Below are 216,781 nucleotides of genomic sequence, written 5' to 3'. Positions count from 1 at the left end.
TAACTTCCCAATATCCATGGCTGCTTTAATGATGGAAGTTAAGGAGCCCCCTTTCCTGTCCTTCACCTCTCTCTCAATTCATGGGAGGCTCCTTTACAAAGGGTGGGATGGGGAAGGCTGTCCTTTCCTACTCAGCCCCTTCACCATGCCCATCTGGGGAATAGCAGGTGGCCCCATGGCAAATTCTATTTGACAGCTGTGCCCCTTGCTGGTGCCAGCTATTGAAGATAATTAGGTAGCTATGGAATTTATTTGCCCGCCCTACTAGCGTCATGGCGGATAGTGACAATTGTGGCCTTGCTCTGCCCCTTTCTCCCTGTCGGTGCGAGGGTAAAGGTAGCGCGACTGCCGTTTTGTCCTCCCCCCTTTGACCCGCTACCAACGGAACGGTGACACATAGAGGGGTGGAGCTAGAGGAACGTTGTCACTCCACGAGGTGGAGCAAGTGCAACGCGGAGACGCTTCTAGGGGCGGAGCATGTGGAACGTTCAGACACATGTGGGCGTGTCTCCGGCGCACTTCTCTGTAAAGAGGTTTGAGCTGAGGGCTGCCTGCACGAACGCATTGACCTTTCAGTCTCCTTCGGGTCCGCGCTAGAGAGCAGCACCCATCCCCATCATGGCACCAAGGAAGTTCTTCGTGGGGGGGAACTGGAAGATGAACGGGGATAAGAAGAGCCTAGGCGAGCTGATCCACACCCTAAACAGCGGCAAGATCCCGGCGGACACTGGTGAGGGGAGGGGGGAAGGGTGTGGAGCGGGAGGTAGGCTGGGAGGAGAGTGTCCCCATGGGGTTGTTCCGGTGTCTGTGCCTGCTGTAGACGTTGCTATTGGCTGCCCTAGTGGGTAGCTGTATGAGGGAGGGTGCGGGAGCCTGGCTCAGCCATGAGCATAGCGCCCCCCGACCCCCACCCCCCAGCGCATACTGTTTGATTACGGCAGCCACGTGCCGCCACCTGCCCGACCCCTCCGATACCCCGGACTCTGAGGTGCTGAGGCTCTAGAAGCGGGGACAAGCGGCTGCTGAGTTAACCCGCTAACCAAAGTGGGGGGAGCTAGGGGACAGAGTAACCAGGGGCTGTTCTGTAGCAGCCCCACAGTGCAGTGGGTGGCCCTGCAGGCCGCCCAGGGACGCGGAGTCGCATGTGGAGCCGTCTGAGATGTAACCGGCGGCGGGGGGAGGGTAGGAGGCGACGCACGCCTAGGGCAGGGCTGTGGGAGCTCCCGACGGGTCTCGTTTCCCCGCTCATTTCCCCCCCCCCCCCGCCTGTTGTGTCCGCCCGCACGTACCTAATGACTCGTTTCCTCCTGCTGCTGCCTGCGCTTGCCGAGCGGGGAAGCGTCATGTGGATGCGGCGGCTGCTGCAGCCTGGGATCCCCGCCTCGCTGGAAGGAGAGGGGAGAGGTGGCTGCTCGCGGGGGAGGCCATGGGGTGCAGATTGCTTCCCTGGGCACCAGGGAAGGAGGGAGGCTGCTCAGGAAGGGGAGAAGAGTTTGTCTGGGGAGCTCAGACAGTGGGGTGGGGACCTTGATAGAGCCCTTTCATCTCTTCCCTCTGCCCTGAGTCAGGGCCCATCAGGTCTACTCTGCCCTCCGGAGTATCATGGGCCACTAGTGCCACAATGAGATTAAAACATTACAGCGCTCAGAAGACTGGACTATTGCATACCCTGTGCAGAGAATAGGAGGGACCGGTGTGCCAGTGCCCCGAGGCCCCCGCAATGGCAGGGAAGTGACTAAGTGTGGTATACTCAGGTAATCCTGGCAAGTGACCCCCGCCCACATGCTGCCTCCATCTAGTCTCCCAAGTTTCACTTGTCCCTTTGTGCTCGCCACTGCTTGTTCTGTCACCATTTTTTAATCTATGGAGATATACGTATCTCATAGAACTGGAAGGGACCCCAAAGGGTCATCAAGTCCAGCCCCCTGCCTTCACTAGCAGGACCAAGTACTGATTTTGACCCAGATCCTAAGTGGCCGCTCTCCCTCCCCCCCCCCCTTGAACTCATAACCTTGGGTTTAGCAGGCTAATGCTCAAACCACTGGGTTATCACTCCCCCAATGCTGCTTCTGTTTCAGCTCTGCTCCCCACCGGTGAGTATTAAAGGTCAAGTTTGTGTGCACTATGGCTACTCCTCAACTGGGGGGGCTGAGCAGGTGACAGGCCCTGAGATCCTTCCTCCCGAGATTCCCAGCTGGAACCTGGAGTGGGGTAACCTGAGGTCTTCCACCTCACCTGAGCCAGGCAGCAGAGGAATACACCTCTATCCATTCCCTGGAGCTCCTAGTTGGGAGTGTTCCAAGTAGTAGGCCTCCAAGTCGGCCATTGGGTGAGATGACTTCTAGGCACCTCTGAACCTAGGTACTAGGAGATGGACCCTGAGCTCCTTTCTGGTGGCTTAGTCTCCCCTTGGGTTTGTCTAAACACACAAGTTGCACTGGTTTAACTTGTGCAGTGCCCTTTCTTTTTCACCAGTTTTTAAACCTACAAGTTGAGTTAAACTAGGCTTAACATGATTCCTTAAATTGTAACTGAAACTGACATGAGAGACACACTCATTTAACTAAAAATCAGTTTAAAATCACACCTTTATTTTAGCTGGTGTAACTTTCTGTTTGGGCAGACCAGGCCCTTGTTATCTCTCCTTGCCCCAGAGTTTGTACTTCTGCAGCTGGAGCTCCTGTTCACCAACTTCCCTTTGTGGCAGCTTCAGTTGGTATCTGTGTCCTCCAGCAGCGGCATAGCTGGTGTCTTCCACCATCATCTCCTTGCTGTCCTTTGGCCACCACCACCATTGAAATATCCTCTGCCTCTGGACCTTCTGCTGCCCATCTCCTCAGAAAGGGCTAGGAGGGTCCTGCAGGGGGGAGGGGAAACTGCTATTTTGGGGGAAGTGCTCTGAAGAAATGTCAAAGGTCTCTCAGAAGTCTGAGACCTAAATATATCCATTGGTGACTGGGATAAAAATACCAGCTACTGTACTTGGTTTTGGAAACCAGATCTCCCTTGGCTACTAAAGATCAAGGGGTTGGCCTTGGAGAGGAGAGGTGCTGGTGGCAGTCCCTCTGTGCCCCCACTCCCACACACATCCATCCTTGCTTAGCTCCAGGTCATGGGATAATTATTATGTGCATGGGAGAGTACCAGTAGCTACAACAGTGGCCCCTTCTGGGGAGGCAAGACTAGGCAGCTGCAGGCTTCCTCCCCTCTGCTGTCACAATGCTCCCTGCTGCAGAGAGGGTAAAGCTTCAGTAACACACACACACCAAGTATGCAACAATTCTTCCCACATAATCATTAACCAGCTAAATGAACAAACTAAATAAACCTCTTGACTTAAAAATGTTCTGTGTGCTTCCAAATGGAGGCCACTAGGTAGATTGCAAAGTCTCCCTTCAGGAGGGGGCCTCTCATCTAGTCCCAATGCACAGATAGAATGGCAGGACCCTAGAGTGTGTTCATAAAGGCTCTTATGTTGTGGTTACTGCATCCAGGTCCCTAGGGCTTTAGAGATTAAGCTGCCTGAAATGGGGCTTGGAAGCCTGTACATTTAGTGGATGTGAGCAGACCCGCTCAATGGAAGCAGCAGCCTTGGTTTGCACCTAATCACTGCATGTTTTTCCTTCACGTGGCAGCATCACTTTTGTCTCCTCCCTTCCTTATCTCGGCCATGCCCCAGGCAGGCAGGCAAGCTGCCTAGGATGGGTGCAGACGACGCCCAGAACTGAGTGTGTCTGCGGTCTACTCTTAGAATTAGATTGACCTAGCTACGGTTGCTCAGCAGTGTCATACCACTGGGAGCTGTACCTATGAGGACCTAACCCCCCAGTGTAGCTGCAGGTCAACAGAAGAATGCTTCTATTGACATAGCTACTGCTGCTCAGGGCGGTGGGTTAACCAGAGCGATGGGAGAAACCCTTCCATCACTTTAGGAAGCATCTAAGCTATGGAGCCACAGCAGCACTGTAGCCCCTGTAGTGTAGACAAGCCCTCAGTTGATGCCTAGGGAGCTCCCAGGCTGATTCCCTCAGTAACTTGTCACATGACCATGGTGGATACATCCTAGAATTATAAGTGATGAAGCAGCCTAACAAGGTTCCCTCTAATCTATTCCCAAGGGGCCAATATGCTGGGGCCCTAATTCTTAGTGGCATTCCAAGCCCTTTTCATGGGGAGATTACCCCCGGGCTCCCAGACCCCTCAGTGCTGGGGAATAGCTCCTGAGCAACTGTCCCTTGTCCCCCTAGCTGGTCTCTATCAGGGCTCCTCCTAAACAATCCCCTTCTTCACTGTGTCTCTTGCCTTCTCAGATACTCCGTGCATTTCTCACGTGCACACACAACCCAGTAGTGGGTTTTATGAGCTTGATAGATTTAGCTCTTTGAAACTACCCCAAGGCAAAGGTCCCCAGACTGTGGAACGTGCCCCCCTAGGGAGTCGCAGAGGACCGTTCGGGGATAGGGGGCAGCAGGGCTTGGGTAAGCCCCCATGAATGGTGGGGAAGGAGTGCCACCCAGCTGCACTCTGCTTTCAGCCCCTGACCATGGCCCAGCTGTGGCTGTGGCCTCAGTTCCCTTACCCCTGCCCACATTCCTCCCACCCCCCCATGAGCCCTGGCTCTGGGGCACAGAGGGATGCAAACGGAGTAAGGAGCGGGGCATGACCCTGAAAAGTTTGGGGACTACTTCCCTAAGACTTTGTCTAAACTAGCACTCTTGTTGGAAAAACTTGTCAGTCAGTGGTGTGAAAAAACCTCACTCCTGACTGACACAATTTTCACCAATAGAAGCAATAGAGCAGCTACACAGGAGATCTTACAGTGGCGCAGCTGTGCTGCTATACGGTCTGCAGTGTAGAGACAGCCTTAGGCTTAACCTTTGCAGCCCCCTGAGCATTGCTGTGGCTTTTCTCTGGGAGTGAGGAGCCCAGAGCTGAGTAGATCATGTGAGGTGGAATTGGCCTCTGGGTCTGCAGTCCACAGAATTGCATTGGCCTACCCTGCTCCCTACCCAGTTACAATCTCAGTTAACTTGCTGCTCCCCTCTTACTCCCAGCTAATCTAAATTCGCTCCAACAGGAACAGAATCTGTGTCCAATTTCTCAGTCTGAAAGTTCCATGGGGTCCTTGCTCTGCTTTTGTGCTATGGTGTAGAACCCCAGAGCTGTGCCCTCTCCTCTAGTCTATACCAACAATGAACTGAGTTTCCTCTAATGATACTCACCATGGGTCCCTTAAGAGAAGCTTAAACTAGAGTGGAAATGTCCCTGCTCTGTCGGTGAGTCCCCAAGTTTCAGTAGGATGATTTTTTTATTTTATTTTATTTTATTTTTGGAAGGGTTCCTACCGCTTGGCAGAGCACTTGGGGTGGAGTTGAGGGAGAGGGATGGATCGGGGATGGAGTGGGGGGAAGAGAGGATTCAGCAGTTGGGAGAGGATCAGGTGTGACATCTGCTCCACCCCCATGAGGTTAATGCCCTCTCTTGCCCTCCAGAGGTTATTTGCGGAGCCCCCTCCATTTACCTTGATTTCACCCGTCAGAAGCTTGATGCAAAGATTGCGGTTGCAGCACAGAACTGTTATAAGGTGCCAAAGGGAGCTTTCACAGGAGAGATCAGGTGAGCCCACCACGGGGTGATGGAGCTGAATGAACCTAGAGTCCTTAGGGGCTCTTCCCAGGACAGGGACAAGGCCCTAATCTCGCTCTTTTCTCCCCTTCCAGCCCAGCGATGATAAAGGACATCGGAGCCACCTGGGTGATCCTGGGCCACTCGGAGCGAAGACATGTTTTTGGGGAGTCTGATGAGGTGGGCCACTTTGGGATTTAGGGAGAAACCAGCTTTAACATTCCCATGGTGGGGGACTGAGCTCCAGGGTGGGCCTGTGAGTGTCTGGCTAACTCGTCCCCTCCCCCCTTCCAGCTGATTGGGCAGAAGGTGGCCCATGCCCTGGCTGAGGGTCTTGGTGTCATCGCCTGCATTGGAGAGAAACTGGATGAGAGAGAAGCTGGCATCACAGAGAAGGTGGTTTTTGAACAGACCAAAGTGATTGCTGGTAAGAGTGATGGGAGTGTTCCCTTTGGTTCCTAGGGGAAGAATATTTTTTTTTCTGTCGCTTTTCCCTCTGCTTTGGAGGGACCCCACACATAAGGTCCTGGGAAGTATATTATTCTTCCTTGGTAACTTATTACAGGAGGGCAACAGAGCTGGCTTTGTGTGCACTTGTTTGGGAGCCTGTGTGAACAGCATCACATGTGTCTGAACACCCAACTGCTCCTCCAACAACAGACAGCTCTGTATGTGCTGGATAGCCTCCCTGCTCTGCCCTCCCCTGTAGGTGGTGCAGTGTCTCATCTCCCAAATAACGCTTGCTTCCTTCTCCCCATCCCAGATAACGTGAAGGACTGGAGCAAGGTGGTTCTTGCCTATGAGCCAGTTTGGGCTATTGGAACCGGTAAAACTGCAACTCCCCAGCAGGTACGAACAGGGTTAAGGAGCCAGGTGTCCATCTCTCTCATCCCCTCTCAGAGGTCTCTGACTGAAAACCACTCTTCCCTCAATTGGGTTCGTGTTCCAGTAATGCAGCTCTGGTTTCATTACAGGCTCAGGAAATTCATGAGAAGCTGAGGGGGTGGCTAAAAAGTCATGTGTCTGAAGCTGTTGCTCAGTCCACTCGGATCATCTATGGAGGTAAACAGCCCCGTCACCTTTTGAGTGCATAACATTGGTCATTCCTCCCTCTTCCCCTGCTCGTTTCTGTCTCTTGTCCTTTCACTTGTACAGCTATTCTCTTGTTCTCTGCCAAGCCAGTGGGGCCACTGTGCTGCTTGAGGTAGTGTGCCCTAGTAGAAAGAGGGTCTGGGACTCAGGAGACCTGGGTTCAATTCCTCACTCTGCCACTGGCCTGTTGGGTCACCTTGGGCAGGTCACTTCACCCCATGCCTCAGCTTCCCCATGTGCACAATGGGGGTAATGAAACATGTTGCCTCTAGAAAGCACTTGAGATCTACGGATGAAAAGTGCAGTCAAGCTTGGTGGGGATATTGTTACATATAAATGCACACCGAGTCCTGCTAATATCATTAACTGCCCCACCCCTGTTCTTTGGAGGGACTCTTCAATATCTCAACCAGCTTTCCATTGAACTGTCATGATAGGAAAATGCTTCCCTTCCCCAATCCCTGCCCTCCCTCCCCCCATTCTTGTTCTGATCTGCAGGACCCCTCTTTTGGTTGGGGAGGCGCAGCAGTGAACTAGGCACTCAGCCTGGTGCCTATAGATGGGGTACAAGAGCTTTTACCTATGCCCCATCCCTATAGCTAACCAGTTCCTTTCCCCATCCCACCCACAGTGTCGACCATGAGTGTCTAACCCTTGTTTGGAATCATGCCCATCTTTGTAGGTTCAGTCACTGGTGGCACCTGCAAGGAACTGGCCTCCCAGCATGACATAGACGGCTTCCTCGTTGGTGGTGCCTCCCTCAAGCCTGAATTCCTGGACATAATCAACGCGAAACACTGAACCAATCCATAGATTTCAAAAGGGAAAACTATCATGGAGGGGAAGGAAGGAGAAATAAAGAAACTATAAGGAAGGTCACCCCTCGCCCCTTCACCCATGACTCCTCTCCCCCATTCACTGTTCCTGCTGCTAACTACTGCCACCCTGCTGGATTCTGATTGGCACGGAGCCTTTTTCCAGAGGCAGGGTTTTGTTAGTCTCCACCTCTTGCCTGCCCTCCCACCCTCATAAGTGAGCAGAACTCAATGTGAGCTTGTGGGTGGGTCTGGCTGGCTATGCCCATGTGCCTGGTAGGCCAATCAGAGTCCATGGCCTGTCTGTCCCTCCCTTCCACCCAGGTCACTTGGCCTGGGGAGAGGAGAGGAGGGAATGCCACCTCTTGCTCCAGCCAGCATGTGGCTTGACCAGATGGGAGGGAGTTCCTGGCAGCTGACGTCCCTGTGAGACATTGTAGCTTTTCCATGTCCCTTAACAAACACTGAATAGAAATAAACATGTGGCAGCGGATTGTGTCCCAGTGCAGTCATTACTGAAGGGAGTTGGGGGGGGGGGGTGAGTAAGTAGCGTGTGGCAGAAATGGAGTGCCTCCCTCAGGCAGGCCACAGCTCAGGGTGGGCTTCCTGCAGGATGAACGTGGTAGGGACAGTGTGCTGAGCTCTTACATACTCCCTTGCGTTCCTTCCGCAGTGAGCTAGGGATTGCTGTGAGAAGTGTCCAGTGCTGGAGCTGCCACTGGGTGACACACAACTGCTGGAGAAGCTCAGGCACCTGTCTCTGAGTCCAGCCCCTGTGTGCATCATCACTGCAGGATTTTCTGCAGCATTTTCCAGCATGTAAGCTCACTTCTGAAAGAACCTAGTCTGTGTCTCCTGGCTGGGAAGGAACACGTCATTTCATGTTGTGATGGCTGGCAGCCTCAGTAATGTCCACTCCAGCTGGCAATAAGCCAGAAACAATAGAGCTGGCATATGAATTGCTCCTATTCATCTCACTGGGGTCTGACTTGTAAGGATGGATGGCAATGTAATTATCTCTTACTGACTGGCCCAGCACTGCCCTGATCCGGACTGGTTCCACTGCCTTGCCATGGAGAGAGAGCAGCTGTGGCCAATATCTGCCTACTCCTGCAACACTTGTAATGTGCTGCAGAAGCTAGTATTGACATTTGTGGGCTGAGGGCCTTATCCACTTTCCTATCTAATGTGAGACACAGTTCACTTGCCCTCCCTGGCATGGCAGTAACCACTTCAACCCCACTGACTTTCCAGTGTGCTCTAATTGCTTAAACTGGCAGAGTGAGGCCAAGGGTGGGGGCAGTATGGGAGGGACCTGTGGTTCTCCCCACCCTTCCACCACCAACTATAAACTAGGCTAAACCCTCCTTGTCATATCCTTCCCCCATCCATCTGACAGCTGTTAGTCTAGCTGCTGGCTTGGAGTGGGGGTTTGCCAAGAGAAAGCAGCACCCCTTGTCAAACTCAGAACTAGGGGAGGTGGTGGTGGTGGTGGAACTGTCTCAGGAGATGGAGCTGGCCTCAGGGACCTGCCCCCTTTGGGAAGCCCTTGTAGTGGCACTGTTGGTATGGTATGTCCTGCACCCCAGCTCACTTTTGCAGCTGGTGTTGCTTCATAGGCAGGGCAGAGGAAGTTGAGGGTGGGAGACTGAGCAGGGCTCTACTGGGGGAGAAATGGAGGCAGATTCAGGTTCACTGTCTCCATCTCAGTTCACAAGCACTATCCCTTCTCACTAACTCTACCTGTATGCCCTCATTTACTTCTCCAGGGGTGAGAGTAGCAGCTGTTTTAGTCTGTATCTGCAAAAAGAACAGGAGTACTTGTGGCACCTTAGAGACTAACAAATTTTTTTGAGCATAAACTTCCATGGGCTACAGCCCACTTCATCGGATGCATAGAATGGAACATGTAGTAAGGAGATGTGTATGCATACAGAGAACATGAAAAGGTGGAAGTAGACATAATCAATTCTAAGGGCTAATTAAGATGAGCAATTATCAGCAGGAGAAAAAAATCTTGTGATAATCACACCTCTTGTCATCTGTCTGAAATGGGCCATCATGATTATCACTACACCTTTTCACAACCCCTGAAAGTCTGCTTCTAGATGGGTCCTGTCTGTGACATAGCTCGGTGTACCTGCCTCCCTGGACAGCACCCCTACCTCTGCTTGGACCCCTTGGCTGGGTAATGGGGGCAGCTGGCCTCTTAGCTCCATAACATTCCATTGCTAGCCAGCAGGGCCACATACGAGTTAGCCAGGAGGCCTTCAGCAGTGGCCCCTTTTATCAGGGTAAGTCCTCAGCTCCTGGGCCCACCAGATCTCCCAAGCATGCAGTACCCCACTGTAGCCTTGTCTTTCCTGTACCCCATTCATGCTCTGGGCTACAGGCAGGCATTTGGGGCCCAATGCTTTTTGTTCACTTTAGTGTTTTCAGCACAAATATTGGGCTTCCAGCTGTGTTTGCCCTGTGTCCTAGTTTTCTGTGGGAGCCTTAATTTCAGTCAGGGCCATCCCTAGAGGGGTGGGGGGCCTGGGAGAAATCAGCCTCTATGGGCCCCCTAACATTTTTTATACAGGTTAAATCTGGTTACAGTGAACTTCAAGGGCAGCTGCAGGTTAAATATTGATAGTGCCCAGCTGTACAATTATAATGTCATTATATTGTAGTTCTGATGTATAATTATAATGAAGTTAATATAATTTTTAAAAAAATTCACTGTAAGGCACCCCTGCTCCAGGACTGAGCTGTGCATGGACCCTCTAGGTGGGGGCCAGTTCCCAAGCCGATCTGCACCCCTGCGGGGAGCTCATGGGCCAGGGCCCGGTGGGCTGGACCAACCCCCTGCCTCACACAGAAATAAGCAGCCATGAAGGGGCCTCTCACAGGCTCCCTGAGCTGGGGCCTTCCCGTGACCCTGCAGACTGGGCTGGGAACCCCAGGAAGGCAGCACTGACCCCTGTGAGATGTAGCTGGGAGGTCCCAGCTGTGCTTCCTCCACCCATGCACTCAACCCCGGCTCCTCTGGCGCCACCTCCTGTCTCTGATCCCACCCACCACATCCCTCTCGCCCCTGCCCCCCTGCAATCTCCCAGACAACTGGCCATAGGGCCCATGCAGGAACAATCGCTGCTGCCCCCAGTGCTGTGGGGTGAACCCAAGAACCACTGCCATGATCCCCCCCACGGATGGCCCCTGGGATCCCCAACTCCCCTGAGCAACGCACACACACTCCACCGGGTGTGTGCGAAGTGTTGCATCTGACACCATGATGTCAAAGTACAGAGCCCCCCAAAGTGCAAAGCCCAGAGCGGTTGCCCCAATTCACCCTACCCAAGAGATGGGTCTGATTCCAGTCTCTCAGAGTGAGCGGGGGGCTTTCCCCACCAACTACCATCTGACCCAGCTCTACCTGCACTGGACCCTGAGTCAAATGTAGGGTTCCTCTTACCTCCACCAATATTTAGGCCCAGCTGGCCCAGTTCCCTTCAACTGAGTGGTGCTATCTAAGGTGAAGATGAGGAAGAGTCCAGGGAAATCCTAGAAAACAAGCAGAAGTGCACACCTAGTGTTTAAGACCTTTCAGCACCCACACTATGATGGGCAGAAGGGACTTGCTCTGTGCTCTAACATCTTAGGCCATGTTTGTGCACTTTACTCGGGCCTGGGGAGAGAAACAGGAGGCAGTGCACCTGCAGGTGAACTCCGAGACGTTTTCTCTAAGACGTGCTGTAGAGTAAAGCAGGAGCTCCTCATCTGGTCCATGGGTGTTACCCTGCTAGGCCTCCCCTTGTCCTGGGTCAGCTGTAGTTGGGGGCTGACTGCTGTGTCCTCAGTTGGGCGAGAGAGGCAACTGCTTTGTTCCCTTTCTCCATCCTTCCCTCACTGTTTGTGATGCAACCAATTCTAGCTGGAGCAGGGGCAGGATCTAGTACCAAAGGAAGGGAGAGGAAAGTGTTGATCCTTAGCATACCAGCCTTTTCCTCACGGCTAGTCTGCACTAGACGTACTACAGCAGCACAGCTGCACTGATGCAGTTGTGCTGCTGCAGCAAGTCTGCTGAAGATGCTCTATGCCAATGGGCTAAAGCTCCTCTTGGCATAATAAAACCACATCCGTGAGAGGTGGTAGCTATGTCAGCAGGAGAAGCTTTCCCACCAACATAGTGCTGTCTACACCGGCACTTAGTTGAGTGACATAAGTTATACCGCTATAACCCGTAGTGTAGACAAGCCTTCAGTGAAAGGCTTGGACTTGTCTCTGAATTTGGAAGGCACGGCACCATTATGTTAAGAGGAGTCACTAGCTGCATCTGGAGCTGCAGGGCAGGGCTGGGGGCTTTAGCAGAGCTGGGAGGAAGGCCAGGAAGGCCAGGCCTGGAATAGGAGGCAGTTCTGTGGGTCAGGCTTGATGTGAAACCTCTGTACGTGCCTTCACCCTCTTCTGATTCTCTTCTCGCTGCCACCTGCATTTCCACAAGGGGTGTCTACTTAAATCTTTAAGGTTTTGACATGATTCCACAAGATGTCCCCCTTCCCTTTTTGAAAGAGGGTATTTATAACCAGAAACATTCAAGAAACCGCAGTTCCATTCCTTGTCCCAGGCTCTTGCTAGCTGAGGGCTGGGCGTGCTGCAGTGGTTTGATCCAGCACTCTCTGAAGCTGGTATTCTGCTTTGCTGTGCAGGACATCCAGGTTCCATTCCCTGTCCTGGTCTCTTACTCCCAAGAAGCTGGATCTCCCACCTCGGGGTAAGGAACTTGTGCTGCCATGTCGGAGACATATGTCCCATTCCCCAGCCCACTCACTAGGGGCTGGGAATGCTGTACATACACAGACTGAATCTTCAGATTCACTCCCCATTTTATGGGCTCTCCAGTCTGGACCTAAACTGGCTGAAGATTGCCTGTCTTGGAGCGCCCTCAGCTGGCCAATAAGCAGACAAAGCAAATTTCATATATTCTATACCCATCCCCCTCTGCCACAAAGCAGGTAGTGTCTGATTTATACCCACTTGTGACCCAGTGCTGGGCTCCCTGCATACAGTTCTTCAGCTTCCCCTTGGTCATGAGCCAACAATGAGGCAGTAACTGAGACCTGTTTGTGATGTCTACCTAGGAGGTTTTGTGCCTTTTGCCTTTCTTTTCACATGGATGCGTAGGGCCTGAACACGCATCTCAGTGTAAAGCTCCAATTCAATCCAAAAACGCGATTCCAGAAGCAATGGAGCTCTGGGCTTCACAGGGAATAACACTGCATTAAACAGAGGCTTGGTCTACACTACGAGTTTAGGTTAAATTAAGCAATGTTAGATTGATTTTACCCTGCACCCATCCATATGACACAGTCATTTCTGTTGACTTAAAGGGCTCTTAAAATCGATTTCTGTACTCCTACCCGATGAGGGGATTAGCGCTGAAATCGACCTTGCTGGGTTAAATTTGGAGTAGTGTGGATGCAATTCAACGGTATTGACCTCTGGGCGCTATCCCAGAGTGCTCCATTGTGACCACTCTAGACAGCACTCTCAACTCAGATGCACTGACCAGGTAGACAGGAAAAGCCCTGCAAACCTTTGAATTTCATTTCCTGTTTGCCCAGCGTGGCTAGCTGATCAGCACAAGTGACGATGCAGAGCTCATCAGCACAGGTGACCATGGAGTCCCAGAAGCTCAAAAGAGCTCCAGTATGAACCGAACGGGAGGTACTGGATCTGATCGCTGTATGGGGAGACGAATCCGTGCTATCCGAACTCCGTTCCAAAAGATGAAATGCCTGAATATTTGAAAAAATCTACAAGGGCATGAAGCACAGAGGCTATAACAGGGACCCGCAGCAGTGCCAAGTGAAACTTAAGGAGCTGAAGCAAGCCTATCAAAAAACCAGAGAGGCAAACGGCCGCTCCGGGGCAGAGCCCCAGACATGCCGCTTCCATGATGAGCTGCATGCAGTTCTAGGGGGGTGTCCCTACAACTACCCCACCCCTGTGCTTTAACTCTGTCAATGGACTCTCATGCAACAGGGATGCAGATTTAGGGAATGAGGAAGAGTAGGATGTTGAAGTTAGCGCACAGCAAGGAAACGGAGAAAACGTTTTCCCCAATAGTCAGGAACTGTTTATCACCCTTGAGCCAGTATCCTCCCAACCCACCCAAGGCAGGCTAATGTACCTTGAAGGTAGCGAAGGCACCTCTGGTGAGCGTACCTTTGTAAATATTGTACATGGTTTAAAAGCAAGCGTGTTTAATGATTAATTTGCCCTGAAAACTTGGGATGCATTTGCAGCCAGTACAGATACTGGAAAAGTCTGTTAACGTGTATGGGGATGGAGCAGAAATCCTCCAGGGAAATCTCAGTGAATCTCTCTTGGATGTACTCCCAAAGCCTTTGCAAAAGGTTTCCAGGGAAGACAGCCTTATTCCGTCCTCCATTACAACACCAGGCCAGTGGCACGTGGTCTGGAATAATTGAATAACCCAGGGCCACCGGGGGGGGGGGGCAAGAGGGGCAATTTGCCCCAGGCCCCACAGGGGCCCCACAAGAGTTTTTTGGGGCCCCTGGAGCAGGGTCCTTCACTCGCTCAGGGGCCCTGGAAAACCCTTGTGGGGTCTGGGCCCCTGGAGCTTCTTCCACTCCGGGTCGTCATTGGCAATTCGGCGGCAGGGGGTCCTTTCTGCTCCGGGACTCGCCGCCAAAGTGCCCTGAAGACCCGCGGCAAGGGGTCTTTCCAGCACTTTGGCGGCGGGTCCCGGGGCAGGTCTTTGGTGGCAATTCAGCGGCGGGGGATCCTTCCGCCTGGGACCCGCCACTGAAGTGCCGGGTCTTTGGCAGCAATTCGGCAGCAGGGGCCCCCTGCCACTGAAGACCCCAGGCCTCCTGAATCCTCTGGGTAGCCCTGGAATAACCAAGCATGGCAGCGTATGGTCCAGGTGTTTGCTGGCATTCAAGCAACATCCATTTTTTTCTCTCTCTGTGTTATCCTCAGGAGAGATATCATTCATGGTCACCTGATTGAAATAGGGGAATTTTATTAAGGGGACATTCAGAGGTGACTGTTCCTGCTGGGCTGTTTGCCTGTGGCTGAACAGAAATCATCCCCAATGTTAGCCACACGGTGGGGGGAGGAGTGAAGTGATCATCCCAGAGAATAGGGTGGGGTGGAGGACTTTAGTTGGGATTGTGCTTCGCATTAACTCAAAAACCACAGCCTCTCCTTTTAAATGGCCAAGTCATTTTAAATGGCCACCCCAACTGGTGTTTGCTATGGGACATGAAAGCACTGCTGCTTGAAACCATTCCCACATGTTATGAAGGTTAAAGAAGCAAAAGACTATGGCTTATCACGGCTGCCTGCAAGCCAAATTCTGTTGCCCGCTGGCCCTGTGTGTGTGATCTCTCACATCAAACTGGCAGGGCATCCATATAAGAGTCAAAATGCGACCTTGTACCAAAAGCACATGTGCTATGTAATCGTAACAGTTTGGTTCACCGTGGAAGAGTCTACCCATTGTTCTCTAAAATGTGTCTTTTTAAATACTACTCTCCCTTTTTTTCCTCCCGCAGCTGCAAATGTTTCAACGCTCCCCCTATCATCTCCGTCCCAGAGGCTAGCGAAGATTAGAAGGTGAAAAAAAATGCACTCACGATGACATGTTCTCTGAACTCATGCAGTCCTCCTGCACTGAAAGAGCCCAGCAAAATGCCTGGAGGCAGACAATGTCAGAGTGCAGGAAAGCACAAAATGAACGCGAGGACAGGAGGGACCAGCGAGAGGAGATGTGGCGTTAGCATGATGAAAGTAGGCATGAAGCAATGCTCAAGGCTACTCTAGGATCAAACTCATATTCTCCGGCGTATTGTTAAGCAGGAAAGGCAGCAGGAGGAACATAGACTGCCGCTGCAACCCCTGTGTGACCAACTGCTCTTCTCCCCAAGTTCCATACTGTCCTCACCCAGACACCCAAGAATGTGGGGGGGGCCACTCCGGCCACCCAACCACTCCACTCCAGAGGACTGCCCAAACAACGGAAGGCTGGAATTCAATAAGTTTTGAAGTGCAGTGTGGCCTTGTCCTTCCCTCCTCCACCACCCCACCCGTTGCTTCCCTTTTCCCCCACCCCTCCCAGGATACCTTGACAGTTATCTCCCTATTTGTGTGACAAAGTAATAAAGAATACATGAACATTAAACAGCAATGACTTTATTGCCTCTGCAAGTGTTATTCCATCCTCCATTACAACACCAGGCCAGTGGCACGTGGTCTGGAATAACTGAATAACCCAGGGCCACCGGGAGGGGGGCAAGAGGGGCAATTTGCAACCTCTGCAAGCGGTGATCAAAGCGGGGAGGGGAGGACGGTTTATTTACAGGGAAGTGGAGTGAACCAAGGGGGCAGGTTTTTATCAAGGAGAAACAAACAGAACTTTCACACTGTAGCCCCCTGACCAGTCATGAAACTGGTTTTCAAAGCTTCTCTGATACACACCACGTACTGCTGTGCTCTTCTAATCATCTTGGTGTCTGGCTGCATGTAATCAGCGGCCAGGCAATTTGCCTCAACCTCCCTCCCTGCCCTCTCCCAGTTTTCATCAAGGAGAAACAAACAGAACTGTCACACCATAGCCTGGCCAGTCATGAAACTGGTTTTCAAAGCTTTTCTGATGTGGAGCGCACTCTGCTGTGCTCTTCTAATCGACCTGGTGTCTGACTGCACGTAATCAGTGGCCAGGCGATTTGCCTCAACCTCCCACCCCGCCATAAACGTCTCCCCCTTACTCTTACAGATATTGTGGAGCACACATCAAGCAGTAATAACGATGGGAATATTGATTTCGCTGACATCTAAGTTAGTCAGTAAACTGTGCCAGCGAGCTTTTAAACGTCCAAATGCACATTCTACCACCATTCTGCACTTGCTCAGCATATAGCTGAACAGCTCCTGACTATTGTCCAGGCTGCCTGTGTATGGCTTCATGAGCCATGGCATTAAGGGGTAGGCTCGGTCCCCAAGGATAACTATAGGCATTTCAACATCCCCCACGGTTATTTTCTGGTCTGGAAAGTAAGTCCTTTGCTGCAGCTGTTCAGACAGACCAGCATTCCTGAAGATGCACATGTCATGTACCTTTCTCGGCCAACCCACGTTGATGTTGGTGAAACGTCCCTTGTGATCCACCAGTGCTTGCAGCACCATTGAGAAGTACCCCTTGCAGTTTACATACTGGCTGCCAAGGTGGTCCAGTCCCAAGATAAGGATATGTGTTCTGTCTATCGCCCCACCATAGTTAGGGAATCCCATTGCAGCAAAGCCATCCAATACGACCTGCACATGTCCCAGAGTCACTACCCTTGATAGCAGCAGCTCAGTGATTGCATTGGCTACTTGGATCACAGCAGCCCCCACAGTAGATTTGCCCACTCCAGATTGATTCCCGACTGACCGGTAGCTGTCTGGCGTTGCAAGCTTCCAGAGGGCCATCGCCACTCGCTTCTCAACTGTGAGGACTGCTCTTATATTGGTATTCTTGCATTTCAGGGCAGGGGAAAGCAAGTCACAAAGTTCCATGAAAGTGCCCTTATGCATGTGAAAGTTTCGCAGCCACTGGGAATCATCGCAGACCTGGAACATTATGCGGTCCCACCAGTCTGTGCTTGTTTTCCGGGCCCAGAATCAGTGTTCCATGGCCATTTAGTCTTTTAGACGTTTATGCTGGGATGGGAGGTTGAGGCAAATCACCTGGCTGCTGATTACGTGCAGCCAGACACCAGGGAAGTTAGAAGAGGACAGCAGGGTGCACTGAGCATCAGAGAAGCTTTGAAAACCAGTTGCATGACTGGCCAGGCCACGGTGTGAAAGTTCTGTTCGTTCCTCCTTGATGAAAAACCCGCCCCCTTGGTTCACTCTACTTCCCTGTAAGCCAATTGAGACCTCCCCTCTTCGATCACTGCTTGCAGAGACAATAAAGTCATTGTTGTTTCAAATTCATGCATTCTTTATTAATTCATCGCACAAATAGGGGGATAACTTCCAAGGTAGCCCAGGCGAAGTGGGGGAGGAGTGGAGGAGGGAATGACAAGGCCACACTGCACTTCAAAACTTATTGAATGCCCGCCTTCTGTTGCTTGGGCAGTCCTGTGGGGTGGAGTGGTTGGGTGCCCAAAGGCCACCACACACACATTCTTGGGCATCTGGGTGAAGAGGATATGGAACTTGGACAGGAGGGCAGTCGGTTACACGGGATGCAGTGGCAGTCTGTGCTCCTGCTGCCTTTCCTGCAGCTCAACCATACTCATAGACTCAAGGTCAGAAGGGATCATTACAGTCATCTAGTCTGACCTCCTGCACAATGCAGGCCACAGAATCTCACCCACCCACTCCTGTAACAAACCCCTAACCTATGTCTGAGTTATTGAAGTCCTCAAATTGTGGCTTAAAGACCTCAAGGGGCAGAAAATCCTCCAGCAAGTGACCGATGCCCCATGCTGCAGAGGAAGGCAAAAAACCTCCAGGGCCTCTGCCAGTCTGCCCTGGAGGAAAATTCTTTCCCGACCTCAACTATGGCGATCAGTTAAACGCTGAGCATGTGGGCAAGACTCACCAGCCAGCACCCAGGAAAGAATTCTCTGTAATAACTCAGATCCCACCCCATCTAACATCCCATCACAGACCATTGGGCCTATTTACCAGCTAATAATCAAAGATCAATTAATTGCCAAAATTAGGCTATCCCCTCCATACACTTATCAAGCTTACTCTTGAAGCCAGATATGTCTTTTGCCCCCACTACTCTCCTTGGAAGGCTGTTCCAGAACTTCACTCCTCTAATGGTTAGAAACCTTCATCTAATTTCAAGTCTAAATTTCCTGGGGTCCAGTTTATATCCATTTGTTCTTGTGTCTACATTGGTACTAAGCTTAAATAATTCCTCTCCCTCCCTGATATTTATCCCTCTGATATATTTATAAGGAGCAATCATATCCCCCCTCAGCCTTCTTTTGGTTAGGCTAAACAAGCCAAGCTCTTTCAGTCTCCTTTCATAAGACAGGAGCATATCAGTTTGATCCTCCAGTAACCTCAGCATTGCATCCTGCCTCCGCTCATCATGCTACCGCCACCTATCATCTTGCTCCCACCACCTCGCCTCTCGCGCATCCCTCCTGTCCTCCCGTTTATTTTGTGCTTTCCTGACTCTGACATTGTCTGCCTCCACGCATTTTGCTGAGCTCTTTCTGTGCAGGAGGACTGAATGACATTTCATTGCGAGTGCGGTTTTTTTTGCCTTCTTATCTGTGTTAGCCTCTGGGATAGAGACGATAAGGGGAGCACTGAAATATTTGCAACTGCAGGAGGAAAAAAAAAGGGGGAGTAGTATTTAAAAAGACACATTTTAGAGAACAATGGGTAGACTCTTTCACGGTGAACCAAGCTGTTAACATTACACAGCACATGTGTTTTCAGTACAAGGTTGCATTTTGCCTCTGAATGTCCCCTTAATAAAATTCCCCTATTTCAACCAGGTGCCCATGAATGATATCACTTTCCTAAGGATAACACAGAGAGATAAAGAATGGATGTTGCTTGAATGCATTCCAGTAGCTGTACTGGCCGCGAATGCATCCCAAGTGTTCAGGGCAAATTAATTATTAAACACGCTTCCTTTTAAACCATGCATTATATTTACACAGATACACTTACCAGAGGGGCCTTCTCCACCCTCAAGGTCCAGGACCCCACCTTAGGAGGCTTGGGAGGGTATTAGCTCCAGGGTGATAAACAGTTCCTGGCTGTCAGAGAGAACGCTTTCTCCGCTTGCCTGCTGTGCACTACCCTCCTCCTCCTCTTCCTTATCCCCAAAATCTTCATCGTTGTTGCATAAGACTCCCCCCTTGCAGGAGTTCATGAACAGGGGTGGGGTAGTGGTGGGGGCACCCCCTAGAATTGCATGCAGCTCATCATAGAAGCAGCATGTCTGGGGGTCTGACCCAGAGCAGCCATTTGCCTCTTTGTTTTTTTGGTAGGCTTGCTTAAGCTCCTTAAGTTTCACACGCACTGCTGTGGGTCCCTGTTATAGCCTCTGTCCTTCATGCCTTTGGAGATTTTTTTCAAATATTCTGGCATTTCACTTTTGGAACGGAGTTCGGATAGCATGGATTCGTCTCCCCATACAGCGATCAGATCCAGTACCTCCTGTTGGGTCCGTGCTGGAGCTCTTTTGAATTCTGGCACTCCATGGTCACCTGTGCTGATCAGCTCTCCACGCTGGGCAAACAGGAAATGAAATTCAAAAATTCACGGGGCTTTTCCTGTCTACCTGGCCAGTGCATCTGAGTTGAGAGTGCTGTCCAGAGTGGTCACAATGGAGCACGCTGGGATAGCTCCCAGAGGCCAATACCGTCAAATTGCATCCACACTACCCCAAATTTGACCCAGCAGGGTCGATTTCAGCACTAATCCCCTCATCGGGAAGGAGTACAGAAATTGATTTTAAGAGCCCTTTAAGTCGACAAAAATGGTTCATCATGTGGACAGGTGCAGGGTTAAATTGATCTAACGGTGCTAAATTCAACCTAAACTCATAGTGTAGACCAGGGCTGAGACTATATATAAGTAATTTAGGGTAAATTATGTTAAATGGATGAGGTAATTATCCCAGAATCAGGCATTACAAACCAGGAAATTCAAAGGTCGGGTTAAACTTGTTAAGAATCATCACTAAATACACAGAACCTCCGCAGGCCTGCCTTATGATACCAAATATGATTAGTACAAAGTAGGGCTTATGGTCCCAGAGTAAAGCGATTTAGCCACAATTTCGTAATAAAAGAAATCACAAGCACTAATCACAAGAAGGGGAGAAAAGACTAAAATTCAGTGTGGCAAAACCCACCTTCCCTGGGAACACGGTGTGTGTGTGCAGGGAGTGGGGCATTTCAAGGGAAAAATAATCTGCAAGATTCACAGATTCTGCATGAGAAAAAAGCAGAATAATGCCCACCTCTGACAGGAGGACTGTGGCAGGCAGTGGGTGCTATGTAAATAGACGGCTGAAAACAGAGACCCTGGAATACTCAGGAGGAATAGTGTACTGGGATGACCTTTTGATTTCTTTGCCGCTCCTAGAACAAGGTGCATCTCATGCAGGGATTAGAGCAAGTCTTTTGGTTTCCTGCTCCTTCTATCTTCATTGCCAGATGAGGAGTTGAGCAAAAGCCCATGCAGATGAACTAAAAAGGGAAAAAATGGAATTTGTGCCATTATTTTGCTTCTTTATGGAGAATAGAGAGTTCTGAAAGAACTTCTTTAAGAAGGAAGCAGTAGATTGGGCTCTGCTTAATTTTTAATCTTAGAACTATCAGGAATGCCAAATCTCATCTTCCCTACTTTTTGCTGCCTGCTCCTCAGAGCACACAGATACATGGAGTGAGAGTTCTCTGAGTGGGTCATTGAAGAGTCAGTGTTGGATCTTTAACAAAAAGAGGTTTTCTCCAAACTATTTGTTAGGCATTTTATATTGTTGGGTGTTAAAAAATAGATTGTTTGTTCTAGCTGTGTAAATCTTTCTCCTCTTAATTCATCTGATTTCATAAGAATACACATTCTCCAATCCTCCATAGAGCCTTCCAGGGAAAAGAAAGTAGAAAAGACCTGAATTGTTATTGTAAAAGTCAGGCTGAAAAAATTAAACACAAACAAAAGCCTTTTTAATCCATCAGAATAAAAGGGAAGAGGAGGAGAAGAAAAAGCACACAAGATCTCCCCCGCCCTCAAACCAATTTTACAGATTACCTTACAAGGTCCTTAAACCATTAGCAATTGAATGTAAGAGCATATCTAGTGAGGTCTCTCCAGGGTTTTCTGCAGGATTTAGAGCTGGAGGGGATGGGCCAAAGAGTGTGATAGATTACAAAGGGTCTGAAATGTCCTATGAAGAAACCCTCTCATGATATAAGCATAATGACTGTGAGTAAATGCATGATCAGTGGGATGAACCCCTTCACCACATTGTGTGGAATCAGTCTGGCAAAGTCCTGTGAGGAGAAGGGACTCAAAGCAGGATTGTTCCCTATGGATGCTCCAGGAGTTTGCCCAAGAGATGGAGAAGCTCCATCAGATAGTGTCTAATCCATTTCCCCATAGGACATAGTCAGGGAGACAGCGTGGGAGCAAAGAGATTGATCTGTGAGCCAACAAGGTAAATGGTGGTTAAAACAGTGTGAACAGAGGAAAGACAGATTTCACGGGGGAGACAGTGTTTCTCAGATTGAGGGTCCTAACCCAAAAAGGATTTGCAGGGGGGTTGCAAGATTATTTTAGGAAGGGGTGCAGTGTTGCCACCCTTACTTCTGCACTGACTTCAGAGCTGGGTGGCCTGAGAGTGGCAGCTGCTGGCTGGGCTCCCAGCTCTGAAGGCAGCGCCCCACCAGCAGCAGCGCAGAAGTCAGGGTGGCAATACCATACCATGGCACCCTGACTTCTGCACTGCCGCCTTCAGAGTTGGGCAGCTGGAGAGTGAGGCTGCTGACAGAGGGCCCAGCTCTGCAGGTAGCAGCACAGAAGTAAGGGTGGCAATACCATACCATGCCATCCTTCCTTCTGTGCTGCTGCTGACAGCATTTCTGCCTTCAGAGCTGGGATCCCAGCCAACAGCCGAAGTAAGAGTAGCAGTACCACACCCCCCCATAATAACCTTGCAACCCCCACACGACTCCTTTTTGGGTCAGAATCCCTACAATTACAACACCGTAAAATTTCAGATTTAAATAGCTGAAATCATGAAATTTACAATTTTTAAAATCCAATGACCGTGAAATTGACCAAAATGGACCATGAATTTGGTAGGGCCCTATGTATGAGGCAGCAACTGGAGTGGCAGTGGAGGTGGAGGGATGTCTGAGATTGAGGAAGAGGAGCAGGCTTGCATTAAGAGAGGAAGTACCAGAACACAAAGAGAAGTTAAGAAGGGAGGGGATCATGAGAATGGAGGCAAAGGAAGTGAACAGCCAGGAGGGGGTGGGGCCAATTAAGTAGGAGGAGAACTTAGAAGTGGAGAGCCTTCAAGGAAGCACAGAGTCTGGATCAAAGGAACAGAGAGAACTGTAGGGGAAGAGGAAGTAGAATTTGTCAGAGCTTGTTGATCAGCACAGGCAAGTGATCCTGTGCAGAGAGGTTGCAGGAGCAAACTGGGTTTGTGGTACAATTCCTAGGTGACAGATGGAGTATAGGGGTTGGGGCTTAAGATGCACATTCAACAGTGACCAGAACAGACTGAATCAGTCCAGGCCCCTGAACAGCAGAACGCAAGAGTCACAGCTTGTGTAACAGGAACATTAGGGCTGTGAAATAGTGTACATTAGAGATCATGGAAATAGCACCTTGGACGTTGGTACTAACTGCACTCTGGTAGGGTCTGGACAGTCACTGACTGGAATGGATTCAACCTGAATGTTTCCTAGCTGATGCTTGTAAACATTGTGGATTCAAAACAGAGGTGCTGGAACAATTTGTGTCCTAGGGGTACTGAAAGCCATTGAATCAAATTGTAAAAACTGTATATAATGGAAACCACTTCAAGTCAGGGGTGTAGCAACACTCCCCACGCCCCTAGTTCCAGCACCTATGGTTCAAAATGATTCCCAGCAGCTGGTTCCATGGAAAAGCTTAACTGACAAGAGATCAAAAATGTCAGATGCTGTTCAGGCAGCACAGTGCAGCCACAGCATAGCCTGCCTGGTTCAACATTAGCACAGCACCGCCACAACCCCAGCACAGGTCAGCACCAGCACAGCCTGGCCAGGCTAGCGCCTCTCATCCAGAGCAGCTGGGCTCTGCAGAGAAGGCCATTTCTGGCAGGCATCCTGGAACAGTTTTTATAGTGGGAGCGCTGAGAGCCATTGAACCAAACTGTAAACCCTGTATATGATGGAAATCGCTTCAAGCCAGTGGTGCAGCAGTGCCCCTAGTTCCAGAGCCTCTGATTGCTGGTGCTCCTTCAGCCGTGTTAGGCTGCGGCCCCCTGCGCAGAACAGCGAGTCGTTCCCGCCACAGCTCTACACCCCCATGCCCAGCGCTATGATCGCACCACAGCCGCATACTGGCCCTGCCCTAGCCTAGCTCCTGCCTTCTCCCACCTCCCTGCTCTCAAACTACCCCACCCCTTCATGCAAAATCATGCACCACCTCCTCCCAGCGAGCAGCAGCCAAACCCCTCCCCACTCCTCCCAATTTCCCGGGAACTTTCGCCCACCGGGACTTGTCAATCACCCACTGTTGCCATGGCAGCAGATCCTGGCAAGAGTTCCCACCTACCGCCTGGGTTTCCATAGCAGCAGTAAACAAACCCTCCCTCTCCCTGCAGGTCCCAGGCTCCTGGAGCTGCTCACAGAGGGGGGTCAGTTCCCCCCCACCCCGAAGTAGGGGGCAGGTTTGGGTGCCCCAGTGCCAGTCTGGATGCAGGTCCAGGGCACCCATTGGTGCCAGCGTTGGTGGATGGGATATGAGGCTTCTCCCGTCTAGTCACCAGGCCCCCTCTGGCCCCAGCTGATGCCCCACCTGGTGGAGATTTCTCAGGACCCTTTGCGTGCAGCGAGGTCATGGGTTCTCAGCAGGACTGGGGTCTGCACCAGTGTGACTGGGAGCCTCTGCACAGACTGAACTCCTTTCTCCCCTCAAAGGGGGCCCCTAGCGCAGGCCAAGGCACAGCAGCTGAGGGCATGGGTGTAGGTAGGGCAAAGCTCTCTTCACTGCTGGCAGGCCAGGGTTACACACAAACCCCCAAGGGCTGCTGGTCAGGGCTCTCTGGCTAGAATTAAATTCTCTTCTAATGTGGCTTTTTCTAGTCTCTGAAGATGTCGGATGAGGAGTTTGAAGAGGAGTACAGTGCCGACGAACAAGAAAAGGAGGGAGAGGAGGGGGAGGAAGAGAAGGATCCAACAGAGGAGGAGGAGGAGGAGGTAAGGAAGCCTGACATGGAGAGAAGGACCCTGAGCGTGAGGGGAGGGAATCTGTAGGGGGACATGGCTGGGGTTAGGGGTGGGCTGAGAGACTGACCTTGCCTTATTTTTGTGTGATGTTATCTCTAAGTCTCTCTTTCTCTGACTGTTCATTTCTGTCTCTCTCCATTCCTTCTCTCCCTACTCCAGAGCTTGTCTCCCCACCTTCTTACAGAGGAGATCATGAAGGGAGGCCTCTCCCTCTTGTGTAAAACAGGCAATGGCTTGGCTCATGCCTATGTGAAACTAGAGGCAAAGGAAAAGTGAGTGTGGCAACATGCACAATCAAATCCTCCTCCTCCTCCTCCTCCTCCTCCCCCCACCCCCCAGTAGCAGGGCAGAAGCCAGCACCCTTTTCTGCAGCACCCTTTCTAGGTGGATGGGAGAAGGTTGGGGAAAAAATTCTGGAATGATAATTAATGGGGAAATGGATTGCAGTGCCCAGTAGTGTGGCTTCTTTCTATCTGGGTTGCCATGGTTGGTGGGATATCCCACTCAATATTCTGGACAGATCATATTATGAGTTACCTCTGACTGTACCCTGGGATGATGGGAAGGGATATGGGCTTTGGGGCTGTCACTTTGTTAGTGTCCCTCCTCCCTTCCTGTGTCTGCTTCTCCCCCAATATCTACATAGGCCTCTTCCTGCTCTCCCAAGTCAAAGCTGGCACCAGGAGATGACTGGCCAACTGGAGTTCAGCTTGTTCAGCCAGCAAAGCATTTCTACAGCCCTTTCTCTCTGGTTAGACTCACAGGTTGCAGGTGGCAGGACATCATGCCCTGGTGGAGACTTCACCACGGTTAGCCAGCCCTAAGTTACCTCTGAGATACCCCATTCCAGATCACTCTGATCGGTAGGGTCAGGTAGATGCCCAGATACACTGATGAGAACACCAATATCAACGTCCAGCTAGATACAATGACTGGGTAGATATGACAGATGGATAGTTAGATGGACACTCTAGGAAATGCTCTCAGCAGCTCTCCTCTTGTGAGCAGTAGGGAGGCTTAGATGACATCCCCCAGAGCTATGCTGTCATGGTATAACTCCCCACTCTGAACCTTAGCATCCAAAAGGTGGGGTACCAGCATGAATTCCTCTAAGCTCAATTACCAGCTTAGTACTTGTAGCGCTGCCACCAACCAGGAATTCCAGTGCCTGGTACACTCTGGTCCCCACAAAACCTTGCCCGGGGACCCCCAAGACCCAGACCCTCTGGATCTTAACACAAGGAAAGTAAACCCTTTCCCTCACCGTTGCCTTTCCCAGGCTTCCCCTCCCTGGGTTACCCTGGAAGATCACTGTGATTCAAACTCCTTGAATCTTAAAACAGAGAGGAAAATTCACCTTCCCTCCTCCTTCTCTGTCCCCTCCCAGACTCTCCCTGAGAGAGACAGTAATCCTAACACAGAGAGAAATTAGCCTCTCTCTCCCCCGTCCCTCCTTTCTCCCCACCAATTCCCTGGTGAATCCAGACCCTGTCCCCTGGGGTCTCACCAGAATAAAAAAACAAACAATCAGGTTCTTAAACAAGAAAAGCTTTTAATTAAAGAAAGAAAAAACAGTAAAAATTATCTTTGTAAATTTAAAATGGAATAGGTATAGGGTCTTTCAGCTATAGACACTGGGAACACCCTCCCAGCCTAAGTATACAAGTACAAATTAAAATCCTTTCAGCAAAATATAAATTTGAACTTCTCCCAGCCAAATACACATTTGCAAATAAAGAAAACAAACATAAGCCTAACTCGCCTTATCTACCTAGTACTCACTGTTCTGGGCATATAAGAGCCTGTATTGGAGAGATTGGAGAGAAACCTGGTTGCACGTCTGGTCCCTCTGAGCCCCCAGAGTGAACAACAACCAAAACTAACAGCACACACACAAACTTCCCTCCCTCAAGATTTGAAAGTATCCTGTCCTCTGATTGGTCCTCTGGTCAGGTGACAGCCAGGCTCACTGGACTTGTTAACCCTTTACAGGCAAAAGAGATATGAAGTACTTCTGTGCTATTAACTCTTACTTATCTGTTTATGACATATGCCCTTTGCACTGATTCCTGCTGCTGTTCAAGTGACTTCACCACCCCAAACCCAGCAGCCAACTGAATTATCTTCTTCCTCACCCCCCAGTTGCCAGTAATCCGTGGACCCATAAGTGTCATGGGGAGAACATTATTGGGAGACTTTGGAACTCACATCCCTGTGAACTAAGCCCCATGCTGGCCATATCCACCAGGTACTAGAGAGACCTTCCTGTCTTTAATTAATCAGGAGCAGCCCTTGCTGTTTTGCTGGCCAGGGTGGAAAATGTTTTTTGCCCCCTATGCCCGATCAGCTCAGGAGAGGTTGGGGACCCTGGAAGTTGGTAGCCAGGTCAACTTCCCTGCTCGTCTGCCCCTAGAACGGCGCTGTCACTAATTATGCATTCCAGCCTCCTAGTCCTGCAGCCTTGTCCTTCCCCGTCTCCCTCTTTTCCCCACCCAGCCCTCAATGCTAAGACCACTATCTGATGGACTTATCTCTTCACAGCCTCTCTGGGTTTCTTCCCCTCAGTTTCTGCCTGCTCCTGACAGCTCCTTCTCCATTCATGGGAGGGGTCTCCACCTAGGGGTCCCTCAAGACTCTGTTTCCAACCCCTCTGCTCACTCCACCATCTGCCTTCTCCCTCCTTCTTATGTCCAGAGAAGTTTCTCCAGACCAGATGTAGGTAGGCTGCAGAGGAGGGGACTGGCTCCCCAACAGGGAGGAAGGGCAGAGTGGAGACCAGCTCTGGGAGGGGAGGGATGGGAAGAAGAAAGCTGGATGTTTGTTTCACATCCTCATCCTGTGGCAGGGACCTGACAGATATCAGCCTTCTCCAGAACTACATTCACTTGCGTTATGTGGACTTGTCAGAAAACCAGCTGCGAGATCTGTCTCCTCTGGGCAGCCTCACTCACCTTCTGTGGCTGAAGGTGGATGGGAATCGGCTGATCAGCACCCGTCTCCCAGAGCTGCCTTACCTGCAGATTGCCAGCTTCGCCCACAACCGCATCAGGGACACGGAGGGTATTACCCATCCACGCCTGGGCAGCCTCAACCTTAAAGGTGAGGTGAGTGTGTACCAGGCCTCACCACAAAGAAGTGCTTCTTGCTGTGTGCTGGGAAGGGAACGCTGGAGGGATTAACCCTTTTGCTGCTTCCTTCTCTGTCACTCAGGGAATGAAATCCAGGTAATATCGGGTCTGGATCCAGGGAAGCTGACAAACCTGCACACGGTGGAGCTGCGAGGAAACAAGCTAGAAACCACTACAGGGCTGCACCTGCCCAAGCTCAAGAACCTTTACCTGGTAAGAGCACCTCACCTCAGGGGCATTATGCCACAGAGAGTGGTGTAGAGACTCCACTGGGGCATCCATGCGCCAGTGTGGTGGTAGGCCAGCGCTGTGCAGCCTTATCAGCCTGTGAGACTAACATGTTTCAAAAAGGTCAGGGGATCACAATCAATTATTTGGGGAAGATTCTGTAAACTAGTGTGTTCCCAGCATGCTCAGTCAGTGGCTCTCAGCTTCTCCTTTTTAACCAATCCCCTTTGCTGCCCTGGGGAGCGGTGTAAGGGAGAATAGCATCTTGTGCCAGGTGCTCTCCGAGGCTCAGGTGGGGCAAGTCAAACTCCTATCCTGCACTCTCTGGAGCTCCCACAGCAGGCAATGGAACAACCACTCTCTTCTCTCTGCGATGCAGCAGGCAGCCTGCAGGGAAGCTGCTGAGCAACTGCAGCAGAGAAAGAACTGCAGGCACTCAGAGACCTCGCAGCTAGACCTGCTTCTGCAGCTGCAGGGGATGTGACTTCCTTTAGCTCCTCTGTGACTCTCACTCCTGTCCCTGTTTTTCATTAGTTGTACCCCCAGAACCACTTGAGATCTGGGTCTGGCAGCTCCTTCCTTTAGGTTGGGGGAAGGGAGGGACCTTTAGATGTGGGGGCCTTGTGCCCATCCACTCCTAGATTTTCATAGACTTTAAGGTCAGAAGGGACCACTATGATCATTCTGTGGCACAATGCAGGCCACGGAATCTCACCCACCCACTCCTGTAACAAACCCCTAACCTATGTCTGAGTTACTGAAGTCCCCAAATTGTGGTTCGAAGACCTCAAGCTGCAGAGAATCCTCCAGCAAGTGACCTGTGCCCTATGCTGCAGAGGAAGGTGAAAAACCACCAGGGCCTCTGCCAATCTGCCCTGGAGGAAAATTCCTTCCCGACTCCAACTATGGCGAACAGTTAAACCCTGAGCATGTGGGCAAGACTCACCAGCCAGCACCCGGGAAAGAATTCTCTGTAGTAACTCAGATCCCACCCCACCTAACATCCCATCACAGACCACTGGGCATACTTACCTGCTGATAATCAAAGATCAATTGCCACATTAATTGCCAAAATTAGGCTATCCCATCATACCATCCCCTCCATACACTTATCAAGCTTAGTCTTGAAGCCAGATATGTCTTTTACCCCCACTACTCCCATTGGAAGGCTGTAAGGTATGTTATCCACTCTGGATACCTGCACTCCCATCCTTTTTTCCCCCCCTTTGTTGTCTCTGGAATCATTTGAGCTTTGGGTCCAGTAGTTCCTCCCCTTAAGCTGAGGGAGGGCCTTTATATGTGGGCAGGTTTGCACCCGCCCATCCCCCTGATCTTCAATAGGTGCAGGATATGAAGTGTGAGGCATTTAGGGAGACGATGCTGTCTTCCTTCTCCCTGACAGTGACAGGGCTGATTCCAACCCCCAGTTTTGAAAGTGTTGTGCAGGTTTTCTTTGAGAATGAGGACTGATAGGTCAGAGAAGGAACTTGTCAGCACTTGAAAGGATTGCATCTTGGAACAGCTAGAGCTAGAGCAGCCAGGAGGAGAAACTATTCTTAACTTAGTTCTAAGTAATATTCAGTGACAGGAGCTAGCCACTAAGTAATAGTGACTACAGTATAATTAGGTTCAACATCCAAGGGGCAGGTAGGGCAACAAAAAGTGATACAGTGAGTGACTCTAAGCTTTGAAAAGGGAGATTGCAGTAAAATAAGATTAGTTAAAGACCCGCAGTTGAAAGTAAACAAAGTAAGTCCTTAGATTTGACAAGGATAGTACCTGAAAAAACAATGGATGGAGGAGGCGATGGCGTAGGAAGGAGGGTTTTAAGTTTATTAGGAACTGGGAAACTTTTAGGAAAGGAGGACCCCATACAGGAAGAATGGGCTCTACCTAAACCAAAAGGGAACCAGATTGCTGGCATGTAAAATTAAAAAGCTTGAGAGGATTTTGTAAACTAATGACTGGAGAAAGCTGATGGAGGCAGAGGAGCAAACAGTTTGGGCAGAGACCTCTCTTAGAGAGGAGTTTATTAAAGGTGACTCAATATCCTAGTAAAGAGGATAGGAAGAAGTTGGTGAAGTGCAGGTAGGAGCTAGTGAGGAACAAACACACACAAAAGAGTTCCATTTAAATAGAACACAAGAGGCAAGCAGCTGAATATTGACAAAATGTACAAGAGCTTATTAACCTTTGAGGGGGCTAGAGTTTACTTCATTACCCTTCTCCAGTGCCTAAAAAAACCCCAACTCCCACAGAAGAGTAGCTAGAGACCCAGAGTTCAGTCTTTCAGGGTTTTCAGCAAGGATTGCACAGGGTCAACCTCCCCACATTCAAGTCCCAAAAGGAACTAAAGAAATGAATTTAATTAAATAACCTTTTTATCATAAGTTTTATAATCTAATTTTTACATGACACAGCTATTTTATAATCCACAGACATTACTTTCACAGTTATACATTAGCATAAATAAAGAAAACAAATTAAAATCTGAACAGGTCAGTCCCTGCAGAAATACAGTGAGAAGAAACTGAAAGTTTCCAAAAGCTTAGGTTTTGTTCACCTAAGTCTCAGTTAGAGGCTTTGGTCACCAAATCTAGACAGTCTGCTGAGTCTATAACAGGGGTGGGCAAGCTACATTTTAAGCAGGCCCTCGAGCCTCACCACATGGCTTGGTCCCGCTCTGGCCAGGGCACTGGGTCGGGAGCCACAGCAGGTGGCTCCCAGAAGCCATAGCATTGCCCTTATGGAGTCTGACTCCAGCAACAGGGAACCTATTGAAGCAGACTCAAAACTACCACACCCAATTCCAGAAGCTTCTGGAGTGCTTAATCTGCCTAGCAACAATGATCCAGACACAGCTCACTCCTACCTCCCCTCATTGGGTCTCCTAAAGAGGCATCTCCCTATTAGACACATGGGTTACACTTATACACAGATGCTGGAAGTTTAATACTAAAATAGGTGAACTAGAGTACCTGGCATTAAATGAGGACATTGATATAATAGGCATTACAGAAACATGGTGTGTCATAAACAGATAAGTAAGAGTTAATAGAACAAAACTGCTTCATATCTCTTTTGCGTGGAAAGAGTTAACAAGAACAGTGAGCCTGGCTGTCACCTGACCCGAGGACCAATCAGGGGACAGGATACTTTCAAATCTTGAGGGAGGGAAGTTTCTGTGTGTGCTGTTAGTTTTGGTTGTTGTTCACTCTGGGGGCTCAGAGGGAGCAGACGTGTAACCAGGTTTCTCTCCAGTCTCTCCAATACAGGCTCTTATAAGTTCAGACTAGTGAGTACTAGGTAGATAAAGCGAGTTAGGCTTATGGTTGTTTTCCTTATTTGCAAATGTGTATTTGGCTGAAAGGAGTTCAAATTGGTATTTTTGCTGAAAGGATTTTAATTTGTACTTGTATACTTGGGCTGGGAGAGTGTTCCCAGTGTCTATAGCTGAAAGACCCTGTTCCTATTCCATCTTAAATTTACAAAGATAATTTTTACTGTTTTTCTTTCTTTAATTAAAAGCTTTTCTTGTTTAAGAACCTGATTGTTTTTTTATTCTGGTGAGACCCCAGGGGACTGGGTCTGGATTCACCAGGGAATTGGTGGGGAGAAAGGAGGGAAGAGGGAGAGAGAGGCTGATTTCTCTCTGTGCCAGGATTACTTTCTCTCAGGAAGAGTCTGGGAGGGGGAAAGAGAAGGAGGGAGGAAGGTGAATTTTCCTCTCTGTTTTGTGATTCAAAGAGTTTGAATCACACAGTGATCTTCCAGGGTAACCCAGGGAGGGGAAGCCTGGGAGAGGCAACGGTGAGGGAAAGGGTTTACTTTCCTTGTGTTAAGATCCAGAGGGTCTGGGTCTTGGGGGTCCCCGGGCAAGGTTTTGTGGGGACCAGAGTGTACCAGGCACTGGAATTCCTGGTTGGTGGCAGCGCTACAGGTTCTAAGCTGGTAATTGAGCTTAGAGGAATTCATGCTGGTACCCCATCTTTTGGACGCTAAGGTTCAGAGTGGGGAATTATATCATGACGTGGTGGAATGAAGATAATCAATGGGACACAGTAATATCAGGGTACAAAATACACAAGAACAACAGAATAGGTTATGCTGGTCGGGGAGTGGCGCTATATGTACAGTAAAAATCTTATATGAATCCAACTGTACTATAAAATCTCTGTGGATAGAAATTCCATGCTTGAACAAGAGTATAACAGTACAAATATACTACCGCCCACCTGACCAGGATGATGAAGGTGATTATGAAATGCTCAGAGACATTAGAGAAGCTACAAAGGCAGAAAACAATAATCATGGGGGTTTTCAACTATCTCCATATTGAGTAGGTGCATGTCACCTCAGGATGCAGAAACACCATTAATATCTGCTTCTTGGGAGCAGCTAGTCCTGGAACCTACAAAGGGAGAGGCAATTCTTGATTTAGTCCTAAGTGGAGCACAGGATCTGGTCCAAGAGGTGAATATAGCTGAATCACTTCATAATAGCGACCATAATGTAATTAAACTTCACATCGTTGTAGGGGGGAAATGCCAAAGAAAGCTAACACAGCAGCATTTAATTTCAGAAAGAGGGACTACATAAAAATGCAGAAGCTAGTTAAACAGATATTAAAAGGTACAGTCACAAGGATGAAATGGCTGCAAACTGCATGGAAATGATTTTAAAACACTATAATAGAGGCTCAAACTAAATGTATACCCCAAATAAAAACAAACAGTAAGAGAACAAAAAAAATTCCACCATGACCCAACAGCAGAGTCAAAGAGGTGGTTGGAGGCAAAAAGGCATTCTTTAAAAACTGGAAATAAAATCCTACTGAGGAAAATAGAAAAGAGCACAGCCCCTAGCAAATCAAGCATAAAAGTATAATAAAGCAGCCCAAGAAATAATCTGAAGAGCAACTAGTTAAAGAGACAAAAACTAACAGCAATTTTTTTTTAAGTACATCAGAAGCAGGAAGTTTGCCAAACAGTCAGCGGGGCCACTGGGTGATCAAGGTGCTAAAGGAGCACTCAAGGAAGACAAGGCTGTTACAAAGAATCTAAATTAATTCTTTGCATTGGATTTCACTGTTGAGGATGTGGGGGAGAGCCCCACACCCCAGCCATTCTTTTTAGGAGATAAATCTGAGGAATAGTCCCAGATTGAGGTGTCAGTAGAGGAAGTTTTGGAATAAATTGATAAATTAAACAGTAATATGTCCCCAGGCCCAGATGATTACACGCAAGAGTGCTGAAGGAGCTCAAGAATGAAGTGGCTGAGTTACTACCAATAATGTACAATTTCTAATTAAAATCAGACACTGCTCCAGAAGACTGGAAGGTAGCAAATGTTGTATCTAAAATATTCAAGGGGTGACCCAGGGAATTACATCCCAGTGAGCCTTATTTCTGTGCAGGGCCGCCCAGAGGATTCCGGGGGCCTGGGGCCGTCAGCGGCAGGCGGCTCCTGTGGACCTCCCGCAGGCGTGCCTGTGGAGGGTCCGCTGGTCCTGCGGCTCCGGTGGAGCATCCGCAGGCATGCCTGCGGGAGGTCTACCGGAGCCGCGGGACTGGCAAGCGGCAGGGCGCCCCCTGAGCTGCGAAATGTCTAGAGCTGGCCCTGTTTGGCGGCGGGGGGCCCCCGCCGCGGGTCTTCGGGGCACTTCGGCAGTGGGTCCCGGAACGGAAGGGCCCCCCGCCGCCGAATTACCGCCAAAGACTGGGTTGCACTTCAGCGGCAGGTCCCGCTTCGGTGGTAATTCACTGGTGGGGGGTCCTTCCGCCCTGGAGCGGAAGGACCCCCCGCCGGCAAAGACCGGGAGCGGAAGAAGCTCCAGGGCCCGGCCCCACAAGAGTTTTCCGGGCCCCCTGGAGCGAGTGAAGGATCCCGCTCCAGGGGCCCCGAAAAACTTGTGGGGGCCCCTGCAGAGCCCGGGGCCTGGGGCATATTGCGCCTATTGCGCTGATCCTGCAGATTCGGTGGTGACTATGCCGAATCCACGAGACCGGGGACCTCCCGCAGGCACGCTGCCGAAGGCAGTCTGCCTGCCGTGCTTGGGGCAGCAAAAAAGCTAGAGCCGCCCCTGTATAAGGGGAGCCGAATTCAGTTTGCACAGTTTTAATTATGGCATTTCTTAACTTTTGAGTTCAACCTTAATAATGTTCTTTTAATGTGGGGTGTCATCAGCAAAGTTGGAACCTTTGGATTCATTGCATAGACCTCTGCCACTTCAATTAACAGAGTAACCAATAGCAGTATAAGTTGCCATCCTCTATGTCAGGGGTGGGCAACCTTTTTGGTTCGAGGGCCACATCTGGGTATGGAAATTGTATGGTGGGCCATGAATGCTCATGATATTAGGGGTACAGGTGAGGGCTCTGACTGGGGGTACAGGCTCTGGCGTGGGGCTGGGGATGAGGGGTTGGGAGTGCAGTAGTGTGCTCTCGGCTGGGACTGAGGGATTCAGAGGGCAGGAGGGAGAATCAGGGCTGGGGAAGGGGGTCAGGGATGCAGGCTCTGGGCGTGCTTACCTCAAGCAGCTCCCAGAAGCAGCGGCATGTTCCCCCTCTGGCTCCTACGCAGAGGCGTGGCCAGGCAGCTCCGTGTGCTGCCCCGTCCATTGGCACTGCCCCTGCAGTTTCCATTGGTCACGGTTCCCATTATAGTCTTATTATTAGGGCATGGAATTACTTACTATCCGTAGAGATTCTATGGTACAATTTGTTTCATTTAAGATTTTTACTTCATTTGATTCTATGCTTTCTTTCACATACAGTGCCATTCCCCCACCAGCACGACCTGTTCTGTTCTTCCAATATATTTTGTACCCTGGTATTACTGTGTCCCATTGATTATCCTCACTCCCCCAAGTTTCTGTGATACCTGTTATATCAATATCCTCATTTAAAATGAGGCACTCTAGTTCACCCATCTTATTACTTAGACTCCTAGCACTGGTATATAAGCACTTGAAAAACTTGTCACTTTTTAGCTGTCTGCCATTATATGGTGTAATTGAATGGGACTCTTTTTCATTTGACTGTTTCTCATCAGATCCTACCTGTTTTTTATCATTTCCCATCCTCTCCTCCTTATGAGGACATAAAGAATATCCATTAATAGATCCTTCTCTAAGGGATGTCTCTGTCCAAATCACATGCTCCACCAAACCTGTTGGCTTTCCACCAACCCTTAATCCTCCAGTTCAAACACTCTGGTCTCCAAAGCCCATACCCAGTCTCTGAGGACGAGGAGCTCCTTGCACCGAATGCACACATACACCACCTGCCCATAGGGCAGGTAATCATACATGCTGCACTGGGTGCAATAAACTGGGTAACTCCCACTCTGTTGCTGGACTTCTGCCTGCATTGTCTTTTTACTCCTGCAGCTCATTCCTTTGTTGTTTTGTTTTTATCGGGGGGGGGGGGGGGTTTGGCTTTAAGTTTAAAGAATGTTAAGTGTATCTAGCCCCCTGGCTCACACTCCCTTGCAAAACTCCCGTTAGCCGCTTCTGTTCACTAGCTCCTCTGGTCGCTTAGGAGCAGGCTTTTTAAAGCCCTAGTCTTCCTGAGCAGTCCCATTCCCCGGTTAAGGGTTGATGGGTGCTATAGGGTTTAGGGATCAAAGCCTCATTAAGAAGCTCTCAGCCTTGCCTAGCAGGCCGCTAGGCTCAGCAGACACATGGTCAACACACGGTCCCCCAAACAAACAGACCACACGGTATATTTTAGGCAAGCAGCAAACACACCACAAACACACACACTACAGACAACAAACTTACCCCAAAGGTCATGTAATCGCTCCTCCTTCACCTGGAGAACTCTTGCAAAACTCCTCTGTTAGCTGCTCCTGCTCACTAGCTGAATAAGGAAGTATCATTTACTCATTAACGTAACATAAGAACCCGGGTCACACAATGAAATTAATAGGCAGTAGGTTTAAAACAAACAAAAGGAAGTACTTCTTCACACAATGGAGAGCTAACCTGTGGAACTCATTGCCAAGGGATGTTGTGAAGGCCAAAACTATAATGGGGTTAAAAAAATAATTAGATAAGTTCATGGAGGATAGGTCCATCAATGGCTATTAGCCAAGATACTCAGGGATGCAGCCCCATGCTCTGGGTGTCCTTGGCCTCTGACTGCCAGAAGCTGGGCAAGATGGATCACTCAATGATTGCCTGTTCTGTTCATTTCCTCTGGGGCACCTGGCATTGGCCACTGTTGAAAGACAGGATACTGGGCTAGATGGACCATTGGTCTCACCTACTGTGGCCGTTCTTATGTTTTCACATTTCTCAGTGGGTTTCACAGATGTTTGTTGACAGCAGACAAATGGTGAGGAATCTTGGGTTCCATCCAGGCTCTGGAAGGAGTGTGCTCTAGTGGGTACAGATTCTTCTGTCCGTTTCCCCACAAGCTTCACCCTATTTTTCCCCCTCTTCTCCAAACTGTCCCTATAACTGTAATAATGACTGGCCTAGACAAAATAAATCAGAAACTTCTGTTCTCCCTGTCACCTAACGCAAGAACAATGAGACATTCAATGGCATTGAAAGGTGGCAAATTAAAAACCAATACAAGGAAATATTTTTTCACACAACATGTGATTAGACCATGGAATTTATTGACAGAGGTAGTTGTTGAAGCCAAGCACTTAGCAAGATTCAAAGAGGGACTGGACATTTATATGGATAACAAAAATATCCAGTTATAACAGTGAAGCCTACAAAAAATTGGAAGGAACATAACACTTCCCTGTTTCAGGGTTTAAACCATCCCTGGGGGCAGATTATCTCACATTTGGCTCTTGTCTGTTTCTGGCCACTGTCAAAGGCAAAGATGGCAGACTAGATGGCCCACTGGGCTGATCCAGCCTGGCAAGCTCCGTGACCCTGCAAACACATTTTCAATTCATAATCAAACACATAGAGTGATAATTCAGAACCCAAGGCCACAGATTGGGTACTGCTGTGGTAGGGGGCACTGTGCTGGTAGTGCTGTGAGTGAACCGTAGGGCTCACTCTGTTCTCTAATCAGTAATGATCTCAATGCCCCAGTGTAATTCTAGGGGCCACTGTGCTGCAGGGAGGGAGTGGTGTGGGTTACTCAGTACGGGACATTCTTCCCTTGGAGTCAGTCCTGGCCCCATTGCCTCAGCGTAATGCTGCTGGAGGTTAAGTCTTTCACAAAACATTTTGCTTGGGTCCTTGTAGGCATCAAAGATCCCCTATCCCTTTGCCCAAGTCAAGGTGTTAAGCCTCATACTCAAATCCCAACTCAGATTATTTTAGTCTCAATCATAGAATCATAGAATATCAGGGTTGGAAGGGACCTCAGGAGGTCATCTAGTCCAAACCCCTGCTCAAAGCAGGACCAACCCCAACTAAATCATCCCAGCCAGGGCTTTGTCAAGCTGGGCCTTAAAAACCTCCTAAGGAAGGAGATTCCACCACTTCCCTAGGTAACCCATTCCAGTGCTTCACCGCCCTCCTAGTGAAATAGTGTTTCCTAATATCCAGCCTAGACCTCCCCCACTGCAACTTGAGACCATTGCTCCTTGTTCTGTCATCTGCCAACACTGAGAACAGCCGAGCTCCATCCTTTTTGGAACCCCCCTTCAGGTAGTTGAAGGCTGTTATCAAATCCCCCCTCACTTTTCTCTTCTGCAGACTAAACAAGCCCAGTTCCCTCAGCCTGTGCTCTCAAGTCATGTGCCCCAGCCCCCTGCGGGACTCATTATTCCTAAAAATTCTCCTGCAGCTTCTATTGGAAACAGTATTCCACTGGATCTCCTATCCTAAGTCATTGCACAGCACTGTTGGATTGTTAAACAGTTGTTGTGCCCCACCCCAGAGAAGGGTGCACTTTAGAAGAGTACACTTAGGGTGATGAGTATGTGGAAAGTGAAAGGGATTTTAGCACTATAACATTATTCTGATTCTCTCCTCCCTTTCTCCAACTTTCTTCCTTCTCTCACCCCAATCTCTCCTCTCTCTTCCGGTGCTCAGGCCCAAAACTTCATTACCCACCTTGAGGGCCTGGAGGAACTGGTGCAGCTTACGACCCTGCATCTGCGTGACAACAGGCTTGTGACTCTGGATGGCTTCTCTAAGAGCATGAAGTGTCTGCAGTACCTCAATCTGCGGTGGGTCCTCCCCTGATCAGCTTTGGCTCTGGAGACCCCTCTGGAGAGTGCTGGGAATCCCCAGTGGGCAATGGGACTGCTCTCCTCAAAGCATGTCAACTTTGCTGCTTTGGAGACACCAGTCTTCACCAGCACATGAGGCTGGGTTGGTCTTCCCTGCCCACTGATTTCTAAGGCCCAGGCTAAGCCACCTTGATGGGCCTCAGTGCTCTGATTCCTCAATCACTTTAGGATGCCTCTTTGCCACTGTGTTCCTTCAGAGAGATTGGCCCCTACACGTCCATCTCGGATCTGCCCTGTTGCACCTTGTACCCTTTGCTAAAACCCTCTTTGGTCCCTCTGCCCTCTCCCCTTCAGTACCCTGTTGATTGCAAATACCCTTTTCTCCTAGGTATTTGCTATACAGGGGAGGTGATGACACTGGCTGATCCAAAGGGCTGTCTGTACACAGAGGAGACACCTAAGGAAATCCAGAGAGGGGAAGGTCTTTCTTTCTTGTCTCTCTCAGTTTGGGGAGCCCCAGGTGCTCAGGGCTGTTTGCTGATGAGGCTCTTTAGTGGGTCATGTCTGTTCAGTCTCTTTATTGTTATTTTTACTAGATATTTTTAATAAATAGTTATTCTCTCTCCCTATTTTCCCACACCACCCCCCTCTGCAGGGGGAACGGGATTCTGAACCTTCAGGAGATGGCAAAGCTGCAGGTTCTGCCCATGCTGCGGGCACTGGTGCTGATGGACAATCCCTGTTCTGATGAAAGTGAATACCGGATGGAGGCTCTGGTGCTGCTTCCCCGTCTCGAGCGTCTCGACAAGGATTTCTTTGAGGAAGATGAGCGGGCAGAGGCCGAGGAGATGCGGCAGCGACGCCGAGATGAGGAGCAGGTTAGAGCAGGGAAAGCAAGGTGGGGGGCTGTGGTGGGAAGAGACTCGGAAAGGAGAAAGACTAGAGATTTTCAGTCTGAGTGTCTTTTCTTTAGATTAAGGGGAAAAAAGAAAGCCTAAAGTAGAGCCCCAGGAGAGAGTACAGTGTGTGAAACATCCTCTGAAGCATGCTGCATCACATCTGCCATACACAATGGCCCAAGCCATTAGCCTTAGCTAATGAAAGGGTCAGCATTGAGAAAACAGTCAGAAGAATTATAGGACCACCTACCCCACATCTGGAACCATCCTTGTTAACCTCTCCCTTTTCTCTTTTTCCCTCAGGAAATGGAGGAATCTGCCCAAGGGGAAGTGACTGAGTGACCCTCCAGTTGCCCCTAGAGTCCCTTAGAACTCTGTGGGGCAGGAGTAGGTTGGCCAGGGAGCAGGGACCAGTGTCTACGGCTCCATGTATTTGACCCTTAGAGACCTTTTCTTGGCCCACACTCCCTGTCTCTCCTGGGAGAAGTTGGTGTCAGACACCCCTCTGTGCTGCCTAAGGGAATGCAGCTCTATTGCAGTCAGTACAGCACAGGCTCTGCTCCTCGCAGGCCCAAAGAGAAGGAGGGACAGTTAAGGTTTGTGCAGTTTGAATTATGGAGCCTGAAGCTCCTGCAATATTTTCTGCTTTGAATAAAAAGAATTAATGAATCTGGAGTGAGTGAAGTTGATTATCCTGGGCCCTTCTCCTCTCCTCTCCTTTTGTGTCTCTGGCTCACTCTCTCCATCCCCTACGTGCTGTTTGCAAAGCTTCTTCTAAATCCTGACTCATCGCAGCTCTGGGTCACATGCTGCTGTCTCGGCCCTATCAGGGGCGTCTCCATCCTGCTGCTGTTGCCGCGGTTGGCTTAGAGGACACATCATCTCCCCTTGAGGTCCTGCTCCTACATCCTTCCTCAGCTCCATCCTCCTCCTCCTCCTTCCAGCAGCACTTTCTCAGTCTCTTGCTCACACCTGCCTTAGGAAGGTAAGTGTCTCCCTCACATCCAAGATCCCCCTTGTGCATCTCTACACTCCCCATCCTGGGGGCCCCCAGCACCCCCCCGCATTTGGGTCCTTGGAGAAAGGGACCAGGCGGAGAGGCAAATAAACTAGCTAAACTCCCCTCACTTCCTCCTCCTGCTCTCCCCTCCCCCTGCATTCTCCCTTCTCTGCTTCTCTCCATTCCTTCTTATTTTAATGTCATGCAATCCCCCTGTCGTGCCCTTATCTGTGCTACATCACAGAGCTGCAGGACAACACAGCTGTGCCTCTCCATGGGGTGTTTATTTGGGGAGGGCTCAACCACCAGAGGTGGGCTGTGTTCCCAAGGGCACCCAAGGGAGAAACTGTCGCTTAGAAGCTTACTTGGGGGCAGCTGATTCCTGATGTCTCTGAAAGAGCTTGATGCTAGGAGGGGGACTAATGTGAGGTGCTGGTGAGCATCATTCATGGGAGAGGAAACCAGGAGGGACCAGCTTTGCTGAACCCTGGGATCAGACTAATTTCCTAGTCTAGCAGGGCGTTGGCAGCATCACAGAGCTACCTCCCAGGGGGAGGAAGGGGAATTGCCTTGTGCGACATCACATAGTTCACAGCCCCACACCTCGCTGGGGGGCAGTGATGGGAAGAGATGGCAGCCAAGCAAGCACTAACTGCAGCAGCCCCAGCACTGCAGCAGTGTGAGCATCCTGGGAGCAGTGCTGCGTCTGGGGGAATTGCAGCAGTGCCAGCTGCCTTACAGCAGTGCCCTACCAGTGCTTTGTTGTGGAGGACTGCAGCAGGCTTGAGGACTGGGGAGGAGGATTGAGCAGTCCCTGCCACTGCCTGGCTTAGCAAGCGGGGGATGGAGGGATGCAGCAGTGTTAGCTTCTACAACACCATGCCCTGGCCGTGTGAACTTCCTTGGAGCAGTGCCAACCTGGGGGAACTACAGCAGTGCAAGCATCCTGCCAACGTTACCCATTCCATCAGCCACCAGTCCCTCTCCCAGGTCTGTGTGATGGCTCCTTGCAGAAGCTATCCAGCCTTTCTCTCCCAAGGGCCTGTGCACCCTTCAGCCTGACATCTGCCCTCTTCTTCTTGAGCTGCTTATGAGGTCCAGGCTGTGGCTCTGTTCCAATCCCTTATCCCATCTTATCCGTCTCCAACCTCCTTTCAGGACAGCACTGCTGCAGCCTGTGAGTTCCAGTGCGGCTCTTCCTCCATCTGGGGCCTTGGAGGTGGAGAACTGGACAGTGAGAGACAGAAGCAAGGAAGGAAAGGTACAGAGGGGAGAGGATAGAGGAACAGAGAGAGTGATGGGGCCAAGCAGCATGGCTGAGGTCTGGTTCCTTTGCTGTCCTTGAGCCAGCTGCTCTGTGGCCTTTGGCAGGATTGGGTAGAAGAGGAAAATGTACAGTCTGAAATGAAGCTGGCAATGTTGCTGCTGAGGGATTGGGAAATGTTTAGTCCAGTTCATGTGTCCTCATCAGGAAACTCACATGTGTGGGGTCTGCCCTTCCTTGCCCTCTCCCTCCTTTATGCTGCCTGCTAGGGTACTGCCAGGGCACTGCCATGAGGGAGACGCACACCCGCAGGGCACTGCAGTGGGGGAAGCACCTGTGGGGTCTGACAGACTGCATGAGAAATTCGGCTTGCAGAGCAGCTGCCAGGGCAGCTGATGGGGATGCCAGCCCAGATGGTGGCTGTGAAAGGAGTTGCAAGGGGGAGAACAGCCCTGCGTGGGCTCTGGAGACTCTGTTTCACTGGCTGAGATTTCCCAGCACTGAAGACGTTTTCTGTCACAACATTGTGATTTCCAGACACCAGGAGAATGGGCTTGAGACCAGCTCCTGCCCCCAGTTTGGGCTGCTCCTGCACGCCCCGCTGCTCCCTCCACCACACGCACTGCACACAGTCCCTGATGAGGTGTAAATCTCTGCCCACCCCCACGCCACTGGGCCTTGTACCGGTCATTTGTCCACTGTGCAAAGGCTTTGCAGTGCTCATCTACTGAGAATTGAGTTTTCCATGGTCTCAGCTTCGGATTGGGTTTAATATCCCCACTCAGAGCTGATTACCCCTGGGGGTGGGGAAGGGGGACTTAACCTGTGTGAGCAAGAGAGGAGGGGAAGGGTGATGAAGGAAACAGGGAGGAAGCAGTAAGGAGAGGCAGAGAAGGGAAGCAATAGGAACTGGGGGGATTCAAGGGGCAATGGCTTGCAGAGGGGTGGGGGAGGAGATGGTGCGTTGAATTCTGCCATCCCCTGCCCTAGGGTACCACTCCCTAGAACAGAGGTGGGCAAACTACAGCCCAGGGACCACATCCGGCCCTTCAGACATTTTAATCCGGCCCTCAAGCTCCTGCTGGGGAGCAGGGTTGGGGGCTTGCCCTGCTCCACGCATGCCGTGGCGTCATGTGGCTCCCGGAAGCACCAGCATGTCCCCCCTCTGTCTCCTACACGTAGGGGCAGCAAGGGGGCTTCGTACGCTGCCTCTGCCCCAAGAGTCATGCCCGCAGCTCCCATTGGCCGGCAGCCACAACCAATGGGAGATGCAGGGGTGGCGTCTACAGACGGGGCAGCGCGCAGAGCTGCTTGGCCGCGCCTCCATGTAGGAGCTGGAGAGGGGACATGCCGCTGCTTCCAGGAGCTGCTTGGGGTAAGTGCTGCCTGGAGCCTGAATCCCTGACCCCTTCCAGCACCCCAACCCCCTGCTCCAGCCCTGATCCCCCTCCCGCCCTCTGAACCCCTCGGTCCCACCCTCCTGCACCCCAGAGCCCGCACCGCCAGCTGGAGCCCTTACTCTCCCACCCGCAACCCTGCCCCAGCCCAGGGCCCCCTCCCACATGCTGAACTCCTCATTTCTGGCCTCACCCCAGAGCCTGCACACCAACTCCCAATTTTGTGAGCATTCATGGCCCGCCATACAATTTCTATCCCCAGGTGTGGCCCTCAGGCCAAAACGTTTGCCCACCTCTAGAGTTATTGCTAGGCACCTTGTCTGGCAGCCAATAGGTGGGTGGCAGCTGGGTGAGAAGACACACGGGCCTCAGATTGTTGGGAAGGGGAGCTGGGATGGGGGAAGGGCTTCTCTGGACACCCAAAGCCTTCAAAGCTGCTCTGCTCCCAAATCTGGTTAGCTATGACTGAATCTTCAAACCTCCTCACCTCCCAACCCTCGCAATACAAGAGACCTCCATCCTCCCCCTCCCACCACACTCATTAGCATGACTAACATATAGAACTAAAGATTTAAAAGCTGGGACCAGCCCCATACCCCTCTTTCCTCCCCCCGGGCTGCAAGACAAGAGCGTTCCTCTTAGTCCATTCCTGGGGCTCCTTAATGCCCACTTTCCCTAATGCTGGGGCTCCAGGCCTTTCCCGCGGGGAGATGGTCCCCTGGGCTCACAGACCCCTCTGTGCTAGGGCCCTGATTCCTGTGTTCCTTTGCCTTGTATCAGTCTCATCCTTTCCTCCCAGAGCAAAGGTGTGCAACCTGTGGACCTTAAGGCTTTGAAATGTGACCCTCAAGGGTGACTATAGGATAGAACAGTGTATAGGAATTTTAATGGCAAAGGTGCTCCCTAAGCTGTGCCCTGTGATTTAAAATTGCAGTGTTTGGCTCAGCCCCACCACTAGAAACCAGGATCCAGAAGGAAGAGAGAGCTGCCTCCCGCTGCTTCCCCTGCAGCCCCATTAGCAGCTCTACTCTGAGCTGGGAGCACACAGCAGCCGTTAGGCTTTCCCTGGCTGCTTGCCTAATGCCTTGCAGTGGATGGAAGAGAGGAGCTCTGGTTGCTCCATTGCCTGTTTTCCCTGCCAGGCTGTGGGTAATCCTGGGACAGCAGGATAGTGATGGGTGGCTCCCCCCCCCCCCCCACAATAGCCTGCCTAGACAGCCCAGGAGTGGGGAAAAGGAGAAGCTGAGAACTACTGACCAACTACAGGGACTTGATTCTCTGTCCCAGTCTTGGTTAGAGCAGCCAGGGGGCTGGCCAGTTCCCAAGAGACCATATACCAGCTGGAGATAGCTCCACATGATCCAGCCATGCCCCTCCCCTGAATCCTGTTGTGCCTCCCCCCCAGTGCCAGGGCCTCTGTGGAGGGAGATATAGGCACCAGCTATGCCAACGCTGCACCCACTGGGGTAGGGCAGTTCCCTTGTGCTGCCTGAGCATGAAAGGAGCAGAACATGGCAGAGATTGGCTGTGGCCGCCTGAACGTTTTGCAATAATGTGTTCAGACTTCAGGCTGAAAAGGTTGGACGGTGTTGAACTAAACAACCCCCTCCCCTGAGGAATCATGCCATCGGGCATTTGCCAGCAGTTCGCATGTCCTTCCCTTAGCCATGGCTTCCCGGAGCCAGGTGGGTTTAGCCTACCTGTGCCCAGAACCCAACCCCTGCGGCCCCAGAAGCGTTTCTCTGGCTTGTCTCCAATGTTGCATCTACACTTGGGACTGATTCCCAGCTCAGGTAGACACACATGTGCCAGCTCTGCTCGAGCTAGTGTGCTAAAAATAGCAGTGTGGCCATGGTAGCATGAGCAGTTGCGAGTGATGGCCCGGACTAGCCAGGCCAAGTACAAATGTGCCCAGACCCTGAAGGTATGTACTTAGGTCGGCTAGCCTGTGCTGCTGCTCACCACTGCCCTTGCTACACCACTATTTTTAGTGCATCAGCTTGAGCATATCTCTATGAACTGGGAATCGCACCCCTAGCTCCAAGAGTACTCAGACATAGCCTGAGATCCCTCCTGCCTGTCACTGTCTTTCTGGGAATGAAGGGCCCAGAGCTGAACCCCATATCCCAGATAGGATGTGAGGTCTCTGCGATGGAGAAACCCAGAACTGAGCCTTTTTTCCTTGCTTCTCCTCCCCCCGCTGCCCATCTCCAACTCTTCTGCAGGAAAGATCGAGATCACTATGTCCATTGAAAAGATCCATGCCCGGGAGATCCTGGATTCCCGTGGGAATCCCACCATTGAAGTGGATTTGTACACAGAAAAAGGTATGTGTGACAAGGTGGGAGGAGACTGCGCATGTCTGGACTGTCCAGCACTGGGAGGCAGTGGAATTAGTTCAGTCCTGTGGCAGCCAGATAGGAAATAGCACCCACAATCTGGATAAGCTTTGTTTCTTCAGCAGCCAGGCACCTTCTCCTTGCAACACCTAGGACCTTGACCACTTAATTCCTGCTGGTGAATTTACAACTAAGAGAAGTTGGGTCCCAAAGTTGTAACCTTATCAAATGAGTGAATGTGTGGATGAGTTTGTGCTGATAAGTGTGTAGTGAGTGTGCATGTGTGTCTGTCACTGAGCTCCCAGAGAGGAGAAGGCATCTCCTATACAATTCATGTCCTCTGAGAGAGCTTCTGTTAGCTGAGGCAGGAGAGGCCTGTGGTTTTGGAGCCGAAGGATCAGCGTTTGTGGCTGGATCTCTAGGTAGGGATGTGTGATTTCTATAGTGAATGTGTGCATGCTCTGTAGTATGAATATTCATTAGCCTCCAGGAGGTTTACAGTCCAAACAGTGTTGTGCTAGTCCATGAGCACCAGAGTGAGATACTCGCTGGAAACTGAAATGAAACCGCTGATTTCTGTGTATACGTGCTGGGTTGTGCATCTGTGTATACAGTAACAGCTATCTGTCCCTGAGTATGTTAGTGCACACATGTGTGCCTCCATGTCTGTACAATGTCACAGAATTGGGTTTCTCTGTCTAGTAGGTATTTATAGAGTCTAGCTGTATCTTCAGGCACGTGCATGATCACGGACCTTGCATGTTTATAGATTTATAATGTAGATTTATGTGCATACATGTGCAAATACTCCTGTGTGTTCATATCTGTGCACGTATCCATGTGTATCTGTGTTTGTGTGAGGTTTCTGTCTGCTTCTAGAGCTGAATGTTTCAGTCACTTCTTTATTCAATGAAATATCAAAAAAGGAGAAATTACCAGTCAGCCACCCTTCAAGCTCAGACTCCCCTAGAAGGGGTGGAGACTAAGCTGTTTGAGTATGAGACTGAGGAGCAGGCCCCCTGGGTTCTAGCTCTAGTTCTGAGATGGAGTAGGATATAGTGCGTGCACCACAGGGAGGAACTGGGAGTCAGGACACCTGGGTTGTCTACATGGCTTTGCAACTGTCTCACTGCGTGACCTTGGGTGAGTCCTTTTTCCTCCTTGTGACACAGTTTCCCCACCTAGATTGTGGGGTAATGCCACTATCCAAACAGCTCATGGGCTGTAAGTTACATTCAGGAGGACAGGTAAACAAGAGGTGCGTAGGGGCTTAGAAGCTTCCCTTTTTCTTCTTTCTTTGCTCTCTTTTCACACCTATGTTTTGCCCTTTCTCAGGCATGTTCCGTGCTGCAGTTCCTAGCGGTGCTTCCACTGGCATCTACGAAGCTCTGGAGCTGCGAGACAATGACAAGTTCAGATTCCTCGGAAAAGGTGGGGACATTTCAACTCCTGCTCACCCTCACTGAACAGTCTCAGGCAACTTCGTCGCCCCAGTACTGTGTGTGCGCATGTGTGTCCATCCCTCTGAGGGCCCGATTTTGCACTGAGCACTCCCGGTTTTGTGCTGGTATAATTCCACTGACCTCAGTGGAGTCACACAAATATAAAACTGGTGTGACTGAGTGGAGAATTAGGCCTTGAATCTCTCTCTGTCTGTCTCTTTCTTTGTCTCACTTGCTGTCTCTGTCTCTGTCTCTTCCCTTCTCTAGGGGTCCTGCAGGCCGTGGATCATATCAACAGCACTATTGCCCCAGCTCTCCTGGGCTCTGTAAGGATTTTCCTTTAATCTCCTTTCTGGGAGGTTTACTTTAGTCTCTTGCTTTCTAATCTCTTCCTGCCTCTGTCTTCTCTCTTCATTTCACCAACTGGGTTGGCACATTGCTGTTCCCTATGATTCCAGGCCCATGTGCGTGCGTGCGTGCGTGCGTGCGTGTGTGTGTGTGCGCGCGCAACTGACAGGTCTGCTGTTCCCTATGATTCCAGGCGCGCGCGCGCGCGTGTGTGTGTGTGTGTGTGCGCGCGCGCACGTGCAATTGACATGTCTCTGCTCCACTGGTGGTTGGGGCTTTATTCCGTATGGCCCTCCCCCATATTCCAGTTACAATATGATCTGGCACCTCTCTAGCTGCCCCTCATTGTAAGGCTCTCTCCCTCTTTCACACATGCACTTCTTGGAGCACTGCTCATTCCTCATCCAGATCCTCCATTCCTATTCTTATTCGTTTCATCATCCCTTCCCTAGCCAGCCTGGCATTCACAATGCTGTGCCTTTGGATGTTGTTTGTGCAGAATCTTGGATTTCCCATGACATGTTCTGTGGCCTCATCAGGCAGGGGCAGTGCTTTATGGCCATAGGGCAGCCACTGTCCAGGTTTACTCAGGATCATCCCTTTTCTGAGGTAGCTGGCCTGGGAAATCTATAAGGAGGCTCAATACACACTGCCAGCTGGCCAGTTTTATGGGCTCAGGATCTCCCCAAACGTCCTATTTTTTTGTACCTTAGAGGTGGCAAACCTACATGGCCCAGCCACAGAGCCAGTTCCTCACAACCACAGCAGAGGTGTGATGTATACTGAATCCATGTGCTACAGAAGTGCTATACAGTTACACACACAGCCCTCCCTTAGCTTTCCACACCTTCCCTTCTTAGCAGATGTGTCTTCTTGCAGGGCCTCTCTGTTGTGGATCAAGAGAAGATAGATAACCTCATGCTAGAGATGGACGGGACAGAAAATAAATGTAATTCCAATCTCCTTTGGCATGGGAAATAGAAATGTAGAGGTGTGTTGGGTGATACTGCAGGGCAGGACTGAGGGGCATTGGCAGAAATGTGAGGGGAGCCCAGGGCTGGAATGGCAGGGGGCTGCAGAGCATGACTCAAGGGCATTGGCAGAGCTGTGTGGGGAGCCAAACGCTGGAATAGCAGGGGGCTGCAGGGCAGGACTGAGGGGCATTGACAGAGCTGTGATGGGAGTCCAGGGCTGGTATAGCAGGGGGCTGCAGGGCAGGACTGAGGGGCATGGGCAGGGCTGTGTGGGGAGCCCAGCACTGGAATAGCAGGGGGTTGCAGGACAGAGGAGCATTGGCAGAGCTGTGTGGGGAGCCCAGGGCTGGAATAGCAGGGGGCTGCATGGCAGGCCTGAGGATGTTTGGAGAATTCATTCCTCCCTGATTTTGGAATGTCCACAGCTAAATTTGGAGCCAATGCAATCCTAGGGGTCTCTCTGGCTGTGTGCAAGGCAGGTGCTGCGGAGAAGGATGTGCCCCTGTATCGACACATCGCTGACCTGGCTGGGAACTCCGACCTCATCCTGCCAGTGCCCGTAAGAACCTTATATCCTTGGCTTCAAAGTCCACTTGCAAACAGACTTAGAGAACTGGGGAGGCAGGGAGGGGAGACCAGGAACATGGAAACATGGGGACTTCAAGCACTCACTCAGCAGAGGCCTCTCCAGTACTGGGCTGGGATATTGACATTTTCACCCTCTGCTTCTTTCTGGACTTTTCCAGGCCTTCAATGTGATCAACGGAGGCTCCCACGCAGGGAACAAGCTGGCCATGCAGGAGTTCATGATCCTGCCTGTGGGGGCTGAAAGCTTCCGGGATGCCATGCGCATTGGAGCCGAGGTCTACCACAACCTCAAGAGCGTCATCAAGGAAAAGTATGGGAAGGATGCCACCAATGTGGGTGATGAGGGCGGCTTTGCCCCCAACATCCTGGAGAACAGCGAAGGTGAGAGATATCAAGGGAGCAAAGCCTCCGTGCTGAGGTTCAAGGCAGGCTCGCAATCCCCCACTCCATCAATTCCCCAGGACACCTGATTCCTAGTTCCTCAGGTGCTGGGCCCCCAGCCTGTCCCTGGGTGCAGCAACTCCCCAGGCTCACAGATCTCTCAGCCTCAGAAGACAGCTCCTAAGATCCTTTCCCTTGGTTTAATCTCTCTCCATTCTCAGTCCCCCTAAACAACACCTTCTTTCTGGGGCTTACACCCCTCACACGCTAGCAGACAATTCTCATGTCCTTCCTTCTCGTCGTGGCATTGCTCAGCTGGGCTTTGCTCTTTGAATCAGTCTCCAGAACTTCACCCCTCCAGCTCCCACAGCTTGTCACTCTCTTCCTCGGATTGAGAGGCCCATAGTTGGGCTCAGCGTGCCAGGTGGGGTCTCCCCAGAGCCACACAGAGAGGGACTATCTCCTTTCTGCTCTGGAACATGAGACCTTGGGATATTCAGCCCCATGCTCTGTCCCACTGCAAACTCCTGGATAGTCTGCTGTCCCCCTCTCCCCAGGCAGGGTCTTACGAGAGAGAGACCATTCCTTCCAGACTGCCTTCAGTTGTCCTGCCCCTCAGGCAGTTGAATATCTGGGGTTTGGAAGGAGTTTTTACAAAACAGATGGCTGAATCTCATTCTGTCTCTCTCCCCATCCCAGCTCTGGAACTCCTCAAGGAAGCCATCGACAAAGCCGGCTACACTGAGAAGATTGTCATTGGCATGGATGTGGCAGCATCTGAGTTCTACCGCGATGGCAAATACGATTTGGACTTCAAATCCCCTGATGACCCCAGCCGCTACATCTCTGCCGATGAGCTGGGAGACCTCTACCAAAGCTTTGTTCGCGATTACCCAGGTGAGCTGCTGTGCTTTGTGAATCTTAGTGCTTATGTCCCGAGGTGTGGCCCCACCACGCTTGTGGATTGGGAAGTGGGGCAGCTTTAACTCACACATCTTCCCCTGTCTCTGCAGTGGTCTCCATTGAGGATCCTTTTGATCAGGATGACTGGGAGGCCTGGTCCAAGTTCACAGCCAATGTGGGGATTCAGATTGTGGGGGATGACCTGACAGTGACCAACCCCAAGCGCATTGAGCGAGCTGTAGAGGAAAAAGCCTGCAACTGCCTCCTGCTCAAAGTCAACCAGATTGGATCAGTTACTGAAGCCATTCAAGCGTGAGTCCAACCAGCCACCTACTCCCAGCACCAATCTAACTACAGCACCTTTTACACTGATTAGTAAAATCGGGGCAGTTTTTGTGTAGGTACACCAGGGGTAGGCAACCTATGGCACACGTGCCGAAGGTGGCACACGAGCTGATTTTCATTGGCACTCACACTGCCCGGGTCCTGGCAACTGGTCCAGGGGACTCTGCATTTTAATTTAATTTTAAATGAAGCTTCGTTAACATTTTAAAAATCTTATTTACTTTACATACAACAATAGTTTAGTTATATATTATAGACTTAGAGAAAGAGACCTTCTAAAAATGTTAAAATGTATTACTGGCACCCGAAACCTTAAATTAGAGTGAATAAATGAAGACTCGGCACACTGCTTCTGAAAGCCTTGGTCCCTATCACCATGGGAAAAGCCTCCAGGACTATCACTGGGCATTGGGAGTGTCAGGGTCCCATCCCCAGCAGGTGGAGGCCCAAGAAGGATGATCCATTTATTTAATTTCTCTCTGCAGCTGTAAGTTGGCCCAGGAGAATGGCTGGGGAGTGATGGTGAGTCACCGATCTGGGGAGACTGAAGACACCTTCATTGCTGACCTGGTTGTGGGCCTGTGTACTGGGCAGGTATGTGTCAGCTAAGCTGAAATCCAGGCCATGGAGAGCTTCAGGGAGGAAGAGGGGAGGTGAAGACTGGCACTGAATTAACATAGAGTATGAATCCTCCTCCTATCTCTCAGAGCACCCTCAGGGTCCCATGCTGGAAGGCTGGGGTGTGTGTGGGGGGGTCTCAAACTGTGCTTTGTGGTGAATATTTTACAGATAAAGACAGGAGCCCCCTGCAGGTCTGAGCGACTGGCCAAGTACAACCAGCTTATGAGGTGAGTGGCCTGGGGCTGAGAATGCAAAGGCGGGAATGTCTCTCTGGCTCCACTGGGGACGGAGGAACTGACAGTGCAGGGAGAGAGAGCGTCTCCAGGACTAAGGATGCCAGCATGGGCATGTCTCCCTGGTACCAAGAAGGATCCCAGACCTGAGTGCAGTACCCTAGGTGCGGTCATCCCAGAGCTGACTTGTCTCTCCCTGCTTCAAGACATGATGCCTCTGTCAATGCAGTCACCACACTTACAGTTGCCTGTTTTCCTGCTCTGCCCCATTCCAAGCTCCTGTATGACTTGCTGTGTAGCACTTGCTCCCCATGCTTAGGAGAGTCCCTCGCGTTGAGGCTCTGAGTTGCACTACCTCTCTTTCTTTCTCTGGCAGGATTGAGGAAGAGCTTGGGGATGAAGCTCGCTTCGCTGGACACAACTTTCGTAACCCAAGTGTCCTTTGAACACTGCCCATGGCACACTGCAATTCCCCAGCCAATTCCCAATGCACAGACTCTGAAGCTACCTTTCCTCCACCATCCCCCCGCCCCCGCCTACACACACACACCTCTCTTGCTTTTTTCCTCTCCACCAGCTGGTCTCCTCTCTCCTCAAATCCCTGAGTGCAGGTCTCCCTAGCTGGAATTACCCAAAGGAAAGATAAGAATGAGGCTTCCCTTTGTCTCCTGCTGAGGGGTATTGTGAGCGTGCCTGATGGTGTACCGTTTGTATTTTCTCTCCGTGTGTGGATATGTTCCAGTCATTCTGTTTGGGTATTAGATTGCATGAGCATATTTGCTAGTGTTTTTTGTTGTGTGTGTGGTGAGCAGGTGTGTGTCTGAGTTTGTGTGGTGTCAGGCTGTGTGCTTTCCCTTTGTGTACTGTGCTGGTTAGTGTGAATCTGTGTGTATAGTTGTGTTTGACTCTGTGTGTTGCCAGTGGCTGTTTGCTGGGTAGGTGTGTCTTAGTGTCAGTGTGTTGTGTGTGTCTCTGCTGATCTCCAAATGTCCTTTTGTCCCAGGTGTGTCTGTGTTGAAGTGTGCTGGAATCTGTGTGGTTGACTTTGAGTGTTGTGTTGAGCTGTATTTGTCTGCACTCACCATTGAGTTTCACTGCTATGTGTCACTTGGTTTGTGTGTGCATGTTATGACTCTCTGGGTCATTTGTTCCATGAAGTTTTGTGGATCAGTGTGTTGTGGTGAGTGGGTGTGGAAAAGCGCACACACACACACACACACACACACACACACACACACACACACACACACACACACACACACACACACACACACACACACATATGCATCCTTGGCTGCTTCCCTGGATCTCATTCTTGCTGTCTCTCCTGCACCCCCTGTTCCTATCCATCACATCTAATTTGTCCTCGGGACAATCCATCCTCAACTGAGCAAAAGAGACAAAACAAAACTCTAAACTCAATTAAAATCTATTTCACACCTGAGTCCCCTGGCTGAGCCTGAAATTTCTCTCTGTGTGTTACTTCCTGGGAGACCAGGAACATACAGGGGCCATGATAACAGTCTTCAAGTATGTGAAAGGTTGTTCTAAAGAGCAGAGTGATAAACTATTCTTTTCCACTGGAGACAGGACAAGAAACAATGAACTTAAATTGCAGCAAGCAAGATTTAGGTTAGACATTAGGAAAAACTTCCCAACTGTAAGGGTAGTTAAGCACTGGAACAAATTACCTTGAGAGGTTGTGTAATCTCTGTCATTAGAGGTTTTTAACAACAGGTTAAATAAACACCTGTCAGGGATGGTCTAGATAATATTTGGTCCTACTTCAGTGCAATGGACTGAATTAGATGACCTATCAAGGTCTCTTCCAGTCCTACACTTCTATGATTCTATACTACATGGGGTTCAAGAAAGCGGAGGAAAGAACACCAAAACGAGCAACAAGCAAAGGTTAAGAAGGAAATGGTGAGGTTGAGAGAAGTGGTTCACCCCCCAACACACACACAGATACACACACTACTCCTGTCCAATAGACCCTCCTCATGACACTGTCAGAGGAAATTCACTGCAGGCAGTAGCTCACTGGCTATGCATGTGTTTATATACCAAGAATGCTCTCCAAGCCACCAAATTCTAGAGAGGGAGTCTGAAGAATATCGGAGATAAAAGTCTGTGCTGGGGTGTCAAGTCCCACCCCATACCCTGTGCCATCCAAAATAACTCCCAGGAGGAGAAGTTGTGCAAGGAATTTCAATCACTCTCCTCTGACACGTTAACATGGGTGGGAGCCATGAGCAGGCCCCAAACTGGTTAGCCGGGTGACACCTACTGGTGATAGGTGGAACTGCAGCTATTTGGGACATGAAAAGTCAAGGACTGAAAACAGGCGGCCAAGGCCTCTGTGGGGGGAGATGTTTCATCTGTGTCCTAGTTCAAAGTCTGCCCATCTTAGGGTGACCAGATGTCCCGATTTTATAGGGACAGTCCTGATATTTGGGGCTTTTTCTGAAATAAGCTCCTATTACCCCCCAACCCCTGTCCCGATTTTTCACACTTGCTGTCTGATCACCCTAGCCCATCTTGAGGTGTCTGGCTGATAGCCACACCTTCTGTCCTACTGCACCTGAAGGGCTGGTCAGCATGATGTTTGTTTGCTGCCTTGGCTATCTCTAGGGTTTGTTCCAACTCTTCCTGTGTTCCTCGGATTTGATTAATCAGATCTGAGGCTGCAGGAACTGAGTGGGCTGTGGGCAGTGCAAGGTGGAAACAGGAGTGGAAACTATAATTGAAAAAAAACAGACTCATCTTGGTAGAGACCTGGTTTGCATTGTTGTATGCAAATTCCCCATGAGGAATCAATGAGGCCCAGTCATTTTGGTGGTAGTTTATGAAGCATCGCACATGTTGTTCTACTGGCGGTTCAATCTTTCTGATTGGCCATCAGCTTGGGGATACACTGCTAGTAGGCAGAACACCTCCCGCCAAAACCGAGATACAAACTGGGATCCCCAAACTAAGGCGAGGTGGTCTGGGAAACGGAACACATGGGTAATGAGGGGATGAACAGCGTCTTCAGTGGTGGGAAGGTGTAAGCAGGGAACAAAGTGTATCATCTTCATCAATGAACCCTTTATTGTCAGTATGGTAAGGCAACCCTCAGATTTTGGTATCTCGACAATGAAGTCCATTGTAATATTGGACCAAGGACATAAGGGGTTCTTGGTGAGCATTAACATCCCGAAGGGTTTGGTTCAGGGAACTTTGTTACAGCCACAGGTATCACAAGACCTGGCATATTGGATCACAGTTTTGGCAACCAGAACAATCAACATGCCAGAGAGTGGTCTTTGCCTGGCTGAAGTGTCTGGCAAAGGGGACATCATGACAAATATGTAGGGGGTCCAAATGGGGGCATCCCTCAGGGACTAGATATACCTATAAACAGGGCCGGCGCTACCATTTAGGCAACCTAGGCAATGGCCTAAGGCGCCAGAATTTTTGGGGGGGCGCTATTTTGCCAGGGGGGGCGGCACGTGAGTCCGGTGGACCTACCGCAGTCATGCCGGCGGACAATCCGCTACCGGAAAGGCTCCAGTGGAGCTGCCGCAGTCATTTCGGCGGACGGTGCGCTGGTCTAAAGGCTCCGGCGGACCGACCGCAGTCATGCCTGCGGCAGGTCCACCGGAGCCTTTAGACCAGCGGACCGCCCACTGGCATCACTGTGGCAGCTCCACCGGAGCCTTTCCAGCAGCGGACCATCCGCCGTCATGACTGCGGTAGGTCCACCGAACCCACGGGGGGGCGGTGAAATGGCCGTCTGCCTAGGGCGTCAGAAACCCTGGCGCCACTCCTGCCTATAAATAAGGAGGAGTCCATCCCTGTGTATGAAGTTACCCTGAGGTTCAGCACTGGAAGTTAGGAGTGTCTGGGCGAAGGGGTCATCTGGCAGGGAAGAATGTATGGTCACAAATATTTCAGATAGTAGTGATCCCCTGAGGAAGTGATGTAGTTTCCAGATGCGGGGAGACTCTTCACCTTAGGATCAGTGGCATATTCCCCTTTGTGGAACAGAACATCTGCCTTCCTGTTACAGGATTCAGGGCAGTAGGTGATAGTAAAATCAAACCTTGAAAAGAAGAGAGCCAAGCATAGCTGTCAGTGGGTTGGGGCTTTAGCAGAGCACGGGTATTCTAAATTATTGTGGTCAGTGAATACCCGAACAGGGTGTCTGGCTCTTTCTAGTTAATGCCTCCAGGTCTCCAAAGCCACTTTGATGACAAGTAGCTCTTTGAAATGTCATAATTGCGCTTAGCAAAGGAGAGATTGTGGGAATAATACTCATGGGGATGAAATTCTTGACTGAGGCCCTGTGTCTGGGACAGCCCCCGCTTCAGGTGAAGGTATCGGTTTTCAGAACGAATGGCTGATTTGGTCAGGATGTGCAAGGATGGGCATAGAGGTGAATGTCATCTTCAGATATTTGAAGACTTCTTGGGCTTCTGGTGTCCAAGCAAACTTGGTGGTTTTCACAGCAGAGAGGTTACAGGGGTCAGATTTGGAAGTAGTCACATATAAATCTTCTATATAAAGTTGCAAACCCAATGAAGCATTGAATTTCTTGAATACTTTGCAGCATTGCCCAATCATGAACTGTTTCCACCTTCCAGGGACCCATGTGCATTCCTTCAGTGGCCAGAATGCAACCTAAGAATTCCATGGTGGGCTGATCAAAGATGCTTTTCTCCAGTCAAGCATAGAATCCATGTTGGCAGAGTCTTTCTAGGATGTTGTGCACATGCTCATCTTTGGAGTAAATGAGAATGTCGTCTAAGTAAGCAATCACATTGATGGTACAGCATACCCTGTAAGGCATAAAATATCAGGGTCTGAAGGGACCTCAGGAGGTCATCTAGTCCAACCTACTGCTCAAAGCAGGACCAATCCCCAAATAGATTTTTACTCCAGTTCTGTAAATGGCCCCCTCAAGGATTGAGCTCACAACTATGGGTTTAGCAGGCCAATGCTCAAACCACTGAGCTATTCCTCCCCCCTGGAGGAATTAGATGCTGAAAGGTCATGGGTGCATTAGTAAGTCCTACAAGCATCCCTAATTATTCAATGTGGCCATATCGAGTTCAAAACATAGTTTTCCATTCATTGAATTTTGATTAAGTTGTATGCCACTCTGAGATCTAACTTAGTGAATATCTGGGCTATTCTTACCTGATCCAAGAGGTTTGGAATTAGCAGTACTGGGTATCAATTCTGCACAGTGATTTTATTTAGGACTTGGTAATCTACACACATCAGTAGTTTCTTGACTGCTGGAGCAAGAGGAGAGCAGTGATCCTTCAACTGTCTCAACTAAATCAAGGATAGCCTTAGGTTGTATGGATAGGCCAAGTATTTGAGCCACAGTAGAGTCCATGAAGTTATTTCCTGCCCCAGAGTCAATCAGGGCTTTCTTGGAGATGGGTGATTGTCCAGAGTACCAAAGTTGGAGTTGCAGCTGGAGTTCTAGATGCAGGGACGTTTTCAAACTGTCAGGCCAGGCACCCAGAATGGTTGCTGGAGGGGGCTGCATGGGGTTTTGCTGGTGTTGTCCAGGCTCAACCTGCCTTATCAAGGTTGGGCAGTCATTTCTTGGAGCCGCATAATGCAGGGGCTTGCCAGGACAGACACCATGTGGCTGGTGCCACTGTGGTAGAAGCACAAGTTCTCTCACCATCAGTTTTCTCATTCAAAAAAGTCCAGTTGGGTCCATGCTGAGTCCACCTGCATGGGCTTGGATGAGGGGGCCTTCACAGGGATTGTGGATGATGCCTGGACACAGAGTGAAATCCCTTTCCTCGGCCAAACTGGACAGCCTCTACAGAAAAGGATAAATGGACACAAATCAGATATTAGGAATGGCAATATACAAAAACCTGTAGGAGAACACTTCAAACTCCCTGGCCACACTATAGCAGACCTTAAGGTGGCCATCCTGCAGCAAAAAAAACTTCAGGACCAGACTTCAAAGAGAAACTGCTGAGCTTCAGTTCATCTGCAAATTTGACACCATCAGCTCAGGATTAAACAAAGACTGTGAATGACTTACCAACTACAAAACCAGTTTCTCCTCCCTTGGTTTTCACACCTCAACTGCTAGAACAGGGCCTCATCCTCCCTGATTGAATTAACCTCGTTATCTCTAGCTTGCTTGCATATATATATCTGCACCTGGAAATTTCCACTACATGCATCTGACGGAGTGGGTATTCACCTACGAAAGCTCATGCTCCAAAACATCTGTTAGTCTATAAGGTGCCACAAGACTCTTTGCTGCTTTTACAGATCCAGACTAACATGGCTAACCCTCTGATACTTTCCTCTCAAGTTGCCTTTTGCAATGTCAGGTGGTGATTTGGATGCAAAGCTCAATAAACATGCCTAGATCTGTGAGAGGTCCCAGAGAAGCAAGTTCATCTTTTATTTCCTTGCCGAGACCAAGATAGAATCAGCTCATTCCAAACTGTATCTGCTGCCAGGCTTTGGAAGTGGGCTGCATATGTTGTAGTGGGCCCCAAGACCTAGTGAAGTTTCCATAGAGCCATCTTCATGGTATGAGCCCAGTGAGGATCATGGAAAATTGTCACAAAGGCTCTCAGCAAGATGTCCCAGCTGGCCAGTATGGGATGATCCTCCTCTAGCAGAGGGGACAGCCAGACCAGGGCTTTGCCTATCAAAGCTTGGGTAAAGTTATTGTGGTTTTGGGTCCAGAAGGCAGCATGAGATGTGGGGCTAGGGAAGATGTACCCACTTGCAGTGATTTGTTCCTAGTTTTCTGCCCAAAGCTGGTCCATTGTGGCCTGTAAGATTTAGTTTTCCATCTGCAGGTGGGCAATCTGCTCCTAGTGTCTCAGCACACCCTGGGGCACCTACAATGCTGAGTTGGTGGGTTCCATATCCTTTTGGGGTAGGATAAGCCTAGGAGAAGGCTGAAGTGGTATGAGCAAACTGTGAGGCCTGATGGCCAAGGAAGGCTAGGGGCAGTCCGGAGCAGTGGTCAAGTGCACACAGGTGGTCAGGTAGCCAGATCAATTGATATTAAAGGCAGTCCAAGGCAGTGGTTGGTGTTCACACAGGGGTCACCAGCTGGAAGATCCAATTCAAGGGGAAAGGTCAGTGAGATAGGGAGGTGAGGTGCGTAAGCCTGCAAGGCAAGGTCAGGAGAAGCAACAAGATATAGGCCAGGAATTCCCAAACTTTTTGCTGGCATGATTCCATTTTAATTAACTATTTCCTCCCAGGACCCCTGATAGCATGGAGGATGCTATTCTGAAGAGCAAAATAGCATCCTCTGTAAAGCATGACTTCTCATACACCATACATGTGAAGTCACAATGCATGGAGGATGCCATATTGCTCTACAAAATGTCATCCTCCACACAGCGTCACCTCGTACATATGATGCATGCAAGGTCACAGTGTGAAAAGGATGGTAGAGCAAAATGGTGTCCTCCGTGCATCATGACCTCAATGCACCGTACATGCGAGGTCATGCTGTATGGAGCAAAATAGCATCCTCTGCACACTGGGAATCACTGCGAACCCATCAGCTGATGGTACAGCCCCTTTTAGGGGCACAAACCCGCAGCTTGGGACCCGCTGGTCTAGGCAGCAACCATCAGGCAACAGCCTGTTGCTCGGACAGTCACAGATTCCTGTTCTGGTTAGGTTCTTTATGTAGGCCAGCTACCTAATGAGACTGTTGTCTGTCCAGCCACTCAGGACCCTGGGGCATGGTTGCTGTGGGGATATAGGCCTTTAACACTAAGGCTGTTGGTCAGAAGCCATAGTTAAGCATGATGCTATGGCAGGAAGGCTAGGGATGCTGTATAGGTATCTCATGGTCTGGGTTAAATAGCAGGCTCCTGACATCAGTGTTGCAGCTTTGTCATTGTAATGCTTGCAGTGTAGCCGTAGTATGAGCCAGCTACAGTACAGTACCCTCACTGCCTCAGAAGGTTGAGCACCACCTACTGATATGGGAATGTGCAATCTGACACCATTTGTGAGGCCACATTTGGGGCTAACAAGAAGCATTCTGGGAACTGTAGTTCAGAAATCACCTTGGTTAAAGCTCCATTTTCCTGTCTCCCTCTCCTCTCCTTTTCTCAAAATGTGTATCTTTTCAGCAGGTAGGGGAGAGGAGGTTGAAGAGGAGGATGTTTGACTGCGGATCTCCCATGAGAGGGCAGTAGTGTCCAAGGACAGAGCTCAAACAGGAGAATGGCAGAATTGCTAAATTGCCTTATTTAGTCTATCTGTCAGTGAGTTTGGCAGGGTGAGCAAGGATACTGAAGTGTGCGTAAAGGGCAGGTCTTACTGGACAGAAATGAGGGGTATCAACTGAGTTGGAGTGTGTGTGTGAGGGGCTGAAATTGAAGGGGCTGCAGGTCTGGACTGAGGTGCATCTGCAAATGAGTTGGGAAGGACTGGAATATCAGAAGACTGCTAGACTGGAGTATATTGGCACAGGTATGTGTGCTGTGTCTTGATAATGATGTTTTATGTGTAGTTTAATATGGCAAACATAGCATTTTGATATATAGTCAAATTATGTTTGCATGAAAACTTGGTGAGGCAGATCAGTATATCAGTAATGCATATGCATATAATTTGTGTCTTTTTCAGGAGAGTTTTGTATTGTGTTTATACTTTTAGATAACTGATGAAAATGGTAATTATTTAGAATCATAGTTAATGTTGTTTTATGATTAAATATGGATTTCTTTGCATCAGATATGAGTAATATGTTATATTTATTATGGGGGCACTCCACTGTTCATTTTCCTTGCTTTTAAGTGCCTAGGCTTTGTAAATAATGTGATGTTGCTTAGCAACCTGAGCTGTTTTTTTACACAGTTTCTTAGTTTTGGAATTTCCTAGGTTTTGTTTTGTTTTCTTTTCCTGTCATTCGTTTTCATTTTTTTCTTTTGTGTAGGTAAATGAAGATATGTTTGGGAAAAAAACTAAATCCATGCGATGGGATATATCACCAAATTATTGAATTAGTGGACTGGGCCATGTTGGTCAAGGTAATAACAGCAGGCACTGAAATTGTTGTGGAAAGAATTTGTTAGCGAAGATTCATGTTCAACAAGCAATACACCACCCCACTATGCCAATGAAGGTTCTGAAAAACACTTGTCAATGGGAACACACTACACACAAGCAATATATCACCTCAGCATCTCTGATTTTTAAATGAAAGGATTTGTCAGTGAGCGCACAATATGTACAAGAATACATTGCCTCAATATTTTTGCTTTAGTCATTGCTGAAATAATTCCTCATTGGGAGGGGTATCCTAGACTATATACTTCCTCTGTTTTTTTTCTTTTTGCTATCAGCCTCAATGATACAGATTCATTTCTAGTTTACATTTAATAGTAATATCATAAATAATTTATTATTTCTGCCCTTGAAAATTGCCTGTTGCACAAGCCAATATCAAATGTTTCTCAGAATATTGTGGTGTACTGTTATTTCATTCCAGACTGAGGCATACAAAGAGATGGCAGACTCTTCATAACATTTTTAAAAAGGAAGCATTTGTAAATTGCTTAATCTCAAAATATATTTGCTCTGTTTAGCTGACATTTTCAGAACAAAATTTAATCTGAAAACTGGAAGCATGAAAAATGTTGGTTTTCTCACTCATAAGTGTGTGTATCTGTTTGTGTGAGAGTGTGGATGGAGGGAGTTGTCTCAAAATCAACCTTATCATAGGGCATAGCTACTGCCTCCCTATAATATCATACTTCTTACTATTTTTATTTTTTTTTTATTTTTTTCTCACACTTTAAGGGTTGGGCAGCAGTGGAACTGATCTCCTGTAGAACAACATGACCAAAGAAGAGGAGGAGCTCTTATCTTAACCGCCCTACAACCCTTGGGATATACACAGGAGAGGTACTGACAAGGCCCCAGCTATTATGGGCTGGGCAACTTCTATGAGATACCGGATACCATCAGGTATAGGAGTTTGTGGTTTGGTGCTGAAGGCCAAAGACTATAAAAAATAAACTATATGATATTGTAATGGGCCACCATTAAGTGTTGTCAAGGTATTGAAAGGGTGGATAGAGGAGATAACGTGTTAAAGGGGTTTTAAATTTATGAGCCAAATGGCCCAAGCCCCCTGGTCAAAGCATGTAGGCTCTATGGTTGTGTGGAGCTACAGGGTTACCCTAGATATTACTAATATAGCGGCTAAGGGTTGGTTGTAGACAGAGTTCGAGTAAAACAGGAGAAGTGGGTTTGTGTGAACCTGAGGAAGCAGAGACAGAGAGGCAGCCTTTCCTGTTGGGCACCGAGCTGGCTGGTGGGGGGGCTCACTGGGGGATTTTCCAGCAAGGAAACTCCCTGTGTGCTCTATGTTGCTACTGCTCCTCAGGCAAACAGGACTTTGTGTATGTTTCTGTAAATAAACAGATTCGCCAAGGATTACCATCTCCTTGATTTCCCATCCAAATGCCGCCACCCCACAAGGCCTTCATTTCAGCCTTCCACTCAGCCCAAGAGCCAACACTATTATTTCAGAAGTTGTCTATGATCTGATCATATGATCATATAATTAAAGACAGCAATGTAAATGGATATATATGAGGGGGTGCCCAGGAACTCTCACATTTCCTGATTTTTCAGTGCTTCTCTGGGCAAGTTTAGCACCCTCTTAGCATAGGTTATTTTTATGTTTATTTTTTCTAGGTTTTCTAGGAAAAAGGAGATAAACTAAATATTCTCAAATCTGGAACATATTGACTAAGCTGCTACCCTGGAAAGTATTTTCACATGCATCAAAGTGAAGTGTGATCCCTGCTTTATTCAATCCATACCTGACAAAAAAGGCACACACTCAATCTATGTGTACAACACAGGATACCTTCTTTTGGAATGCTAGAAAATCATGTGCAGAAAATGATAGCATGTTAAATATCATACCCATGACTAGAACACAGAGCTTTTGGTTCTATAACCAGGGCCTACTCCTCAATACCACCTCTGGAGGCATCATTCAGCACCTCTGTGGGTTATTTACCCACCTTGAAAAAAATGTAGCTAATAATGCTTTTCACATACCAGTAGATTTCAAAGCTCTTCACAATGATGAGTTAGTGTCATTACTCCCACTTTACAGTAAGTCCAGCTGAGGCCTTGTCTGCACTAGAGCATTCAGCCATTTGTGCTTCAGTTGGTTGTTTGACACCCACACAAGCCACTTGTGTACATTTGCATCCACAGTAGGACTTTCTAACACCAATTAAAGGAGGCCCCGGTGGGCCAGCTTGTACTCTGCCCTGGTCCCGAGGCCCGCCGGGGATATCAGTTGGCGGCTCCTTCATGGGGCCGTGAGCACGGGCGTGTACTTGGCGCGGTTCACATCTGTCCCTAGCACCTGCCCTTTCTGTGGTGAGAAGGAGACCTTGGCGCACATTTATTTGGAGTGTGCCAGGTTGCAGCCCCTGTTCCGGCTCCTCCTGAATATTTTCTTGCGTTTTTGGTTGCACTTTTCCCCTCACCTTTTTGTCTACACGCTCCCCATCCGTGGCCCCACAAAGTCACGGGATCTCCTTCTCAGCCTCCTCTTGGCCCTGGCCAAACTGGCCATCTACAACACCAGGGAGAGGAGGTTGGCCGACGGGATTTCCTGTGACTGTAGGGCCTATTTCCATTCCTCCGTCTGTTCACGCATCCGGGCAGAGTTCCTCTGGGCGGCGTCCACTGGCTCCCTTGACGCCTTTGAGGAGCCGTGGGCGTTGTCCGGGGTTCTCTGCTCAGTGTCCCCATCAGGTTCCCTTCATTTAGCCCTATAACCTCACTCCCGATCCTGTTTTTTCATTAGTTGCCCCCGTAATTAATTGGTGTCCCAGACCTGTGGGTCCTCCCCTTAGGCTGGGGGGAGGCCCTCTAGAAGTGGGCGGGCGATGCCAATAGGACCAATTCAAGGAGGCTGGCTGCAGCCTTAGCCAGCATCCTTAGTCAGCGAACCTCCTTAGTTTGTGAGCTGAGAGTTCCCTCTTTGTTCCCCATCATGTCTCCTCCAGTCATGCTGCCAATGGGTTCCTCCTTCCAAAACTAGACCCCTGGAAAGTCCCTCTCTAGCTCCACAACCCTTCAGCTCCTTGCCATGCCTCCACATAGCAGTCTCCTCTCCTCTGGCCAAAAAATCAGCCTTACTTGGAGAAACTACCACTTCTCCATGATAAGCCACACAAAACTGCAAAGCCAGGGCTAATCACTTATGCAAATGCATCTTTATAGTTATCTGTCGCCAGTGAATCCCACCCCAATTTGTGTGCTTAACCACCTATTGTGTCTTGTCATAAACACAGATTGTGAGCTTTCTGGGGCATAGACGTTGTTTTATTTGGTTGTGAAATGGGACTTTGATCCATGATTGCGACTTCTAGGTGGTACCACAATATAAATAATATTATATATTAATAATACATTACTTTTTTAAAATACTATGTTAACAGAAAGTTAGGATTTCAAAGTCAAGCACTCAGAAGTTAGGATATGCCAGAATTAAGGTTGCATTAAATCCCCTTGTGTGTATACGCTATAATACAGTCTTTAATTACAAAATCATTTGCTGTTTTCCGCAGGACTCCTGTCTCATTCAGTGCATGAAATGGATGGTGTTCAGGGAATTAATCGGGTTTATAGCGAATGAGGCAGTTGTCTATAGGCTCCCTGCCTCATTTGTGGCAGAAGTTGGAAGTAAATGCAACTGAGATCAATGGGAGCTGTGCTCTGTACATAGGAAGCAGTATACAATGCTAAGTATGCTGAAAAATCAGGACCTATGTGTTTCAAGTTGGTCACCCAAAATTAGAGTTCAGGCATGAAAATACATCAGTGTACGTTTGGCCTTATTCTCTCTGATCCTGAGTTCTCCATGTGTAAAATGGGGGAATAGCTCCCTACCTTACAGAGGTGTTGTGAGGAGGAGTTCGTTATTGTTTGTGAAGCACTCAGGTATTATGGTGACCAGCACCATAGAAATGCCCATGACAAAATTAATAATTCTGTATTCAGTGCAGGATTTGGGTGCTGGGCAGTAAATGAGGCCTGGGGCCACACTTTGAATGATGCAGATAAAAAGAAATATTGACTAGTTACCCATTCAGTGTGCACCATGGATCCTGTGGAAAAAATAGTTTGTGATCATTAATTAAGATCATATCATAATGTATACACACAAGGGTGCTGAATTAAGGTTACAGGCAAACTTAATTCTAGCATTTCTTAACTGTTGAGCTCTTGGCTTTGCAACCTTAATGTTCTTTTAACATATTTTTTTAAATGTAATAAAATACTAGTAACAGGACTGGAATTCTTATGAAGCAGTTCCAGAAATAAAGGCTCCTACATGTGTGCTAAAGCAGCTGTTAGGTGCTGAATATAGGAGCACCCTTAAATTCAAAACTTAAACCAACCAATTAAGGGCATTATGTTTTCTTGATCATGTGCACACTTTCTCTTACACATACATGCACACACACACAATACCTTGTCCTGCTTCCAGCGTAGATAAGGACTGAAATCACCAAGTGGCACCAGTGTGAGCAGAATTAAACCTCTACATGTCAAACCAAAATTAATTAGCTACTTAATTAATCACAACTTTTGATCTCTAAATGTAGCTGGTGCATGTATTTTCAATGGCACTGAAGTCTGTGGATAGTTTGAAGGGGCAGTAAGCTGCCATTTTTGAGCTAGAGGGACACGAAACATTAGATAAAATTCCAATTTTTTAAAATTCAGGGTAATTTTTTAATTGTAATTTAAAAATCTTTTGTTCAGACTTTACAGAACTTCTTTTTCTTTGCAATCAGAATAAATTTGGCATTGTTTGAGGCCTATGGAATGCTCCAAGCCAAAATGATAGATTATAAAGAGGCTTAAATAAGGCCTATAATAGGTTTATTATGGATGTCACAAATGTGTTTTCACGCCTGTTCACTTTGTGGGTTTATAATTTTGGGTTAGCATCTCACATTTTCTAGGGCATTCAGCTGTTTGGCCCTGTTGCTGTTCAGCATTTTCATTGCATTCTATGTGTGTCTATCTGTCTCTCTTGCTCTTCATCTCTCTTGCTCCCCCTCATTCTCAGGTGGAAAGACTGCGATTGGGTTACACTCTCATCCATTCTTGCAGGGCTCAGGGCCCTCTCTTGGCCTCCACGCTAGACTCTCCCTTTGTGCCGTTGCTTGGTAACTGGGAAAGGGGGATGGGGCAGGCTACAGGAGGGAAAGATGGGTTGTAGGGGGGAGGGAGTTGTGTGAGCAATTGAAGTGTGTGCAGCTTGTGTAATCCTTCAGGCGGACTCTGCATGCTGATTAGATCCAGACTGGCGAAAGCAAAGGCCAGGCATGGAGCCTTGGCCAGCTCGCACAGACACAGGACTAAGGTATTTGGAAAGAATCCCTACCCAAGGCACACTATGGATGCTTCAAGGAGTGGTATGAGACGCTCAATAGGGGACAAATCCTGCTTCCCCCCTTCCCCACCAGTCAGTACTGATCCCAGTACATAGGACCCTACCAAATTCACAGCCATGAAAAATGTGTCATGGACTGTGAAATCTGGTCTTCCCCTGTGAAATCTGATCTTTTGTGTGCTTTTACCATACAGATTTCACAGGAGGAGACCAGTGTTTCTCAAATTAGGAATCCTGACCCAAGAGAGAGTTGCAGGGGGGTCACCAGGTTATTTTAGGGGGCTTGCAGTATTGCCACCCTTACTTCTGCACTGACTTCAGAACTGGGAGGCCAGAGAGTGGCAGCTGTTTGCTGGGCACCCAGCTCTGAAGGCAGTGTCCCACCAACACCAGCAGCACAGAAGTAAGGGTGGCAATACCATACCATGCCACCCTTGCTTCTGTGCGGCTGCTGAAGGTGGCTCTGCCATCAGAGCTGGGCTCCTGGTCAGCAGCCACTGCTCTCCAGCTGCCCAGCTCTGAAGGTAGGGTGACCAGATGTTCCAATTTTATAGGGACAGTCCTGATATTTAGGGCTTTTTCTTATATAGGCTCTTATTACCCCCCAGCCCTGTCCCAGTTTTTCACACTTGCTATCTGGTCACCCTATCTGAAGGTAGCACTGCTGCCAGCAGCAGTGAAGAAGGGTAGGAGTACTGCAACCCCCACCCCTCCTACAATAACCTTGCGGACACCCCCCTTCCACACAACTCCTTTTTGGATCAGGACACCTACAATTACAACACTGAAATTTCAGATTTAAATAGCTGAAATCATGAAATTTATGATTTTTTAAATCCTATGAGCATGAAATTGACCAAAATGGACTGTGAATTCGGTAGGGCCCTACCAATACACTTAGTATGCTGCTGGATGATGCTATGCTGCAAAGTGGTGTCCATGAATCAGTAAGGGGTGCTTTCCTTTGCCTCAGTAAGGACAGAAATTGCTCTCCAGTTTACAGGGAGTGGTACGCTACAAGGAGCAATGTGGGTGATTTGGCATGGGGCATTCTGCCCTCAGTAATGACTCCTGGGCCATGGCCTTGTGCTAGGATGTATGCTGGAATGCAGAGAGTGGTGGTGTTTAAAAAAACATGAAGCCCTAACCTTGGCTCTTGGGGTCCTAAGGATCCCGTCACTTTTCTCAATCATCGGCTTGTTATCCCCATGGTCCTGGCCAAATCTCAATGTAGGTTGTTTCTGCCTCTTTACATTCACTGTACAGTGTCCATCATATATATGATTCTCCTTATTTTTTAGCGTTAAATAGCTGCAACCTACTGCCCCAGAAGTGGCTGCATTTCCGTCGCAGCTGAATTCTTAGGATTTCTTTGGTACTTAAGGAATGGGAGATACATTATTAGTAAGTTTTGAGTAAAACCCTTAGGAACTGCAGTCCCATCTATACCTCTCTGGCTTGCTTTACTCCCTTCTAGGCCAGCCCCCTCTCAGAGATACATGGGGGTCTTTGCTCTCAAGCCCCACCCCTTGTCCTGGACCTACATGGAGGCCTCACTCTCTCTCCTGCTTCAGGAACACGGGATTGCTCAGCACTCCAGTTCCTGAGAGATCCAATCCATTTCTTCCCTCACTTTTCTCTCAGATTCGGTTGCTCCTGGGTCTGTCTTGCCAAAAAAACTCCAAGCTTCTCCCATTCCTTTGTATTGGGGAGTGGGAAGGGAGGAGAAATCGCAGGAAACTGGGGAAAGAAAGGGGAGTGGAGCGAGACAGATTTGGGGAGAGGAGGGAGCCAGGAAAGGAGTGGGACACCATCTATGTCACCTGATTTCAGATGCAGGCTCTCAGGGGAGGGGGTCTGTGGCTCAGAGAGACAAAGATGTTCAGATGATTCCTGATATTATCTTTGCCTCCCCCCCCAACTTTCTGTGGAGCCCCTGACCGAGTCCCCCTCTCCCTCTAGTACACTGACTGACTGCAGGGGCCACTCTTGGGTCGCTCCCCTCTGCCTCTCCCGGGGGTCTGTTTGGGGGGGAGTTTGGAGAGGGACTCGGGGCGCTCGCAGCCCACAACTAAGCTGCGGGACGAGCCCGCGTGGCCAGGGCCTTCTGCCGCCCCCAGAGCACGCGCCCCCCGCTGAGGCTCGCCCCCGCGCTCCCTCTTTCCAGCCGTCTCCCTCGCCCCTCTTTCTCCTCCTCCCCCCACCCCTCCCCGGCGCTGCTCCCACGCGCTGCCCCCGCCCGCTCGCGCCGGGCTCGGAAGAGAAACATTTTGTCTAGCGGGAGGTGACGGCGGGGGGCGCTTCGGAAATGGGAGGCGGCTAAGGGCGGCCGCCGCCGGAGCGATGGGCGAGCGGCGGGGCGGGCTGGGCGGCGTTTGAACGCGGGGGGCTGCGCTGCTCCAAGGCCCCGCGGCCATCGCTGCTCCAGCGGCCGCCGCCTCAGCAGCCCGGGGCCACGGAGCCAGGAGGCGGACGGAGGAAAGGGGCGTATTTAGGGCCCTTCCCCCCACCCTGCGCCCCCAGTCGGCCTCCTCCCGGGAGCTTGCGGTGAGTCCCGCGCCTGCTCGGGCTGCGCCTGCCCCCGCCTGTCATTGTCTCCCTCTCGCGCCCCCCCCCACGCGTGTCGGCCCCTGGCTGGGGGGGGGCGAGGGGCAAAGCTGCGGGGGCGGCGGGGAGAGGCAGGACCGCTGCTTAACCCCGCCGGTGCCAGCCCAGGCCGTGCCCGTGCGGCGCTGCCCGCTCCGGCGGGGGGCAGGGTCCTGCAGCCCCGGGGGGCTGTGGCAGAGCGCGGCGGTCCCTGCTGGCAGCATCCCCGGTGTCTTGCCCGGCGCGGTTGCGCTCCCTGAGCGCCCCCCCCCCGGTAGGGGGCGGGGGAGGGGGGGCTGCCTCGGGTCTGGGGGTCTGTCCAGTCTCCTCCCACGCCGCGGGGGGCCAGAGCGCTCACGACGTGACGTCACCCTCCGGGTCCCTTGCTGCAGCCAGCCCCGGCCTCGCCGCCGCCAGGGGAAAGTCGGGCTGTGGGGTCCGAGCGGCGCTTGGGGGAGCCGGGATGCGGGGCAGCTGGGTACGGGCTGCAGCGGGGTGGGTGGGGGGGTTCTGAACGTGCAACCCGACGCCGTGCAAGAGCAACGCTGGAAAAGCCCCGGGCAAACGTGTTGTATTACGGGGGTGTCTCCACCTTCTCCTGCCCCCCTCAGATCATCCCCGGCTCATCTTGGCAAATTCCTTTCCCAGAATTGGCTCTGAGCTGTTGGTTCCTTTCCAGGTGCAGTTTGGGGAGAGGCAGAAACAATTTTTGGTTCTCTTCCGAGTCCTGGTGATTCCCATATGATCTGTTCAGGAGAATAGGCTCAGGAAGAAGGTTTACTCAATCCCCATCTTCCCACTCCACCATGGTGGGGACCCACCACCAGCCCACTACTCTGAAATTCTTCCAAGAAAAACCACTAGGTTGCTGCCAGGGCACCAGAGTGCAGACAACTGGCCTGCAAGGGGGTTGTCATCAGTCTGGCCGTTGTGGTCCATTCCACTTGGCCATGGTCATCTTGCTTGTTACGTTGGCTATTCAGTTGCTGTTGGTCCTGGAATTGATCACTATGTTTCCCATGGTGTCCTCACTGTTTTATCTGCAGGTGGGCCACCATGTTTGTTTTGTTCTGTGTGCCATTAGTTTGTGGTTGTGTTGGTCGGTGTTGCCCAGTGGGTTTCTGTGGTTTTGAGCATTTGGTCACCATTGCATAACTATGCATTATCGCTGCATACTGTTGAGTCACATATGGATTGTCTTTTATGATGGCCATTGAGTTGCTATTGTGTTGGCCAGTTTCTTAATGTTATTTATCATGTTTCTCTTTGTGTTGTGAGTGGTTTGGTCTCTGCTAACTGTTGAGCTGCCCATACTATTACTGTGAGGTTGTTCATTGCTTTATGACTAATAAAAGCTCTTCTGTCCTGCTCTGGTTATGCAACCTTTTACCCTTATCCAGATACTTCTTCATTATCCCTGGAAGACATATCTGTAATTTAAGCAAATGGGTGAGGCCATGCTGCAACCCATTATCACAGTTGAGTTGTGGATGGAGATGGTCAAATTATTAACTGAGATTAATTTATTTAAGGAATTTCACTTTCTTCTTGTGAATATACCTTGCTCAAGTAATTATTTTCATGTTTCTTGTGATTGTATAATGACTCATTTGTGTGAATAAATGTCAACCGTTGGTTATTAGTGACTTGCTTGCTCTGTTCCCTGACTGGATGATCTGGTCTTTCTCAGTAGAAGAACCCCTTTTCCATTTGTGATCTCTGGAAAATTGTTTGAATTCTTGACTGAGCTTTTCAATAGGGCTGTGAAGGAACATTCAATGCTAAGGCTGTCACCCAAAGCAATAAAACTCACTCCGACATTTGCAAATTAAATATTATGCATCCTAATGATAAAACGTGCTGATCCTCTTCTACTGTAGTAATCCCCCTCCCCTCAGATACTGGTAGATGATTCTTATGTCCTTAACTTAGGGCTTGTCTACATAGAATTACATTGGAAATTTAGTGGCATAGTTATACTGGAATAACTCCCCATATAGACACTTTTATTCTGGAATATGAGTGTCCACATGTGGAGTTATACCAGCATAACTATAACAGTATAATATGCAGTCCTCAGTATTGCACTGATCACTTTTCCAGCTCTGTCCCATTGCAAATTTCTGTGTGATTCGTCTTTTTCTCTGGTGTCTTTTTGTTGCTTCTGCTCTCCAGGCATGTCCTTTCCATTGAGAATCTGAGTTTCAGATTATTTTCCCTCAATATGTTAGCTGGATTTGTCCAGGTTTTGTTATTTCCTGCCCATGTCTCTAATCTCTCTTGGTCATATGAACTACTCTGTTGTCCTCTGCGGGTTTTGCAACTCCTTTCGGTTTAGTATCATCAGATCCTCAGCTACAAGATACCCTAGAAATGCAAAATATTTTTCATATATTTATCACTTCATCTTTGCTGCATTTTCTTAAGGTGGAATTTTACCAGTGAAACAGTAACTTATTTTTTGGCTGTTGAAAGGGTAAAAACTAAGTACAAAATATCAACCCTTTATAAAATTCTTAAAGGCTAATAGCCTGAGGGGAAAGTCAAATACTCTGATTATGATTAAAATAGAAAGTGCCTATGAGAAAGTGTTCTTAAACACCTCCTGGGCCACTTTCCGGTTATCTTCACTGCAGAGTTAACCCACGTGATCTCCTCCCAGTCGTCCTAGCCTGGGTGTGAGCAGATACGTTGCCAAGCTGTATCTTTGTTACTGTGTGCTCAATGGAACTGCATTCACCCATATGTGTTGCTAGGACTTCTGGGGGCACATCCTAGGGTTTTTTTGTGCTGCAGTAAGTTGAACTGCTCTATGATTCTTTCCCAGTGAATTGTGGGAGAACTCATCTTCTCTTCTGCATACAGGAGGAATTATGGGAAGGCACTGGAGGACTGTAGGCTCTCAAGTGATTTAGCCTGCATCCTGAGTCATGGCAAAGTGGATGGATTACCAGCTCAGGTGAAAGTCTCACTTGGATATTAGCTGTACCCCCAGCTGGGCCAAATAGCTGAGGTTAAAAGCACCACTAACCTTGGGTGAGGAGGGGTTTGTTTGTGGGTAGGAGTGGGCTTAGAGGTAACACCTGAATAGGAGCCTAGGTTAACTCCACAGTGAAGACATGTCATTTGAAAGGGGTTTCTTCTGACTACAATAATTTGTTATTGTAGGGCCTTGTGTGTGCAGCTGTTTGTTACTGTCTCTGATGAGAGAATGTTTTTGTGTTTTTTTGTTTTTTGGATGGATTGGAATGGGACCATATTTTCTCCCGGTAAACACAAGGGTAACTACGTTGTCGTCTTTGGGCAGTTTTAGCTAATAATATCCCAGTTGGGTTTTGCTGAGGGAGGGCAGGCAAGTGTTGCCACTCTTCCCCCACGTTCATTGCCCAGATGATGTCATTTGTCAGGGATCAGTCTAGCTGGGAGATTTCAGGCTACAATGATTCTTTGCCTTACAAGCTGCCTTTGAGAACGGAGATTTCTTCAAGGATACCTCCTGATTTTTTTGTTAGATGGATTTTAAAGCTTGAGTGGACCATTATGACCATATAATATGACCCCTCAGTTGCCGAGCAAAGAGCATAGAACTCACCCAGTGATTCCTTCATGAAGACCATAACTTCTGGTGGAACTAGAGTGTATCTTTTAGATAGATATTCTGTCTTCATTTAAAGATTTCAAGTGATGAAGAATCCACCACACTCCTTAGTAAGCTGTTTCAGCGGTTAATTACCCTGACTGTTAAAAATGTGCATCTTATTTCCTATTTGAAGCTTCAGCTTCCAGCAGTTGGATCTAGTCTGCTACATAAAAGGGCCCTTTGCTTTCAAAAATCTTCTTGCCATGTAGGTACTTACAGACTGTGATCAAGTTGCTTTCTAACCTTTTTGATAAACTAAATAGATTGAGCTTCTTAAGTCTCTCTCTTTATAAGGCAGGTTTTCCCGACCTAAAATCTTTCTTATAATTATTTTTCTGAATCCTTTTCAGTGTCTCAACATCTATTTTGAAGTGTGGGCATGAGAACTGAACACAGTATTCCACTAGTGATCTCACCAGTGCTGTATACAGAAATAATAGCATCTCCCTACTGCTACACAATATTCTTCTGTTCATACATCCATGGATTTCACTAGCTGTCTTAGCCATAGCATTGCACTGGGAGCTCATGTTCAGTTTGTTATCCACCATGACCCACAAGACCTTTTCAGAGTCAGTGCTTCCCAGGATACAGTCTCCCTTCCTGTGAGTGTAACCTGCATTCTTTGTTCCTTGATGTATGACCTTCCATTTGGCTGTATTAAAATTCATGAACCCATTTTACCAAGAAATCCAGATTGCTCTGTATCTGATCTATCTGTCCTTACCATTATTTATTACTCCACCAATCTTTGTATCATCTGCAAATTTATCCAGGATTTTCCATCAGACAGTGCCTCCTTCAGTAATAGTTTTATCCTGAGATAGACCACAGTTGTGCCTTTATATAAGCTTTCAATAGACTGATTCCCCACGTACTCACTAGGGAAACATCCTAGTTATTCTTATGACACTGGGTTCATGTGTTAGTGTTTTCACTAGTTAAGGGGCAGGCCGTGTTTGTGCCTTGAGCACTTTTGTTACGTGCAGTGGTTTTGCCCACAGGTTGTCGAACAGTGCTTCATGTGGATGATGGTTATTCTAGGTTATATCACAATTTCCAGTCTAGAAGTGCTTCTGTAGGCTACTGTTTCACTTGCATAGGCTACTGCTGTCCCAAGTGCCTTGAGGGATTATGGTATCCAGAGATTAAATCATAGTTTTTCATTAGGCAACCTGTCTAAAGGTGACAGTTATTCCCAGGTTTAGAACATGATTGTCTCCCATGTGGTCTCTTTATGGCTGATGGTTTCATTTAGGGTTAGGACATGGTTACTCAAAAAAACATTGCCCAATAATTTGTGCCCTTTGCACACTATCTTCCACAGAGCTTCCTTTTGCCTGGTGGGCAGCTGTGACCTAATGCTGAGTGAAACCCATTACATAGTGGGTAACTGCATGATGGACAACTGTGACCTGACCAGGTTAACTCATTACCAGGGGATATTTCCTGATGGGCAATCAAGATTTAGGCCAGGATTGCTCTGTTACGTTGTGACGGTGCTTTCTGATGGTGGATGATCATGACTGTGTTCTCCAGAGAAGATATCTGTTGACAAACATCTGTGGCATAGCTGTAACCGGAACCATCACCTTTACAGGCCCTTCCTGAGAGGCTGCTATGGCCTAACCTTGATTGCCGAACGAGGGACATTCATACATTGAGTCTCCAGCTTTTCCTCTGGTGGCCCTTAATGAGTGGGATTTGGGCTCTCAGGAGCTCAGAGGGAAAAGTGTTTTTTTTTTTTGTTTGTTTGGTTTTTTTTTCTGTTTAATCTCCTAGTGTTGACAACCAAGTAACAGGCAGGTACAGCTTTGGATGTGCCATACAAGTGAGAGGTACCTGCACCTTCTTCATAAAATCACTAGTGAGATCATTCCAGTTAATGTACGGTATCGTGTAGGGCATCTGTCCCTCTCCAGCTTTAGGTGCTGGTTGGGTGATGACAGGTCTCTGGTTAACAAGGGCTGACAGGCTTCATGTTTCTGGTCATTGAGTCCTGGCTGATTGCCAACTCAGAACTGTCAGCAGAGATTTTGGGGATACCCAACAACCCAAAGTTGATCTTTGCTTTGGTACTCGTCTCCCGGGGCTCAGGTACCCATTTAAGCATGATGAGGCCAACTTCAAACATTGACTGTGCTGTGACTAGGGAGACCATGAAGACTTAGAATCACAGAACTTAGTACAGGAACACTCCATCAGGTTTCCCCCAACCCAAAGTCTAGGGACGAGGGCAGGACTATTCTTCATGTTCCATTTTGTAGGGTTCCTGCTTCTCAATATTCCAAGCAATAGGGCTATAGTCTATTCTGGTATGGAGATGGCTCTCACAGCCTTCAGATGCCTCAGTGCTATAGGACAGTTTCTGTGTAGATTTTCCTTGGCTCATCTCACCCCTTTCCTTCTAGTTCTCTCCACTTATTCCCCCCCCCCCAAATTTCTCTCCCATTGGGGCTTTTGCATCTCAGACACTTGCAGAGAGTTTTTTAGGTCCTCCCTCAGTCATGGCTTCAGTGAGGCCAGTGGATTTTACTGTTTGAATCAATCCCCAGTACTTAACCCCTCCAGCCAACTGAGCTTCTCTGTACTTCTTCTCTGAGCTCCCTCTAGTTTGTCACTATCTTTCTGGGATGGAGGAGACCAGAACTGAGTACAGTATCCCAAGTGGGGTCTCCCTATAGTACCCACAGAATTAAGTATATGCAGAAAAAGCAGAAGTGTTCAGTACATATTTCTGTTCTGTATTTGGGAGAAAAAGATGATAAGACTCTTTCAATTCCAGTTGTGTCTCTGGAGGATGTGAAACAGAAGCTATTAAAGTTAGACATTTTTAAATTTGCAGATCTGGATAACTTGCATCCAAGAGTTTTAAAAGACTTGGCTGAGGGGCTTGCTGCAACATAGATGTTGATTTTTAGTAAGACTTGGAATACTCGGGAAGTTAGAAGACTGGAAGACAGCTAATGTTGTGCCAATATTTAAAAAGGTTAACCAGGATGACCCAGGTAATTTGTAGGCTTGTCAGTCTGACATCAATCCAAGGCAAGATAATGGAGTGGCTGACACAGGACTCAGTTAATAAAGAATTAAAGGATGGCATTAATTATAATACCTGTCAACATGGATTTGTGGAAAATAGATCTGTCAAATTAACTTAGTATCTTTTTTTGATGAGATTACAAGTTTGATACATGTAATAGTGTTGATGTAATATACTTAGACTTCTGTGAGGCATTGATGTGGTACCATATGACATTTTGATTTAAAAAAACTCAAATTATATAAAATTAACATGACATGCATTAAATGGATTAAAAGCTGGCTAACTGATAGGTCTCAAAATGTAATTTGTAAATGTGAAAGCATCATTGAAGAGGTGCATTTCTGGTGGGGCCACACAAGGTCCAGTTCTTGGTCCTATACTATTGACCTGGAAGAAAACATAAAATCATCACTGATAAAGTTTGCAGATGACACCACAAAATGGGGGAATGGTAAATATTAAAGAGTACAGGTCACTGATACAGAGTGATTTGGATAGCTTGGTAAGGTTGGCTCAAGCAAACAATATGCATTTTAATATGGCTAGATATATACATCTGGGAACAAAGAATGCAAGCCGTACTTATATGCAGGAGCAGCTCCAGAGCAGTGGAGCTGCAGGTTTTGCCTGGAGCCGGAGCCGGAGCACAGCTCCAAAGCCCTGATTATATGATATGGGACTCTGTTCTGGGAAGCAATGGCTTAGTGGTTTGCGGGGAGGGTTAGCTCAGTGGTTTGAGCATTGGCCTGCTAAATCCACGGTTGTGAGATCAATACTTGAGGGGGCCATTTAGGGATCTGGGGCAAAAATCTGTCTGGGGATTGGTCCTGCTTTGAGCAGCGGGTTGGACTAGATGACCTCTGAGGTCCCTTCCAACCCTGCGATTCTATGAGAACAAGATTTGGGAGTCATGATTGATAATCAGCTGAATATGAGCTCCCAGTGTGATGCTGTGGCCAAAAGGACTAATGCAATACTTGGATGCATAAATGGGAATCTTGACTAGATGCAGAGAAGTAATTTTACCTTTGTATTTGTCACTGGTGCAATCACTGCTGGAATGCTATGTCCAGGTCTGGTGGCCACAATTCAAAAAGGTGTTGATAAATTGGAGAGGGTTCAGAGAAGAGCTTCAAGAATGATCAAAAGATTAGAAAACATGTGTTAGATTCAAGGAGCTCGAACTGTTTAGCTTGGCAAAGAAATGATTGTGGGGTGACTTGATTACAGTCGGAGTCCCTACACGAGGAACAAATACTTAATCCATCTAACAAAGAAAGTTATTACACGATCCAGTGGCTGGAATTCAGAATGCAAATAAGATGTCAATTTTTAACAGTGAGAATAAATAACCATTGGAACAATTTTCCAAGGGTCATGGTGGATTCTTGATCATTGGGAATTTTTAAATCAAGATTGGATGTTCTTCTAAAAGGTATGTTCTAGGAGTTATTTTGGGGAAAGTTTGAAGGCCTATGTTATACAGGGGACAGACTAAGTGATCACCATGGTCCTTTCTGGCCTTGGAATCTGTTAATCCATAAGGAGCCTTCAGTGGTGTTTTGTTTGTTTTTTTTTTTTTTTTTTTTTTTTTTTTTTTTTTTTTTTTGAAGGTCAAAAGGGAATGGACATACTGAATGCTGATATGTTAATGTGGAGGGGAAGGATGTAGCATTGTGGCTTCTCTGCATGTGGACTCGCTTTGACCCATGATTGTTACCAGATCTGCCGGTTACTTTGGGGAATGCTCATTTATTCAGGTTACTCTTGGGAGAGGGTCGGGGTGGGCTGGTCCTGTAATTCTATCAATGTACTGCTTGTGTCACATGCAGGACCGGCGCTAGGGTTTCTCGCGCCCTAGGCGCACGGCCATTTTGCTGCCCCCCACGCTGATCCCGGGGCTCTGGTGGAGCTGCCGCAGTCGTGCCTGCGGGAGGCCCACCGGAGCCGCGGGAGCAGCCGTCCGTCCGCAGGCATGACTGCGGCAGCTCCACCAAAGGACCCTCCGCAGGCATGCCTGCCTGCCGCTCCCCCGGCAATATGCCACCCCCTGATTAATCCTGGCGCCCTAGGCGATTGCCTAGGCTGCCTAAATGGTAGCGCCGGCCCTGGCCACATGTGCTTTCATACGGAGCTTTACTTCTCCCTTATGTAAGTCCCCTCCCAATGGAGCTATCCTGCAGTACCTAGGTTCCCTAGGGCAGGGTTTCTCCAGCCCCGGAACCAGATGAACACACACATATACATTAACAGAGCAAGTCTGAGTGGACCGGGTCAGTCAGCACTTTCAAGCTGACCCCCCCTTATATGTCCCTGGACTCAATGGGCTGGATCAAGCAGCACTTTCAATTGCCACCCTTGTGTGTCCCAGATTCGGCACATCCCTTTCCCCACTCACACATCACAATTATACTGGTAGTAATCTACTTGATGAGCAAACTTTCACCTGAGCTGCAGGGATCTTTAGCTCAGGTGAAAGAAGCTTTGCTGTTGAGTAAATGGGGGAAGCTAGAAACACAAAAGAGAGAGAGAAGCAACCAGCTTAACCATAAAAGTTATTTGTTGAACAATAGTGATAACCACACCAGGAGAGCCTAAACCAACATAACATACGTTATTGAAGGTTAATACCTAAGGTAGAGAGGAAAACAGAGAGAGAGAAAGAGGGGGATCTCACCGCTCCCTGAAGCTTGAACTAGTCGGGGTTCCCCGGTGATGGTGGTGGCTCAGGGTCCTGAGGGCAGGAGACAGGCAGAGCCCCCAGCATGATTAGTCAGGAGATGGAGTCCCAGTGGAACTGATGGATAGTTTGGATCAAAGGGCTTGGCTACAATTGTGAGTTACTGCACAATAAAGGAGCCCTGGGCGCACTAGCTCACTCCCCGTCCATGCTGGCACGGCACGTAGAGCACTCTGTCTCTGCGGCTACAGAGCTGCTGGTAGTCCGACTCAGCGAGAGGAATATCATTTGCTGCACCTTGGCTACAATGCACTGGCGTCAGTGCAAATGAGGTGTTGCGTTAGGCCTTGGCTACACTGGAGAGTTGCAGCGCTGGTGGTGGATTTACAGCGCTGCAACTTACTCACCGTCCACACTTGCAAGGCACATACAGCATTGCATCTCCCTGGCTGCAGCGCTGGCTGTACTCCTGCTCTGCCTGCGGTATAGCAATTGCAGCGCTGGTGATGCAGCGCTGCTCCGCCAGTGTGGCCACCAAAAGCGCTGTAATTGGCCTCCACAGGTATTTGGAGGTTTCCCAGAATGCCTATTCACCACTCACAACAGCGCTGCAAATGCTGCAAATATGGCCACATTGCAGCGCTGGTAGCTGTCAGTGTGGCCACACTGCAGCGCTTTCCCTACACAGCTGTACGAAGACAGCTGTAACTCCCAGCGCTGTACAGCTGCAAGTGTAGCCATACCCTTACCTACTGCGCTCTGATTGACCTCCGGATATGTCCCATACTCCCCTTAAGTCGAGTGGCCACTCTTGTCATTGTTTTGAACTCCTGTAGGAATGCGGAAATGCCCTTTCAAAGCTCTGTTTCTGACAGCTGGCATGCAAGCCATTACTGTGGAATGCTGTGTGTGAGAGAGAGGCGAGGGCGGGAGGGTGGGTCTGCTGCTGTCTGAACTTACAAGACAGCATGCTGACATGCTCTCAGCCCCCCAAAACCCACTCTCTCTCCTCCCACATACACACAACACACTCCCTGTCACACTCCACCCCTCCTCAGATTGAAAAGCATGTTGCAGTCACTTGCATGCTGGGATAGCTGCCCATAATGCACCGCTCCCAATGCCACTGCAAGTGCCGCAGATGTGGCCATGCCAGTGCACAAGCAGCTGTCAGTGTGGACAGACTGCAGCACTTTCCCTACTGTGCTCTCCGAAGGTGGGTTTAATTCACAGCGCTATACATCTGCAAGTGTAGCCATGCCCTAAGCAACAGAAGACTTGCTTGAACGTAGCTGGGGGTTTTTGTAGAGAAACAACAATGGTTCAAGGGAGAACACTAGATTTGTTTATTGGTAAACTGATGACTCAAGGATTTTCTTTAGGCTAGACAATAGGAGCTGATCACTCTTGGCTATTGGTGGTGGTTTTTTCCAGGGAGCTCACAAGGCAACTAGGCTGCTTCAGTATTTTGGATATCTATCAAGGATTCATTACTAGAATTGGTCTGATAACTGCTGAGCTGGGTCTGGGCAGGTGTAGGTTCATTAACATCTGGAGCAGAGATTCCCATGATGCAGTGCTTCCCCTCTTTTCTGGTCCCAGAGTTCAGTGCGTTTCTCTGTTCTCCCTTCTGTGTGCTAATCCCTGTCCCATCTTTCATGTAGATGAGGCTAGGGGAGTTGTCTCTGCTCTCCATTCTGTATGCAAATAGAGATGTCTTAATTTTGTCACCCTTGTTAGAAAGGGTCTAGGTGTGTCTCCCAGCGCCCTTCACTGCTCTCTGAAAGTCTTTTCTCTGATCGGTCTTGGTTTGAGCAGAGACCAGCAGGGGTTGGGGGGAGTGTCCCTCATGAGTCAGACAGGCCAGACACTGCACCCTGGTTCCCCAAAAACGCAGAGCTGACTGGTATCAGTTTTGGGTTCCTGTATTCCACATATAACATATAGCTGTGGATTTACCAGTAACAAACCATGAAAACAACATCCACATGGTCAACACCAATAAGAGATGCATCACAAATCCATAATCAGGATGGAAGAACCGCCAAGGGTGGGTCGGCATCGAGATCACTCCCACAGAGCCATGCATATGCATCTGATGCCTGGTTGGAACTGGTCCATGACTTCTACAAGACACTCACTCACCTTCCTGAATAAGTGAATTTTAAACAATGGTCTATAATTGGGAAAAAAAAAGTGGATAAAAGGGGCTACAAAAGAGCACAGCGTTATTAATTGTAATAATATGGCATCACTGCAGCTCTATAAGTAAGGTTTGGTTGAGTGTTGCAATTACAGTATCCTCAGTGGAGCATTTAGGCCCTGATCCTGTACTGAGAACAGGATTGGTGGATTGCTGCATCCATATGGGGACTTCTATTGTGGTCTGTCCACCACCGGAGGAGGCCTTGCTCTGTGAGCGCAAAATGATTCTTCTGATATTTTCAAGTAAATCCGTTAGTTAGTTATAACCATTATAAGATGTGCCCTTAGGAATTATTTTATGGTGAATCCAACCTTCTTCTCGTTCCCTATAGCAAATAGATTTAGTTACAATGTGGAAGTAGAAATTAAAGGCATAGGTTACTGTTAATGTTTATTAATAAGAAGAGATTTGTATTTATCAACACACGTAGTCCTATTTTTTCTACTTCACAGTAATCATTAGCAAATATTTTGTTCTCAGATATGATTCTCATTGAATTATAGCTGTCATTTAAAAAATTAAGTTTCTAGTCCCGAGTGTGAAGAAAACCTTAAAAAAACAAAAACCATAACCTGAGTGTAATTGATGTGGTATTATCTGCCTGAGTCTGCAAGCAGCCTGAAACATGGGCTCTTAGTTGTCAGATTACCTCTATTCGTCTCAGAGAGGTTGTTAACTTAGAAACCTGATGATGACCTTTAAATAGAAATACTGTTAATTATTTTACAGATGATCATTTAAATAGAAACATCCAGATAACGTGATGAGTGGTTTTGATCATTTTGAAAGTTGTATATCATGTGAAGCAGGGCTTGTCTACAGTTAAAATGCTACAGCAGCAGTGCTTCATTATATACACTACCTACCTCAATGGCGTGGATAATACACGTCCATGAGAGGTGGTAGGTAAGTGGCTGGAAGAATTCTTTTGTTGACCTAACGCTGTCTACATAGGGACTTAGGTTGGCTTAACTACATTGCTCAGGGGTGTGGATTGTTCACATCCTGAGCAGCATAGTTATGCCAACCTAATTTTCTAGTGTAGACCAGGCCTTAGTTTTTTATATATATATATATATATATATATAGCGTATCCTCCCAAAATTTATGTAATTTACTCTTTGAGTACAGAATGAGTTTCGTGAACATATACAAGTAAATTTGTTAATTAGTTTGAGCTAAAAGCATTTTAAAATGACTCCTTTCTAAAAATGTTTTTGGTGTTTTTTGGATTCTTCTAGCAAAGATGTTCCTGTAGACTGACAGTAGATCATTTATTTATAGAGTATTCCAGAATCTAAAATATGGGTTATTTTGTAACTTGTCGGATCTTGCAAAGGCCTTGGGCTTGGTCTACACCAAAAAGTTATATCAGCATAACTACATCTGTCAGGGGTATGAAAAAAACACAGCTCAACCAGTGTAGCTCTGCTGACACAGCTTCATCTACATTGGGAGTTATGTCAACGGAAGAGAGCTGTCTTCGTCTGGGAAAGTGGTGTTCCTTCATAGATAGGAAAACCCCTTCTGCTGGCATAGGCTGTGTCTACAAGATGAGATTATGCCATCAGATCTGTGACAGTATAGTCTCTGTAGTGTAAACATACCTGTACACACAAATTGATGGCATTTCTGTATTTCATCTGGTCTACACTGGGAATTTAAATTAGCATAGCTACGTCTCTCAGGGGTGTAAAAAATCCACACCACTGAGGGTATGTCTACACTAAGAAATTAGGTTGAATTTACAGAAGTCAGTTTTTAGGAAGTGATTTTATACAGTTGATTGTGTGTGTCCCCAGTAAGCTCATTAAGTCGGCAGAGTACGTCCACAGTACCGTGGCAAGTGTCGACTTTTGGAGCATTGCACTGTGGGTAGCTATCCCACAGTTCCCACAGTCTCCACTGCCCATTAGAATATTTGGTTGAGCTCCTAATGCCTGATGGCGCAAAAACATTGTCGTAGGTGGTTTTGGGTACATGTCTTCAGTCGCCCCTTCCCTCCGTGAAAGCAAAGGCAGACAATCGTTTTGCGCCTTTTTTCCATGCAGAGGGCGCAGTAGGACTGCTAACCGTTGTCATCCAACCACCACTTCCGCTACAACTCTGCTCTCCTGGTGTCATGAATCGACCTTACAGGTCCTCTCGTCGTTCTTTATAAATATCTATTTTCATGGCATCTCGTTGTCATCCACCGCTTCTGCTGCAACTCTGCTCTCCTGCAGATGCCATACTTCGGCCAGCATGCAGCCCGCTCAGCTCACCGCTGCTGTTGTGAGCATTGTAAACATCTCGTGCATTATCCTGCAGTATGTGCAGAACCAGAACCTGCAAAAGCAGGCGAGGAGGCTACGACAGTGCAATCACGATAGTGATGAGGACATGGACACAGACTTCTCTCAAAGCACAGGCCCTGGCAATTTGGACATCATGGTGGTAATGAGGCAGGTTCATACCATGGAACGCTGATTCTGGACCCGGGAAACAAGCACAGACTGATGGGACTACACAGTGTTGCAGGTTTGGGATGATTCCCAGTGGCTGTGAAACTGTTGCATGCATAAGGGCGCTTTCATGGAATTTTGTGACTTACTTTCTCCTGCCCTGAAGTGCAGGAATACCAAGACGAGAGCAGCTTGCAACGCCAGACAGCTACCGGTCAGTCGGGAATCAATTTGGAGTGACTAAATCTACTGTGGGGGCTGCTGTGATCCAAGTAGCCAATGCAATCACTGAGCTGTGATTCTGGGAAATGTGCAGGTTATAGTGGATGGCTTTGCTGCAATGGGATTCCCTAACTGCGGTGGGGCAATAGACGGAACGCATATCTGTCTTGGGACTGGACCACCTTGGCAGCCAGTACATAAACCACAAGAGGTGCTTTTCAATGATGCTGCAAGCACTGGTGGATCACAAGGGACGTTTCACCGGCATCAACGTGGAATGGCTGGGAAAGGTACATGATGCTCGTATCTTCAGGAACTCTGGTCTGTTTGAACAGCTGCAGGAAGGGACTTACTTCCCAGACCAGAAAATAACTGTTGAGGATGTTGAAATGCCTATAGTTATCCTTGGGGACCCAGCTTACCCGTTAATGCCATGGCTCATGAAGCCATACACAGGCACCCTGGACAGTAGTAAGGAGTTGTTCAACTATAGGCTGAGCAAGTGCAGAATGGTGGTAGAATGTGCATTTGGATGTTTAAAAGCACGCCAGTGCAGTTTACTGACTCAGTTAGACCTCAGTGAAACCATTATTCCAATTGTTATTGCCTCTTGCTGTGTGCTCCACTATGTCTGTGAGAGTAAGGGGGAGATGTTTATGGCAGGGTGAGTGGTTGAGGCAAATCGCCTGGCCACTGATTATGCGCAGCCAGACACCAGGGTGGTTAGAAGAGTACAGCAGGGTGCGCTGCACATAAGAGAAGCTTTGAAAACCAGTTTAATGACTGGCCAGGCCATGGTATGACAGTTCTATTTGTTTCTCCTTGATGAAAACCCTCTCCCTTGGTTCATGCTACTTCCTTGTAAGCCAACCGCCCTCCTCCCTTCGATTACCGCTTGCAGAGGCAATAAACTGGAGGGGGCGGAGAAAGGGGACTACGAACTATTCAAGCAGGCCCTGCTGTGTGAGTTTGGGCTGACTCCTGAAATGTACCGGGAGAGGTTCCAGAGTCAATATAAAACCCCTGAGGTCTCATATCTGCAACTAGCCATCCGCATGGAGGGATACACCAGCAAGTGGGCAGACAAGGTCCAGACAAAGGGGTACCTGGTTAAACTGCTGGAACTGGAGCAACTGTATGAGTGGTGCCCATCCGACCTGAGGCTGTGGTTGAGGGACCAAAAGCCAGAGAACCCGTGACATGCAGGGTGGCTGGCTGATGAGTTTGTGAAGAGCCGGCTGGGGGGTGGCAGGGAGAAGTCCCAAAGAAACAGGCCCAGCGTGATGCAGAGAGAGTCTCATTCTGGGACCTCCCAAAGGGGGAATAGGGAGAACCCCCTCCCAAGGGGAATGCCCAGTGTCAGGGACAACCGACGGGTTCGAGGGGACCAACGGGACATGAGCTGCTATCACTATGGCCAGAGGGGCCACATACGTTCCCGGTGCCCCAGGCTCAAGGGCAGACTGAGCAGACCGACCCCACACCGGGTTAACTTAGTAGAGGCCCAGCCGGACAAGGGGCAGGCTTCCCAGGCAAGGGGGGCTGGCAGCTTATCAACTGCTCAGAAGTGAGGAGGTCCCCAGGCCAGCTCCTCTGGGGGGCTGGATACCCTGGACTCAAGGTTCTCAGTATACAGGGTGGGTGCGAAGCGAGTGCCTTGTTCCCCTGGAAGTGGATGGGAGGAAAGTCTATGGATATTGGGACACGGGCGCTGAGGTGACGCTGGCCCGGCCCAAGGTGGTGGCCCCAGATCAGGAGATGCCCAACACCTTCCCCAGGACGATCCCCTGCTGGCCAGCGAGCTTCGCCGGGAGGATCCCCTGCTGGCCGGGCGTGTCACGGTGCCCTCGGCATTCGCTGGGCTCCTTCCTGCCCTTCCCCTAGGCATAGGGAGAAGGGGTCTCAGGAAGCCCTCAGCAGCCGGCTGACCACTCCTAGCTGGGGCAGACACTGATGCCTGTGCTGCATTTGCCAGGCTGCTTCCCTCAGAGACAGGGATCAGTTCATTCAAGTGATCTCCTTCTTCCAGCTGGGAAATGAGCTGGTCTTTGGTGAGCCTCCCACTGCGCAGCCCCCTCTGCTTGCACAGCTCCACCAGGTCACACTTAAGGCACTTGGCATACGTCTTGCTGCTGGCCACTCACAGGCCTGAGTGCTCACCACTCCCCACGGTTTCCAGGGAGACCTCTAGTTTGCCAGCTGTTATTTAGGTCACCACCTCTCTGCCAGGGTTGAGCCACAGACTCCTCCGCCGCTGGGACCTCTCGCTGCAGTCCCCCGGGGGATCCTGTTACTGCAAAAGTCCTTCTCACTGGTCACACACTCCCAGGGGTTAATCACTCCTGAAATTGCCCCTTCGTTTTCTGCTCCCCAGTCACTTTCTGCAGGAAGCACTGTCCACGGGGTGCAGTAGATCCCGCCTCTGCCACCAGTTGTCACAGAGTATGGGGGAGTCAGGCCCTGCACCCCTCTTCCTGGGACTCACAGTGACTCTCAACCAGCCAGTAAAACAGAAGGTTTATTGGACAACAAGAATGCAGTCTACAGCAGAGCTTGTAGACACAACCAGGACCCCTCAATCAGGTCCTTCTGGGGGTTCAGAGAGCTTAGTTCCCAGCTTGGGATTCCCTGCTTTCCACCATCCAGCCCAAAACTGAAACTGGCCCAACCCTCTCCACTGGCCCCCTTCCTTTGTCCAGCTTCCTGGGGAAAGGTGTTGACTCTCCCTCCCCCCTGCCTAGCTCATGTTACAGGCTCGGGTACTGTCCATCATCTAAAGTCATCCCCTGCCCTCCCATTCACTGTGCAGACAGTCCCTACTGCATCACAAATGGATAGACTCTTACACGGTGAACCAAGCTGTTAACATTACATAGCACATGTGCCCTCGGTACAAGTTTGCATTTTGCCTCTTATATTGAGGGCCTGCCGGTTTGGTGTGACAGGTCACACATAGAGGGCCGGGCAACAGAATTCGGCTTGCAGGCAGCCATGGTAAGCCACAGTCTTTCAGCTTCTTCAACCTTCAAAACGTGGGAATGGTTTCAAACAGCAGCGCCCTCCTTTCCCATACCAAGCACCCATTGGGTTGGCCATTTAAAAGGAGAGGCTGTACTGGCCGCGAATGCATCCCAAGTCTTCAGGGCAAATTAAATATTATACGCTCGCTTTTAAATCATGCATTATATTTACACAGATACACTCACCAGAGGTGCCTTCTCCGCCTTCAAGGTCCGGGAGCCCACGTTGGGAGGGTATTAGCTCCAGGGTGATAAACAGTTCCTGGCTGTCAGGAAGAATAGTTTCTCCGCTTGCGTGCTGTGCGCTATCCTCCTCCTCATCTTCTTCATCCCAAAAATCATCATGTTGCATGAGATTCCCCCTTTGCAGGTGTCCATGGACGGGGTTGGATAGTGGTGCCGCCCCCGCCCCCGAATTGCATGCAGCTCATCATAGAAGCGACATGTCTGGGACTCTGACCCAGAACAGCCATTTGCCTCTTTGGTTTTTTGGTAGGCTTGCCTGAGCTCCTTAATTTTCTCGCAGCACGGCTCCAGGTCCCTGTTGTAAACTCTGTCCTTCATGCCCTGGGAGATTTTTTTTCAAATATTTTAGCATTTCATCTTTTCGAACAGAGTTCTGATAGCATGGATTTGTCTCCCCAAACAGTGATCAGATCCAGTACATCGCGTTCGGTCCATGCTGGAGCTCTTTTGCAATTCTGGGACTGCATGGTCACCTGTGCTGATGAGTGCACCACGCTGGCCAAACAGGAAATGAAATTCAAAAGTTCCCGGGGCTTTTGCTGTGTACCTGGCTAGTGCATCTGAGTTGAAAGTGCTGTCCAGAGCAGTCACAATGGAGCACTCTGGGATAGCTCCCAGAGGCCAATACCGTTGCATTGCGTCCACACGACCCCAAATTCGACCCGGTGATGTCAATTTCAGTGCTAATCCCCCTGTCATGGAGGAGTACAGAAATCGATTTTAAGAGCCTTTTAAGTCAACAAAAATGGCTTTGTCATGTGGACCGGTGCAGGGTTAAATCGATCTAACGCTGCTAAATTTGACCTAAACTCATAGTGTAGACCAGGGCTGAGAGATGTAGCTATGCTGACCTAACCCAGGTGTAGACAGTGTTAGGTCGACAGAAGAATTCTTCCTGTATCCTAACTACTGCCTCTCTTATGGAGATGGATTACCAGTGCCAAATGGGAGAACTCCTCCTGCCAGAATAGATAGTATCTATGCTGAAGTGTTACAGCAGTGCAGCTATGCCGCTGTAGCTGTTTAAGTATTGACATAACCTTTGTCTTTATCTCTTTCAGAATTTTTGTAACGCAATAACTTTTGAACACCACATCCAGTCACTTCCAAAATTTTTGGGTCTGTTCAAGGCATCAGTGGCCAGAACCCTGTTGATTTTAGGGAAAATCTGAAAACCCAAAGGGGAAAAATGGAGAGGGGCACATGGAGCTCCACCATCTGCTTAGCATAGCTTCTAGCACCTCTGCAATTGTCTACAGATCAAATAGCTGGTTGATAGGGATATTACTGGAGGGGGTTAATCGCTGTCTCATTTCTTACCTTCTTCCCAGTAGAATTTAATATATTGAAACCCTGAATGATTTATCTCCCAGACAAACAACAATGGAGGGGTGTGGGGGACATGCTTACAGACCCTGGCAATGGGAGGAGAATGGGGGACTATTATAGCAGGGAGGGATAAATGGGGCACACAGAACCCCAGGCAGGTGGGGTGGATGGGAGGCACTCAGAGCCCCTGATGTGGGGAGATTGGGGGAAAGAGAGAAATGGGGGCATCCACTGAGCCCCTGCCAGGGGGAGAACAGAGAACCCTGATTACTCCTGGGGGAATTCTGCAGCACTGCGTGTGCACAGAATTCATGTCCCCCACAGATTTCTTTTCTCCCCTGCAGAAAAATGATTTTCTGAGAGGGAAGCCAAGGTAAGCTGCAAGAGCAGTCATGCACCACTCCCTAGCTGCGTAGGTACATTGTTTCAGACAGCTGATGGAGAAGTAAATCACCGCAGGGCTAGGGACACCCCAGCCAGTGGCTTCTACCCTGAGCCAGGATCAGCTGCTAGTCCCAGCTGGGCTGGAGGCAGAAGAAGATGGGACTTCCTCTTCCCCTGCAAGGAGTGGCTGGAGCTGTGTCAGACCCACCACCAGAAACCTCCTCCAGCTGCAAGAAGCTCAGTATCCTCCCCTGTTTCCTGCTCCCATTACTCCTCAGCTGTGGGGTGAGAGGTCACTGTACCAGGAACTGCTCCCCCATCCACCCAACCCCCGTGCAGCTGGACCTCCCATACCCAGACACCCCTGCTAAGCCTCACCCCATATGTCCAGAACCTCCCCCAGTCCTCCATACCCAAACTACACCCCACTGAACCTCAACACTTGCATCTGGAACCCCCCTGCACTCAACCACCCCCCACTGAGCTCCCTGCACTCAAACCCCCACCCTGATGAGCACCACACCTCTGCATCACGCTGAGCCCCTGCATCCAGACCTCCATGCCACTGACCCCCAATTAGCTGCACCCAGACCCCCTGCTGAGACCTCCCACACTCAGACCTCTCTGCTGAGCCCCAACCACTTTCACCTGGAAGCCTCTGCAGAATCTCGTTGCCCCGCACTTAGAACCCCCCCAACGAGCCTCTGTGCATCCAGATCCTGCCCGCACCTAGACCTCCCAACACACACTGAGTTGCCCGTACCAGATTTCCCACACAGAATCCTCTCACTCCACCCTGGATCTTCCTCCCCACCCCCATGAGCCCCTCCACACTTGGATCCTCATTGCTTGAGCCTGCCTGCCCCATACTTGATACACCTGGTACAGAGGGCCAGGGCCCCAAGATTTTTCTGGGGCAGGCCCAGGCCTTGTGATACGGCAGGGTGGGTGCAGCCTCACCACTGAGTCCGTGTCTCCCTGGTGAATGGTGGGAAGGCTGCAGGGTGATCTCCCACTTTTATGCAACTAGTGACCTGTGCTCCACACTGCCATGCTGGAGTCTCTGCATTTATTTATTAACAAATAAAACTTAATGTTTTGGCGCAGAACTTTTTGTCACAGAATGCCCACAGGAGTACTTGATATAGGGAAAGGAAGATGTGGGGTGTCCGCAGTACCCTTGGTGTGGAGAAAGATTGGTGGTATCTAGTATGGAGAAATGGAGGACACAGAGAGCCCTTGCCATGGGGAGGAAATAGAGAGCATTGGGGAAGTGAAAAGGGGGTGTATGCAGAGCCACTGGCATCAGGGGGAGTGTGCAGGACCCTGAGAGGAACAGGTGAAGACTTGCAGAGCCGTTGGCTGGATGGGGAGCTGCAGGGAGTCCTTGAAATCGAGGGGTGCAGGAGGGAGGCACACATGGAGCTGGGAGTGCAGAATGGAGGCATGCAAAGAGCCCCTGGTGTGTGCATTGTAGTTGGCCTACATAAACTACAAAGTTTAACAACATATTACTTTTGGATTTATGAATAGTTGTAACTGTTTCTGTTTATGCTGCAGTGGTGATCCTGTAATATTTCTTTGTCAACTTGTATCTTATAATTAATATTGTATTTGATTATTGATTTTTTTTTGTATCAGTGATTTTCTGTTGACAGTGGCTGATAGTGTATTACTGCAGGTTAAGTGATCTGTGAAAAGCCAACAGCAAACACATTCTTCATCCATAGCTCAGCTAGTTGGGCAATTCAGCACTTCAGTAGCTGAGCTGCAAAAAAAAATACTTATGCTCTGAGCTTGTCTCCTGGACCTTGAGAAGTCTATAAGAGGGAGGAGAGCGTTTCTGTGCTTTGAAGATCTGCAGGAGAAGAGCTACTAACCTGGCCATTCTGCAGTACTTGGGAAAGCCCCTTGCCGACTGGCTTGAGCTTTGGCCTGCTAAACCCAGGGCTGTGAGTTCAATGCTTGAGGGGGCCATTTAGGGATCTGGGGCAAAAATCTGTCTGGGGATTGGTCTTGTTTTGAGCAGGGGAGTTGGACTAGATGACCTCCTGAGGTCCCTTCCAACCCTGATATCCTATGAAACTGCCCCCCCAACCAGTGCTTCCACAAGCCCATTATGCTTCCCCCACTGTTGTCCTCCTCTCCCCCCGGCTTCCCAGCTATACCTTCTGCTTTTCCCCCTGCCATTTTCTAATGGTAAATATAAGCACATAACACATCAAATGTATATATACATTTGATGTGTTATTTTCAAGGGCAAAAATTCTCCTTGATGCATATATCAAAGAACTGACAATCACTCTGCAACACACAACCTGAGCTCTGACCCATTAGTTTGGTATATAACATTGCGTGTGTTTGGGTGCGTGTGCACACACCTCCCATCCTGTCTTAATAATAAGGTTGCAAAGTCAAGCTCTCATAAGTTAGGAAATGCCAGAATTAAGTTTGCTCTTACATAGCACTTTGTACGTTCAAAGCACTGTATAGATATTAACACTATTAACACCATTTGATATTGTTATCCCCATTTTGTGACTTGCAGAGAGAAAAGCAAAGTGACTTGCTCAGAGCCAGACACAGGATTAGAATTTAGGGATCTGGAGAAAAAATCTGTCTGGGGATTGGTCCTGCTTTGAGCAGGGGGTTGGACTAGATGACCTCCTGAGGTCCCTTCCAACCCTGATATTCTGTGAATTGCTTATTGCCTGATTCCCAGCCCTGTGCTCATACCTTCAGACCACGCTGTACTCCTACTCAAAGTGCTGAGCATGCACAGCTCTCATTGACTTCAGTTGCAGTATGAGCACTCAGCACTTCTGCAAATTAGTCAGATGCCCCAGGTACTACATCTGGGTGGCATTCACCTGCCTTCACCAAAAGACCATCCTTTCTCTTCCTGCAGTTCCCACAGCTTGCAACTTCTGTAACAAGTGAGACAAGAATCCTACACATCATTCCCTATACAGTCCTGATTGATTCCCAGATCAGGGAGGGGTTCTGTGGAGGGGGGAAATGTGATTGTATAATTTAAAGACCATATTGTTGCCGCTTTTCAACCCAAGTGACTAGTCAAAGTTTGGGGCCCGATGAGTGTTGGGAGTAGAAGTAGGTGATAGTCGGGTATTTCTTTGTTGTAGTTTTGCTTATTTACCAAGAATGTAGAAAGTCATGTGTCTTTCAGTGCAGAAGGATTCAAGGAGCAGGAAATGGCTTCTTTTGCTCACAGCGCCAAGAACATTCTTGTTAGTTTGCACCCCTGACCACAAACCTCCTCCCAGGTTTCTTCCAGAGTCAGCCACCATGTTTCAGCTGGTCTTTCAGGCTCTGTGCCTCTCAGGGTATGTATACACTTGAAATGCTGTGCTGCTGTAGTGCTTCAATGTGGACACCACCTATGCTGATGAGGGAGGTTTTCCTGTCAATGTAGGTACTCCACCATACTGAAGTAAATTCTTACTGTAGACAAGGCCTCAGTCTTTTCCAGTTTAATGTATGTTCTCCCCCTCTGCACCCTCACTCATAATACCTGGTTAAACCCTCTAGCCACCGGGTGCTAGTTTCTGGATGGCCTTATTAGACTTTGTTTTATGTGTGGCCCCCTGTCTCTTATAACTCTCTTAAATGGGGGACTCATTCACGCATCAATTCAACGGAGGTTTTAACTCAACCCATAGTTTCCCAACTTTTGAGCACTTGATCTTTGCAACTCGTAGCTTTGTTAGCATAGTTTTTTTCTGCTAGTGGTTTCTCATATTTTTAATAACGAAAAAAGGCAAAACCTGTTTCTGTTGCATGCACCTGTTACAGCCCCTGCCTGCCTTGGCAGCAGGGTTTGAATGCTGAACCTTCAATACTGCAGCAGAGACCTCTACCACTTGAGTTAAAAGACTAACTTCGCTACCTCTTCAGAAGAAAAGGCTGTTTTCCTCAATGGACCAGCCCTTATAGGCTGGTCCAGAGAGTCTCTTGTTCCTCCCTCTTCTGGGGCTATGTGACCCACCTAAGGACTAGTTGGCTCTGGGTTCTTTGCACCTGCTACCTCCATCTAGGTGCATAACTTAATAGACAGTCCCCGAGACTTCTAGGACATTACAGATTTATAGTTACAAAGAATCAAGGACAGATTATAAGGCAAACATTGTATTCCTTAGAAAGATAGGGGTATGTGACATTCCCCTGGTGTTATCTGGACCAGTGATCTGCTAGGTCACTCCAATCCTTGAATCTAGGAGCCAGCCTTACCCTGCTCTGCTGTGAGAACCCCCACTCCTGTGCTGTTCATGCACAGCCTCTGGCATGTAAGCTGCTCCTTGGATTGTGCAACTGAATGACACTAGCCAATATCTCCAGTCCCAGACACAACCTTAGGAACTTCCATCTTGTAGTGTCCAGTTATGCCTGCTGGAGGCTGCAAGCTTACGTGAGTTTGTCAGTTTAACAAAGAAATTGATGTGCACCAGTCTTGTTATCCCAAGAGAAGTCTGTGACACACGTCAAACCAAATGCACTGCTTCAGGTAGAATAAACAAACAAATTTATTAACTACAAAGATAGATTTTAAGTGACTATAAGTCAAAGCGCAAGAAGTCGGATTTGGTCAGATGAGATAAAAGCAAAACACATTCTAAGCTGATCTTAACACTTTCAGTGCCCCTTACAAACATAGATGCTTCTCACCACAGGCTGGCTGGTTGCCCTTCAGCCAGGCTCTCCACTTTGGTCAGCATTTCAGTTGTTTGGTGGTGATGTCTGTAGATCAGGGGTGAGCAAACTTTTTGGACCGAGGGCCACATCTGGGTATGGAAATTGTAGGCTGGGCCATGAATGCTTATGAAATGGAGAGTTGGTGAGTGGGAGGGAGTGAGGGCTCTGGCTAGGGGTGCCAGCTTGGGTGGGGCTGAGGAGGAGGGTTAGGGGTGCAGGAGGGTGCTCCAGGCTGGTACCAAGGGGTTCGGAGGGCAGGAGGGGCATCAGGGCTGGGGCAGGGGGTTTGGGCACAGGAGGGGGTTGGGCGCAGACTCCAGACGGCACTTACCTCAAGCAGCTCCCAGAAGCAGTGGCCTGTCCCCCCTCAGGCTCCTACGCAGAGGCATGGCCAGGCAGCTCTGCACACTACCCTGTCTGCAGGTGCCACCCCCGCAGCTCCCATTGGCCGGAAACCACTGCCAGTAGGAGCTACGGGGGCGGCACTTGGGATAGAGACAGTGTGTGGAGCCCCCTAGCTGCCCCTACATGTAGGAGCTGGAGGGGGGACATGCCACTGCTTTCAGGAGCCGTGCGGAGCAGGACAAGCCCCCAACCTCGTTCCTCAGCTGGAGCACCAGAGCGGGACAAGACCTGGACCCAGATCCCTAGCAGGAGCTTGAGGGCCAGATGTGGCCCCTGGGCCGTAGTTTGCCCACCACTGCTGTAGATGGAGGCAGAAGTGAGAGGGAGAGCCTGGCAAATATCTCTCCCTTTTATCATGTTCTTTCTTTCCTCTTGGCTTTGCCCCTCCCACTCCTTCAGGGTCAGGTGAGCATTAACTCATCATAGTTCCTGACTGACCAAGGGAAGGCGGATGACTCACTCGAGTGTCCAACAGATCCTTTGTTGCTGCCTAGGCCAGTGTCTCTGTTCCTGTGAGGCTGGGCTGGGTTTGTCCCCTACATGCCCTGATGACGTGTGAACTGCCCCTCTGCTCTTGGAGAGTTTTCCTGGGCTTGTTTTAAGCCATGAGGACACATTTTCAGCCTCATAAATATATACATGAAATTGCAACCTATAACTTTACTATAACAACAGTGCTCAGTGCATCATGAGCCTTCCGAAGACACCTGACATGACAAACTTTGCATTGGATGCCACACAGTCATATTAAAAGGATGAACATGTGGGTGTAGAGTGTTCCCCCAAGGTACAGAATGTCAGAGGGTAAAATAAAAGAAAGGGGAAAGATAGGGAATTGGGGATACTAACTGAATAACTAACCAATCACATAGCAATAAGTGAGACTCTCATTAACTTCCGTGGAAATTGGATCAGGCCCTAAATGCTCACATACTAAGAAAATATAACAAAAATGCCCACTACTCTCCCCTCAGCTTTAGGTGGCTGGTTGAGTTGGAGCTGAATGAGAAGCAAGTGGTATACCCAGCTGGGAAACCAACAGATGTCCTGGTTGTGTGGAGTGGGTCTCGGGTGTATGCCTCAGGTCCTGCCCGGCTCCAGTGCTGGGGATAGGATGACCAGATTGCAAGAGTAAAATATCAGGACACATGAAGGAGGAGGGCACACAGTCCTAGGAAGCTGTGTGTGTTTTGGGGGATGTACTGTCTCTGCTGCAGCCTTGGCTGCAAGCCACAGGGCCAGCAGCGGCTCCAGGTACCAGCACTCCAAGCGCGTGCCTGGGGCGGCAAGCCGGGGGGGGCACCCTGCCAGTCCCTGCGAGGGCGGCAGTCAGGCAGCCTTCCGCAGTGCGCCTGCGGGAGGTCCGGCGGTCTTGCAGATATGGCGGCAATTTGGCAGCGGGTACTCCGAAGCCGCGGGACCGGTGGACCTCCTGCAGGCCGAAGGCTGCCTGAGTGCTGTGCTTGGGGCGGCAAAAAGCTAACCACCTCACCTCCTAGCAGGGCTGGTGAGTTCGGCCAGGGGCGGGGACAGGGCATGGGGGAGTGAGTGTCTGGGAAGTCTGTGGTGGGGATGCTGGGCAGTGAGGGGTCTGGGGGGGCTCTGGGCAGTGGGGGAGATCTGTGTGTGTTGGGGCACTAGTCAGTGGAGGGTATGTGTGGGGCATTGTATAGTTGTGGTGGGGCTATGGGGAAGGGCACTGGGTAATGGGGGAAGGGGAAATCTGTGTGTGTTGGGGAACTAAAGAGTAGGGGGTTGTGTGCGGAGTGCTGGGCAGTTGTGGTGGGGCTGTGAGCAGAGAGGCGCTAGGCCGGGGTGATGGTGTGCAGGGCACCATGCATTTGTGGTGGGAAGGTTCTGCATGTGTATGGGGAGGGCATAGCAGGCCTGTCGGGCACTGGGCACAGCTGTGTGGCATGGCATGGGCCTGCCCTCAAGAAAAAGAGGCATGCTGGCAGCACAGGGCAGATGTAGCTAAGTAAGTGAGACTTGAGTCTGCTGTATTAGGGGACCAAGTCTATCCCCAGCTTGTGTAACCTGTGGGGCCTTGCTCAGTGATAAGAGTAAAGGGTACACAATTATTAATATTAGCAGAAGTGAGACTATAACTCATGGTCTCCTGGTTCCCAGTGGAATGGATCTGCCCCTAAGCAACAGGCTATGTAGATTTGGGAAAGGAGCAGGATTTATTTTGTCTTCATCCTGCCTGGAGGGTCACTGTGTGTGGACTGCTGAAGTGAGACACTGGGCTGGTGTAAATGGACTCTTGAATGGTTTTGTCAGCGAGCCAGAAACCAGCTGTGCGGTGTGAAATACAGACATACAATGGCAATTTTCAGTGTCTTACAACTCAACCAAATTTGGAAAGATTTTCATGAGGCCAGCAAAAGTCAGCTCCCAGGTCCTGCTGCAAAACCATGTAGGGGAGGATAGACAGTCACCAAGAATTCTTGATAATGGGAAGTGTAAGGTACCCGTATGAACATAAGAATGGCCATACTGAGTCAGAACAGAGATCCATCTAGCCCAGTATCCTGTCTTCTGACAGTGGCCAATGCCCGGTGCTCCAGAGGGAATGAACAGAAAATCATCTGGTGATCTATCCCTTGTCACCCATTCCCAGCTTCTGGCAAACAGAGGCTACCTATCCTGCCTAAAAGCCATTGATGGACCTATCTTCCATGAACTTATCTAGTTCTTTTTTGAACCCTGTTATAGTCTTGGCCTTCACAACATCCTCTGGCAAAGCGTTCCACAGACTGACTGTGCATTGTGTGAAAAAATACTTCCTTTTGTCTGTTTTAAACCTGCTGCCTATTAATTTCATTTGGTGACGCCCTAGTTTCTAGGTCTTATGAGGACTAAATAACACTTCCTTATTTACTTTCTCCACACCAGTCATGATTTTATAGACTTCAATCATATCCCCCCCCTTAGTTGTCTCTCTTCCAAGCTGAAAAGTCTGTCTTATTAATTGCTGCTCGTACGGACGCCGTTCTATACCCCTAATCATTTTTGTTGCCCTTTTCTGAACATATTCCAGTTCCAATATATCTTTTTGAGATGAGGCGACCACATCTGCATGCACTATTCAAGATGTGGGCATGCCATGGATTTATATAGAGTCAATATGTTATTTTCTTTCCTCTATTGGAGGCAGGTGCGGGTATACCCCTACCTCAACGACTGGCTGCTCAGGGGCCACACCGGGGAGCAGATGGTGTCTGAAATCTGATTGGTCAGATCCACATTCGAGAGACTGGAGCTCCTCCTCAGCTTGAGCAAGTCAACCTTGGCAACGACCCAAAGAATAGAATTCATTGGGGCGGTGTTGGAATCAGTTCAGGCAAGGGCACTTTTGCCAGAGTCCTAATTCCAAGTCATGATGGACATCATTCAAGGGCTCAGGCAGTACCCGACCACTACAGTAAGGGAATCCCTGAGTCTCCTCAGCCACATGGCAGCTTGCACTTACATGATCTGGCATGCCAGACTGAAGCTCAGGCCTCTACAGGCATGGCTCACTTTGGCCTGTCACCCGGGACATGACAGACTGAATTCAGTGGTCACGGTGCCAGGGCAGGTGCTTGAGTCCCTTCAGTGGTGGCTCGAACCTGGGACAGTGTGCAAAGGAGTCCCCCAGGGCTGGATTAACCTTTTGTGGACCCAGGCGCCAGACATCTTTGTGGGCCCCTATATAGTCATTGTGGACTGCGAGTGTGGGCCTGGTGTAGTGGTGCCATAGTATACCCGGTACTGAATCTCAGAGACATTTTTTATTTTGATCACACACATCTCCGTGACTATATGCATTGCCCTACACAGCTCCCTCAGCCCCCCGTTTTTCTTATTGAACTGTACCCCCATGTGGGTTTACCAGTGTCCACAGTGAGTAGAACTTTCATAGTGATCAAGGAAACTCCCCACAGTTTTATCTCCTTCCTCATTCAGACCTTCTCTAGCCATGTCTCCAGTACCCCCCTTGTCACCAGTCACTGCATGTGGTCCTAGTCTGAGCTCAGAGTTCCACAGCCAGCAGATTCCTGATCAGTTCTGACGAATCCCTCCTTCAGCCCCCATCCTGCCATGTGAGCAAGCCACCTGCAAACACCGTTTCCCCAAAGTGAGGACTTAGGCTGATGTCTTCAGTTTCCCAAGGGCTTTCTCCCTCTGCTCGCATCTACATGTTGATCTACTACCTGATCACTACCACCTCTCCCCATGCTTGTTTCTTTTCTACTTTGGGCATGCTCCCCAACAAGCTGGGGCTATTCTCCCGCTGCAAGCCTGACCTGCTTCCTCTTTCCCTGCTTCCCTTGACATTCCTTTCCTACTGGTGACCTCTGTTCCTTGAGGTTAATTCCAGTTTCTTTATCAGCTCTAGCTTAATGGCCTCAGTAGTCACAGAGCCACTTGCAGCTTCTCTGGCTGTAGACATGGGGCCAATTGCCAGAGGCCAGCCTTAGACAGCTGCAGCTGCTAGCCGCAGGAGGGGTGGCAATGCCAGGGCTGAGCATGCTTGAACCTTGCAACAGCAGCGCTAGGGACTCTAAATCCTCAGCGCTGGCCCTAGGCAGCTGCAGACTCTGCAATTAAGCGCTTCCCTCCTCTAGGTCATGGCTTTAAGTACCTGAGATGCCCATCACCTGCAGCAGAGGCCACCAATTCCCACGCACCCCTCAGCTATCACATAGTTGTGCAGAAAGTGCAGCCTGAATGATTTTGGAGGCTGGGGTGCCAGGAGGTTCCCATCCCTGAGCAGCAGCTCTGCAATAAGCTCACATGGCCCCCCTCTCCTATGGGACCAGGACCCTATAAAGAAAGTGGAGTTGCCTCGTGTATAACCAGTTCTGTCCAAAGCCTGTTGAAGTGAGTGGAAGTCTTTTCGTTATCTTTAATGGGCTGTTCATAGAAGCAAAGGACCCCATTCTAAACTCTAGGAGCAAAGTGCATTCTATGCTGCACTGGTTTACTATTGTAACAGGAAGGTCTCACATTACCTAGTGAATAAGCAACACCTCCTACAGCACCTAACTTTTTCTGAGAGCTTCCCACCCAATTACTAAATGTAAACCTGCTTCACTTACAAAAGCTGAAAATATCAGGCAGTATGGTCACAAAAGCAAGGCACTTCTGAATTCAGTAGGAATTTTGGATGTGCACAGAACACAGATAGGACTGGTTCCCACATGGTTACAGAACTGCTATAACGTGGAACAATGTTCAGCTTGTGTGATTGGAGGATATCTGGATCCATGTTATAAGACTGTCCTACATAAATGAGGAAAAGTTGAGGCACCTTTGTGATTCTTTTGTGCCACTCTTTGTTTCTATGGGGAATTTGCCAATGCAATATCACTGTCTTCCTTTTAAGAAAACAAAACTTAAAAAAAATGGTAATGGCTGCTGAAAATAGCAGTTCCAGTCCTAGTTAGCGCTGGGGAAATGCCAGCATTTGTTGCTCAATTTTGTCCTACTTTTTCTACAGCAAGTTACAGTGGATCAGTATATTTGATTTGGGAGAAATTATGATTTAGTTGGTGTTGGTCCTGCTTTGTGCAGGGGATTGGACTAGATGATCTCCTGAGGTCTCTTCCAACCCTAATATTCTACAATTCTGTGAGTCTATAACTCTATGTAACAGCAGCCTAAATTGAGCTTGAACATGTCTGAATTTTGACAGGTTTCAGAGTAGCAGCCGTGTTAGTCTGTATCTGCAAAAAAACAGGAGTACTTGTGGCACCTTGGAGATTAACAAATTTATTTGAGCATAAGCTTTCGTGGGCTACAGCCCACTTCATCGGATGCATGCAGTGGAAAATACAGTAGGAAGATAGATATATATACACAGAAAACATGAAACAATGGGTGTTACCATACACACGCTAACGAGAGTGATCAGTTAAGGTGAGGTATTACCAGCAGGAGAGAGAGAGACTTTTTGTAGTAGTAATCAAAATGGTCCATTTGCAGCAGTTGACAAGAAGTTGTGAGGAACAGTAAAGGGATGGGGGGGAAATAAACATGGGGGAATAGTTTTACTTTGTGTAATGGCCCATCCACTCCCAGTCTTTATTTAAGCCTAATTTAATGGTGTCCATTCTGCAAATTAATTCCAATTCAGCAGTCTCTCGCTGGAGTCTGGTTTTGAAGTTTTTTTGTTGTAATATTGCGACTTTTAGGTCTGTAATCGAGTGACCAGGGAGACTGAAGTGTTCTGCAACTGGCTTTTGAATGTTATAATTCTTGACGTCCAATTTGTGTCCATGTATTCTTTTACGTAGAGACTGTCCGGTTTGGCCAATGTACATGGCAGAGGGGCATTGCTGGCACATGATGGCATATATCACATTGGTAGATGTGCAGGTGAACGAGCCTCTGATAGTGTGGCTGATGTGATTAGGTCCTATGATGGGGTCCCCTGAATAGATACGTAGACAGAGTTGGATTTTGAGAGTGTTCAGATCTGGAAGGCAGGTGCTAAATTCCTTTTCTGAATATTAGATAAATCTGGAAAGAAAAGCCAATTTCTGCTTCCATAGTTCAGACGTGGAAATCCTCCCATGTGCCTGGTACTGTATCTAAAGCTGTCCAGGTCCTCTGTTAGAGCCTTCCCTCCCTTACTTATCATTTTAACTTCTGGTGGGATCCATGTACCTCCCTCATTCAGATAGAGAGGGGCACTGTCTATTTAGTCCACCCAATTCCTTCTTTGGGGGCTGCCAGGTGAGGTCACACCAGCATCCCTAATCCAGTCTGGGGAAGTCTTCTGAGGGTGCTGTCTGGGCCAAAGCCTTCTACTCCTTGGGCACACTTGTTCTCCATTTACTGTGCCACCTCCTTCTAAGAGCCAGCTCTCCATTCTCAGCAAGCTGCAGTGCATGGGGTCTTAGCTTCCTCACTCGTTCGCACGTCCTTTCCTGTTGATAGCTGCCAAGAGAATGCTGGGAAATGTAGTTCCTTCCCTGCTCCAGAGCTGGCTCTGTAGGCTCGGAGCTGGCTAAGGAACTACAGCTCCCAGGGCCCCTTGGGTTCTCAGCTCCCATGTTGGATCCCTGCTGCTCCGAGGCTCCTTGCTCTCAGGGCTTCCGCTTCTGCAGTGCTGCTAGAGGAGAGGAAGTAAGTGTTATGGGACCCTTCTGAGCTTGGGTCTGGCGCTATGGAGCCATTGGTACTATGGTAAATCTGGTACTGCCTTCAACAGCCCTCAGCCCTCCTTGTCCCTAGTAATGGACGCATCAGCTCTGGGATGGGGAGCGCACTTGGGAGACCTCCAAATACAGGACCTTTGGTCACAGGATGAGCTCTCCCTCCATATCAACACCAAGGAGCTGAGGGCAGTGCGACTAGCATGCCAGACATTACAAGGTCAGTGTGTAGCAGTTCTGACGGACAACGCCACTGCCATGTTTTACATCAACAAGCAGGATGGAGCCCAGTCCTCTCCCCTATGTCGGGAAGCTCTCTGGCTGTGGGAGTTCTGCATAGCCACTCCATTCACCAGGAAGAATCCTATCTACCAGGAGTTGAGAACACACTGGCGGACCACCTCAGAATGTCCTTCCGCAATCACAAGTGGTTTCCCAGGGTTGATCTGTTCGCCCCCCGGTGCAACAGAAAGTTCCCAATGTTCTGCTCCTTCCAGAAACACAGCCCAGGCTCAATCATGGATGCATTCCTGTTACTCTTGGGAGGCCGCCTGCTCTACGGCTTTCCCCCATTCCCTCTTGTGCACAAGGTCCTACTCCAGGTCCACAAGAACAAGGCAGAGATAATTCTGGTAGCACCAGCGTGACCTCGACATCGCTGGTACACCATACTCCTGGAACTGTCAGTGGACAGACCGGTCACATTGCCTCTCCTCCCTGACCTGATCACTCAAGACCACAGTCGCCTTCATCACCCCGACCTGCAGTCCTTCCACCTCACGACTTGGAAGCTTCATGGCTGAACCCCATGGAGCTTCTAAGGGAGGTCCTACTCAGCAGCAGAAAGCCCTCCACTAGAGTCACATATCTGGCAAAGTGGAAAAGATGTACTTGTTGGTATGACCAGCGTCATACACCCCCTCTCTAGGCACCTGTACCTCTCATCTTAGAGTACCTTCTGTGCCTGAAACAGCAAGGCCTGGAAGTGTCCTCCATAAAGGTACACCTCATTGCTATCTCGGCCTTCCACCTGGGAGCATCTGGACTCTCCGTCTTCACCAACCCTATGGTTGGTTGGTTCCTCAAGGGTCTGGAACGGCTGCATTCTCAGATCAGACAGCCTGTCCCTGCATGGGACCTTGCTTGGTCCTCTCCAGGCTAGTGGGGCCCCCATTTGAACCGCTGGCGACTTGCTCCCTTCTCTATCTGTCGTGGAAGGTAGCTTTTCTCATTGCCGTTACTTCAGCAAGGAGAGTGTCAGAGTTAAAGGCCCTTACCTCAGACCCACCTCATATGGTTTTCCACAGGGATAAGGTGCAACTCAGACCTCACCCAGCCTTTCTTCCTAAGGTTCTGTCACACATCCACACTAATCAGGACATTTTCCTGCCTGGTTTTTATCCTAAGCATCATGCCAGTAGCTGTAAGCAAAGGCTGCACTCCCTGGATGTTCAGCGTGCACTAACTTTTTACATCAAGCTCATTAAGTCATTCAGGAAGTTGAGCCAGTTGTTCATAGTGGTGGCAGACCAGATGAAAGGGCTCCCAGTCTCAGCTCAAAGAATATCTTCCTGGATCACGTCATGGATCCACACATGCTACAAGCTGGCCAGAATACCAGCCCCGGCTCTTACGACACACTCCATGGGGGCTCAGGTCTCCTCAGCAGCATTCCTGGCCCAGGTCCCAGTACAAGAAATCTGCAGAGCAGCAACTTGGCCCTTAGTACATACATTCACCTCTCATTACGCCATTGTCCAGCTTGCCAGAGATGATGCGACTTTTGGCAGAACGGTGCTCCAATCAGTGATTCCATAACTAGGCTTGGAATTGGAATCGATATGAGCAATCACTCAAAGAAGAAAAAATGGTTAGCTTCTTGTAACTATTGTTCTTTGAAATGTGTTGCTCATATCCATTCCAAACCCATCTGCCTTCTCCTCTGTCGGAGTAACCGGCAAAAAGGACCTGAGGAGGCGCCAGGTTGGGAGGGTCATATATTGAATGCCATGCAGGCGCGACTCCAGGGGGCTCCACAGCCAACCCGCGGGTGCTGCTAGGGAAAAATCTTTCTGATGACTGTGCACGCGGCACGCACATACCTAATTGGAATGGATATGAGCAACGCATCTCAAAGATAAATAGTTACAAGAAGGTAACTATTTTTTCTGTTATCTTTTTTGACTGCTGCTGCACACTGAGCGGATGTTTTCAAAGAGCGATCCACAATAACTCCAAGATCTCTTTCTTGAGTGGTAACAACTAATTTAGATCCCATCATTTTGTATGTATAATTGGAATTATGTTTTCTAATGTACATTACTTTGCATTTATGAAAACTGAATTTCATCTGCCATTTTGTTGCCCAGTCACTCAGTTTTGAGAGATCCTTTTGTCTTCCTGGGACTTAACTATCTTGAGTAGGGGTCCCTGCCATTCTCCCTGTCATTATGAATGTAGATATGAAAGGCTGACCTTGTTTCTATTTCATAAAAAGGTCAGAAAGCACCACTGTGATCATCCAGTCTGACCCCTTATATAGCAGGCCATAGAATTTCACACAGTAATTCCTGTATTGAGCCCAATAATTTGTTATTAAATTACATTATATATTTTAGAAAGATGTAGTGATTCCAGGTGATGGAGATTTTATGACAGCTTTCAGTAATCTGTTCCAGTGGCTAATTACTCTCACTTAAAAATGTGCATAATATTTGTGTCTGTTTGAAATTGTGTGTTGTACATTTGATCTATATTTTGTAGCTATTCTAGGAAACATTTTTGATAAGAAAGAAATTTGAAGTGTATTCAGCTTTGTATTCTTTCTCTGACATGAGTGTGGTATGTGGAGATAAGACTCGTTGTCATTATTAAGCTATTAAATAACGTAGTGTTGGAAGGTTGGAGTTAAAATTGTGCATTATAGTTTGATGTGTGACCTGAGGATGATCATATTGTTGAATTTAAAGTGTGTGTGTTAGAGAGTTTATTGGCATGTTGGTGTCATTTATGTCTTATGATGGCACTGGGCTAATGCTTGGAAACTGCATGTGAATGTTGTCTTTAGCTTAGAATTTCCTTGCTTTTTAGTATGTGCATTATGAGGAAATTCACTTGAGAAATGGCTGGATAACACTACTCAGAGAGTAGTTATTAATGGTTCCCAACTCTGCTGGAAAGGTATAACAAGTGGGGTTCCACAGGGGTCTATTTTGGGACTGGCTCCGTTCAATATCTTCATCAAAGACTTAGATATTGGCACAGAAAGTATGCTTATTAAGTTTGCAGATGATACCAAACTGGGAGGGATTGCAACTGCTTTGGAGAATAGGGTCATAATTCAAAATGATCTAGACAAATTGGAGAAATGGTCTGAGGTAAACAGGATGAAGTTTAATAAAGACAAATGCAAAGTGTTCCACTTAGGAAGGAACAATCAGTTTCACACATACAGAATGGAAAGAGACTGTCTAGGAAGGAGTATGGCAGAAAGGGAACTAAGGTTATAGTAGACCACCAGCTAAATATAAGTCAACAATGTGATGCTATTGCAAAAAAAGCAAACATGATTCTGGGATGCATTAACAGGTGTGTTGTGAGCAAGATACGAGATGTCATTCTTCTGCTCTACTCTGCGCTGGTTAGGCCTCAACTGGAGTATTGTGTCCAGTTCTTGGCACTGCATTTCAAGAAAGATGTGGAGAAACTGGAGAGGGTCCAGAGAAGAGCAACAAGAATGATTAAAGGTCTAGAGAACATGACCTACGAAGGAAGGCTGAAAGAATTGGGTTTGTTTAGTTTGGAAAAGAGAAGACTGAAAGGGGACATGATAGCAGTTTTCAGGTATCTAAAAGGGTGTCATCAGGAGGAGGGAGAAAACTTGTTCACCTTAGCCTCTAATGGATAGAACAAGAAGCAATGGGCTTAAACTGCAGCAAGGGAGATTTAGGTTGGACATTAGGAAAAAGTTCCTAACTGTCAGGGTAGTTAAACACTGGAATAAAATTGCCTAGGGAGGTTGTGGAATCTCCATCTCTGGAGATATTTAAGAGTAGGTTAGATAAATGTCTATCAGGGTCTAGACAGTATTTGGTCCTGCCATGAGGGCAGGGGACTGGACTCGATGACCTCTCGAGATCCCTTCCAGTCCTAGAGTCTATGAATCTATGAATAAGTTAATTCATATGGAAATTATTGTTATATGGGCCCCAGATGACGTGCAGCATGAGGGGCAGATAAAATATGAATGAAGTTAGTCGCAAGTGCCTTTCATCTGAGGGATCTCTAAGCAATCTGAAAGAATCAATTAAATAGATCTCACACTCTCCCCACTCCTCCAAGAAGTAGGTCAGTATCATTGTCCCCATTTTATAGATGGGGAAACTGAGATACAGGAAAGAGAATTTCCCAAGGTAAAAGAGCAAGTCAAAGGCAGGGCTGCGAATGGGATCCAGGAATCCTCACTCCCAGTTCCTTTGCTTTAACCCACTAGACTCAAACTCCCTTGCTAGAGCAAGGAATAGAATAGTGAATCCTGATTTCCCTTGCTACAGCACTCTAGGACCCACTCCCCGCCCAGAGCTGGAATTGACTGTAGGAATCCTGATTCCCAATCTCCCTGTGCTAACCCATTAAACTCCAGCCCATTCCCAAAGCTCTCAGATGACTCCTTGCCCTTAGTGTCTTATCCACTAGATCTACTTTTCTCTCTGGGAACTATCCACCCTAGGGATAGAGTCTGTGAGGGGGCGCATGTCCCAGAGCAGAGATGGGATAGTCTTTCTGTGGCTCAGGGGAAACCCCACCTGGAATTATGCACTCAGCCATTGACCCCTCAGTCCCAGAAAGACAGTGACAAGCTGGGAGAGCTCAGAAGAGGCACAGAAAACACTTCAGGGATCAGAGTTCTGAGGAAAAAAATCAAAGTTAAATGGGCCAGATTTTGTCTGTGGCTTGCAAAGTCAAGTTAAAGTGCATATGCTTGTGTATATTGGGCACCCCTTCAGATGTACAGTGTGAACAGGACTTGTCAGCATCTCTGTATAATAAGCTTGTTGCAAATGTGGTGCATTCATGGATGTGTGTATTGTTGGGGCTGAGTTTACATAACGTAACCCCCTGCAAAAGCCACTTGGAGACCATTTCTCTGGGTGAGCTATGACTGTTACATAACTGGGCAAGAGTATTAAGGTCAGGACTGCACTGAGACCTGCTGCAAAGAGCTTTTTATAGAGTCAGAAGAATCATGATTGTGAACTTAAATGCTAATGTTTTTAAGCAGTTTCTTTCTTTTTTTTTTTTAATCGCTCCTTTAAATAAAAAAGTAACCAGGGAAATGAAATATAAAAACAATTTGAGATAATGTAAAAATTCAACACCCCAAATACTGAGGGAACCAATTTCTTCCATCAGATGGGTACCACTCCACTACAATGGGAGTAAGAGATAATAATCTTAAATAATTTTCTGTGGACTTCCAGTGAGCAAGCATTAAAATTATTATCTCTTATTAGTGAAGATCCCCAGGTTTATAAATAAAAGATATGGCAACAGTAGTAATTTTTTGACATTTATATCAGGAGCTGAAATTTTGGTGTGAAGTGGTCTCATACACACAACTCACTCTCTTTTTCCATTTTTCTGTCTTTGTCTCCCTCTCTGTGTTTCAGGGTCCACTAAGAACCCTGTAGTAGCTCTGGAGTGAGCCTGCGCCTTCTGGAGGAGCTGATCCTGCCCAAATCCCTGAGGCCATCATCTCAGTCTCCCGGGGAACAGTGGAAGAGGGGGGAAAGTGAAACAAATTTATGTTTTCATCCAACTGGGCCAAGGAGAATGGGGGTCCCACACCCAAAAGAATGAAGACTCGACAGAACAAAGACTCGGTATGTGAAAGGGGAGGAGGTGGTGGGGAACCAAGGACTGGAAAAGAAAGAGAGCTGTGGGTCAGGACTGAGGTGCATCAGCAAAGCTATGTGGTGCACGTAGGACTGGAGCAGTGGAATGACGTGGGTTAGCACTGAGGGCCTCAGCAGAGCTGGAAGTTGGGGCGGGGGTTGCATAGAAGGGGGAGCTGCAGGGCGCTCTCAGTGTGTTTTCTCTCGTCTTAGATGTCAATGCGGAGTGGACGGAAGAAGGAGACTCCGGGACCCCGAGAGGAGCTCAGGTCACGGGGCCGAGCCTCCCCAGGTGGCATCAGCACTTCTAGCAGTGATGGCAAAACTGAGAAATCCCGGCAAACCAATAAGGTAGGAAACATTAGTGTGATATTGAGTGGTATCATGAGGTCCACCAAGAACCTGGCAGAGATTGGGTCTTCCACCCTGCCCTCTGCTTATCCCCCAGGCTTTTTACCAAGAGGTTATACCCCACCAGCCCTTTTCAGTGTTTGTTTTTGCGAGGTTGTGACCTGGTAGAGGAACCATGACTCCTAAATCCCCAGGGTCCTGTGTCAATCTGTCCATTTTGTGTACAAATCACTTGTATGTCAGCGTCTCTCACCCACTATGGGAGCTTCGGGAAGGAGTTCCATGTGTGACCCTTCCCTCCTCTCCCTTGCAGAAAGGACGGGTGGAGGAGTCCTGTACCCCCAAAGGTAACAAGCAGGGCCGGATGGAGGAGATTTCAGAGAGTGAAGGGGAGGACAGCAATGCCCCCAAGAAAACCAAAACTGAGGTGAGTTTCCCTTTGCACTCCACAAACACCTCCATGGTCTGGTGCAGGAAAAAAGCCTCTGGGAGTTCTCCCTCCCTCCCTCCCTCTTGCGCTGGATCACGATCTAGCCCGCTGCCCTGGCTGCACTGGATCACACCAGTGTGGTGGTTGTGGGCTGACAGGCTTTACCAAGCAAGAAGAGACAATCCTCCCCCATAAATAGGCCTCCTCCCACATTTCAGGGACTTGGCCCAGTCCCAGCACTTCCCTTTCTGGGGCAGGAGGTGGTTTCCCAGAATCCAGGAGCATGTAGTTCCCCAGGATATCCCTGTCAGGTCTAGCATTACTTCCATCCAACTTGTCCTCTGGGGTTGAGATCGTGCTGGCCACAAATCATCACTTGCTGGATTTAGGTCTGGCTCAGTCAGCTAGTCTGGGACCTCCAAGCAGCCCTGGATGTGATCAGCTCGCTTGCTGCTTTGTCAATTCAGGGACATGGATTGTGTGTCTGGGCTGTCTGGAACTGCCCTACAGTGATTCTAGTGAAGTTGTTATATGAGGGGACTGGCATTAACACACATGAATTCTCTTCCTGTCTCTGAGAGGGCTATAGGACCTAACAGTTTAGAGCAGAGGACACTGGGAATCAGGACTCCTGGTTTCTATTCTCAGCTCTTCCCCTGACTTAGTGTATGATCTTTGCCAAATCCTTTCCCTCTCCTTATTACTGTTGGCATTTCAGTGGTGTCCGGAAGCCCCACCCAAGATTGGGCCCATTGCTGTAGGCACTGTAGAAACACACAGTAAGAAAAAGCTGTGCTCCAAAGAGCTTACCGCTAACTAGATAAGGCAGGTGCAGGATTTTAAAGCTCTTTGGAGCAGGGCCTTCTTGTTACATGTGAGTACAGCACCCAGCACAGTGGGGTCCTGATCCATAATGGGCTCCCTACACGTGACTGCAATCCACAGAATACTAATACCATTTTACAGATTGGAAACTGAGGCACAGAGAGGTGAAGTGACTGGACCAGTGTGTCACAGGGAGTCTGTGGCATAGCAAGGGATTGATTCCAGATCTCCCAAGTCCAGTCTAATACCTTAACTACAAGACCATGCTTCCTGTGTAACAGGGGTATCAGACATCTGGCCTGCATGATGTATTCCTTTGGCCTGCAGGACATGTTCACGTTCTCCAGAATCTCTGCTTTCATTTTTTGGAGAAGTGAGTTTCTTGCTCTTCTGCTTGCAGAAATGACATTTTAAACATGACCCGAGTGTAACTGATTCAGTGTCATCTGCTTGGGTCTGCAGACAGCCTGAAATGAGGACTAAGAGGAGAGAACTCCTCAGTCCCCATTGGGTCTTCTGCTCTTTACACAACAAACATAATATGAAGGAACCACATAGGCACAGTGGGGTCCAAGGAAATTCAGAGGAGATTCACAGAGACAGGGACAGGTTAGGTGGGGAGAAATAGAGAAAGGGGGATGGGAAGGAAGAGACATGAGGGGCAGAGATAGCAGTGGCCCAACAGGCTGCGGGTTTCCTTCCTCAGTGCTGAATGTGACGGTAAGGCATTGAACAAATAATAAATAATCACTGAATATTTAGTTAGTTCATAAAGGCCATGTTCTCCCCTTGATCTCTGTACAAATCTCCCACTGCTGTGGAGGGGGATAGTCCTGAATTATAGCCCGGACCACAGACCAGAAATCTTCTTTCTTCCAAATATGTTTGACACTCCTGCTTTATAACTGTTCTCTATTTGTCAATTACCCCCTCTGTCAAATGGAGCTAATGACACTTACCTACCTCCCCAGGGTTCATGAGACTTAATTCATGAATGTCTGTCAAATAGGTGGAGCTTGGCAAATGGAAAGCGCCAGGATTGTTATAAATACACTGCCAAAGGACATCTGCTGTGAATCTGTTCCCTTCTCCTTTTCTGGGAGATGAATAAAGTGGGGCCAGGGGAGGAGGAGCATCCCGCAATCTTCTTTGGTGCCCCCAGAGAGCTCCAGAGAGGAGAGTCACTGGGGACTACATGTAATGGGTGTCAGAAAAGGGTGACCTTCCTTCTCAGCTCCTATAACGAGGGGCTGAGAACTTCAGAAAGGAGAATCTCTGAGGCTCAGAAAGGGTTAACTTTTTTGCTTATGCTCTGAGGGACTGTCTGATATCTCCCTCCTCTCTGTACCTCAGGAGCTACCATGTCCCCAGTCTCCCTCGGATGTTGACAGCCTTGATGGTCACAGCTTCAATGATGAGATGAGCAGTGACCCACGGGACATTGACCAGGATAACCGGAGCACCTCGCCCAGTGTCTACAGCCCAGGCAGCGTGGAGAATGACTCAGACTCGTCCTCTGTGCTGTCCCAAGGGCCATCTCACTCCTACCGTCATCCCTCACTGTTCCCCCAGAGTCCACCACCTGCCCCTCCAATTGACAGCCTAGCCCGTCCACTCGAGCCAGGTTTCAGCCTAGCAGGCGATGTTCACCCTCAGGCCCCTGCAGGTGGCTACCACTCTCAACTTGAGACTCAGGCATCGAGGATTTTCCAGGCCCAGGCACCACCAGTGCCTGCCTCCTCTTCCTCTGCTGCACATGCTCCTCTTTATCCCACTGCCAGTGTGGTCCAGGGAGGCCCCAAAGCCACTACTGGAGGAGGGGGCCTCCCAGTGCTGGGAGGGCGTGAACAGACCCTTGGTGCCAAGCACAACCCACCACCCACTACTCCCATCTCCCTGGCCTCTGTGACAGGGGGACTACCCCCTCAGAAGACTCCCCCAGGCAACCCCCTGGCAGCACCCCCAGCTTCTGCCCCCTCCTTCCCCCATGTCACAGCCAACCTGCCTCCTCCACCAGCCCTGCGCCCACTGAATAATGCATCCACCAACTCCAACTCGCCTGGAATGGTGGGGCAGGCATTGAGTGGGCACCTCCCATCGCCCCACAGCATGGGGCAGGACAAGGCACCTGCCCCACCCCCCTCACGTTACCCCTATGCCCCCCCTCCACCCAGTTCTTCTGCTCAGTACCCTCCACCTCCCCCTGCTCAGGCCCTGCCCAGCTACAGTGCCTCCTATGCCCACTCTTTCCCCCCACCCAGTGGCCTCTCCATCTCCAGCCAGCCCCCCAAGTACACCCAGCCCTCTCTGCCCTCCCAGCCAGTGTGGAGCCAGGGTCCACCACCCTATGGCCGCCCTCTGGGCAACACCAGCTCCCACCCCACTGCCTCCTTCCCTGGCCAGCCCTCCCAGCAGCCACCACAGCAGCACCACCACCATGGCCATGGTGCTGGAGGGGGGGTCTCCCCAGCCACAGCAGCTCCTCCCCAGCCACCTGGAGGTTACCCCCACCCCTTGGAGTCAGGCACTCATCACCCTTCGCATGTTGCCTATGGACTACGTCTCTACCCACCCCACAGCCAGGCCACATACAGCCAGGCTCCTTCAGCCTCCTCTTCCTCCTCCTCTTCTTCCTCCTCCTCCTCCTCCTCCTCTTCCCAGGGGACATACCCAGGTGTCTGCGCTCACCCCCAAGGGCAGAGTCCTGCTGCCTACACCTTCCCTCCACCACCTCCACCCTCACCTGCACATGGAGCTGGCCCACCAGTCACGTCTGCCTCTGTCACCCTCTCCACTGTCATCGCCACCATGGCTTCCTCTTCAGCCCCCTACAAGACGGTGTCACCCCCTGCTCCTCCCTCCACGGTGGCCCCCTATGGGAAGCGGGCAGGCTCACCTGCCCCCACATTCCAGCCCCCAGCTCCCTACAAGCCAGGTTCACCCCCTTCTTCCTCCGCTTCATCGTTCCGTGCAGCCACGCCCCCCGGGTACAGAATGACCTCTTCTCCGGCAGCTGGCAGCTACAAGGCCCCTTCACCTGCTCCTACTGCCCCCGCATTGCCTGGCAGCATGGCAGCCCCTGCTCCCCACCTGCCGCCTCTACCACTGAGCGCTGCACAGATCAAGCAAGAGCCGTCAGAGGAGTATGAGCCCCCGGAAAGCCCAATGCCTCCAGCTCGGAGTCCTTCACCAGCCCCCAAAGTGGTGGACGTACCAAGTCATGCCAGCCAGTCAGCCAGGTGAGCAGGGGCGAGCGAGACAGAGAGAGAAAAATGAGACAGAGGGGGAAAGAAGGGGAGAGAGGAGGGTGAGGGAAGGGAGGGTGGCTTTCCAGGGCCTGCAGCAATAAGTAACCCCCACTGGAGTTCAAAAGAGTGGCCTATCCAGAGGGTGGGCCTTTGTGCAGGGCATCCAGGAAGGGCTGGGTCGCTGCAGCCCCTGGCATAAATTAGAGCATACCAGTTTGCACAGTTGGCATCGTTGCAGCCCAACACCGTGCCTATACCAGGGAATTTTCCCCTGGACTTTTGGTTTATGGTACCTGTAAGCTGCCACAGTGGCATACAGTAGTGGGAGAGGGGATGAGAATCTCGCCCTGTGTGTTTGGGGAGCAGATTGGGCCACAGAGGTAGGGTGCTGGATGCAAGTAGGGGAAAGCTATATGAAAAATAAGGGACAACACTTTATTTTAAGGGACGTTTTAGGAAACACAATTTCCCTTAGCAGCTCAAGTGTACGTTTTTACTGTCCTCATGTTTACAATACAAATATCATAAGCTTCAATGAACTGTTTTAAATGGTACTTCTTATCAGTTTTCATACATTTCAATACATCTTTGTTCTGAAATCAATTCATAAAACTCTTTACATGTACAATTGAAATAAAATTTAATTTGAAGCTCAGCCTTAAAATCAATATTTAGCAAGTCTTTTTACACAAGGAAAATATTCTTTCCGCTGCTGCATTTGAGATAGAAATGAACATCACAAATTCCATCAGTTTTAAGAAACTGGGAGAAGGAGCTGGCTACCATGTTTCGAAGTCCATCCTTTCCCCTGCACACAGTATTCACTTAACCTTCTTTGCTGTAACATACTAGTGCCCATATGTGGCAAGCATTTGCTATTTACTTAGTCATTAATGAACCTTTCCCTTTCCAAAAGTTTTCTAAATTCTACCTCTCATTTTCTTACCTGTGTTATAAGTACAAAAACAGGCCTGGGGTCAAGAAACTTCTGAATATTTAGTATGTTTTAACAACAAAGTCTCAAACATGAAGCCATATCCAAGATTTTTTATTTCAGGTGCACAGTTCAATTCAGTCTTAAGACAATACCAAAAGAGAATTTTTTTTTTTGAGCTTTGTGGTTAGTTTTTCTTAAAAGTAGGGCTGTCAAGGAATTAAAGAAATTAATCACAATTAAGCACACGATTAATCGCACTGTTAAACAATAATAGAATACCATTTATTTAAATATTTTTGGATGTTTTCTACATTTTAAATATATTGATTTCAATTAGAACACAATACAAAGTGTACAGCACTCACTTTATATTATTATATTATATTATTACAAATATTTGCACAGTAAAAAACAAAAGAAATAGGTGAATTAAAAAATACTAATACAAGCACTGTAGTGCAATCTCTTTATAATGAAAATTGAACTTACAAATGTAGAATTATGTACAAAAAAACCTGCATTCAAAATAAAACAATGTAAAATTTTAGAGTCTGCAAGTCCACTCAGTCCTACTTCTAGTTCAGCCAGTTGCTGACAAACAAGTTTGTTTACATTTGCAGGTGATAATGCTGCCCGCTTCTTGTTTACAGTGTCAACTGAAAGTGAGAACAGGTGTTCTCATGGCCCTGTTGTAGCCAGTGGTGCAAGATATTTATGTGCCAGATGCGCTAAAGATTCATATGTCCCTTCATGCTTCAATAACCATTCCAGAGGAAATGCTTCCATGCTGATGATTGGTTCTACTTGATAACAATCCAGAGCACTATGGACTGACGCATGTTCATTTTCATTATCTGAGTCAGATGCCACCAGCAGAAGGTTGATTTTCTTTTTTGGTGGTTTGGGTTCTGTAGTTTCCGCATCGGAGTATTGCTCTTTTAAAACTTCTGAAAGCATGCTCCACACCTCATCCCTCTCAGATTTTGGAAGGCACTTCAGATTCTTAAACCTTGGGTTGAGTGCTGTAGCTGTCTTTAGAAATCTCACATTGGTACCTTCTTTGCGTTTTCTGAAATCTGCAGTGAAAGTGTTCTTAAAATGAACAACGTGCTGAGTCATCATCTGAGACTGTTCTAACATGAAATATATGGCAGAATGCGGGTAAAACAGAGCCGGGGGACATACAATTTTCCCCCAAGGAGTTCAGTCACAAAAATAATGCTTTAATTAAATTTTTAATAAGAGTCATCAGCATGAAAGCATGTACACTGGAATGGTGGCTGAAGCATGAAGGGGCATACGGATGTTTAGCATAGCTAGCACATAAATATCTTGCAATGCCAACTACAAAAGTGCCATGCAAATGCCTGTTCTCACTTTCTGGTGACATTGTAAATAAGAAGAGGGCACCATTATCTCCTGTAAATGTAAACAAACTTGTTTGTCTTAGCGGTTGGCTGAACAAGAAGTAGAACTGAGTGGACTTGTAGGCTCTGAAGTTTTACATTGTTTTGTTTTTGAGTGCAGTGATGTAACAAACAAAAATCTACATTTGTAAGTTGCACTTTCACAATAAAGAGATTGTACTACAGTACACCTCTACCCCGATATAACGTGACCCGATATAATATGAATTCAGATCAGGGCTGGCTCCAGATCACAGCTCTCCAAGCGCATGCTTGGGGCGGCATGCCGCGGGGGGCGCTCTGCCGATTGCCGGGACGGCGGCAGGCGGCTCTGGTGGAGCTCCCGCAGGCGTGCCTGCGGAGGGTCCGCTGGTCCTGCGGCTCCGGTGGAGTATCTGCAGGCACGCCTGCGGGAGGTCCACCAGAGCCGCGGGACCGCTGGACCCCCTGCAGGGAAGCCTGCGGGAGATCCACCAGAGCCGCGGGAGCTGCGAGCTGCAGAGTGGCGCCCGCGGCGTACCGTCGTGCTTGGGGCGGCAAAATTGCTAGAGCCGGCCCTGATTCAGATATAACGCGGTAAAGCAGCACTCCGGGAGGGCAGGGCTGCGCACTCTGGTGGATCAAAGCAAGTTCAATATAACGCGGTTTCACCTATAACACGGTAAGATCTTTTGGCTCCCAAGGACAGCATTACATCGGGGTAGAGGTGTACTTGTATGAGGTGAATTGAAAAATACTGTTTATTTTGTTTATCATATTTACAGTGCAAATATTTGTATTAAAATATTATACACTTTGATTTCAGTTACAACACAGAATACAATATATATGAAAATGTAGAAAAACATCCAAAATATTTAATAAATTTCAATTGGTAGTCTATTGTTTAACAGCGCAATTAAAACTGTGATTAATCACATTAATTTTTTTAATTGCAATTAATTTGTTTGCAATAATAGCATGAGTTAACTGCGCTTAATCGACAGCCCTTCTTAAAAGATTAGGTTTCTTCAGGCTGAATTCTACATTGAAAACAGGGTCTAATCAAGACTTACTTTGAAGCTGCTCTGCTAAGGTTGATTCAGCCTGTCCTTACTGATGCAACAAATTAATGAAATAAGGAAGTCTAGGATGGTCCCTTAAAATAAGGGATGGGCAGTCATCCTGCACAGAAGGGATTGCTGGGGCGGGACACAGCAAGGGAAGGGGTGTATCAGGTGTGTGGGGCACAGCTGCTTTTCACAGCCCTTACTGGCTCCAAGATCCCTGCACACCCTCCACCTTCCTTGATACATTTCCAGGCTTGTGCCAGTCCTCGCTATTCCCCCCAGTCCTCCATCTCTCTCATACTCTGACACTTGTGCCTCTGTTCTTCTCACAGGTTCAACAAACACCTAGATCGTGGCTTCAACTCCTGCTCCCGTACAGACCTTTACTTCGTGCCCCTGGATGGCTCCAAACTCGCCAAGAAACGGGCGGATCTAGTAGAGAAGGTCCGCAGGGAGGCTGAACAGAAGGCCCGGGAGGAGAAGGAGCGGGAGAGGGAGCGGGAGAGGGAGAAGGAGAGAGAGAGAGAAAAGGAGAGAGAATTGGAGAGAAGTGTGGTAGGTGTTGCAGTGACCCTATTGGGAAGAATGGGGCTGAGCAAGGGGTGATGTTTAGGGATCACAGTGCCCCCTGCTGGGGGAGGCTCTTGTTAGCCTCTGACACTGAAAAGCTTCTCTGCTCTCTTGCAGAAGATGGCTCAGGAGGGCCGGCCAGTAGAGTGCTCGTCTCTCGGCCCTGTCGCTCACCGTCCATCCTTTGAGCAAGGCAGTGCCGTGGCTACCGTCCCACCGTACCTGGGCCCCGACACTCCAGCTTTGCGCACGCTCAGCGAGTACGCCCGGCCTCATGTCATGTCCCCCAGCAACCGCAATCACCCCTTCTATGTGCCACTGGGTGCTGTTGACCCCGGTCTGCTGGGCTATAATGTGCCAGCCATCTACAGCAGTGATCCAGCCACACGGGAACGGGAGCTGAGGGAACGGGAGGCCCGGGAACGAGACCTGAGGGACCGGGACCTGCGGGAGCGTCTTAAGCCTGGTTTTGAAGTCAAGCCGGCTGAGTTGGAGCAGCTCCATGCTGTGCCTGCTGCTGCCATGGATCCTTTCCCGCGCCATGGAGGGCTGGCTCTGCAAGCAGCCCCTGGCCTGCACCCTGCTTTCCCCTTCCACCCAGGGCTGGGCCACCTGGAGCGGGAGCGGCTGGCACTCGCCACCGGCCCAGCCCTGCGTCCCGATATGTCATATGCTGAGCGACTGGCGGCTGAGCGGCAACATGCAGAGCGGGTAGCTGCCCTGAGCAATGACCCCCTGGCCCGACTGCAGATGCTCAATGTGACGCCCCATCATCACCAGCACTCTCACATCCACTCCCATCTCCATCTGCACCAACAGGATGCCATTCATGCAGGTGAGGGGAGTGCAAGGGCTCAGGGTGGGATCCCTAGCCTCCAATGCTCTTTCCCTTTGTAGGTTGTCTCATTTTCATACTGTATCTCTTGTCTACATGAGAAAATGTAGGTGATTCCAGCTCTGGTTCTAGCTTCTGAGCAAGTCTTAGAATCGCCTCAGCCTGCACATGTTCAGTGCTAGTGTAGAAGGAAGGCACAGCCAGCGACACTGCACGGGCTGTCTTGGCCCTTTAGTGCAGTCCGTCAGTGCTTATGCCCAGCTCAATTACAGCCCCAAGCACTGGTGGGACCAGATGGGAAGCTCTCCATCCACTAGACTCATGTAGAGCTGTACTCAAGTAGTCTCAGCTCCTCCACCTCATTCAGGATAGGCCCCAAGCCCTGGCTAGTCTTGGCTCAGCCCAGCCCTCCTAACTCCGTCTTATTAGAGGCACAGAGACCTATTCCAAATGCAGTTTTATTTCATTTGTTTAAGTATTGCTGTTTAATAGCGTAGAACACTCTACACAATTTTTTTAAGTTTTAAGTTTTTATCCTTTTGGACCAATGTGTTTCAGCTCCTGAAAATGAAAGCACACCAGAGAGAGGCTAGCGGGCACAGACAGCATCACATGGCTGCTCTTATCTTACTGGGTGCTGATGTGGGCAGTGTCTTGGCTGCAGCTCCCAGACTCCTTGATCTGAAAAAGTGAAATCAGGGGCACTAGTAACTATAGATACAGACACCCCCCTGTGCCCAAAGAATTCTGAGCTCTCTGCTCACCTCCTGATGTCTCCTACTGCCTAAGTTGGGAGATGAGGTGCTGGGGGTGGGAGTAGGGGAAGTTTGATGGCTGAGCTACACAGAGAGACCTGGAGGGATGTCCTCTGATCATAGTTCATAGATCATAGGGTTGGAAGGGACCTCAGGAGGTCATCTAGTCCAACCCCCTGCTCAAAGCAGGACTAATCCCCAGATTTTTACCCCAGTTCCCCAAATGGCCCCCTCAAGGATTGAACTCACAACCCTGGGTTTACCAGGCCAATGCTCAAACCACTGAGCTATCCCTCCCCCCGTTGAGTCCTGGTCATTTATATCTCAGCATCCTAAAGAGAAACAAGGAAAAGGAGTAGTTCAGCAGTAACAGACTCAAGAAAACAAACCTCAGCTACCCAATAGTAGAAAATAATTGTACCAAAGAGAGGAAGCATCCATATCCCCTTGAGCACTCAAAAGCAGCAGTGCCAGCCATACCAATCTGTTGGGAACCTGGTGACTGTGTAGGCACCTGGATGGTTTGTGTAGATCTGTGCCCCAGCACCGATCCACAGATGGCCCCATTCAAAGCCGTTAGAACCAATCAAAATGATAGCAGGAGCAAACCAGTATCCATTATTCCCCTTTTACTGATGCACCTCCTACCAGCATTCCAACATTTAACACCACAGAATATGTCCATCCAGAAGAAGCAGCTGCCATACTAAATAGTAATATGCTGCTGCAGTACAAAGTACTTGCAAACTGGAGCGCCTGCATGTTGGGCATCCAAAAATAGAGGCACCCAAAATGAATGGACACGTTTTTGAAATGTAGCCCCTGCAGCATATGGGCTTTATGTTGTGCATGCAATATGTGGCCTCACGCCTATGCTGCACATCTGCCCCAGAGGGCTGTGCCTGGAGCTGGAGGGTACTGGAAGGGCACAAATGCCACGCTGTGGTGATGGTTGCAGAGGGGGGCATTGCGTGTGGTCTTGCAGAACAATGTTCCATGAGCTAGCGTGGATACAAGGAACAAATACAGAAACAAATGGGACTAAAAGTGATTAGCTGTATCAGCTGACCTTGCAATGGTTCTGCCCCTAGTACAGAACAGTCTGGCTGTGTGTGTCACTCTCTCCCTCCCCCTTTGTTCCTCACTTTCTTCCCCTACTTCCATAGCACAGAGTACCTATGGATATCTTCTCTCCCCAGCCTCAGCCTCTGTTCACCCCCTTATTGACCCATTGGCCTCGGGGTCGCATCTCACTCGGATCCCATACCCAGCTGGTACCATCCCCAACCCACTCCTTCCTCACCCACTACATGAGAATGAGGTGCTGCGCCACCAACTTTTCGGTAAGAACACTGGTGGGAGCTGTGGGGCAGGATTGAAGGGCATCAACACAGCTAGAAGGAGCAGAACTGAGATAACAGTGAGAGACTGAAGTGCATTAATAGCTTTGGGGTGGTGTAGCACCAGGACTGGAAAATCAGGGTACTAACAGGTCAGGACTGAAAGGCAGTGGCAGCGCTGTGAGAGGAGAACCCAGGGTTGGAATACTGGACTGGGAGGTGCAATAGGTCTGGACTGAGCAGCATCAATGGAGCTCTACTAGTGAGGCATGATTGAGTCAGGGAGGAGTGGATGATGATGGGGCTGATAAGATGACATGATGTGTTCTTTTTCTTTTCTTTGGTTGAAGCTGCCCCCTACAGGGACTTGCCGGGATCTCTCTCTGCTCCCATGTCTGCAGCTCATCAGCTCCAGGCCATGCATGCACAGTCAGCAGAGCTGCAGCGTCTGGCTCTGGAGCAGCAGCAATGGCTTCACGCCCATCACCCTCTGCATGGAGTGCCACTCCCTACACAGGAGGATTATTACAGGTGTGTAGAAACCACTGCTCGGGGGAGTGGGATGTAAAGCCTTTTGCCTGTAGGGCACTAGTTCAAATCTGGCCCCAGGATGGGGGAACTAATGGGATGAGGGAATGGGATAGGAGGTACTTTGCCTCAAGGTACCAAGTCCAATCAGATCCCAGGTTTGTGGGGACTGGAATATGGAGTCTTTTGCTTCTAGGGTGCACCAGTTCCACTATGGCCCCAGGTTGGTAGCAATTGAAAGTCATTCACATCTGGTGGCTGTTCCATGGCCCTCATGCTAAATGAGTATGTGAGGTCTCAGCCCTGTTCTTAGGAGGGGCAAATGCCTGCTTCACAAAAGCTGGCAGCACAATTGGCTCTGCTAACTGATCTCCTTGTTGTCAGAGGACTGAAAGGGTCACAGAGCTGGATTCCCCCTCCCCTCTGTGAGGGCTGTCTCCAGGAGGGGGAGACCACATTGGCAGGGGAGCAGTATGTGTGTGTTTGGAAGTGACTGGGTTGTACTGCTCTGGGGATTTACCAAGGATTCAGTTACTGAGCCAGCAATTTTATCAGGGACTAAATTGACTTGAATAAATGAATAAATACAATTCACAATATTAAATCCTCTCTCTCTCCATCTTTTCCCTTCATTCTGCTATTGCCTTGCCTCCTAGTCACCTGAAGAAAGAAAGTGACAAACCCCTTTAAATGGACCCCAACCCTCGGAATGACATCATCATGTCTCCCTCTCCAGAGGAGCAACCAACCAACCAACCAAATCCTGGGGGAGGGGAAGCTGTAGAGTGATATATCCTGATCCTACTCAGCACCGTGCAAGACAAGAAGGGGTGGAGAAAACAAGATTGCCACCCTGGGAGCAAAGGCAGGGAGGGGAGAGAAGAGGGGAAGGGAGGAAAACCAACAAAAAGCTTGGAGCACTGGCTGGATTTTGAAAGGGGCACTGAAAGAGACAAAGTTGGTGTTGCAAAGAGCTGGTGGTACAAAGAATCATGGGGATTCAAAATGGCTGCTGCTCCAGCTTCTCTTTTAAAAGTTATTTTGTACAATTTAAAAAAAAAATGGTGGAAAGCATCTTGAGTCTTTTCTCCATAGGGCAGCAGCCCCTTCTGCTTCTTTGAGTGAGCAGACATGGCCAAGAGGCAGACACTCAAACCCTGGTGGAATTGCTTTTCCTTCTGCCCTGCCTCCCCACCCCAGTTTAATGTAAGATATGGCTTAGAAGTGGAAGGCATCATGGGACTTTCCAAAAATGGGCAGTGCTGCTTCCCACACTCCAAACCCTTTCAGGAGTGAAGGTGGCAAAGAGATGCAGGCACCACTTGAATTCTTCAGAATGGACACTGTGACTTCCCCACACTACTCATGAGGGGCTGGGCCTGGCCATGAGGTGCAAAGCACCATGGGACTGTTTTCAAGAAGGTGGCTGTATTTTCTCCCACTTTAAGGGAACAGACATTGCCAGAAGGTGCAAAGCACCATGGGATTGTTTTTGAGATGGTAATTGCCCCTCTCCCTCCCAGCCCACTTGGGAGGGTTGATGTGGTCAAGAGACACAGGATATCCTGGGACTGTTTTCAAGATGGTGGCTGCCCCTTTCCCTTCACCCATTCCAATTGATGTACTTTTAACTCATGCACATCCCATTAGATGTGGCGGTTTTGTGTAGCAATTTGTGACTCTCCAATCCGTGTGTGTGCGTGTGTCTGATCTCACGGTTGTATATCTCGATCTGTCCCCATATATATATTTACTTCAAACATTAAAAAAAGCTATGGAAAAATACCCAAAGTCCCCCACTTTCCCAGCCCTCAACATGCATTCTAATAATTTATATATATAAATATATATATGAAGCTCTTAAAAAAGAAAAGCAACCAAACAAAAAACCCTTCCAGAAACTGACTTTCTTGTGTTCATTTCAAAGGAGCTGAGAGTAAGGGGATGTGACAAACAGCACACTGCACTGCAGTGTATGAAAATGGAACATGGTCCCCAGATGCAGTGGCCCTAGCTCCAGGATGGGGTGTAGGGAGATGGGATGTGGCCAAGTCATGAAGGGTGATAGCTCTGAGATAGAGCCCCCAATTGGGGGGCAAGTTGGGGGTATAGAAAGATTTGACGTGCAAAATATGAAGGGCAGCTTCTCTGAGAACACAGCATCTCTGACTGCCAGCTGGGGTGTTGAGATAAGGGTCCTGTGCATGATATGAAAAAAAGGTGACACTTTTAGCAGCACCTAGTGCTAGGTTGTGTGGAGGAGATGGAGATGGCGAGTGAACAAAGGCCAACACTCCATCAGTCAAGTACCCCTAGTATTAGAGAACTGTAGAAATCTGAGGCATAGCCAGAATATGAAGGACAATACCTCCAGTAGCACTGCACCTCCCAGTGGCAAAACAGAGTGTGAGGGACAAGAGGCAGGGCCAGGGCATGGTGAACAACGCTGCCCCTAATAGCAGAAGGTCCCCTTTACGCCAATCTGCTAGGAGATGGGGCAATATTTGAAGAGTGGCACCTCCTGGAGCACAGTAACACCAAGTTGGGGGAGGGGAGAAAGTGCATGTCCAGGGTATAAAGGGTAGAATAGTGCCCCCTAACATGAGGTTGGGGTACTGGCAGATGCAGTGTGTCGGGGGTATGAGCAGTACAGTAGAACCTCAGACTTGCGAACACCTCAAGAGTGGAGTTTGTTGATAACTGAAATGTTCATAACTCTGAACAAAACATGATTCTTTCAAAAATTTACAACTGAGCATTAACTAATTACAGCTTTGAAACTTTACTATGCAGAAGAAGAATGCTGCTTTTAACAATCTAAATATAAATGAAAAGCACAGAAACAGTTTCCTTCTTTGTCAAAGTTTTTTTTTTTTAACTTTCCCTTTATTCTTAGTAGCGTATTTTTAACACAGTACTGTACTTGCTTTTTGGGGGAGGGGCTGACTGCTGGTGCATGATTGCATATTTCTGATTCCAAATAAGGTGTGTGATTGACTGGTCAGTTTGTAATTCTGAGGTTCTACTGTACTTCCTGTAGTCCAGTACCCCCTAATGCCAACCTGGGTTATGGGGGAGATGGGCATGTCCAGGAGCTGAGGGGCATCACTGCCACACCTCATTGCTGTGAGTGTGCAGAGCAGTGGTGCAAATAGAAATCATTTCTTGCCAGTACTGCACTCATAGCAGGGACACAAGAGAGGGCACATGACCCTTCATTTGATTCCTCCCCGTCCTCAGCCCGGGGCCCTCATGCTCCCCATCCCCTCCGACACCCTCCTTACCCGTCTAAAATGATGCTTTGGGCCCCTGGTGCCACCTGTACTTCCAGGTGTCATTGAGGATCCAGCAGCACTCCAAATTGAAAACTTCTTAAAACTTCTTCAATGAAAGAAGGATAGAAAGGACAATCACCCCACTTTCCCTTAACACACTAACAGTGCCTCCCTTATGTCCAAAGTAAGCTTCCCCCAAACTAAGCTTCTGCCAGCTTTCAGAATTGTATCTAAGTATTGCTCTCCCCCAGGCACTAGGAAAGCATCTGGGTTTGATGGAAAAGAGGCATAGAACTGTGTGTGCCATGTATATCTTGATAGAACTACAGCCCAAATTGTTTTATTATTTTTCTCAGCATGACATACAGGAGGGGCAATCAAAATCAGCCTGGCAGACAGGGCGGTCCCTAGCCATTTTGGTGCCCCACGCAGGCCTCCATGAGGGTGGGGGTAGGAGCAGCCTTGGCGGGCAGGGGGGAACCACTCCCCAGCATGAGCTGGCAGAGGGGAGCAGGTTGGGGCTGGGTCACTCCACTTTCCGCCGCCCCGTGTGTGCAGGGCAGGCCCAACCCTGCACTCACAAGGCGGTGGGAAGTGGAGAAACCTGGCCCCAGCCTGCTCCACTCTGCTCCCCTGGCTCCCAGCCTTGGGGCTTGGGGGGTACGGGGGAACCACCCCCCAGCACTCACGGGCAGCATGGCTGGAGGCCAATGGTGTGGAGTGGGCTGGGGCCAGGTCGCTCCACTTACTGCTGCCCAGTGAGTGCAGGGCAGGCCTGACCCCTGCTGCAGTCCTGAGAGAAAGGGGTGGAGTGGGGGCGGAGCAGGAGCTTTGGGGAAGGGGTGGAGTGGGGCAGGGCTGGAGGGGAGCAGGAGTGTGGGCCATGAGGAAGAGGCAGAGCAGGGGTGGGGACAGCTTTCTTGGGCGGCTCAACCAGCCGGGGGATCAGGCTGGCCGCTGGAGCAGCACACAGCTGCGTAGGGCACCAGGTAAGGACGGCCCTGCTGGCAGAACATGCATGCAAACTCTCTCTGGACAGATAAGGAATTGATCAAAATCACATTCTCTGATCTCTTGGGGCCAAATCCTGTTCCCATTGAGATCAAAAGGAGTTTGACATATGGAGAGGAAAGAACAAAACCACTCAAGCAAGGGCTATGTTGCTTATACCACAGGTATCAAAGGCTGCTGGCTCGTGAGAAAGTCAGCAGACATCTGATCTTTGTCCATTGCAAGAGAGAAATCAGCAATCAATGAGGCTAGAACAGTCTCTGTACCATATCCAACTCATAAATCCATTTGCAAAGGATCAAGGAAATATGAAGGCTCCAGATTACCTTCAAGACCTCAGTCCCTTGGTTAGAATGTTCCCATTAGTGTATGTTCATAGTCCAGAGACTGGAGCAGGAAAGAGGCAAAATGAATATGTTTCCAGGCCAGGGCCTTTTAGCTTCTGCCAAGTGCCAAATAAAGGGAAATCTGTTCTTACTGTGAAAGATGGTGTTTGGAGTCACATAGGCAAGTTACATGTCCATCACCCCCACCCATATTCTAGTTAGAACAGGGGTCAGCAACCTTTCAGAAGTGGTGTCCCAAGTCTTCATTTATTCACTCTAATTTAAGGTTTTGCATGCCAGTAATATATTTTAACGTTTTTAGAAGGTCTCTTTCTATAAGTCTATAATATATAACTAAACTATTGTTGTATGTAAAGTAAATGAGATTTTTAAAATGTTTAAGAAGCTTTATTTAAAATTAAATTAAAATGCAGAGTCCCCCGGACTGGTGGCTAGGACCCGGGCAGTGTGAGTGCCACTGAAAATCAGCTCGCATACCTCCTTTGGCACGCGTGCCATAGGTTGCCTACCCCTGAGTTAGAACATTCACAAAAAGAACATTAAGTGTAGACAAGTGTTTTCCAAGGTTCATTGTGAGCTAAGTGTTCCTTAGTGGGCCATTCAGTTTGACTTGTCCCTTCATGTGCTGGTTAAATACCTTGTGGGCATTACCAGAGGAGCAAACGTAGTAAACGTAGCTAATATTCCAGCTATTTCACCTACATGCAGTGGCATAACCAGGTTCTAAGTGTAGGGGGAGCAAACATAAAAAAGGCACCCTCCCTTGGCTCCTCCTCTGGCCATGCCCCCTTGGCTCCTCCTCTGGCCAGGCCCCCGGCTCCTCCCATTTCCCCCCCCAGATTAACTCTGGGGCCCGGCTCAGGACTCCTGCCAGCTTCCCGGGGGTGTGGATACCCCTGTCCCCACGCAGACCCGGGAGAGTCTCTCCTGCCCAGCATGCTCTGCAGGACCAGTTGTCCCCCGCCGGGCTGCGCAACCTGCACCACCCACAGGGTCCCGTCCCTACTCCAGGCTCCTGCACCGCGCCAGGGCCCCCCATCCAGACCGCAGCCTGTACCCCTGACCTGTGAGCCTGGCCCCGGGGAGCCCCTTGCCTGGACCCCCCAGTGCAAGGCACCGGACCCCCGCCGCTCACCTTCCGTTCTGTGCTGCCGCCTGTCCCCGGCCTGCTCCCGGCGCTCGGTGCACTCCACACAGGGCTTGCTAGCCAGGTGGTCTTAAAGGCACAGGGGCCCTTTCGCCTCCCCCCGCCCGCCGCATTAGCAAGGGACAGAGAGCACTTGGCCGCCAAGCCCTGAGCTGCCGCAGGAGGTGGCTGCGGCGATGTTGAGGCCGCGCTGAGTGTGGGGCATGATGGCTGAGGAGCTGGCCCCCTCACTCCTCTGGCCACCCCTGCCGCCCACCCCACCCGCCCATGGCTCCTCCGGCTGTGCTGCTGCCAGCGCTGGCCCTGCAGGTGCCGCTTCCCCTGCACCCCGCTAGCTATGCTACTGCCTATTCCCAAAGAGATTCTGAAAAATCACACCACGTACCTAAGACCCTATGTGCCAGCACCATGCCCCACTGGAGTTCTGTTATCTGTTATGTAACAACAGAGATGGAGCAAGTGCCATGATTTTGTTTAACTTAAAAGGGCAAGGTTAATTTTTAGCTGTTCGGGTGTGACCGCATCTGTCATGGTATAATTCCCCACTCTGAACCTTAGCAACCAAAAGATGGGGTACCAGCATGAATTCCTCTAAGCTCAATTACCAGCTTAGAACCTGTAGCGCTGCCACCAGCCAGGAATTCCAGTGCCTGGTACACTCTGGTCCCCCCAAAACCTTGCCCAGGGGCTCCCAAGACCCAGACCCTCTGGATCTTAACACAAGGAAAGTAAACCCTTTCCCTCACCATTGCATCTCCCAGGCTTCCCCTCCCTGGGTTACCCTGGAAGATCACTGTGATTCAAACTCCTTGAATCTTAAAACAGAGAGGAAAATGCACCTTCCCCCCTCCTTCTCTCTTCCCCTCCCAGATTCTCCGAGAGAGACAGTAATCCTAACACAGAGAGAAAATTAACCTTTCTCTCCCCCTTCCCTCCTTTCTCCCCACCAATTCCCTGGTGAATTCAGACCCAGTCCCCTGGGGTCTCACCAGAATAAAAAAACGATCAGGCTCTTAAACACGAAACTTTTAATTAGAGAGAAAAACAGTAAAAATTAGCTTTGTAAATTTAAAATGGAATAGGTACAGAGTCTTTCTGCTATAGACACTGGGAACACCCTCCCAGCCTAAGTATTCAAGTACAAACTAAAATCCTTTCAGCAAAATATAAATTTGAACTCCTCCCAAACAAATACACATTTGAACTCCTCCCAGCCAAATACACATTTGCAAATAAAGAAAACAAACATAAGCTTAGCTCGCCTTATCTATCTAGTACTCACTATTCTAAACTTATAAGAGCCTGTATTGGAGAGATTGGAGAGAAACCTGGTTGCACGTCTGATCCCTCTGAGCCCCCAGAGTGAACAACAACCAAAAACTAACAGCACACACAAAAACTTCCCTCCCTCAAGATTTGAAAGTATCCTGTCCCCTGATTGGTCCTTGGTCAGGTGACAGCCAGGCTCACTGTTCTTGTTAACCCTTTCCAGGCAAAAGAGATATGAAGCACTTTTGTTCTATTAACTCTTACTTATCTGTTTATGACAGCACCTTTCATCAGTGAGGGCATACTAGCTGGCACCCGTTCAGATTAATGGGCTTCAGTGTGCCTTTGCAGTTACCTTTTTAATTTTCATAAACCTGGTATGTGCTGAGGTGGTTTAAGCATAACACAGGTTTTTAGGTTTGCAAATTTGTGAACCTCTGCCTCTTTGAGATTTTATTATTTTATTTTATTTTATGCTGGTCATAATGTGGCAGGGTATCCTCTCTGCCTTCTGCTCATGAGTCTTCTAACACTTCTGAACACCAGTTGGAAGGATTTTTTTCTAGTAAATGTGGACTGATTCTTTCCTCTTAGAAGGCATGTAATTTTTTTCAGGTTGACAGGTGGGCTGTTAAATTTTGGGGCAGTTAAACTTTCTTCAAATTCCATAGAAAATTTAGTTTAGTTATATTTTCCAGTACAGTGATAAAATGGGTGTTTGTATATACAAACTTCAACATGCTTAACTACTCACTTTCCCCCAAAATGTGTAGTATTTCAGCCTGTTTATATGGAATATGGGAGTTGGATGAGGAGCCATTTCAGCATATATATGACTTATTAAAAGACAATTTTAAAGTAGAACCGTATCCTAAACTGCATTATGATATTGTACCCAAACATTGCATTTCAATGGGAGATTCAACTTCCTCTATAGGAACAGAACAGACTCCTGAAACTCTTACCACAAAAGTGGTCTGCAGACATGGAAATAGTCCCATTGCCTTCAGTAGAATTGATCAAATGATTAGGTTTACAGGATTAGGTTCCAAGTTTATAAATTTTTCTAGATGAAACTGACAATGCCTGAGCTGTCAGATTAGAAGGGTCATCATTGGAATAAAAGTGGGCAGAGGTGTTATAAATCTTAGCTCTGTTGCTAAAATGAGGGACATATTTTCAGCAAAGTTCTTGGCAGATTCCTGAGGAAACTGGTTTAAGGTAATCAGTGTCCGGCATTATAATCTTCATTTATAGTTCTCTCACCCACAAAGCTGGAAAAGGAGGCATTTGTTTTCTTTGTTTTGCTGCTCCAGTTCCATTTAGCAAAATGCATGTTAGACTAGTCTGTCTGCAAAGAATTCTGTGTACACTGGAGACAACACTTGATTCCAGTCAGGCTGCAGAACTGGTCTGAAATCAGAATCCAAACATCCTCTGGTCAGTGCAAGTAGAGGCATTCCTCTAATGATTTGGACTTCTTGTCATGCAGTATGAATGTCATAGATAATTCAGACACAGAATCAAAAACACTGTTTAAACACTTTCTGTCCCCATCCCCCACCCCTTGAAGACTCTTGACCAATTTAACAGCACAATACATTTGCTAACAAACTTAAACAAAGCCTTTGTTTAAATTTTTTAGCATATGCACTGTGTTGTTAAACTCATATAAAGAATGAATCCTCTCCCTAACCCTGTTCTCCTCCTTGAAGGAGCAGAGCGCAGCCCCACCCCACCCTGAGGGGGGCTAGCCCCAAGTCTCTCAGGTACCCCCTAAAAATCTCTTGCCTGTATAACGTACTGGAGTGTACCACCGTACTTGCACTACTGGTGCACATAAATTCGCTAAAGGCAGCGCACTGCTGTGCACAACCCAGGCCTCTATCACTTCTCCCGATCTCCCCTCTAGTCTGAACACCAGCATTACCTGCCTACAGCTCCTCTGCACAACTACTTCCCCTCCCTTTCTGCCTTTCTTCCCCTTCTCCGCACGCTATTGCGGCCAGGGGCGTGGCTCATAGTCATTTACACCAATAGGAAAGCACCTCATCTACATATCGCTCCTTTGTTCAAAAAAGCCCTGTTTTGCGGGGCTCAGAACACGATCCGCGGGGCGCTGGGGGTGTCGGCACCTTTGTAGCCCCCTGTGCAAAGCCGCCAAGAGGGCTGCTTGCCCGGCTGGCAAGTCACCCTCAGCGGGAGCGCTCTACAGGCCGGGTGGGGACCCGCGCTAGAGGGGGAGCGCTCAGTGATTTCAGCTCTTTTAGTATTTGTCTAGCAGGTTTCCTGGGGTGCCAGGAAGCCTCTGTGGGCGGTGAATGTCAGATCGGTGCTGGGCCCTCAGGGCGCGGGGTTTGGGGTGTTACGGGGGCGGGGGGCAGCCCCTCGTTCGGGAGGAGCAGCCCGGGTAATGCGGCGCTCAGCTGCTGGGGGCGGGTAGTCACGTGTGGCAGCGCGCAGAGCCCATGGGGACCGGCGGGGGGGGGGTTGCGGTCCCGCCTGTCCGCGGGGCGCAGGAGCGGTGCAGCGGGGTTCAATTCCCCCCGCTGCCCCCCACATCTCCGGCCGCGCCTCTAGCGGTCTCCCCCCGCAAGCCGTGACTCCTCCCCGCCTCTAGACGTCAGGCCGCGGGCGGGCGGCAGCGGCGCAGACTCGCTCGCTCTCCTGCCGCGGCGGCTTCCCCCGCCCCCGCGAGCCCATGGGCCTGGCCGGGGCCTGCTGCGCCCCCGCCCCATGTCCAGCCTGCAGCGCCCCATGGCTGCTCCGGCCCAGGCCCCGCCGGGCTCGCTGAGCGCCGAGCAGGCCAAAGGTGAGGGCGGGTTGGAGCCTCCCAGGAGACCCCCTGCGCCCCCCCCGGGACTTGTCTCGGCTCCCAGCAAAATGCAGCGGCAGCGCTGGGCCGCGCGATAGCCAGCACCTCGCTCGGTGCACAGGGAGACGCGCCGGGGCCGGCGGAGGGGAGCACCGCCCCCTCCCCCTGCTCCCTCCCCGGGGCCAGGAGCGGCCCGACTCCTCCCCCCGGCAGCGAGGGCCCAGCGCCGCGGGGGGTAGGGGGGGTTGGGCGCCGCGTCGGGCTCTCACTGCTGTGCCTCTGCCCTAGTGGTCCTGGCCGAGGTCATCAAGGCCTTCGGCTCCCCGGAGAACGCCCAGCGCATGGAGGAGGCCCGGGATAACGCCTGCAATGATATGGGCAAGATGCTGCAGTTCCTGCTGCCCGTGGCCACCCAGATCCAGCAGGATGTGATTAAAGCCTATGGCTTCAGTAATGATGGAGAAGGTAGGTTCGCCCTGGCTGGGAAGGCAGAGCTGGGCTGCGGCAGGTTTCCCTTTCCTCCCTTTGTGTTTGAGGGTCCCTCCTGGGGCAGGGAGCATCCAGCCTCGTGGGCCTAGGGGAATGGGCAATGCAAGCAAAATTTCAGTTTAGCTGTTGGTTCCATATGCTGGATTTTCTACCTGTGGCTGCAGCTCCTTTGTCTGGCCACAGGATGGTATCCTTGGTAAACCTATGATCTGGGGAATCTGGTGTCAACAGAGTTGTTCTGAGCTGTTTTCTCTCTTCCCCTTCTCTCTCTTAGGGGTCCTGAAATTTGCCAGACTGATAAAATCTTATGAGTCCCAGGACCCAGAGATTGCAAACATGTCCGGGAAGCTAAAAGCCATGTTCCTGCCTCCAATGACACTGCCTCCACATGGGGCTGGGGCAGGGGGTGTGGCTGCCTCCTGAAACTGGGACCTTCTGCTGGCCTTCCTGGTCAAGGTCAGGATGTGAGAATTTTTGGCTAGTATTCCAGGACTGCTCTCCACCATTACCATCAGTATGCTGCAATTGGTCAGAAGAGCCACCTACTTCCTGGAAGCTCTGCAGCAACTGGCTTCTTTGTACATCTTTGGTTTTTGTGCTTGTGAATAAAAGCTGCTTTGAAAATGTCATCCTGTGTTTCTGAGTGAGTCTTTGCCCAGTCTGGATCCTACTGCTGCTTCCTGGGAAAAGGGAATTTAAGGAAGAAGGGAGTTCTGGTTATCTCCTCCCCTACTGGTAACCCTGTAATCCTTGTGGCCTTGCCTTGAGGAGACAGCACCTTGCATGAGATAAATTAGAAGAAATAGAAATCATGATCCCTCATACCACACATCTTAGGCCTGGAAGTAAAAGGCTTGAAACCAGTTAACATTTTCTAAACATCCAACCTTGTAGGCCCAGCAGGGAGTGCTGTAGGCCAGCACTGAGAGGCAACAGAGTGATGGGGGTTCAGAACTGGAACAGCAGGCATGTAGGTGTGGGGCTCCATGTATATCTCTCAACCTGCCAAGACGCAAGCATCAGATGTAATGGTTCTGTCTAGTTTTGGAAAATAGGTTATGTTTAAAAATGTGGTAGCAGAGACTACTTAATAACACATGTTTATACTAGTTTAGATGTGTTTAACACTGTTAGCGGGATCCTAGGGTTGATCACCACAAGGTATCATGTTTTTAAAGGTGTTAAACTGTGTCGTCTTAAAAGATAGTGTTTAACAATGTGTAAGTTAAAAGATATTGGCTAAAGTATTAAACACAATTTATTCTCCTAGTCTAGACAGGGCCAATGTGTGACAAAGACCCAAAATGAGGGGCACATTACATTATTGAGGCATGGAATTTAAGAAGCTGCACAATTCTTGAGAGTAAAGGACTCTGACTCAGGGTTGGTCTACAGTAGAAAGTTAGATTGACCCAGATACATCGCTCAGGGATCTGACACCCCTGACTGATGTAGTTAAGCTGACCCAAGTCCCTGTATAGGCAACAGTAGATTGACGGTTTAATTCTTCCGTTACCGTAGGTGCCACCTCTCGGGTATTGTGTGGGGAGCCTAGTGCTGGATTTACTGCGGTGATGAGAGAACCCTCCCATTGCTGTAATAAAGGTCTACACTGAAGCAGCACAGTGGTATTTTAAGTGTAGACCTCCAGGTGCTTTCTTGGCTTTAGAGGCTGATAAAAGAGACCTGTGGTGGAAGAGAGAGATAGCTCTGTGGCATTTAAAGTGTAGACATAGCCTCAGCCTCATGGTTTGCATTTCTGATACTAATTTTCAACAATAAAAGTGAGGGGACACCACATTTGTTGGGAATGTAGGTACTCTGGGATTTGAATGAGGGGCATTTGACTGATGTGACTTCAGGGCAGGAATGAAGGCCAATGGCAGAGCTGTGCAAGGAGCCCAGCACTGGAATAGCAGGAGGCTGCAGGGCAGGACTGAGGGGCACTGGCAGAGCTGTGTGGGGAGCCCAGCACTGGAATAGCAGGGGGGCTGCAGGGCAGGTTTGATGGTCATTGGCAGAGCTGTGTGGGGAGCCCAGCACTGGAATAGCAGGGGGGCTGCAGGGCAGGACTGAGGGGCATTGGCAGAACTGTGTGGGGAGCCCAGCACTGGAATAGCAGGGGGGCTGCAGGGCAGGTTTGATGGGCACTGGCAGAGCTGTGTGGGGAGCCCAGCACTGGAATAGCAGGGGGGCTGCAGGGCAGGTTTGATGGGCATTGGCAGGGCTGTGTGGGGAGCCCAGCACTGGAATAGCAGGGGGCTGCAGGGCAGGACTGAGGGGCATTGGCAGGACTGTGTGCGGATCCCTGGACTGGAAGGACCCGGAGCTGTGGCTCAGGTGGCAGCTTCCAGGTGACCAAGTTTTATTTGCTTATGCGTTCTCTGTGGTTCTATTACCAGTCCACCAGTGAGGGCGGAGACTTAGTGAGGAGGAGGCAGGGAGAACAGGCAGTTCCTACCTTGCTCACCTGGCCACCCCCTCAGGTTGGATGTCCCCTCCCCCACTTGCCTATCTATTTATTAACTCTGCTCAGGGAGAGATTTGCAAGTGGTGAGACGGAAGCCCTTTGTCCTGAGCCCCGTTGTCTGATCTCAGGCTTCTTCCTTCTCCCTCTGCCCCACCTCACCCCAACTCTTGTGACCATGTTGGAGGGGAAGTATTAGGGCTGGACAGGTAAGTGGCATTCAGAGCCTTACTGACTGGATTAGACGCAGACGAGTCAGGGGACTCCTAGCAGCCCTGATCTAGGAATGTCAGGTCCATTAACCATCTTGTCCCAGGCCCCATAGAGTTACCCATGCTTTCCCTCTGGCTGCTACCCCCACTCCATGGGTCTGTAACGGTCTTCAGTCCTGCACCCCCTTCCCAGGAAATTCTTCCTGTTTCCTCTATATCTTCAGTATTGTTTATCTCCTTTTCACTAGGCTCCTCTGGCCGACAGCTGCAGTACTCCGTCCACTTGAGCCTCTCTTATTCCTTCCTTCTCAGTGGGGACCCCTGCGGCCGGGGACCTGATGCCATCCTGTGGGTGAGTGTATTTCTCCAGGGGTTTGTTGGCTTTAGGGTCTGATAAAAGGGCCCTGTGATGGGAGAAATAGGAAATGAAAGGCAGACGTGGGGAAAGTGAAGACCCTAGAGCAGGGGGCAGCAACCTTTCAGAAGTGGTGTGCCAAGTCTTCATTTATTCACTCTAATTTAAGGTTTCGGGTGCCAGTAATACATTTGAACGGTTTTAGAAGGTCTCTTTCTATAAGTCTATAATATATAACTAAACTATTGTTGTGTAAAGTAAATAAGGTTTTTAAAATGTTTAAGAAGCTTTATTTAAAAGTAAATTAAAATGCAGAGCCGCCTGGACTGATGGCCAGGACCCAGGCAGTGTGAGTGCCACTGAAAATCAGTTCGCGTGCCGCCTTTGGCTCACGTGCCATAGGTTGCCTACCCCTGCCCTAGAGGGAGTGGGCAAGGGGGGCTATAAGGGAGCAGGAGTGATGGGATTCAGCAGGGCTGTATTGGGGGTCAGTACTGCTCACCTAGCAAAAGTAAAGGCTCATTTGCATTGAAGCACAGATGGGGAAGGGATTGGCCCACATCCCATGGCAAGTCAAAGGCAGAGCCATGAATAGAACCCCTAAGGCCAGGCCTCTCCCCACTCTAAACGACTCTCCCTGCTCCCCTTCCTGCACTGGGAATTGAACCCAGGAGTTCTGACACTTACCAGAAGTGTTTGCTATGCAGATTCCAGCAGACAGAACTGCAGGAAGGCACCTCCAGAAAGCTTCCTATACAGCCAAAAGGGCTGGCAGCTGAATTGTTTTGAAATGGCTGCTGAAATTCTGAATTCTGCAGAAGGGTCTGGATTCCACAGTGTCACAAGAGTCATGGAGCCCAGCATACTGGGGGCCCCTCTCGACCGTGGCTTAAGCCACATGTGTCCCTGGCTGATATCTAAGCCATGGTCAGTACCAATGAATTCAAGTGCTTAGAGCTGTTAAGTTGTCAGTGAGAATGGAATGAGGACCCAATGAGGTCTCTCCTTTCCCTCCCTGCTCCCATGCCCATGGTACAAGAACACTGGGGCATAGCTCCAATGCTCATTCTTCCCATTTGTCTTCCACTCTCTCTGTTCTCCTCTGGAGGAGGGACCACACAGAGTATTAACATAGCAACTGCAAGATCTGGTCAGTGGCCGCAGCCAATTGCTTCAGATCAATGTGTAGAAAATCCCTTGGTTTATTGTGCAATAACCTGTTTCCAGGAGAAGTTTCTTCCTTACCCCCCTTAGTCAGTGATCGGGTTATGTCCGGCAGCAGGAGACGTACTATCCTGCTGGTTTTTCTTATCTAATGTAAATGTGGATGTTCTTGTTATCCATACAAATGTCCAATCCTTACATGAATCCTGCTAAACCTATGGTATCAGAGAGACAAGATGGGTGAGGTAATACATTTTATTGGACTAACTTCTGTTGGTGAGAGAGGCAGAGTTCTTCTTTAGGGCCTCACCAACAGAAGTTGGTCCAATAAATGATAGCTATTTCACCTTCCTTGTGTCTCTTATATCCTGAGACTGACACGGCTGCAACTACACTGCATACAAGCCGTTGGTATGGCAGTTTGCAGTGCTGAATTCCACAGACTAATAACACGTATTTAAAAAGCAAATTCCTTGTATCAGCTTTACATTAGCTCCCTTTCAGTGTCATTGACAGTCCCCTTGCTCATATGTTATGAGAAACAGTGCATAGGAGTGCCTGATTCACCTTCACTATCCAAGTCCTTATTATTATTAGACAGCATAGTCAGGTGGAGTCAGGAGACCTAGGTTCTGTTCCAGGCTCTGTCACTGACTTGCTGAGTTACTATAAGCAAGTCACTTTCCTCTGTGCCTTTTCACCTCTCACTCTTTGGCCTGGTTTACCCTTAAAAATTAGCTCAACCTAGCTATGTTGCTAAGGCAGGGGTGTGCAAAATTTTGCACCCTGGCACCATAGTTAGGTTGTAAGCCCCAGAATAGAATGGCTAGGTTGAGGGAAGGATTCTTCTGTTGACCTATTTACTGCTCCTAGCCTGGTCAACCTAATTTCCCAGTGTAGGTATAACTACATTGCTCAGGGGTGTAAAAAATCCATGCACCTGAGCAATATGGTTAAGCCAATCTAATCTCCAATGTAGACAGTGCTAGGTCCCCTGGAGAATTCTCCCGTCAACCTAGCTTCCGCCTCTCTGGAAGGTGGAGTACTTACACTGACAGGAGAGCTACCTCCCGTCGGCATAGTTAGTGTCTTTGCTGATGCACTACAGTGGCTCAGCTGCACCACTGCAGCATTTTGTCACTGTAGGAAGCAATAGCTGCGGCTGTAGACATGGCCTTTGTTTTGTCTATTGAGACTCTAAGCTCTTTGAGGCAGAGGCTATCTCTGTGTCTAATATGAATACATTGCCTAGCACAATGCAGCTCCAGTCTCGTTGCTGCCCTACCACTACTGTCATGTGTACATTTCTTGTCCCCTCTTATTAGTTACTTCTCTAAACAGTCCCAGTCTTTCCAGACCTGAGAGAGGGTAACTAGAGATGAGCATGGTGTTCCAGGTGAGGATATCCCACTGACTGGTGCAACATCATTGGTTGAGCTCCAGCAATTCTTCTCCATCCCATTGGTCTGCATCTTAAAGCCTCGTTGGATTCTTTGATGGCTACTGCCCGTTAAGCAGACGTTTCATTGAACCTCCACAAGGACATTCGGGTTCCAGTTAATTTAGAACCCAATAAGATGTAGGATGAGTTCACACTATTCCTTGCAATGTCCATTACCTTGCACTTGTCATCAGTGAATTCAGTCCACCATCATACTGCCCTTTCATCTTGCTTGAGTAGCTCCTTCTGAAATTTTTCACTGTTTTATTCTGTCATGACCAACATAAATATTTTAGTGTCATATGCATGCTCACTCTCTTTGTCAGATCAGTAAGAAATATGTTAAATAACTATCCCATTGCAAAACGGTGTGGCATTCCACTCCTAACCCTGTGTCACAATGGAAATTGCCTGTTTATTCTACTCCTTGTTTCTCTTAGGGTACGTCTACACTATGGGATTATTCCGATTTTACATAAACCGGTTTTGTAGAACAGATTGTATAAAGTCGAGTGCACACGGCCACACTAAGCACATTAATTCACTGGTGTGCGTCCATGTACCGAGGCTAGCGTCGATTTCTGGAGCGTTGCACTGTGGGTAGCTATCCCGTAGCTATCCTATAGTTCCTGCAGTCTCCCCCGCCCATTGGAATTCTGGGTTGAGATCCCAATACATGATGGTGCATAAATAGTGTCGCGGGTGATTCTGGGTAAATGTCGTCACTAATTCCTTCTTCCGTGAAAGCAACGGCAGACAATCATTTCACGCCCTTTTTCCCTGGATTGCCCTGGCAGATGCCATAGCATGGCAAACATGGAGCCCGTTTTGCCTTTTGTCACTGTCACCATATGTGTACTGGATGCCACTGACAGAGGCGGTACCGCAGCGCTACACAGCAGCATTCATTTGCCTTTGCAAGATAGCAGAGACAGTTATTGGTTGTTCTGTACCATCTGCTGTGCCATTGTAAATTGGCAATGAGATGATGGTTGTCAGTCGTTCTGTACCATCTGCTGCTGTCATGGGTGCTCCTGGCTGAGGTCTGCCGGGGGTGCAAAGACAAAAATGGGAATGACCCCCTTGGGTCATTCCCTCCTTTATGTTGTATCTAAAAATAGAGTCAGTCCTGCGTAGAATATGTGGCAAGTGTGCTAGAGAACCAGTGTACCAGAGAGCACAGCCGCTCCCTGTCAGATCCTGCAGAAATGATGAGCTGCATGCCATTCTAGGGGGTGCCCCCGCAACAACCCAACTCGTTGCTTCCCTCCTCCCCCAACCCTCCTGTGCTACTGTTGCAGGGCCCCCCCCCATTTGTGTGATGAAGTAATAAAGAATGCAGGAATAAGAAACACTGACTTGTTAGTGAGATAAAATGAAGGGGGGCAGCCTCCAGCTGCTATGATAGTCCAGGCAGGACATTAAACGGTGCCGGGGAGAGGAGCCTAGCATCCCGCTGCTATGATACAGAATCTTTTCTTTAGACATGAAAGGAGGGGGCTGTTGGAGCTCAGCCCCCAGTTGCTATGATGAGGACGGTTACCAGCCGTTCTGTACCAACTACTGGGAATGACCGGGAATCATTCCTATTTTTACCCAGGCGCCCCTGGCCAACCTCACCTGAGGCCAGCCAGGAGCACTCACGGGCTGATGATGATGATGGATAGCAGCCATATTGTACCGTCTGCCATCGAGGAGGGGAGGGGAGAGGATGCTGCTGTTCATTGCCTCAGCACTGTGTCTACTAGCAGCATGCAGTAGACATAGGGTGACATATAAAAAAGTCAAGAAACGATTTTTTTCCCTTTTCTTTCACGGAGGAGGCCCTAAATTAACGAGCTATACCCTGAACCACCTGGACAATGTGTTTGATCCTACAGGCATTTGGAGCTCAGCCAATAATGCAAATGCTTTTCGGAGACTGCGGGGACTGTGGGATAGCTGGAGTCCTCAGTCCCCCCTCCCTCCCTCCATGAGCGTCCATTTGATTCTTTGGCTTTCTGTTACGCTTGTCACGCAGCACTGTGCTGAGTCCCTGCTGTGGCCTCTGTCTGGAGATTTTTTCAAATGCTTTGATAGAACAGATTTGTCTCCCTATACAGCGATCAGATCCAATATCTCCCGTACTGTCCATGCTGGAGCTCTTTTTAGATTTGGGACTGCATCGTCACCCGTGCTGATCAGAGCTCCACGCTGGGCAAACAGGAAATGAAATTCAAAAGTTCGCAGAGCTTTTCCTGTCTACCTGGCCAGTGCATCCGAGGTCAGATTGCTGTCCAGGGCAGTCACAATGGTGCACTGTGGGATACCGCCCGGAGGCCAATACCATTGATTTGCAGCCACACTAACCCTAATCCGATATGGTAATACCTATTTCAGCGCTACTCCTCTCATAGGGGAAGAGTACAGAAACCGGTTTAAAGAGCCCTTTATATCGATATGAAGGGCCTCGTTGTGTGGAAGGGTGCAGCGTTAAATCGGTTTAACGCTGCTAAAATCGGATAAACGCGTTGTGTAGACCAGGCCTCAGACTGTTTCCATTCCATGACAGAATTTCACCTCTCACCCCATGCTATTTGCTTTTCTTAGCAGTCTCTTGTGAGGGCCTTTAATAAAGGTTTTGAAAGCTATGTCAGCCAGTTCTCCTTAATCCACTATTTTATTCATAAATTCAAAGAATTATAATAGATGTTCCTTTGCAGAAGCTGTGATGTTTGTCCCTGTTTGTTATGTTCACACAGAGGGTTGTTTTTTTCAAGGATTGGTACATTTGCTACACTCTGGTATAGTTGCTGATTTTAATGAGTGCATATTCTTGTAAGCAGTTCATCTGGTGAGTTTTATTTTTGCCTAGGTGCCTATTGCTGTTTAACTCCTCATTCTGATACCCTAGTGACCATCAGCATTTATCTCTGTGGTCTAAACCTGCCCCTGCTACAGTGGAGCTGTAATTTCTGCCTACTCTCTACTGGATAGTGATGCCTTTGAATCATTGACATCTCTAACAAGATGTCTTTGTCTAACCTGAGTGCTCCTTAGCACCTATTGGCTGCTGTCCAGTCCTAGTTGAAGCAAGTTGTGCCAGTAATCTAGTTCTGCCTGGCCTAAGGTGCTGCCCATTCCTTGTATAAATTCTCTCCCTCCCCCTGCCCTCCATCAAATTCCTGTGCTAGTTAAATGTAAATCCGTCTTCTTAACATCAGCTTCATAGCCATATGTTGAGACTCTGAAGTTCCCCTGACCTAACTAGTCTTTTGTATGGAACTAGAAATGCTTCAGAGCTGCAAAGCCCCTGGAACTAAGCATTCTTTCTAGCAATCTAAATATAGCTTCCAGGACTTCTCTCCTACACTTCCCCGTGTCATCAGTTTCAGAGTGTACCACAGACTCCTCCTCAGCCACCACTAGTAGTCTGTCTAGATGTGTAGGATCTGCCACCTTTCTAGCTGGTAGAAAAGTCATTGAACAGTTCTTACAGTCACCAGTTATCCATAGTCTAATGATCAAATCTCCACAAAACACTCAACGTGTTTACATCTCACACCTATATCCTCATCTTCTGGAGCACCCTTCCTGTGGTGAGGAGCAAGGACCAGCCTTCTCAACTGCTATTGGAAGATGGATCCCGTTTCTTTGACCCCCTAATTCTCCACTTCTCCCCCACAAATGGAGGATTGGGAAAGTCAATTCTAACATCCCTATATTCCATAGCTATTAATATTTCTCTCTGCATCTCCAGTTCAGCTACTTTGGACTTAATATGCTGTATTTGGACTCTGCTGCTTGCACCAGGTGATGCATATGCCATTTGATTGTGTAGGCTGCTGCACTCTGAACAGTAACCTGGGTAGCCCCAACTCTTGCTAATCCACTGATGCTCTTCATCTCTCAGGCACATCCCAAAAGGACTGTCAAGGGCAGGCAGCGCAAGGAAGAATGGTCTTGTGGTTAGAGCGCTGGACTGAAATTTGGAAGACCTGGGGTCAATGCCTGGCTCTGCCACAGACTCTTTGGGCAAGACACGTCATCTACCCTATGCCTCAGTTCCCCATCTGTAAAATGGGAATAACTTCCCTACTTTGTAGGAGTGTTGGGAAGGCACTTTCTTTCATGCTAAGCTAGATAGTTCAGAATAGCTGAGTACAGTCTTAGCTGCTTTCAGACCTCCATGGAGTGGCTTACCTGGTGGCAACAGACATTGTGGGAAGGGACTAATTGCACCACTGCAGCTACGGGGCCAGCATTTGCTGTCTGCATTGGCCCTGCAGCTGTGCCGTGACCCCGTACAAGTTGCAATGATTCTATGAGCTGCTCTGCACCATTGCAAGAAGCTTTGTGTGTTTGATGTGAAGCATGTTACTGACATGTTGATGGGGAGGGGAGTTACAATGCCCAAAGAGGTAACCCCACTGTGGGTGGGCGGGGAACACACCAAGAATAACTGAGAAGGAAAAGGGGGGGTGGGGAGGGAAGCCAAAAGGAGAAGCAGAAGTTTGTGCAAAGCAGCTCAGGGCTGAGGAGCTGATGGCTCAGCAACGCTTCCTGTTCCTTGACTTGTGTGCTATCTGAGCCACGCACTTGCCTTTCTTGTGTTTGTGCCCTGCCACAGGGAGAGAGTGAGTGAGACAGGGAGAGAAGGGGAGTCAGAGTCAGAGAGAGGCAGATGGACTGAGAGAAGGGGACACTGGAGAGGTAGATGGCCAGAGTAACGCATCGGGAGCTCAGCATTAGGGAATCGAGCAGAGACAGCAGACGCTTACTTCCCTTTTCTTGTCAGCGTTAAAAGCTCATTTCTTTACATTTTTCAAGTTCCTTTGGTTGTAGCTACCCAGCCCCTTGGCTGCTCTCCCTCGACGATGGTGAGGTAAGAGGGGAGCTGAGAAGGTGGTGGGGGTGGGATAGGTGGTGGGGAATAATGTCACTTGCTCTGTCCCAGTCACCCCCAGTACAATCCTTTCCTGGGGATGGGTCTGGGATTATACCCCAGGAGTGTGTGACAGAGGACCTTCCCAGGCCATCTGTTGTATGACCCCCTCAAGGGTTGGGATCCTTTTGTGGGGACCACTGTACAGACCCCTCATAGAAGTATGGCTGTATACCCTCTATCTGTCAGCGTTTACTTTTTCCTGCTTTTCTGCTCTCCCATAGGTGGTTCCACCGGGACCTGAGTGGACTGCAAGCTGAGGCCTTACTCAAGGGACGAGGAGTTCATGGAAGCTTCTTGGCTAGACCCAGTCGAAAGAATCTGGGAGATTTCTCCCTCTCTGTTAGGTGGGTAACTCAGACCCCATCCTGCCACATTTGTTGCCATCCCAGGGATATGTGGATGCTTCGCTCTCTGCCCCGGCCCCATTCTGCCTATACCATCCCCAGGATATATAAGGGGCTGTGCTTTCCAGCCCCATTGCTCCCTCCCTTCATCCTGGCACCTGCCCAAAAGATACCCGAGGGGCATCATTGTCTGACCCACTCTCCGTCCTACTTCCTGACCTCATTCCCCATGCACCCCGTCCTGGGAGGGACTTTACTTCCCTTTCCCCTTTTCCTGACCCTCTCCTGTACTTCACCAGACTCCTCTCTGCCTCATCCCTCAGGGTCGGTGACCAGGTGACCCACATTCGTATCCAGAACACTGGGGATTATTATGATCTCTATGGAGGGGAGAAGTTTGCCACGCTGTCTGAACTGGTGGAGTACTACACACAGCAGCAGGGTTCACTACAGGATAAAGATGGGACTGTAATAGACCTGAGGTATCCACTGAACTGCTCCGATCCCACTACAGAGAGGTATGGAGTAAGCAGAGCAACCACCAGTCTTTTACTGAGGGGCTAATGGCCACCCCCGCAGCCTCGATCTGCACCCCTGTGAACTGAGGGGCTAATTTCCATGGTATGCCCCTCTTCACTCCTCTGAACACAGTTTTGGTACCAGAGTGTCTGGGACTGAGAGCATAGCCCAGCCCCCACTCCAGAATTAACTAAATATAAAATGTCCCCCTATCTGCTCCTTTGCATGCAAGTCTGTGAAATTTCAATGTGGGCCCTGCTTATATTTGGCAACTTTGACTTCCGCTGTCTCATTGGTTTTGCTATTTATATCTTGTTGCTAAAAGTGAAAATTGTGATGCTAGTTACAAGAAGAGGCCTCAGTGTAATATAGAGTGCAGTGTAAGAACCAATGCCTCTCAGTCCTGCCATGCAGCCCCCCCCTGCTATTGCAGTGCTGGGCTCCCCACACAGCTCTGCCAATGGCCCGCAGACCTGCCCTGCAGCCCCCTGCTATTCCAGTGCTGGGCATCCTGCTGAAGGACATCTCAGATCATGCTATTCCAGTCCCCACCTGGTCTCCCTCCCCTCCCCTATTTGCATATGTCTTTGGCATTGTGATCCTAAATCAAATCAGGTGGTTTGCACTGTGTTGTGCTCTCAGCCCCCTGGTGGTGGGTGGCTGTTCCACAGCGGTGCCCCTCACCCTGGGGCAGGGTTGCGGTCCTGTGTGGGGCGCAGCATGTGTGCCCCTCAGCGTTTTGTCTGCTCCAGTCAGGGCCGTTGGCTTGGGCTGGGGCTCTGCAGCTTCCTCCCTTACTATTGCGGTTGGAAACTTCTCTCCCCCTAGCTCTTACGAAAGCTCCTTTTCTCACTCTCTCTCCCTGAGAGATTTTCCATCACGTGTCTTCCCTGAGCTGGGCCACCAGGGGGGTTAACTATTTCCTCTCTGCAGATGAGGAGAGCAGAGGCCCAGCCCTGGAATGAGACAGGGCAAAAAGAGCCCCTTGCCCCAGCAGGAAGGGCTGCCTGCCTCCAGCCCCTCCAGAACCCCAGACTGGGGGGAGCCTGCCCTAGGTGTCTGAAGACAGGCCAGCTCCTCTAAGGCGTGATGAGGTTTTCTTCATTGCCTGGCCCCACTCACGTGATCAAGGTCAGGGTGACAGAGGGTTTATATCACTGTTTTGTGACAGCCAGGATCCACAGCCATTTACTTCAGTGTTAGTGGGTGTGTAAATCACAGACTGAACCTTGATGGCTTGCTAATCACACAGCCATTTCTTGCTCTCCAAACAGCTCCCTCTGCCCCTAAGCTGACATGCAAAATGCTTAGCCAGTAGCATGTGCTTTTACTAAGTCACCACAGCCCGATGCTCAGATGAAGAAGAAATGTTGGGAATCGTTTTGGTTTGTGAGTTGTTTCATTAATCTGTTCAAGGTAGAAACAGACCGTGAAGAATTGGAAGCCACATCACAGAAACCACTGAAGCACAGCCTGGACTTCAGAACAGGATCATGAAATTGCCACAGCACTGATTAAATGTGTAAGAGGGGCCAGGCGAGCAGCACGTGCCTGGGAATAGTGGCCTCAGGAAGAGGATTTGGAGTAAATAGGATTCACTAACCAACTGCTTCTGAAAGAAAATTTGACAAATTCAAATAAGAAAACGAAAAACGGCCCCAGCTCACAACAGCTGAGGAAGTCCTTCTAGCTGGATGGTTGGGAGGAGCAGTCCAGGGATCTCCAGTCTGACTGGGACCATCAAGGGGAAATTGCTGATGATGGGACCCCGTACAGAGAAGGTTGTGTCATAATACAACACAGCATGAAGTGAGAAGTACTGAGCATAACCCATGGCCTCCAACTGGGTACTAGGAATGCAAGAGAGAGCTGGAGGTGGCCTACTCCAGCCACACATGAATGCTGCCGCAAAGGTAATAAAATGTAAATACAATCCCTGCATCAACAGAGGAAGCCAAATGCATAGGGATGGCTGACATCACATGAGATACATGATCACCCTTGGTCTAGGGTAGAGCTAGATCTACTAGAACTAAATAGGAACCTCTTATTCGTGAGCAAGTACTCAGCTTCTTAGATGACTGAGCTGTTGCAGACCATGCTGAGTAGCAAGGGAATAACCATTGTGTAGCACTGAGCTCACCACAGGATTCCAAACGTGTTAGTAGCAGAGAATGGCTCACAATTCACGAGTGGCTCGTTTCTGCTCTCTGCATTAATGTATCAGTTCCACACCGCATGCCACACCCTTATGTGCACTCAAATGCAGCCATTTAGCAGAAATGTTGGTACAAATAGCAAAGAACTCGAGAATCAAAATAAAAAAGGGTCCTGGCAGATTCACGGATCCCTGTTTAGCTTTGTGAGTCTATCACAACTCACCTCACAGGCTTCCTTAGAGTCCCCGGTTCAGAGACCCCTGGGCAGCAGGACACAAACCTTATGCCACCAGCTGTTAGCTGTAGCTCTGACTTCTTCAGCCAGAGACCAGTGACCCTGGAGTGCTTACCAAAGAGCAAGAAACTGCAACATAAGAAAATTGACAAGAACGCTGGAGTCACCCCATTGCAAGCAGGAGAGAATGTTAATTCCAATCAGGAAGGGGCTGGAAACCTTGTCAACAGCTGCACCACTCACTGAGAGGTAGTGTCATAGCCTCTCCTGAGGGTCAGTCCTACAGGAGGAACAGAAGACATTTAGACAAAACCAAGGAGTTTCCATTGGCGCTCTGTATCTAGTGGACACATAGAATGCTACGGAGAAGGCTTGTGCAATGGGAGAAGTAACACACGTGCCTAGTGACTGACAATGAAAACTACCAAGAGTAGTGAACACAGACAGACCTACCTCAATGGCCAAACAGATCCCTGCCAAAGGACCTGTTCTGGGAACAGGAAGTGGCTGTGTGATCTGAAAGCCATCAAGCTTCAGAGATCAGAGATGACACATGTCCAATTAGAGTCAGAATAACGTTCTCCTTTGTCAGGGGATTCAGGTTATTTACCCAGATCAGGCAATCTAGATATCCCATCTGTGTGTGTGATATTAAACTGGCTGTACTGGTTGGGCATTTGTATTATGTTTCAGGTGCATTTGATTTTCCAAATAAAGGGGAATTGTAACTGTAGCTACTTACATCACTAGATACTGACCCCGGCTGTGCCCTGCAGTGAGTCACTGGGTAATGACCCCTGCTGTGTTAAGCCTCACCCCCGTGAGAGGACTGGGCCAGAACATACAGTTCTTAACATTTCCTCCCCCCCCCCCACCGTGTCTCACAATTATTAAACCTGTCTTCCATTTAGCTTTCCTCTGGCTCCCTGCCCCTGGCTCACTTGTCCCTTCTGTTCCACGCTCCATCCACCTTGGCACCCCTCAGGTCCTGTCCCTCCTAACTTCGCTCAGCCACAGGCACCTTCTGCTCATCTCCCCTCTAACTCTTGGTCCCTCCTCTTCTTTCCCTCATCCCCACGTGCCCTAGGTCCTGTCCCTCACTTGGTTCCCCTCTGGCCCTGCAACTCCCCGCTCTTGTCTGACTCTGTCCCATTTTCTCCCAGGTGGTACCATGGGCATCTATCTGGCCCAGCAGCTGAGTCTCTGCTCCAGTCCAAGGCCATCCCCTGGACTTTCCTGGTGCGTGAGAGCCTCAGCAAACCTGGTGACTTTGTCCTGTCTGTCCTGACTGACCAACCCAAAGCTGGGCCTGAGGCCCCACCAACTGGGGCTGCTGGCACCCCTGGGGCTCGGCTTAAGGTCACCCATGTCAAGATCTTGTGTGAGGTGAGAGATGGGGCGGGGTGCAGGGAAGGGAGCAAGCAGAGGGAGGGAAGGAAACATTTGTCTGTGGCAGCTGTTTGCTCTATTTTTACCAACAAGAAGATATGGAAACTGCTGGAATGTTTTTGTATCCCAACAATGTATATGAAATCCATACTAAGGGCTTGGCTGCCTACTGTCGGGTTCCTTAGTCCTTGCCTGGTCTGAGCAGTGGCTGTGGGGGATGTCTGATTTTGCTGCATCCAGGATGAGGGAGGAATCTAGTGCAGACACAAGTGGCAGGAAGACAGGAAGGGAGCTCTGGGTAGCAGTGGGAGCTCCTACATTGAACAGAGCAGAGCCTCAAAGGAGCCTGTGAGATTGAAGGAGAGGAGACTCTGGAGACTGAACCAGGCAGTTATGCGCCTGGGACAGGGAACAAAGTGTGACACAGGGAGGCCAGAGAGGAAGATAGTGGAGAGAAGGAAGATCAGTTGTTTCTGGTCTCCTTGGCTCTATAGGGTTCTTCCAACTTCATAGGGAGTTCCAGAAATGAGCTGCTGAGCTGTGATGAGAAGCTGAGGAGCTACAAACCTCTTGCTGGAGAGAAGACCTTGCTGAGGTCCCTAAGCCTAGCCTGGTGGAGAAGATCAACCCACACATTACTAGGTCTTCTCTCACTCCATATGATCCTTCTTTGAGGATGATCCTGCTTTGAGCAGGGTCTTGGACTAGATGACCTCCGAGGTCCCTTCCAACCCTGATATTCTATGATTCTAACATGGGTGGGTTTGGGACAGTGGAGAGTGTATGCAAGTGAATTATGGAGAAACAAAACAACTGACCTTAAACAAGAGCTGAGGGGGAAGTTGACTTCTCTGGGTTTCCACCCATGCAGCAGGACACCCAGGGTCAGCTCACCAACTTACAAGTTTGATGGTACCGGAACAAGCTCTCAGTTGCCCATCATGCCAGGAGGGTGTAACACATACCACATGAGACGCGATGCTTCAAACTCAACAGAGCAAGACCTACCCAGGGCTTCATGTCCCAGTGTAACAATCTCCCATGGCACTGGTTGCAAGATTCACCATGGGGGGCAGTGGGTCTATTAGGAGATGTGAATAACACAGCTTTACTCTCTCCAGAATGGGAGATACACAGTGGGAGGTGCTGAGATGTTTGACAGCCTGGCAGACCTAGTGGAGCATTTCAAGAAGGCTGGAATCGAGGAGTTGTCCGGATCCTACGTGTATCTGAGACAGGTAAATGGGGTCCTTGTGTCAGAGATACTTTTGGGTGCTTCACCCTCTGTCCCTGTCTACAGCATGTGTCCATCTCCATCCTATCCCTCTTGCTCACCAAGCCTTTCCCTTCTTCCTTACCCAGCCCTATTATGCCACCAGAGTGAACGCGGCAGACATTGAGAACAGAGTGCATGAACTGAACAAGCAGAGCCCAGCTGAGGAGACAGCCAAGGCTGGATTCTGGGAGGAATTTGATGTAAGTGATTGTGTTGTGACTGTCTCCACGTCCTTCTGGGAGACCCTGCTCCCAGTCTCATTCTCTTTCCCTACTCCATGAATGGATTCATCCCTATCATGACTTCTCTATGTCATGTCATTTCTGAAACTGGCCCCCATTACCACAGAATCTGAGCGCCTCACGATCTTAAATGAATTTATCATCCCCACGCCCCTGTGAGCTGGGGCAGGGTATTAGCCCCATTTTGTGGTTGGGGAACTGAGGCACAGGAAGGCCATGCAGAACAGGGAACTGAACCCAGCTCTCACGAGTCTCCTAGGCTACTGCCCTAGCTACTGGACCATCCTTACTCTCTGTGCTCCCCACACCAATCACAGTGGGTTGCTCTGCCATAACAATTACCCTTTCTTCCCTTTCAGAGCCTGCAGAAACAGGAGGCCAAGCATCTGTATGATCGGCATGAGGGGCAGAGACCTGAGAACAAGGGGAAGAACCGGTATAAGAATATCTTGCCCTGTGAGTCCTGCCCTCCCATCAGGAAGACATCCAGGGGCTGCATGTTCCTGCCTCAGCGGGAGGGCCTGACACATAGAGGGGCAGTGTCAGAGCCCTGCCTAGAGTTACCTCAGAGGAAGCCTCAACCTGGCTGGGGTTTATTTGCCCTCCCGTGAGGATGAGGTACAAGGGGCCCCTGACTGGGTATTTAAAGCCATAAAGGATTTAGTGAGAGGCATTGCCTCCTCTGCATGCCCTTGTGGGTGTGGGTGTGCATGCTCATCTGGATACACTGGCTCATTGGGCTGATCCGGCTCAGAGGGTAAGTGGGGAGCACTGGGTTGTATGGTCCTCTTAGTCTGATCTAGTATGAGAGATGGTGGGGAAACAGAGTTTGATGGATTGATCCGGAGTGTAGGGAGTCGGCTAGATGTGGGACCAATGCCTGAATTTTGGGGTGCGGGGGATACCTCAGTGTTGTGTTAACCCCTTCCTTACCTCCCTAGTTGATCATTCTCGAGTCATCCTACAAGGCAGGGACCCAAATATCCCCGGAGCCGATTATATCAATGCCAACTACATCAAGGTGAGCTTCCAGAAATGCTGCCGTGTCTTGGGGAGGGGGCACAGGACGCCTGGTTCCTGTAACCCCTGCCCTTCCCTTGTCCATTTGCCCCTCTGTAGAACCAGCTGATCAGCCCAGATGAATTCACCAAGACATACATCGCAAGCCAAGGCTGCCTGGATGCCACCGTCAATGACTTCTGGCAGATGGTGTGGCAGGAAAACTCTCGCATCGTTGTGATGACCACCCGGGAGGTGGAGAAAGGGAGAGTAGGTGTCTCAGAGAGCCTGCTGCCATGTCTTGCACCCATACCTCCTCCTTTCTCCTCCCCACCCCTGCCCCCAGCCCCTCACCACTTTACCTTTTTCTTTCTCCCTAGAGATTTTTCTTCTGTTAGTCTCCTCTTTACAGTCATCACCTTTTCTTCTTGTTTCCTCACAGAACAAGTGCGTCCCCTACTGGCCAGAGGAGGGCAGCACCAAAGAGTATGGTCCTTATATTGTGGAGAATCTTGGAGAACGTGATGCCCTGGAGTACAAACTCCGACAGCTCTGTCTCTCGCCAATCGACAACGTGAGTGCCACACCCCTGAGCATTAATTGTTCCTGGGACTTTAGCTGTGGCTAAGTCTTCAAGGTTGGGAATCAGTGACTGTGGCATTTCAGGGGACATTAGGCAAAGAGCAATGGGACCTGTAACTTCTACGGTCCTGGTCCCAGTCTGGTCCCTGATTTGGAAGGAGTGGGAGACTGGCAGGCTCGAGGATCAGAAGATGGAGCATGGGCGCTTTCACCCCTAGGTCCCTGTTCCAGTCCAGCTGGAGGGCTTCATTGACCAAATATGGTTTCCCTCTCTCTGTTGTTTGGGAACTAAGTTGGCCTGTTCTCAGTCTGGAGGTTAATGGGCAGAAACCCTCAGTCCCTTTGTCATGCAGGATGGGAACCTAACAGACTGGGGGACATGGGGAGGATGGGGTGGAACTGTGCACAGCCTGCAATGTGTGTGTTTTGTTGCCCCCTAGTGTAAAGCTGTGCGAGAAATCTGGCAGTACCAGTACCTGGGCTGGCCAGACCACGGAGTCCCCAGTGAGCCGGGAGGGGTGCTCAGCTTCCTGGACCAAATCAACCAGAAACAAGAGAGCATCCCTGAAGCTGGGCCCATAGTGGTGCATTGCAGGTGGGTGTAGGGGCAGTACCTGCTCATTTTAATGCTCCTGCTGCTGTGCTGCAGGGAGTTGGTTGGCTGACTCCACAGGGTGCAGTCTGCCCAAATGCCACACTCCACAGGGGTCACGGTCCTGCTGGAAGTGGTCTCTGTAAACTGAACACCCTGACTGCTCACAGTCATTAAAGATTGTGTGTATTCCCTGTGACTCTTGATTGAATCCCTTTGTTCTGGCAAATCCCAGTGCTGGCACTTCCTTTCCACCTTCCTAAATCCACCCCAAGCTCAGGCTGGAGATCCAATTCTCCTTTCCTGTCCTAATCTCTTGTGCAGTGTTTGTGTGCCGCTGCTAAACAATGCCACACCACACCCCAAGGTGGCTGCTTTGTAGCAGTGGGTGCAGAACAGCCTGGGAAACCCTTGTTGTTGCTGCCAGAGGCTATAAGTTCCTGGAGGAATGTGGGATGTATGGTACTGCCATCTCCTGATGTCTGCTTGTGCCCTTGTGTGCAGTGCTGGGATTGGCCGCACCGGAACCATCATAGTCATTGACATGATAGTGGAGACGATTTCCACCAAGGGTAAGATACTTCCCATGCTTATGCTTTACCTGCGGGGCTCTGCCCCATGGCCAGTCTTCTCCGCCAGCTGGGTCCTAAAGGCAGCTTCACTAGCTGGGAAATATCAGGCATGTGGGTGAGAAAGCAGTTGCCTGAATATCCCAGGGCCTTAATGGCAGGGGAGGGTGACCACACCCCTTTGCCAAAGCTCCCACCATAGGGTCAGGGCAGAGGAGAAGTGCAGGGGGCTGCCACTGGGGATTGTAACTGACCCATTGGTGGAAGGCTGGCAATGCCTGCTGGCTGGCTGTCCCCGGATAGTAGTTGGATCTCTGATGCTCTCATTTGTGGATATAACTGCCCAGTCAGTGGAGCGTTAGTGTTGCCGAGGGATTGGCACTACCACTTGGTAGACTTAGAGGCAGGCAGGCAAGAAGGGAGTGTGACTAGTGGGAGAGAACCGAGGGCTGAAGGTACCAGTGTCTCCTCCCACCCTGGGGAGGGGGAACCAGCTGGGACTAGGTTCCACTAGGATTTTGTCTGGTGACCTTGCAGGCTGGGGATAGGTAAATGGTGAGGAACTCACTGCAGCAGCCTTCAGCCCATAACTGCCTCTTTGCCTCTCCCTGTCCCCCAACACACCCCCTCCAGGGCTGGATTGCGACATAGACATCCAGAAGACCATCCAGATGGTAAGAGCCCAGCGCTCAGGAATGGTGCAGACTGAGGCCCAGTATAAATTCATCTACATGGCCATCTGCCAGTTCATAGAGACCACCAAGAAGAAGCTGGATGTTATGCAGGTGAGAATGGGGATGCCGTGCACTCAGTCCCAGGAGATGCTGTGCTGCTGTCTGTCATAGCCTGACCACGCCCCATTTCCTCACGTCCTAGCCTGGCATAAGGGGCCACGAGGCAGCTGCCCTTTGCCCCCTGCCACGCCCCATTACCCCACACCCCAGCACTGTGCTCTCTCCCCTTCTCCAGTCCTCTCTTGTCTCGTTTTCTCATGCAGTCTCAGAAGGGGAGAGCCAAAGAGTCTGAATATGGGAACATTGCGTACCCACCTGCGCTGAAGAACCAACATGTCAAGGCCTCCCGAAAGTCCTCTAAGTAAGAGCTGTAGCAAATCAGGAGTCCCCCACTCTCCTGGGCGTTAGCCGTGCCCTTCCCCACCCTCCCCTGGCCTCCCCACCATTCTGGTGCTGCCCTCCTGGCTCTCCATGCGCTGCTCACCTCTCTGGCTTTCTCGCTGTCTCACAGGCAGAAGGAGGAACCAACGGTTTATGAAAACTTAGGGAACGCCAAAGGAAAGAAAGATGAGAAAGTGCGGAAGCAGCGCTCGTCCGACAAGGAGAAATTGAAGAGCTCACTTAAGAAAAAATAACTTCCCACTGCAGGTACGATCAGGATCTGGGCTGGGATCATATTCCTGGTGAGTGGGGGTCGTTCTGTTCTCTGGGGGCCCCAATAAGATCGTCATGTGCAGACCCACCTGACTCTGTGGCCTTGTTTATGTGGCCAGGATAGCTGTACTGGCAGAGCCACCTAATGGAGACACAACGTAGGAGTGTTTCTGTCAGCAAGTAGCACCATCCCCCTGCAGGACATTCGCTGTGTCAACAGAGGCCCTCTTTTGTCAGCATCTCGTGTCTAGGTGGGGGTTTTGCCACTCCCCCAGACCAACATAGCTGTGCTGAAAACTCTGTAGTGTAGACTTGCATTCTGGCAGTACTTTTCATCTGCTGTTCTTTCTCTTGTTCCAGCTCCCCTCAGCTACAGAAGACACCTTGTCCTTGGTCAAGTGACTGGGATCCCCTCGCTGTCTTTGCACCCTCAGTCCAGTAGGCCCATCCAGTCTGTTCTGCTTTCCAGCCTGCTGCTTTAAGATACGTTTTAGCAGTCAGAGAAATAATATCCTCTTTAATTTTCTGTGGCCACTAATGGCTCAGGCTCATCTCCAGCTCTGTTTGTCCTTCGCAAGCTCCTCTTATGGGAGACAGGCCCCCACAGGGGTTAACCTCAACACCGCCATGAGACTAGCTGCTCCTGCAAAGTCAGTTGTTGTTTGACACTGGTCCTTTAGATGCTTGCTGCTTAACCCCTTTCAGCTCTCCCTTTATCCAAAAGAAAATTCTCTCCCTGCTCACCACCTGTGCCACCATCTCCTCAGCCTTGCGGGTCCACTCGCCTCCTTGTGGTGCTGTAAATACTCATGGATTTGAGGTGTTGGTCTTGCTTTCCTTTGTAAATAAACCAGGAGTTTTGTCTGATTCTTTTGTTCTCTGGTGTTTTCAAAGTTTTCACCAAAAATTGGGTTTTGTTTTTTAAAATACTTTTATTTGTTTTTGATCTGCACAGACCTAGCTCAGGGAGTGGAACAGTCGGTTTCCTTGCTTCTGCCAGGGCCTGGTGCATGAACCTGGTAGCAGGTTCTCTCCATATGCCCAAGTGTCATTGCCTTAGGGTGAATTGCCAGTGTGCCAGTCACACCAGGCAGTCCGCTGACCTGGGACTGGATTGGAACCAATGCTTGAGTGGTGAAAGGCCCCATATGGTATAAAAAACCCACCCTGAGCCAGCCAGTGCCTCTTACCTGGCCCACCTAGGATCCGATGCCCTAGAGGTGAAAGGCTCTCTCTATCCCATCCCTGTCTCTGGCTGAAGCAGACAGTTCCCTGAGTTGGGATATGGTCAACAACTTTGGATTTTACCCTGTACAGTCAGTGGCCGAGGTCCTAACAGCTCAAACACATGCTGTTATTCATGCAGAATAACTTCTTTTCATCTGAGCCTCTGGAAGGGCATGTCTGGAATTAGCTAATTAAGCCTGGTACTCACACTGATGGTTGGGTAGGGCTTGTATAGGGTTGGTTTGCCAAGCACTGAAATGCAGCCACATCTTGGTTCAGAGGCAGTAGCTGTTCAACAACTGTACAGCAACACTGTCACTTCTTATCCTAAACAATTGTTCAGAGAATTCCATCTCCAGTTGTAGCTACAAGCAAAATGTTTGGGATGAGAGAACAGTCCAACTCTTGGGGAAAAGAGCAGGTTCTGTTCAGTAACACAAGAGGTTAGGACCTTGTACTGTCTCTGCTGATCAGTGCAGGCTGCAGTGCCAGGTTTCCCAAGTGTGTTTTCATTTGTGAACAAGAAGAAAAGCTAATTAAAAAAAAAGTGTGGGTTTGTTAACCCGGCTGCCGAGGTGTGGCCAGTAGACAAAAGTGAATGACAGTGCCAGGTGCTTGGACCCTCACTGAAGAGCTCAGCCTGTGAAGCTGAACAGAGTGGGGAAAAAGGGACAGCAAAACTCATAAGGCTGTGTCTGTTTCTCCTCCCTGGCTCAGGCCCTGTCTACACTACAAAATTGTCACTAAGTTGCTGTAAATAAAGTGGTGCTCCATGTCCATACATGTGCCTTCTCTTGGCCATGTGTCCCCTCACCAGGAGCACTTCCACCAACTGAAGTGGGTTCTCGTGGAACACAGACAGTTAGAGCCTGGCAGCCCTGGGACTGAAAGCCTCTGTAGACATATCTGCCCCCCACAGCTGTTAAGGTGCTGGTTCACAGCTGCCCCCTCTCCCCCAGCAGCCTGAGCTCTCAGCTGGGAACCCCTGCAGTGGTCAGTTTCACAGTAGGGAATCTAAAAGCAGTGTAATTATTTCACATTTCAGCTCCAGCTCTGGCTGTCTGCTGGGGGTGGTGGCACAGCTGGAGCTCTCTTCCCCCTGGCCTGGGGCTGATAGCCCAAGCTTTGAGATCCATGTGAGGAATCACAACTGGAGCCCTTCCCTCCCCCGCAACTGACAGTCAGGAGCTAATGTGCAATAATAGCAGCTGTGCAACTGACAAGAATGTCAATTTCACCACTGGTAGGCTCCCTGCAGTAAAACTGATCCCTGCACAGGGCTCACAACTCTGCCTGTCATCCTCAGGGTGGGTGGGGAGAGCGCCAGCTGTGAGCCCTGCTGCTGCTTCCCAGTGAGGGATTGGTGGGAGTGTGGAGTGGAGGAGAGCTTGAGCCCAGCTACGACTGACAGCTGACGTAAGTAATACAGCATCTGTGTAGCTATAACTACATTGACATACACACTATGCCTCGTGGTGATGTCAGTGGAAGCAGCATTGCCAGGAAGGGGTTAATCAGGGTGACGTGTTTGGGGGAGGGGGGACTGTCACTTTCCACACTGATGGGTGCTTTGCTGCTCCATGGTGGTGCAGGGGCACCAGGCTGAACCAAAGGGCTGATTCTGCCCAGGAGAGGCAGGGTGCAGCAAAGAGCAGCTGGGGAAAGCCAGGAATGGGAGCAGTAGTGAGAAGGAAAGGGCAGTGCTGACTGAAGTGACTGTAACACTGATGGCCCCACCACCACTATGGGGCAGGGAGGGAAGCCCTGAGCTGGGAGAGGGGAGCTGAGACAACAGCTCTGAGGATCTCCAGGCTGTTGAATAACCAGCACGGTGGAACAGAAACCAGAAGGAGGCAGCTGCAGAGCAAAGCAGTGTAAAGTGGCAGTTGCATTCCTGACCCCCAGGGGAGCTATACTGTCCCTCTCCAGCTCCATGTGCATGCCAGTCCAGGCCACAGCCAAAGCCCCAAGCCTGGGCTAGGTGCCTCCATTTCTTTAACCCAAAGCTAAGTGTCCAGTAAATTAATGGTCCTGGTGCCAGGGCAAAACTCCAGGCTGGGGAATGACAAAAGGAGCTAGCACCACTAATCACCACACTGGGTCAGACCAATGATCTGCCTAGAGCAGTAGCTGGTCTTCCAACAGTGGCCAGTGCCAGATACAGCAGGGGACCTGAACACAACAAGGCAATTGTGATCCAGCCCCTGTCATCCAGTCCAGGCCCAGCTTCCGGTGGTCAGAAGCTCTGAGATACCCAGAGGACAGTGCTGCATCCCTGACCACATTGGCTTATAGTCATTAATGGACCTATCCTCCATGAACCTATCTAGTTCTTTTTTGAACCCTGTTATACTTTTGGCCGTCATGACATCCCCTGAACAGCAGCTCTGGTGTCACTTTGCAGCATATTGCTAAGGTGGGAGGTGGATACTGACACTCTACACTAGATCCTCATCGATACCTTTCACCTGTCAATTGCCATCTGTGCGGCAATGACAATTTTTTGGGAACCATCTGGATCTCTGCCTGCTGGTGCCCCTCTCACTAGCACCAGATTGCACAGCTGCAGGGCTGATGGGCTGCTCCTTCCCCTCAAGAATGGACAGTCTAGGAAAAGACAGATTCAAGAGAGCAGGGGGAGGGGCGGGGGGGGGGGGGTGAAGCTGCTACAGTTCCAGGCTCTCCCAGCCAGCATTCTGGAGCAGACAGTTCTGACTGCTGTTGGTTTTCATCACTATGGAAAACTAAGGGGGGGGGGGGGATCCTTAACAGGCAGAGCCCCACTTTCCTGTTAGGAAACATAGGGCTCCTACATTTCAGCTGCTCACCATCCCCAGTAATATTTATGACATTTCCCTTTGGGGCTGCCCTTGAGTTGGGGGACCTATCATTAAAGTTTAGTCCTTTTTCACATGAAGATCCAGACACTGAACTCATCAGGACTGACACCACCCCTACCCAAAACCCTTTTAAGAGCCTAGGATTGTCATACTTTACCCCAACAGCCACCCAAATCTGGCCACAAGCAGGTCACTTGTAAGTGCCAGAAGCAGAGGTCAAGTAGTGGCCAAATAGAAATAGCAAGTCCAGAAATAGCAAGAACAAGGGGCAGTTTTCTAAGCCCCGCTCTACTGCCTGAGGCTGATGAGTTGCCTGTTCTGTGAAATGGGGATAATAATTTCAGCATGAACAAGGTGCAGAGGCAGGAAAGTGAGTTTAAGTCCACAAAACTCTGCTGCATCCACATGGTTAATTTCAGCCAACCCCCTCCTCCCCTTGAGGGAAAGCTAAACATGGCCCAGAACATGGCAAAAATCCACTTGGGAAGGAAGCAGCTTAAATACTGGCACTATGCAGAGTGCCCAGCAAATGTCCACCCTATTCCCCCTGCAACATATGGGATGGGAGATCCTGTGTAGGCCTCCTATAGGAAAAATAATGAAAGGAGACCATTTAATCCAGAGGTTTGAGAGGAGCAGAGGGACCATGGGGGCTCGACCTCCTAAATCCAGTCTGTGCTGAGCAAGAAAGGCAGGGAGAGGGTTGTATTAAATACAGCTCTGTTTATCCCAAGCAGCATTTTCTGCAGGAAGTGCTCACAGCAGCAGTCTTGCTCTTGTGGGGCTTTTTTCATCCTCTTGGCTCATGCAGCTGGAAAGGCAGCGGAACTGCCTCTGTGCACGTCAAGTAAGGGAGAACATAGGTATAGATGAAGCAGGTGTGAAACTGAGGTAAGAGGGTGCTTAGAAAGGGACATGATGAAGCAGCTTCTAACCATGTAGGTCTTGCTGTGAGCTCAGCTCGAGAGTGTATCGGGCTGGGATACAAGAGTGACTTTGCCCAAGTGTGCTGGCAGGAGAGGTCCATAGTTTAGCTCCATCTATCACTCCCCCCAACACAATGAGGGTTTCACACTCCATCCCCCTACCATCTTGGTCACTGCAACCCCCAAGCCCCTCTTCTAAACCAAAATAAATGCAGAACTCATCTTCCACTAGTAAACACACCTGGGCCAAGTTTTGTTTTTTGGTTTTTAATTTTTATTTTTTTCCTTTTACAAACTTATGAAAGAATCACTGAGCAGAAAAAATTATGTGATCTGAGAGCCCCAAAATGGCAGGAGCCCCATGAAACCTTCATTCAAGAGTTTTCCCATGGGGAAGGGAGGGCTGGAAGAAAAATTAAGAAGAGATTCATTGAACTGAAAGCTAGGTGCTGGTACCAAAACAAAAGGCCTCACAGGCTTGGCAGACACAGCAGTTACGATTCTAGTCCTGTAAAAATCCAAGCCCTAGCAAAGGCTGGGTGTGAATAATAGGCCCTCAAGGGCTCACACTGCCCACCCCTGCCCGAGTTTAAAACCACCAAAGGGGATTTAAAGCCAACTGGTGATGCCCAATGGCATAGATGGCTCCCAACACTGGGGATTGGGTACCAGCTTGGCCATTGCATTAGGAATTTCAAAGTAAGTGAGAGAGAACAATCAGTGAAAACTAACAGGCAGCAGCAGAGGGCCCAGGCAGATGGGGAATCTTGTGAGAGTGACCTTGGCGATCTTCCCTCACCCATCTCGCTCTGCCAGTCGGTGTGAATGGTTCTAGCAGTTTCATTTCTTCCCTGGTTTGGTCAGGAGGCTGTCACTGTGAGGAGAGAGAAATGAGAGTCTGGAAGGCACACATGCAGGGGGCAGAGTTTAACAACTGATCCAGCCTGACATTTGGAAAAAAGTTGGCCTCTACCCCTGGCTTCACTAACCTGTCTCTCAAAGCTCCATGAACCCCCCGGGAGAGGTAAAAATTCAACCCATTTTGCAGTGGCAGAAATAAAGGCAGAGGGAGGAAATGACTCAATATCACACAGCTGGACAAGGCCACAGCTGAAACAGAACCCAGGAGTCCTGACTACCAGGCTCCCTGCTTTAACCAATTAACTAGGCCACTGAACACTGGCTGGCCTGCCCCTGTGTCACACATGGGATTCAGCAGGGGAACAGACTCTGGGCCCAGGAGATCACCATGTCTCTGAGGGCATGGAGGGAGTTTCAGCCTGCTTGGAGAAAGGGATCCTGTATGGACAAACACCTTTCCACCCACCACCGCTCTGCAGCAGCCAAACACACGCACAGCATCCAATTCCCATGCCAACTGTCTCCTTCCACCATCTCACCTCTCCTCAGTCTAGGCTCTCCAAGCCACTTGCTTGTCTCCTCCACTTTCAGAAACCCACCCTGATCCCATCTTGGCCTGCACTGACCATGCTGCTAAAAACACTGATTCACCACCCAACTGGCCTCCAACCCTCGCTCATCCACCCATGACATCATCGCCAGTACTGGAGCACCTTACAGTGTGATGTGTTTGTCCTCACCATGCCCGCGAGAGCTCTGGCAGCGCTATTAGCCCCATCTGACAACTGGCCTACATCCTCATAGGTCTTTACATACCAAACTCCCACTGACTTGCCCAGGGCGCACAGGAAGTCTGGGACAGGGCAGAGAATTGAACCCAAGTCTCAGGCTAGTGCTCAAACCACTGGACTGTCCTCTTCCAAATGGCACATCTCCCTTGCTGCCTGAAACTCGGGAATGCCCTGCCTCCCATGTGATGGAAAAGTGACCTGTGCCTTACCTTCCTCTGCATGTCAGAAGAGGCAGCCAAAAAAGAGAGAAGAGAAAAACAATTAGATTTAACTGGACTTGAATCCTGAGCTTTAGAAATATAAGCAAGGCCCTCCCATGCTATCCATGGACTCATCCCATTCAAGAGAAATGTGATTCAGAGGGACAAAGCTCCAGAGGGGTATCTCTGGGGCTCTGAACACCTTTAACATTCACATAGAGAGGGAGTGAGTTTGGGGGAAAAAGGAGGAATCCATCTTCTGACACCACTGTCCCCCTTACCTGGTGAAGCCCTCATCCTGTAGGTTCAACTGTAGGTTATCAGCTGTGAGATACACGCGGTTCTGCGACGCCGCAATCTGGAAGAGACACCAAGTGAGGGCAGGGTGGGAGCGAGTTCACAAAGGGGTGGAGTGAATGAGACCCCTCCACACAACTGCCACCTTGCGCACATATTTCTGAGTGGGACAGACTAGCCTAAGTCCCCGGGAGGGGATGATGTGTTAAGGGGCTTCCAAGAGAGGCTGAGGAATCCCTATCAGGTTAGCAGACTCCTGTGACGGATGCTCTAGGTTTACCTGGCCCTGAGTACAGGGACTGGACTAGACGACCTCTTGAAGTCCCTTCCAGCCCTACATTTCTATGATACCTGCTAACTGAGGCCTTGATATTTTAGGCTGCACCAGTTTAAAGTTTAAACACAGATTTAGTTAAGATGGTGCAAAGTCATGTGTGGACATTCTTAGTCTAATTTAAACCTGGCTTATGTTGATTTACCATAAACCAATATAGAACTGGGTTCAGTGAACCAATATAAGCCAGGCTTACAACCAGATCAGGAGTGTCTACATGGAGTTCTGTATTGGTATACTAGCATATCTTAGTTCAAGTACTACAAGTTTGAATAAGGACAAAGCCACGTCCCACATCCAGTGCCATCAGATTTTGAGAACTAGTGCTCATTTCAACTTCCCATCACCCTGACCTTTGACCCCCAAGCAGGCATGTGCCCACTTTCCCAGACCGCAGGGTACTGGGGCCTCTGGGCGCTGTGGCTGGGTATGGGGTGCTGAAGTTTGATATAGATCTGTCTTTACGGTGGGGGGGGGGGAGCTCCCTCCCCCTCACCAAGATCACAGATCAGTACAGACAACCCCCACCCTGACCAGAAGGGTGGGGGTACAAAGGGGCAAGGTCAGGAGGAAGCAGGTCACATTCGCCTTAGACTCATCACATGGCCTCTGGGATGGGTGTGGGGAGTGCAAACAAGTTAGTGAAGGGGAATGAGACAAACCTAACTCACTGTTTTGGAGATGTTCTGGGCAGCTCGGATCTTGCGCAGCTTGATATAGCCTGGGTTCTTGCTCAAGGCTTCACCAATGTGAGGACAACAGTAAGTTAAGGGGGAAATCTGCTAACAGACCCTCACCCAGCTTCCCCCTCCTAACTGAGTGTCACCAGATTCTCTCTGAAACAATGCTCATTGAATCAGCTTGACCTTTGTGCTGTCCCATGAGGTCAAGCAATGGGACTGAGTGGCTGTAGCTGGAAAGTTGATGTAGACCAAGCAGGTGTCAGTTGGGAATGGAGGCTCCAGCCTATCCAGGCCCCAAGATCACAGGCCAATGCAGACAGCCCCCATGCTCTGCTCAGGGAAGGGGGACAAATGATAGAAGAAGGCAAGTCACATCTGCCTTCAATCCATCACATGGGCTTCCAGTATGTGTATTGTGGGCTGAGACAGACTCCCAGAATCCCTGTGTCCAGCACACCTTCCCAACCACACCCACATGGCATGGAAAGGATATCATCTTGGCAGCCGTGGCTTCCCCCTCTGCCTGGACAATCTTCTGCTTCTGTTCCTGCTTGGCCTTCTCCACCAGGAACTGGGCTCGCTGGGCCTCTTGCTGGGCTAGGGAGAGAAAAGGTCAAAACCAGAGACATTAGAACCAGGTTTCATCCTTCCAAATCCCATGGCAGGATCCTTCCTACAGTCTATTCCCTGGGGCTCGTATGTCTCAGGACCTGAAGTTATGGTATCCTGGGCCCTTGCCCAGCTGGTCATTTACTTAGATTGTCCATTTTTTGACACAGGGACTGCCAATTTATGTGTTGGCAGTTACCTAGCACAGGGAGGCCGGGGCACCTAGGCACAGCCACAATACAGCTACACACACTAATAGTCAGGAACTGCGCATAGCTCCCTGAAGCAACAGGAACTCAGGCCTGCTGCAGGAATGGAGAATCTTCTAGTCCATCTTCCATGACCAAGCACTTTAAATGTTGCCTGTCAAATACACAGGTTCTGGATGCTGGCTAAAGGAGCCAGACTTGGCAAGACCTGACTGTGATTATATCCATGTGGTATTAGTGCTATTTTAGATAAAACTTTCAGCATTGAATTTCCTTATACGAAAAGGAAAGGAATGGAACTGCCTGTGGCTAAGGGTCCCAGTAGGATTCCAGAGTTCACCTGTCACAGAGGCAGATGGGCTGAGGATTCCAAAACAGAAGGGTCACTCCTGCAGCACTCATCCCCTAACACTGTGCTGAGGCTTGAGGGCAGTACCAACTCACCCACTTGCTTAGCCTCAACAGCCGCCGTGTACTCGCGACTGAAACTTAGCTCTGTGATGGCCACATCATCCAAGATGAGGCTGAAATCCTTGGCTCGCTCTGTCAGTTCCCGTCGGATTAGCAGAGAGACCTGAAACGAAAGAGTGGGTAGGAGGGGCAGGACTTCAACCCGCAGATCTCTTCCCAGTTACCATTCCCTCCAGAGCATCATTGCCTCCCTCCCTTTCAATCCACTTCCTAGGGACCTAGTTCCCAGTATGCTGAGCGGTAAGAAGAGGATTTTTGGGCAGCACAGGACCCTTGCACAGGAACCTAAGAATTTCCAGACCAAGACTCATGGTCCATCTAGATCAGTACCCTGTTTCTGACAGTGGCCAGGGCCAGCTGCTTCAACGAAAAGTATAAGAAACCCTGCAGCCAGCAGATGGGGAAAACTGTGACCGTGTTGGGTTTCAGCCTGGTCTCTAATAGTCAGAGATCAGCCTAAAATCTGAAGCATGACTTAATATCCCTTTCAAAATGTGTGTTGCCATTATAACTAACTCTGGATACTCCTGATACCTATATGAATATCCATTCTCTTTCAATCTACTAAATTCTTGGCCTCAGTGACATTCTGTGGCAATGATTTCCTCAGTTTCAATGTCATGGAGAGTTCTCTTGTTCTTGTGTTCTGAGACAGGGAGAAGAGAAGTTCCTGATCTCTTCTCTACAGGGGTCATTATTGCATAGACTTATGTCCCCTTTCTAAGGAAACAATCCCAATCTTTTTGGACTCTGTTCTTCCAGGCCCTTGATCGTTCTCATCACTCGTCTCTGAACCCACTCCAGTCCCGCAATATCCACTGGAGATGGAGTGACCGCTGGATACTGTGTGCAGTATTGAAGGCTGCACCAGTGATTTATATAAAGGCATTATGATATTCCCTGTATTATTCACAATCCCATTTCATATGCCTCCTAATATTCTCTCTTTTGTGAGCACAGAGGCTGTCACTGAGCTGTCTGTGTTGCCCAGTCTCTCTCCTGAGCTGATATGGTTAATTTTGAATCCTATAAGGTGCAGAGGGTTCAGCTTTTTCCCTCCACCATGCATTACTTTGCATTCATTGACGCTGGATTTCGTTTGCCATCATGTGGCCCATTCCCCTAGCACATCTGGGTCTCTCTGAAGGTCCTGCCAGTCACCTCTGGTCCAGACTAACCCAAATAACTCTTACCTGCAGATTTTTTTTCCTCACTGTTCACCCAGGTCCTTTACAAATCATGAATACAGATATTAACAGCATGGGGCCTAGTACAGTTCCTTCAATACCCAGCTGTTAACCTCTAATCAGACGCCAACTAACAATTTATTTCTACCCTTTACTTTCCATCTTGTAGCCAATTTTTGATCTATAGCTATATGTCATCTCTCACTCCCACAATGACTGAGCTCCTTTAGTAGGCTCTAGTGTAGGGCCTAGTCAAAGGCTTTTTGGAAGTCTAAATAAATGTCAACCTCTTGTCCTTTATCTACCATTTCGCTTACATGTGCAAGTAATTCTGAGATGTATGAGACAAGGTTTTCCTTTGCAGAATCTGCGCAGGTTAGACACTATCAGATCATGAAATTTTAGGTGTTTTGTTGTTTATAATCATTTCAACCTGTGTGCCAGGTACAGATATATGGCTCACTGCATAGTAATTCCCCAGATCACCCTTAGAGTCTTTTTTAAATATAAGTACACCATTTTCTATCCTCCAGTTCTCTGGAGCAGAGGCTGTTCACGAGTGTGAATATTTTGTTAGCAGCTCCGCCACTTCATTCTGAAATTCCTTCTGTAACCAGCTGGGCCTGGTGATTTTTTGCCTTTTAAATTATCAGTTTGGAACAGACCTCATCTTCAGTACCAGGAAAGAACAGATCATGGTAGGAATCCCTCCAACATTCTTAGTGTTGAAGACTGATGCAAAGAAAATATGCAACTTCTCAAACAAATCCTTATCTTCCTTAATGGTACCTTTAACCTCTGATAATCCAGGGGACTCACCAATTCTCTTAGGCTTCCTGCTTCTGATATGTTGAGAGAATCTCATTTGTTTTTTGTCTTTCGCTATTTGCTCTTCAAACTCCATTTTGGCCCCTCTAATTTCTCCCCTACACATTAGCTGCTATAATTTATGCTCCTGTTTATTGGCTTCATTAGGCCAACTTTTGAAAGATTTCTGTTTGGCTTGAATAGCATCTTGAATCTTATTCGATTATATTGATTCACTTCTTGCCTTTCTGGATCCCTTTCAGTTCAACAGTGCCCATGTCTTCTCAATTATTGTTTTTATAAGTAGCATCAATTCTACCTCTTGGGATTTTACCTCCGTTCCTTTTATCATTTAACTTCTAAAAGAGCCTTTTGACTAACCTAATAATTTTATTGAAATCTCCCTTTCTAAAGTTTAGTGTAACTTTTTGATATCCTAACAGCCCCTAGGATGTTAAGCCTTATTATACTGTGGTCACTATTACTCAGTGAATCAGCCACTGTTAGTTCTTGATTTAACTATCAGTTTCTTAAGACTAAAATGAAAATATTATTTCTTCTCTTGTGCTGGTTAGAACTTACTTCTTGGAACAGCTCTCTCCTAAAATGTTGATCAATTGCTTCTCTAAACTTGGTCCTGTTGTGCTATTAGACCAGGTTGTGTGTGGGCAGCTGAAATCCCCCATTATCTTCATTAAGTTTTCCTGCTTCTGATGTTTCTTCACATTGTGCACTCAATTTCCTCTTTTTGATCTGGAGGCCAGTAATATATTCTTACACTTGGGATCTGTATTCCTGTAGATTCAATGGTGTGGTCCTGGCCAATGAGAATTTTTATCTCGCTGGATTCTATAGAATCTTGTAGATACAGCAGTGCTCTGCCATCGCTTCAGTCTAGTCTGACTGACTTGTATAGATTGATCTTACGTCTCCTTCCTTAGGCATTTACATTTGGCCTCCAGGATCTCTTTCCTACATTCCCCCGTGTCTCTGGTCCCAACATGTACCAGGACAGATCACGGGCTCCTCCTCACTCACCAGAAACCAGCTGAGGTGTCTCATAGTATCTGCCATCACTGAATCTGGCAGGAAAGGGACTCTGACCCCGGTGCCAAAGGGCTAATCCTTCCAAACTAGCCTCTGTCCCTTGTCCATCCTGTGCATCGGGGGGGGGGGGGGGAGAGAAAGGAGGAGGACACTACGACAGGAAAGGGAAGGGAAGTATGATCCCCCTGTCATAAACAGATAGCTAAGGGTTAATGTCTCTTTCACCTGAAGCACCTGACCAGAGGACCAATCAGGAAACCGGATTTTTTTCAACTCTGGGTGGAGGAAATTTTGTGTCTGAGGTCTTTGTTGTCTGTCTGCCTGCTGTCTCTAAGCTTTGGAAAAGTAGTTTTACTTTCTAATCTTCTGTTTCTAAGTGTAAGGACAAAAAAATCAGATAGTAAGTTATATGGTTTCTTTTCTTTGGTATTTGCATAAATATAAGTGCTGAAGTGCTTTAATTTGTATTCTTTTTAAATAAGGCTGTTTATTCAATATTCTTTTAAGCAATTAACCCTGTATTTTGTCACCTTAATACAAAGAGACCATTTGTATGTATTTTTTTCCTTTCTTCTTTTATATAAAGCTTTCTTTTAAGACCTGTTGAAGTTTTCTTTTCTGGGAAATTTCAGGGAAATTGAGTCTGTACTCACCAGGGAATTGGTGGGAGGAAGAAATCAGGGGGAGATCTGTGTGTGTTAAATTTGCTAGCCTGATTTTGCATTCCCTCTGGGTGAAGAGGAAAGTGCTTTTGTTTCCAGGACTGGGAACGGAGAGGGGGAGTCACTCTGTTTGGATTCACAGAGCTTGTGTCTGTGTATCTCTCCAGGAGCACCTGGAGGGGGGAAGGGAAAAAGGATTATTTCCCTTTGTTGTGAGACTCAAGGGATTTGGGTCTTGGGGTCCCCAGGGAAGGTTTTTCAGGGGGACCAGAGTGCCCCAAAACACTCTAATTTTTTGGGTGGTGGCAGCAAGTACCAGGTCCAAGCTGGTAACTAAGCTTGGAGGTTTTCATGCTAACCCCCATATTTTGGACGCTAAGGTCCAAATCTGGGACTAAGGTATGATACCCCCACCATGGGATAATGAACAGACCTGAGCTCGTTGAGTGATGAGTTGTGAAGCATTGAACTTGGCCACAACACTTTTGAGCACTTCGTTGACAATGGAAGGAAGGACCCGCTCCTCATAGTCCAGACCCAGGCGCTGGTACATTTTGGGCAGCTCTGCAGCATTGGGGCGTGAAAGGACACGCAGAGAGATGTTCACCATCTGCAGATCTAAGAGACAGAGAATCAGATTAACTACATCCCCAAAGCCCAGCCTGGCTCCCACCAGCTCTGTCAATACCTCTAAGTCTGCAGACCCCTACTTCAGTCCCTTCTTTCTGCTAAAGTCTTATTCCTGGCTTGCAGCTCCGCCCCCACTATTCCAGTCCCCTGCTTAGGCTCCACAAACACCCTAATATTCTAGCACTGGGAAAATACAGAAACAATGGGCAAAGGACTGTGTCCCTTCCCCTGGCCTGGTCAAGTAGATGGTCTCACCTTTGGAGCCTGTTGGGGAGGAGATTTTTCGGGGTCGAGCTCGGATATCATAAATTATTGGATACTGAAACCAGGGGATTCTGAAAAGCCAAGGAAGAAATCATGTTATACAATCAACAGAGGTATCATGAAAGAGGCAAAGGAGATTGGGATGGAGAGTGTACGTGTGTGCAACAGGAGAATGGAGGAACAGTGAATCCAAGGACTGAATAATATTGGAGAAGAATGAAACCAAGTTTAGGGCACTAGCTTAGGACCCCTTCTCAACTACAGCCTTCCTGTATGACCGTGGGCAAGTCACTCTCTGTGCCTCAGTTCCCAGACTGTAAAACAGGGATAAAAGCATCACAGGGACATGGTGAGGAGGGAGGGATAGCTCAGTGGTTTGAGCATTGGCCTGCTAAACCCAGGGTTGTGAGTTCAATCCTTGAGGGGGCCATTTGGGGAACTGGGGTAAAAATCTGGGGATTGGCCCTGCTTTGAGCAGGGGGTTGGACTAGATGACCTTCTGAGGTTCCTTCCAATCCTAATATTCTATGATTCTATGAAATACATAGAAGACTGTGATATGAGAAGCTTTAGTTCTACAGTAATAGGGGCTAAATCCCCAGAAGTACCATAGGTAGATCAGTACTAACAGGGTGGCTGAGCTGTTACCTGAGATGTTTTTTTGCTAAAAACTTTAACTTCTTCCTTTTTTGATAATACCATTACAAGTGGATTTTTCGTATTCGCTTTCTATTTTTTAAACCAGAGAGTGGGTGTGTCACACGTGCTACAGTTATTTTGACAATCTCAATTTAACTGTGATGTTCCCACCTCATTGCTATGAGTTCCCAACTTTGTGGCTACCATGTGGCTGAAGATGGCACCTTGCAAATCTCTGTCAGCAGCACAGGCCCCTCCAGCATTACAGCTGGGTCTTTAGAATAGTTAGGAGACTGTTTTAAATGAAAATTTAGTAACTACAAGAATGTGTCTGTTCCTGGGATTAAGGCTGCGTTCCCAAGAAGGAATTTATCAGGGGTAGCAGTGAAAGTCTTGGTTTGAACGAGGAAAAAGATCTTTTACCTGCGGGTGCTCACAATCAACAGCAGGTTGGCTCAAAAGGACGTGGATGAAACCCCAGGAGCCACCTCCCACCTCTGCCCTTTACCTGAAGTGCAGCCCCTCGGCCAGGATCGTGTCTGGCTGGATCCCACCGATGCGGTTGAAGAATATCGCCCTCTGGCCTCCTTCCACTGCGGGGAGAGCGGGCAGCGGTCAGGCCAGGCGGGGGGAGGGGGGCACGGGGCGGGCGTGCGGAGCACGGGGCCAGGCGAACTCACCGGTGAAGACCGACTCGCGGACCCCGTAGGCGACGGCGCCGGCTCCCAGCAGCAGCTTGAGGGCGGTGCCCATCCCGCGCGGCCCGGCGGGGAGGCGCCCGGCCAAGTCCTTCAGGTTCTGGGCCATGGGGAGCTGGGTCGGGCGCTGCGGGACGGGCACACACAGTCAGTCAGTCCCCTCCCCCCAACCGCCCCGTCGCGCCCCGCCCCCCAGCCGGGAGCTGAGCTCAGCCCGCCGCCCCGAACCAGCCCTCACCTGCCCGCACGTTGCCGCCGCAGGAGAAGGAGGAGGGAGAAAGGGCACCGGAAGTGTCCGTTTTCTAACCCCTCCGACAGGAACCAGTGACCGGAAGCCGCTTTTCCAACATGGCGCCCCGAGACTGAAAAACAAGCGGGCGGAGGCGGTGCCGCTTCACAGAGAGCGCGCGGAAACAACCCTGGCCGCGGGGAGCGAGGCGCAGGGAAGGTAAATAGCCGGGCACAGGGCACGTGACGTCGATGTTTCGGTTCTCTCACCGGAAGCAGCCTTTCGCACACCGGAAGTGCCCGGAATATGGCCGATTTCTAGGCTCTCTCCCCGCGCCGCTGAGGGAAACGCGAGGCCCCGGTTTAGAAGAGCACGAGCTGTAGCTGTGACGCCGCTTCCGGTTCTAAGATGGCGGCGCCCACGCGGCAGCTCCGGAGACCAGCAGGGGACGCGGCGGCGGAGGCGGCCCCGGAGGCGAAGCGGCCCTGGGGGCAGCGGCGGCGGCTTCTTGTGCTTCTCGAGGGAGCGAGTCTGGAGACCGTGAAGGTGCCGCGGGAGCGGAACGGGGCTGGGCTGGGCCCGGCGGGGAGTCCCCGTGACCCGCCTTGTCCTCACTCTCTGCTCGCCTCTTTGGTTGCAGGTTGGGAAGACGTACGAGCTGCTGAACTGCGACAAGCACAAATCGCTGCTGCTGCGAAGCGGCCGGGACCCCGGGGAGGTGAGGCCCGACATCACACACCAGGTACGACCCACGTTGTGCGGGGCCTAGGAAGGGCCAGGTCGCTGTGCCAGCAACCAGCCCCTGCAGGAGGCGCTTATGCAAAAGCCAGTCTTTCCTCTGGTCTCCTCCTAACAAGAGATCAGCTTCTTCCGTGAAGCGGGATTGGCCCTTCCATCCATTTCTCTTTTAATGTTATAAATCACATCGCCCACGTCAACACCCATCTTTTAAAATTCTGCTGCAGCAGAGCCAGTGCGCCTTTTTGAATCTTTTTCTCACCCCTTCCTCTGCAGAATAGTCCCTTCCTGTTCACTGTGCCCAGACCTGATGTCTCAAAGTTGATCCTTCCTTTTAGCATCAAATTCTCTGGTGTCATGTGCTTCCCCCATTGTGTGCTCTCTCTCTTAAGAGCCTCCTGATGCTCATGGATAGTCCCCTGAATCGGGCTGGCCTGCTGCAGGTTTACATCCACACCCAGAAGAATGTTCTCATTGAAGTCAATCCCCAGACCAGGATTCCCAGAACCTTTGATCGATTCTGCGGTCTGATGGGTAAGAGGTTCAAACTGCTTTATCCCCGTTCTGGCTCCCCACTTATGACCCTTTGACTCTCTAGCCAGTCTCTGTTTTATTATTTGCTTCTCCCTCCTCCGCTTGCGTGTACAGGGCTGGAAATTTTGAGGCAAGATTCAAAGAGCCATATTGACTCAGACTTTAAGGCCAACAGGGACCATCATACTCATTTAGTCTGACCTCCTGCACATTTCAGGCCAGAGAACCTCACCCACCCATTCCTGAGATAGACCCATAACTTCTGGCTGAGTTACTGATATCCTCAAATCATGATTTAAAGAGTTGGTTACAGAAAATCCACCACTTACACTAATTTAAAACAGAGAGTTGACTCTGCTGCAGAGGAAGGCAGTAACCAACCAACCCTGTGTCTGTTTACTGTGGTGAAGCTGCACCTATCAGAGCAGAAGAACCTTCTGCAAGTCTGGGGATGTAAATCGCAGCCATAGTTTGGGAGAGTGGGATGAGAGAAAGTAGCCCAGGTCTGAGCCTCAGGGGTGCTGCCTCAAGGGAAGGTTCTGCATTGTTAATGGCATTGGAAATTAGGAGGCTCAGACATGAAACTTGAGGCTTTTCCCAACTCCACTTGCTGAAGAACAGGTACTCTAATGTTGGCACATGAAAATTTCCTGGTTCTCTTCTTCTCCTACCAGTTCAGCTGCTACACAAACTCAGCGTCCGTGCAGCCGATGGGCCCCAGAAACTGTTGAAGGTAAAAGTTTCTATTCTTAACTGTGGAGGGGGAACTTAATGACTCTGTGGTGCTCTGTAAGGGCCGAGGATGTGTTAGGAAGTGAGCCTCTGCTGCTGTACAGAAACATTGTTTTGAACCCTAAGATCTCACCTCTAAACCTCAAGCTAAATGTGTTTCCCCATGCAGGTCATCAAGAATCCAGTGACAGATCATCTCCCTGTGGGCTGCATGAAGATAGGCACCTCTTTCTCAGTCCCCAACGTGACGGATGTGCGTGAACTGGTTCCCACTACAGAACCTGTTGCAATTGTTGTGGGAGCTTTTGCGCATGGCTCGGTAAGGGTAGTGGTGGCTGACACACCTCTTCTCCCATCACTGATTGCCTGGCGGAGCAGTAGACCTGTCATGGGAAGTAGGGGACTCTTTCCTTTTCAGTATAGATCATGGTTTTCCTGTACTAGAGAGGAGATGCTGTTGATGCAAGGCCTGTGCTCTGCTGCATGACCACTTATCTTAAGGGGGTATTCCCTTTCAATTCCTCTCCCAGAATTGCACTGAAATTTTATGATCTTATGCCATACCCATGCCCACCCTCTTCACCTGGATACAAGATGTTATGAGTTAGTAGCTGTCCTGCCGTGTTTCAAGGGTAGGTGCTTATCAGTTTTGGGTGGATTACAGTACATAATGTGAAAAGTGCAGCAGGATTGTCAGTGGTTGGGGGTGTTAACTGACTGGATAGTAACATGGATTTCCTGCTTCCCCCTCATTCTGCTCTCTCCCCAGCTGAATGTTAACTATACAGAGAAGATGATCTCCATCAGCAACTATCCCCTCTCTGCTGCCCTGACCTGTGCCAAGATCACCACAGCTTTTGAGGAGGCATGGGGGGTGGTGTGAGCCCTCCATAATTGGCCCTGTGGAGTAGGACTCTGATCTTTCTAGAATTGGCAGCTGTTTTTCTACTTGTGTGTGTAAGGAGCACTGAAAGTCAACCTTGGCTGAAGGCTCAATGGTAGAGTTCAAAGCATACCGTGCTGAGCTTTCCTTCCACACAGGCTGCTCCCATGGTGAGAGGCCAATGGACACCCCTCTGGCGGTGTTCTTTCTCCTTATATTAAAACTACTTTTGATAAAAAATGCATTTTTGTGCTGTAAGTTTTTTAACTGCAGGTGAGTAAAGGGGTGAGGAGAGATGCTGGAGGGTCTGTGCCTGTATTATGACCTTTGCTGCCATAAACCTATTCCTCAGCAGCAGTGGACAGCACAGTCAAGAGTAACTGTCACTTAGCCATAGCCTGATAAATATGAGCCAGAGAGATCTCCTACAGCAGATATTTAACATTCCTTGGACCTACTGTTCCCTGAGGAGGAGGTTTCACCCCTCCCACTCACCAGAAAAAGCAGCTGAAGCAGGAGTGGGGAGGGAAAAAGAAACAAGGAACAATTTTTATCTGGGATGACTGAAGTAGAAAATTCAGAGGTGGTTCCATCCCCACATAGTGGCGGTGTTTAGTGCTTTACAATCATTTGAAGTCAGCATAAAGGAGTGTCCACCAGAGGGCAGCAGATAGATAAGGCAACATGTAGAGGGTGTGGAAGTGGAAGGGCATTCCCCTCTGCACTCCTCACCAGTGGGTCTCTGACCCTGTACTCTTTCCCCTCATCACATTGACAGAACAGTTGAACTTGAACACAGCAAACTTGACAGGTGATGCTTCAGCACAGGATGAGTCCATCACCTGTGCCAGTTCACTCATGGTACAAACTGAAAGGAGACAACAGGCAAAAGTTAGGAATAAAGCAGCCCCCACTGACAAAGGTTAACCCTCAATCTTGACCTGCATCTTTGCCATTCTAGGCCTCAGGTCTCCCTGCCCCACTCTGCAGCTGTACCCAAGTCTCACCTTTTGGCTGTTACTCTGCTTTCTTTAGCTTTTCCTTCCGTGGCACAAGTGCTCTGCGGACGTAAGGCAACACAAGCAGTAAGGTGAGGAACATCACGTGGCCTACGAAATAAATAGAGCTATACACCTGTGTGGAGAGAGAGGGAATTAATGCTTAGCTTACATGCTGGTCTCTCCTGTCCCCCAAAATCTTGCTGCCCTTTCAAGGCTTTTATATACCTTGATCCACTTGTCCCAGGAAAAAAGGCAGAACGGCACCAGTGAGTAACCCATGAACATCAAGTGGATGGTTTGCTGCAGGACATAATAGAAAGGCTGCAGGATAGTGATGGAGGCCCAAGCACTCAGAATAGGAGAGTCCCGCACTAGGTTGATGGCCTGACAAAAAAGGAAGGAGTGGTCAGTTTAATAATCCTACTGTAACTTGACATCTATATGCATTACACACAGGGCCGTATGCATTCAGTGATTATAGACAGAATTGGCTTCTATGCTCTGAAAGATGTAGTGTCAGACTGCAGTCAAATGATGACTCTGAAAAACGTTGGGTAGAGTTTTAATATGAACTCTAAAGAGATTAGCTGTAAACTAGTGTTGTCAATTGCAGGTAATGCCTGCCATTAATAAACCACAATTAACGCATTAATGACATGCCTTTCACCCTGCCCAAAGGTAGCAGCAGCAGGGGGCTGAAGCCCCAGCTTGCAGCTCTGGATGTGGTGCTGCACTGGAGCAGCCTGCAGCATCCCCTGGGGAGTGGGGCTGAAGCCCTGACACTCTATTTGAAAACAGCCCCCCCCCTTGCAATATAAATAAATGGTATTCTAATGTTTTAACTGTGATTAATCACAATTTTTTAATCACTGGACAGCCCTACTATAAACTATTTCACTGTTGATAGTTTTAGCAGATGCAACCAGATCATGTGCTTGCAAGCTTCCCAAGTGTCCAGAGCCTCAGTTGCCTCCTACCCATAAGCCAAACTGGCTTCCTCCCTGACATCTTTTATGATGAAATTATGGATTCTCCACACAGATGCTAACAGTCTACTTAAGAGCAAACAATACAGTGTAAAATGCAGATACATAAGGGACAGGTCAGTTTTATATTTCATTCAGGTAAAGCTTCCAGCGTGAAAGTTTCCAAAAGTTACTACAGACTCCTGGGTCTTTAGAAACCATGGGGCCTTGGCTATCACAAGCCATCCCCCTGCTAATATACCAGACACAGCGTACCTGTCTTTCAACGACGACTATAAGGAACTCCATTTGGAAGCACACAAGGTAGCCAGAGTGCAGCCCATGCCACACAGCCAGGAAGAACAATGCCAATGCCTGTGACAGAAGCTTGTTACCCAAGAACTTCAGCCGTTTGAAGATGTAACTGGAGCCAAGAAGAGAAACACAATGCAGTTCTGATTGATTAGCTCCTTTCCTCTCTGCACACTGGGGATGTGTTCTGAGAGACTGAAGGCCTCTGTGTCCCTTCACTGGGATAAGCAGCAGGGCTGTTCCGCCTGCCTGGTCAACATGCCTCAGCCCTGCCCTGGAGACATCCTGGCTAATGGGGAGAGGCCAACCTGCTGAGAGCACTCAAGGGCTGGGGCAGGTGAATACTTTGCATGACTGAGCACTTGTCCAACCAGGAGCTGGGTCAAGTCATTTCAAAGGGTCATGAGATGGGAAAAGACTTTTCATCACAACTGCTTTGGGGTCACATTAGAACCAGTGCCCTAGAGACAAAGGGCTTCATACTCCATTCCCAACATCCCTGCCCCAGCAAGCCTTCCAACTTCTTGCCTGGGCCTAGATTAAGACTGGTGCTCTGACTGTGAAAGGCCCCCTGCTCACCGAGCCACCCAGGCATTGGTGTTGATGTTGAAGGAGGCAATGGTCCCCGTGAAGAAAGGTGTTGTCTCGAATAACCAAACCTTCATGTTGGCACAAGCGTCCCACTGTGGTTTCCCATTCTCATCTCGACCATTGTACCCAAGGCCAACGAGGATGCAGACTCCTTCCTGAGAGAAACGACACATATCAGGGAAAAGCAACACCTCCTATTGGAGAAGTCAGAGTTGGTCAGTTATAAGCTCCTCCCCCACAATGGCACAATGCCTACTGTTGGTAATGGCAGAGATGAGCTGCTACAAGTTGCCTCCCTACTGGCTAGGAAGGGCAAAACTGGGTAGCAGGAGGATACTTCAACTCCTTCGTCTGACTATTATGTCTCACTCCCCACAACTGAAGCGGGGGTGAGGAGGGACTTTTCCCATCCTACAAAAATATGAAATGTCAAGAGTTTTCCCCATTCTACAAGGCGTATTGGATTCTCCGAATAAGCATTTTATGAATTATCTATTTTGTCAAAACATTCCCAACCAGCTCTTTGTCACAGCAGCCCCCGTGAAGGAGGGCTGAGCAGAGCAGCTATAAGGTTCCTTGCTCTGATGCATCTGTCCTAGTCAAAAGGGGAGTTTTTTTCAGGGCACATCCCCCTCTGGACTCACCGTGACAAGCCAGCAGGTGACATATTTGTAGAGTATCACTTTGCCCCAGATCAATATGTAAAAGCATCGGAACCAGAAAGGCTGTTCCTGCAGAGAGACAAAGAGAACCCAGGAGGAAAAAAAATGGTGGCTGAAAACTATCCAGGTGTTATATTAGCTCTAGCACATCATCTCCTGGATCATGGAGGATAGCTCCTAGTGAAGCAGGCCAGTGGAAGGATTCACATTCCTGACTTCAGAGAACCCAAGAGCTCAGGTACCCTAAATACCAAGCTAGCTAGCAGTACTGAGACACAGACAGCATTGCTAGAACTGAGCACGTGAGGTCTCATCTCTCTAGTCTGATCTAGTGTTTAAAAGAGAGATGCTCAATTTTATATGGCTAAGAATAGTTAACCTCCTGTAATCCAACTATTTTACAGCCAAATACCATCTGGAGCAGTAACATCATAGCCATTTCAGAAGCATTTTAGGGTTAATATTAGGGCTGTCAAGCAATTAAAAAAATTAATCACAATTAATCGCATTGTTAAACAGTAACAGAATAGCATTTATTTAAATATTTTTGGATGTTTTCTACATTTTCAAATATATTGATTTCAATTACAACACAGAATACAAAGTGTACAGTGCTCACTTCATATTTATTTTTTATTACAAATATTTGCACAGTAAAAAACAAAAGAAATAGTATTTTTCAATTCACCCAATATAAGTACTGTAGTGCAATCTCTTTATAATGAAAGTTGAACTTACAAATGTAGAATTATGTTAAAAAAAACCTGCATTCAAAAATTAAACAATGTAAAATTTTAGAGCCTGCAAGTCCACTCAGTCCTACTTCTTGTTCATCCAATAGCGCAGACAAACAAGTTTGTTTATCTTTGGAGGCAATAATGCTGCATGCTTGTTTACAGTTTTCAGAGTGCTAGCTGTGTTAGTCTGTATCAGCAAAAACAATGAGGAGTCCTTGTGGCACCTCAGACACTTAAATTTATTTGGGCATATTGTCTCCTGAAAGTGAGAACAGGAGTTTTCATCGCACTGTTGTAGCCAGCATCGCAAGATATTTACATGCCAGATGCGCTAAAGATTCATATGTCCCTTCATTCTTCAACTGCCATTCCAGAGGACATGTGTCCATGCTGATGACAGGTTCTGCTCAATAACAACGCAAAGGAGGTTTCTTTTTTGGTTCTGTTGTTTCCGCATCAGAGTGTTACTCTTTTAAGACTTCTGAAAGCATGCTCCACACCTCATGCCTCTCAGATTTTGGAAGGGACTTCAGATTCTTAAACCTTGGGTCGAGTGCTGTAGCTATCTTTAGAAATCTCACATTGGTACCTTCTTTGCATTTTGTCAAATCTGCAGTGAAAGTGTTCTTAAAATGAACATGTGCTGAGTCATCATCCGAGACTGCTCTAACATGAAATATATGGTAGAATGCTGGTAAAACAGAGCAGGGGACATACAATTCTCCCCTAAGGAGTTCAATCACAAATTTAATTAACACATTTTTTTAATGAGTGTCATCGACATGGAAGCATGTCCTCTGGAATGGTGGCTGAAGTGTAAAGGGGCATACGAATGTTTAGGATATCTAGCACAAATACCTTGCAATGCCAGCTACAAAAGTGCCATGCAAATGCCTGTTCTCACTTTTTGATGACATTGTAAATAAGAAGAGGGCAGCATTACCTCCTGTAAATGTAAAACTTGTTTGTCTTAGCGGTTGGCTGAACAAGAAGTAGGACTGAGTGGACTTGTAGGCTCTGAAGTTTTACTTTGTTTTATTTTTGAGTGCAGTTATGTATCAAAAAAATTCTACATTTGTAAGTTGCACTTTCACAACCAAGAGATTGCACTACAGTACTTATATGAGGTGAATTGAAAAATACTATTTGTATATAACTTTTACAGTGCAAATATTTATAATAAGAATAGTATACACTGATTTCAGTTACAATACAGAATAAAATATATATGAGAATGTAGAAAAACATCCAAAATATTTAATAAATTTCAATTGGTATTCTATTGTTTAACAGTGCAATTAAAACTGCGATTAACCACAATTAATTTTGAGTTAATCGCATCAGTAAATTGTGATTAATCGACAGCCCTCATTGTTTGTTCCTGGTTATGTAGAAAAACTGATGAACTTTAGGGGGAATCAGCCATGTCTCCAAGGATCTCAAAAAGTCAGATCAGTTTCAAACTCAAGTGAGTTAACCTGCAGAGTGAGCTGGACCTGCTGAGTAAAGTCACTACTTTATTTTTTTAAGCAACAACATTGACAAACAAGCAGGACCTTGAGTGGATCCTTCATTGTTGTGTTGGCATTAGGGAATGCTTATTTTGTGAAGTCTTGAAAATAAATGGTCCATGATTTCTTCTTTTCCTTTTTTAAGTATAAAAAAATCCTAGGAAACTATATGCAAAGAACTTTGTTACGGTAATGATTAAAGGCTAATCATTAAATGATCAGGAAATATAAATGGTTCCAACAGTAACTGGATTGCACTAAGTTTCTTGTTCAATTTATAACTCAGTATTCATGTTAGTCATTAAATGCAACCCCCCAGGCATGCAATGCCACTGAATTAGTGAGGGGTGCTTAACATTTGCAGTTACTGACCCTTCAGTGATATTTAACTAGGCAATCCTTAAAAGTCCTTTCACTTAGTTTTCTAGTTTTACAATTCCTGTCTTGAGTAGCTGTTGCCACCTACAGAAACAGATTAGCTTCTAAAGCTCAGCTCTAGCTACTAAGACTAGTACTTACCAGGTATGCATCAGAGATGAGGTATTCATCAGAGATGTATGGGCTCACTAGGGTATAGGTTACCAGAAAAAAGAGGCCTAGGGTAAGGCGCTTGACAGCAGGCACAAGGCTGGCGGGGGGCGAAAGAAAGTGGAGATCAGAGGTCAAATGTTGCAAAGAAACTCAAGACTCACAAATTGAACAGAATTTAAAAATATAAGTGGAGATAAGGGCTCAGATGGGGCTGAAGGAGGATCCACTGCAGTGACCACCCCCATTGGGAACTGGGATCAAGACCCCACCAGGCTTGGGCTGGGTCTGCATTGAGTGTTGCAGACTCAGAACAAAACAACAATATCCAAGAGCAGTGCTAAGGAGGGTGCTGTGTTGTGGCAACTTTATAGTCTTTGGAGGTTGCATCCCCCTGAGAGTCAGTACTGACACCTGAGATCCAGTGTGGTGCTAGATGGCAATGTACTGCAGCGACTGGCGTGAATATCTTGGTAAAGGGTACTCATGAGGGAGGGGGCCAGAGTGGCTCTGGTTACCTGTTGGGTCTTTGGCCTGGAACATCAGTCATCTCACCCCTTGCCAGTTTCTGATAGTCTGTCATGGAGAATTGGGGCCCCACCATGAAGGCACCATAGAAATAGGAGAAACCTGAGACCTCCAGTAAGGTAGGAACTCCATGGACTGCAAACCGCTTCTGCTCAGGGGTCAGGGACTCCTGTATCAAAGGGAACAACATTAACATTTCTCTAGACTAATCATGGATTTAATTCCCCCAATTCACCTCCCCTCTGGTTTGAGTTATAAACTGCTACACTCAAAAGTCTCACCAGTTCACTGATTCCTGTAGATACACGCCTCCGGCTCCCAACGGCAACAGTATCTGCATTCAAGGCCCAATCATGGGGATCCACGCTCCCAGCTGATCCCTCAACAAGGGGAACTGCACCCGGCCCCTCCATCATGCCAAATGCAGTAGGAGCTGCACTCCTAGTATCCTCTAGTCTGCAGTGGCACGCACACACCCCAACTCATACAAAGCTCCAGTGCTGGGGTCCACACTTCCCAGCAGAAGGATACATTCCTGCGGCACAAGCCCATTACACTACTCACTAGTTTTGTTGCTTGAACTTCACCTTGGAAGTCTCAACTGAACTATGTTCTCTCATCATCAGTGGTAATTTGTCTGGGTGGGAGACAGGGCAAAGCCCCAAACACTAGACATGCAAGGGCTATGTTAGAATGGGGATTAGGAGACAACAGCTGAGATTCTAGTCTCTCTTCCTCCATAAGAAAGCAGTATTTCTCACACCCTACTTAGGAGGTAGGGTGACTGCTCCCAAGTTGCTAGGGTCCTGATCCCAACACCCTAAACAAGGAATAAGGGGAAGGGCCAGGTCACCCACAGGGATAGGCACCCTATGGAACTGAAGAGGGTAGAACAGGGACGAGACTGAACCAAGGGAAAGGAGCACAGGAAGTCTGACCCAGTGTTGAGATGTCTGTAAGACTCAGGAGTATTTCCCCAAAGGAAAGGCCTCATTGTTCAGGACATGGGGAACTAGAAACCCTGAGGAATGGATTTTATGAGACTGGGGAAAAAATAAGATCCTGTCATGGATCCCAGAGCTGAAGTGGCTAGTCCCACCTGTAATTACTATTGTCCCAGACAAACCCTTTCCACTCGGGGGTTCATGCCCCTTATACACACACAGATGCACCCTCCCAGCCATGGCTTTGCTGAGCTGGGGATTTAGTTCTTTGACTCTCTCCCCAGAACTTGACTCCTCTAGCCTTCAGCTCACAGGAAAGAAGTGAAAGAGGAGAGAGACGGGGCTTCACTCACCAAATCCTTCCCTCTATCGTAATAATCGATGGCCAAGCCTAGAGACAGAGAGAACAGAATTATGCTGAGACCATCTTTGAAAGGATAGGGTTGAACTACTAAGGATTGAAACACCTCCTCACCTTTGGGGCAAGAGTGGTGGAAAGCATATACACAGTGTGTGTAAAGGAAGGGAATAGGTAGCATCACTCACCAATCAGCTTGAGAGTCAAGACACAGTGTGGCATGGTCCACTTAATGTCATAATGCTCTGTGGCAGTGAAGTAATAACCAGCCATAAGGTATATCTGAAAGAGACCATGGTATGGATTACTTAGGCTGACTACTCCAGCAAAACTTGTTCTATCCCCTCCCATGCTCACTACTGGGAAGTAAAGGGTGGGGTAGGAGCAGCAGGCTCCCCACTCTAGATGAACGCAGGGAATAAGGATGCACTTACTACTTGAAAGCAGAAGGTGGTCAAGACAGCAGTTATCGTGCGGCCCATAAGCCTCAGTATGAGGAACTGGATCAGGACACACAGCAGGGAGTGAGCGAACTGCATCCCTGTGGAGAGAGATGGACTGGGAATTGAACTACACAGCAGCTCCTCACCACAGGTTCTCAAACTGCAGCAAGCTCTGAGCCAAACAGCCCATTTCTCCCCATATCCCTCTTACCAAAGTTGAAGTAGGCAATTGAGAGCCCTGTTAGGGTGTTGTACAGGTGAATGAGGTAGACCTCCTTCTGGAAGAGGAAATAGCGCTGGAACAAGGCAAAAGGGTATCCTGGATGGGGAAAGAGTCAGGAATATAACTTAGTGCAAACAAGAAGACAGGTTTATACAAGTCCAAGCAATAAACCTCTAGGACCCATTAGTGGGTATGTGTGCTCCTGGGCTCTGTATTCCCCCTCCCCAGTGGCCCAAGAATTAAGGTTGCCTGTACAATCTTAATTCAGCTCCCTTGTGTATACGCCAGGGGTCGGCAACCTTTCAGAAGCGGTGTGCCGAGTCTTCATTTATTCACTCTAATTTAAGGTTTCGCGTGCCAGTCATGCATTTTAACGTTCTTAGAAGGTCTCTTTCTATAAACCTATAATATATAACTAAACTACTGTTGTATGTAAAGTAAATAAGGTTTTTTAAATGTTTAAAAGCTTCATTTACAATTAAATTAAAATGCAGAGCCCCCCGGACCAATGGCCAGAACCCAGGCAGTGAGAGTGCCACTGAAAATCAGCTCGCATGCCGCCTTCGGCACGCATGCCATAGGTTGCCTACCCCGGTCTACGCATTATGACAGTCTTTAATTACATAATCATATACTATTATTTTCACAGGGTCCCTACCTCATTTAGTGCAGAGGATGAATGGTGCTCACTGAATAGATATTTATTCAATACTTTATTTTCTCCTCATTGTTCAATGTGTGGCTCTAGGACTTATTTACTATACACCATTCAAACCCTGCTCTGAAGACAAAATTATTAATTTCTGCATAGGTTTTCTGCAGCACTCATCGCTATAGCATACAAGTGCTTCATAAATGTTAATTTATCTTCACGACACCCTGGGAGGCAATATGATATTATCCTCGTTGTACAGAAGGGAAACTGAGGGGCAGAGGTTAAGGACAAAATGTTCCCTCTAATTTTAGGTGCCCAATTTGAGATGCATTGGATTTTTTTTAGAGTAATTAGCATTATATAGCACTTTATATATTCAAGTGCAGCTCTCACTGACTTCGGTTGCAGCTACGAGTGCTCAGCACCTCTGTAAATCTGACCTCAGAAAGTGAGGAATACACAATTAGTGACCATCTGTGAAAAGTTTGGTTTAAGTGATTTCCCCAGTATCATACAGGAATCCTGTGGTAAAGACAGAGATGAATCCAATTCTCCAGGGCAGCATTCAACTGCCTTAATTATGAGACCAGCCATTCTCTTTCTGCAATCCCTAACTTTATTCACCTTCCAACTTCTGCACTAAACAAGGCAGGGGTCCTATAGACACCAGCCACTTTCACTACGCAACCCTGATTTGTTCTCAGGGTCCCATACAAAATGTACGAAAGGGCTGTGAGAGGACAGAGCGTGCTCACTGAGGATGGAATCTTTGGAGATTTTAGCTGTTAAGCTCTGCAAGTCTCTACTGAACGTTTGCAAACTGGTTTTTCAAAGGCTTATAAACTTGGCCAAATTTGGGCAGATTTTCACAGGGACAGCAAAAGGCATCTATCTGCCTCTGGACACAAATTTCAACCCCTTCTCCAAAGCATAGGGCACTAGAGCTGTTCGAGAAAAATGTCTCAAGGATTAAAAAACAAACAAACATCATTCTCAGAAACAACTGAACCATTTTGGTGGAAACTTTCCCCCAAAAAATTCAGCCTGAGGCAGACACTTAATGGGAAATTTCAGACAAAGTTATAAGCAATTGAAAACAAAATTTTATATTGGGAAATGTCAGGCAACCCTAATAATTGCTATCACTTTTAGCTCCACCTATAAATATTGGGCTGACAAGTTTACAAATTTGTGGTAGCCAGAGGTATAAACATCCTTGCCAGAGTCCAACAAAGAAAATGAGGACCCACCAGCAAGGTCCAGGGCAAACTACTACTTAAAACAGGGCTCTCCATTATGAAAGCATTTCCTGAAGCTCAGCAACACATTTGATCATGCTGACACTGACAAAAGTCACAACCACTTGCTTCTCTTTTGAAGATACTCAGTCCCATTGGTCAGGAAGTGGGCGAGGAACATCTGTATGCATGATTACATTACCCTAATGCTGCTGCTTACTACAGTCTCATCTTCTCTCTACTTCGGAGTCAAATTACTTCCAATGTCATATTGGCACGAGTTAAGAATGACCTAAGCCGTTGACCTGGCCTGGTCTGTAGGCTATCATAAAAATAATTAGCTACAATTGTCAATACCTTAGTTGAATTACAACCTAATTTCTCCAAGAGCAGTCTATGCATGAGCTCTAACTATATGGAGAGGTTGAAGAGTCTGTTGTTCCATTATTAAGATTATTCAGGATAAAAGAAGTGGGGCACCAGCTTCTAAAATGAGTGCTAACTTTCTTATTTTCATTAAAGCTTATAAATACATGTGGTATTTAGGATCTAAATTCTCAGAAAATTCTTTCTGTATTCCAGTTGTAAATCTCATAATTTTTGGGGAAGTTATACTGCGTCCTTCATACATAAGAGGTTGAATCCTTGGTGCAAGTGCAAAACACAACCACAGTTACAAAGCTGTGGCCAGTGACTCTACAATGGATTCAGTATCTTATTGTTGCATTCTGCACTGCTCATAGGGAAACTATGCTCCCCTTTATGACACAGCTATTTCTGTCCTTTGTTTTTCTTCCTTCCCCATTCTCCTTTCTCTACTTCTCTCCCTCATCTTTGGGCTTGTCTACACTGAGTTTGGAATTGAAATAATTAAATCTGTTGCAATTCACACCTTTTAGTTATTTTGGCGTAAGTCTGCATAGACACTCATTCCAAAATAAGAGTGCCCACTCACCGATTCATACTGAAATAACTGATAGCTATTTCAATTTCACTTTCCACATAGAAAAGCCCTAAGTCTCTCTTTCTTCCCGCTAGCAACTTACAATTCCCACACTCCACTCTATCCACTAAAAAGATCAGCAGTAAAAATGAATCATCATCAGGGTTGAAGGGACATGAGACGTTTATTGTCTTTCTGAAATGACTGACAGCGCGAAACACTATCAGTTTATATTCAGTGCATACGTGGAAAGGTTTTTTCCCCTCAGTCACAATGGCTAGAAGCTTGCTCCCTTTCGGCAAGCAAAGTTTAGTTTCTGCAGAATCTGAACATACCGTACAAGCTCCAAAATGACATCTGTCTTAGGCAAAGGAGTAATCTGTTCCCAAAATCACCTCTACCAAAACCAGAGAAAATACTGAAAGCAGCAGCAGGGGAAGCTTCTCTAGATGGTGCCAAGGAAGAAGTGGAAAATGCCAGATAAAGGCCTGGCCTACACTAGAAAATTAGGTTGGTTTAACTACATCGGTCAGGGGTGTGAAAAATCCGTACACTCTGTTGAGCATAGTTAAGCCAACCTAAGTCCCCGTGTAGGGATAGTGCTAAGATGATGGAAGAATTCTTCCTCTTAGGGAGATGCATAACCTATGTTGAGTGGAGAACCTCTCCCAATGGCATAGGTAGTGTCTACTACCAAGATCGATGCTTTTATAATTTATGCTCAGGTAAAGGAGGAAATCCCTGGATATGTTCATTTTTAGAAGGAGGTTCACAAGACCTGACATTTCAATGAAAGGGGTTCACAGGTTGTTAAAGTTTGGGAACCACTGGTCTACACTGAAGCTCTACAGTGGCACAGCTGTTCTGCTGCAGCGTTTTAATTGTAGACATACCCTAAGAGAATGCACAGACCAATTCGACATTGAGGCATTTCAACTCATGGCTGATGCCAGTGTCAGAAATAGAGACTTTTGGGGAAGCCAACCCCTGGATCTGGCCCACTGATGCCCAGACATCTGGCCACCCAACACTGTGGAAACAGTCCAGATAGATTCACATGGCATTAAGTTCCCAGCACATCAGATAGTAGGAACACTGGTAGGAACACTAGAATCCTGGTACCACAAGTTCTAAAGGCCATCAACATTAAGACCTCCAAGTGGAGGACATTGGATGTTGTCTATCTCAACACTTGGAGCCCTGGAATCAGGACAAACCCATGGCAATAGTGGTGCGAAGAGTTAGGAGCCTCATGGCTTACCTTATTTTTCCTTGATACTGAGGGAGAAGACTGACACTGAGAGGCAGTTTCTCACAGATTCACTGGTTTGCCACAAGGACTGACATAGCACTCAACGTAGGGAGCAAGTTTTTTTGCCCACAGGTTTCAGAAGACAGGACCATGAAGGTGAAGAGCTCCAGAAGGTCACTTTAATAGCACTCTTACCAAAAACTTGTAACACTGTAGCTAAATCCTGACCTGCCCAGATGTCCCCAGGCCCAGAGAGTGAGGCTACCGGATCCTGACTCACCAATGCAAGCCAGAGAACTCAAAGGAACCTCTCCAGGCACTTTAGTGTCAGAGCATGACATCCCCTCAGAATTGCCTCAATACAGCATAAGGCAGCCCTCCAGGGTTCATAGGTGTGGTTGGTGAACAACTTGTACACAGAACATCAGTCAAGCAGGGGCGGAAAGTTGTATGCGCCTGTGGTGCCTGTGCTCTAGCAATATTCAGGGCCTGGGTCCACCAATGTTTGGGGCCGGGTCTCTCGCCTGGCCCCATCTGCCACCCCTGCATGCCTCCCCCGACAGTCCCCCAGTTCCCAATTGCTGCCCCCGCACACCTCTCCTGGGTCCCGGAGCCTCTCTGCCTCAAGCCGCTCTGCTGGCTCCTGGCATCAACTGCCACCGCAGGGTCCCAGTGCCCCCCATCCACAAGTGCCAAGGCAGGCTGATCCTAACCCTGTCCTTCCACCTGGGACCCTTCCCTTTTCCAGTGGGACCCTCCACCAGCACAGGGCCCCACCCAGTCACTGCTCCTGCCCCATGCTGGGCAAGGGGCAGTCCCATCCCCCACCCCCAGTGAGGCTACAGTGAGGGGCGGCAGCAGAGGAGGAGGCGCACATGTGATGACAGCCCCCGAACACCCACCACAGGGGAGGCGAGGGGACTTCCTGGACCTGAGAGGGGCCCTAGGAGCACATGCAGTGACAGTGGTGCGAGATGAGTGTGCTGCCGGAAGGTAGAGGGGGGCCCCTCCTCCAGAGGTCACTGCTGAAAGCTGGGACAGGGCTGGGGGGAGTCGTCCTTTCTGGCCCCAGGTCTGGAACAGCCTGCCTGCACTCCAAACTCATCATCCCCAGCCCCGCCCCCCCACCCAAGAGCCCACACCCCCAGCTGCAGCCCTCATCCTCTCGTACTCCAATCCTTTGCCCTAGCCCTGAGACCCCTCCTGCACTGTGAACCCCTCATCCCCAGCCCCACCCCACAGCCCTCACCCCAACCCTCTGCCCTAGCCCTGAGCCCCCTCCCACACCTCAAACCCCTCATCCCCAGCCAAAGCACTCATCCTCCCCTGACCCCAACCCTATGCTCCAGCCCTGAGCCCTCTCCTCCATCGTGAACCCCTCATCCCTGGCTCCATCTCACAGACCTCACCCCTGCACCCCAACCCTCTGCCTGAGTCCTTCCCACACCCCAAACCCTTCATCACCATCCACACCCCAGAACCCTCACATTTGTACATTATTTTAAAAATATATATCTGCTTACAAGGCAGGTGTGGGGGGCGGGACTTGGACTTGTTCTGGGCACCACCAAAATTTATACAGACCTACTGCCCTGTTAAGTCAAGAATTCATAAAACAGAAATAAGAGTTGAAGAACTCTCTGGCCCACTGATATCACTTTTTAATAAAACCGGGAGTATCAGGGAAGTTTCACAGGACTGGAAGAAAGCTAATGTGCAAATATTTATAAACGTACCACAAGGTGACCAGGTTAACTGTAGGCTGGTTAGTCGAACAGTGACTAGGAAAACAATGGAATGGTGGAAAGAAGACTCAAAGAATTACAAGAATAGAAACATAATTAATGCCAATTAACATCGTTTAACAGAACATACGTCTTTTCAATCAAATTATTTTTGGTCAGAACTTTATCAGCTAAGCATGTAATAATGGACATATTAAGTATTATCTGTAGTATTGCAGCACCTCTAGAAGCCCTAGTTATGGAGCAGGACCTCACTGTGCTGGGGGCTGTCAAATATACAGTTCCTACCTAAACAGTTTACAATCCAAGTATAAGACAAAAAGACGACAGATGGGAATACACAGAAATGGGACAATATTAGAAGTTATTGACTTTCTATAAAAACAACAGGGAGTCCAGTGGCACCTTAAAGACTAACAGATTTATTTTGGCATGAGCTTTCGTGGGTAAAAAAACCCTTCTTCAGATGCATGGAGTGAAAATTACAGAAGCAGGCATTATTACACTGACACATGAAGAGAAGGGAGTTACCTCACCAGCAGAGAACCAGTGCTGACAGGGCCAATTCAGTCAGGGTGGATGCAGTCCACTCCCAATAACTGATGAGGAGGTGTCAATTCCAGGAGAGGCAAAGCTGCTTCTGTAGTGAGCCAGCCACTCCCAGTCCCTATCAAGCCCAAATTAATAGTGTTAAATTTGCAAATGAATTTTAGTTCTGCAACTTCTCTTTGAAGTCTGTTTCTGAAGTTTTTTTGTTCAAGTATGGCTACTTTTAAATCTGTTACAGAATGTCCAGGGAGATTGAAGTGTTCTCCTACTGGCTTTTGTATGTTACCATTCCTGATGTCCAATTTGTGCCAATTTATTCTTTTATGTAGAGAAGTAACTATACTTAAAAGTATACTATAAAGTAGCTATACTCTCAAACTAGCACCCAAAGGTATAGTCAGATCCAATGGCTGGAAGCTGAAACTAGACAAATTAAATTAAAAGAGTGCCTTTTTGTTGCTGTTGTTTTGGGTTTTTTGGATGGTGCACATAATTAAGCAGTAGAACACATTAACAGGAATGTGGTGGATTCTCCATCACTTGAAATCTGTAAATCAAGATTACGTGTCTTTCTAAAAGATTTGCTCTAGTTCCACCACAAATTAGGTGCAAGAAATACTGGATGATGCCATATAGTCTGAGTTATGCAGGTCAGACTAGATGATCACAGTGGTCCAATCTAATGTAAAAAAAAAAAAATCAAAAAATAAAAAAAAAAAAATCAATGACTCTACCTGCTTCTCCTCCAAAGCCAGGGCCAACTGGGGGGTGGGGGGGAAGAGTGGGGCAATTTGCTCCAGGCCTCGCGAGCCCTGCCCGGCAGCGGTCAGGGCGTTCAGCAGCGGGGGGCCCTTCAGTGCTGCGGAAGACGCGGAGCAACTGAAGGACCCCCGCCGTCGAAATGCCACCAAAGACCCGGACTGCCGCCGGGTGAGTACAAGCGGCGCAGCTCTCCCGCTTTACCCCAAGCCCCCTGAATCCTCTGGGTGGCCCTGTCCAAAGCAGAATAGGCACTGTGCATGTTAGTCAGCAATAGGTACTGGACCAACTCAGAAGCTCAGCTTGAAGCCAAGAGACTTTGCTTCACCTGTCATGGAAGTGCTTTGTAATGGTGCCCAAGTGCCTCAGCGGTGCCTTGGGAGATTCAGGCCATGCCTACACTACACATATTGGTTGACACAAACTTGTGTGTGTGTGTATACTTGACTCCTTGTGTCAGCAGTGAGCATACTCAACCAGGAATGTGTGTAACAATGCACACTTGGGTGCACTATGGGTAGGTATCCCATTGTGCAACCCATCACCAGCCAGCGCACAGTCTTTTGGGAAGTTTTGGCAATGCATAGTAGGACAGAAATTAGATGCACAGGGGCGACGGGGAGCAAGGTGTCATCTTCTGAGTGTTTAACTGTCTACATCCCATAATGTCATCTATATCCCACAATCTTAATGGCTTTTTTCAAAAATCACACAAATCCATTCAGCTCTCTTTGCTATCCACCATCTGTGGCAGAAACATGGATCCCGCACAGCTCTGCACTAAGAACAAGAGTACTTGTGGCACTTGGAGACTAACACATTTGTTTCAGAGATGAGCTTTCATGAGCTACAGCTCACTTCTTCGGATGCATAGAATGGAACACACAGACAGGAGATATTTATACATACAGAGAACATGAAAAGGTGGAAGTACGCATACCGACTGGAAGAGTCTAATCAATTGAGATGAGCTATCATCGAAAGTTTTTTTTTTCCTCCTGCTGAAGTGATAATTAAGATGACCCATAGAATGTGTGAGGAGAACTTAACATCGGGAAATGGATTCAATTAGTGTAATGACCCAACCATTCCCAGTCTCTGTTTAGGCCTGAGTTAATTGTATCTAATTTGCATATTAATTCGAGTTCAGCAGTCTCTCTTTGCAGTTTGTTTTTGAAGTTTTTTTGTTGCAAAATTGCCACCTTCAAGTCTGTCACTGAGTGATTAGAGAGGTTGAAGTGTTCTCCCACTGCTTTTTGAATGTTATGATTCCTGATGTCAGATTTGTGTCCATTCTCTATGCAAAAGAATAAATGGACACAAATCTGACATCAGGAATCATAACATTCAAAAAGCAGTGGGAGAACACTTCAACCTCTCTAATCACTCAGTGACAGACTTGAAGGTGGCAATTTTGCAACAAAAAAACTTCAAAAACAAACTGCAAAGAGAGACTGCTGAACTCGAATTAATATGCAAATTAGATACAATTAACTCAGGCCTAAACAGAGACTGGGAATGGTTGGGACATTACACTAATTGAATCCATTTCCCGATGTTAAGTTCTCCTCACACCTTCTATGGGTCATCTTAATTATCACTTCAAAAGTTTTTTTTTTCCTCCTGCTGATGATAGCTCATCTCAATTGATTGGACTCTTCCTGCTGGTATGCATACTTCCACCTTTTCATGTCCTCTGTATGTAAAAAAATCTCCTGTCTGTGTGTTCCATTCTATGCATCCGAAGAAGTGAGCTGTAGCTCATGAAAGCTCATGCTGAAATAAATTTGTTAGTCTCTAAGGTGCCACAAGTACTCCTGTTCTTTTTGCGGATACAGACTAACATGGCTGCTACTCTGAAAGCTCTGCACTACTGTCATGAGCGTTGCAATCATAGTACACATGATCCTTTAGTATTTGCAGAGCTGCAAGAAGAACTGAATCAATGGAGAACATGACAAATTCTTAGAGGACAGAATGCTGTGGGATGTGTAGAAAAACAATTAAAGGTTGCTGGTGGTGTTCACAGAGCAGCTGAAGATCATGGAGTGCCACTTCTGGGCCTAAGAAATGAGCACTGACTGGTGGGATTGCATCATAATACAGGCTTGGGCTGACAAGCAGTGGCTGCAGAACTTTTGGATATGCAAGGCCACATTCATGGATTTGTGCACCAAACTCGCCCAGCCCTATAGCACTGACACTGGAGAAACGAGTAGTGATCACACTGTGGAAACTTGCAATGCCAGATTAATGGGTCAGTTGAGTATCAATCAGAGATGGGAAAATCCACCACATTATCATGCAAATGTGCAGGGCCATTAATCATCTCCTAAGTAGGACTGTGATTCTTTGCAACTGTGCAGGACGTAATGAATGAATCTGCTGCAATGGGGTTCCCAAACTGCAGCAGGACTGTGACGAAGTGAGACTGTTCTTAATGTTTCCTCTGAATACTTTGTGGGTGCCTCAGTTTCCCTTATACATTTCTTAAGTCTCCAGCATGCATCAATGGCTGACACTGTCTCCTGGCAACAAATGACCAGGGCCCTTCCCTCCCTGCAAGGGGATGGCTAAAGGTGAACTAAGAGATCAGGTGACCTCCTAGCCCAGGAAAGAGACAAAGGCCAGAAAGGAGAGGCTGGAGGGGGTTTCAGTTTGGAGGTACCTGGGGACGGAAAGTGAGGGCAGATGGGGTTGTCTGGCTCGCTGGGCCACAAAATGGACCCGGCTGAGGGATCCCATTCTCTGTATCTACAAGCTCTGTTTTAGACTGTGTTCCTGTCCTGTTTTACTGGCTGGCTAAGAATCACATCTGACTGTGAAGTGGGGGTGCGTGCAGGACCCTCTGGCTTCCCCAGGACCCCACCTGGGCCTGGGTGGACTCGCTGTGGGAAGCGCACGGAGGGGCATACGCCGAATGCTCCAAGGTCAGACCCAGGAAGGTGAAGCTGTGTGAGCTTCTTGCCCTGAAGACAGTCTGCTCCAAGGGAGAGGAGGCTCCCCAGAGTCCTGACTGGCTTTGTGGGGAGCAGTTCCAGAGCATCACCTGGGGACTCTGTAACACGGACACATCCCTAATTTTGCACCAGACCACATGGCCACAGAATACATCAACAGAAAGGGCTACTCTTTTTCGGTTATGCAAGTGTTCGTGGATCACTGGAGACACTTCACTGACAGGGTTGGTCTGGGAAGGTGCATGATGCTTGTATCTTTTAAAAAAAACAGGATTTTCCAGAAAGCTACAAGAAGGGATTTTCTTTCCTAACCACCAGATTGCCACTGGGAATGTTGAAATGCCAATAGTAATCCTGGGGATCCCAGGCTAGCCCTTGCTGCCCTGGCTCATCATGAACTGTACACTGGCTGTCATGGATCCACAGGTCTGGTGCTCTGGAACAGTTCCTGGTAGGACCCCTTCCGAGTGTTCACCCCTTAGGGTCTTCCACTCTCATTTGGGTAAGCCCATTAGCTTCACCACCTCGTGGAATTGAACCCTGGAGCATTCAGCACCGCTGCTTACTCAGTGAAATCCCCTCAGAGAGTCCACTTGATTTGGACACCCGGGGGAAGGCTTGCACACCCAGAGGAAGCAGTGCAACCCCACTTCCTTAGACTAGAATGACTCTCAGCGAGTGTTGTAAAAAACAGAAGGGCTTATTAGATGTCTGGAACACAGGAAGTACTTGGTTAGCACAGAGAACAGAAAAGTTACAGCAAAGTCCACCTGGCTCTGTCCAGAGTTCTCTCTGACCTATCAAATTCCAGTCCAGAAGCCAGAGTCCTCCTTCCAACAGCCCACACTACCAACACCTGGTTCCTCCTCTGTCTTTTGTTGTTTCCTGGGGGAAAAACAGGTCACCTGGTGTAACGATGCTGCCTTTGGTGGGACCCAACTGCGTGCACCAATTCAGGACAAAATGCTTAAAGCAGGGCAGTTACAGCCCAAGGCTGGGGTTCCTTTGCACACCAAGGCAAACCAAACCAGCCAAACAGAGAAGATTTCAGTTTTATCCCACTGGCCAACCACAAGTCACACAAGCAATTCCCTTAGACACTCCAGTTTCCCAGTATCACCAACAATACCACTTGCTATGGGAGTGAATGGTTTTGAAAACCAATACCCCAGTAAAAGAAAAATAGTTCTCCCAATCCCAAAGGACCAAGCCCCAGATCCAGGTCAATATACTGATCAGATCTTATGCACAAATCACGCTGTTGCCAGTTCTTTAGGATCTAAAATCTAAAGGTTTATTCATAAAAGGAAAAAGATATAGATGAGAGCTAGAATTGGTTAAATGAAATCAATTACATACAGTAACGGCAAAGTTCTTGGTTCAGGCTTGTAGCAGTGATGGAATAAACTGCAGGTTCAAATCAAGTCCCTGGAGTACATCCACAGCTGGGATGGGTCATTCAGTCCTTTGTTCAAAGCTTCAGTTTGTAGCAAAGTCCCTCCAGAGGCAAGAAGCAGGATTGAAGATAGGATGCTGCATCTCCTCCATCTTTTTATAGTCTCATAGACATTATGATCATCCAGTCTGACCTCCTGCACAATGCAGGCCACAGAATCTCACTCACCCACTCCTGTAACAAAGCCCTTGCTTTCTTTGTTCCAAAGACAAGCTGTCCAGCACGTGGCATGGAAAAACCTTAGAGTTCTGTCCCTAGACATGTCCCTGCATACCTTGCTGAGTCACAAGGCATATCTGCCTTCTTTCAATGGGTCAATTGTATAGCTGATGATCCTTAATGTGCCAAGCAGGCTAGGCAGAGCTGACACCAACTTGTCTGAGGTGTCGCCCAGAAGCATAGCATAAGTTTGAAATACAGACAATGTACAGCCAACATTCATAACTTCAACTACAAAAAGGATACACACATACAGCTAGCATAATCATAATCATTAAATCACAACCTTTCCATAGACCCCTTACACGACAACCTTTGCACAATATTTGCTGCAAATACATAACAGTGGTTGCAACAATGATCTACACTGTCACAGGTTATGTCAGTAATGTCACACCTGGCTACCACCCTTAGTTCTTCATTCTCCAGCTAGTCACAGCCAGCTGGCTTCCAGCAGAGGGTGTCGGCAGCCTTTGGTCATCAGTTGCTAGGCACCAGATGTTCAACCATCGGAGCGGGCATTGTCTGCTGAGTCTTTGACAAGCCCTTCCCACCACCTAGTTAAACATGTAGCACATAGGGGAAACTGAGGCACACAGTATTCATACAAAATATTAAGAAAATTCCCATCATCACACTGATAGCACCATGGAGAGATTGAACTACAGGCTCAAAGGGTGCAGAATGACAGGTGAATGTTTCTGGGAGATGGAAGGGTATCCGGCACTGTTTACTTACTAGAGTGGAACTCAGTGAGACAAATATCCCAATGGTTATAGCTAAGGCTAAGATTTTATCATTAGGTTACGGAATCAGTGACTTCCAGAGATCCCCGTGACATTTTCCGCTTCAGCCCTGGGGTGGCAGAGCTGGAGGGCCCCCATAGCCTCCCGCTGCCACAGGTGGTGGGGGGGAGGACCCTAGAGCCCCAGAAGCAGTGGGTACTGGGCCCTCTTTCCTCCCCATTTTGTCAGTTATTTTTAGTAAAAGTCAGGGACAGATCACAAGCTTCTGTGAATGTCTGTGACCTGTCCCTTTTACTACAAATAACCCTGACAAGATCTTAACCTTAGTCATAGTTGCCTGCTGTGTCCTGCATAATGTGTGGGCAGCAAAGGGAGAAAAATTTCCATCAGGGTAAAAGGGCGGAGGTGAAACAGTTACCTACTGAGTTTAAAAAAACAGACAAGGCCTCTTAAAAGAGCATCACACAGAGTTACACAGCTCAGGGAGGCTTTGAAAGAGAAAATGAAGATTTCCTGGACAGATGTCAGGATATGCTTCTGCAGTCGCAACTTTCTGAAGAATCAGAGCAGGCTGTGCAGCGGAGACTGAAGGATGGTGAAGAAAATTGGCAGCATGTGACCTCCAGAAGAAAGAGGAGCATCCATGTACCAGCAATGCAGAAACAGGTGAGCAACCATTTTCATGTTCTCTCAGATACAGGTACTAATGCGGAGAGTGGACCAGATGATACATCTGAGGGAAGGGAGCACAAGGAGATTCCACCGATTAGAAGTCATGAGATGCACTCTCCTAGGGATGGGGGTTCCACGACCACAGCTCTCAGGAGGAGGTGGCTGGTGGTGGTCGGGGACTCCCTCCTAAGGGGGACTGAGCCATCTATCTGCCGTCCTGACTGCGAAAACCGAGAAGCGTGCTTCTTGCCTGGAGCTAGGATTCACGATGTGACAGAGAGACTGCCGAGACTCATTAAGCCCTCGGATCGCTACCCCTTTCTGCTTCTCCACATGGGCACCAATGATACTGCCAAGAATGTCCTTGAGCGGATCACTGCAGACTACGTGGCTCTGGGAAGAAGGATAAAGGAGTTTGAGGCTCAAGTGGTGTTCTCATCCATCCTCCCTATGGAAGGAAAAGGCCCAGGTAGAGATCATCAAATCATGGAAGTCAATGAATTGCTACGCAGGTGCTGTCGGAGAGAGGAGGTTGGATTCTTTGACCAGGAAAGGTGTTCCAAGAAGAAGGATTGCTAGGCAGAGACGGGCTCCACCTAACGAAGAGACGGAAGAGCATCTTCGCAAGCAGGTTGGCTAACTTAGTGAGGAGAGCTTCAAATTAAGTTCACCAGGGGAAGGAGACCAAAGCCCTGAGGTAAGTGGGGAAGCAGGATACCAGCAGGGAGCACAAGCAGGATAGTGCAAGAGGGAAGGACTACTGCCTCATACTGAGAAAGCAGGACGATCAGCAAGTTATCTTAAGTGCCTATACACAAATGCAAGAAGCCAGGGAAACAAGCAGGGAGAACTGGAAGTCCTGTCATAGTCAAGGAATTATGATGTGAGTGGAATAACAGAGACTTGGTGGGATAACCCACATGACTGGAGTCCTGTCATGGATGGATATAAACTGTTCAGGAAGAACAGGCAGGGCAGAAAAGGTGGGGGAGTTGCATTCTATGTAAGAGAGCAGCATGACTGCTCAGAGCTTCAATATGAAACTGCAGAAAAACTTGAGAGTCTCTGGATTAAGTTTAGAAGTGTGAGCAACAAGGGTGATGTCATGGTGGGAGTCTGCTATAGATCACCAGACCAGGGGGATGAGGTGGACGAAGCTTTCTTTTGGCAACTAACAGAAGTTACTAGATCACAGGCCCTGGTTCTCATGGGGGACTTCAGTCACCCTGATATCTGCTGGGAGAGCAATACAGCAGTGCACCCGAAAATCCAGGACATTTTTGGAAAGTTCAGGGGACAATTTCCTGGTGCAAGTGCTAGAGGAACCAACTAGGGGTAGAGCTCTTCTTGACCTGCTGCTCACAAACAGGGAAGAATTAGAAGGGGAAGCAAAAGTGGATGGGAACCTGGGTGGCAGTGACCATGGGATGGTCGAGTTCAGGATCCTGACATAAGGAAGAAAGAAGAGCAGCAGAATACGGACCCTGGACTTCAGAAAAGCAGACTTTGACTCCCTCAGGGAATTGATGGGCAAGATCCCCTGGGAGACTAACATGAAGGGGAAAGGAGTCCAGAAAAGCAGGGTGTATTTTAAAGAATCAGGAATAAACCATCCCGATGTGCAGAAAGAATAGTAAATATGGCAGGCGATCATCTTGGCTTAACAGTGAAATCTTTCCAGATCTTAAACACAAAAAAGAAGCTTCCATGAAGTGGAAGACTGGACATATGACCAGGGAGGAGTATAAAAATATGGCTCAGGCATGAAGGAGTGAAATCAGCAAGGACAAATCACACTCTGAATTGCAGCTACCAAGGGATGTTAAGCGTAACAAGAAGGGTTTCTTCAGGTATGTTAGCAACAAGAAGGTGGTCAAGGAAAATGTGGGCCCCTTACCGAATAAGGGAGGTAACTTAGTGACAGAGGATGTAGAAAAAGCTAATGTACTCAATGCTTTTTTTGCATCTGTCTTCACAAACAAGATCAGCTCCCAGACTACTGCACTGGGCAGCACAGCATGGGGAGGAGGTGACCAGCCCATGGGGCTGGGCGCACTGCATCCAAGGGTGCTAAAAGAGTTGGCAAATGTGATTGCAGAGCCATTGGCCATTATCTTTGAAAACTCATGGCGATCGGGGGAGGTCCCGGATGACTGGAAAAAGCTAATGTAGTGCTCATCTTTAAAAAAGGGAAGGAGGAGGATTTAGGGAACTACAGGCCAGTCAGCTTTACCTCAGTCCCTGGAAAAATCATGGAGCAGGTCCTCAAGGAATCAATTCTGAAGCAGTTAGAGGAGAGGAAAGTGATCAGGAACAGTCAGCATGGATTCACCAAGGGCAAGTCATGCCTGACTAACTTAATTGCCTTCTACGACAAGATAACTGGCTATGTAGAAGAGGGAAAAGCAGTTGATGTGTTATGCCTTGACTTGAGCAAAGCTTTTGATATAGTCTCCCACAGTATTCTTACCAGCAAGTTAAAGACGTATGGGCTGAATGAATGGTCTATAAGGTGGATAGCAAGCTGGATGGATCGTTGGGCTCAGCGGGTAGTGATCAATGGCTCCATGTCTAGTTGGCAGCCGGTATCAAGCAGAGTGCCACAAGGGTCAGTCCTGGGGCCGGTTTTGTTCAATATCTTCATTAATCATCTGGAGAATGGCGTGGACTGAACCCTCAGCAAGTCTGCAGATGACACTAAACTGAGAGGGTGGTAGATACGCTGGAAGGTAGGGATAGGATACAGAGGGACCTAGACAAATTAGAGGATTGGGCCAAAAGAAATCTGATGAGGTTCAACAAGGACAAGTGCATAGTCCTGCACTTAGGACAGAAGAATGCCATGCACTACTACAGACTAGGGAACGAGTGGCTAGGCAGCAGTTCTGCAGAAAAGGACCTAGGGGTTATAGTGGATGAGAAGCTGGATATGAGTCAACAGTGTGCCCTTGTTGCCAAGAGGGCTAACAGCATTTTGGGCTGTATAAGTAGGGGCATTGCCAGCAGATCGAGGGACATGATCACTTCTTTCTATTCAGCATTGGTGAGGCCTCATCTGGAGTACTGTGTCCAGTTTTGAGCCCCCAGTACAAGAAGGATGTGGAAAAATTGGAAAGAGTCCAGCAGAGGGCAACAAAAATGATTAGAGGGCTGGAGCACATGACTTATGAGGAGAGGCTGAGAGAACTGGGATTGTTTAGTCTGCAGAAGAGAAGAATGTGGGGGGATTTGATAGCTGCTTTCAACTACCTGAAAGGGGGTTCCAAAGAGGATGGATCTAGACTGTTCTCAGTGGTACCAGATGACAGAACAAGGAGTAATGGTCTCAAGTTGCAGTGGGGGAGGTTTAGGTTGGATATTATGAAAAACTTTTTCACTAGGAGGCTGGTGAAGCACTAGAATTGGTTACCTTTGGAGGTGGTGGAACCTCCTTCCTTAGAGGTTTTTAAAGTCAGGCTTGACAAAGCCCTGGCTGGGACAATTTAGTTGGGGACTGGTCCTGCTTTCAGCAGGGGGTTGGACTAGATGACCTCCTGAGGTCCCTTCCAACCCTAAGATTCTATGAAAGACCACTTCAAGAGCGATCCACAGTAATGCATTGTGGTGTACTGCGTTCTACCAGGCTCTGCTATTTTGTGGCCTGTTAAGAACTGCGTGGTGCTTGGTGTATGTGTATGATTCTAATACTCATAGGATTGGTCACAGACAAAATTAATAGGTGCATTGATCTAATACGATCAATGCAGCTATTAATTTTGTCTGTGACCAATCCTATGAGTTTTGCGACACTGTGCAGTAACATATAATTGGTTGCTTTTAGAACTGCTAGGCACTCAGTAACATATGTTGTGAACTGATAAAGATCAATTATGTTCTAAATAATAGAATTTTATTCTGTTACCAAATCAGTACAAAAAGTGCAATTTTAAAATAAATGCATTAAAAATTAATAAAATGTAATACATTAACAAGAACAGAATTTATGAAGGAAAAAGAACATTCACGTCAATTTCAGCTACACAGACCAACTGAGGTTTTCACAGGTCAGTGTATGTGAAGCTGTGATTGTCTTTAATGTACCCCAGGGTAGAGTGGTACGGGCAATGCAGCAGCCCCTGATGCCATGTGGAATGTTGGGGGCAAGGCAAGGAGGTCCCATAATGGAGTTCTCAGTGGGTTGCAGAGGAAAGTGAGCCCGGGATTGTTGAACATATAAGTCCATCAGAGTTGCAGTATCTGAGATTGCTGTCTGAGAAGCCCCATTATGTCATGATGTATTTCACTCTCCTTTTCCTGCTGGGACTCCCAGACCTCTGTCCTTTCCCCTCTTTCCTTCTCCAGGCTGCCTGCAATGTTGACCTTCCAGGCCATGTGCTCATGGTCTGATGCACCACTGGCGTGCAAGATCTCACTGAACATGTCATCCTAAGTCCTCTTCTTTCCCTTATCTGGCGCAGGTGTTCCCCGGGTGTGGTGGGGGAAATTTCAAAGCTGCAGTGGCAGCAGCTGCAGAGAAAAAACAGAGCAGTACTATAGTCAGTATAGTCACAGTCAACATAGTTACTACAGAAAGTGAAAATTACATTCAGAATTCTCCCTTTCCCTTGCACTTCTAAAGCAAGAAACAAGACAAACTTATGGACACTTATGCTTTTGAGTTCCTGAGCCCTGGTGCCATTCACAGCACCAGCCATGGTGAGTATGAGCACTATGCATGACGGAAATGAGAGAATTGCTTGGCTGCATAAAACTATAAATATAGGGAAATGGTATGCAATATTGGCACCATTTTCCACAGGCAGTGGAGATTTTCACTGGTATCTCACTCCTGAAGGCAACAAAGGTAGACAGAGAGCCCAGTTGCTGCTGGCATTCCAAAACCATGCAGGCCCGTACTAGCCTGTGTACTGCAATGGTGCCTGCCGAAGTTATTGTTGAGTGGTATGCAGAAAGTTTCCTACTGAAGAGGAAGAAATAAGGCTGCCAAACCTAAAAACCTTTGGGAGAAGATTGCAAAGTACCTCAGTGAAAGTTTCATCCAGATCTCTCAGAAGGATTCAAGAGACATCTCAGTGTACATAAACTGCCCCACAGGGTCCCCCTTGCCTAACTCTACAGAGCAATGAAAGGCAGATCACAACACTAACTCTCTTTGTTGTACCACTACCTCTTCTAGTTTGGATAAATTAATGCAAAGTCGATAGCTGCATCCTGTTACGTTGGGGGTGCCATCACTATAATGGGAAATAAATTGATGCACTTACCTGAGGTTCCTTCCTCTGCATTGGGCTTGTCTGTGCTTGGCTGCCAGGACTGACTGGATTGCAGTGGAGTCTCAAACAGGTTCTGGTTCATGGCACAGCTGGACTCCCTAGTTGCCAGTTCCTCCATCCTCCTCTTCTTCCTTCTCCTCGCTGTTCAGGCCAGGGTCCTGTGGGTCAGGGTCCTTGGAAGTATCGGTGTGTGGGGTGGTGGTGCCTTTGTCAAGTTTCACATGTAGCTCTTTATATAAGTAGCAGGTCTGTGGCTTGATAATGTATTGACTGTTGGCCTTCCTGGCCTTCTGATACACCTGCCACAGCTCCTTCGCTTTCACATGGCACTGCTGCTGGTCCCCATCTTTTCCAGCATCCCCTGAACAATCCCTTCATAGATGTCAACATTTCTACAGCTAGTCCGTAGCTGTGCCTGCACAGCCTCTTCTCCCCATAGGCTAAGGAGAGCCAATATCTCCTGTCTATGCCAAGCCAGAGCATATCTAGAGCATGCAGCCAACATGGTCAGCTGCACACAACAATGGAGAGCTGCTAGGTGTGCTCACCAAGCCAATCAGGAAAACACAAATTCATGGGGCCTTCTGCTGTGTGTGACACTTGGGCAGTGGAGTAACATCAGAAATTGTGGGATACCTGCTAGAGAACTGTTAGGGTCGATATCAGTCACGCAGCATCTACACTTGTGCTACATTAACGTTGGCACTATACCGCTCAGGAAGGCAGTGTTACTATGTCGGCGTAACAGGGTGCTTATGTCAGTAGGAGACAAATTTAAGTGTACACACGTGCACAATTAAGTCGACGCAAGGCTGCTTATGTCGACCTAACTTTGTAGTGTAGGCCAGGCCTCCGGATCAAAATTGGCCAAAGTTCTTCCACTAACACATCACTTCTAACCATGAATAAAAACTATATACAGTAAACACCAATTTTCACACATGGAAAAGGAGATCAACAAGGCAACAAAGGCCAATAGATTTCTAGCCTGTTGGGTTCCTGCTTGCTAACTTCAGCAGTTTCAAGGAACACTACATGAGAAGGTTACACTGGTTTAAAACAATACCTTTGGTTAAACCAATTTAGATAGTCTGTCCCTGTATGGACATTCTCTCTCGGTGGACTCTTCCTTCTGCTTAAGTGTGGTTTGTTTCAGTTTAGCTTAAATTGATTCCTAATAGTCTTAAACTAAACCAAAATAATAGTATCCACAAAGCCTTTTGCACTTGCTTAACTAAATCAGCATAAAAATCACACTTTTAGTTAAGCCAATGCAACTTTGTTTAGCAGCGGTAGCCACTCAAGTTGGAAGAGATGGTGAAGGGACACATTGCTTAAACAGACCCTACTATTTAACAGTTCCAAGTTCACAAAATCAGAACGCTCAGGACACTTACAACAGAGATTCATGAAACCTATGTTTGAAGAGAAACTTCAAGTTAATGTCTCTTCTTTGTGAAAACACTTCTTGGCCCCATGCAACCGCTTGGGAGCCTCAATCACTGTATATGTAGCTTCCTGGACCAGATCACATAGAAAGCCCTTTTTAATATGTTATATTTTGACAGAGGTTATTTCAGTGGTTCTCAACCTGCAGCCCACAGGCCACATGCAGCCCAATTAGTTGTGCGCTAAAGGCCGCTGGGCCATGCAACAGGGTCCAGGTTCCCAGCTGCCTGGGGCAGCGGAGTTCAGGCTCGGGGCTGAGGCTGCCACCTGGCTCAATGCGGTGGGGGTCTGGGGCTGCCACCTGACCCTGCAGGGTTCATGGTCCAGGGCTGCCAGCCAGCCCCGCAGGGTCAGTGTCTGGGCTGCTACCCAGTTGCCCAGCCACCTGGCCCCCACAGTGGGGTCCAGCAGGTCAGAGCTGCTGCCCAACCCCACACAGCAGGGTCCAGGGTCCCTGCCACCCACTCCAGGCTACACTCCTAGCCCCACTGTTAAGGGGTCTCTGGGTTGGAAGCGCCGGCCGTAGGGGTCTGTGGGGAGAGTTCGGGGGAGGGGGACACTGTGGCCCTCAACCTGTGGCCCACAATAATAAATAGACTGAGAACCACTGGGTGTATTCTCTGAGGTGTACATTGATCTTAGCTGTGATGTAATTCTGCCACATAGTTTCTATCCCAGGTGAGGCACTGGCAGCGCTCTAGCTGTTAACCAATAAACATGCAGTGTTCCCTCACCCACCTGGTAGTTACTGGAGTGACATGCCATTTCAATGCAGTCCTGCTAACAGGGTGTCTACCTACACAGCCAGTTGGGTAGGAATGCTTCTCTGTAGAGATGTTTGGCATAGATTCATGTGTGCGTCACGTGCGTGTCCAGATGTAAGGCAGTTCATACGAAAACAGAGGTGCATGTGATATTTATCACCTACATACAGTACCAAGGTACTTACATTTCAAAATCCCTCAAAATGTAGATGTATTTATCCTTGCTTTACAAATGGGGAAACTGCAGCACAGTGGGTAAGGGACCTGCTCAAGGTTGCACAACACAGGGACAGAGCAGAGAATGGAACAGAGTCCTGAGTTTTACATCCCCTGCTCAGTCAAGCAGGCAATACTGTCTTATCTCTGTACGTACAACCAGCTTTCCAATTTAAAAAGCATCCCCAGGAACAGTGTTCCCAGGCCCACAGCCTCTTACACCACAGAGTGAGGACTCTAAACACTAATTTTCATTACCTTGATCTCATTCCTTTCAGTTACACCCCCATTTATGATAAAAAATAATTTCTTTGCTTACTAGCAGTTTAGGCCCTTCAGCTGTTTTGTAAGCTTATTATACCAAACTCTTATCACAGCTTTGACAAGCCAGATAAACCAAAGTCTTTGAACCAGAGTAGGACTCTTCTAGCCCCCCAGAGCATCACGTGGAGCACCCTCCAGTTTGTCACTATCTTTCCAGGGCCGAGGGCCCAGATCAAAGCAGTGTCTCTGGTGGGACTGTCTCAGAAGCACACAAGGAAGGACTCTTTCTTATTGCTCTATATAAAACACCCGTGGGATTCGCTACCACCTTCCTAAGGGGTTTCTCTCTGACACTGAACATGCATGTGGCATTTCTGCCCAGCCTATGGTGTGTCCTTCGGTGAACGTGTCTGCTTAGCCAGCCCTGAGGATGTGCCCGTGCCCCTGTCTGTGCAGCCAGGGCTCTACCCTGGCCCCTGTGCAGAAGGGCAGCGGGCACGCGGCCACACGAGACAAGCGGGGCTCTGGCCGGCAGCCCAGGCGGGGGTCCCACGCTGCAGCCGGGGCGCACCCAGGGGATGCGGGGCGCGAGCGAGACCTTCCCCCCGAGTCAGTTACCGGCTGCCCTTCGCCCTCGGCCCGCCCGGCGCCGGCCCCCGCCCTTACCCAGGAAGATGGAGACGATGAGGCGCAGCGCTTGTTCGGAGGAGCCCAGCGCCTCCGCTGCCTGGGCCAGGCCCAGACCGGACCCCGCCACCGCCATGTTCTCCCCGGGCCGCCCGGCCAGACCCACCGCGGCTCCCCGAACCCGGCAGCTGCACCAGCCGCCGGCGCGGCCCCTCACCTAGGCCACACCCACTTGAGAACTATTGGCTGCGCGGCCCCCGCCACGCTCCCCCACACCGCCTCCCATTGGCCAGTGTGCGGCAGCGGGGCAGGGCCGAGAGCTAACTGAGGCAAAGGTTACTCCACGTGAGGGTGGGGCGACGAACGTCCTTGTCAACCAACGATTGGCTGAGCCTCTTCCGGGAATCAGACTCTGATTGGGCAAGAGGGGGTGGGGCCCGGAGCATGGGCTGGGCTCCGGCTCCCCATTGGTCAAGCCGGGGACAGGAGAGAGCAGTAGGGGAGGGGGAGGAGGGGGAGGCGAGGGTTACTATCGGGCACCCGGCGGACGGCGGAAGAGGGTGGTGTAGCTAGCGCGGTCCCAACGGTTTGCGGGCAAATTTAGAATACCGTTAGCGTGGAAGAACCTTATGCATATTTATCATATGCTAATAAGCCTGGCGCACAATCGGCCTCCTTTAGCCTTTCACCTACATTTTTGGAGCGTATCCTATTGTCACCATCCCAAGAGTTATATGCAACGTTAATGAGTTATATGAAAATTAATTTAAATATCCAATGTACCGTTCTTCTGGTTTTATACCCTTAATTAATCATTCTTATGCTAATATTACTCTTGAATATGCAAATATTATGTGCAGGGATGACTTGCCTCTGCCAGTGCTTTGCAGTTGCTGTAGTTGTGTGTTTCTCTTATGCACATGTTGTCTCCTTACTAAAACTCGGAGGAGGTGTTTTGGTTGGCTAGCTCCCAGAACCAAAAGGGAAATCAGGACCCTGAGACTGACAGTCCCCAGGAACAAGGGGGTGAGGCCATTGCTCCAGGTCAGCCTGACTCAGTGGGTGGGCGGGCTAATTAGGGAGTCAGGAAGCCAGGAGAGTCTGCTTCTCTGTATGACCTTGAATTGCCTATGTCTGGCAGAGTGCAGCTGAGCTAAGGAGAAAGTAGGGGCCCAAGCTGACTGGGGAGCAGAGCTGTGCTAGCCAAAGGGGTCAGAAAAGCAGCCTAGAAAGCAAGTCAGAGCTGGGAGCAGTCACAGAAACAGCCCACAGAGCAGACCTGTCCTCACATCTTCTGTCAAAGTGTCCTAAATGGGTTATCTTAATTATCACTATAAAAGTTTTTTTTTCTCCTGCTGAGAATACCTCATCTTAATTAATTAGCCTCTTACAGTTGGAAGGGGAATGCCCATCTTTTCATGTTCTCTGTATGTATATATATCTCCTCGGTATATGTTCCATTCTATGCATCTGATGAAGTGGGCTGTAGCCTACGAAAGCTTATGCTCAAATAAATTTGTTAGTTTCTAAGGTGCCACAAGTACTCCTGTTCTTTTTGTGGATACAGACAAACACGGCTATTACTCTGAAAAAAAATCAGATGAGTTTCAAACTCGAGTGAGTTAACCTGTACTTCACCGAGGTAGTGTGTAAGCCAGGAAAGTTCCCCAGAATAGCAGGATTATTCCCAGCTTACACATAATTAACTGTATGAAAGAGACCATGCACATAATTAATATAATGTAAATATTCTCATGCATAATTCATTTAATGCAAATTGTATATCTGCATATTTGTAACGTGATTTCCTCATGCATAGTTAAACATGCATTTTTTCCCATATATGTAACTCATATGGCACACCTTCATCACTGTCATCATAATTGTTCATATATATTTTCTGTGCACGATGGCTCTCAGAGCAGATAGGAGAGAGATGATCCCTGTCCCCAAGGGATGGCAGACAAAATTAGACATACAGTGGTAATGAGGGTTTGTGGAAAAATAGAGGGGCCCAGCACTGTAATTACACAGTTCCCTATGTGGGATGCAGGGGCGGCTAAAGGCACCAGTACGCCAACTGCGTGCCTGGGGCGGCAAGCCACAGGGGGCGCTCTGCCAGTCGTCGCGAGGGCGGCAGGCATGTTGCCTTCAGTGGCATGCCTGCGGAGGGTTCGCTGGTCCCGCGGCTTCAGCAGACCTCCCGCAGGCTGCTACAGGACCGGGGATCTCCCGCAGGCAAGCCAAAGGCAACCTACCTGTCATGCTTGGGGCAGCAAAATACCTAAAGCCACCCCTGGTGGGATGGGGCACACCCGGGGGGAGGTTGTGAGTCTCCCAGGGCTGTGATGCTTCCTGGGGATAGCCAGGGATGTGAGGCACCTTGCTACCACCTGCTTTTAGCCTGAGGAAGCTTCATCCATGTCTGTTGGAGTCATCTCTCTGACTTCACCAGCCATGACTCCACTAATTAGGTGGGTAGCCCTTCACTCTCTCATGTGTGGCTGCCCAGGAGTGCACCTTACAGGGAACTATCTGCAGACCACCTGAATGGAGCTTGCAGACCACTGGTGGTCCCTGGACCACAGTTTGAGAACCTCTGATTTAGAGAACATTAAAGTTGCCCAATGGTCCCTTATAGTGTTTGGCAGCCGCCTGCTTGCAGAAAGAGCAGCCCGTTGGAGCTAGCTCGTGGGGGCTTAGAACCAGGGTGGGCTGACAGCCCCCCATCAGCTCCCTGAGCCCATGTTACTCACCACCTATGCATATACCTGGGGCAGCATGGCAGAAGGAAGAGACTTTTTGCAGGAAGTGGATAAACAGGCAGACAATGGAATCACTGAGGAGTGGAGGGCAAGGGGCCATGCAATAAGAGACAATAGTGGGTAAATTGGGAGGGACAGAGGTGTGCAGGCCCTTGAAGGCGAGGACAAGAATCTTGGTCTTGAAACAGTGTAAGAGGCAAGGTAATGTGGTCAGCATGATGAGTCAGGGAGATGATTATAGCATTTGGGTTTTGTGTGGACTAGAGAATAGTGATCTGGGTTTCAGGGAATCTAGCAGGAGAAGGCTGCAATAAGTGAGACAGGGTATGATGAGGCACAGAACAGTTTTCCGTATATGAGCAGGCAAATAGACTTTTGCAAATTTGTGATTCTTCCTCCCCACCACCACCATTTTGCAGATGTAGTAGTTTTAAAACACATCATGGGTAGCTGGGTCTATGTAGACTTAACTCACAAAAAGCTGAGGTCAAAACTAGCCAAGTTTTTTGCAAAGCTGAAAAGGTTACTGCAAGGGTAGACAACTAAGGCATGCATGCCAAAGGCAGCACGCAAGCTGATTTTCAGTGACACTTACACAGCCCAGGTCCTGGCCACCGGTCTGGGGTCTCTGCATTTTAATTTAATTTTAAATGAAGCTTCTTAAACATTTTAAAAACCTGATTTACTTTACATACAACAATAATTTCGTTATATATTATAGACTTGTAGAAAGAGAAATTTTAATGTTTTTAGAAGGTGTGACTGGCACACGAAACCTTAAATTATAGTGAATAAATGAAGTCTCAGCACACCACTTCTGAAAGGTTGCCGGCTCCTGGGTTATTGTATACAAATTTATGGTATCCCTCATGTTTAATTAATATTATGTTGAGTTTTCAGATGTGTGGTATTTGTATCTCTCTTTAAAAAACAGCCCAGTGTTTAAAATCTCTCATGGGCAATTAGCCATATGCAGATTTACCTCATGAATAATAAAGATGATGGAAACTGATGTGCACATCAGTATTACAGTGGAGCAGGAGCACCCCTATAGATAAGGTTATGTCATGATATTTGTTTAAAGGTGGATCTTTCTAAGTCCTCTAAAATTGATATGTTCAGTTTGTTTTCTTTTAAATGTGATGTGCCTTGGGAGGGTGAAGAGTAGGATTAGTAATCCAAATGTGGAGGCATTTTGGCCAGGCGTTCCAGAGATATAAGGGTCTAGAAAGACAGACATTAAAAAAAAAGGTTCTAGGGTTTTGTTTTGGGGGGGGGGGGTAGAGCTGGAGATCAAATTATTGACGTGATGCTGGTCACAATGGTCTCAATCTGTTGAGTTTTATCACAGGTAGTTCATGGCATCTGCTTAATCTTTGAGGGACCCTGTGACTGGGATCCAGTGGAGGCCAGCTGAGGTCACTCAGTTAGGGTGAACTACAAAGAATGGGGCAGACAATCCCCAAAGTTGGTGGATATTCCAATACTTAAATTTACCAAGACAGCACAAATCAGCTTCTTTATCATCTCACTGGTTGCCCAGAAGCCAACAACACAGTTCCCTTAAAGTAACCCAGTCTCAGGCCTCCATCCAGGAACCCAAGTCAAATATGATGATTTCTGAAAATCTTATTTCATCTTATAAAAGAAAAGGTTCTACCAATCCCAAAGGATCGGCCACGTTACCTCCCAGGTTAATGAACATTCCAGATCTTACTCAAATATATGCTTCCATCCAATTCTTATTAACTCAACTAAAGTTTATTAAAAAAAGAAAAGAGAGTATGGTTAAAAGATCAATATACATACAGACATGAGTCAGTCTTGCGATTCAGATTCATAGCAGAGATGATGAGCTTTGTAGTTGCAAAGAGTTCTTTCAGAAATAGTCCATAGGTTATAGTCCAATGCTTATCTTCAGGGTGGTCCAGTCAGAACAGGGATCTCAGTCCTGATGGCTTAGGCTTCCCCAGCAAGAAACCTCAAGCAGATCGGAGATAAAAAGAATTGTGACCCAAACATCTTTTATACAATTCAGGCCTTCTTTGACAGTGGCCAACTGGTTTACAATCAGTACTGTAATTAGGGCGACTTTGAAGTAGGTCCATCACCAGTACTTAGCTACATGAATTATCATAAGGCAATTGCCTGTTCCTCCACCGTTCACAGATGGTTTGCTATACATTTCAAAGAGAGACGAATACAGTGATATCCCATGTTTACAATTCATTTAAATGCTAGGATGTTCTTCTGATCTCTGAATTATCAGTATACAGCATAGATAGGGACTGTTGATCACTACCCATATATATGTAAATACACAAAAGTACAAACATTATCTCCCCATATGTCGTTAAGGGTTGAAGTTGAGTCATTCATCCTGCAGGATGTTTTAATCCTTTCTGGTCAGGTGTCACGGACCCACACTGAAAACAATAAGAAAAGGTATCTTTTTTTTGTTTTTCTTTTCACACTGTGGATGCGCCTATTCCAAAAAACAGCTAGATCAGTGGTTTTCAACCTTTTTCATTTGTGGCCCCCAAAAAATTTCAAATGGAGGTGCAGACCCCTTTGGAAATCTTAGATCACAGGTTGAAACCCTCTACTGAACTACAGGGTTTCCATTCCCAGCTGTGACACTGTGCCCCATATTCGTCGCAGTGATATTCTTACATGATTCTGACACAATTATAATATATTTAATGCAAGATAAGTCATGTGAGGTGTCATTGGAAAAGCTATGATTTGCTGAATATGATTATCCCATTTGTATGTGTGATATCCCCAAGGTGCAGCATGGAATTGTGGGACGGCCACGCCCCCTTTACTCTCCAGCCTGGGCTGTCTCTCACAATGCTTTGCTAGTGACAAGCAGCAAACTCCTCTAGGCCCTGTTATCACTCAGCACAACAGCATGTGGAGCCCCACACACAGGTAGATTGCATGAGTGCTCCCAGAGTCACTCATGAATCACACAGAGATAGGCGTCAGCCAAGTTCCCCCAGCTCCCAACCTTGTACCTCAGGAATATACCATCTTGCACTGCCCAGAGCAGTGCAAATTTATTAATTGGTTCACCACTTCATCAATGGAAAGTGGATATACACCAGCCTTTGCAAACCTGAACAAGCACACCCTTACCAAACACTTCACGCAAACTTGTTGCAGGCACAGAGGGTGCCCGAGGCAAGCAACAGTGGTTTGTTGCCCAGAGTGTGTAGCGCCAGTAAACACACCAGGGTGGAGAAGCAAGCAAAGTTTATTTGAGATCTCAAAGCGGTGCAAGGAGATGAACACCTCAAATCATGCACACCTACACAAGCGGCTTTTCCCTTTTTATAAATTTTTGTTTTTCTTTTTCTCCCCCCCCCCTGCCCCGTAGCAGTTACATAAGCGCAGGTGCATTAAGTAATCTTGGCCGCGGCAGCTCGTTAGTAAGTTTTCCTTCTGCAAGTTATCTTGTCCTTCTGCTAAAGGTGCACAGGCCTTATCACCACTGCTTTAGACTGGTTTTAGCTGTGCTGCAACTTATAACTTACTGTTACACATTTAATTTCACAGCTGCTAGCTTTCTAGATCAAGTAGAGTTCAACATGGAGGAGCTTTGGCTTACTGAGGCCTAGATTTATGCCTAGTGACACCAACAACTCCCTCCTTTGAGAATTCTCAACAAACTTTTGCCTGAGTTTTCTCATACTTTGAGGATAAAAAGTGATTAAGCTCTAGGGAGGTGGAGTCATTAATGAGGGAGTATAGCGGGATTTCCTGGGGAATGGGAGGTACAAATTCTATGTAGGAGTGCTTTACAGCAAGCAAACAAAAGGAGAGTAACGATACACAACACCACACCAGTGAGCAGGAGGCAAACAATGCCTCCCCTTAGTCCCCCCAGGTTGGGTAACTAGTCCCAGAGGGAATCAGAAATAGTGGATTCCCCTTTTTTTTTTAGGCCTTCCACTGTTCAAAAGCCTGCTTGGCTGACAGGATGTGCTTGTTAATATCCTGTGCATTTTCTGGGACATAAGTACAGTATTCATCCCCTATAAGGGTGCACACCCCGCCCTGGGGAGCCACACTTCCACCCAGGAAGTGTCCACGTATGTCTTCATGATCACAGATTAGATGGTATTTCTGATGCGTTTGTAAGGGCAGTGGGCCAAGTATGGTACTCAAGATCACTCCGAATGGCCATCAGCTGGTCATTCAGGAAATCCCAAATTCCTAAACATACTAGATCCCACTGCAATGCCTTCCCAGCCTCAGTGACATTCAATACCATCTTTCCTTGGTGTAGTACTATAATACACCTGTTATTTAACTATTCTCAGGTACTTTCAAAAGACATCAACATTAATAGCATAGAACGGGGGGTTACATTATTAGTCACTCTCCAGGACACAGGGCGCACGCAGCCTGTAGAATAAACCCCAAGCTCCAATCAATACCACATTCCCAAGCATGGGTCCCACAAATGTCCTCCCTCCAGTGTATAATTCTTTGTTTCTTCACCAGAGTGAGTTCTTAATGTCCTTTCTAGTCAGGAATTCCTGGACTTTGGCAATTTATGAGTATTCCTTCTTCTCTCCTGAAACTGTCGTGGTTCAGCATCCTACAGGGGAGAGGTTACCAGCACATCATCCTGTAATGGTTTTGATTCTTCTAGAAAAATTCAAAGGCACAGTAGATCTGTCAGTGGACAAGGGAAAGGTTACTAGCACTTCACCTTGTACTTTTTCCCTACTGTCCAGAAGGCACAGTGGAGCTAGAAGTAGAAATAGGCTAAGCATCAATAGGAGAATTCTCCCGAGGTGGAGAGGTCTTTTTGCAGTGAGAATCATGGGTCCAAGCAGTCAGCCTTTGGCACTTCACAGTGCTGTTGGTAGTCAGCAGGGCTTAATAAGGGTCTTTTCAGCATGGAGCCAAAGCAGTCTTTCGTTGGTGGACCTTTACATCAATCCAGTTTCCTGGTTCCAAGGAGTGGCAGGGCTGCTAGGGTCTTTGGGTAGCGCTTCCTTGCCTGTGAGAAAAGAAACCTAACACATTTCATTAGTGCCTGGCAGTGTTTTGCAAACCTTATAGCTGTGTGGGCAAATTCAAGCCCTCCTTTTCCTGATTGTTAGCCAAGTCTTAACTGTGAGCAGTGTCCTTGAATGGAGTCAGTGTCTTATCTATAGCCTGAGCTTGCTAGCTAAATTTTTTTTTCCCCGTTAACTCATTCTGTTCTTTGTCCTTTTTCCCTTCTTGGCTTCTTTTAACCTGCAAAGGAAACTTCCACTTTTCACTTATACACCTTTTCCCCAACAATGAACACACAAATATTGTCATTATACAGTACATTAGTCTTATTATTCAATATATGCCACACACACCCTTTTACTAAAATAACCTTATTACAGAACTTTGGAGCAACAAGCTAGAACAAGCACACCCACTTGGAGGAGTTCATTCAATTCAACCTCTAGTCCAATAGCTTTCCACCATCCCCAGCCCCTGGCTAGAAATCTGAGGTAGCCAGAAAGATCTCATGTACAATAAGGGGAGTGGGTTAACTTTTCATGTCTTTGCTTCCAAAGACTGTTGGTATGCAAATTTTAACAATAATTTTTGCAATTAACAATTTGGCCAATGAAGTTTCTTTTTCTTACTTAAGGAAATGCACTAGACTTTAGTATATCACATTCTCCTGATTTATCCAAACACTTTGTATTCCAAGTTGAACAAGACAAGTATATGCATTTTAATTTAACCTTTTTGTTTGATTTGAAACTAGACTATTTTATAAAAATATTAAACACAACAATTCCAGCCACAAGACAAACACCACAAGACAGAACATAGAACACAAAACATAATTCCTATTGTGCCAGTAAATGCATGGTACATTGAATGCTGTTCAGCTGGCATCAGTTTTCTCTGGTTATCTGAAAGACAAAAGAACAGAGGTCTACCACTTCTGGGCAGACAATCATCACTTAAAATATACAAATACCCTTGTTGACTTCAGGCAAAACAGAGGAATTACCCCATATTTTCTAGTATTTGTTTCATAGGCTGCCCAGGTTTCAGTGGCTCCTACCTTATCAGTTAAATAATTTGCATTAATACAGATGCTTTCTGGCTTGCTTTTTACTTTTAACTCCTGCTTTCAAACACTAAAAGAAAACACCACCTATGGTGCCCTTAGAGCCTAATAAAATTTTAATTACATAACACTGTATACATTCTTCAGCTAATTCAACTAAATTGTTCATAGCCAAATGATTGCAATCCAATAATTTCTTTGCCTGAATTTATTTACAAACATTTCACAGACACCAAGAACTTTCCTCTTTAGCATTTTTACAAAGTTCAACTGCTGTTCCCTCCAGCAACTACAGAGTTAACTTCTCACTCTCCCTTAAATCACTTGCCTGTCTCCCAACAGCCACTTTTATCAACTTAACTCACCATTCCAAGTAAGTCCTGGGTATTTGGAATCCCCATGCTTACACTTACTGACTCCTTCCTTCCACTACACCCTTAAAGTTATCCAATCTGTTTTCCAATCTCTCTGTCTGTTGCCTGCCCGCCTGGGCCTGATCCTGCTTTTATTGCTGAACCGTGCCTTCCATGGGCACCAACTTGTTTCACTACCAGTTTAGCTAGGAGGGTGGGCTTCTCAACTAGCCCCCACCCCTCCTGGTCTCTTCCCTTAAACATTCTTACTCACAAGACTACCCGAGTCCTCCCTCGTGAGGCTTGTCACCTGGACGAAAACACATGGCCCATTAGGCAAAGGCCATTTACTTAACATATAATCCAACCCCCTTTAGAAGGTTTACCCAGAGACCCACCCATCTGTCTGCTGACACTTAAACAGAAGAGAGAATTACACAGAGAGCAGAGGAAATTACAGTCTAAGCCAGGCTTTCCCACATCTATACACTGACCGCTACAGGGAACGGGACAGAAGGATCTCAATTCAACCTCAGAGCTTCCTCGCACGCATGGCTTCCACTCCGAGGAATTACGAACGAGAGGTTCAGTTCCGCCCACACTCCTAACGCCCAAATGAACAGAGCAGAAAAACAACAGTAACCGGTTAAACAGAACAGAACCAGAACCAGATAGCGTTTCCTTATCCTATTAGGGCTCACTTTTACTCATGCAGTTCTCAACATAACACCAACAGTACCAAGCAAAGCAAACATAAAATAACAAGGGTAAAACAAATAGATGGTGTAAATTCTGCAGGGCTCCCCCCTTCTTAATTGCTCACCAAACTGTGACAAATTTCTGTTACCAGTCTACCCCTCGTGTCAGGTGATCAGGCTGATACTACAGGATCGTAGGGCAAAAATAAAGAAAACACACTATATAACTGAATTTTAAAGCTTCATTAATTCAGGAAAAACATTAATGCCCCAAGCCCTAAGCCCCTTTCATGCTCACACACGTACGTCCAGACTGGCCACTTCTGTGTATAATGTTCAGAGAAGGGGGAGAGGAGGATGGGAGATTATCCTGTATACAGCTTGTCCAGAATTTCCAACATGCTTCCACTCTTCGGAGGGCTGTTCTTTTACACCCTGGAATCTCCTGTGGCGTCTCTTTCAGAGATTCCAGTCCAGGTCGGCTGCCTGTGGCTTCTTTGGTGTCACCAAGCCACACCGGCTCTGGGGTCACAAAGGCACACTGTTGGATTTTACTGGACAGTTAAGCTTTGCAAATGTAATCTCAGTTCTGTAACTTATATTGCCTTTGGTTCGCCTCTGCCAATTTTCCTTTTTCCACAGCCAGCTGGGGCCGAAAGCAGTTTTTCTTTGTACTTAGCATAGTCTGCGTTGATTCTTGACCTTGAACGCAGAGCAACTTTCTTTTTATCCCTGGGCCAAGCTGAATTTCAAATTAACTCGTTCCTTTCCTCAATAGACAAATTTGCTCATGCTGTGTCAGGGCTTTTTGGTGATTAAACGCTCCTCTTAGATGTATGATCTTATCTAGATTGAAGTACCTTCTAGTGGGCATTGTTTAGATGGATTTTCACGCGTGTAAAGATTCCAGTTCTCTAAATACCTGCAGGTTGATGAACCATAATGTACGTACATGTAATATGCGGGGGTACCCTTAGGGGGTGAGGTGGAATGTTTAGACTGTCCCCCCCATCCATTTTCCACTTACACACACAGGGAGGGTGCCCTGTCCGTGCTAGCGGCTCATAAACTAAGGATTTTTCCCTACAGAGTACTCACACAGGAGAGGCTAACGAGGATGGCCATGACCCTCCTACACCTCCCTTCAGCAAAGAGCGTCGGCTAGTCTCAGGGAGACTGCGCCGCTTACTCTGATTGCATCCAGTGAGATGATCAGACTGTCGGTAGCCCACACGGAAAGGAAAGTGGGAGGGAAGAAGGGTACACACGCTCCTAGACCCAGGTAGCTTCCTCACCGGACGATGCCAGGCTGAGTCAGCCCACCATGGGTCGGACCTCCTAAAGGTCCACTCGTTACCGGGCTTGCGTTAGAGTAGTCCTGGTCACGAGCTTTGCTTCACAGGGTACTCTGGGCGTCTTCCGGTAACAGTCACTCACAGTGGCCCCCAGTACCATTCTGCATCTGATCTTGCTTTTTAGCTACAACAGGGAGAGAGTGCACTAGGACATAGGGTCTCCCCTTTCTAGACAGGTCCCTCCTTTGTCCCTGCACTATCCCTAACCTGCTTTTGAATCCTTGCACTCCGCCAGACAGGGGGAAGAACAGGAGCTACGGTGGGGGATTTTTTTTTACAAGAGCTCTCCATACAAACAGCTTCAGAAGCTACCCGTTCGCTGACAAAACAGGAGTAATTGGAGGATCGTGTTATAACTAAGTGATCCATCCAGTGGCCACCTTTTCTGGTCCTCTAGCTGATATTGAGGCCAGTCTACTATACAGAACTTTTTCAGTTTATGCTTAGTCATCGGATCCGAACCAAACAGCTTCCAATTCACTGGAATGCATTCTAGGGGTGTGCACCATGCCCTCCCCACTTTACTCTGTCTCTGCCCCATGCCGCAGGAATACACTGGGCGTCCCCAGGTCCTAACAGACAAAGTCCAGACAACTGGACTGTTCTACCTTATCCAAAGGACCGGTTCCTCACCATCGCCCACATTTGCTTCTCCACTACTCGAGCGCGTTGCACCGTCGTGCCCTCCGGGGTCGGTCGAACTGCGTCTCCGCCGAGGCCACCAGTGAAGTCACTGGTGTGCACTGGGCGTCGGTCGTTGCTGCGATCCGTTGACCTCCAGGAGGGATCCGGGCAAGGCTAATTTTAGCCTTGAGCCCACCCAGGGACGCCAAAACTATTGCAGGCACAGAGGGTGCCCCGAGGCAAGCAACAGTGGTTCATTGCCCAGAGTGCGTAGCGCCAATAAACACACCAGGGTGGAGAAGCAAGCAAAGTTTATTTGAGATCTCAAAGTGGTGCAAGGAGATGAATGCCTCAAATCATGCACACCTACACAAGTGGCTTTTCCTTTCTTATAAGTTTTTTTTTTCTCTTCCCCCCACCCCTTCCTCTCCCTGTAGCAGTTACGTAAGCGCAGGTGCATTAAGTAATCTTGGCCGTGACAGCTCGTTAGTAAGTAAGTTATCTTGTCCTTCTGCTAAAGGTGCACAGGCCTTATCACCACTGCTTTAGACTGGTTTTAGCTGTGCTGCAACTTATAACTTACTGTTACACATTTAATTTCACAGCTGCTAGCTTTCTAGATCAAGTAGAGTTCAACATGGAGGAGCTTTGGCTCACTGAGGCCTAGATTTATGCCTAGTGACACCAACAAACTCACCGGTAAAGATAAACAGTAAAAGACGTTTATTGACTACAAAAGATAGATTTTAGGTGATTATACGTGATAGGCAAAAAATGAGAGTTAGTTACCAAAATAAAATAAAATATAAGCATGCAGTCTAAACTCTCAACCTTGTTAGACTGGGCAACAGCTAGATTAAGAAGTTTTTCCTCCCCCCATTGGATATTGCAGTCTTTAATAGACAGGTTTGTTCCTTAAATCTGGGCCAGTCTCCTCTGTTGGAGTCTTCAGTATTCTGAGTGTCTTTGTTGTTTGCAGCATAAGGGAGGGGGGCAGGAGAAAGGCCCCTGTGTTCTGTTTTATACTCTTAGTCCCATGTGCTTGGAGAACATAAGTCCAGGCATGTCTGGTGAGCACTGCTGATTCCCCAGGCAAGGGTGAGAAGTACCCGTGGTGTGGCCTTATGCAGGTGAGTTATCGCATTGTAGCTCCCTTGCTGGACAATGGCTGGTGATTTCTGTTCAGCAGCATCCACTCAGGTGTTGGTTACCTCCCTTGTCACAGGCGCTGACTTTCCAAAGTGCCAGGGATGCTTGGCCCCCAGCTCTGTCCCAGGCCCTGCTCCCACTCCACCCCGTCCCCTAAGGCCCCAACCCCGCCTCGTCCCGCCCCCTGCTCCACCCCTGCCCCCCCTCTTCCCATCCAGTTCTGCCCCCGCCCTTGACCGTGCCATGTCCTTGCTTCTCCCCTCTCCCTCTCAGCCTCCTGCATGCTGTGAAACAGCTGTTGGCAGTGGGCGGGAGGCACAGGGAGGGACGGGGGAGGCACTGATTTGCGGGGTCCGCTGGCAGGGAGGGAGCTGCCGCCGCTTCCCACAGCTCCCATTGGCCGGGAACGGTGAACCACGACCACAGGGAACTGCAGACAGCTGTGCAAATGTAAACAAACTGTCTGGTGGCCCACTAGCAGATTACCCTGATGGGCCGCAGTTGCCCATACAGATACAACATATTCTCATAATTTCATATGCATTAATGATTATCATATTTAGATTTAAAAAAATGACTTTCAGCAGATCATAACCCTTCCCCGATACCTCACATGGCCTGCTTTATATGCAATATCACAATTATATATAAATGAGGAATAAGGGGGTTACAGGGTGCTCCCCCAAGGTATAGAATGTCACAGTATGCATGTATCATTTTTGTATCTGAAGATATGAATATTGATTATAAATCTGTATTTCAGATGTAGTTACCCCAGGGTAAGACTCACTAGACAAGATGCTTTTGGTCTAGATAGCTGGTGGGAAAGGGCCTATTCATGGCAATGGGCCATTAGGAAAAAAACAAAAGGCCTTAGGAGAAGCTTATCTCCCACCTGGGGAGCCTTCCTGAGAAGGTTACAGACAGCCTCCAAGTAATGGCTACTGATTCTACAGGGACATGTGATCAGACCACATGATTAGGGCCCTATCAAATTCACAGCCATGAAAAATGTGTCATGGACTGTGAAATCTGGTCTTTTGTGTGCTTTTACCCTATACAATACAGATTTCACAGGGGAGACCAATGTTTCTCAAATTGGGGGTCCTGACCTAAAAGGGAGTTGCAGTGGGATCAGGTGGTTATTTTAGGGGGGGTCATGGTATTGCCACCCTTACTTCTGCGCTGCCTTCACAGCTGGGTGGCTGGAGAGTGGCAGCTGTTGGCCAGGCACCCTGCTCTGAAGGCAGCACCCCGCCAGCAGCAGCACAGAAGTCAGGGTGGCAATATCATACCATGGCACCCTGACTTCTACGTTGCTGCCTTCAGAGCTGGGTGGCTGGAGAGTGATGGCTGCTGACTGAGGGCCCAGCTCTGCAGGCAGCAGCACAGAAGTAAGGGTGGCAATACCATACCATGTCATCCTTACTTCTGCACTGCTCTTGGCAGCAGTTCTGCCTGGCCAGCAGCCGCCACCCTCCAGCTGCCTAGTGCCATCGCCGGCAGCAGCGCAGAAGTAATGGTAGCAGTACCGCGACCCCCCCGACAATAACCTTGCACACACACCCCAACTCCATTTTTTAGTCAGGACTGTTAGATGGTAGCCAGTTAGCTATAAATCCTTCTTGGTAGTTGGTCTCTACTTGTTTTACCTGTAAAGGGTTAAAAAGTCTCCCTGCATAGGTAAAAGGAAGGGAGTAGGCACCTGACCAAAAGGGCCAATGGGAAGGCTAGAACTTTTTAAAATTGGGAAAAAAAGTTCCCCCTTGTCTGTCTGTGTTGATTTCCTGGAGAGCAGAGAGAGGGCTGGAACTATGCTGTAAAAAGCTTTGAGTCAGGTATGAAAAATCACCAGATCATATCTAGAAACTACTCATTTGAAACCCCAGATATGTAAGTAGATCAGGAAATGTCTAGGAAGATGCGATTAGGTTTATCTCTTTTATTTCTTTATGGCTTGTGGACTCCTCTGTGCTAACCCCAGGTGCTTTTGTTTTGCTTGTAACCTTTAAGCTGGACCTCAAGAAGTTATCTTGATGCTTAATCCTTGTAATTGTTGGGTTTTTTAAAAAAACCTAGCAAAAAGCCTAAGTTCCAGATGTATTTTCTTTCTTTTTGTTTTTAATAAAATTTGCCTTTCTTAAGAACAGGATTGGATTTGTATCCCTAAGTGGTTTGTGCATATGTTGTTTAATTAGCTGATTTCCTTTGTTATCTTTCTCAGCTCTTCCCCAGAAGGGTGTGTGTGAAAGGGCTTCAGGGTACTGCACAGGAAGGAATTCTCAGGTGTGCCTTCCTGGGTTCTCAAAGGAGTTTCTGCACTTAGGTGGTGGCAGCATCTACCCATCCAAGGTCAGAGAAAAGCTGTAACCTTGGGAGTTTAATACAAGCCTGGAGTGGCCAGTATTAATTTTTAGAATCCTTGCTGGCCCCCACCTTCGGCACTCAAAGTGCCAGAGTGGGGAATCAGCCTTGACAGAGGGCTTTCCCTTTACTCTCTCCCCTGGTTCTTGTCATGCAGACAGAAAGCAGAAGACCAGAAGTCCAAAGCGCAGGCAATGCAATGTTTATTGGAGTTAGTTTCCAGCAAGCATGTATACCATAACTGGGATGCTGCGGAGCCTTGTTTCCCAGTGTTCCATCCTACCCCCGTCAGCAGGCATAATTATACCTGAAATGCACACCCACAGTCCCAACTTTTACAACTTATGAATATGTTCCATTTTGGGGGGTTGTGGGTCTGGGGTCTTTGTCCCATCTCTTTTGTACCCCATGGGAGGGGTAAGGAGTGAGGTTGTGCTACAGTCAGGGGCAGGCATTTCTCCAGCCTTTTAGTGTTTTACCTTCCTCTCAATCTCCTCTTGTTCCTCCCGACTGGTTGCTTGACCTTGTCTTTTGATAGGAGTTGAGGCAGTCTTCAAGTGCGCGCTCATATTTTATACCTTCACCGTGCCCAGAAACACTTTAACTGCTCTTATCTGTTCCCATTATACTAACAAACCCATCTGGCTAGACAAAAGCAATATACACAGTATTATTGTCCTTTGTTCACACATATTAGTAAGGATCCTTTTGTTCACATCTATTAGTAAGAATCTATGTGTATCAAAAAAATCAAACTCAAAATACTATCTCAGGCAAAAGTACAGGCCTGAATCCTACACTGGCACTAGCACTCCTAACAAGGACCCCTACAATTACAAGACAATGAAATTTCAGTTTTAAATAGCTGAAATCATGAACTTTATGATTTTTAAAATCCAACGACTGTGAAATTGACCAAAATGGACCGTGAATTTGCTAGGGCCCTACACATGATGCTGAACTCCATTGTGAGATGTCAGTATTTTTCCACAGACTGGTCTGGGAACCAAGCTTTGGGTACATCTACACTACAGGATTATTCCGATTTTACATAAACTGGTTTCGTAAAACAGATTGTATAAAATCGAATGCACGCGGCCACACAAAGCACAATAATTCGGTGGTGTGCGTCCACGTAGTGAGCTAGCGTCGATTTCTGGAGCGTTGCACTGTGGGTAGCTATCCCGTAGCTATCCCATAGTTCCCGCCCACTGGAATTCTGGGTTGAGATCCCAATGCATGATGGTGCAAAAACAGTGTCACGGATGATTCTGGGTAAATGTCATCACTCATTCCTTCCTCTGTGAAAGCAACGGCAGACAATCATTTCACGCCCTTTTTCCCTGGATTGCACTGGCAGACGCCATAGCATGGCAACCATGGAGCCCGTTTTGCCTTTTGTCACTGTCACCGTATGTGTACCGGATGCTGCTGACAGAGGCGGTACTGCAGCGCTACACACAGCATTCATTTGCCTTTGCAAGGCAGCAGAGATGGTTACCAGTCATTCTGTACTGTCTGCTGTGTCATTGTAAATTGGTGATGAGATGATGGTTATCAGTCGTTCTGTACCATCTGCTGCTGTCATGGGTGCTCCTGGCTGATCTTTGCTGAAGTCGGCAGGGGGTGCAAAGACAAAAATGGGAATGGCCCCCTGGGTCATTCCCTCCTTTATGTTGTATCTAAAAATAGAGTCAGTCCTGCCTAGAATATGGGGTAAGTGTACTAGAGAACCAGTGTATCAGAGGACCAGAGAGCACAGCCGCTCCATGTCAGATCCCACAGAAATGATGAGCTGCATGCCATTCTAGGGGGTGTCCCTGCAACAACCCCACCCGTTGCTTCCCTCCTCCCCCAACCCTTCTAGGCTACCATTGCAGGGTCCCCCCATTTGTGTGATGAAGTAATAAAGAATGCAGGAATAAGAAACAATGACTTTTTAGTGAGATAAAATGAGGGGGAGGCAGCCTCCAGCTGCTATGATAGTCCAGGCAGGACATTAAATGGTGGAGGGGAGAAGAGCGCAGCATCCCGCTGCTATGATAGATTCTGTACTGCCTGGACTTTTCTTTAGACATGAAAGGTGGGGGGCTGATAGAGTTCAGCCCCCAGTTGCTATGATGAGGACAGTTACCAGCCGTTCTGTACCATCTGCCGGGAATAACCGGGAGTCATTCCTATTTTTACCCAGGCGCCCCCGGCCGACCTCACCTGAGGCCAGCCAGGAGCACTCACTGGCTGATAACGAGGATGGCTACCAGTCCTACTGACTGTACCGTCTGCCACTGGGGAATGGAGGGGAGAGGATGCTGCTGTTTATTGCCCCAGCACCGTGTCTACCAGCAGCATGCAGTAGACATACGGTGACATTGAAAAAAGTTAAGAAATGATTTTTTTTCCCTTTTCTTTCGGGGGGGGGGGAAGAGGGGAAGTAAATTGAGGAGATATACCCTTAACCACCCCGGACAATGTGTTTGACCCTACAGGAATTGGGAGCTCAGCCAAGGATGCAAATGCTTTTCGGAGAGTGCGGGGACTGTGGGATAGCTGGAGTCCTCAGTCCCCCCTGCCTTCCTCCATGAGCGTCCATTTGATTCTTTGGCTTTCCGTTACGCTTGTCACACAGCACTGTGCTGTGGACTCTGTATCATAGCCTGGAGATTTTTTTCAAATGCTTTGGCATTTTGTCTTCTGTAACGGAGCTGTGATAGAACAGATTTGTCTCTCCATACGGCGATCAGATCCAGTATCTCCCGTACGGCCCATGCTGGAGTCTTTTTGGATTTGGGACTGCATCGCCACCCGTGCTGATCAGAGCTCCACGCTGGGCAAACAGGAAATGAAATTCAAAATTTCATGGGGCTTTTCCTGTCTACCTGGCCAGTGCATCCGAGTTCAGATTGTTTTCCAGAAAGGTCACAGTGGTGCACTGTGGGATACCACCCGGAGGCCAATACCGTCGATTTGCGGTCACACTAACCCTAATCCGATATGGTAATACCGATTTCAGCACTACTCCTCTCGTCGGGGAGGAGTACAGAAACTGGTTTAAAGAGCCCTTTATATTGATATAAAGGGCCTCGTTATGTGGATGGGTGCAGCGTTAAATCGGTTTAACGCTGCTAAAATTGGTATAAACACGTAGTATAGACCAGGCCTTTGAAACAAAGGGTTCCTGCCATATGCAAAAGCTATATAAGGCAGGGAGTGACATCACTGGGGTTCTTCACTCCCCACACAAGAAGGATCCTGCAAAGACCTGAGAAACAAAGACTGAAGTGGGAGAAGTGCTGGACCCTGGCTAAAGGGATTTCTAGCCTGTGACTGAAATGCCTGGGAATTACAAGCTGTAAAGCAAGTGCAGCTTGTCCCTTAAGAAACTGCAGCCTGCTTGAATCATCTCTTTGGGTATGAATAGCAGATTCTCACCCTATCTATTTAGTATATTAAGCTTAGTTTGCATTTTTTATTTCTTAGCTAATCTGCTTTGATCTATTTGCTATCCCTTATAATCACTTAAAAATCTATCTTTTGTAGTTAATAGACTTGTTTTTGCTTTATCTAAACCAGTGAATTGGAGGGAAGCGTGTGGGAATCATAACTCAGGGGTAAAGGCTGTTGTATATTCCTCTCCACATTGAG

At 48.5% G+C, this 216,781-nt stretch overlaps 9 protein-coding genes, 1 long non-coding RNA gene and 2 other non-coding genes across 18 annotated transcripts; 8 read left to right on the top strand and 4 right to left on the bottom strand.

Moving 5' to 3' along the window:
• The first annotated feature begins 484 nt into the window (after positions 1-484).
• On the top strand, positions 485-8,025 carry TPI1 (triosephosphate isomerase 1). Its single transcript, XM_050967734.1, has 7 exons — positions 485-730; positions 5,493-5,616; positions 5,721-5,805; positions 5,920-6,052; positions 6,389-6,474; positions 6,600-6,687; positions 7,400-8,025. The coding sequence occupies exons 1-7, from the start codon at positions 619-621 to the stop codon at positions 7,516-7,518; spliced, it is 747 nt and encodes a 248-aa protein (XP_050823691.1). The 5' UTR covers positions 485-618; the 3' UTR covers positions 7,519-8,025.
• A 15,993-nt stretch (positions 8,026-24,018) lies between these two features.
• On the top strand, positions 24,019-39,590 carry LRRC23 (leucine rich repeat containing 23). 3 transcript variants are annotated; one of them, XM_050967563.1, is made up of 8 exons: positions 24,197-24,254; positions 24,371-24,484; positions 24,674-24,786; positions 27,360-27,613; positions 27,725-27,855; positions 37,883-38,019; positions 38,678-38,900; positions 39,225-39,590. In XM_050967563.1, exons 2-8 carry the CDS (start codon positions 24,380-24,382, stop codon positions 39,261-39,263), a joined length of 1,002 nt encoding a protein of 333 aa, XP_050823520.1. In that variant the 5' UTR covers positions 24,197-24,254; positions 24,371-24,379; the 3' UTR covers positions 39,264-39,590. The 3 variants fall into 3 exon arrangements, with proteins under 3 accessions (XP_050823528.1, XP_050823537.1, XP_050823520.1); XM_050967571.1 differs by lacking the exons at positions 24,197-24,254; positions 24,674-24,786 and adding an exon at positions 24,019-24,146; XM_050967580.1 differs by lacking the exon at positions 24,674-24,786 and having other exon boundaries at positions 24,195-24,254.
• A 198-nt stretch (positions 39,591-39,788) lies between these two features.
• ENO2 (enolase 2) lies at positions 39,789-52,200 on the top strand. Of its 2 annotated transcripts, XM_050967482.1 has the most exons (13): positions 39,789-39,906; positions 41,080-41,182; positions 44,808-44,909; positions 46,257-46,352; positions 46,631-46,689; positions 47,591-47,660; positions 48,111-48,244; positions 48,432-48,654; positions 49,354-49,551; positions 49,668-49,869; positions 50,388-50,496; positions 50,692-50,750; positions 51,133-52,200. In XM_050967482.1, exons 3-13 carry the CDS (start codon positions 44,825-44,827, stop codon positions 51,200-51,202), a joined length of 1,305 nt encoding a protein of 434 aa, XP_050823439.1. In that variant the 5' UTR covers positions 39,789-39,906; positions 41,080-41,182; positions 44,808-44,824; the 3' UTR covers positions 51,203-52,200. The 2 variants fall into 2 exon arrangements, with proteins under 2 accessions (XP_050823439.1, XP_050823449.1); XM_050967492.1 differs by lacking the exon at positions 41,080-41,182 and having other exon boundaries at positions 39,792-39,906.
• Positions 52,201-58,882: 6,682 nt separating this feature from the next.
• ATN1 (atrophin 1) lies at positions 58,883-119,233 on the top strand. 3 transcript variants are annotated; one of them, XM_050967144.1, is made up of 12 exons: positions 58,883-59,240; positions 59,707-59,800; positions 60,573-60,677; positions 104,950-105,162; positions 105,388-105,525; positions 105,839-105,952; positions 108,134-110,019; positions 113,753-113,975; positions 114,108-114,825; positions 116,747-116,923; positions 117,271-117,451; positions 118,105-119,233. In XM_050967144.1, exons 4-12 carry the CDS (start codon positions 105,085-105,087, stop codon positions 118,136-118,138), a joined length of 3,549 nt encoding a protein of 1,182 aa, XP_050823101.1. In that variant the 5' UTR covers positions 58,883-59,240; positions 59,707-59,800; positions 60,573-60,677; positions 104,950-105,084; the 3' UTR covers positions 118,139-119,233. The 3 variants fall into 3 exon arrangements, with proteins under 3 accessions (XP_050823101.1, XP_050823111.1, XP_050823091.1); XM_050967154.1 differs by lacking the exons at positions 58,883-59,240; positions 59,707-59,800; positions 60,573-60,677 and adding an exon at positions 67,590-67,761 and having other exon boundaries at positions 116,780-116,923; XM_050967134.1 differs by lacking the exons at positions 58,883-59,240; positions 59,707-59,800; positions 60,573-60,677 and adding an exon at positions 67,590-67,761.
• Positions 119,234-126,746: 7,513 nt separating this feature from the next.
• On the top strand, positions 126,747-126,807 carry LOC127043424 (U7 small nuclear RNA). The gene has a single exon (XR_007772268.1). It is a non-coding gene; the product is annotated as a U7 small nuclear RNA (small nuclear RNA).
• Positions 126,808-127,146: 339 nt separating this feature from the next.
• C1H12orf57 (chromosome 1 C12orf57 homolog) lies at positions 127,147-128,430 on the top strand. Its single transcript, XM_050967813.1, has 3 exons — positions 127,147-127,309; positions 127,601-127,777; positions 128,076-128,430. The coding sequence occupies exons 1-3, from the start codon at positions 127,234-127,236 to the stop codon at positions 128,222-128,224; spliced, it is 402 nt and encodes a 133-aa protein (XP_050823770.1). The 5' UTR covers positions 127,147-127,233; the 3' UTR covers positions 128,225-128,430.
• A 1,404-nt stretch (positions 128,431-129,834) lies between these two features.
• PTPN6 (protein tyrosine phosphatase non-receptor type 6) lies at positions 129,835-149,528 on the top strand. Of its 2 annotated transcripts, XM_050967241.1 has the most exons (17): positions 129,835-130,477; positions 130,729-130,832; positions 138,589-138,711; positions 139,035-139,229; positions 142,788-143,010; positions 144,135-144,251; positions 144,376-144,489; positions 144,891-144,987; positions 145,473-145,552; positions 145,651-145,800; positions 145,973-146,104; positions 146,553-146,707; positions 147,209-147,276; positions 147,907-148,058; positions 148,271-148,368; positions 148,519-148,655; positions 149,022-149,528. In XM_050967241.1, the coding sequence occupies exons 2-16, from the start codon at positions 130,819-130,821 to the stop codon at positions 148,640-148,642; spliced, it is 1,842 nt and encodes a 613-aa protein (XP_050823198.1). In that variant the 5' UTR covers positions 129,835-130,477; positions 130,729-130,818; the 3' UTR covers positions 148,643-148,655; positions 149,022-149,528. The 2 variants fall into 2 exon arrangements, with proteins under 2 accessions (XP_050823198.1, XP_050823207.1); XM_050967250.1 differs by lacking the exons at positions 129,835-130,477; positions 130,729-130,832 and adding an exon at positions 137,891-138,304.
• Positions 149,529-153,905: 4,377 nt separating this feature from the next.
• Positions 153,906-164,297, bottom strand: PHB2 (prohibitin 2). The gene is made up of 10 exons (XM_050967628.1): positions 164,282-164,297; positions 164,026-164,170; positions 163,854-163,938; positions 162,698-162,777; positions 162,246-162,430; positions 158,083-158,212; positions 157,314-157,417; positions 156,809-156,886; positions 155,776-155,864; positions 153,906-154,522 (listed from the first exon to the last, which is right to left on the bottom strand). Exons 2-9 carry the CDS (start codon positions 164,150-164,152, stop codon positions 155,784-155,786), a joined length of 870 nt encoding a protein of 289 aa, XP_050823585.1. The 5' UTR covers positions 164,153-164,170; positions 164,282-164,297; the 3' UTR covers positions 153,906-154,522; positions 155,776-155,783.
• Positions 156,492-156,743, bottom strand: LOC127043387 (small nucleolar RNA U89). The gene has a single exon (XR_007772246.1). It is a non-coding gene; the product is annotated as a small nucleolar RNA U89 (small nucleolar RNA).
• A 127-nt stretch (positions 164,298-164,424) lies between the features above and the next one.
• Positions 164,425-167,401, top strand: EMG1 (EMG1 N1-specific pseudouridine methyltransferase). The gene is made up of 6 exons (XM_050967778.1): positions 164,425-164,818; positions 164,913-165,014; positions 165,403-165,544; positions 166,219-166,277; positions 166,446-166,595; positions 167,046-167,401. The coding sequence occupies exons 1-6, from the start codon at positions 164,681-164,683 to the stop codon at positions 167,157-167,159; spliced, it is 705 nt and encodes a 234-aa protein (XP_050823735.1). The 5' UTR covers positions 164,425-164,680; the 3' UTR covers positions 167,160-167,401.
• Positions 167,402-167,678: 277 nt separating this feature from the next.
• On the bottom strand, positions 167,679-198,062 carry LPCAT3 (lysophosphatidylcholine acyltransferase 3). Its single transcript, XM_050967468.1, has 13 exons — positions 197,789-198,062; positions 175,951-176,058; positions 175,731-175,837; positions 175,485-175,578; positions 175,292-175,329; positions 173,985-174,163; positions 173,458-173,566; positions 170,673-170,759; positions 170,017-170,183; positions 169,402-169,549; positions 168,386-168,544; positions 168,167-168,293; positions 167,679-168,027 (listed from the first exon to the last, which is right to left on the bottom strand). Exons 1-12 carry the CDS (start codon positions 197,883-197,885, stop codon positions 168,177-168,179), a joined length of 1,410 nt encoding a protein of 469 aa, XP_050823425.1. The 5' UTR covers positions 197,886-198,062; the 3' UTR covers positions 167,679-168,027; positions 168,167-168,176.
• On the bottom strand, positions 193,024-195,524 carry LOC127058204 (uncharacterized). Its single transcript, XR_007776309.1, has 2 exons — positions 194,421-195,524; positions 193,024-193,662 (listed from the first exon to the last, which is right to left on the bottom strand). It is a non-coding gene; the product is annotated as an uncharacterized LOC127058204 (long non-coding RNA).
• Positions 198,063-216,781: the final 18,719 nt, after the last annotated feature.

Source organism: Gopherus flavomarginatus, chromosome 1 (assembly GCF_025201925.1).
Source record: "Gopherus flavomarginatus isolate rGopFla2 chromosome 1, rGopFla2.mat.asm, whole genome shotgun sequence".
In the NCBI taxonomy this organism is placed as follows: domain Eukaryota; kingdom Metazoa; phylum Chordata; order Testudines; family Testudinidae; genus Gopherus; species Gopherus flavomarginatus.
The sequence above is the reverse complement of the archived record's forward strand: the minus strand, read 5'-3'. Positions and strand labels throughout refer to the sequence as shown.

Excerpts from the sequence above, each read along its gene's own strand:
- TPI1 (XM_050967734.1), top strand. The coding sequence starts at position 619 with ATGGCACCAAGGAAGTTCTTCGTGGGGGGGAACTGGAAGATGAACGGG. Across the intron at positions 5,617-5,720 it reads GCTTTCACAGGAGAGATCAG|CCCAGCGATGATAAAGGACA; the intron begins GTGAGCCCACCA and ends CTCCCCTTCCAG. Across the intron at positions 5,806-5,919 it reads TTTTTGGGGAGTCTGATGAG|CTGATTGGGCAGAAGGTGGC; the intron begins GTGGGCCACTTT and ends CCCCCCTTCCAG.
- LRRC23 (XM_050967563.1), top strand. The coding sequence starts at position 24,380 with ATGTCGGATGAGGAGTTTGAAGAGGAGTACAGTGCCGACGAACAAGAA. Across the intron at positions 24,787-27,359 it reads AAACTAGAGGCAAAGGAAAA|GGACCTGACAGATATCAGCC; the intron begins GTGAGTGTGGCA and ends ATCCTGTGGCAG. Across the intron at positions 27,856-37,882 it reads AGCTCAAGAACCTTTACCTG|GCCCAAAACTTCATTACCCA; the intron begins GTAAGAGCACCT and ends TCCGGTGCTCAG.
- ENO2 (XM_050967482.1), top strand. The coding sequence starts at position 44,825 with ATGTCCATTGAAAAGATCCATGCCCGGGAGATCCTGGATTCCCGTGGG. Across the intron at positions 46,690-47,590 it reads CCCCAGCTCTCCTGGGCTCT|GGCCTCTCTGTTGTGGATCA; the intron begins GTAAGGATTTTC and ends GTCTTCTTGCAG. Across the intron at positions 49,552-49,667 it reads CTTTGTTCGCGATTACCCAG|TGGTCTCCATTGAGGATCCT; the intron begins GTGAGCTGCTGT and ends CTGTCTCTGCAG.
- ATN1 (XM_050967144.1), top strand. The coding sequence starts at position 105,085 with ATGTTTTCATCCAACTGGGCCAAGGAGAATGGGGGTCCCACACCCAAA. Across the intron at positions 113,976-114,107 it reads GAGAATTGGAGAGAAGTGTG|AAGATGGCTCAGGAGGGCCG; the intron begins GTAGGTGTTGCA and ends GCTCTCTTGCAG. Across the intron at positions 117,452-118,104 it reads ACACAGGAGGATTATTACAG|TCACCTGAAGAAAGAAAGTG; the intron begins GTGTGTAGAAAC and ends CTTGCCTCCTAG.
- C1H12orf57 (XM_050967813.1), top strand. The coding sequence starts at position 127,234 with ATGTCCAGCCTGCAGCGCCCCATGGCTGCTCCGGCCCAGGCCCCGCCG. Across the intron at positions 127,310-127,600 it reads GAGCGCCGAGCAGGCCAAAG|TGGTCCTGGCCGAGGTCATC; the intron begins GTGAGGGCGGGT and ends CCTCTGCCCTAG. Across the intron at positions 127,778-128,075 it reads CTTCAGTAATGATGGAGAAG|GGGTCCTGAAATTTGCCAGA; the intron begins GTAGGTTCGCCC and ends TCTCTCTCTTAG.
- PTPN6 (XM_050967241.1), top strand. Across the intron at positions 145,801-145,972 it reads GGGAGGTGGAGAAAGGGAGA|AACAAGTGCGTCCCCTACTG; the intron begins GTAGGTGTCTCA and ends GTTTCCTCACAG. Across the intron at positions 146,105-146,552 it reads GTCTCTCGCCAATCGACAAC|TGTAAAGCTGTGCGAGAAAT; the intron begins GTGAGTGCCACA and ends GTTGCCCCCTAG.
- PHB2 (XM_050967628.1), bottom strand. The coding sequence starts at position 164,152 with ATGGCCCAGAACCTGAAGGACTTGGCCGGGCGCCTCCCCGCCGGGCCG. Across the intron at positions 162,431-162,697 it reads CTCCCCAACAGGCTCCAAAG|ATCTGCAGATGGTGAACATC; the intron begins GTGAGACCATCT and ends TCTGTCTCTTAG. Across the intron at positions 156,887-157,313 it reads AAGCCACGGCTGCCAAGATG|ATTGGTGAAGCCTTGAGCAA; the intron begins ATATCCTTTCCA and ends TGTTGTCCTCAC.
- EMG1 (XM_050967778.1), top strand. The coding sequence starts at position 164,681 with ATGGCGGCGCCCACGCGGCAGCTCCGGAGACCAGCAGGGGACGCGGCG. Across the intron at positions 165,545-166,218 it reads TCGATTCTGCGGTCTGATGG|TTCAGCTGCTACACAAACTC; the intron begins GTAAGAGGTTCA and ends TTCTCCTACCAG. Across the intron at positions 166,278-166,445 it reads GGCCCCAGAAACTGTTGAAG|GTCATCAAGAATCCAGTGAC; the intron begins GTAAAAGTTTCT and ends TTCCCCATGCAG.
- LPCAT3 (XM_050967468.1), bottom strand. The coding sequence starts at position 197,885 with ATGGCGGTGGCGGGGTCCGGTCTGGGCCTGGCCCAGGCAGCGGAGGCG. Across the intron at positions 173,567-173,984 it reads CCAGGCCAAAGACCCAACAG|CCTTGTGCCTGCTGTCAAGC; the intron begins GTAACCAGAGCC and ends GCCCCCCGCCAG. Across the intron at positions 168,545-169,401 it reads TAGTCGTCGTTGAAAGACAG|GCCATCAACCTAGTGCGGGA; the intron begins GTACGCTGTGTC and ends CTTTTTTGTCAG.